General features: G+C 42.1%; 3 protein-coding genes across 15 annotated transcripts in view; all 3 read right to left on the bottom strand.

The window, feature by feature from the left end:
• Nucleotides 1–1,965: 1,965 nt before the first annotated feature.
• FANCC (FA complementation group C) lies at nt 1,966–158,734 on the bottom strand. Of its 10 annotated transcripts, XM_073344974.1 has the most exons (16): nt 158,191–158,206; nt 148,598–148,753; nt 124,760–124,933; nt 123,066–123,150; nt 116,216–116,310; nt 80,554–80,673; nt 79,718–79,782; nt 76,307–76,471; nt 67,769–67,925; nt 42,865–42,917; nt 30,298–30,397; nt 21,251–21,326; nt 20,309–20,390; nt 17,686–17,860; nt 14,407–14,607; nt 1,966–2,550 (listed from the first exon to the last, which is right to left on the bottom strand). In XM_073344974.1, exons 3-16 carry the CDS (start codon nt 124,922–124,924, stop codon nt 2,407–2,409), a joined length of 1,683 nt encoding a protein of 560 aa, XP_073201075.1. In that variant the 5' UTR covers nt 124,925–124,933; nt 148,598–148,753; nt 158,191–158,206; the 3' UTR covers nt 1,966–2,406. The 10 variants fall into 10 exon arrangements, with proteins under 10 accessions (XP_073201075.1, XP_073201076.1, XP_073201074.1 ...); XM_073344975.1 differs by lacking the exons at nt 148,598–148,753; nt 158,191–158,206 and adding an exon at nt 158,664–158,734; XM_073344973.1 differs by lacking the exons at nt 148,598–148,753; nt 158,191–158,206 and adding an exon at nt 158,264–158,497.
• LOC140911609 (uncharacterized) lies at nt 24,374–26,640 on the bottom strand. The gene is made up of 2 exons (XM_073344984.1): nt 26,002–26,640; nt 24,374–25,412 (listed from the first exon to the last, which is right to left on the bottom strand). The coding sequence occupies exons 1-2, from the start codon at nt 26,549–26,551 to the stop codon at nt 25,147–25,149; spliced, it is 816 nt and encodes a 271-aa protein (XP_073201085.1). The 5' UTR covers nt 26,552–26,640; the 3' UTR covers nt 24,374–25,146.
• A 48,039-nt stretch (nt 158,735–206,773) lies between the features above and the next one.
• Nucleotides 206,774–243,793, bottom strand: part of PTCH1 (patched 1) — a 75,800-nt gene continuing 38,780 nt past the window's right edge. For 2 of the 4 annotated variants that reach the window (XM_073344957.1, XM_073344959.1), the window contains 13 exons: nt 243,041–243,166; nt 235,365–235,483; nt 232,493–232,892; nt 231,660–231,969; nt 226,041–226,183; nt 223,332–223,515; nt 221,472–221,752; nt 219,769–219,906; nt 215,854–215,996; nt 212,807–212,906; nt 210,763–211,017; nt 209,079–209,610; nt 206,775–207,112 (listed from right to left, as the gene is read on the bottom strand). In XM_073344957.1, coding sequence (XP_073201058.1) covers nt 209,080–209,610; nt 210,763–211,017; nt 212,807–212,906; nt 215,854–215,996; nt 219,769–219,906; nt 221,472–221,752; nt 223,332–223,515; nt 226,041–226,183; nt 231,660–231,969; nt 232,493–232,892; nt 235,365–235,483; nt 243,041–243,166 — 2,730 coding nt within the window. In that variant the 3' untranslated portion in view covers nt 206,775–207,112; nt 209,079. Of the gene's footprint in view, nt 207,113–209,078; nt 209,611–210,762; nt 211,018–212,806; nt 212,907–213,089; nt 213,107–215,853; nt 215,997–219,768; nt 219,907–221,471; nt 221,753–223,331; nt 223,516–226,040; nt 226,184–231,659; nt 231,970–232,492; nt 232,893–235,364; nt 235,484–243,040; nt 243,167–243,793 lie in introns of those variants that run through there. The other 2 variants (XM_073344958.1, XM_073344960.1) reach the window with 2 other exon arrangements.

Here is a 243,793-nt window from a genome sequence, read left to right as displayed (position 1 = left end):
TGGTGGTGCTACAGCCATGCCGCCCAGAGCACTGGCTCAGGCCACAGCTCTGCAACTTCGCTGCCTAGCTGCCCAGAGCATGGCGCCGGCGGTGCAGTGCACTGAGGCTGCGGGGGAGGGGGAACAGTAGGGGAGGGGCCAGGGACTAGCCTCCCGGGCCAGGAGCTCAGGGGCCGGGCAAGAGGGTCCCGCAGGCCGGTTGTGGCCCGGGGGCCATAGTTTGCCCACCTCTGGTCTACACTATACCGTTAAGTCGACAAGAGAGGCTGGTCTACACGATACAGTTAGGTCGATGAGAGAGGCGTAAGACTTATGTCAGTGTAGTTAGGGTGACACAGTGTCTGTGTAGACACTGCGTTCCTTACATGGATTGTTGGCTGTCTTGTCAATTTCATGGCAGAAGCCCTGAAATTGAAAAGAAAGCCGGGCAGCTAGAGCCCAGCTGTGCCCCCGCTCTCTTGGAGTGCAGAGTGGCTGGACCTTGCTCCCAGCTGGGAGCCGGGGCGAGAAGCCTGGTTGCCTCCTGCTCCGCCACTGGGAGCCAGGCAGCCTGGCACCTTTTAGGGAACAGGGTTGAGAAGCCAGGGCAGCTGGACCCTGCTCTCCAGGGCTTAGAAACCCTGGGCGGCTTCCTGCCGACTCCCGGTGGGGAACAGGGAGGCAAGACGCCCTGGGCGGCTTCCCCCACACTCCAAGTGAGGTGAGAAGCCTCGGGTGGCTTCCCCCCTGCTCCTGGTAGGGAATGGGGAGCAGAGGGGGATGACAGCCCATTGGGGACCTGAGGAGCTGCCAGTGAAGCTGAGAGACTGGGCTTTCAGCTCCCCACACTGTCCCTCTTAGGTCAGTGGAAGTGTTCCTGGTGAGGATGTGCACCACCGACCCAAGGAGGGTAGTGTGGACATGCACCACCACAGTAATTACTGCAGTGGCTGTAGGTCGATCTAATATAGGCAGGCTTATGTTCTAGTCTTACATACCCTTTGTAACCTCTGTAACTCTTTCTTTTATGATTTACCATAGGTATTAATGTAAGAAATTCCTAAACTGTATTTCAGCAAACCTCCCTACTCCATCTAGAGCAACAGGATACTAGGTGAACAGTTTTAGTTCTGCTATGGAAGAAACATGATACTCACAAAACTGTGATAATCAGGTTAACTGCAGCACATGTGCACACACACACAAATATAAACACACACTGCACATAAAGTACAGATTTTGAAACTAGACAACATATGACAACAAAGGACTGAATATAGTAGCACCCTCCTTCACCAGATGCTACCCACATTTTTTTTTCTTCCAGATAATGGTAGGTATAATAGTTTCACAAACTTTTGGATCATTTTCAAAAGATGGCACAGTGGATGGGCTACAATCCCTCCTTATACCCCTGTCATTACAGGCAAATAGCAATTTGTGTACTTTACTTCACTGTGTACCTGTCTGTATACAGAAATGTGGGAATTTACAGGTGCACCCATTATGTGGTCCTCTGAAAATTTTCCCTTTAAATCTGAAACAACTTTCCTTAACCCTATATTGTGCTTGTCCTCCTTTAACTAATATGGGGTAAAAAATTTCTTCCTGATATAGAGAATCTCCAGCATTAAAGCAAGATCAATTTACAGTCTGCACCGAATCCTCTCTGCGGTATTCTTGACATTGCTAAAAGTACTGTGGTACAAACCATAGAGAACATTACCTTGAAGAATACACTTTCTGATGAATGCCATATACTAAACCTGAGATGAGTTTCATTTTGTAAAATCACTTATAAGAATTTAAGGAGTTGATTTGTCTTTCAATTTCATGAAATTGTATTTCATGGAAGCACATATTCAGAAGGAACCATTAATGATCACTTGTTTGTGATCAGGCTTAGATTTTCACCAAAGCAGAATTCCAGGATCAAATTGTTAAATTACTACCAAACAGCTAGAAATAACCGACTAGTAAATAACATAATTTTTCTGAACTTCATCTCTTCCTTGTAACATTCAAACAGTAGTTTTGATTTATCAGTAATTATTTTACAGAAGGAAAGGCCTCTTCCTATTATTATAGCTTTTGTTTCCGCCTCTAACTGCTGCATTTCTTGGACTAAGAATTTACAGAAAATCTAGACCACAACTAGGACATAATGTGGGCAACGAGGCTGTGAATAAACAGTGTTTAGATAACACAGGTCCCTTGTAAAATAAAACACTACGAACAACATTTTTAACCATCTTTAAAGATTACTGCTATATTCTAACAGAATGACATTTCCAAACATTTTCTGTTTTCACACATGGGGAAAGAGGAATATAAATAAAAAAAAATGAGTTCCCTTTCACACTTTACCGTAGAAAAGATCTGATTAGCTGGTCTAGTCACTGGGTTGATTTGGACAACAATACAAAACTAATCCGTAAATCTTAATTCTTGAAGAAGTTCATTCACCAGCTTCACAGCCCTTTGGTTTTTTAATCCAAGTTGGTTAAATCTGTAGGCAGTACGTATAAGAAGGTCAAAAACTTCATTGGTTGTATTGCTTGCCAGAATCACCTGAAGGAAAAACAGAATGGAGGAAAAGAGGAAATCATTTAATTTAGATTTATTACTCCAAGTGCAATCATTTATAGCTGTGTACTATGTGCTACATGTTGTTTTCTTCTAACTCCCCACAACCCTCCCCCATTTAGTCATTGATGTCATCTGAAAAGCAACTAAATTCCATAAAGCATGAAAATAAATTCCCCTCTGAGAAAGGAAGGAAGAAAGGAAGGAAGGAAATAAAGCCCAGGGACTAGATCTCAAAGTGCAACAGACCAGCACGTAGTGCACCAGGGAGGAGTTTTATTCCATCCATCCAGCTGCTGATCCCTGAGGGCTGCTCCACACTCTGCATCCCACTCTGGTTCCAACTCCTGCTTCTCATATGTCCTCAGCCCATCCTGGAAAGTTCCCTATGCCAGGAGGGGAAAATGTAGGAGGGGCTGGCATAGCTTCCCCTATGCTAGCTCAGGACTCCCTTGCACTAGGGGAATTCTAAGCTGTTGCCTTAAGGCAACTTTAAATTCTTTTTGTGCTACTGGTTCAACAGGACCATGGATCTTGTCTTCAGTCTTTCAATAAAGGGTTGTTATAGCACAATAAGGTGCTGCAGCCTAACTGTTAAAGGGTTTCACTGGTCTATAAAGGGAAGAAAGCACATAAGACTTGGAAAATAAACAGACCCAAATGAAAAGTTATGTATGCTTCCAAACAAATTTAAAATACATCATTTTTATGTTAATGAATAATCAACAGTCATTTTCTGTAATACACCCAAGATTTCTAACATATCCTAGCAGTGCTTAAAGAAAGTAATGTTATATTTGTTTATTCCAACTAACAGCAGCTAAAAGGCATAATCAACAACAATAATGTTCTAGTTCCACTCACTGCAAAATGAATTTTCTCATGTGTTACAGGCCTTATAAAAGATAAAAGGAGTACAGTACTTTTCCACTGAGAGGAAGAATTTCCAGACAAAGTGCTAAAGCAAAATAATGATGTGAAGTCCTGGCCTGCTTGTATCGGAGGGTTTGACTTCTTATTGTACAACATGACCTATAAATATATGTAACAAATGTAGTAGCTAAAGAACAATATAATAATAATCTAACATTTATGTAGCACTTTATGTATTAATCTTAAAAGGATCCCAAAGCACTTCATGGTGTCTATTATGTCTGCAAATTGGTTCATCCATCAGTGAAATGCAGTCACTTCTGGGGTGAAACATGACAATTATTTAACAGTTCCCAGCAAACAACTCTACGTAAGAGAAAAAAAAAATTAAAGAATACTGGGTTTTCTTGATAGTCTTTCGACTGTACAATATGAGAATCAAAATTCAGAACTGAAGATAAGTCCCCTGTTGCTGGGTTAAAATGGACTCAAGATGCTGTTAAGGTATATTCAGTCCCCAATACAAGGATAACCTTATATTACTATGTAGCAAAACTTTTACCTACCACTGGGCTCCATAGAGAACTGTGACCAGCACTCCTTGCTGAAATGAATATTATTTAATCACAGGACTTAAGAGTTGGAGTATTTAAATATGGACTATTATATCTGTGTTCCACACTAATTTAGAAAGAGATTAGTTAATAATGGGAAGGACTAATTGAATTAGGTCATCTTGTCCATTCTTCTGCAAGTGTAGGATTATATAAACGCAGATCTCAGAATGGATCCTTGTGCTGGTGCACACATTTTCCACGTGTGCAACAATCAGATTATTTTGACCACCAGTTTCCACTGAGGCCATGCTCATGCCCTGGATGTTCTCATATGCGTCCTCCATCCAAGGGCATAAAGGGCAGAGTGGGTCCAACTGTCCCTCAGTTCCTTTGCCAATAGAGAATTCCAGAGCTATAAGACTCCATACAAATGGGGAAGGAGAGTGCGTCATGGGAGTCATGTGGACAATATATCTCAATGAACCACAGTTAATTTAAGATAAGTAACTTGTTTTGCCAAAGAACATACTGATATTTTTGTCAAAAAAAATTAATGCCCAAAAGTGAAATATTCCAATTCAAAATGATGCTACAGTGTCTGTCTTATCTCTGTAAGATAAGTAACTGTTCTTTCTTCAATTATTTGTCCACATAGATCCCACTACTGGTGACTAGTACCTCCTGGCTTGGAGGTGGATGGTACGAGTCCTATTTAAATGAGGATTGCAGGACAGCTCTACCAAAGCAAGCATCCAATATGCAAGTCTCAACTAAGAAATAGTCTTGGGAGAACATGTGGACAGATCACTATGTAGCGTCCTCCAAATTTCTAAGAACATAAGAAGGGTCATTACTGGATCAGACCAATGGTGCACCTAGCCCAGACTCCAACAGTGGCCAGTGCCAGATATTTCAGAGGGAATGAACAGAACAGGCAATTTTCAAGTAATCCATCTTCTGCCATCCAGTCCCAGCTTCTGGCAGTTAGAGGGTTAGGGAAACCCAGAGCATCTTTTCTAATTGCCATTGATGGACCTATCCTCCTTGAATTTATCTAATTCTTTTTTGAATGCAGTTATACTTTTGGCCTTCACAACATGAGTTCCACAATGAGTTCCATGGGTTGACTGTGTATTGTGTGAAGAAGTACTTATGTTTGTTTTAAACTTGCTGTCTAATAATTTCATTGGGTGACCTTTGGTTCTTCTGTCATGTGAATTTCCTTAACACTTAACACTTCCTTATTTGCTTTCTCCACATCATTCATGATTTTATAGACCTCTATCATATCCCTACTTAGTCGTCTCTTTTCTAAGATGAACAGTCTAGTCTTTATAATCTCTCCTCATATGGAAGCTGTTCAGACCCCTAATAATTTTTGTTGCCTTTCTCTGTACTTTTGCCAATTCTAATATATCTTTTTTGAGATGGGGCAACCAGAACCACATGCAGTATTCAAGGTGTGGATGTACGGTGGATTTATATAGTGGCATTATGATATTTTCTTTCTATTTTCTATCTTTTTCCAAATGGCTCCTAACATCCTGTTAGTTTTTTGACTGCCACTGAAAATTGAGTAGATATTTTTCAGAGAACTATCCACGATGACTCCAAAATCTCTTTCTTGAGTGACAATAGCTTATTTAGACCCCATCATTTTGTATGTATAGTTGAGATTATGTTTTCCAGTGTACATCACTTTGTATTTATCCACATTGAATTTCATCTGCCATTTTGTTGCCCACTTACAAAGGGATCTCATAAAACTGGGTAACTCTTCAGAGTCGGTTTTGGACTTAACTGTCTTGAGTAATTTTGATCATATGGATATTTTGGCACCTCACTGTTCACTCCCTTTTCAAGGTCATTTATGAATATGTTGAACACCACAAGTCCCAGTATAGGCCTTTGGGGGACCCAACTCTCTCTGCTATGAAAACTGACCATTTATTCCTACTTTATTTCCTATCTTTTAACCACTTACTGAACCATGAAGGGACCCTTCCCTCTTATCCCATAACTGTTTACTTTGCTTAAGAGCGTTTGGTGTGGGACCTAGTCAAAGGCTTTCTGAAAGTCAAGTACACTATATCAACTGGCTTCAGAGTAGCAGCTGTGTTAGTCTGTATCCGCAAAAACAAAAGGAGTATTTGTGGCACCTTAGAGACTAACAAATTTATTTGAGCATAAGCTTTCGTGAACTACAGCTCACTTCATCAGATGCATGCAGTAAAAAATACAGTGGCGGGAGATTTTATATACACAGAGAACATGTAACAATGGGTGTTCCCGTACACACTGTAATGAGAGAGATCAGGTAAGGTGAGCTATTACCAGCAGGAGAGCGGGGGGGAAAAACCTTTGTAATGATAATCAAGGTGATAATCAAGGTCTGTAATCGAGTGACCAAAGAGATTGAAGTGTTCTCCAACTGGCCCTTGAGGAATTCCACCATGATGTCAACAATTTCCATCCCACCATCAAACTCTTCAACAAAAAAAACTTCAAAAACAGACTCCAACGAGAGACTGCCGAATTGGAATTAATTTGCAAACTGGATACAATTAACTTAGGCTTGAATAAAGACTGGGAGTGGATGTGTCATTACACAAAGTAAAACTATTTCCCCATGTTTATTTCCCGCCCCCGCCCCTACTGTTCCTCACACGTTCTTGTCAACTGCTGGAAATGGCCCACCTTGATTATCACTACAAAAGGTTTTTTCCGCCCTGCTCTCCTGCTGGTGATAGCTCACCTTACCTGATCACTCTCGTTACAGTGTGTATGGTAACACCCATTATTCCATGTTCTCCGTGTATATAAGTCTCCCCCCACTGTATTTTCCACTGAATGCATCTGATGAAGTAAGCTGTAGCTCATGAAAGCTTATGCTCAAATAAATTTGTTAGTCTCTAAGGTGCCACAAGTACTCCTTTTCTTTTTGCGGATACAGACTAACACGGCTGCTACTCTGAAACCTGTCATTATGCAAGGCACTGAATTTAGCCGCATGGAGTGGAAATTTATCAACTTCATGAAAAACTCATACAGATACAGACAGACATCATCTTCCTTTTCAAATGCAAACAGATGGACATCATACCAAAAGGACTGAAGGTAAAAAATCCATTACAATCTTCATACCACACAGACTATGGTGACAGCTTGTGCCACACACTCTCAAAGAAACTATGGAACCACCTGATCAACATCCTCTACATCAAACAGGGAAAGATTGAGAATGAGCTCTCAAAACTGGATACTCTCATAAAAAAACAACCTTCCACACAAACTTCCTTGTGGCTGGACTTTACAAAAGCTAGACAAGCCATTTACAACACACACTTTGCTTCTCTACAAAAGAAAAAGGACACTAAACTATCTAAACTACTACATGCCACAAGGGGCCACAACAGTGGTTCCCTTAACCCACCCAGCCATTACCCTCTGATCCCACTGAGGGTTAACAAAAGAAACTACACCATTTGCTCAAGAAACTCCCTGAAAAAGCACAAGAACAAATCCACACAGACACACCCCTAGAACCCCGACCAGGGGTATTCTATCTGCTACCCAAGATCCATAAACCTGGAAATCCTGGACGCCCCATCATCTCAGGTATTGGCATCCTGACAGCAGGATTGTCTGGCTATGTAGACTCCCTCCTCAGGCCCTACGCTACCAGCACTCCCAGCTATCTTCGAGTACCACTGACTTCCTGAGGAAACTACAATCCATCGGTGATCTTCCTGAAAACACCATCCTGGCCACTATGGATGTAGGAGCCCTCTACACCAACATTCCACACAAAGATGGACTGCAAGCAATCAGGAACAGTATCCCCAATAATGTCACGGCAAACCTGGTGGCTGAACTTTGTGACTTTGTCCTCACCCATAACTATTTCACATCTGGGGACAATGTATACCTTCAAATCAGCGGCACTGCTATGGGTATCCGCATGGCCCCACAGTATGCCAACATTTTTATGGCTGACTCTGAACAACTCTTCCTCAGCTCTCGTGCCCTAATGCCCCAACTCTACTTGTGCTACATTGATGACATCTTCATCATCTGGACCCATGGAAAAGAAACCCTAGTCAAAGGCTTTCTGAAAGTCAAGTACACTATATCAACTGGTTTCAGAGTAGCAGCTGTGTTAGTCTGTATCCGCAAAAACAAAAGGAGTATTTGTGGCACCTTAGAGACTAACAAATTTATTTGAGCATAAGCTTTCGTGAACTACAGCTCACTTCATCAGATGTATGCAGTAAAAAATACAGTGGCGGGAGATTTTATATACACAGAGAACATGTAACAATGGATGTTCCCGTACACACTGTAACGAGAGAGATCAGGTAAGGTGAGCTATTACCAGCAGGAGAGCGCTACATTGATGACATCTTGATTCCACCATGATTTCAACAATTTCCATCCCACCAGCAACCTCAGCCTGGACCAGTCCACACAAGAGATCCACTTCCTGGACACTACGGTGCTAATAAGCGATGGTCACATAAACACCACCCTTTACCAAAAACCTACTGACTGCTATACTTACCTACATGCATCCAGCTTTCATCCAGACCACACCACATGATCCATTGTCTACAGCCAAGCTCTACGGTACAACCGCATTTGCTCCAACCCCTCAGACAGAGACAAACACCTACAAGATCTCTATCAAGCGTTCTTACAACTACAATACCCACCTGCTGAAGTGAAGAAACAGATTGACAGAGCCAGAAGAGTACCCAGAAGTTACCTACTTACAGGACAGGCCCAACAAAGAAAATAACAGAACGCCACTAGCCATCACCTTCGGCCCCCAACTAAAACCTCTCCAACGCATCATCAAGGATCTACAACCTATCCTGAAGGATGACCCATCATTCTCACAGATCTTGGGAGACAGGCCAGTCCTGGCTTACAGACAGCCCCCAACCTGGAGCAAATACTCACCAGCAACCAGACACCACAAAACAGAACCACTAACCTAGGAACCTATCCTTGCAACAAAGCCCCTTGCCAACTGTGTCCACATATCTATTCAGGAGACACCCTCATAGCGCCTAATCACATCAGCCATGCTATCAGAGGCTCGTTCACCTGCACATCTACCAATGTGATATATGCCATCATGTGCCAGCAATGCCCCTCTGCCGTGTACATTGGCCAAACTGGACAGTCTCTACATAAAAGAATAAATGGACACAAATCAGACGCCAAGAATTATAACATTCAAAAACCAGTCGGAGAACACTTCAATCTCTTTGGTCACTCGATTACAGACCTAAAAGTGGCAATTCTTCAACAAAAAAACTTCAAAAAAGACTCCAATGAGAGACTGCTGAATTGGAATTAATTTGCAAACTGGATACAATTAACTTAGGCTTGAATGAAGACTGGGAGTGGATGTGTCATTACACAAAGTAAAACTATTTCCCCATGTTTATGCCCCCTCTCCCCTCCCAGTTCCTCACACATTTCTTGTCAACTGCTGGAAATGGCCCAACTTGATTATCACTACAAAAGGTTTTTTCCCCCGGCTCTCTTGCTGATAATAGCTCACCTTACCTGATCACTCTCGTTACAGTGTGTATGGTAACACCCATTGTTTCATGTTCTCTGTGTATATAAATCTCCCCACTGTATTATCCACTGAATTCATCCGATGAAGTGAGCTGTAGCTCACAAAAGCTTATGCTCAAATAAATTTGTTAGTCTCTAAGGTGCCACAAGTACTCCTTTTCTTTTTACTATATCAACTGGATCACTTTTGCTGAGTCCCTCAAAGAATTCTAATATACTGGTGAAGCATGATTTCCTTTTGCAAAAGGGGTGTAATAGGGATGCCTCTTCAGGAAGTAAAAGGCTGCCTGAGCCCAGCTGGAATGGCCTGTAATGCACACAGGTGGAGCAAACCTGGCTAACTTGTAGCAGGATCTTATCTAGTTAAATACAATAGTCTTTGAAAAGTGATAGCCTCACCCTTAGGGTGTTCCTGAAAGGTCTTTGTTTCATAAGAGGACTCTTACAAACAAAATTGGGTCTTTATCAACAGAACTATTTACAGAGGTTCTGCAACTCCAGCTAGCATTCCAGCCATAGGCACACAGACTGGCTTTCTGGTATGTCCTCCAAATTCTTCCCGCCTGCAACCTGTGCTCCCTCCCTCTCAGTTCTAGGTAGGTTGTTACATTTTTCCTTTTAAACATTTGTTGTTATATCTTTTGTGCAAGCATTTGCTGACTTGCTAACGCATAGCCCACCCTAGGGAGATGGTCTTTACCAGTCTGTGGCAGCGTTTTAGACATAATATTCCTTCAAGTGTGCTGGTTTTCAAAATACTCTATTTCTTGTTTAAATTATCCCTGTTGATAGGGGACTTGGTTCCACACTCTGTTTCTGCCTCCTTTCTGTTAGGTGGTATCCTATTGGTCCTCTGTATTGCTCTTAAACATTGTTTCTTCTACATTAGGCCATCTGGTAGCTGCAGAGGCTCTTTCTAAGCCCTTGTCTTGGCCTCGACCTCATCTTGCAGACATAACTCATCCCTCACATAGCAGTAGGGGGTCACCTTCTATGGCACTTGCTCTCTTTGATCTAGCTATCCCTGAACTATGAATTGTGTTACTGCCTGTAGCACCCCATCCTGGTCAGTGCTCCGTTGGATTGTCTGGAACCTCTATCAGAGATGGAAAGGTTCTGTAGCATGTTGATACACTCTCTGTGTGTAGTACTCTGAAAGGTATGCCCACTGCTCAGTGTACCTGCCACCACTCGTGACTTTCCTGGGCAGATCATTATCTTCATGTCATAGAGCTGAAGTTCCTGTAACATGCATTGTAGCTGCTTGGGTGCACTCAGCTGTGGGTTCTTCATGATGCTTTCTAATATAATCAGACTGCATGTCCATCTTGTGCCAACAAGTAACCTGAAGGAATCATTCCATTCCACAGAGCACAACGTGTAGTTCCTTTTTTATCTGAACATATCCACTTTCTGTGTCTGGTAGGGCCTCAGTAGCAAAAGCTATGGGCATTGCATTAGTGTTGCTCCTAGGCCTCCTTCTGAGGCATCATACTGTAGCTCTAGATGCTCCACAGATTTGTAGTATTATAGGACTGATGCATCACTTATCATTTCTTTACTTTTAAAAAAAAATGCCTGTTCTTGGGTCTCTAACTATCTGTATGCTGCATCACTGGGTTTAACGGTCTCAAAGGCTCTCACAGGCTTCTGATAGGTGTGTGCAGAATCTGGAAAGATAGCTGGCTATTCCTATAAATTGCTAGATTCCCTTCAAATCCTTTGGTCTTGGCATTTCCTCAATAGCTCATAGTTTTCCAAGGTCTGGCCAGATTCCCTCAAGTCAACAGATGTCTGATTTAGGGGACCTCCGTTCTCCTCAGCTTCATCTTACCTGCATTCAGCCTACTATTCCACTCCTGGCACTTGTTTAGGAGTTGTCTCAGCTTAGTATCATGGCTCTGCATTTCCTCTTCCTTGGTGTCTCCTTCTCCTGTAGTAAGAAGTCATCAGCTACAATATGATGCCTGAGAGTCTAACTAGTGCCCAATTTAGTTTATATTGGAACTACATCATCTAAGTCCAGGAAGTCATATGACCCAGAAGAGTGAAACACATTCTTGCTTGTGTCTTTGGGTAAGCCTGTTGGTGGTTGACAAGGTTCAATAAAGTTTGAAATATTTTTTATAGGTGATAAGCCTTCAATGACCTTGAATCTAACATGGCTCCTATGAACTCTATGCTTTGAATTGGAGCAAAACTAGATTTTTCTCTGCTTATTTTGAGGGCCAGAGTAGCAAATGGCCTTTGGATTACATGGATTGAGCTGGTTGTCTGGTGAGGTGATTTCCCTCGGATAAACCAATCGTCAAGTTAGAGGTATGTAAACCTGGATACCTTGCCATCTCATGTAAGCTGCCACAACAGCCAGCTACACTTGGTGGAAACCCTCAGTGCTACAGAAAGCCCGAAGGGTGGGACACAATACTGGTAGCAAATCTCTCATACTAAGAATCTAAGGTATTTCTTGTGAGCTGGATATATGGACAGGTGAAAATAGGCATCCTGAAGGTTGAGAGTCACAAAACAGTCTTGATTATAGAGGCTGAAGTTATCATCCTGAAAACCTGAAGCAATGAATGAAAGTAATCCAAGCATTGAAGGTCCAAGACAGGGCATCAACTCCCTTTCTTTTTCAGACTAGAAAATAATGGGAGTAGAACCTCTTGCCCGTGAACTCTAAAGGCACCTCCCCCACTGCTCTACATTGCAGAAGGGAGTCCACCTGCTGTTTCAACAATGTCTCATGAGAATGGTCCCTAAAGAGGGATGGGATAGGAAGGCAGGGGTAGGAAGCGCTTGGAACTGTACGCCTTTGTTGACCAACTCTAAGGGCTTGTCTACGCAGGTAATTCACAGGGAAGTTAGGGCAAAAGAACTAGTGTGTGAATTTAAAGTGAAATAACTATTTCACACAAACTCCGTGTGGACACTCTTATTTCGCACTGAGAGTGCCTTTGTGCAGTTTTGGTTAATCCAATTCCAAAGTAGAGCTTAAGACAAGTCTAACACCTGGTCACATGCGTCTCATTTTCATAGGCAGTGAAGTGAGTCACCTACATCTTGGCTCTGGAGGAGGATTTAGCTGCTCTGCCTGTCTCAGAAGTTGTTGCCTCCTATGTCTAGTGAGCCAAAGAGCTCAAAATTGAGCCACAGTTTACAGGAACGCGGGAAATCACCTCACCAGGAATTAAGTCTGTTCAGATTTGGTAGAGAGCCTTTTCCCTCCGGATTGGAGGACACTCATTGAATGATCCGGAAAGAAGAGTTTATGGAAAACTCTCTCACTTTCTGAGTTCTTCTAAAAAAGGAATGACAAATTGAGGCCATGTCAAGTGTCCATTGTTCAGCATAATAAGTGCTTCACAAAAAGGAGCAAGCTTTGAACCCTGGAACATTACTTCAGCCACAGAGGCCTAGTTTCTGGTACCGAAGAAGTCCCTAACACTAATAAATCTTTTTTTAAGCCTGTGGGTATAAAAATAATCAGAAAACTAACTCTCTTACCTAAACTAATATACTGATTATTTATATAAAGAGATTTAAATCACACAGTGGGCAAGATACACTACCAAATGTTCCATCTCGCAGCCACAGGTGGTTAGAAGAAACTGAAGGACAGTTAGGCCCACTCTGCCCTTTATGTCTTTGGAGGGGATGGGGGGCCGAAGGGCATCCAGGACACAGACGCAAGGGACACTGCTGGCCAAAAGAATCTGATCTCATATGCACTGTGGCACATGTAATCAGAAATGGTACCCACATGGACAATCGCTCGAAGAGTAAAGCTCCCATTGACTTCAGTGGAGCCAAGATTTCACCAAAGGAGTTGAGTCTTAGCCATATTATCTTCTCTCCCAAATCTTCTCTACTTCCTCCATTCTCTATGGCTATTGACACCATTATTACCCCACCCCATCACTCATGCCTGCAATTCCTCCCTGTCTTTTGCCCCCAACTAGCAAGTCACAGCCAGATTCTGTCACTTTTCCCTCCTCAACATCTTCACCACACGTTCTTTTCTTTCCATCCCCATAGCTAACTCTTTCATTCAGGGTCTCATTATATCTTATCTCAGCTTCTAAAACATCCTCCTCTCTGGTCTCCCTAAAATGCCAATTCCCTCCACCTATTCAGTGCTAACACTAATTACAGGAAAATGGGCAGTGGATGGTTCCATAACCACTCCAGCTGCTAAACAGAGTGGGAAGTGATTGATGCCTGGGAGGGCAAAGCGTATACACTCTTAGGCTATGCGTATACTAGAGAGCTACAGCAACACAGCTGAACTGATGCAGCTGTGCCGCTGTAAGATCTTTCATGTAGCTGATCCACGCTGAAGGGAGAGAGAGCTCTCCTGTTGACATAATTAAACCGCCCACAATGAGTGGTGGCAGCTATGTCAGTGGGAGAAGCTCTCCTGGCGACATAGTGCTGTACACACTACCACTTTATTCCAGCGAAACTTAGGTCGTTCAGGGGTGTATTTTTTCACACCCCTGAGCAACATAAGTTTTGCCGACATAAGTGGTAGGGTAAACATGGTCTAAATCTATAGAATGTAAGGTGTGAGGGAACTACATACACCCCTGTACTGTTAGCTACTACTCAAAACATTTCTGTGGCTCTATAGGCAATGACTTCTCCAATGGGACCCTGTGGAAGCACTGTCAAGGAAGAGGATATTTTAGCTGTTCTTATTTAGGTTAGCATGATTTTCTTTAATTCTCTGTGATCAGCTTTTTCGTAAGAAGGAGAAATTTTCAACATGTGAATAATACAAAAGAAAAAGCTTGTTGAAAAACATGGAAACACTTACATGCGAAATAAACTCTTGGGCAATCTTGTGTCCACCCGAAGAAAAGAGCAGAAAACTAAGAAGAAGATGCCTGACAAGGTGTTTGGTGCAAGGTTGCCTTTTATCTGTTTTAGTGCTAGCTGCAGCCTGCAGATCTGTGATAGAGAGGGTTGTACAGCTGAAGAGCATCATCAAACGATCATACACTGCTCGAGCTTCTACCTGTAAGGAACAATTTCAAAAGATAAAGGATCGGAGAAGAATAAAAATTGTGTTTATGGAGTTTTTTTGTTGTTGGTTTTTTTGAGATTTGTTCACTAACAGACATCTGAATCCTTGGAAGAAATCGTAAAAATATGTCAAGAGCTTGAGTTTAAGAGGCACTGTAGAGAACAGGGAAGGAAGGGGGAGGCACATTTTGCTTACGCTGGTTCACACAAACATAAATGGACAAAATGGAAAATTCTTTACTTTCTTTGGTCTTGCAAACTAAGCAGCCAAGGCATCGAGCCAAGTTTTGACCTTTTTTGTCATGAAAGGAAATGGAGAAAATCCCTCAGTAGAATGCAGTCAGATTTTTACATTGTGGGAAAAAGAACAGAAGGCTCCTTGAAGGCTCACTTCAATATTGCAGCTACAAATCAATTAAACCCCCATGCAATCTGACCTCAACTGATAAAACGTTCTGATAAGAACAACGGGTTTTGGCTTCTTCCTGTATTACTTGCAACATGTTTATTTTGTTTGCCTCTTGGAGCAGCCAATATAAATGTATTGTCAAAACAGAGAATGACGATTTTGGTGTCTACATAATAGAAGTTGTTAGTTCATCATAAGCAGCTATTAAAAACATATTTCATTGTAATAATACTGTTCATTACATAAAAAACAGGAAACATAAGGACAAAAGCAAAACATACCACCTAGGACTCAGGGAAGTAGGACACCAGCCCCACAAGTGTTCTTGAGTTCCTTTTAGTTTTCGCTATTTGTTTCCTAGCACTTACTGATTTTTTCACATTAACATTTCTATATATGCTAGCTTGAAAGAGTTTGCTTTTCTCGAAAGGTAATTTCTCATTGAAGTCTGTCCCAGGTTACACTAGGGATGCTACATGGCACTAATGAGACCACAATAAAAGTTTATGAGACATAATGAAATGTTATTGTTCCATTGAGATTGGATTGCCTCCAAACAAGGGCACCTGAATCTTACTCCTTCCCATTTCACTACACCTGCACTGATTCCCCCATTCAACCACTCCTAAGCTGAATCAATAAGGAAGAGTGGCTACAATATATCTAAACCTCTTTAATGGTAAAAATATTTTGGATTTTAAATCGTGCCCCACTACTCCATGATATTCAAAGCAGATGTTATGATTTCAGCTTCCACCTAGTGCTGCATCTGTTAATGTGTGTCTGGTTGCAGTGTTTCAGTCTCTCTTTCACATAACCAGGTGCTACAAAATCCTCTTCTTCCTCCTCTCTGCTGAAATGACTACAGGCTCCCGTACCTATCAGTCTTCACATTCTTTTTTCTCTGTGTTCTCATTCCCCTGTGCTAGGACTAGAGAAAAGAGGGTGGCAGGGGGGTGAGGGAGGATGAGATATTTTGACTGAGCAGTGGCAAGTTAGGAACAAGGTGGTGTGAAGAAACTACAACTCTAAAGTGCACTTCTGAGGAGCGATCAGGACTTTAATGAAACTGGAACAACAGCAAGAAGCACTAAGAAAGGGGGAAGGAAACAATAGACAAAGGGATCCCTCTATGCATATGGAGTACTGTCCTTTCCCCACCACTCCCTGCCACAAAAGAAAACTAACAAATGGGTTAAACCAATTTGTCTCAAACAAAGTGATTTTTTCCTATCATCAGACTGGTATTTTCAAGAGAAATTCATAAAAAACTTTGGAAAGAGACAATGTCTTCCATTGAGATCAGGTGCAATATCCATATCCAAAGGACTTGCATCCTAATTCAGTATTGCTTTCATTGTATTTACAGAGACACCATTATCTTTTTCTACAGAAGTATGCCAAGTTTGATTATTTAAAAAGTTAGCACCTTCCTCCCATTCATAAGGGATTTTTTTATGCTGAAGTATAAACCTTTAAAAACAAACATTTATAATGGAAGTATCAATTATCCTAACTGTGACACTTGAGCACACCTTCTTATATTATTCAAAGTAAAATAAACACTATTTTCCCAAGTATATTTAACCAGTTATTAGTTAAATAGTGTCTTCTGATATCCCACAAACAAAATGTCCAAGATCCTTTTCAGAAACACAGAGAATTTTAATTGTGTGAGATAACTTGAGGTTTTAACTAACACCAAGAAAATACTATTTGCTCAAGACCTGATCGTGCATTGTGCTACTTCCTCTTTGGGGCCATATGACGCAAAATTTAAACGCTGGGTAATATCTGTGACAAAGGAGGATTCCCTGGGTTGGGTAGAACTGGGATAACAGCTCTACACCACACATGCCCACACAGTCTGTATGTAAGGATAGGGTGTGTGGTCAGAATGCAGCTGTACTCCAACGATTCCCGCCTACTGCAATAGTCCCTATAGTCATAGGTAGCTACGGCTAAATTAGTGCAGTTCTTAGGCTGCTTTAACTTACTCAGGGCATCCAATAGGTCCCATGCTGGGTCCAGAATAGGGAAATGCAAAGCTAGCATAAGCCCCGCCTTTGTCCTTCTCCCCTCTGTTCCTATGCTGAGTGGAACAGAGAACCAGACCTTTAGTGTTTAAAACAAAACTAAGTAGCCATGACACAAGCTAATATAAGAAAGACTGAATTACATCCTCAGATCACTGCCTAGATTCTATGATGACAGGTGCAACAGAAATCAAATTAGATAGATAATGTTAATTCAGATTCACTGCTGCTGAATGTGAATGAAAAATGCTGCACTGTTTTTATTAGTTCTCTCACTTTTAAAGCACGGCAGTCTTACAAGACTATGTCACAGGAGCTCTGAAATCCTGCCACACACAGATTCAAAAGGAACAGTTACAGGTGTACCAATCAAGCTGATTTGATACAGTCATATTTTTCAGAAAAAAAGTAAATAAAGGCATTCTGGCCTTCAGTACACTTGACAAACCCAGTTTCCAAATGTTCACAGTTGAAAGAGCCACAAAAATTATCTTGGATCCCCTCTACTGCAGAATTTTACAATTCCAGGAGGACCCTGCAAACCCCAGCCACTTTCCCACATAAATGCCTCAATTTTCAGGTATACAATTGGCTAAATACTCTCAGCCATGGCTACACCACCCACCACAATTTGAGTCCTCTTCTCTTTATCATTGTGTGGACTGTAGTAAAATGCAAGCAGCCACAGAAAAGTATCTGAGGATTCATCTTCAGACTTCAGCAACTGCTCTACAGCGATATCAGCCCATTCTCCAAAACGAACAAACAAAAACCAGCTCTCAAAGAGGTCAGCGTAAGATCTGCAAAAGAATCAAAATACATTTCAGTTTTGCTGGCTATTCATGATCTTGTGGGATGCAAAAAGGTTCCCAGCAGGGCTTCCCCATTAGGTGAAGATGCTGTTTAGTAAGGAATTGTGCAGTTCCCACTTGTGGTCAGTGCTAAAGGGCCTGCTGATGTTGTCCACCCATGAACTGTGAAAAGCTGAGGGCTATACTGCTGACACGGTAATGTGGCTTTGACACTTTCTTGAGGTGCCAGGACTGTAAGTCAACTGTGTTACCCCCCTGACTCAGTGAGAGGGAGTCTTTGTTGTGGAAGGTGGGTGACAGCTCCCTGACACTACCAACCCTTCAGCACTCTCTTCTGGGCTCTACCCGCTGCTACTTTGCTTTTCAAGTAAAACATTAGGTGTACCTCAGAACTCCTCAAAAGCATCCACCCTGTAGCCTCCAGCCTCTGTCACTAAACACACATAATAATTACCAGGAATAGTACATATACACCAACTTGTTTGAGTCAACTGTATATCAGCTCCAATATAACAACACAGCACTGTAAACTATTTATAATAAACGTTTATGAACAAATGTAGAGATTTAAGAGATAGTGAGCAAGGACAATAACAGGTTACAAATAAAACAAAAGTATAACAGGCTTCTACTAGAACAAGACTTACTTTTAACAGGCTACAAACATTTGTCTAAAACAGTCTCTCAGCTGATCTTTTCCTGCAAAGTGTGCTGGTTTTCAGTCAAACTAGGATCCACAACACTCATGAATCATTCCCCCCCACACCTCCCGCCCAGGAGGTTTCTCAGTGAAACGGGTAACAAAACGTCCTTTTGCTTTTCCTTATATTTTCCAGAGTTCATTGTCTTTATTCCCAGAGTCAGAATTATTCTCCTCTGTAAAGGCGGTTTCCATTGTATTGACTTACAATGCTTCATTTATAAATGAACCTAGGTAGACAGGTAAACCAACAGTCCTTTTTCTAGGAAAAACTTGATAGTCAACCCTGCCTGGGATGCAGATTCTGAAATATATTTTTCAATACATACATACATACAACTTTCAACGCAAATTCTTAAATATCATCTATACATACATCTCATAATGCTTATATGTCACCAGTTTTTATTTGATACCTTACAAGATACTATTTATGGATAAAACCATGAAAGCAGAATATTAGGTGTAGTAAGTTTTTCAGGCTTAATAGGAGTTGCTGTTACAGAACAGTGAACCCTTTGCCAGTTGGCACTGAGGGGGTCTTAGGATTACAGTGGTGTTGGATACACAAGTTCCATAAATTAACTGTTTCCATGCACAGAAGGATGGATTTAGCTCTGTTAGTTAATATAGAGCGTGGTTGATATGTTGTTGGACATTACTAGGATGTGTCGGAATCATGAGTGGTGTGAACACTTGTAGGCTTCCCAGACAGCTCTCAGCTCCAGGAGATTTATTTGCATTCTGGTCTCTCGAGGGATCCAGGTGCCTTGTCCTGTGAGTCATCCATATGGGCTCCCCAGTCCCGTTGGGAGGCATCCGTAACTAGCTTCTTCTCAGGTATGGGCAGGCAGAGGGGAACTTCCATGAATATACGCTTGGAGTCTTTCAACCACATCAAGGGAGAATAATCACTATTGTGTACATACTGTCTTCCTGGCACATTTACCACACAGCACTTGCCCTGACCTAGTCTATAGTCGCTCCTATGAATTCTATAGTTTGTGTCAGATTTAGGATAGACTATTCCATGTTTATACCAATTCCCAGGGCCATTAGGTGATGGAGCAGCAATGATGTCAATGTCAAAACTTCTAGACAGGACCTTCCTGTCAGGAGCAAGTCATCTAGATATGGATGACAACGGAGCCATTGCAACAGGCCTCTGCTGCTACTATTGCAAACTTCTTTGTAAATAGCCTGGGTGCTGCTGATAAGCCAAATGGAAGAACCCTTATTAGTAGTGGTTGGGACCAGCCACTAACCTAAGGAAACACACACAGGGACCTGGCTGGAGGGCCAAGTCAGGAAGAAGGAGCATCCTGAGTTTCAGAGAGGGAGAGCAGCAACAGAGTGTGCAGCATGCAGCAGAAGGGGGCCTCAGATCTGGAAGGAACTAATCCCCAGAGTGGCTAGAAGGAGGTACACCTTGCGGTGAGTGGAGCCTATCACAGAGTAACTATAAGGCCTGATTTTCTGAAGTGCTCATTGACTTGAACTGTGGGCACTTGAGACCTCTGAAAAATCAGGTTAATAGTTTAGCAGGCCTCCTTATATCCTAGGATATCCTATTTTCCTATCCTTAAAACAGAGGTTGAATTTGGGAACTAATAAGAAAATGGCAACTAAAGAGAACTAAGCATTAATGAACCAAGATTATGAACCACATGACTTTTCACAAAGTAATAGAAGAACAGGTAGAAATGATGAGGGATAGTCTAAGTATTTTTATTTACCTAATGCTTTTATCTTCTATTATTGCTTTAAGCATGTCAGTAATGTATTTCAGGTGCTGAGACCAGAGTGTAGCTGGCAAATCTGGAAAACAATGAGAAGAAATGTTGTACCTAATGAAACAATATTTGGTGTGGTATCAAGCTAGAACTAGAACTTGCTGGACATATGATTCAGTCTTCAGTAATTGCTTCTCATTTTTAAACTTTCCCATAGTTTTCAACCATATCCATAATAAATTATTTTTTTAGGACAAAAGTTCAGTTGCAAAATACAGAACTAAAGTTCAGGCTATTCATCAAATTAGGCATAAGTGTGTGTACACACACACGCATGCATACACACACAAACAAACATATATATATATAGTTTCTCATCAATACTAATCTAGTATTTCTGTTATCCCAGTCAACTGCCCCTGTCCTTAGCAGAAATTGCCAATCATGCAAAACTGCTTCACATGAAACATTAGTTTTCTGATATGCATAAATGAGAGACAATGGAGACCAAACTTATTTTCATTTGTGACTTAACTGAAATCAGATTTCCAGATTTTAGAGAGGAAAAAGGCAACACAATGCATTAACACGTCTTATGGGCGTTTTCACAGTGATCATTATTGGGCTTACAAGACATGAACATTGAATACCTTTCCAGTGCTTGATAACTGTTTTTTAATTCCTAGCATTGGCTTTATTATATTGAAAATAATTTGCCTTTCTTCTATTACTCTTATTTGGTTTTAATTTTGTTTAAATCTACGCCATTGTATATAAAAGTTACACAAAAACCTACGTTAAAAGAGCATTACAAAAGTGGCAAAGTCAAGCTCTCAGAATTAAGGTAACCCTTGTGCATTATTTTTGAGGTTATCTATTGTGCAGAAAAATAAATGAAAATGCAGATTCTGTTAATGCTGCAAAACAATTCAAGGCAGAACTTACCAAAAGGATGTTTGAGTAAGGCTATCACAAGATGCTGCTGATGATGAGGAAAGTAGGCCTTCAGGGGAAATTTATGCTAAAACAAAAAGTCAATATTTTAAAAGAGCTTTGTGGTCAGCTTCTGAGAATATAAAACCTAAAGATATTATAGGTTCACCTAATGTAATAACCACATACAATAATGGTGCTGTCTGGCATAAAGAGTGTTTAATTAGTTTTAGACCTAACATTTAAGATTTTGTATGAAGAAGGAGGGAATAGAAAAGAGGGAAGGAGGCTTACAAAACCTAGTTATTTATGTTACTGGAATTATTTTACCTCAGTGAAAACAGGCTTTTGGGGATGGTGGGAGTTTAAATCTAAATGTTCCCATACAGTGTTTGTGAATACAAAAAGCAATTTTGTTCTAATGTATAAGAACCAGAAAGAGTAACTGACTAATGTAATTTAATTCCAACAGATGCATAATTCAAAAAGTAAACAAATATTTTGTTATTATTTGTGAAAATTAAGGGACTAGCAGCAGTGGAACCCAAACTATTTTATTTTACAAGCACCTGTTCGGTATACTTAGGACAATGCAGTGAGTTATCCCACTAGCTACCTTAACTCTAGCCTGCATTCTCTAGCTGAAGGGACTATTCAGTCTCGACACCAGCTCTTGAACACAGACAGCATATTATGCCAAATTACATGACAGATCTAAGTATCAGAGGGTAGCTGTGTTAGTCTATATTCACAAAAACAAGGAGGTTTTTTTACCCACTGTTTTTTTACCCACAAAAGCTTATGCCCAAATAAATCTGTTAATCTTTAAGGTGCCACCAGACTCCTCATTGTTTATGACAGGTCTGTAATTCCGAACTCTATCCAATGAGGACTGTGCTTAGGGTATGTCTACACTACAGAATAAGGTCGAATTTATAGAAGTCAGTTTTTTAGAAATCGGTTTTATATATTCAAGTGTGTGTGTCCCCACAGAAAGTGCTCTAAGTACATTAAGTGCATTAACTCGGCAGAGTGCTTCCATAGTACCGAGACTAGAGTCGACTTCCAGAGTGTTGCACTGTGGGTAGCTATCCCACAGTTCCCGCAGTCTCCGCTGTCCATTGGAATTCTGGGTTGAGATCCCAATGCCTGATGGGGCTAAAACATTGTCGCAGGTGGTTCTGGGTACATATCGTCAGGCCCCTGTTCCCTCCGTCCCTCCGTGAAAGCAAGGGCAGACAATCGTTTCGCGCCTATTGTCCTGAGTTACCTGTGCAGACGCCATACCACGGCAAGCATGGAGCCTGCTCAGGTAACCGTCACCATATGTCTCCTGGGTGCTCGCAGACACGGTACTGCATTGCTACACAGTAGCAGCAACCCATTGCCCTTGTGGCAGCAGACGGTACAGTACGACGTAGCCGTCATCGTCATGTCCGAGGTGCTCCTGGCCACATCGGCCATGAGCGCCTGGGCAGACATGGACGCAGGGACTAAATTTGGAGTGACTTGACCAGATCATTCTCTTTAGTCCTGCAATCAGTCCTATTGAACCGTCTTATGGTGAGCAGGCAGGCGACACGGATTGCTAGCAGTCCTATTGCATCATCTTCTGCCAGGCAGGCAAGAGATGAGGATGGCTAGCGGTCCTACTGCACCATCTTCTGCCGAGCAGTCATGAGATGTGGATGGCATGTAGTCCTTCTGCACCGTCTGCTGCCAGCCAAAGATGTAAAAGATAGATGGAGTGGATCAAAACAAGAAATAGACCAGATTTGTTTTGTACTCATTTGCCTCCTCCCAGTCTAGGGGACTCATTCCTCTAGGTCACACTGCAGTCACCCACAGAGAAGGTGCAGCGAGGTAAATCTAGCTATGTATCAATCAGAGGCCAGACTAACCTCCTTGTTCCAATAAGAACAATAACTTAGGTGCACCATTTCTTATTGGAACCCTCCGTGAAGTCCTGCCTGAAATACTCCTTGATGTAAAGCCACCCCCTTTGTTGATTTTAGCTCCTGTAAGCCAACCCTGTAAGCCATGTCGTCAGTCGCCCCTCCCTCCGTCAGAGCAACGGCAGACAATCGTTCCGCGCCTTTTTTCTGTGCGGACGCCATACCAAGGCAAGCACGGAGGCCGCTCAGCTCACTTTGGCAATTAGGAGCACATTAAACACCACACACATTATCCAGCAGTATATGCAGCACCAGAAGCTGGCAAAGCGATACTGGGCGAGGAGGTGACGTCAGCGCGGTCACGTGAGTGATCAGGTCATGGACACAGATTTCTCTGAAAGCATGGGCCCTGCCAATGCATGCATCATGGTGCTAATGGGGCAGGTTCATGCTGTGAAACGCCCATTCTGGGCTCGGGAAACAAGCACAGACTGGTGGGACCGCATAGTGTTGCAGGTCTGGGATGATTCCCAGTGGCTGAGAAACTTTCGCATGCATAAGGGCACTTTCATGGAACTTTGTGACTTGCTTTCCCCTGCCCCGAAGCGCATGAATACCAAGATGAGAGCAGCCCTCACAGTTGAGAAGCGAGTGGCGATAGCCCTATGGAAGCTTGCAACGCTAGACAACTACCGGTCAGTTGGGAATCAATTTGGAGTGGGCAAATCTACTGTTGGGGCTGCTGTGATGCAAGTAGCCCACGCAATCAAAGATCTGCTGATATCAAGGGCAGTGACCCTGGGAAATGTGCAGGTCACAGTGGATGGCTTTGCTGCAATGGGATTTCCTAACTGTGGTGGGGCCATAGACGGAACCCATATCCCTATCTTGGCACCGGAGCGCCAAGCCGGCGAGTACATAAACCGCAAGGGGTACTTTTCAATAGTGCTGCAAGCTCTGGTGGATCACAAGGGACATTTCACCAACATCAACGTGGGATGGCTGGGAAAGGTACATGACGCTCGCATCTTCAGGAACTCTGGTCTGTTTCAAAAGCTGCAGGATGGGACTTTATTCCCAAACCAGAAGATGTTGGGGATGTTGAACTGCCTATATGTATCCTTGGGGACCCAGCCTACCCCTTAATGCCATGGCTCATGAAGCCGTACACAGGCAGCCTGGACAGTAGTCAGGAGCTGTTCAACTACAGGCTGAGCAAGTGCGGAATGGTGGTAGAATGTGCATTTGGATGTTTAAAGGCGCGCTGGTGCAGTTTACTGACTCGCTTAGACCTCAGCGAAACCAATATTCCCACTGTTATTACTGCTTGCTGTGTGCTCCACAATACCTGTGAGAGTAAGGGGGAGACGTTTATGGCGGGGTGGGAGGTTGAGGCAAATCGCCTGGCTGCTGGTTACGCGCAGCCAGACACCAGGGCGGTTAGAAGAGCACAGGAGGGCGCGGTACGCATCAGAGAAGCTTTGAAAACCAGTTTCATGACTGGCAGGCTACGGTGTGAAAGTTCTCTTTGTTTCTCCTTGATGAAACCCCCCGCCCCTTGGTTCACTCTACTTCCCTGTAAGCTAACCACCCTCCCCTCCTCCCTTCGATCACCGCTTGCAGAGGCAATAAAGTCATTGTTGCTTCACATTCATGCATTCTTTATTCATTCATCACACAAATAGGGGGATGACTACCAAGGTAGCCCAGGAGGGGTGGTGGAGGAGGGAAGGAAAATGCCACACAGCACTTTAAGCACAGCACTTTAAAAGTTTACAACTTTAAAATTTATTGAATGACAGCCTTCTTTTTTTGGGCAATCCTCTGTGGCGGAGTGGCTGGTTGGCCGGTGGTCCCCCCACCGCGTTCTTGGGCGTCTGGGTGTGGAGGCTATGGAACTTGGGGAGGAGGGCAGTTGGTTACACAGGGGCTGTAGTGGCAGTCTGTGCTCCAGCTGCCTTTGCTGCAGCCCAACCATACACTGGAGCATACTGGGTTGGTCCTCCAGCAGCCTCAGCATTGAATCCTGCCTCCTCTCATCACGCTGCCGCCACATTTGAGCTTCAACCTGTCTTCAGCCCGCCACCTCTCCTCCCGGTCATTTTGTGCTTTCCTGCACTCTGACATTATTTGCCTCCACGCATTCGTCTGTGCTCTGTCAGTGTGGGAGGACAGCATGAGCTCGGAGAACATTTCATCTTGAGTGCGTTTTTTTTTCTTTCTAATCTTCACTAGCCTTTGGGAAGGAGAAGATCCTGTGATCATTGAAACACATGCAGCTGGTGGAGAAAAAAAAAAGGGACAGCGGTATTTAAAGAGACACATTTTATAAAACAGTGGCTACACTCTTTCAGGGTAAACCTTGCTGTTAACATTACGTACGTAACACATGTGCTTTCGTTACAAGGTCGCATTTTGCCTCCCCCCACCGCGTGGCTACCCCCTCAACTCTCCCCCCTCCCCGTGGCTAACAGTGGGGAACATTTCTGTTTAGCCACAGGCAAACAGCCCAGCAGGAATGGGCTCCTCTGAGTGTCCCCTGAAGAAAAGCACTCTATTTCAACCAGGTGACCATGAATTATATCTCACTCTCCTGAGGATAACACAGAGAGATAAAGAACGGATGTTGTTTGAACGCCAGCAAACACACACTGCAATGCTTTGTTGTACAATGATTCCCGAGTACGTATTACTGGCCTGGAGTGGTAAAGTGTCCTACCATGAAGGAGGCAATAAGGCTGCCCTCCCCAGAAACCTTTTGCAAAGGCTTTGGGAGTACATCCAGGAGAACCGCGAATGCCAGGGCAAAGTAATCCTTTCACATGCTTGCTTTTAAACCATGTATAGTATTTTAAAAGGTACACTCACCGGAGGTCCCTTCTCCGCCTGCCGGGTCCAGGAAGCAGCCTTGGGTGGGTTCAGGGGGTACTGGCTCCAGGTCCAGGGTGAGAAACAGTTCCTGGCTGTCGGGAAAACCGGTTTTTCCGCTTGCTTGCTGTGAATTATCTACAACCTCATCATCATCTTCTTCGTCTCCAAAACCTGCTTCCGTGTTGCCTCCATCTCCATTGAAGGAGTCAAACAACGCGGCTGGGGTAGTGGTGGCTGAACCCCCTAAAATGGCATGCAGCTCATCATAGAAGCGGCATGTTTGGGGCTCTGACCCGGAGCGGCCGTTCGCCTCTCTGGTTTTCTGGTAGGCTTGCCTCAGCTCCTTCAGTTTCACGCGGCACTGCTTCGGGTCCCTGTTATGGCCTCTGTCCTTCATGCCCTGGGAGATTTTGACAACGGTTTTGGCATTTTGAAAACTGCAACGGAGTTCTGATAGCACGGATTCCTCTCCGCAAACAGCGATTAGATCCCATACCTCCCGTTCGGTCCATGCTGGAGCTCTTTTGTGATTCTGGGACTCCATCATGGTCACCTCTGCTGATGAGCTCTGCAAGGTCACCTGCAGCTTGCCACGCTGGCCAAACAGGAAATGAGATTCAAAAGTTCACGGTTCTTTTCCTGTCTACCTGGCCAGTGCATCTGAGTTGAGAGTGCTGTCCAGAGCAGTCACAATGGAGCACTCTGGGATAGCTCCTGGAGGCCAATACCATCTAATTGCGTCCACAGTATCCCAAATTCGAGCCGGCAAGGCCGATTTAATCCACTTGTCAGGGGTGGAGTATGGAAATCGATTTTAAGAGCCCTTTAAGTCGAAATAAAGGGCTTCATCGTGTGGACGGGTGCAGGTTTACATCGATTTAACGCTGCTAAATTCGACCTAAAGTCCTAGTGTAGACCAGGGCTTAGACTACCACGCTCATTTTACTTGGATTTTGTCATGTATACTCAGATACCATGGTGATGTGCATTTTATAAATACATGTAATGATATTCTTTCCCGTCACTTTAATGAGTTTTTCTTTTTTGTCTCCACCCATGAATGCAGGAAAACCAATTTGTTGTAAGCAATTTCTACATCACTCTTTATACAAGGCATCAAAATAGCTAAACAAGGCAACATTAGGGAAAAACAAGTTTAGATGTGTCTGGATCTAATAGTTGACATAAAAGTACAATTGAAAGTCAAAGTTTAGTTTTTATACAAAAAGATATTTGTTCAACTAATGATTAAAAAGAAAAATCAGACATACATTTAATGAACATTCCCAGGCGAAAAATGGTTGTTAACTTGATGTTACTGTTGAAACACTCACTTACTGTGTGGGGGGGGGAAGGAGGGGGAACAGACAACAAGAGAGAAGTTTAGCTTTCTCCAAAAACACAGGTTCAAAGTTTAAATGTCCAAAACTAATGTCGCTCAGACAGCCCTAAGTCTGATCTGAACATTGTTAGAAACTTTTAAACAGCTTTATTTGAACATAACACATGGGTTCATCTCTCCAGTGACCTCAGGGCCAAGCCTTTCAACAAGGGTGCCTAACAACAGGTTCCTAAGTCCTCATTTAGGCATCTACATAAGTGGCCTGATTTACAAACATGGGGTAAATCAGTTTGATCTACAAACAAGCTCCCAACAACCCAAGGGGAACATATGCACTGCTACCTCCCCTAAACAGCACTCCTCTACACTCCCCAGCTATGCCATGCCCTTTCTCACCCATTCTAAGTGATCTATAAGGATATTAGAAGGGACTGTGATTGTGGCCAGCCATTATACTGGGGGGAGTACAGGGTTTTCTGTAAACTCTTTCCTACCCTGCACACCTCTGTGGACACAACCTGGTTCTTAGAAAGATTCACAAGATACATCTGTTTACCTAGCCTTTTTTCCAATTAGCTGAACTATAAATTCCTGGGGTCTCAAACAACTGGCCAGATCCTTCTTCATTCTCAGTCTTTAGTGTTCCTCTTATTTGAAATGTTAATGGAGCAATTTATGTCCCATTAAGTACATGCAGACATAGAGATGGGTACCTTATAAATGCATGTAATAACTGTTACAGTTTCAGGGTAACTCAACTATATTTGCACCCTCCCCATTCCCATGGTCCACTTCAGGAGCATCCAGTCAGGTCTCAGTTCTCCAGCTGTCACCTGTCTCTGGATAGGGGCCTTGTACTACTCCCTTCTGACCAGGGGTTTCAAGGCTGCACAGCCACCAGCCATACACTGTGATAACTCCAGCAAGCTAGCCTGCCTAATGGCCAGCATCTGTGACTTGCTTTCTCTCCGAGAGCTATAAACAGTGTATTGCCAGCAGTTACCACACAGATCTTTCTAAACAAGTACATTTATTCTTAGGGCAGAAACATTACAAAGAAAATAAAGACCCCCCCCCTACCCCCCGCCCGCAAGTTCCTACAGATTTACTAAAAGTCTACCAGAGGTCACTCCTAACCCCCCCAGGGAGTGGTACCTCTCTGAGGTTGTTTACAGTTTCAGCAACTTGCCTTAATCATGCCCCCCCTGTTTTTAGTTCCTGGAGGAGCTGTGGTAACCTGTCCCCATGAATTTATAAACCATTCATAAATTTAATACAATAGTTCTCAAAGATACGGTGTGAAGTTGCAATGTCTACAATTATAATATTATTCAGAAAGCAAAAACAATACAATCAAATTAATTTAAACCAAATTTATTATCCTAGTCTGAGACCTTGTATGCTAAATTGTAGCAAATTTTACAGTTGATTTATAAACTCTTGGGGGGAAAAAAAGATTTATAATGCAAATGCTCACAGGCACCACCTTAATTATAGCAGTGTGAATATGCACACATAAATTGCATAAAGAAGATCTATTTCATATTTAAAGCCAGCTTCACATAAAAAAGTGGGCAATAATCCATGACATGATGTCATCAAGTGAAGAACTTTCACCATAAAACACATGCAGAGCCAGCACAACAAATTTAGCCCTCCAGCAAGTTGAAGAGTGCAGAATTTCTGCTTATGATCTCCAACCCACCACCCCTGCCTCCCTGGGGCTGCACAATGTACTGCTAACATGCAACCAGGATGGAATAAAATTAATGTGTGTGGCATTTATTCATATTAAATAAGACAGCTGCAGTTTCATCTCTAATTCATACACCTGAAGCTAGAAGACAGATTTAATCACAATGCTAATTAGAGGCAAGTATATCACGGATTCCAAGACCCACCCCTTCACCAACCACTATCTCCCAAAAAGATGTGGAAATCAAAGAAAGTAGAAATTCTCTGGAGTTTGTTTAGAGGTTAAATATATTCAATAGTAGAATAGCTTCCCAACCCAGTGTTCCTGCCATGTCAAACTGCACTGGACAAATTAATGAAATGATTAGAGTAAGAAATTTTGGTACAGGCTAGGAACCTAATGAAAGCTTGTGACCTATAAATATAATTACAATTTTCAAGTCCCCTGTTCTTGGATTTTAAACTCTGAGGGGCTGATTCTCCTCTTAGTTAAGTTCGTGAAAAACACAAGTAATTTCACTGCAGTCAATTGAGTAAGAGTGCTGTAAAATTACCATGAGAGGAGAATAAGATCCTGAGTGGGGAAATTTTAAGCCTCATCTGAACTCTTGGATGATCAAACCTGACTATTTTGTACCGTTGTATTTATTTTTCTTTGTTTTTTTCTTATTACATTCAGCACAGTGCTCAGTAGGATCCCTGCTGCTGCAAAAGAAATACTTGCCTATGGTCTCCCTCACTCTTTCAGTACAAGATTGAGCATCATGCTGTAATTCAGCATGCAGGCAAATGCTGCAGGGCCGGGATAACAATATAATATATGCCGTGCTTAATTTGCACCAGGGCTTGCCAGGGCTGAGCCCTTGCACCTCTAGGCTTAGCAGTTCATAGCCCTGGAACCTCTGGGCTTGCTGCATCAGTTATGAATGTAAAATAATTCCTTTAGCCCTGGCACCTCTTTCATTACAAATTAAGCACTGAATATAAGGGCAAGATAACTTATGTTGGTGAAATGCTACAGCATAACAAATAAATTACTCCTATTTTGCAAAAGGCATAATAGTTTTGCACCTCTATGTCTGATGCCAGTTAAAGGGCCTCAACTATGTCTTGGCATCCATCTATAGTAGTGATGTGAGACCACTATTTGGCTCATTTTATTCCATCAGCATTCTAAAATTTAAAATTGTTCTTTTCATGCTAAATCTGAAAACCTCTCATTAAAAAGTTATCTAAAGAAATAGAGCTTGACTAACCTGCTTGTTATCCTTCTGGTGAGCTTGAACAAAACACCATGTAAACATCTGTATTATGGTCATTACTTCTGGAGTTCCACCGGTTTCCAGTAGTGCATTCCTGAGCATTGAAAAGTTAAATTACGACAGGTCAGATTATTAGTCTGTTAATCACACAGCTTTTAACTGAAGGATAAAGAGAGCGAGAGAGAGAGAGAGAGCGCTTTCTTTCTATATTGTAGCCTTGAGCTGTGTCTGAACTCATCAGGCTATAATGCCAGCATGAAAACTGAAGAAACTAACTTCACTTTAACATTTTTTAAAGAACACACACACACACAAACACACACACCTTTTGTGATAAACACAGCATTGTCCTTTGACAAATATTTCACACTTTGAGCTTAATTTTTAAAGGAGGACAGATCCAGACTTTTTTTTTTTTTGCAGCTGTGACCCATGCATTTAGAGGTCTAAATGGGGCAGCTATGTACTTAGGTGTCTACATGATAGGGTTTGCATCTGCAACAAATTGTAGCGCAGGGAAAAAAGGGCAACATTAAAAAAGCAGGCTGGCATAAAAAATGGATTTTAAAACTCCAATCCTGCAAAGCACTTAAGCACAAACTTAACTTTAAGCTTCAGTTGAACTACTCACATACTTTACATTTAGCATGTTCTTAAGTGCTTAGCTGGATCAGAGCCCATAAGCAGTTCCAGGGCTTGTTTACAAGGGGAAACTCAGAAAAGTTAAGTCCAATAAACTGAAGGTGTGACGTCAACGTGCCTACATTAAAGCATATTAAACCCCCACCTGGATGCTCTTGTTCAGGAGTAAGCGGCCTCCATTTGCTGTAGCTTAATCTCTCAAATTACAGTTAAATAAATGCACTTTACTCCTAAATTCTATCATCCGCATGGGTGAGGAGGAAGGTACTTTAACATGCTCTAATTTATTAGTATTGACTTCATACATTTGGACAACTTGCCTTAACTTTCCCGAGTGTTCCCATGTAGACATGGCCTAAGATTCAACAAGTAGAATCCACTTGGCCATGTTGCAAGGTGCAAGAATAGCATTCACATTGCCTAAAATTGTTCATTGTTCACAGTTGCTCTCTCACTGTAGGTTACAAGAAGAAAGTTCAACCCAATTCATATTTAGATTAGGCAATGAAAAGATTTAAAAAATTGAAAAGACCACACAAAGAGATGGAACTTTATAATTTAGTAATACAGTTACAGCTTAGTGATTTAGAAAAATAAACAGCAACATAAACAGAGATAAGGAGGACTTGTGGCACCTTAAAGACTAACAAATTTATTGGAGCATAAGCTTTCGTGAGCTACAGCTCACTTCATTGGATGCATTCAGTGGAAAATACAATGGGGAGATTTATATACACAGAGAACATGAAATAATGGGTGTTACCATACACACTGGAATGAGAGTGATCAGGTAAGGTGAGCTATTACCAGCAGGAGAGCAGGGGTGGGGGGGAAATTATCACTTTTGTACTGATAATCAAGGTGGGCCATTTCCAGCAGTTGACAAGAACATCTGAGGAACAGCGGGCAGGGGCGTGGGATAAACATGGGGAAATAGTTTTACTTTCTGTAATGAACCATCCACTCCCAGTCTTTATTCAAGCCTAAGTTAATTGTATCCAGTTTGCAAATTAGATGAATGAATGTTGTACCAAAATCATATTGTACAGCTGCAGTTGGTACAGCAGTAGCATAATCAGAGCCTCGTGCACTCCGTAATGATTTCAGTTGTGAAATAACAAAATCAATCCAGGCAGTTTCATCTGTCGGGCAGGTGAAACGCTTAAATTGTCGCTCCACAGGACATAATGTGTAACCCTGAGCAAGTCTAGCAGGCAGTATAAAGGCAGCTAAAGCTAAGGGCAGGGAAAACTGCTTTCCATTCCCCTCTTTGAAAAGCATGTAATGATAGAAAAAACAGATTCTCCATTTCTCCTGGGAACAGTATAGCAAGTTCAGGGTAAGAGGTCTAGTGGGATACCACGAAAATCAGTGTTAGTGTCTTATTTAACATTTTCATTAATGATCTGGAAGAGGAATACATATTATATTGCCAACATTCAGAGATGATACTAAATTGGAAGTAGATGTGATCACCAGCAAAAACAGAGAAACATTACAAAGGAGCCTCCAGAGGTTAGATACATGAGCCGAAAACAATTAAGTAAGATTCAACTTGGAGAAACAAAAGCTAATATGTCTGGGATAAAATAATCCAAAACACAAACTCATGGAAACCATGTTTGTCTGGGCCATGTTGGTGCAAGGTTGTCAGCGTCTCGTCTGTCTCTGTTTGCAGCATTGGTTGTAGTGTCTTTGAGGTTGGGTGTATGGGGAAGTCCAGAATCACTGATTATAGAATCTGCCTTGTTTCTTTTTTGTTTGCAAGGACTTAGATTCCAAGTGTCTTTAACGTTGCCTGGGAGTCCTTCAAGGTGTGCAAGGAGACGTCTGTGCTCGCTGCAAACAATTTTTGGCCTTCAAAAGGTATGTCCTCTACGGCTGCTTGAACTTCCCTGGGAAATCTGGAAAGATGGAGGCAGGAAGCCCTACACATGGACTATGGACATAGCGATGGATCATGCCACCATGTCAACAGAATCAAGAGAAGCCTGCAGGGCCGTTCTGGCAATGAGGGAACCTTCTAAAATGTTGGCCTTGTAGTGCTCCTTTTTGTCTTCTGGAAGATGTTCAATAAAGGTTGCCATGTGAGAAAACATGTTGTGTGTGTATTTGGCTAGTAAGGCCGAGAAGTTGGCTATGCAGAATTGGAGGGTAGCCGACGAGTAGGCTTTCCTTTCGAAAAGGTCTAGTCTTTTCCAGTCTTTATTGTAAGGGGTAGTTCTTGACTGATGTGGCTTCCCCCTTTGATTAACCACTTCTACCACCAATGAGTTTGAAAAAAAAAAGCTCAGCCCCCTTAGCCAGTACATAGTACTTCTTGTCGGATCTCTTACAAGAAGGCGGAGCTGTGGCTGGTGTCTGCCAGACAATTTTTGCTGGGTCCATAATGGCTGCATTAATGGGTAGTGCAAACTTGGCTAATGGAGAAGCCTGGAGTATATCTATCGGTTTACATTCTCTCTCTGGTAGCCCTGCTATGATATGTCAAGGGAGTCAGCTACCCATTTAAACAGATTTTGAAAGGATTTAAAGTCGTCTCTAGATGTGGCGGGAGGCAGCATTATTGTTTCATCTGTGACGAAGAGGAGATATGGGTAGGTGGGATGGTATCGCCCTCAGGCACATCCTCAAGTTCTTCTACTTCCTCCTCCAACATTTCTGAGGGAGCTTGGGCAGGTGGTGAAGGTGATTGTGTTGTTCTGGACCTGGGTGGGTTGGGGGGCCTGATGTATAATGCCCATGGGTCCCAGTATGTCCAGTGCAATGGGAGAGCAGGGAGGGTGGCACCCATTGTGGAGCCTGCCAGCCTCTTCCATCCAGAGATGTTTGGTGCACAAGGGTCCAGGTTTGGGTGAGGAATGGCGAGGGGTGTACATCCTTGCCTCCACTTCCTCCTCCTTATTGCTGGAAAGAGGAGGGGACTAAGCCTGCAGGGGTAATAGCCAAGCTTGGTCCCAGTCTGGCTGGGGTGCCATTGGTGCCAAAAAAAGCGGAATCCCCACAGTTGAAGTAATCAGGAGGTTTGCCTGTCTGACAAATTGTTGCGGTACCAGGAGGCACAGTATCGAGGACAGAGGTAGACTCTGGCTGGAACTCAGAAGAAGGAAGGGCTGCTGGTGCCCCAGGCTTGCTGCATTGTATCAGTGCAGCAGGTGCCATTGTCTGGGTTTTCTTTGGCTCCACCGGTGCCGAGCTAGGAGCTTTGGTATGTGCAACTCCATGAGAGCTAGATTGCACCGGGTCTTTAGCTCCTTGGGACATCTTGGTGCCATTGGTACCGGGGCAGACTCTGCGGTCGGAGATCGCTTTTTCTGAGCGGAATCTCACTGTGGTAAAGAGTGAGACCTCTTTTTTGTGGCTTTTTTAGGAACAGAGTCCTTAGTTGCCTTTTTAGAGGAAGATCCCATGTCTGAGGCTGCTGTTGGTGACCACTGGCCAGGAAGTATCCTGGACTCTGGGCCAGAGGCTGGTCTAAGGGATTTCTCCATCATCAGGAATTTCAACTGGAGATCCCTAGGCTTCCTTGTCCTGTCAGTTTTTTGCAGTGGAGACACTTTTGAGATATATGTGTCTCCCCCAGGCAACAGACACACTGTGTATGGCCATCAGAGACCAGTATAGAGAGTCTGCAAATAAGACAGCGTTTGAAGCCTGAAGAACCAGGCATTTCTGAGGCTATGTGGAAAGGAAGAATGGGAATAATCTATTCTTATGCCTCTTATGTCATTGGGAGTTACCCGCCTGAGGCAGGGGAAAGGGGAGGAGTAGGAAAAAAAAAAGGGGGGGTTTTAATATGGTAAAAGAAAATTAAAGGAGAGAGATACTAGCTGGGAAAGAACTGAAATAATAGAAACAGCTAAAGCCGTGAGTGCGCTGCTCTTGTTCTGACCAAAGCCAAAGGCAGTAGAGAAGGAACTGGGAGATGGTTGGCTGCGCACATGGGATAACCACTTGGAGCGATGTGAGATAGCTGCCGCACGTGGGCGGCCAGCCGGGGCACTGCTACTACAAATCTCCGATTAGAAGTACAGGGCGCCAAGACACCTAAAGTGGAGCACCCAAAGGGACACTCCTCGAAGAACTCCACATAGTGATGCAGCTGGTAATCCATTTTGACAGTCGCTGTGCTGCATCAGGTTGACCTCTCATTTGTTCCACATAGGAAACAAATAGCTGAGAAGAACCCTGAAAGGCATTTTCTTCACCAGGCAAAAAACCAAAGCCCTATGTTCATCCAGAGTGTGCAGCCTTCATTCATCTTTGTGAGCTTGGGACGTTTGGAAGGAAACGGTTAAGGAAACCATTAAGTGTATTGACTGATTCAGGTGAAAAATCAGTCTCACACAGAAACTTAGAATGAGGCCTAAGTTGGACTTTGTCTTGGTAGAAAACAGTGCACATAACTCTCCCACTCTCCTAAAGGAGGTGACAGGCTCTATGAAAGCCATCTTGATTGAGAGGTGCAGAAGTGAGCAGGAAGCTAAAGGGTGAAATGGAGGTCCCATAAGAATAGACAACACTAAATTTAAATCCCAAGTTGGCAATGGACCCTGAATCCATTTGTTCCACAGGGAACTATCTAGTCATAATAGGATTAGTAAAAACAGTTCTACCCTTGATTCACAAGTGATACACTGAGATAGCAGCCAGATGTACTCTAATGGAGCTGAGGGCTTGATCTGACTCCTTAAGATGTAAGAGCTAGTCCAGAATTGTTTGAATCAAAGTGACACATCATGTGAGGCCCATATGAACAAGCGTTCCCAGTTACTAAGGTAAGCCACCTCTTGTGGAAGGTTTTCTATTATTAAGGAGAACAATGGCAGTCCAGAATGAACAGTGAACCTCCTGTGCATTTAATCACTGATGAACCATGCTCTTGTACGCAGCACCTGAGGATTCGGGTGTAGCACTCACCCATGATTCTGAATTAGGAGATCCTTTATGATGCGCTGGAGAAGTTTTAGTTGGGGGCCGAAGGTGATGGCTAGTGGCGTTCTGTTATTTCTTTGTTGGGCCTGTCCTGTAGTAGGTGACTTCTGGGTACTCTTCTAGTTTGGTCAGTCTGTTTCTTCACTTCAGCAGGTGGGTACTGTAGTTGTAAGAATGCTTGATAGAGATCTTGTAGGTGTTTGTCTCTGTCTGAGGGGTTGGAGCAAATGTGGCTGTATCTTAGAGCTTGGCTGTAGACAATGGATCATGTGGTGTGGTCTGGATGAAAGCTGGAGGCACGTAGGTAAGTCTAGTGGTCAGTAGGTTTCTGGTATAGGGTGATGTTTACGTGACCACTGCCTATTAGCACTGTAGTGTCCAGGAAGTGGATCTCTTGTGTGGACTGGACCAGGCCGAAGTTGATGGTGGGATGGAAATTTTTGAAATCATGGTGGAATTCCTCAAGGGCTTCTTTTTCATGGGTCCAGATGATGAAGATGTCATCAATGTAGCGCAAGTAGAGTAGGGGCGTTAGGGGACGAGAGCTGAGGAAGCATTGTTCTAAGTCAGCCATAAAAATATTGGCATACTGTGGGGCCATGCGGATACCCATAGCAGTGCCGCTGACTTGAAGGTATACATTGTTACCAAATGTGAAATAGTTGTGGGTGAGGACAAAGTCACAAAGTTCAGCCACCAGTTTTGCTGTGACATTATCAGGGATACTGTTCCTGATTGCTTGTAGCCCACCTTTGTGTGGAATGTTGGTGTAGAGAGCAATGCCATGTGCCCCAGCGGGAATGAACAGAACAGGTAATCATCAAGTAATCCATCCCCTGTCGCGCATTCCCAGCTTCTGGCAAACAGAGGCTAGAGACACCATCCCTGCCCATCCTGGCTAATAGCCATTGATGGACTTATCCTCCATGAATTTATCTAGTTCTTTTTTGAACCTGTTATAGTCTTGGCCTGCACAACATCGTCTGGCAACGAGTTCCACAGTTCAAAATAAATTCTAGACAATCCCACTGGTTTTATAGCATATTCACAAACAAAATCACAAGGGAATGTATATTTAAACTTTCTTTAAGGGTTTCCTATTTCCCACCTCCACCCTCACCCCCGTAGTAAGATGAGGCCCTGAAAAATAAACCCTTGTATCAGAGGCCTGGTATGAGGCATAATGCCTGAACTAAAGTAATGGTCAAGACTTCGTTAACATAAAGCAAAGTTAAGCTGTGAGCAAGAGACAGGTCCTGCACATAGTCTGGCAAGGATAGGGCTGATGTTGCAGAAACACACATACCTAAAAGGTACTGGACACTAGAGATATAAACATGTGCAAGGATGGTACCAAGAACGTTCTGATACTAGTACATTCCACACAGACGCATCCCAAAGACAGGGTCAAAAGGATGCGATGGATAAAGTTGTTTTGTTCAAACCAACATGTACCAGGTGAGAGGCGGCACCCTAACATGTAGAGGGGTTGTATCTTAATACATCAGAGTGATGTGTAACTTGTTTGTACTTGTGTATAAGAATGCACCCCAAGGAGGTGTCTTTGTCTGGCCTAGGGGGCAGTGGTAAATCCCATCACTGACTGAGCCGGTCCATTGTCAGGGAGCACATATGTAACTAGCAGAACTGTAGACATCTGATCTGGGGAGCTAGAGACTGCATTTCATTTGGCAATAAACCTGGCTGGGTGCCTTCGTACCTTATCGGAGCCTGTGGTCACTGGGTGGTTCGCTCGAGATCTGCTGTGCAAGCTATCTCCGCAGCGCTGGGACAGCACACAGGCGGGGTGGTGAGTTGTATGGGCCCTTGGTGCCCGGGCTCCACCAATATTCAGGGCTCCACCAATGTGTGGGTCTGGGTCTCTCCCCCATCCCCACCTGCTGCCCCCGCGCACCTCCCCTGAGTGTCCCCCAGTCCCCATTTGCTCCCCCCACGCGCCTCCCCTGGCCCCGGAATGTCCCTACAGCTCCACGCTGCCTCAGCTCTGCTGGCTCCCGGCATCAACTGCTGCCGCAAGGTCCTAATGCCCCCCTCCCACTAGTGCCAGGGCAGGCTGACCTTGCCCCTGCCCTTCCGCCTCAGACCCTTCCCTTTTCCAGCAGGACCCTTCACCAGCACGGGGGCTGCCCTGCCCACAGTCACTGCTCCTTCTCCACGCTGGACAAGGGGCAGCCCCACCCCCAGTGAGGCTACAGTGAGGGGCAGCAGCAGGAGAGGAAGCACACATGTGATGGTAGTCTCCGCCCTTGCACCCATCACAGGGGAGGCGAGGGGGCTTTCTGGACCTCAGAGGGGCTCTAGGAGCATGCACACTGGCAGTGGTATGAGGTGAGTGTGGTGCAAGGGGGAAGAGGGGAGCCCCTCCCCTGGAGCTTGCTGCTGCTGGCGGGGAGAGGGCTGGGGGGAGTCCTCCTCTCTGGCCTGCCTGTACCTCAAACTCCTAATCACCAGCCCAGAGCCCTCACCCCAACCCTCTGCCCTAGCCCTGAGTCTCTTCCCACACCGCTGCACCCCTCATCCCCAGCCCCACCCCACTGCCCTGACCCATGCACCCCAACCCTCTGCCTGAGCCCCTCCCACATCCCAAACCCCTCATCACCAGCCCCACCCCAGAGCCCTCACATTTTTACATTATTTTTAAAAATATACAGTAACTCCTCACTTAACGTTATAGTTATGTTCCTGAAAAATGCTACTTTAAACAAAATGATGTTAAGCAAATCCAATTTCCCCATAAGAATTAATGTAAAGGGGTGGGGGGTTAGGTTCCAGTGAATTTTTTTTTTGCCAGATGAAAGACTATATTTTAATACATATACACAGTATAAGTTTTAAACAAACAATTTAATACTGTACACAGCAAAGATGATTGTGAAACTTGGTTGAGGTGGTGGAGTCAGAGGGTGGGCTATTTCCCAGGGAATGCCTTACTGCTAAATGATGAATTAGCACTCTGCTGAGCCCTCAAGGGTTAACACATTATTGCTAATGTAGCCTTACACTCTACAAGGCAGCACGAATGGAGGGAGGGGAGACAGAATGGCAGAGAGACAGACAGACACAGAGTGTGTGTGTGTGTGAGAGAAGCACTGCCCATTTAAGTTGGCTGACCCCACTCTAAGTATATTGCCTTTTTAATTAGATCAGCAAGTTGAGACAGCAGCTGCTGCCAGCAAGCTCCCTTGGTCCTGAGCCCTGTCATGTCCCCCTACTGTTCTGTGGAGATGGGGGGCAGGAGTGGGGGAAGGGGACACCCTGACATCAGCACCCCTCTGTCCTCCTCTCCCCACCCCGCACAGCAAGCCGGAGGTTCACGGGAGTAGTTCCAAGGCAGAGGGCTGGAGCAGCACACGGCAGTGTGGGGAGGGACCCTGAACTGGCCAGCAATTGACAGCTTGCTGGGCAACTGCCACACAGGGAACTTAGGGGAGCTGATGGGGAGGCTGCCTGCCCACCCTGGTTCCAAGCCCCCACCAGCTAGCTCCAATGGGCTGCTTTCTGTAAGTGGTGGACAAAGCAGGCAACTGCCAAACAACGTTATAAGGGAGAATTGCGCTACTTTAAAAGATCATGTTCTCTAATTCAGAGGTTCTCAAACTGTGGTCCGTGAGCTCCAGACAGGTGGTCCATGAGCTCCATTCAGGCACCTGAGGGGCCGCACATGACAGAATGAAGGGCCACCCTCCTAATTAGTGGAGCTGCGCAGGCGTGGCTCCACTAATTAGGTGCCTGGACCCTGGAGAAGATGCACACGTAAGGTCAGGTGGTGGACTTGGGGGGAATAGGGAGGAAGTGGGAGGGGGCAGTGGTGTGAGAAGAGGGGGTTGGGGTAATTTGGGATGTGCAGAGCTGCAGCGGCCAGAGAAAGAGGCGTCTTTCCCGAGCTCCAGCTGCCAGAGAGACGGCCCTCCTTCCCAGCCTCAGCTCTGTGGCTGCTGTGGCGGGGGAGAGACCCCACCTCATTCCCAGCCCCAGCTTGGGGGCTTCTGCGGTGGAGGAGAGAGGGAGAGACCCCCCCACACTCCTTCCCAGCCCCAGCTTGGGGGCTGCCCCGGTGGAGGAGAGAGGGCACATCCATCACATTAGAAAGGTTAAGACTACCGATATTAAAATATGAGTTGTGTGCTTTTATGTGTAGAAGAAAAAAAACGTTAATTATTATTAATATAGCACTTTTATCCAAAGCACTTTACAATAGTTAGCTAATGGCACAAACAACATTTGGAAAGATCATTAAAGTGGTCCACCAAGACCTGCAGCTATTTTCAAGTGGTCCGCGAAAAAACAAGTTTGATCAGCAACATAACAAAACAATGTTAACCAGGACGACTTTAAGTGAGGCGTTACTGTATATTGGCTTACAAGGTAGGTGTCGGGGGGGGGGGGGGGGGGAGGGCGGGACTTGGACCTGTTCTGGGCACCACCAAAAATTACACAAACCTGCCACTCCTGCATACAGGGAGAACACATATGCATGCAGCCGACTTATCAACATTGGATAGAGCAGAGCACCACACTGGTGACATCTGATTGCAGATATCGTCAGACACATATTGCATGCTGTAAAAAGGAATTTAAATTGGCTGCGAAATTTTATGCCACAGAAATTGGGACCCTTGTTGCAGAATTTAGGTCCAGTATATACCACAGAACCCACAGGTCCCTGATTACAATTTACTATTATTCTGAGACATCAAACCACTGAAAACTAAGCGATTCCCAAATGTATATGAAATAGCAACTCACCTGCATCTTAATCAGGGAACTCATCAATCAGAGATGTTCTATAACTACCACCAAGAAGATCCCTCGACATTTAAATAATTGTGAAAGAAACTTTCGCCCTTCCCAAGGACAGGTCAACTTTAAGATTCTGTGATTGAGAAAAGCAAATCCTACGCCAGTGAACACCTCACATCTGAGCTGTAAATCCAATCTAATGCAATTCCCAGGAAACAGATATATCCCTAAAAGCTGTTTTTCCTTATGAAGGAGAACATTTGATGAGCTGTGGCTCATAAATGTCTGGTTTACACTAAATATACCATCACGTATTTAAAACTGCTACTTCATCAGTGTGAAACGGGCTATTTGCCTTTTTAAAGGAATGATATAAATAAATGAGTGCAAGTGATAGTCAAGTAAAGAAAAAAAGAAAAAACACTGAAAACCCACTACAAAGAATTGGAAGCCCCCATGTGGCGAATTGTGTATAATGCTTCAGGTTATTTTTAATGCACTGAAAAACTCACATTCCTTATCTACTGGTTGTTCAATACCTTACTAATACAAAGATCAGATTCACTGTCATAGTTGAAGATAGCCAGCAGACTTGTGTGATGTCTTATCAACAGGGGCAAATATTTTAGTTAATCCTCAAGTCTTTACACTGCCAACAGTACAATAATTGGAGTATTTACATTTTTAACATTCTGTCTTTCAACCACAAGTTTGTCTTGAAATATAAAACAAATTCAGTTTTGAGGGCCAAAGTATAATCTAGTCAACTGTATCAACAGTAGTTCTTGGGCCCAGATCCCCAAAGGGACTTAGATGCCTAAAGCACAGATTTATGCACCTAAATCCCAGTTTAAGGCATCACTGCAATCCACAGAAGGCCCACGTGGCTCCCGCCCAACACTGTAGGAGCCTAAACTCACTCAGCACCTAAATTTCCATTATAGACATTCCTTAGGCTCCTAAATTTGTGCTTCTGGACAAGTGCACTGCTGCCTCATTCTAGGCACCTGGACACCTATTTCCCATCCATGCCCTAGTGTGAACCACAAATCAGGGGAAGACAGATGGAAAAATGCCTGTCTCACTTCCAGGGCCCTCTCCTGTAGGCGTACTCAGACCACCCCTAACCGGATCATGCCCCATTCAAAATGTGGCAGCAGCAGGTAGTGGTGCTGCCGCTGCCCACCTTATAACTTTTAGTCCAGTTGTTAGAGCACTCACCAAGGATGTGGGAGACCCTGGTTCAATTCCCCCTTCTGCCTGGTTCTGAGAAAGGATCTGAACAGGGGTCTCCCAACTCTCAGGAGACTCTAACCACAGACTATGGGATATTTTTATGTGGGGCTCCCTCAGTCTCTCCTGTTGAAGCTGTTCCACTATGTTTAATAGTTATAGAAGAGTCACTGGAGCAGGGAGACTGGACCCTGGGTCTCCTACCTCTCAGGTGGGTGCCTCCAACCACCAGGCTAGAGAGTCATTCTCTCACTTTCTCTTTCTGACAAAATGGCTCTGTTTATACATAGTGGACCAGCTTCAGCAGGAGACTGAGGGAGACCCATGTCAGAATATCCCATCACCCAGTAGTATGGGCACTCTGAGAGCTGAGAGACTGCTGTTCAAATCCACTCTAAGAATCAGGCCGAGGGGGAAATTGAACCCGAGTCTCCCACATCCTGGATGAGTGCTATAACTGCTGACTGAACTGCACCAGCACCACCTCCTTCTTCTCTGCCCCGCACCATTTTGTGTGGAGTGAGGCAGGCACCCAACTCATTCTTGCAAAAAACAGATTAGCCAGCTAAGCCACCTGATTCTAGGAGAGGGGTTCCTGACTGTGGAGTGCAAGCAGAGATAGAAGCCTGGGTTTAGGTTCCTAACTCTGTGAGAGGTGCAGGGCTTCGGATATACCTCTCTCATCAGCATGCCTGAGTCACCTTTGTGGATCTAGGCCATAATGCCTTTTATATGAGGATCTCAAGGTGCTCTACATTCATTAGGTTTCACAATACTACATGACACAGGTATTATACTCATTTTACAGAACAGTAAACTAAGGTACAGAGTTTATCAGAGATCACATATCTAAACAATGACACAGTTAGGCCCCGCAATTCCGAACTCACAGTCCTCTGTTTATAATCAATCAACATACCCTTATATCAACATTCTGTCTAAAAGTTGAACATTTAAAATCCTCACTGTAAAAGTTACCAAAAAACTTACTTGAAAATTTCATCAACAATTTTGAAGATGGCAGGGTGACATGCTGCTTGTGGCTATCAAAAAAGAAATGGAAGAAAATTAGACCCTAATTAAGATGCAACTCATACACAGTTAGCTTTCATTGTATAATGTACAACATTGCCAGTGGACACTACTATGCTGCAGTTACTAAACTAGAGATCTTGGACCAAACCCTGTAAAGGGCTCAGCATCCCAGGATTAGACTCCTTAAAAACAACAAGGAAGACACGAGACTGACAGTTACACTAGGCAGACTAGACAGGTCAAATGTACAGATCTGGGATCTAGAACTGTGTATGACAAGTATCTAGAAAATATTAATGGTGGCAGACAGGTGAAAAGGGGGTTTTATGCATGTAACTCCTGCAGCCAACAGAAAGGAGCAGATGAGCAAACTTTTTTTTCCCTTTTCTCTGTATACTAGCCCTGTTGGATGCACTCTGACGTTCTGGTTACATCAACAAAACTAAATGACAAGAAATCAATTTGCCTTCTTTTCTCCGTGGTTCAGCAACTACAGTATACACTTTGGTCTGACACATTTTTTCATAATCCCATACCCTTCTATGTATCTTGGCATTTCTAATGTTACCTAAAAACATTTACTGCATCTTAGAGACCAAAAATGTGTTTTTAAATTAGTGACTTTTTCAGCCTCTCTGTGCCATTATATAACAGCACACATAAGACCATCACATTTTATGGCCGTTATTAAACGAGATGGTATATTAGTAAATGTAAGCTCCAAAATAAACCCATATTTTTCACTTATAAGATTTAGGCTCTTTTACAGCACTCATAACAGTGGCAACAAAATAAACACTTGCATAAACCCTTATTTTAATTTTTATAAAACAAAAAAGAGTGACAAACATAATTTTTTGATAAAGAAAACACCTAAAGATTTGGTAAGAAAGCAAGTCCTGAAGAATAATTCCATTTTTTTAAAAAAAGTTTCTAATAAAATGCTTTTTATAGACTTCAGGATCCAGGGATGGAATAGTGTTTCCACGTGGTATTTACTGCCATGGCCCTTACTCAAAGTGCCTGAAACACCAGTTTAAATTAAAATTCTGTGCATCTAGTTCAAGCTGAAAAGCATCTAGCACCTTAAAAAAGTGTTGTTTTTTTTAAAAACAGCTTATAGGTAAATGGAGAGTTTACCAGACACATAAACCTTAAAAAAAAAAAATAATTATAACCATTAGTATAAACTGTCAAGGAAAGCTCTAAAAAGGCCAGCTCCTTGTTTCTCCCAGCTATCTTTACCATATTGGAAATATTAGGTGGCACTTCATTTTCATGTTTTAAACACTCATTTTTTCTGTCAGACGGGGTAGTTTTGTTGTCATATTGAACGTATGCCACCTAGTGTTTAAGAGTATTCATAGCCGGCTCTTTAGGCATGTGTGAAAAACAGCCTGCGGCTTGTTGCAAGGCTGAAGTCTCCAAACATCCAGGGCTTGGAAGAACACTACGTGGACGAGTTAGGTGGATGTGATTTTTACAGGAAAATATTGTTATTTTAAGGTACTTTACAAAATATATTGATACCTTTTAGTTTTTTAGGGTAACCATCTTTGTTTTATTTTATTTTTTTCAGCTACAGCATGTATATCTTTTAAAATAACATCATTTGTACATTTGCTTTTAAAAAGACCAATTTTTACATAAATTTCAGGGCAAGCACCACAAAAGTTTTATGAAATTTTCACTTTATGATACTTTCACGTTCTATCCCATAGATATAATTAGAGTTAAATACAATTTTTTATCATTTTTTAAATTAAGTAACCCAATGAATAGTGTACTGGTTGTATCATTAGTTTTCATATTTAATTCAATACAAACATCCATATTTTAATTTATCTGAAATTGACATAATTTCCAGCCTTCTGTACTTGAGTTCCATAGGCCTTGGGTCCCTTGCTGCAGAATTTAGGACAAATTTGATACAGAGCTCACAGGGCCTTGACTATAGCTGTTGCTAGTGCTTTGCCTATAGTAGTACAGTGGTAGAAAAGTGACTATATAACCAAATAAGCCATTTACTTACTTGCTGGTGGCGTCAACAGTGGTTACACTGCCACTGGATACTGGAGGACCAAATCCTATTCTTGGAGTAAAGCCCAACTACATGCGCTTTGTGCAAGGAACAGAACTTTTCCATCCAACTCAGTGGCAGGGTGCAGTGAAATAGCACAGTCATTACCAGAGCCCATGGCTTATTATTATTTATTACTTGCATTATCATAGTCCCTAGGAATCGTAGTAATGGATCAAGATCTCATTGTGCTAGGCACTGTACAAACAGAGAACAAAAAGATGGTCCTTATCTCAAGGAGCTTTCCCATCTAAGGATAAGACATGAGACAGAAGATGGATACAGACAGATGGGGGAGTATAAGGAAACAAAGAGCCAATATTGGCTATGGCAAAGAAAGTTATTTATCTTACCTGACTGGAGGTTCTTTGAGATGTGTGGTCCCTATCTGTATTCCACTGTGGACACACATGTGCTCCATCTGCCTGGAGCTGGAGAATTTGGAAAGCAGCGTCCATTGGTCCGCACATGCGCCCTGGCTCACCTCGCCCCTCCAACTGAGCGGATAAAGGGTGGGACAAACTGATCGTCTCTCCATCAAGAATCAGAGAAGACCCAAAGAAGAGGGAAAGGAGAGAAGATAGTGTAATACAGATAGGGACCATACATCTCAAAGAATCTCTACTAACTGTAAGATAAGTAGCTCTCTTTTTCTTTGAGTTGTGGTCCTTGTGTACATTCCACTGTGGTTGATTGATAAACAGTATTCATATAGGAGGTACGATGCACGATCACAGATGGCAGAGCCGAACAAAGGACCGCTGTTACAAAAGATGCATCAGTGGAGGACTCCTGTACCAAGATATGTATTTAGCCAATATGTGGATTGAGCTCTATGCAGCTGCCTTACAAATATCAAGCAGAGGCACATCTTGAAGTGATGCCATAGATGTTGCTTGAGCTCTTACCGCATAAGGAGGGGGAAGATTAGACAGCTGCCAGCAGAGCAAGATACAGCCCAAGATCCATTTCAAGATTCTTTGGGAGGATATAGCCTGACCCCAGCCTCTCTGCTATGATGACAAATAGTCTAGGGCAGTGTTTCGCACTTTTTAATACCAGGGACCAGTTTGCTGCCTTCCTAAAGTGTGTCAGGGAAATTTCAGGGTCTGGCACCAGTCCACAGACCAGTCATTGAGAAACACTGGTTTAGGAGATTTCCTGAACATTTTCATTCTCTGCAGGTAAAAGACTATGGCTCGCCGAACATCGATGGAATAGGGCCTCCTTTCTTCTGAAGATGCGTGAGGCTTTGGGAAGAACACAGTACTTCTTAGTGGATAGACTGGTTCAGGTGAAACTCAGAGACTACTCTGGGGGTGAATTTAGGGTGTAAACATAATGAAACCTCGTTCTTAAGAAATATAGTGCTAGGAGGATCTGCCATCAATGCCCAAAGCTCACAACCCTGTTGGCTGAGGCGATGGCTACCAGGAATGCAACCTTCATGGATAGGAGAGACATAGGCCAAGAAGCTAATGGTTCAAAAGGAGTCTTAGTGAGTACTGAGAGAACAAGGTTCAAGTCCCATTGAGGAGTAGGTAGAAAGGTTCTGATCAGGCCTTTCTAGAATCTGCTAGTCAGAGGGTGGGCAAAGATCGAGTAGCCCTGTGAAGACAAATGATATGCACTGATTGCTGTCAAGTGAGCCTGTTAGAAACCATTGGACAAACCTGCTGTCTTCAAGGAAAGAATATAGTCCAGAATGAAAGGAGTATCTGTGTCTTCTGGAGAAATAGGTCTTTGATGTGCCCAGTCAGAGAAATGTTTCCACTTAGTAGTAAGGATTCCAGTAGGAAATATTACCTAGCTATTAGAAAGGATGTTCTGTTCAGCTTTACACAATTGCTGTAAGAATGATGCCCATCCAAAAAACAGACTCCAGGATGAAGCAGCCATTGTCTGGGATGCCTGATATTGCTGTTCCCTTGAGCCAGGAGATTGGGACGTGTGTAGGAGGTTAGGGAACCAAAACCGTCTGAGCCAGCGGGAACAATGAGAATAACTTGTGCTCTATCCTACTGAATCTCGTGCAAAACTCGCAGCAGGAGCGGTAATAGAGGGAACAGATTTTTTCAGCATTTACGCAGATGCCCAGAAAGGAGAGCTCATGGACTGCCAGTTTGGCAAGTACACAGTTTGAAGCCATGCTTGTAGGCAACTAAGATGGAGTCTTGCAAAAGGCGTGAAAGTTTAAGCTTTGGACATTGGGGGTTCCAATCCAGACCAAGCAGCAGTGAGAAGGAACTAGAGAGGAAGTCAGTACACCCCGTCCTTTATTTCCTTGGTAGGAAACACAAGGTGAGCCAGGACACATGTGCAGAGCAGCCACCACTGCTTTCAAAATTCTCCAGCTCCGGGCACATGGAGAACATGTGTACCCACAGTGAAATACACATAGGGACCAGAACTCGAAGAAGTTACTCATCTTGTGCAGTAACGATGGTTCTTCAAGATGTGTCCCCCTGTGCGTGCTCCACTCTAGGTGTCGGTGCGTCCCTGCGCTGGAGATCGGAGATTTCTCGCAGCAGTACTCAGTCAGGGAAAGGGCGCGCACAGGAGTAGTCTCATGCAGCCGTTGGCACCTCCTGTAGCATGCATTCCCCCCACTGTCCCCTCCGTTCCTTCTCTACTGCAGAGCTCGGCTGTGTGAACTCCGAAGTAGAGGGAAGGAGGGTGGGTAGTGGAGCACCCACAGGGGGATGCATCTCGAAGAACCATCGTTACTGCACAAGGTGAGTAACTTCTTCCTCAAGTGGTGTCCCTGTGGGTAGTCCACTCTAGGTGTTTGTAGAGTAGTACCCCACCAGGGGTAATAGGGGTTCGGAGTTATGTATAAGTATGTGATGAGAGCACTGTAAGGCCAACGATAGAGTCTGAGACAAGGCCTTGGGTGATAGCATAATGCTGTGCAAAGTGTGCTCTGATGTCCTGGTTGCAGCTCTACAAATATATATTAAGGGGACATTGTTCAAGAATGCAGTCAATGTTGCCATGGCTCGCGTTGAGTGAGATCTGATGCCCACGGGGGGGTTCTTTGTGATGCAGGTGGTAGCAAGTTTGAATACAGGTAGAGAGTCTCTGGGTCAATACTGTAGAGCCCTTGGAGTGCTCTGCTGTAGAGACAAATAGTCTTGCTGACTTATGAAATGGTTTAGTTGTGCCCAAGTAAAAGGATACAGCCCATCTGACATCTAGCATGTGCAACGTTGCTTCTTGGGAGTCATTATGTGGCTTGGGATAGAAGGCAGGTGAGTGTATGGTTTGGTTAATATGAAAATTTGTAGTCACTATGGACAAGAATTTTGGGCGAGGACGTAACATGATTTTGTCTTTGGTAAATACAGTGTACGGTGGTTCAGCCATCAATGGTCCTATTTCACTGACACGTCTGGCAGGTGTGATTGCCACTAGGAAGGCGACCTTCATTGACATATGAAGAAGCGAGCAGATTGCTAGAGGCTCAAAGGGTAGCCTTGTGAGACATTTGAGCACAAGATTGAGATCTCATGGTGGTGGAGGTTGGCATACTTCTGGGTGCATGCTTTGTATACCTGCTAGAAAGCACTGTGTAGTTGGGTGAGCGAATATTGAAGCCCCTTCTATCTGTTCGTGGAGGGCCATAATGGCAGTGAGGTGTACTTTAATAGAGCTTATGGCTAACCCCATTTCCTTCAGTTCTAGTAGGTAGTCTAGGATCATAGATAGAGGCACCTTGGTCGTGTCCAGCTGTTTTTGCTGACACCAAAGGGAGAATCTGCTCCACTTGTGGCGGTAAGTATATTTAGTGGTGAGGCGATGGCTATTTAGTAATATCTGTTTTACCTTCTCTGAACAGTTCTATTCCCCATGTTGGAAACAGAGAAGAACCATGCTTTGAGATGGAGTTTCACTGCGTCTGGATGGAGCGTCAGGCCCTTGTTCTGGGACAGGAGGTTCGTCCAGAAAGGCAGCGGTTGTGGGGCACAGACTGCTAGATGTGAGAGGTATGGAAATCAAGTCTGTCTGGGCCATGTGGGGACAATGAGAATGATGTATGCACTGTCAAGACATTTCTTGCAGATGACCAGTGGGATCAGTGGTATCGGTGGGAAGGTGTACATGAGTGACGCATTTCACGGGATTACGAAGGCATCCCCTAATGATCCCGGTGCCAGGCCTGCCTTGGAGCAAAATAGGGGACATTTGTGATTTGTGGCTGAGGTGAAAAGGTCGATTACTGGGTGACCCCATTTTTGGAATATTGTGTGGAGAACACGGTCATGGATTTCCCACACATGTTCCAGTGAGAAGTGCCTGCTGAGGTTGTCGGCTGTAGTGTTTTGGCACCCTGATAGGTCTGATGCTGTGATGTTTATATTGTTGCAGAAGTTCCATAAATTCATGGCTTCTACGCATAGCAAGTGAGACCTGGCTCCTCCTTGGTGATTGATGTAAAACATGCACGCCACATTGTCAGTGAGAATAGAGATTGAGGTTTCTCGTATGAGTGGGAGGAAGTGTTGGTATGCATTGTGTACCATGCGGAGTTGCAGGAGATTGATGCATAGTCGGGTTTCCATCGCAGACCACTCGCCTTGTACATTGTGGTACAAGTGGGCGCCCCAACCTATCAGGGAAGAATCTGCTGTAATAGTCACTGATGAGGGGGTCTTGTTGAAAGGGAATCCCGGAGAATACATTCCCTGGCTGTATCCACCATTGTAGAAAGAGGATAACCCTTGGTGGCACTGTCACATGTCTGTTCAGAGAGTGTTTGCGGGATGTACAGACCGTGCTCAACCGGTGCTGCAGACAGTGCATACGGAGTCTGGCATACTTTACTACGAAAGTCGTAGCTGCCATATGTCCCAGAATCTAAAGACATGTCCTCACTGAAATTTGTGGGCTGATGGTCACCGTGAAAATAAGATTGGTCAATGTAGTGAATCTGTGGTTTGGCAATATTGCCTTGGCTTGTATGGAGTCTAGGTCAGCTCCAATAAACTCCAGTCGCTGGGTTGGTCCCAGAGTGGATTTCTTTTCATTTATCTGTAGACCTAGCTGGTGAAACAGGTCTATTGTGGTCTTCAGCATGCCTGCTGTCTTGTTGGTTGGCACCCTTGAGTAGGCAATCATCTAAATAGGGGAAGATTATGACTCCTTTGTGTCGAAAATGTGCTGCTACTACCACAAGCATTTCTGAGAATACGCGGGGAGCAGTGGACAGTCTGAAGGGAAGGAACCTGTATTGGCTGTGGTTGTGTCCAACTGTGAACCTCAGGAACTGTCTGTGGGCAGGATGTATTGTAATATGGAAGTACGCATCTTGGAGGTAGAGGGCTGCAAACCAGTCCCCCACATTTAGTGCTAGGATTATTGTGGCCAGAGTGGCCATTTTGAACCTGTGGTTGTGTATGAACCTTTTGAGTTTTTGGAGATCAAGATTGGTCTCAATCCCTCTTCTTTCTTCTCTCTCAGGAAATATTTGGAATAAAAACCCCTCCCTCGGTATTGATGTGGTACTGGTTGTACAGCACCTAGCAGTAGGAGGCGGTTTACTTCCTGTGGCAGGAGGTGCTCATGAGAGGGGTCTCTGAAGAGGGACAGGGAAGGGGAGAATCTAGGGGCGGGTGGCTGTGAAAGGAATGGTGTGACCAGATTGTACGATCTCCAAAATCAATTGATCTGTGGTTATCGCAGCCCAGGCATGGTAAAATGGCCTTAGGCGGTGACCACAATTTTGGGATAGGGTATCTGTTGGCGCTAGAGGTGTGAGGAGGTCATGCATACTCTCAACCAAGACTTCAAAAATTGTGGCTTAGATGTAGATGGACATGTGGACGAGGCCTGGTTCTGTGCAGCTTGTCGTCTCTGAGCCTGTTGTTTGGGTTTGTTCTGAGTGAAGTATCGTGGTTGTTGATGGTTAAACAAGGTGTCTAGTGACATCTAGTGGGTGTACGCCTAGTGTACGCAGCATCGTTCGGGAGGCCTTCGTGGTATAGAGGACGTCATCTGTTTGAGACGAGAATAGTTGATCCCTATCAAAGGGGAGGTCCTCCACTTTTAGTGGTAGTTCTTTTGGGATTCCCGAAGCCTGCAACCATGCTGTTCTTCTCATAACCACAGCTGTTGTGGTTGTCCGCTACATCCATTGAGGCTTGCAGCGTTGCACAGGCTATTACCTGACCCTCGTTGATAATGGCGTTGAGTTGAGGACGTTTATGTTCAGGGAGGTCTTCCATGAGCTCTTGTATTTTACTATAGTTAGAGTAGTCATAATTTGCTAGTAGAGCAGAATAGCTGGCAACTTTAAGCAGAAGGGTGGCTGATGAGTAAACTTTCCGACCCAAGAGGTCCAGTCTCTTGTGTTCATTATCTTGCAGTGAAGAGAGGAAATGAGGCTGTTTACTGTGCTGATTAACAGCCTCTACTACCAGAGAACAGGCTTGAGGGTGTGAAAAGAAAAATTCCATGCCTTTGGCTGGAACGAAGTCTTTTCTGTCAACCTTTTTGTTAGTGGGTGGTGCCAATGCTGGTGTTTGCCATATTACCTCTGCAGGCTCTATTATAGCCTCATCCATGGGGAGGGAAATCTTGGTCGATGATGCTGATTGTAAGATTTTTAACAACTTATGTTGTTTCTCCTGAACCTCATGTAAGGCAATTTCTTGGCTGTTTGCTACTCTTTTGAAGAGTTCTTGGAACTGTTTCAGGTTATCTGGTGTCTTAGGGGTAGATGGCGTCACCACTTCATCTGGTGCAGAAGATGAGTGCGGGGCACGTGGTGAATCATCCAGATCTGCCTGAGATAGTATCTCTTCTTCTTCTATCTCTGTCTCAGGGGGGGTCAGAGGTTTCTCTATGTGGTAATGATGGGTGTACTCTGGAACCTCTTGTTGCTGGGGAAGGGGGACCAGAATAGGGGTTCTGGTATGTGGGCCAAGGACCTCATTGTGGCCATTGCATGGGGTAAGGCAGTAATGGGTAAGACCAGTGCTGTGCATAGGGCTGTGACTGCTCGGAGGGGTGAGGCTTAGGCTTCACAGCATTCCATGTAGGTCTCATCTGTGATGGGGATGAATGTTGAGAGGAGAAGCGGTTGTCCTGCACGTCTCCTTCCTCACCACTATGCATGGAGAGTAGTGCAGGAGATGAAGGATGGTACTGTGCTATGTAGCTCAGGGACTGTTTGGTGCCGAGCAGTGGTGACTGCGGTGCAGAAGAAACTGCTATGTCAGCAGGACGCAGGAGTTGCGATGGTCCCGCCTTGGGGTTACGGTCGACCATTGGAGTGCTGACCGGTGCTGGATTCGACTTGTTAGGTGGCAGCAAGTCTTGGCTCAGTGCCAGTGGCGGCAGCATTGATCGTGGTGCCGCTGCCTGTGCGGCGTTCTATACCTGGGGTAGTCGGTGCGGTGGAGGAGACTTGACATCTCAACTCCAGGGCCGCGCATTGGGGCTCAGAAGGGGTCCACTGAGGGACGGTGCCGGAGGAGTCTGGTGCCTCATAAGTCCTCACTCTGGATGAGTGGAGCACCGAGGGTAAAGACCTCGCTGGGGAAGCTCTCTTTTTCTGAGAGACCCTTGCTGGAGAGGTCGAGGCTCACTTCCTGACAGTTTTGGAAGTCGGAGCCTTATCAGAGCTCAGGGATCTCGGTTTATGAGACTTCCCGGAGGACATCTCTTGCCGAGGTTGGAGGGATTTCTCCAGCAGAAGCATTTTCAAGCTGAGATCCCTGTCACGTCTTGCCCTTGTTGTTAAGTTGGTGCAATGTATGCATTTCTGGGAGATATGAGTTTCTTTCAGACAGTGAATGCAGAATGTGTGGCCGTCAGAGACCGGCATCGGTTCACAGCAGGAGTCACACTTTTAAAATCCTGTTGAGCCCGCATAACTGCAGTTAAGCCTCTCCCACCTCTCAAGAGATACCGGTGGGAGTTAATTGTAATGGTAAACTGTAGAAACTGTTCCCAAACGGGGAATTAAGGAGAGAAAAGTCTTCTTTCTTCTCTTTTCCTTTTTTTTTCTTTTTTATGAAAAACCTCTAAGAGGAACTAAGGAAACTATGTAACTATGTACAGACTAAGACTAACTAAACAATGTAACTAAGGGTACACTAAAAAGAAGTTCCTATGTAACTTGTAACTTTTTTTTCTCCCCATAAAGTATCAAAGAGCACTGCTGTGGAGCTTGTCTGCAGCCGGTTGAGAGGACGGTTGAGAAGGAACTGAGGGGATGGTTGGGGGAGCGCACACTACAGGAGGTGCCAACAGCTGCATGAGACTACTCCTGTGTGCGCCATCCCCCCCAACCAAGTACTGCTGCGAGAAATCTCTGATCTCCGGCGCAGGGATGCACAGACACCTAGAGTGGAGCACCCACAGGGACACCACTTGAAGCAGATGATGGGATTTTCAGGATGCCATGGTTATCACCTAATCTTTTCAAAAGGTGCCATGGATCTCATATCCCAGGTAGCCCTTGAATTTACCTTGGCAAACGCTCTCTCACACATGGGAAAAAGCATCAGAAAAAGCTTTGCAGGACTGGCATCATCCTCTCTGGACCCTCTCCTGATCAATTTCAAAATCTGCATGATCTGTAGAGCACAATTCAACCTAGAATGCACAGCCAGACTAAGGATATTGAAATTGTAGGTCTGATCTAATGATTTCAGATGTATATTTCTCATACAATCAAAGACATTGACACCTTTATTTTTTTCCTTTTTAAAAGAAAATTAAACAAAAAAATTGCATAGCAACATTACAGTGGAGATGCTACATGCATACACACACAAACCATGTAAAATTCAGCTACTTTTTCTATTATGCATTTTTCTAATTCACAATTAATAGGAATAAGAAAAAACACTGATTTATTTTAACAATGAACACAAAAACAAATATACAGAGAAATAAAGGAGAAAACGTGTATGTGCTTATACATATACAAGTGTTAATGTATGTATAAGTAATAGACACATCTGTTATGTGTTTTATCAATACATCTAATGTGCTTTACATAAACAAGTATTATCCTCAAAAAGTATATACAGACGAAGAAACTGAAGTACAGAAGTTAAGTGACTTGCCCTAGATCACAGAGCACGTGAATGGAAGAGATGGGAACAGAACTAAAGTCCTCTGGACTCCCAGTCTCATGTCCTATTCATTGGATCCAGCTGTTCTATGGCTAAATAATTCTAACTTTAAGAAACTATTACACTTCTGTACTTTACCTGATTGTTTGTATTTCCAAGTTTTATTTTTTATTAGCACTATACAAAAATATTGCTTAAATTAGTGATAAACATGTCACTCCTGAATTTTTGTTTTAACTTTAACAAATGCCAAATGCATCTTTATTCTATGTATACAAATCTATTTTAAGAGCTTTAAGTTTAGCTGACTTTTAGTAACAAGTACTAAGCAACTGAAAGTCTTCAATTTTAAATTACATAACTTGGTGAGTTCAAAAAGGTAGGATCTATTCACATGCTTAAAGGACTCCTATGTAGAAGACAGAAAAGCTCTTCAGTAATACAGAACATTAGCAGAAACTAGCTCACGAGCAGCCCACTGACGAGTCAGTCCAAATTTGCTGCAAAGCAAACTGTGATTTTATTTTCAATAGCTATTAAAAAGGGAATATCATTTAATATCTTTTATAGAATTCTTGTAGTGAAGAGCATGAGGAATTCACCAAGAGCACAAGCAAAATTAATCCACACTATACCCAGTAAAAAGAAAAGGAGTACTTGTGGCACCTTAGAGACTAACAAATTTATTTGAGCATAAGCTTTTGTGCGCTACAGCTCACTTCATTGGATGCATTCAGTGGAAAATACAGTGAGGAGATTTATATACACAGAGAACATGAAACAATGAGTGTTACCATACACACTGTAACGAGAGTGATCAGGAAAGGTGACCTATTACAAGCGGGAGAGCGGGGGGGGGGGGGGACGACCTTTTTGTAGTGATAATCAAGGTGGGCCATTTCCAGCAGTTGACAAGAACGTGTGAGGAACTGTGGGCGGGGGAGATAAACATGGGGAAATAGTTTTGTGTAATGACACATCCACTCCCAGTCTTCATTCAAGCCTAAGTTAATTGTATCCAGTTTGCAAATTAATTCCAATTCAGCAATCTCTCGTTGGAGTCTGTTTTTGAAGTTTTTTTGTTGAAGAATTGCCACTTTTAGGTCTGTAATCGAGTGACCAAAGAGACTGAAGTGTTCTCCGACTGGTTTTTGAATGTTATAATTCTTGATGTCTGATTTGTGTCCATTTATTCTCTTACGTAGAGACTGTCCAGTTTGGCCAATGTACATGGCAGAGGGGCATTGCTGGCACATATCACATTGGTAGATGTGCAGGTGAACGAGCCTCTGATAGTGTGGCTGATGTGATTAGGCCCTATGATGGTGTCCCCTGAATAGATGGACTACAAGCCATAAGGAACAGTATCCCCAATAATGTCACGGCAAACCTTGTGGTTAAACTTTGTGACTTTGTCCTCACCCATAACTATTTCACATTTGGGGACAATGTATACCTTCAAATCAGTGGCATTGCTATGGGTGCCCGCATGGCCCCACAGTATGACAACATTTTTATGGATGACTTAGAACAACGCTACCTCAGCTCTTGTCCCCTAACGCCCCTACTCTACTTGCGCTACATTGATGACATCTTCATGATCTGGACCCATGGAAAAGAAACCTTGAGGAATTCCATCATGATTTCAACAATTTCCATCCCACCATCAACTTCAGCCTGGACCAGTCTACACAAGAGATCCACTTCCTGGACACTACGGTGCTAATAAGCGATGGTCACATAAACACCACCCTTTACCAAAAACCTACTGACTGCTATACTTACCTACATGCATCCAGCTTTCATCCAGACCACACCACATGATCCATTGTCTACAGCCAAGCTCTACGATACAACCGCATTTGCTCCAACCCCTCAGACAGAGACAAACACCTACAAGATCTCTATCAAGCGTTCTTACAACTACAATACCCACCTGCTGAAGTGAAGAAACAGATTGACAGAGCCAGAAGAGTACCCAGAAGTTACCTACTTACAGGACAGGCCCAACAAAGAAAATAACAGAATGCCACTAGCCATCACTTTCAGCCCCCAACTAAAACCTCTCCAACGCATCATCAAGGACCTATCCTGAAGAACGACCCATCATTCTAACAGATCTTGGGAGACAGGCCCAGTCCTTGCTTACAGACAGCCCCTCAACCTGAAGCAAATACTCACCAGCAACCACACACCACACAACAGAACCACTAACCCAGGAACCTATCCTTGCAACAAAGCCCGTTGACAACTGTGTCCACATATCTATTCAGGGGACACCATCATAGGGCCTAATCACTTCAGCCACACTATCAGAGGCTCGCTCACCTGCACATCTACCAATGTGATATATGCCATCATGCGCCGGAAATGCCCCTCTGCCATGTACATTGGCCAAACTGGACAGTCTCTACGTAAGAGAATAAATGGACACAAATCAAACATCAAGAATTATAACATTCAAAAACCAGTCGGAGAACACTTCAACCACCCTGGTCACTCAATTACTGACCTAAAAGTGGCAACTGCCCACCTTGATTATCACTACAAAAGGCTTTTTTCCCCTCCGCTCTCCTGCTGGTAATAGCTCACCTTACCTGATCACTCTCGTTACAGTGTGTATGGTAACACCCACTATTTCATGTTCTCTGTGTATATAAATCTCCCCACTGTATTTTCCACTGAATGCATCCGATGAAGTGAGTTGTAGCTCATGAAAGCTTATGCTCAAATAAATTTGTTAGTCTCTAAGGTGCAACGAAGTACTCCTTTTCTTTTTGCGGATACAGACTAACATGGCTGCTACTCTGAAAACTATTCCCAGTGTTTCAACTCAAGGATATATCCTTTTGAGGATGGATTCTTTTATAAAATACACTGTTAAGGAAATGTATTGTATCTGTTGAACTTTACTTAGCTAGGATACTCTACAAGGAAATTCAATTTAAAACAAAAATCGTCTTGCCTCTCCCAATTTCTCTCTTACATCTCCCCCATCTTTCTCCCTTTTCTCTGCCTCTTTCACTGGAAGGTCTAGATATGAAAGATGACTCTGGATCCAGCCAGAATATAACTGGGTGGATCAGTCAAAGCAGGAGGGCAATGTAGGAGCATAGGAACTAGGGTACAACCCCAAATTTTAGTATGGCAGCACAACAGAGTATCACTACCCCACCTAATAAGTGAAACACTTCACTCTGCAGTGCTGAATCAAAAACAATAGCATTTGAGGGTCCACAACCTGAATTTCAGCTGGAAAGCATAACATAGTTTTGATTCTGGGCCAGACTTTGGAAAGATGATGATGCCAGGAGAACGGCATACTTACAGAATGGCTTACAATCTCAAGAACAACATAAGTTTTAAGGGTCAGAACCTAAAGCCAACGATTAAGGTTTTCTTATGCCCTGCCTTTCAAAGGAGCACAACTACGTCCGCTTCCAAAAGTACTAACTAAAATCTGCACAGACATTACTATTGGCCCTGTATGTGCATGTAGTGAGGACTGTACAAAAACCCTGAAAGCTTAACACACCACCACATAGATATTACGAACACATATATACATACACACACATATATTATACACTTATGTACACTTCAACCCTCAAAAATGCAAGAGCTCCCAATTTCTGAGATGCCAAAGAATATTCATGTAGATTATTTCACTATATGCAATGTGTGTAACACTGATCTTTTGTTTTTATTGCTTCCTAGTAACTACAAAATTTCCAATACTAATTCCAGTTTCTTCCAAGAGATGTAAACTTAATTAACTGCACACCATATAAAATACAAGTTACTAGACCATCACACTCTAATTACAGCTGGAATCCAAATATAACAGTATTGGATATCAAGTTTCGTTCATATAAAGCACAGCAGTCTTCTATCTAGGTCCTGCAGATCTCTAAGGGCAGGTCTACACTACTGCTTAAGTTGATCTAACTTTCATCGCTCAGGGGTTGAAAAAGGCCCCCGCCATGAGCAACAGAAGTTTCACACTGTCTACACTGGTGCTAGGTCAGCGGCCAACATAGCTTCCGCTTCTCGCTGAGGTGGAATAATTATGTCAATGGGAGAGGGTTCTTCCATCAGCATAGTGCATCTTCACCAGATGCGCTACAGCTGTGCAGATGTAGCACTGTAGTGTAGACTGGCCCTAAGATATTTACCTACAGTTATGACACTGTGCTGAGATAATTCATTGTGATAAATGACTCAGATGATGCAGTTCTGAAGCAGTTTATTCACCTTACCTAATTTAGCCACATAACCAATTTTTTTCTGGTTGCTCTTTTGTTCTATATTGTTTTTATTGCAAATAGGAAAAAGAGACTAAATCAATCAGTAATTTTTGGCTCATCATTTTGTATTGTAATTGCTATAAACCATAAGGCACATAGAGGTCACATCCTGGAAATGTCATAATCAATCAAAAACACATACGCACGTACCTCTAAATAAATGTTCTAAATATATTTTAGATGGGATATATTCATCACATTGGCAGATCCAATGTTTCTACTTACTGTAATCTAAATAGCCTTTAAAATAGCATGTAATAAGGGAATTATTAGACCGACTGACCACTGCTCTGACCACATCATCCACCCCCCCTACCAGCTCCGGCTATCATGCTTCACTGCAAGAAGATCAAGCTTCCTGTCATCACCCTCTCAACTGTACCCTCATATCCCTCTTGCATACTCTGGTCTCTTAATGCATTTCCTCCTACCAACAAAGCAAGGCTTATCTGCCTATTTCTCAAATTCTCATCTTTGTGCCTTCATCCACACTACTCCTTTACACAGAATGCCCTCATCTTCTTCATCTCTGTGTGTCATTTGTCTTCTCAGAGTGCAAATTTTTGGGGGCAGGGGCTGAATTTTCAAGTATGTACAATAGGAATGTGCCCAGCACAATATGGTCCCAATCCTGCTGTGGGGCTCTGTGTGTGAATGGAATATAAATATTAAATAAATAAATACAGAATATACCCAAGATTAAAACAGAGATTTTACTTTTTCTATACTGAACCAATGTTTTCTGTAAGCTATGTATAGCACCTATATATTATGGTGAATGATGGCTTTAGAAATATAGAGGGATGGATAGATGGATAAGACAGTTGTATTTTATAGATTATGGGGGAGAGATACTCCTGTGACCACTTTACAGGTGGAAAAGAGAGAGCTGAGAATGTATACAGGCACAGAACCTTCTGTAATTTTGAGTTCTGAAATGTTCAGATCCCTGATTGATGCATAAGCAGGGTCAATGCTAGCAATTATGTAGCTTGTCCGCATGGTACACAACACCTACAATGGGGATCTGCAGAGGCAATGAATAAGAAACAAACAGTTACCTACCTTTCTGTAATTGTTCTTCGAGATGGGTTGCACATGTCCATTCCCCTGTAGGTATGTGTGGGAGCCCCATGCACAGCTGTCAAAGATCTTTTTCCCCTCAGCAGTACCCATCAGGGCAGCTTGAGTGCCCTCTGCCATTGCATGACACTATGGGCAGGCATAAGAGGGCAGAGCCACCCCAATCCACCTCAGTTCCTCTTACTGGGACAGATTTTGATAGAGAGGGGAAAGAGAGTGGGTCCTGGAATGACATGTCCACACATCTCAAAGAACAGCTGTTAGAGACAGGTGGGCAGTTTCTTCTTCTTTGATTGCACGTCCATTCTGCTGGATGTGGGCTCAGAGTCTACAGGAACAGATTGGAAAACAACACATCCAACAGTGACATGGCTTCTGGACTGCTTGACTACAGCATAATGAGAAGCTAACACGTGCACTGATGACCAAGTTATCCAGAATAGGTAGTTGCGCTTGGAAAGCTACTGATGCTGCATATGCTCTAGTGAAATGGGCCAACACTCTAGCTGGTGGCATCACATTAGCCAACTGCCAACACAAACAAATGCACAAAGAAACCCAGGGTGAAAACCTCTGAATGGAAACTGGGTGTCCTTTCATTCTATCCACAACCGTGACAAACAACTGCGTTGAGGAATCATAGAATCATAGAATATCAGGGTTGGAAGGGACCCCAGAAGGTCATCTAGTCCAACCCCCTGCTTGAAGCAGGACCAATTCCCAGTTAAATCATCCCAGCTAGGGCTTTGTCAAGCCTGACCTTAAAAACCTCTAAGGAAGGAGATTCTACCACCTCCCTAGATAACGCATTCCAGTGTTTCACCACCCTCATAGTGAAAAAGTTTTTCCTAATATCCAATCTAAACCTTCCCCCCCGCCCTGCAACTTGAGACCATTACTCCTCGTTCTGTCATCTGCTACCACTGAGAACAGTCTAGAGCCATCCTCTTTGGAACCCCCTATCAAATCCCCCCTCATTCTTCTCTTCTGCAGACTAAACAATCCCAGCTCCACAGGAACCAAAGGACTTCATGGAAAAAAAGCTAAAGCTCTTCTAACACCTAATGAATGAAGTTTCTCCTTATCTCTATGAGTGTGAAGTTTCAGAAAGAAAGTCAGCAAATAAATTGCCTAGTTAATGTTAAAATTGGAGACCACCTTTATTAAGAACTTTGGGTGAGGGTGGAGGTAAACATTATCCTTACGGAAAACTGTATAGGGAGGCTCTGGTACCAGAGTTCTCAACTCACCCACTTTCTTCATAAAGGTAATCACAGTCAAAAAGTCCACATTTACAGAGAGGTAGAGAAAGGGAGCAAGTTGCAAGAGGTTCAGAAGTGGCCCCATTAATTTTGGGAACACCAAAATCAGATCCCATAGGGGAATAGGATCTTTCACCTAAGAGTATAATCTGTCCAAACCCTTTAGAAATCTGATGGTGATAGGGTTGGAAAAAAAGATCTATTATCTACCAAGGGGTGGAAAGCTGAGATAGCTCTATCAGAGTACCTCTGGAAGCTAACTGATAGACTTTGATGTTTTAGGTGTAAAAGACCACCCAATACATGACTGATAAGAGCTTATTTGGAGGGAACATTTTTGTCGGGACCGGATGAAAAAACATTTCTATTAGCCAGATAAGTACCTCTTCTTGAAGCTTTATACTATTCAGAAGTACTTTCTGTATGTTCTTAGAGCAAGCCCTTTCCAATGGTGTTAACCATGAAGCATCCACTCTGTCAAACGGAGTGCTTGTAGGCTGGGGTGAAGCAGATGCCAATGGCCCTGGGTAATCATGCATAGATCCAACGGGAGAGATAATGGAGGTCTGACTGACAAGATTGGCAGGGTTGAGTACCAGTGTTGCTGAGGCCATGCTGGTGCTATAAGTATGAGGTGAGCCCGGTCATTGACAAGACTCTGCGCAGTAATGGAATCAGAGGTAAGGCATATAAAAGTAATTCTTCCAGGATAGCAGGAATGTGTCTGTCAATGAACCTGGATTGTAAACATTACTGATGGCATTTTCCGTTGGCCTGTGTTGCAAATAGGTCCACCTGGGGTGTCCCTCACAGCTGGTACATGAATCTGGCCATGTCTGGAGACAGTGAACTCTGATGGTGATTAGGGAAGAACCTGCTCAGCTGATCTGTCAACAAATTCTGCACTCCTGGAAGGTAAGTAGCTCTGAAGTGAACCAAATTGGCTATGCAAAAGTCCCACAGGTGAATCACTTTCTGGCACAGCTGTGTCAAATGCATCCCTCCCTACATGGTTTCATAAAATATAGTTTCTGTGCTGTCTTATTACTAGCAGATTTTTTCCCCCTTGATATGCAAAAGGAAGGCTGAACAGACTAGATGAGCAGCTCACAACTCTGACATTTATGAGAGTCTCTTCAGTTCTTGGGAAGACCACAGACCTTGAGTCTACAGTGACCCATGTGTACCCCACAACCAAGGGTGATGCATCTGTGATTAAAGTGAGCACTGGTTGTAAGGGAACGACGAAAACCCTGTAACAGAGTCTTTGGTGGTTCCTCTCTCCCTCAGGGTGTGGGGAAACCTGACCACACCCAGCTATCAACTCTGGGTGATAGCAACACCAGACCACTTTCCTACTATTCCCAAGGGGGGTTCTGCCCTTTGTAGGGCTCCTTAAGTCTCTCTGGCTGGGGGATCAAAATGGAAGTCACAAACTCTCCACGCTTTCAGGGAGACTCCCTGAGGTTCCAGAAAGCAGGGGTGGGGAAGGGGGGAGGGTATCTACAGTGCTGCCAACAATCCAGTCCCAAGATAATAGGTTTGAGGAAATCACTTTGTCTGGGTTTCTGTGGCAGGCTCAGCCTGTGTGTCTTACCATAGGTGGTCTGCTGTACTTTCCCCAGGGTCGGGATGAAAGTCTCCTGCCTCGGAGTTCCCTTTGCAACGTCAGGCATTACTCCTGCAGTCTGGTGCTTAGGGTAGTCTTGCTCCTTTCCCCCTGCTTACTGAAGTTTCTTCCTGTTTAAAGCCCTCCTCCCAATCATGCATGATTGACAGGACTGGATAGGTGGGGCTAGCCCAACCAGCAAAGCCTCTCTGCTCTCTTCCTCATACCTGGGGGCCTATACTCTGTCACAGACCTTCACCCAAACTTTCAGAGAGTGTATTCACCGGTTCAGAGATGACAAAACTAACACCAGTACTTGAGCTACTTAGGACATACATTGAAGCCAGCCAGCCTTGCAACTTCCTGAGGTGTAGTGTGGTGTGCTGCACTACACAGGTACATACTGCCGTGTGCCCCAGGAATCTGAGGCATCTGTGAACTGTGGTGAGAGGATTTGCTTTTAGCTCCAGAACTAACCCCCAGTGTTTCAAAGCTTGATTTTGGCAGAAAAGCCTTGGCCTTCGTAGAGTCTAAGACTGCTCCAATAAATTCAATTATCTGTAGTGGTTTCAGGATTGATTTGTCCCAATGAACTGGAAGCCCGGTGTATTGAATGCAGATAGGCTGATGGACAGAACAGTACTTGACCTTTCGACTTGCCTCTCACCAGCCAGTTTTCCAAATCTGGAAACAGATGGACACCTGATTTTCAAAGATACCCTACCACCATGGCCATGCACTTTGCGAAAACATGAGGAGCAGCTGACAGACTGAATGGAACCACTGTGAATTGGTAATGGGTTCCATTCGCCACGAATCTGAGAAATGTCCAGTGGTTGTGGCATATTGCCACATGGAAGTAAGCACCTGTTAAGTCGAGGGCACCATACCAGTCCTCTTATTTCAGGGAGGGAATCATGGAAGCGAAGGTGACCATATGAAATTTTATCTTCTTCAGGAATCTGTTTAATTCTCCTGTATACAAAATAGGCCTGAGACAATCTTTCGCTTTGGGAATAAGAAAGTAGAGGGAATAGAAGCTCTTCCCCTGAAGCACAAAAGGACTTCCTCTGTGGCTTCTGCTTCAAGGAGGGATTAGACTTCCTGCTGAAGGACAGTTTCATGAGAGTGGTTCCTGAAGAGACATGGAAGGAAGACAGAAATAAAACTGGAAGGAACATCCCAGATCAACCATGCTTAAGAACCACTTATCTGATGTTATGTGAGACCAAGTACTTAGGAAGCGAAATAAGCAACTGGAAAACAAAAAGGGTAGAAACAGACAGAACTGTGGGAACTGGTAAACTATCCTTATCAACCCATCAAAATGCCTGTTTGGACGAAGCGGCTGGATGAGATGAACCTGCTGATGCAGAAGAGGGTGGTGGTGGTGCTGACCTCCTTTTAACCTCTGCCTTTCTTTTTTGGTGGGTTCAGGGATCCCCATGCTTTCAGGGAGACTCTGAGGATCGCAGAACAAAGCCCTAATGTCTATAGGACTGCTGAGGACAATACTTCTTTCTTTTCATTGCCAGTGCATAGATTCCAGGCAATTTTAGCATTGTCCTGCGCTCTTTTAGGCTATGAAGTCTATTGTCTGTCTTGTCTGAAAATAAGGAAGGACTTTAGAATGGTAGATCTTGGATGGTCTGCTGAACCTCTGCAGGAAGACTGGAAGACTGCAGCCATCACTACTTTCTCATAGTTATACTAGATGCCATGGTGCGAGTTGCTGAACCTGCCACATCCAAGCTGTCCTGTAGAGCTGTTCTGGTCACCAGCTTGCCCTCCTCTACCATCATATTGAATTCCTGCTTGCAGTCATCCAGTAACCTGTCCTTAAATTTTATCATGTTCTCCCAGAGAGTATCATAGTGACTTCAGAGCACCTGTTGGTTTTCAATTCTGAGTTTCAGACTTAGAATAAAGTTTACAGGCAAACAAGTCCAGCCTTTGACTTTTTTCCTTTAGGAGTCAACACCTGGTACCATGCATCTTCCGCTCATTAGCTGCTGCCACTACTAAGGAGCCCAGGAGAGGACAAGAATACGGATGTTCAAACCCAGTAGAAGTGATGTAGAACTTCCCTTCTTCCCTTCCTCCCACAGCAAAATGGGCAGAGAGGGACTGCCAGAGTGCATTAACCAGCTCCAGAATGGCTTAATTAGTCACTAGAGCCACTCTGAAAGGTGCTGCCAAAGCCAGAATGTCCATCAACTTGTGAGATTTCTCGCAGACCTCTTCTGCCTGAATGTCCATAACAGAGACCACCATTCTCAGTAGACTTTGGTGAACCATGTAAACCTCTGATGCTGCTGAGTCGCTTACCACCTCCATAGCCTCATCTGATGGGGAGGAAGAGGTAGCGCCTGCACTGTGTCTTGCAGTGGGAGAACTTCCCAAGCGACTTCTAGCTACTCAGTACCAGACCCGGTCCCAGTCCTCGAAGAATGTTGCCTGTGGGGCCAATACTCTTGGTGCGCCCTCGAGGAAACCGACTGAGGCAGGTAAGAGGAAGCCCTAGCAGGAGGAGGGACACCCCATGGTGTCCAGAAAAGGACCTATCCTTGTCCAGGCCATTGCCCCTTCAGAGAATGACACTGCTGCGACTGCTGCAAGACATATGGCTCCCACGTCTCTGGCAGAGGATATGTGCCCTGCCTACATTGAGACACAAAAGACTGCACCTCTGAGTCTGAGGAAGATAACTCTCAGTCCTCTGATAACAGTGGAGCAGAGCCCCATTGGAACCAGAGATAGGTAGCCAGAGCTCAGGGATGGCAGTACAAGGATACCATAGTTGGCTTGCCTCTTGATTGCACCAGCTTCTGATGTAGTAATGGTACTGTATGCTCCTGAAGAGACAGAGTAGGAACCACTGGTACTGGTTGGAAACCTTCCTGCACAACCAGAGACACCAAGAGGTTAAGCAGTTCTCTCATGGCTGCATAAACCTCTGGTGTCATTGATGCTTGTCTTGATTCCTGACCCTGATGTCTTTCTATGGGTACGTCAGAGGTTGGACTCGAGAGACATGACACAGGTTCTAGGGTTGACTATCTTAGATGAGGAGTCCTCTAGGAAGCACTCTTCAGAGTCTTTCCCAGAGTCCTTGCCTCTAGCTGACTTCAGTACAGACGATCTTGCCAAACAGGGTACTAAGTCTCTCAAGGGCCAGTCTCTCTTTTTTTGGCACCAGAGATAGAGAGTGAGGTGCTGTAGACATCTCCAATGGAGCACTCCATATCAAAATGCAGTACTCAGAGTCCATTTAAAAAGCAAGGTCTCCAATGGTGGGCCATTAGGAGACACTTGAACCTGGCTGCTCTATCCTTCTTAGAACCAAGCGTGGATCTCTTACAGATGGACACTTGTCAGTAATGTTGGACTCCTCCAAGCATTTTAGACAGCTGGGGTGTGGGTCAATGACAGGCAGGACTTAAACCCCAGAAAGCAAGGCATTGTTCTGATACCAGACCCAGTACCAAAATTTGAATTTGATTTAAAAAAAAATAAATAAATAAAAACTGAAGCTTAATATTAACACTTATCTATACTAGATTTTACCTAACTACTAACTTCTAAGAAAAAATTGGCTATATACAAGGAGCAAGGGAAGAACTTGCTATAGCAAGACTGAAAGCACTCCAACAACAATCACTGGGAGTAAGAAGCAACTGAGGGTGATCACTGCACCTTTTGTACCTGCAAGCAGCGGCAGGCAAGGGTTGCTCAAGCTGCCCCAACGAGTACCACTGAGGGAAAAAGATCAACAACTGTGCGTGAGGGGGCACACACAACTACAGTGGAATGGACATGTAAAAATACTCGAAGAGAGAAGAATTTTAAAATGTTAAAAGACACGATACCTCCAGGTGTGTGATTATAGTATCATATATGCCACATTTCAGAGTGTCCATGCCTCAGGTTCACTTTCATAATACAAGATATGTGCATATGACATACCTACACATCCTCAAATGTATTGCTTTCATAAAGGGGTTCTACTACTATTTCTTTGTTAATGGACGCCTTTAATCATGTCAAGTAACCAGGTGCCAAATCATTATAAATTTCTAAATACATTGGGTAGAATTGGTGCACTATATAATAGAATATTTCTAAAAAAAATCTAAACTGATTATAGGGTAACTGTAGGGAACCAGAGGGTAAAGAGCCACCCTTGCAGCCTCAGTGGGCGGGGCCAGGCCAAGGTTCCGCCAATCCCTGGAAGGGGAAGGGTGGGACAGGAAGTACAAAGGGCAGGGCCCTCTGCCCTGTGAGGAGAGCACCAGGGAAGGAGACAGACACAGGCTGCTTCCTCGCGATCCTGCTGCTGACCCAGGCGAAGCCCTGGTCAAGGAGGAGCCTGACGGGGAGGAAGGCCTGTGGCAACCAGGGCTGCCAGCCGCTGAATACCCAGAGGACCTGGAGGGGCCTGACGGCAGCCCAGGCCACCGTGAGTCCGATACCAAGGGGGAGCGGGAGTGGCCCACAGCGGAATACCTGGAGGAGATGGAGGAACCGGAGCGACCCGCCTGAGAGACTGGGTAGGAAGTAGCCCAGGGGCCAAACTATACTGTGGGGTGGGTGTGTTTGGCCAGCGGGCATGGACAGCCCCGCTGACCCAGCGGCAGGACTTCCGCCTCCCGCCACTGCCAGGGCCCTGGGCTGGAACGCAGTGGAGTTGGGTGGGCCTGCGTTCCCCTACCCTGGTGCCCCCCTGCCTGAGGGGCACGCTACTGACTCCAACCAGCGCCTCCCTGCCTGAGGGGCGCACTACTGACTTCGGCCGGCACACCTTCCCCGCTAATTCCCCGACGCCCGGAAGGTGTGGCTGAGGCCTGCCACGGAGACCATAGCTCTCCATCGCCCCTAGGGGCTCGGAGGACCGACCGACACCTGTCACAGTAACAAATGTTTTAAATTAATAATTTTGCTCATGATTTTTCATGAAAACACAAGTAAATGAGTATTCCCACAATGCATTAATCCATAAGGACATAGTTTAGCAATTTAAACATTGCCTTTTAAATACTTTAACTACATGGAGCCCTAGATACAAATCCAGATAGACTTGAATCTGTCCCCAGAAGGGAAATTTTTCTATAATTCCAAAGGGAGAAGTGGGTACTCGGCACCTCTGACAATCAGGGCCTGTTTCTGTTCATCTTCTTATGATCTATGGATGAAGCTTTTGATGCCAAGGCATCATGTTCTGTGAAGTTTTTAATTTTAACATATTTTATTAGAGTAGGAATTTGTCATGGTGTTCTGCACAAAAATTTCTCCTCTTTCCACTACTGTTATGTAGCTACATGACAGCTACTCTCCCCCATGGAAGTTGCTGGATTTCGATGATGCTGTATATGAGAGAAGTATTTGGTGATCCCTCAGCAGAAAAGATGTAATGCATTAATTGTGGTACATACCAGAAATGAATCTTTTATGATACTCACTACATGTTCCAGTGAGCTTGTTTGAGTGGAAATCAACCTTTCAAAAAGATGCAGTGTTGCTTTTTCAAGGCTAGGCAGATGACGAAGCCACAAGCTTAGGATAGCTGATTCAGAGAGGGCAATCTTCTTCCTGAGTTAATGGGAAAATATTGTTTTCTACAAACTGAGCCATGAAGTGAATAAATATTTAAAAGATTGCATATCAATGCAAAATTATCAATCCACATATACATACTTATGCACTGTCTCCTAAAATTGTATATCTAATTATTACCTACCTTTTACAGATGGGAAAACTGAGATACTAGCCCCTGGTCTACACTACGGGGTTAGATCGAATTTAGCTGCGTTAGGTCGATTTAAAAATGACTGCGTCCACACAACCAACCCCATTCCGTCGACCTAAAAGGCTCTTAAAATTGAATTCTGTACTCCTCCCTGACGAGGGGCGTAGCACTAAAATCGACCTTGCTGGGTCGAATTTGGGGTAGTGCGGATGCAAATCGACAGCATTGGCCTCTGGGATGCTATCCCAGAGTGCTCCATTATGACTGCTCTGGACAACACTTTCAACTCCGATGCACTAGCCAGGTACACAGGAAAAGCCCCGGGAACTTTTTGAATTTCATTTCCTGTTTGGTCAGTGTGGCGAACTCAGCAGCACAGGTGACCACGCAGTCCCCCCAGAATCGCAAACAAGCTCCAGCATGGACCAAAAGGGAGACATTGGATCTAATTGCTGTAGGGGGAGAAGCATCTGTGCAGGCCGAACTCCAATCAAAAAGAAGAAATGCAAATATATATGCCAAAATCTCACAGGGCATGTTGGAGAGAGGCTACAACAGGGACACACAGCAGTGCCGCATGGAAGTTAAGGACTCAGGCAAGCCTACCAAAAGACAAAGTAGGCAAACAGTCGCTCCGGGTCAGAGCCCCATACATGCCGCTTCTGTGATCAGGTGCATGGCATTCTAGGGGGGACCCTACCACTATCCGACTACTGTCTGTGGACACCTGCAAGGGGGGAGTCTCACGCCACAGGGAAGAGGATTTTGTGGACGAGGAGGAGGAGAATGCACAGCAGGCAAGCGGTGAATCCTTTCTCCCTGGCAGCCAGGACCTTTTCATCACCCTGGAGCCAATACCCTCCCAAGTCGGGATCCCCAACCCTGAAGCCGGAGAAGGCACCTCTGGTGAGTGCACATTTGTAACTACAGCACAGGGTTTAAAAGCAATAGTGTTCAATGTTTGATTAGCCCTGAAGAATTGGGATGCATTCACGGCCAGTACAGCTACTGGAAAAGTCTGTTCACATGTCAGGGGATGGAGCGGAAATCCTCCAGGGACATCTCCTTGAAGCTCTCCTGGAGCTGAAAGCCATGAAAGCCTTTTGCAGACGGTTTCTGGGGAGGGCTGCCTTATTTCATCCTCCACGGTAGGACATTTTATCACGCCAAGCCAGTAGCAAGTATTCTGGAATCATTGCAGCACAAAAGCATGGCAGCGAATGGTCCTGGCTTTTGGTCGCATTCAAGCAACATTCGGTCAATATCTTTCTGTGTTAGCCTCAGAGTGACACCATTCATAGTCACCTGGTTGAAATAGGGGAATTTTTGTAAGGGAACAGTAAACGGACCCCATTCATGCTGGGCTGTTTGCGCTTGGCTAAAAGGGATCAACCCAGAAAACAGCCATGCGGCGGGTGGGGGGGGGGGGAGGAGTGAAGGAATCATCCCAGAGAATAGCCACACGGCGGGGAGAGGGGAGAAGGTATCATCCCAGAGACTAGCCACGTGGAGGGGTGGGAGGAGGTGTGTGTGCTGCACATCTACCCGAAAACCACAGCCCCTCCTTTTAAATGTGAAACCCAACCAGCATTGCTTGCTATGGGAAAGGATGGTGTTGCAGTTTGAAACCATTCCCACATGTTATGAAGGCATAAGAAGCCAACCCTGTGTAACAAAAGGCTTACCATGGCTGCCTGGAAACCGAATTCTGTTGCCCAGCCGTTTGTGATGTGTCACCCTACCGGCAGGCGTTCAATATAAAAGGCAAAACACGATCTTGTACCTAAAGCACATGTGCTGTCTGCTGTGAATTGCTTGATTCACTGTGAGTCTCCCTTTTGTTCTCAGAAATGTATCATCTTAAAATTTTATTCTCCCTTTTTATCTCCCCCCAGGTGCAAACGTTTCTACGCTCCCCCTATTATCTCTGTCCCTGCGGTTATTGCAGATTAGAAGGCGAAAAAAATGCACTCGCGAGGACATGTTTGCCGAGCTCATGCAGTCCTCCTGCACGGATAGGGCACAGCTTATTGCATGGAGGCGTGCAGTGGCAGAGGCCAGGAAAGAATCAAGTGAGCGCGAAGAGTGGAGGCAGGACGCAATGCTGAGGCTAATGGGGGAGCAAACGGACATGATGAAGCATCCGTTGGAGCTGCAGGAAAGCCAACAAGAGCACAGACCCTCCCTGCATCCACTCTATAACCGCATGCCTTTCTCCCCAAGTTCCATATCTGCCTCACCCAGATGCCCAAGAACGCGGGGGGGAGACTCCAGGCAGGCAGCCAGCCACTCCACTCCACTCCAGAGGATGGCCCAAGCAACAGAAGGCTGTCATTCAAACAGTTTGATTGTTCGTGTGACTACAATAAACAATGTGGCCTTGTCCTTCCCTCCTCTCCCACCCCACCCGGGCTACTTTGTCTGATCTAATTTTTAGTGTAGACATACCCTAAGAGATTAAGTGATTTCTCCCAAAGCCAAAGAGCAGGTAAGTAGGAGTGCAGGAATTAGAACTAAGCCGCCACTGGCTCTTTAGTCCTCTATTCATGCTGCTTCTTAAAATGTGACTACAGGCTTAACAGAAAAGTTGAGAATTTATACTGTCTAATAGGAATTGCCTATCAACTGATTTATAGAAGTTCAGTTAAGTGAACCTCACAGCATATCTTGCAAGTCAACAAATCCATGCTCTGTCAGCTCATGAAAAGACTAGCTTTCTACTATAAGTCAGCTAAAATACGTTATTATATAATTAGAAAATAAGATACCAAGAAAGCATAGGTTTGCAGTGGGACAACACCATAACGTGGGAATACTATGCATGAGGCAAAAAGCAGAGCACAGCAACCACCCAAGAAGAGGAAACATCCCACCACAACACACACTGGAATATGTTTACAGCTATTATAAAACTGGCATTAGGTTAGTTTCAGATTAAAATTTTTAATACAACAAAAATTGCATATCTTAATGTAACACCCAATTATGCAGAATTAAACAGAACTAAGGTTAGGATCTGTCCTCTGGTGTCCATGCCTTATCATGGGACAGTTTGTGTGCTCTAACGATCCCCAGAGTCTGTGTTGGTGGGGGCTTTTTGCTCCTGGTAGGTTCTACCAGGCTTGGCTGGTCTGTGAGGGAGGGGCCAGACAAAACATATACCCTGGTCCTCCAGGTTGGGGGTTAGGCACAGGGCTAACAACCTTGTCCCGTAAAAAACAAAATGTTACGGAAACAGCAACAGAGAAATCTACCATCACTGTGTGTGATGGCCTTCAGGAGTCAATGACCCATATGACTGCCAGTGGTGAAAGCCAAAAGGAAGCCACTGGCATGAAGACTGAAGTGCTCAACACCAAGACAAAAACCAAGGGTTTTTGGAACATACGGACAATGTATGAAACAGGGAAGCTAGCTCAGATCACAGCAGAGATGAGACGCTACAGCTCACACATGCTGGGTGTCAAAGAGAGCAGATGGATGGGATCAGGAAGACTAACAACAGCCTTGGGAGAAACTTTGCTGTTTTCTGGAAGGGATGATGGACAACACCATGAGGGTGTTGCCATCCTTTTGAAGAAGGGAGTGGAGCATTCCCTGCTTTAATGGAAATCCATCAGCAGCAGACTTATGAGATCCAGACTGAAAGGGAAATATAATAATATCATCCTGATTCAGTGCTCTGCCCTGACAAATGACAGTGATGAAGAAGTAAAGGACAAATTCTACTTTTAACTCCGCCTGTAGTGTGAGAGAGTACCACACCACAACCTAACTATTGTCATGGGAGACCTGAATGCCAAGGTCAGTAAGGACAACACAAACAACAACAGAGCAATGGGAAGACATGGGTGTGGCACCATGAATGAAAATGGAGAAAGGCTTGTTGATTTTTGTAATATGAATGACCTAGTCATTGGTGGAACCCTATTTGAACATCGGGAAATTCACAAGCTGACATGGTGTTCTCCAAATGACAGAGATAAGAACCAGACTGACTATGATCAATGGCAAATGGCGACGCTCACTGATAGATGTGAAAGTGAGAAGGGGTGTAGATGTTGGTAGCAACCACCACCTTGTGACAGCCTCCATCAAGCTAAAACTGAGAAGTGTGGGTCCACCAAACAAGGGACAGACATTATGATATTGACAAGCTGAAGTCCCTTGAAATACAGAAAGCCTTTGTTCTGCAGTTAAAGAACAGGTTTCAAGCACTTGCAGACCTTGATGAAGAGGAGGGGAATGCAGGATTCTGATAGTGGTTGAAAACTTGTATAATTTCTGTTCACAACTGTTGTCTACATAGCTGCTTCACATAAGATTTTACATCTCCAGATAGAGGAAAACAGCAAAAATAATTAACACATGTGCAGTACTTTACATTTTCAAAATACTGTTTAACCATTAAATTAGTGTGTATATATTATATGCACTGTACTACAACGTCTTGGCTCAGCAGGGTGAATTAAGAAGAGTGTCAGATTAGATTAACATTAATTTTATATTTTTGTGGTTTGATATGTATTATTATTTCAAGCTTTCTTTCTGATTTTAAATCAGAAAGTGACAAGTGAAAAATGGACACTTCTTTGTATTTTTGAAAAAGGATAAATGCAAAGTCCACACAGAGAAACTTTAACTCATAGGCAGGAAAATTTCTTATACTGGGAGCAAACTGTCCTCTCTGTCCTTGTGCCAGAGGAACTTGGGCATGCTTCACAGGGGCCACCACTGTGTTCTCTGGTAGGTTACTAGTCATACTACTTTTCTAGCATTTACTAATAACTAATTAAAGGGGCAGTCTTCTTGGATATCCAGAAAGAAGCCAAGTAAGGCTCATAACTTGAGGTCAGAGGCTGTAAAGGGCAGACAGACAGAGGTGAAGAATAGGGAGATAAATAATGAAAGGTGACTGAAGTAGAAAAATGTAATTAAGTCCCTCTGAAGGTTACAAGAACCTCAATAGAAGACCAAGAGCCCACCATACAAAGAATAATGAGCTCAACACATCTATGCATAGGAATACCCTCACAAGTACTTTCAGAGGCCCTCAATGAATAAAGTGGCCAACAACAATACAAACTGAATTCCTTTAGCTTGTTGTGATAAACAATCACTGGAAAAGGTAAAACACAGGTCAGAGTATTAGATTCAGAAAAATCCTCTGTGATCACAGAAAAAGCCTCTATCACCACAGAAAATGTTCAGACTCACATTAAGGAGCGACAAAAATATTTGTAATTATTTATTGCCTGTTGACTCAAGTGATATTGACTCAGTTTGGACAGTCTATCCTAGGGCAGTTGTCCTAGGAAAGCTTCCAGAATTTTTACCACTACTTGTGGAAAGTGCTGATCTGAAGCCACAGGAAACAGACAAGTCAAAGTCAACCCATTCCTTTTGGATTTTCAGATAAAGTTTCACTAAAACGAAGAGACTTCATTAGTTTCTGATGGAGTATTTATCTAGTAGCACATGTACAACGATAAATTAAAAATTGCTGCCCTGATATCATCTACCAATGCAATGTTTTATTTTGCTGTTACTAGAGCCGTTGGGGGGGAAACACTGATTTCTGGTCTTCTTCAGCAATCTCATCTGAACTTCGCAGACATAATGATGATGGGCTCCAGAAGAACTAGTGTCCAGCCCTCCTTAGCTAAAATTATTTTTGGGGCCAGCTTAGGGACTTTGAAGAGATGGGAGAAAGGTGGATGAATGGGGGAGAAAAGGTTCCCAGAGGATCATTTAAATATGAGGAATTCACTGTTTCCAAAAATGTCTTTTTAAAGCTATATAGCTGCCGAAAGCAGGAATTTCAGAGGAAGGGGGATTTTTTTTTTTTTTTTTGTTGGCTTTAAAAAAAAAAACCACAAACACAAAAACCTCAGTCTGAGGATTAGTTCAGAAAACATGATATCTAGAGTAACAGCCACATTTTCTTCTACTGACTATTATGGTAGATCGTGCCAAACTATCTCAACCTTAGAATATGGACACAGTTTAATACAGACACACAGTATGAGGACAGGTGAGCAAAAAGTTTCAAATTTATGAGATGGACTCCAGCAAAGACTTCTGTGCATTGTGAAGGAAACACCCTTTTCACTCCAGAAAACCTAGGTGAAGGATATTGTAATCATTCTTATGTCTAGAACTTCATATTTTAGTTGATAGAATCTCTGTTTCACTGAATGACCCTCTTGCTTAAGCTACTGCCCAGTCCACACTCTTAGAGGATCCACCTACCATATGAACATACATCACATATATGTTGTTTTAACATATAAATTATAAGGACTCTTATTTGGGGTCACAAAGACAGCCCTCTCTCCACTCAAAAATTTTATCAGAGGAATGATCCAAGATATCTGGTCTCTTGAGATGCTGAAAGGAGAAAGAGCTATAAGGCAGGGTTGTGATGAGCAGCAGTTGCCCCTGCAAGACATTGTGATGATTAGAGGAATGTTCGGGATGTGAAGATTCAAGTGTTCTAGGTAGGAGTATACTCTTCTTCAGTGGTGTATGCAAAAGGTGATCAAATACAAGTTATGTTTAAATCTTTAGAAATAAGGCCCAGGGATTTCATCCCAACTATGTGGTTTAATGAAGTGGGTGAAGTATTCAAGGCCTTATGTGGTCATTGTGAAAGCCCAAACTCAAAAGTTAAATCACTAGGTCTCAGAGATTCTATTCCATTCTATACAGGTTCTATCATCCTCATCACCAAAGTATCTTAGTGCCTTCAAGGACTGCACTGAATGACATGACTAATATCAGTCACACAGGAGTGCCGAACAGGGTCCAAGGCCCTCCCACTTTTGAAAGTGGATGGGGAGCCTGGAGGGAGGAGCTACAGGCCAAGGGCTGCTCTTGGGTCCCCCCCACCCTGGGAAGGTGGAGGCCTGGCTCCAGCTTCTGCCTTGGCCAGAATGCAGGGCCCTGGGCGGGGGCGGAAAGGGAAGAGGAGGACAGGGGCTGGGCCTTGTGCCCCCCACACACACACTTTTAAGAAGAATCTGTCACCCCTGGTCCAAGGAGAGAAGTGTGAAACTTTTGTTAGGGTGTTTTTGTTTATTTCTTTGCTTGCTTGCTTACTTAGGTAGATTTTAAATACCTACTCATTACAATATATTTGTATTAGAGAAGGTGAGATTGAAGGAGGATGCCAATGGAAGTTGGTGAGGTTTGTGCTGGTCTTTATCATAGAATATTAGGGTTGAAAGAGATGTCAGGAGGTCATCTAGTCCAATCCCCTGCTCAAAGCAGGACCAACACCAACTAAATCATCCCAGCCAAGGCTTTGTCAAACCTCTAAGGATGGAGATTCCATCACCTCCCTAGGTAACCCATTCCAGTGCTTCACCACCCTCCTAGTGAAACAGTGTTTCCTAATATCCAACCTAGACCTCCCCGACTGCAACTTGAGACCATTTCTTCTTGTTCTGTCATCTGCCACCACTGAAAACAGCCTAGCTCCATCCTCTTTGGAACCCCCCTTCAGGTAGTTGAAGGCTTCTATCAAATCCCCCCTCATTCTTCTCTTCTGCAGACTAAATAACCCGTTTCCTCAGCCTCTCCTTGTAAGTCATGTGCCCCAGCCCCCTAATCATTTTCATTGCCCTCCACTGGACTCTCTCCAGTTTTAATCTATGAGCTAATCTCATCCAAGCACTGGACCACCTTGGAGGCAGAGTTATAAGCAAATCTACATATCGTTAACTGTATTCAAGTGCCTAGTTAAAAATAATCTGCTGGGAGACAGAAGACTTGAACACAAGGAGAACCAAGTTCTCAATAGAAATACGAGAACGAACTGTCAGGCAACACAAAGACAAGAATATAACCAATATTTTTTGGTATGCAAGGACACAAAATTAAATCTGGATCTCTAATAGCAGAAGTTAGGAAGGATCCAGTATATTTATGGCAAAGAGGTACAAAATCTCAGTGAAAGGCAAAATCCAAAAACACAATTACAGTGACACTGTCTAACATATCATAGGGAAAGTAAAATTGAAACAGCACATCAGCAGTCTAGAACCCTTGTTTTCGTTCCAACTTTAGGTCTGCTATTCAGGTAAAAAGAAAATATTCTGTTACAATACAGTAGACATTCAATGCATCCAACATGCAAATTCACCTAATAGTAATTCCAACTGAACAGAGTTAATATTCTTTTTGATGAGGAGGCATAATCTGTATATTCTATGTTACTTACTTTAAAAATGTCTCATTCACAGCTTCTAAAAACTCTGAGCTGAGAACCTCTTGTGATCCACCTCCATGATAGGTAAGGAGCGCTTCCAGTAGAGGAGTTACATCAGGCAAAGTGATAAGAGGGACGCAGAAAAGGGACACTACAGTTACATGATCATCTGAAACTCTGGAGAAATAAAAAAGGTTTCTTATTTTAGGGAAAGAAAACACTCAAAAGTCTTAACTTCTAAAGTTAAGAAAACAATTATTTATTGTAGCAAATGCTGAAGTATTCTCAAATGGAATACTTCAAAACAATCAGAATTTCTGTATGTTGGCACTGAAAACTATGGTAAACATATTGCAGTAGGGACCTCAAACAATTCTAAAGTGCTGGTGGGTGTTCAATAACTACATATGCCTTGCTAGCAATGAATATTTTGCCTTTCCCAGTTTGATAAAGAGCAAAGCAGTCCCTCAGAGGAAGATTACAGTTTCACAGCTCCCACATGGGTATCTTAAGTTCTCACAGGAGACAACCAAGCTGGCTTTGAGATCTCTATGGTTTCCTTGGCTTTTCTCATTCCAGCAGGAATTACTCCAGTGCATACCACAGTATAAATCCTGCTACCTTCAAGTGCTCAGGCATAAAATACGAGGATTTGTCTTAAAGATCTACAACTGAAGGGATGTATAGCATAGTATTTGTATAGCATTAGTACAGCATAGCATAGTAATTGACCCTGCCTAACAAGATTGCACTTTTGGAAAAGATTAATGATGGTGCAATCTAAATAGTACTAAGGTGGAGGATAATTTAATATTTAAAGCCAAATTTTAAAAAGATTGACTTTTTCACATATGGATGAGGGTGTTAACTGGGCAGCCAAAATAAGCAATTACATATGCAAAAGTAGGTATTTCCCAGTTTATGTACAAAATTACTTGTTATTACCTGTAGCGGGGTGGCTGCTTCACCCCCATGAAAGAGTGGGCCAGGGCAGGCCAGTGCAGCTGCGCAGTCTGGCAGCCAATAGGGAAGGGCCTGTCCGGAGTCAGTCAGAACTGAGCTTTAGGTGGCCAATCAGGGCCAGGCTCAGCCCTATATAAAGGCTGCCCAGGAAGAGAGCAGTCAGTCTGTCCCAGACCTTCATGGGAGAAGGTCTGTCTCCTGAGCAGGAAACCAGCACCTAGGACAGCGTGGTGCTGGACAGGCTTGGGGAAGCAGAGGAGAGCTCTAGCCTGATACCTGCCAGACTGCTTGGTCTGAGTAGAAGGGCTTAGAGGGTTCAATGGTGTCAGAGGGGAAGTGACCCAGGGAAGACTGAAAGGAAGGGGAGAGAAGGAGGGCAGGGAGGCTGACGTTAGAGGGTCCTTGGGTTGGGACCCAGAGTAGTGGGTGGGCCTGGGTCCCCACCCTCTTTTCCCCCTTGTGCCACACCAGGCCGTGGAGAGGTAGCTGAATCAGGCTGCAATCTGCCCCCAGACATAAGAGGGGCTAGACTTGGGGGTTGTGGCAGGTCACTGAGGCTGGTGCAAAGACTCTTGATTAAAGCCCTGCACCCAGAAAGGGTGAGTGTGGACTTGGGGGCACTGCTGGAGGGCAGTGTCCTGAAGAGGATGCTGCAAGTTGGGAGCAACACGGGTTGAGAAGCCAACTGAGGGAGAGAGATGGATGGGACACCACCGGCAGAGGGCGCTCTGCATAAATTGAGCTAATTCCCTGACCGAACAGCAGGAGGTGCTGCAGTGGTGAGTCCCAACCCCGTCACGTTACCCATGCATCTGAACTTCAGAAGTAAAATTTAACAAGCTATATTTTGAAAATGTGGCTGTTCTTTTGACCAGAAACATCCCTCAAGTCTCCTGGAAAAAGGGTACTGATGGATTAAAACTACAGTTATTTACAGTGTCCTATTCAGCAATAAGAACTGAACATATTGCGATTTGTTGACAGACCTTCTGATGTCTACAGTGGGGAAATGCTACATGATATATTTTCAAAGTTTCCTAAATTTTTGACTTAATATTTCCAGTTTAAAAATGAATATGGAAATAGGTATAGACATTCAGGCTCTGGCTGCAGCCTGGGCTCTAGGACCCTGTAAGATGGAAGGGTCCCAGAGCTGCACCTGATCCTGTACGTCTACACCTCAATTAAACAGCTCCTAAACCAAAGCCCCATGATCCTGAATCAGCTGGCACAGGCCAGCCACATGAGTCTAACTACAGTTTAGACATACCCTTGGACATCTCTCCCTGAACCTTAGAGTGTGTGTGAGAGAGATACATGGGGCAGAATCAGACAAGGGAGTCCACGGTAGTCTAGCTCTTTGCAGGAAAGCCAAGGGTGTGGGTAGGCTGCCCCAGAGCTAATGCAAAGACGCCAGGTTTCTGTGCAGACTCCCCTCCTGTTTCCTGGCCTCCTATTGCAGGTTTATCTAGGACTGGACAATCAGATCCTTAACTACTCTGCTGACAATGCACAAGAAGGAATATAATCCTGCTCGCTCTCCCACCGCAATATAAACCCTGTAGTATTAGCACAAGTAGTAAAAATCTGTTTTGTTACTGAAGTGAGCACCTATGACAGACTATACACAGTGTGTACCTCTGAGTAAAATGGAGCCATTTTCACAAAGGCTTTTCAAGTAACAACCACACTTTAATTGAATACATATGGTATGTATCCCTCTGTTTTATTTTTGCTTTAATTTTTACTGACAAACTTTGATTCAGATGTAATCAAAGGTTCTGTTGGTGTATTCTGAAAATATTTTTAAATGTTTATTAAAAGGTTAGTCTTCATTTCAAAAAGCCCACAGTACCAGGTATACTAAGGAGGGATGGACACATTCAAAGTGGTGAGGAAATCAAGAACTAAGCAAATACAATTGTTTTTACCAAAGAGACTGCTGCTCAGTCACCTCAAACAGCACTTCTATCACCCAATTCCATGTATTTAAACAGTGAATCTACTTGCGTTGAGCAGTAGTTACTCACATGGGTAATCTCAATGGTACTACTGAGAGAGTCAGGACTCCTCAGCATGAGTAAGGACTACAAATTTGAACTCTTGCTAACTGTGCACTAATGGTGACATCTGCCCTTCTGACATCACATAAGCATACAATAATACCTGCACTGTTCACTGATATGAACAAGGAATGGAAATACATAATTGGCTAAGAGGGGCATGTAAGAGCACTGCAGACATGCTACCCTATACCCCAAGGCTGTGATTATCTGGTAAAATGTTTTCTGTGATGTTCCACTTAACTAGCTTGTCCATTACCAAAGCTATATGGTAATTCTAAATATTACCATGATTCTAAATATATTTAAGTCGAATGTTTCAAATTCTGAAAGGTCCTCACTGAACTTCAATGATCCATACTAAGACTTATTGAAATGAAGTTTAGATAACACCTACCTCCCTTGAATGTTAAGTCCATTAAACTGATTTCCTTTGAGTTCTGTCACTAATGATGAGACTATCTGTTAAACAAAATCAATGACATTAAAAACATTTTATTTATAGAGAGAAAAATACACAACACACTGCAAATAGGAAGACATCAGTTGTATTTGTCTGTGCAAGAGACATTTCAATAGTGGTAAGTAGCCTTTTCTGTAGAGTCCCCTCCCCCCCCCCCCCCCCAGTTCCAGATCAGTGTTCAAGACAATTACAAGTACTAAAGTTGTTAAACCCCCATCATATCATTCCCATTACACAATTAGCAAGCAAATAAGTGAAATTACAGATTTGCATCCCAAGAGTTGAACTAACTTTTAAAGCCTTACAATAGGTAAAAATTCTAAAATAAGTAGTAAATCTTTTTATGAAATAATATTCCTATGATTTTACAGGGAAATGAAAAATCACTAATTTCCCCAAAATTTAGGGTTCAACTAGCATTGTAAATAGTGTGCACAGTCAAAAAGAAAATGTAACTGCATTTCTGGCAAACAAATGCCACAAAATATTTTCCCTAAATTTCATAATGTTACAAAACATATCTTATCTAATAGTCATTTTAGTGACACATGAACAAGGATTTTTTTTTTAAAAACCATACAACTTTAGTATAAGCCTCCCTTTTTGTCATCTCCCATTTTATCTTTCTTCCTTAAAAGGCTATAAGAGGAACCAAGCTACAAAAAGATAAGTCATTCAGTTCATGTTTCTTATAGCAGACACTTTCATACACACTCTTACAAACTGGTGATTTTATTACTAATAAAACCTCCATTACACAAAATACTCACATTTTTAACCAGTTTAGAATAGTAATCTGCAGACGTGTAGCCAAGAGCAGAAATAAAGGTACCAGTACCAACTTCGTTAGCTCCCCATGAAGAAGAAGAAAGGAGATGGTACAGCAAGCTCTTGATGAAATCATAGTGAATGAAGGAGAAACAATAAAACACATTTTAGTGTCTGATATTGTTGATGTTATACCTAGATTTTGGGCCAGATCCTCAGATGGACTGTGGCTACTTTGAACCACACCACCAATATACTTTGTTCACAAAAGTCAGTGAAAGTTGCTTGGCTGAAGAGCATTCTAGAGTTGGGGTGATGCTGCTGTGGCTGACAGCGAAAACAAGGATTCAGATGTCACATGCTCTTGATAGTGCTAGTGTAGCAAGAAAAGGGCCTGGCCAGGATGGCCCCATACTACATGGATCCTGAGCTAGCTTTTAGGCCCCCGGATGCCATTCCAGGCTGGTGTAACTTCAAGTACCCCTCAGACCATTAACACTGTGCACAAGGAAAGAAGTGCACAGAGCAACATCAGTCAGTATGGTGGCAAAGGGAATTTTACACCAGAGTTTCACACTACTCCCTCAATTATGCTTAGAATATTTTGGACATACTTGAGGATCTGGCCTTTTTTTTAGCTGTCTCATTAGGGAGTTAATGGCAGCATTTATGGTTTAATGTTGACATTTACTTAATATTTTCACTACTAAATTCTTTACACCAAATTTCAAAACCATTAGAAAACATATTAAAAAAAATACAAATAGTTGGTATTCCATTTGCTGTAAGCTGAAATCAAATGAATTTTTATAAAAGCCCGGAACAATGATTGCAGGAAGTGCCATTGATGATTCTGTAGGTGGCACTCTTCCTTCTGAGTTAGTACCAAACCAATACCCCAGCATGTTAGTAAGGCACTGCACTGCAAGATATGCTGGCTTTTGGACAAACCAAGGTATCACCCACTTGAATATCCCTCAGTATGAACAGCTCTGCTGTTATGAAAAGTGCTATCACAACTACATTAGTATTTTGCTTATAAAAAAAATTACATTTCAGTTGAATATAGTTCTTAATTTCCAATTGTCAACTGTTATATTCTAATGGAATGTAGTACTAGACAGTTGCCATATTCCACCTCAGTGGTTCATTTCAGGTGCATGTTGAATCAGGACCTTACATGTTATAGCTACCTAAACAACATACAAATTCAACATGATTAATCATATGGAAATGTGTATGAAAGCTAGGTTATTGTGACTGAGTGAATTAGGATGAGCAGACACTGAATAAGAAGGCACTTGAAGACGCTTCGGTCTCAATTTGCCTTCCAAACGCATTTTGAAGAAGTCCTGTGACCTCAGTGGTACTGAGTCCTTTATCTCTCTCTCTCTCTATATATATATATTTTTTTTTAAACAGAGAACCTCATCTAAAATTCTCAACTAAAAAGAAAGAAGCAGTTTAATTCCTGCTTTCAGAACTCCAATCCAAATATTTATATATGCTTTGCTGGTTCACTGGTCCTGGAATTAAAAATATGCCCAGTTTGAAGTACAGTATATAAGATAATAAACAAGCAATAGAAATGCAATAAAGTCTAAAGACAATTATGGAATATCAAGAGATGTGCATCCCAAACTCTTGTATAATTTTGTATTCTTTTCTACAGGATTATTTTACACTGAAGATTTATGGTAATGCCTGAATTTTTTTTTCATATTTATTTTAGAGCTTTCAGCAAAAGAATAGCTGTTCTACTACCATCTAGTGGCAACTGTTCTAAACTGAAAATGAAAGGAAAATATTGTAGCAATTGTTTTATACAGCAGTTTGACAAAAGCAATTAATATACTTTTTAAAAAAATTTCAAAGCAGGAAAAATCAGCAAAAAGGGAACTTTCCTGGTGCGCAAACTTCCAAATACAATCAAAATAGAAACTTTATTCATCTTCACATTTTCCCTCTAATTTTCCCCATAATTAAATTACTAATTACTCTGGTAATTGCTATGTGTTTAACTCTTAGAATGCTATCAGATAGACAGCACCTGGAAACTAGGAGGGTTCAGCAGCTGCAAGGAGGCAAGGGGATGGATTGCTGGTCTGAATGCAAGTTGAAAGATTCAGGGAGATGGCAGAACTGAAAACTCCTTGTCCAAGCATGGAGCCAGAGGAACTACTGTGTCACTACACACAATGGATGCTGTGCACCATTACCTTCACAGGATTTCTGCCATCATTACATACAAACTAGGAGGCCTTGTAGATGAGCCAAAGCCTTCTTAACTTTTCTGGGATTGTTTAGTTGAGTCAAGCACTACCCTAAGATGTTAAATCTACAAAAATCTCTTCTCAGACAAATTTTTCTAAATCTCTTCTAACTTTTATTTCCCTCTCTGGACCTATTTCTATTATACTGTTTTCAATATGGGGTGAACAAAAAAGTGAAGAGTAGTCAAAGTGAGAGCATGACATTGGTTTATATAGCAGTATAGTATTTCCAGTATTGTTCTTTACCCCTTCCTTAATATCCTAACATTTGCTTTGTGATTGTCATGTACTATGAACCGCCCACAATGACAATCAGGTCCTTTTCCTCAGAGTTCATAGTTAAGTTCAATCAATATGTATTACTAGTTCAAACTGTTCCATCTAACATGCATTACATTGCATTTACCATCTCTGTTCTCTAATTGGCTGGATTTGGTAGGTCCCTGTGAAGTTCCTCGAACAGTGAATGATGGCCTTAGTAACAGATTAAAGAGTACAATGAAGAGAAAAAGCAGGTAGTCTGGGGAACACTGCAATTGGTTCTGGAAGAAGACTATCCTAAGCCAGTATGCTTTCTCCTACTGGGCTCAGAACAGAAATGCTCTTGCCACAGGAGGGACTTCTGGAGTAAAGGCATACTGTGTCTGCACAGAGAGGTGACCCTGCACTTGGTCTCATAAAATAGCATCAAAAGTAGCTCTGAGGGGAAAAATTAAGAAACCAGAATAAACACTGATGTCTTTTTGTAAAATCTGCAGTACAATGACTTGAAAGGTTGCTTTAAGACTTTAGAGACCATATGCATTTTTAAACTTAGATAGCACATTTTGGAAAGCAGGTGGGAGAGAGCCTTGGGGATTAGTTTAACAAATGTGTAGACAATTAGGACTTTAGGGTTGTCACTACTCTGATTATTGGAGCAACTCCATGGATGTCACAGTGACAGCAGGTTTAGAGGTGGTCAGAAGAAACATTCATATGAAACAATTTAGTCTGAAAACAATGTTTCAAAAAAACTAAAATTTCTTACAAAAGGCTTTTAGAGTCTGAGTCAGATTGCTGTGGGTCTGGGGTCTCCAGGTTTCTGGGGTCCATGCCTCTGAGACTGTCCTGCCACATGGATTCAGTTCCACATTAGAATACCAAATTTTTCAAAAATTCTCAAACTGGAAAACCCAACTTCTGGCCAGCTCTAAGTAGATGCCTTTATTTTTGGAGATGAAGTTTTTAAATATCATTCATGGAGGTTAGCTGACAATCATGGAGCACATAACATCACTTTGTTACAAGTGGCATATCATTGAGTGGCTCCTTTCCTGGCAGCCCCTACTGGCCTCAGGTTGCTCTGCAGGTGGCCTTTCTTGCCTCAGTTTCCCCTTTCAAGGGGCAGCTTAAATAAATTGAACTCACCCTTTCATAACTCCAATGTTAACAGCCCTCCTTCAGATTTGATTTTATTCATATGAAGTTCACAAATAAAACACAAGTCTTCCACCTCAGCCTTATGCTGGAAATAGCCGCTTCTCCCTGAGAGCTGTCTCTTTTTTTCTTGCTTAGCATGTACAGAAGACCCAAGGCCTGATCTTCTCCCCAGCCACAGCTCCCAGGCTTTTCAGCTGGAGTCTCCCTTTCTCAGGGCCACTGCAGGAGACTCTCCCTTCCTGCAGCTTCTTCTCTTTCTTTCCCTGAGGATTCCCCCAACCAACCCCCCACACAACTCCCTTCTACCCTTTATTAGAGGATTGAGGTGATTCCCCGATGAGGTGTCTCCCTTAAGTAATTAGGGTTGGCTGGCCCCAGGCAGCAAGCCCTTAAGAGGCATGCAACCATGTTACATTCAGCAAGGCAGTGTCAGAAGTAGAACTGGATCCCAGGCCATTTCCTAACTAATTGTACCAATGTACTTAGAAGGGAAATCAAATGTACAATTTTCTGATGTATTTAAATTAATTTACTCCATTTCTTTTTCCCCTTCAACATGTTAATCCAAAAGAAATTACGACAGATACTTTTCTGCTGTTTTTCCTTTTAAAAAAAATCTTGCTTGCAGGTTTAAAAAAGTTATGTCCCATGCTATCTAAATGAAATGAACAACCACCAAATGCAAACTAGTCTGGTATTTTGAGAATTTGTATTTTTTAAACTATGAAATAAACATTCAGAAATCTCAAGAACTGCAGTGGTTAAGTCTGTAAATGAGACGGAAGCCTGCTCATTCATGGAATGTCTCAACACACACAGTTTATGTAGCCTATTCCATTTGTAGGATGCTGACATAACACAATTCACAGAATTTCCACACTCTGATCCAATTATAACAATCTCCAATTTTTAATTTTGTTTGAGACCTCTTGCTTGCTCACTCATTAGTTCCAGGAAAAGATATAAAATTGGTTTTCCACAAACCAAAACTGAAAGGCAGAAGAAAAGAACGTTGAATTGAACAACAATGTACACATTTAAACATAATGGAGTTTTTCAGAATACAGTTTTGGTCTGTACAATTTTGTTTTTCTAGCATTTGATCAGATTCCCAGTGTTTAAATTAGCTATGTAGAAATTGTATCAGTATATACCCACATTGAGAGCTGAGTTATCAATACATACATTTGTAGATTCCACACCCTGAAGGGACCACGGTGATCATCTAGTCTCAAACTGGGGGTCAGGATCCCTCAGGGGGTCGTGAGGTTATGACTTCGGGGGTCACGAGCTGTCGGCCTCCACCCCAAACCCCGCTTCACCTCCAGCATTTATAATAGTGTTAAATATAAAAAGTGGTTTTGTTTATAAGGCGGGGTCGCAGTCAGAGGCTTGCTGTGTGAAAGGGGTCACCAGTACAAAAGTTTGAGAACCACTGATCTAGTCTGACGACCTGTATAACACAGGCCACAGAGCTTCCCAAAAATACATGGGTTTACTTTGAATGGATGTTTTAAACTGTCTGTAAGGAATTTCTTTAACTACTTGCTATCACAGAAACACAAAACTGAGCTACAATTTCTGCTTTAAAACTTTGAGCAAATTATGTTTTAAACAATGTGGAATTTACAGATTTAATATTTTAGACAAAAAAATTTGTACTATGTGCACTTGTACTTCACTGATTGACCAGCGAACATGAAATGTAAATTTAACGTTTCAAACTCAACTCTAGTTTCACCTTGACTCAAGTCCTTTGCAGAAACAACCCATAGATCCTGGTCCAACAAATCATTGATGCATGTGCTTAAATTTAAGCATGCGAGTAGTCCTAATAAAGCAAACTCAGCAGCACATGGTTCAGTGATTTGCTTGATCAGTGTAATAGGGCCCTGGCATTAGTGGGTGTTCTTCCTAGAAATGTTTTCACAAGAAATGTTTTTGTTTCCTCCTTTTTTCTGTATGCACATTCTTCACATTAACAGGATGGTTTGTATTATCTAAAATTCTATATCCAGTGCATTAAATAAAATTGCTGGCCCCAAATATGCACTGAGGATTTATTAAAGTTTCCTGCTTTTCTTCTCATTTACTTGGAATGGCAACCTGAAACCTGCCCATTTCCAAATTTCCACTGATATGCATGTAAGGCAAGTTGATTGTAAATAAATTATTCTGCTAAACAGCACTACACAAATCAGACAGTTGGCTTTTGAGAATGTGAGCAACTCAGAGTTCCATTGACTAAAATACAGAATATAGATAGATACAGATTTGCTAAAATGGATTAGGATAATTTTGTGATCAGAGTAATCCCAGGAACTATATTATTCTTACACAAAATTCATTTAGATATATAAATCTGTGGCATTTGTTTTCCTAATAATACATGGAAAGTTCTGTACAAACCTTACCTGCTCACTAACAGAAAAACTGACTTAACTGGTTGTTTTCATGTATTTCCACCAAGCAAAAAGGGCTTGGTCCTGCAAAGTGCTGAGGACTCTGACGCTTCATCACATGCTTAAAAAGCATTAACTCTGCTTATCCTTAGCCAGTGTCTATTGTGGAAGTACTCACATGCTTAAAGTTAAGTATGTGCTTAAGTGCTTTGCTAGACTGGACCCAAAGTGTATATTAAACCCCACAGTCCTCTTAGTTTTGATTCAGGCAATCATAATCCATTGTTTTAAAACAGTGATACTGGTAAAGTATATGAAAGAACATATAACAAACACTAATTAGAAAAACATAACCAAACAAGAGCAGACATGCAGAATTATGTTTTTACTTTAGAAATTAATGCACAATTATGGACTAAATTCATACTCCTGATATGTACAATTTATTAAAAAAGATTAGATTTGCATTTTGCCTCTCTTTCTTAAATGGAAGCAAAATATTTACTATAATTTTTTAAATACAAAATTAACCTGATCTCAACTTTCAAATGATATACAGTAAAAAGGAAAAAAATGAGGGGAAAAGCTGCATTGTTATTCTTTGACCAATTCCAGCTCAGTTAACTTCTGTGAAACTAGCATAGGAAAAACATGCTGTATTACTACTGTGGCTAAGACCACACAACTTTTCAATGGATGAGTTCCAAAGCCTGAAGTTCCATCTGCAAGTCACTAACAAAACCCTTGGAAATGGTAAGAAATAAGCTATTGAACTGTGGGGCTGGCAAGCCTTGAAGTCTACGGTTGGCCTCAAACAGGAAAGGCAATTTCAAGTCTTTTCTTCCACTCCATCTTTAAAAAACACCCACCAAGAACATCTTGTGTTAAACTCTTTGTGTTAAAAAGGTGAGACTTCTGTTAGTGAAATAAAACACACATTTGCACTAACTTACAAAAGGAAATGTAATAGCTTTAGCTGAACCAACAATAAAACTTTTTAGTTTTTCACTTAAATAACCTAGAGATTTAGAATGACCTTTTTTCCCCAACTTTTAAAAACCAAGATACAAGCTGACTACTACCTATAGCAGAAATCTTTTAATCCATTAAAAATGATAGGAAAAACCAGGATGGAAACTTCCAAGTTTAGACAGACCAAACAAATCAGGGATCACTAGATTTCTAATTTCAGAGCTCAATAATTTCTTGAAAATGACAAATAATGCTTCTTTCAAATGACATTTAGCACAGGTACATCCTTTTGTGCTGCTGATAGGCAGACTGTTCCTAAACAGTTAAAATCCTTACAGAACATCAAATGATCAGTTTGGTATTCAGCTGAAGTATTTTTAATCATACTTTCTCTGCCGTTTCCAATTTAAACAGGAACATTCTAATTACATTAATACTAAATGCACACAGTGCAAGAGAGTGCTGTGTCCAAAGCTAAGACGTAACACTGCACAAGGCATATAGTCAAAACATTTTTTTTTCGGAACTATGTTTCATTAGCCTTATTCAGATTTACAGTTCAGTGTTTTAAAAGTGACGGTTATAAGATACAACACAGCACTGATTCATTTATCTTTCACCTTCATGAGTATCAAATTGCTAGGAAAGTTGAAAAGGGGGGAAAAAATATTCATGGAACTATTTAGTAAAAAGCACAAAACTCATATGAAGCAATGGCTCAATGACTCCTGGCTCACAAAATGTATTCATTTAAACAAAAATACCTAAAACCAACAGTATTTCTTTACATGAAGACCGCTTTTTCCCTGTTTGTCAGTAACAAATCATTATTCTTTACTAGAGCCACCTGGCACAACTAAACTGCTTTGAGAAATATCAGCTGCTAGCAAATTGTGATACTTGCTGTCCAAGTTCAAGTAATCTCCCAGGAAAGTAGAATCCTTAGTTTTAGATTAGGCCCTGAGGATACATACCCACTGTTTATTTTGATCCATAAAACACAAAGAAGCATTTATACTGAGTATTTTAGCGTGGTTACCTGTCTGAAAAGGAACACGTCTTTTTCAAATAAGTTCATAGTATCTAATAAAACCCATTTACAATACATATTTTTAAAAAGTTACAGAATACAAAGTAGAACACATTCCTATTGTAAATAATAAGATCTCCTAGTAACATGCTAATTCTCAGCTGTATAGAGAGGGCTAGGGAGCAGCCAGAGAACCTGATTCACAACAGCAATAGAGAAGACAAGGCAACAACTGGATGGAACTGAGACTTCCTCCTTTAGAATTGGAGAACCCATCTCAAAATAAGGACACTTTACCCAGAGTAATCCTTTTTAAAAAAAAAAACTACTAAATTTATGGTCTGAGTGATATTTTGTGGCAATGAGCTCCACAAGTTAATTACATGTTATGTAAAAAAAAAAAAAACTCATATCCTGTTAAGTTCAGTTTCCTTGCTAACCTAAACCGGACACAATCTTTTCAATCTTGCCTCATATGCCTTTTAATGCCTTCAATGGTTTTCTTAGCCATTTTTAAAGATTACATATTTTGGTTAGCAGCTCTGCCACTTCACTCTTAAATTTCATCAAAACTCTTGACAACATCTCCGTTCAGGTGTGTTGTTGCTCTTTAATTTATCAGTCTGTTCCAGAATCTCTTCTTTCATCATTTCAATCTGTCCCCAGTCAACAGTAGAGAGACTATACCTATGAAAACATATGGATCCCATTTTTTAATCTACAAGATGCTGAAGCCTACAGAACTTTATAGCATAGGTAAAGTAGACCATACAAAATATGAGCTGGGTATGTGCTAATTCAAACGCCTTCACTTTGATTCTAATATATAGATCTTATTTACAAATCTACAAACTAAAAACGATATCCAAACACAGAGAAAGGGTGACCAAAAAAAAAAAAAAGTGTCTTCGATTACCTAACTCGGCCTAACCATGCCTGCCTGTGCACCACCGCACAGAAACTCCTCTAACACAGCATTCCACATTAAACATCCTGCACAGTTCTTTACAAGTATACTGTAATAAATTATGCATTTCTATAACTAAAAAGTAAATTAAGAGATATTTTACTACTTAAACTACCACCACCCATGCACACAAATAGGCAGCCCACATTTCAGCCACTTGCAATTTTAAAGGGTTGAATTACTAAGCTCCAAAAATTTAAGGTTTATATATATTCAACCTTTCCTTCAACAGTATTAGTGTTCTTGCTATAACTAGTAATTATATATATGCTTTCACACAGTGGTTCTCAAACTGGGGACCCCATTAAAATGCGGTCACAACCCACAGAGCTGGTGTGAGATTGGCTGGGACCCAGGGCCAAAGCCAAAGCCCGAGCCCCACCACCCTAGATGGTGGGGCTCGGGCTTCGGCTTCAGCCCTGCCACCCAGGGCTGTGGTTACAAGCCCCCAGCCCGGGGCTGAAGCCCTTAGGCTTCGGCTTTAGCCTCCCCGCCTGGGGCAGTGGGGCTCAGGCTTTAGCTTTGCCCCCCACCCCACCCAGGGCGGTGGGACTTGGGCAGACTCAGGCTTCGGTCCCCACTCCTGGGTTCGTGAAGGAGACCACAGTGTAATGCAGTTTGAAAACCCCTGGTTTCACATGCTCTTACTTGTTCTTATCTGTTCTATTTTACCAATACATTTTGGTGACATACTCTAACTCTGATGGATTTTTCTGCTGATGTGTGGTAGATATCTGCTAAATATAGTCTTGTGATCACAATTACATATACAAATATTTACATTTTAAAAGAAAATAGAGGAAAATAATCCCCCTGTGAATTCCAGTATTAATACTAATCATATACAAACCTAAAACTTAAACCATATACTTTATAATAACAGTTTTCCCAAAGATTTAAGTATAGCACTATGAGACAGGTAGAAAATTAAGCTGTAGTGGAAAAACCCTTCATAGTATAATATACAGTGTCTCTGTTGAAATACATACCTCAGTCAGGCTAAAATGTCTATAGTAATAAACTTCATGTTTGTAAAGTTCAAATATGATCAGAAAAATGTCAGATATTTCTTAGTTTTCCTTTTAAATGGATTTAGCGTTCCTAAAATGAACAATATTGACAGCCCTGGATAACAAAGTCCTTTATGCATGGAACAGGCACAGCACAGGTAGCAGCATACTCCTTATACTGCCTTGTATAAATGCTTCCACCCTGCAGGACCATCTCTAGGGATTAGAGTATAGGTCAATCTCAATGCCTATTTAATTTTTTTTTGGCCTCTTTACTGAGACTCCCAACCATGTTTCCAATTAGTATCAATTGTGACAAATGTTTAATGACGTGGACACCCAGCCACCAGGAATTGGTTACTGAGACCACCAACTTGTTTCGCATATACCACTAAAGAGTCTCCATGTGTTAATGACTGTACCATACTATCAATTTAGAACTAAATCATGCTATATCTACACTAGAGACCATACAGTGGCACAGCAGTACCGCTGCAGCTGCGCCACTGTAAGGTCTCCTGTGTAGTCGCTCTATGTCTCCAATCGGCACAATTGAACCACTCCCAATGAGCTGTGGTAGCTATGTCGGCAGGAGACGCTCTCCTGCCAGCACAGTGCTGTACACACCAGCGCTTCTGTTGGTGAAACTTACGTCGGTCAGGGGTATGTTTTTTCACATCCCTAACCAAAAAAAGTTATATCAACAAAAAAGCTAGTGTAGACATAGCCTCAGTCTCCAAAGAATAAGGAACATGTCACTGCCTCTGATGCAGCAGGGGATGGTTCCTTCTCTGTCTCCCCATTGTCTGGAGAGAGAGTAAACTGCACCAGGTCTATACTTACTGCAGTATACAACCCTGAACGTACTGGTTCAGCTACCGCACTGGGCAAGTTGGAGGGTATAGAGTCAAAGCTCAACACCCTCTCACGTACCTATCTAAGAGGGACACAGAAACTCTATAGGGCCAGTCTCCCCCTACTATGTTGCTACCTATGATATGAGCCAATGGCACAAGGGAGTAAGACAGAGCTTTATAGCCATTACTCTCTCAGGACACTTTACAATCTTCAGAAATCCCTTAGGCTGAATTTTAACAAGCAATTTGAAAGTTGAAGGGTTGCCATTAGTGATATCTGATCTTAAATATGTGTGCATCTCTCAAGTCTTTTTTCTGTTTTCATCAAGATTTGAAGATAGTGTCTCACTTTTAACCATCAATTATCCAATCAAATAGGAAAGAATTTTTTTTTCCAAGAAAACTTGTATATTATTGTATTCCCTTTTCTCCTGTCATAGAATCATAAGACTGGAAGGGACCTTGAGAGGTCATCTAGTCCACTCATGGCAGGACTAAGTATTATCTGGTTTTGTATGTGTGCAATTGTTCCTTCCTAAATGGTGTACTTTGCATTTGTCCTTATTGAATTTCATCCTATTTACTTCAGACCATTTCTCCAGTTTGTCCAGATCATTTTTAAATTTCAATCCTATCCTCCAAAGCACTTGAAACCCCTCCCAGCTTGGTATCGTCCGCAAACTTTATAAGTGTACTCTCTATGCCATTATCTAAAGCATTGATGAAGATACTGAACAGAACCGGACCTACTAGTTATGTCCTTCCAGCATGACTGTGAACCACTGATAACCACTCTCCGAGAGTGGTTTTCCAACCAGTTTTGCACCCACCGTATAGTAGCTCCATCTAGATTGCATCTCTCTAGTTTGTTTACAAGGTCATGCGAGACAGTATCAAAAGCTCTACTGAAGGCAAGATATACCATGTCTATGGCTTCCCCCCCCCCCCCATCCACAAGGCTTGTTACTCAAAGAAAGCCAGCAGGTTGGTTTGTCAAGAACAAATCGTGTCAAATACACTTTGCTAATGATTAAGAGTGGTAGTAAAAAAATTTTTTTTAGAGAAACAGTAGAACTATGCAAATCAAAGAAAACAAATTGGGAGGGGACAAAACAAGGAAAAAAGAGATAAGAAATTAAAAAAAAAAGATTAGAGATTAAATTACACTTACTACAATTTACTACCAGATGCTGGTTCCTACTGATAAAAAAAACAACCCAACAACATATTTTTAAACCATATGCATCTTTTTAAAGGAAAGAGCACACACATTTTGAAAAATCTGTAAAGTATACTATATGCTTTGTTTACTACAGAGAACCAGTTTTGTCAAAGAGAGCACAAAAGCTTGTCTTGTGGGGTTATGATTGACAAAAGCAAGCAGCCCAAATAAAGAGGGGGGAAAAAAGCAACCAGCAGAAAAGCTTTACTTTCTCAAAATAAAACCCTGAAAAGCCTGTGGAATGCTGTTTACTTCAGTTCTGTTTTACAATCACTGTTGCATGGGGAATGCATTGACTGAAATGTCTGCAGACTGTGACCACCCACATTATGGGAAGCACTATGATTAAAGAATTTTCTATATTCTAGTATCTGCCAACGCAGTCTGGTCATGCTGTAATTATTATATTTGCAGTCTTCTTGTAATCTGTTACATGTGTTGTGGCAAGTTCTCCTACATAGTTCAACAAGAAAAACCACTGAACATGAATAGCAAGTTATTTTTAATGTGCACGAATGGCTAGAAAAGTGGATACTTTAAATAGTGCTCATTTAAACTCAAGAAAATGTTTTCGAAATACAGAATAGCCAACAAAAAAACCGAAAATAGATCTACCATCCAAACATTTGCTTTAACCCTCTTATCATAAGTAACAGCCTAGTTTAACACTCTTCACTCCCCTCCCTTTTATATAATGAGTTCAGTCATTACCTTCAGTCTTTAAATTGCCGAAACTACATGAATTGTGAATTAAAAACATTTACCTAGAGAACACTAAAAGACTACATCTATTGCTTTAAGTGATGACACACATTGAACGTTAGATGATCCCAAAGATCTGAATATTGTAACAGTAGTAATAGCTTCTAAAAAATAAAAATATTTACTCTGAGCACAAAAATAAAAAGATTTTCTACTAAAAACTTAACTTCAGACCTAGATCTTTGCCTGAAGCAATAAAAGCCAGGCAATGCAATGATGTAGTTTGGTGCTTTAACACAACCCAGTAGGCAGTACAATGCCAGTTAGTAGCACAACACACAACTACATACATATATCAGATGTGGGAGTGATTAAAGAGATGGCACTCTTCATCTGTGCAATAATTAGGCAATGAGTGCTTCTTCTGCAATTCTGCCAAAAGCTGGCTGCAGAAATGATGCTGATTTTAAAAAAGGCATATTATCTCTGCCGGCTGCAGAGATGATGTGGTATACCCCACGGAGCATGTGAAACTGCCTGAAGAGAGAGAAGGAAATGGGACATACCAGAGATGAGGTACAGGCTAAAAATTAAGAAATGGGTGAAAGCCCACTCACCTCCACCCACATCCTAAGGAAATATCTTTGGCTTTCTTTATTATACACCTGGGTTGGAGTGCAGGGAAACCCCATACATGGTTGCTCCAACCTCCTGTCACCAAAAATAAACTGAAGTGGAAGAAAAAACACGCAAAAATATAAACAAACCAACAAAGATAGACACACATACTTCAATTGCCACCAGTCTTTAATCTAGCAGAGAAATACCACCATATACTGCACCATTTTACAGTGATCATAGTTCCTGAAGATTATTTGCATAGGTTAGACGAGAAATGATGACTCTTCTTTTCCATCCATACCAAAAAAGCCATAAAATCCCTAAAACCACAAAAGTGAGTCTCAGAAAGTGATTAACAAAATTTGAAATACATTGGCCTCCAGGAGACTTAACATTTTCCATTTCTCTCCTGAAAACATGCCCCCTAGAACACAAGCCTCCCTCTTCAACTGTTGCTGGGGGGGGGGGGGGGGGGGAGGAGAGGAAGGAGAAGGAGGAAGGGGGGAGAAATCATTCCCCCCCGTATCTCCCCCCCCACACACCCCGATGCACATCCCCTTCTAATTATGTTGTATTTTACCTGCGGCAAAATGCTACAAAGATAAGAAGTGACACAGAGCATATTCTAGGTATAAATTAAATCCACAATTATTATGAATCAGTTTACTTTGTAGTCAAAATTTTGCATAATGAATTTTACTCCCTTAAAAAGGAGGAAGCAAAAGTAGTAATTGTTTCAAATTATTTATGTGCATTAAAATACAAATCTGATATTCTGTGACAGTTTTTTCTTTTTTAACTATTCAAATAACATAAAAGGTAAAGTGTGTTTATGATGTAGACTTAAATATATCAGTTTAGCTCGTAATCTCACTCTTTTTAAAAACTGTCCAGATAAGAGGCAGAAAAGAACTAATTTCTTAGTATGACCTCTAGCTATTCACAAGCCTTTTAACAAACACATGTTATCCATATATATATATATATATATATATATATATATATATAAATAAATGTTCTTTTATCTATAAATAATTTACTGTAAATTCAACACAGTTTTAATCTTTTTTTCTGGACCCAATGTCCATGGGGTTCATGTGTCCCCATATGGTGGTTTTATGTTTACTAGCTTAATAAAACAGATTGATGAATAACCCTTATAACTTGGTGTAGTTTATGCACTAATATCTTCTTTCGCATTACTCTAAAATTCATGCCAAAGATATGAATACTTAATCCAACATAACACATTTTGGATGATCCCAACAGTAACACCTACATACTCTAGTTATTACATAAAAATAAAATTCTGAGAGCCTACTCCTGCAATAACTATTCAGATAACACTCTTGCTGATATCCATAGTAGTTATATCTACATAAGGAATGCAAAATTTGGCCCTGAATTAACATGCTAAATCATAGGATTTTTAAATGTCAGACGAGATTCTAATACTGTCTATTAAACTTCCCATTGACCCACATTATCTAGGCAGATCTCCTCTCAACTATCAACATCAACCACCCACTATCATCATCATCACCAGTTACAGACACAGATAAACACACATACACAAAGGTTTTATATATGATCAACAGAAAAAAAACCTCTCTTCTAAGAACATGTCCTCCAAAACCTATAAAACAGAACTTTTGCAGTGTACTTGTAGCCGTGTTGGTCCCAGGATATTAGAGAGACAAGCTGAGTGAGGTAATATCTTTTACTGCACCAACAGTGTCTCTTTCACCAACAGAAGTTGGTCCAATAAAATATATTACCTCACTCAACTTGTCTCTCTAATGTAAATATGCTTTGTCTTCTTCCTGGTTTCTCTTCCCCACGACTGATAAGGCTGTGGGGCCAAAACAGCCAGCTCATGGGTGGAATCAAACAACAGTCATCAGCAGATGACTAAGGAATTGAATTAAAACTTGCAAAGAGGATCAGTGACCTCATACTGGCTTTCGGTCATCCAGACCACAGTTTACCCTCTGACTCTCCAATGAATGCACACACTCCTTCTGCTTCAAATAACATTCCCCTTCTCATGGTCTGTTTATAAAAACATAACAGATAACCATCATGCCTCCTGTAACTGAGAGGATTAGTTCCAAAAATGAGAGTCAGGTTAAAAAATCTTGGCATCACTTTTGACTATGCCCTATTCAAGGAGAACTATATCTGGAGATGGTCTGGAAATGGGTTTTTAGCTAGGCAATTTTGATAGACTGCACCCTTATTTATCTTCTGACCACAGGAACGCATGCCCTCATGACCTCCAGGCTCGATATTGTAATTCTGTCTACTGATGGTGATCAGCCTCCCTGATAACCTATTTACAGAATGCAGCAGCATGATTGCTAATGGGTTTGAGTGATCATGACCATAATCTGTCTGCTGTGTATTCTTTGCATTAGCTGCCTATAAAGTGGCAGATTTAGTTTAAATTAGCCCTACTGGTTTATGAAGCTCTGATTGGGACTGGCCCTGGTTTTATTTCAGACTTTATCCTTGAGCCTCCACTTGACAGGTTTATGCACTCGCAAACTGACCCGTATTTAATAGCTTTATAAATTACTATTAATAGTATTATCATCAACAAACTGACCCTTTAGCCCTCCGAAGCACACAGTTTCTTCCCTGGGCTGCAGAGTTTCACAATAATTCTATCAATTTTACCCTTCCAGGCTTAGTTTTATCGGTTTCACAGTGCCAGACTCTGTAGACAACCCTCCTCTTCTCAGTGCAGTGCTGTACATTTGCCCCCTCTGGAAGGCACAGCCAAAGCAGATGGGGAACACTCAACACCTTCTTAGGCCTTCTCTAGTCCTCTTCAGGCTGAGCCTTTTGAAGTTTCTGCTCTAGGCCTCCTACAGATTCTTCAGAATTTATGTTTTCAATTAAAATAAATTTAGCTTCCAACTCTTAAAAAAAAAAAAAAACAAAAAAACACCACAACACTAAAACACCTTTCAAATGTAATCCAGATCAGTGATATTTGGCCAATCCTGTAGACTGAAACAACGTCTCAGAGGAGTAGGCTGCTCCCATTTTTTTCAATGGGGTGTTAACTCTGAAATCTAAGTCAGTCAATTTAAATGTCAACACCACGGACGCTTTCACTGTGCTACAGACACCTACTCCAGCCACTCTTGGTCAATTTCCTTATCAAGTAGGAAGAGAAGATTAGGTTAAAACAAAATGTCTGCATAACATACGTAATCTTAAACTTTGTAAAATGCTTTGAGATCTACTTATGGAAAGCGCGGTAAGAGCGGAGTATTATTATCTATATATAACAAAACAGTAAAACTCTTATCTATGCCAAGAGTACTAGACCAATTTGATAACAGAAGTAACTCAAATTTACAGCTAATTTGCAATCAACTATTTATTGGTCAGTATTATGTGACCAATAAATTAATAATAGTCAGTGGCTATTTATGGTCAGTAATATGAGGGAGACTGCACAGATGGTGGATTATTTGGCCCAACTGCCACAGAACTTCAAAGGTTGATTTGCCACCCGTACAATTCAAACAAATCAACACAGCCACCCACACAACTCCACAACCAGCATGCACACAACCCCGAAACACACACAGCTCCTCACAGCAGCATGCACCCCTCATTCACCACCTGCACAAATCAATACAGACCTCCAGCTCAACCCTCCCAGATACAACTCAACACAAATCTCCTGGCACAACACAACCAACCACCCATCCAATAACCTCAAACCAACACAGCCCCTCACCACACCACTCACTCCTTATTCAACTCCCACAACTCAGTCACATCATAACACACACATTCACCCACCCACCCTCACTCAGACCACAAAGCCATAAACTGCAATGGCAAACCACAAATCACCACTAATTATTTATTATGATTTGAAAAGTTAACCTAGGTGGATACAATGTGTCACTACAGTAAGGAAGCAATATTTTACATTTATGAAAAACACATCCTCACTGACTTGTCCTTTTTTCCCCGGGTAACCCATCAGTCAGCCTCTCCCCTTCAACACTGATTACATCCTTTCTTATTTCTTAAGACACAGCAGCGTTACACTTTTCAACTTTTTTTAAGGTAACTAGCTTATCATATTAGACATCGCCCAAGAACAGATTTCCCCCACCCCGAAATGTCTCTGCAAATTTCATTGGAGTCTAGAGCTGAGGCAGAATTGGTAATTGGATTACATATGTATATGGATGTTGAGAACATTCAGCTATATTACATAGCTAAAAACATTTTAAGCAGTGATAAATCCTCATGCTTCAAGGCTTTAGCAAACCACAAAATGACAGGAATAAGGAAGAAACTACCCCCAAAGACCAGCTATTCTGTAATTGTCCACTCTATGGTTTCTTGCACCTTTCTCTGAAGCATCTGGTACGAGCCACTGTCAGAAACAGGATATTGAATTAGACAAGGAGTGGGCAAACTTTTTGGCCTGAGGGCCACATCAGGTTTCCAAAATTGTATGTAAGGCTGGTTAGGGGAGGCTATGCCCCCCAAACAGCCCGGCCCCATGTGACCCCCCCTCCCAGGACTTTGTTTTTCAGCAAAGTTGCTCTCGGTTGTAATAGCTGTACTGTACAAAACATGTAGGTTTCAGTTTTTCTGCACATCTTTCGTAACTTAAACGTGTCTTTTGAAGGTCTAGCCACAATAGCTGTTTTTCAGTCCACTTTCACTTCTTGTTGTCCAGTTAGGCACCTGAGGAGTCAGACTGATCCAGCTTGGTCTTTCTTTAAAAGAGACAATACTTATTTTTTTTCCTTATTATTCTCTCTGAATTCTATATCAAACAAGACGTTTTGACAGATTAAAGGCAACCTGACACACCCTGCTAATCATCTTAACAAAAACACCCAGCTACTCTGGGACTATGGGTGGAACTTGGGTGACAGCTTGCTACTTTACTACCACCGATCTGATCCCTGGCAATAACCTAATTATTCTTGCTACAAGAATGCTATATAAAAGTTACGTGTGAGTGTGTGTGCGCGCGCGCATGTACATGTAATGAGTTAAAAAAGAGAGCCACCTACTGGCACTTAATATATAGCATCATTCAAAAGTTAGGTCAATAAAGTTGCTGTGCTAATGCACTGCATATGGCTTCCTCACCTAACAAGGTTTCAGAACTAAAAGAATGATGGCTTAGTTGTGTCTGATACTGCACATGGATTTAACTGGCTAGAGCAAATAAACTTTTTAACCCAGCAATAGCAGAAAAGGTGACAGAACAAATTAAGCAGTCCTATGATGCTGCTTAAATCAAATAGTCCTATGATGTATGCACCAAAAATTCTCTTCACTACAGATAGAACCACCAATAAAAGTACAAGCAGGAGTATTGATAGAGACAAGGGATGTAGGGTAGAGATATACTGTGTTATGAGAAAAACAGAATATTAATCCCTCTCCTCTCAAAATAAACTTTTTCCACATAGAAACTGAAAAACAAATGGGGAAATATAATAAATACTGAGCAGTTTATTCTTTCTATTTTCATTTCCCAGTGGCACTATTTTGGACAACACATACACATGGGAAATGCCCTATATTTGTCCCAAGTGGCACTCTGCTCTTTTATTATTTATTTGTATTACAGTAGGGGCCTAACAGTTCCAGCCCCTTTGTGCTGTCACTGTACAAAAACAATAAAAAAAATTATCCTTGCACCAAAGAGTGCATAATCCAAGGATAATTTTAAACAGGTGGACACGACATTTTGTTTCACCCATTACATCATTTTCTTTATACCTCTTCATTCCTATTTAGCTGCTATTTTCTACTAATCTCCCTGCTAGGGTTCCTATCATTTTCATTGTCTGTCCCCTCCTCTAATTTTCTCTTCTACTACTTTCACAGTATATTAATGTGTGTGGTACATGGTACACACTCATTTGTAAAGTCTCATCTGAACAAATTGGAAAATTTTAGGAACCACAACCTCTTGGATTGCAGAATTTCCTCACAAATCAAGGGAAGCGGACTAGTCTAGTGGCCTAAGCCTAAAATTCTAGAAATTTTAATTTTGCTGCACTCTCAGTTTGCTAAAAATGTGTGTATCTTCGTATCTCTGCATACAGCTGTCTATGTCTAATCAAAACAGATTTGACTGGAACAAACACCTCTTGAGAACGACAAATATACAGAAGACTGGTAAAGCAGAGCTGGACAGTTCAAAATGTCAATTCACAAACAATGTAGGAATCAAAGAAAAAAAAAGGACCCCCACAAAAATCAATGTATCCATTATTGGAAGCAACTGAACTTCCCAGTGAAGGTGCAGTTGCTATGCAGAAACACATAGCTGAGGCTCTTTTTTTTGGTCCATCATTCAGAAATTATCTTTTCCAATGTGTGAATTAATGCATCTTTAGAGTGGTTTAGCCAAAGACATCCTTGTTGAGATAACAGAATTCATATTGAATTACAGTAAGCAAGTTCTCTAGCATTATATAGAATGCTATTTGTCCACTGCACAAAAGCAAAGGCCTTAAAACTCATTTCACTTAAGACTTTGGCTTGAGTGTGCTTTCCAGGGTGAAAGGTCAGTGTTTCATTAACTGAGTCAACTCAATTACAATTGCAGTTTAATGAAAAAGTCAAGATGATCATAAAAAAAACCCAGGTCATCCGGAGAACATCACTAAAAATCTCAAACATCCTGTGCTTAATTGGCAGTAAATTTCTTGATTTGGCCTATTTGAGTAGTGGGAACCTGCTCCAAAACACTCTAATGCAATTCATAGATACAATAGACAGAACTCCATCATAAACAAACAAACATACATAACTTTGGGGTTACTACAAAACAGGCTGGTGTACAGAATCCAGGTATCTTTCTTTCTTTCTCTCCTGGAAGGAAAATAGATTTTTCATTCTGGTGGTTTAAAATGTTCTTTATACTCACACTAGTGAGTCAAAGTGGGCTATTACTGGGGTCAGGAGAGAGATACAGGTTAGGAGAAAATCTTCAAGATTCGGTTTTAAAGTTTAGGATTAAAAAGGCTTAGACCTGTGGTTCTCAAACATTTTCTAATGAAAAGTAGGGCTGTGCAAAAAAATTCTCACTGTCAACAAAATTAGTGGTAAAACATGCTTATTTTGTTTACTGAACTCTCAAAACATTTTGCAAAATCACCTCAATGTTTTTTGCTAGTTTCTTAAAAAAATTAAGGAAGTCCCCATAAGCAAAAACTGCTATTTTGCTGCAAACATGGTACTATCTGACAAAATAGTGGTGCTGTTCCCATTGTGTGAAGTTATCAGGTTTACAGTCCAAATTGGCACTCAAACATATTTTGAGTGCCGATAAGTGTTCTCTGCTGTACAAGGGAAAGAGAGAGAGTCCCTTTCCAACAGAGACTACATTCTAAACCCTTAATCTTGCAATCAGCAGATGATTGCACTCAAAAAGGAGCCCTAATAACTTCAACACATAGAAGCCAAAAACTTATTCACAGGTAAAGGGTTCATCCATACACTACCCATTGCAGTATCAACCCCACAAACTGACAGAATTTTACATGTTTGAGTTAGACAGCAGATATTAGCGCCCAAATTCATATTTTTTTCATAGGATTTTAGATATTCCATAGATTTGTTTGGGAACTCTAAAATTCCTTGGACAAAAACAAAAATTACCTAAATCACAATTTTAACATTGAAATAGGAGTCTCAAAATTGGCAACTCACATAATCCTCATTTAAAAACTAATGTGGGATAACAAAGGTAACAAGAAAATGTTTCTGGGCTCTTTAGGACTACAAATATATTGTAGCCACACACAGGTCAGAATGTATTAATCCACTGGTTTTCAACCTGTGGTCTGTGGACCCCTGAGGGTCCACAGACTATGTCTAAGATTTCCAAATGGGTCTGCACCTCCATCTGAAATTTTTTAGGGATCCGCAAGTGAAAAAATGTTGAAAATCACTATTAGTAAATTGCTACAGGAATATTACTTAAATCTTTTTATCAGTGTAACACCTTTAAAGAAATATCGTTATGCAAGATACTACACTTACAATGCAGTTAACAGAATGTGGCCTATGTGTGCAGGTGTCCAAAAGAACTGCACGTGTCCATAATAGGAAGCCCAGCCATATACAAGGTCATTAAAATTAAATCTTATTGTTCATAGATACTAAGGTCAGAAGGGACCATTATGATCATCTAGTCCGACCTTCTGCACAACGCAGGGCACAGAATCTCACCCACCCACTCCTGCGAAAAACCTCTCACCTATGTCTGAGCTATTGAAGTTCTCAAATTGTGGTTTAAAGACTTCAAGGAGCAGAGAATATACTTATGTTTACTGTATCACACTGTATCCATGATAATCATTATAAGGAAGCAAAGCATCAAAAGAAGGTAACTTGCACAAAGAAAAAACTGGAAAGATTGATATGATTTGTGAGCTACATTACCTATTTGTCTCCCACTGCTTTTTCCAACACAATGAATTCTTAATACGTGCACACAGCTTTACTAAATAATACAACAAACATTGATAATATGCTACTAATCCTTATGAATATAATAAAAAGTCTGGTTTTACATTTATAAATCTAATTTATAAACCTCAATGGGAAATAAAAGACTGCCTGGAGAAGCAAAGAGATTAACAATATATAAGAGTATTACAGAACTGGTCTTTTGTTTCTGGAACAGAAGTTCAAAACTAACCTGCAGCATGACTGAAAGGAGCCTGGTGATTCTGCTTCAGCCATACTGGGCAGCAGCCCATATTACAACATAACCACACATACTGCATGGCTCAGAAAAACTCAGAGCAGGCCAGATGTCAGCTAATGTGAAAACTAAATCATTTTCATTCTTAGAGAAGGATTTCACCAAGTCATGGTTGATTTCATGAGTGTGAAGTCTCTGGAAGCACATACCCTGGCTTCTTACACTACATCTGGCTAGTGAAAAAATAAAGGATCCTGGATTCCCATGCTACATCTCTGTTAAGGCCATTAAAAACCTCACACAATTTTTAAACTGTACATGATTCTAAAATACTGCAACATAAACTATGTCTTTAGTGAAGTACAAAACTGCCATTTTGTAAGATGACTTACAAACAAACACAGATACAATTAAGCAAAAGTCTGTAAGATCAGGGGTTCTCAAATTTATTTATAGTACGGACTGCATCTTACTTTAGAGACTGTCTTATAAATACCTCCCCTCTTAGTAGTGATGTACAGATCTCCTCACCTCCCTGTCAGAATAACACAGCATCCCTATAACAATGATAGCAAATGTGTATCTAGAAAGGTAACATTGAGAAAGTATTTGATGTATTTTTAGGATTTAATGCAATCTAGCAGTGGGAAATAAAGAAGATAACCAGCATCATGTGACCACCAATAATAATTTGCAGATCACTGGAGGCACTCAACTATTATTTTAGATGACTAAGCAGATATTAGTCATATTTAAAGGTAACCTACAATTCAGTTTAAAAAAAATTCAGCAATATAATATTCTATACCTATGGCTTGGTCTACACTACAGAATTAGGTCAACATAAGGCAGCTTATGTCAGCCTAATTACATCAGTGTACACACTACAGCCTTGCTCCCATACAACACTAACATAATAACTCCACCTCCACAAGCGGCATAGGGCTTACATCAGTGTAATTAGGATGACGCAATGTCCATTTGGACATTAGGGGTTACTTACATGGCTGTTGGTTGTCATTCTTCTCAATTTCATAGCTCCATGCTACAGCCATGAAATTGACAAGAAAGCTGGGTGAGTGGGGAGCTCCAGCTAGAAGCCAGCTGCCCCAAAGCACCCAGCTGGGTTGCACCCACCAGACTCCCCACTCTGAGCTAGGCCTCACCCGGGTCCTGGCTCCCCTCTCCCAGCTGGGCAGTCACCAGGACTCTCAACTCCCCCACTCATAACGGGTCACACAGCAAACAGTAAACAAACTATATATATAGTGTGACAAAATTCCTCCTCTACCTTGGCGGGTCTTGCGCTTATTGGTGGATTTGCTCGCCTTGGAGCTTCACAGCAGCCCTCAGCTTGGCCATTTTTCTGAATTCACAGTCCAGGTCAACTCCTCCTATGTCTGACCAGGAGCTGGGAGGTCTGGAGGGAACCCAGGCCCACCCTCTACTCCGGGTTCCAGCCCAGGGCCCTGTGGAATGCAGCTGTCTAGAGTGCCTCCTGGAACAGCTGTGTGACAGCTACAACTTCCTGGGCTACTTCCCCATGGCCTCCTCCCAACACCTTCTTTATCCTCACCACAGGACCTTCCTCCTGGTGTCTGATAATGCTTGTACACCTCAGTCCTCCAACAGTCCGCATTCTCACTCTTAGCTCCTAGTGCCTCTTTCTGCCAGCTCCTCACACACACACCACAAACTGAAGTGAGCTCCTTTTTAAAACCCAAGTGCCCTGACTAGCCTGCCTTAATTGATTCTAGCAGCTTCTTGATTGGCTGCAGGTGTTCTAATCAGCCTGTCTCTCTTAATTGTCTCCAGAATGTTCCTGATTGTTCTCGAACCTTCCCTGTTACCATACCCAGGGAAAAGGAACCTATTTAGTCTGCTCCTGCCCTCTGGCCTGGGCTTTCCTTGTTTTTTGCCCCTGCTTTCAGCTTCCCCCCCGACCGGGCCAGACGCTCTCCCCGCTTTCTTTTCTTTTTGTTGTTTCTTTTTCCTTTCTCTGCTGTTGCTAGAGTGCTAGCCGGCTGCCGGCTGGCTGTTAGCGCCCCCCTGCCCGCGGACGCTGCTGCCGCTCCATTTGAAACCGCCTCCCCTGGGTGGGGGGGGACCTGCCAGCCCAGTTCCCCAGAGGGGGGGAGTGGAAGGACCCAGCCCCCAGACCCAGCCGCTTGCTGTTTGTCTGCGGACCCATCTCCTGTTGAGAGGACTCTTATCACTTGCTCCGGCATTTCTGGAATGCAAAAAAGAAAACCCGGGAACAGACAGAGAAAAAGCAGTCCACCGGAGGAACACCGTCCAGGGAATCTACAAATCGCCGTGGAAGGGGCCTAAGACTGAGTAACTTTTGAACTGTGCTCTCGTGTGGGGGGAGGCCTTGACTGTGTCTTAACTGTGTTTGTAGGGACACAGGGGGTGTGGCATGGAGCTGCCCCCCCGATCCATCTGTGTCCTCCCAACCCCCACACTACGATCTTCACACCCTCCTCCCCCCACTCTACCATCTTTGCTGGCTGTCTAACATCTGCCTCTGGCCTCAGCTACTCGACCTGATTCCACCGCGTGGGGCAGAAACACGAGCCAACCAAACAGGACTGTCTGGACAAGCGTACAGTGGTTCATGTGCCCCCCCCTCACCCAAATTGTCCACCCCACAGCTTGTCCCTTTCTACCTGACCCCAACTCCTGTTAATCACCTGCCACCACCCCCGCTGGGGCATCGGCAATGAAGGGCACCGGGGTGACCTCCATCCGTGCCATGCCCATCGCCTCCCCAGACTCAATGGAAGCACCCCCAGCCAGCGGGAAAGGCCAGGGCAAGAAGAAGGGGAAGGGCCCCGCTAAAACCACCGGGCCCTCCATGGCAGGTGCCACCCCCCACTGCTGCAACCCCGCCACCGACCACGGCATCCTCCCCCGCTGTCCCCTCCACGAGCTCTGCAGATGTCCCTCCCTCAGCCCCCAGGACGTATGCCCGGACGGAGGCAGCCCCCCCCCCCCCCCGCCTGCCGCCTCATCATCTCTCCCGCCCACCGCCTCCATCAATAGCAGCCGGGGCCCCTTTCCCACCAGGACAAGGAAGCACGATATCCGATGCCTCCTGGTGCCCACCTCGCCCCACGTGGAGACCTACGTGTGGACATTGGCGAGGGTGGTGGGGCCCTCAGCCATTGTGGCGGCCTCCAAAATGTACAGGAAGGTCGTTTTCTTCTTAGCATCAGAGGCTGCCGCCCAGGAAGCAGTGGAGAGGGGCCTGGCGGTGGGGGGGCGGGGGGGGAGGTGGTGTTTCTCTCCCTAGAGCTGCTAGAGGACCTGGGCGTCCACCTGGTCCTGACCTCTGTCCCTCCTTTTCTCCCCAATGCTGCCTTGTTACCCGCCCTTTCCACCCTGGGGAAACCTGTTTCTGTTATCAGCCCTCTCCCGTTGGGCTGCAAGGACCCCACCCTCCGTCACATCTTTTCCTTCCGCAGGCAAGTGTAACTTTTACTGCCATCGGCGGCACGTGACAGAGTGGTGCTCGAAGGGTCCCTCCTAGTCCCCCACCAGGGGGCCCGTTACCAGGTGTACTTTTCCATGGGGGAAGCCGGGCATCAGGGCATGTCTGGAGGGACTGCCCCTTAGCTCAGCAAGGAGGGGCACCTGGGATCCCTGAGACCTGGCAGGACATCGGCCCCGTCATTGCCAACGCCCCTGGCCGCCCGGTATCTGAACCCGCCCCCCATCCTCTTCGGACCACCACTTCTCCCGCTCAGGCCCAAGGGGCACCTCCCCTACAACGCCCAAACGAGTGGGAAAGCCCCACCCTCGCTGCTGACAATCTAGCGGGCCCTATGGAGGAGGGTGTGGCAGAGATACCACCAGGCATGGGAGAGAGCCTGCCCCAGGGAGAATCCTCCCTCCCTTATGCTGCCCCACCATTCCCCCCCCGCAAGTCCCTGAGCCATCGCCTTTACCCCCTGACATGACCCCTGCTAACCAGCCCCCAGATGATGCCATGGAGGGCTGGGCCCTAGTCCAGGGGAAGCGAGGCAAGCGGAAGGCTCGAGCTCTGCTTCATCTACACGAGGCGGAGGCCCCCCGGAAGACCAGGAAGGGGGGCACCGATGCCGAACCTTCCTCTTTGCCCACGAGTGCATCCCATCCACCGGTGTCAGCCGGGAAAGACGTGGCAGCACCGGAGGGTAGTGTCTCCCCTCCATAGGAGACCTTCCCCTCAGAGACCCTCGAGGAATCATAGAATATCAGGGTTGGAAGGGACCCCAGAAAGTCATCTAGTCCAACCCCCTGCTCGAAGCAAGACCAATTCCCAGTTAAATCATCCCAGCCAGGGCTTTGTCAAGCCTGACCTTAAAAACCTCTAAGGAAGGAGATTCTACCACCTCCCTAGGTAACGCATTCCAGTATTTCACCACCCTCTTAGTGAAAAAGTTTTTCCTAATATCCAATCTAAACCTCCTCCACTGCAACTTGAAGCCCCTTCTGTCCTGATGCTACCCAAAGCCCCCGTGTTATTGCCGCCCCCGGGGCTGTCTCCTTCCCTTTCCCAACTGATGACCCCCAGGGAGCAGACTTTGTGTTCTCCTGCCCCGAGCCAGCAGGAGCTGCTATTTTCCCTCCACCGCCCCCTCTCGTCCCAGAGCTTGAGGCAGGCCTAGAAGCTCCAGACCATCAGGCACCCCGTCGGGGGTCCGCATCCTGCTTGTCAGTTTTAGTGGACCATGGGGCTGCACCAAAGGCCCTGCCAGGGAACAACTGGGAAACCGTAACCCCACCCCCACTATGAGCTGCAGAAGTTTTTAGAGGATGTCCGTGGCTCCCGCAACAAGGTACAGCTTGCTCTCCAGCGATGGGGGGACTTTTTTCAAATCCTCCGGGCCACAAGGGCCCTCATGGGGGAAGGTAAAGGGACAGGGAAGCAGGATGCCGCGGCCTACTAGCGGGTCCGCGTCCTCCGTGACCAATTACTCACCTACGGGATGGGTCACGGACTGCTGCGCGGCCCACTGGGAGATGCGAGCATCCCTGCCAGTGAGAACCCGCCTGACTCTACCCATGACACCTCTCACCATTGCAATGTTGAACACCCGGGGTTGTAGGATGGCTCTCCGCAGGTCCCAGGTGCTCTCCTTCCTTCGGGAGGGAGGATACTCTGTGGTTTTCCTGCAGGAGACCCATACGGACTCGACCGCCGAAGACGGTTGATGGCTGGAGTGGGGGGACAGGGTCTACTTTAGCCATGCCACGATTCGACAGAGTGTTCTCCCCCCAACCTACGGCCCGAGGTGCTAGGGGTCACCGAGGCCGTGCCGGGTCGCCTACTGCATCTCCGGGTCCATATGGAGGGGCTCATGGTTAACGTAGTTAACGTCTATGCCCCGACATCGGGCCCGGAGCGGCTGCAATTCTACCAGCGGGCGTCCGCCTTCCTCAGCGCCTTAGATTCTCACGAGTGCCTGGTCCTGGGAGGGGACTTTAATATCACCCTCGAGGAACAAGACCGCTCGGAGACCGAGCAGAGCCCGGCCACCACGGACACCCTCCGGGAGATAGTCAAACATCACTCCCTAGGGGACATCTGGCGTGACCACCACCCAGATGACACTTCCACGTTCACCTTTTTCCGGGTGGAAGCCCCAGCGGTCGAGCCACTCCCGGTTGGACCGCATTTATTTATCACGCTTCCACCTCTCACGAGCCCACTCCTCCAGCATTCGGCTGGCCCCATTTTCTGACCATCATCTAGCCACCGTGACAGCCTCCCTCTGTGCGGAGAGGCCGGGGCCGGCCTACTGGCATTTTAACAAGAGCCTGTTGGAGGATGAGGGCTTCATGACGTCCTTCCGGGAATTCTGGCTGGCCTGGCGAGGGCAGCGGTGTGCCTTTCCCTCGGCGCAGCGATGGTGGGACCTGGGGAAGGTGCGCACCTGGCTTTTCTGCCACGACTAAACCCAGGGCACCAGCCGACGGAGAAATGCGGTGATAGAGCAGTTGGAACGGGAGGTCTTAAAGCTGGAGAGGCATCTGGCCGCCAACCCCGAAGACCCGCTCCTCTGCGGAGCGTGCCGGGAGAAGCGGGAGGAGCTCCGGGCCCTCGAGGACCATCGGGCCCGGGGCGCCTTTGTTCAATCCCGCATCCGCCTCCTTCGGGAGATGGATCGCGGCTCCCGCTTCTTCTATGCCCTGGAGAAAACGAGGGGGGCCAAGAAACACGTCACCTGCCTCCTAGCAGAAGATGGCACCCCCCTCACGGAACCAGTGGAGATGTGCGGGAGGGCCCGAGCCTTCTTCGCAAGTCTTTTCTCCCCGGATCCGACTGACCCTGGCGCTTGCAGAGTGCTCTGGGAGGAGCTCCCTACGGTCAGCGCGAGCGACCAAGACCAGCTAGAGTTGCCTCTCACTCTGGCAGAGTTCTCAGAAGCCCTCCGTTGTATGCCCACTAATAAGTCTCCAGGCATGAATGGGCTGACCGTTTCTACCGCGTGTTTTGGGACGTCCTTGGCCCAGACCTAGGCCCAGACAGTGACGAGTCTTTGCAGAGCGGGGTCCTCCCTCTTTCGTGCAGACGAGTTGTGCTCGCCTTACTACTGAAGAAGAGGGACCTCCGCGATTTACGAAAACGGCGTCCCATCTCGCTCCTCAGCACAAACTACAAAATCGTAGCGAAAGCAATCTCGCTGCGGCTAGCGGACGTGATCCACCCAGACAAGACCTACACCGTCCCGGACCACAGTATCTTTGATAACCTATTTCTGGTTCGGGACCTTTTGGAACTCGGGCGTAGAGACGGTCTGTCGTTCACTCTCCTGTCCCTAGATCAGGAGAAGGCGTTCGATAGGGTGGACCACGGGTACCTCCTGAACACTCTAGGAGCATTTGGTTTTGGACCCCAGTTTGTGGGTTTTCTCTGGGTGCTGTACGACTCCGCAGAGTGTCTGGTTAAGCTCAACTGGACCCTGACTGAACCGGCCAGCTTCGGGCGAGGAGTACGGCGGGGTGCCCCCTCTCGGGCCAGCTGTACGCTCTGGCGATCGAGCCCTTCCTCTGTCTCCTCCGCAGGAGGTTGACGGGGTTGGTGCTGCGGGAGCCGGAGCTGCGGCTGGTCCTGTCGGCGTACGCTGATGACGTTCTCCTCGTGGTCCAGGACTCGGGCGACTTGACGCAGGTGGAGGCTTGCCATGCCATCTATTCGGCAGCCTCCTCTGCCCGGGTCAACTGGGTCAAGAGCTCTGGCTTGGCGGTAGGAGACTGGCGGCAGGCGAGCTCCCTCCCAGCCGCGCTTCAGATCATCCGGTGGAGCGTGGGTCCGCTGCTCTACCTCAGCATTTACCTTTCTGCCACGCTTCCCTCTTCGCCGGAGAACTGGGAAAATTTAGAGGGCAGGGTGATAGAGCGGCTCTGGAAATGGACGGCACTACTCCGATGTCTCTCCCTTTGTGGGAGTGCGCTGATGCTTAATCAACTAGTCCTGTCCATGCTCTGGTAGTGGCTCAACACCCTGGACCCGGACCCGGGTTTCCTGACCGACCTCCGGACATCATTTCTGGGGTTCTTTTGGTCAGGAATGCACTGGGCCCCTGTAGGGGTTCTTCATATACCCCTGAAGGAAGGAGGACAGGGACTGAAGTGTCTGCACACTCAGGTCTGCGTCTTCCGCCTCCAGGCCCTACAGAGGCTCCTTTGTAGTGCAGGCAGTTTGGCGTGGAGCATACTGGCGCACGCCATCCTGCGCCGCATCCGAGGGCTCCGATATGACCGGCAGCTCTTTTATCTCTGTCCGGGAGGTCTTCCGCGAGACCTCTCTGGGCTGCCGGTCTTCTACCAGGACCTCCTCTAGACTTGGAAATGGTTTTTAACAACCAGGTCTGTGGCGGCCACCGAGAAGGCAGATCTCCTAGCGGAGCCCCTGCTACACAACCCCCAGCTCCGTGTGCAGGTGGCAGAGTCCCGCTCGGTGTGCCAGAGCTTGATCCTGGCAGAAGTCACGAGAATTGGAGACCTCTGGGACTACGACCGGGGAGACTGGCTGGATCCCCTGACGCTCGCTCGGCGCATGGGGCTCTCCAGACCTCGTACCCCCTGGCGCATGCTTCAGGAGGTGAAGGCCGCTTTGCCACCCGCTGTTAGAGCTTACCTCGATCGGGTCCTGCTCGAGGGCACGCCCCCCCCACCCTCTCTACCCCAGGCCCACCAGACCTTTTAATTGGACCCCTGCCCCGAAGACCCAATCGACCCCCTCACCCCTTTATGGCGAGCCGGCTGCATGAACTGCAGCTGGTATGCTTCCAAACTGCGCCAAGAAAACATCTATACACGCTTGTGCTCCACATCCTTCATGCCCTCACCCTAGTGTCCCGCCCCGACATAAAGTGGCGAGACCTTCTGCCACCTTTGGAGGGTGAGCAGCCCCGGTGGGCCAGCCTATATTCCACCTTGGTCCCGAGGCCCGGCAGGGACATCAGTTGGCAGCTCCTTCACGGAGCTGTGAGCACGGGCATGTACTTGGCACAGTTCAACCCCATCCCAGATACTTGTCCCTTTTGCGGTGTAAGGGAAACCCTGGCGCACGTATATCTGGAGTGCACGAGGCTGCAGCCCCTGTTCCGGCTCCTCACAAATCTTTTATTACGTTTTTGGTTGCATTTTTCCCCTCACCTTTTATTTATGCACTCCCCATCTGTGGCCTCACAAAGTCGTGGGATCTCCTAGTGAACCTCCTCCTGGCCCTAGCTAAAACGGCCATCTATAAAACCAGAGAGAGGAGGTTGGCTGTTTGGAGTTTCCTATGACTGTGGGGCCGTTTTCCGATCCTCGGTCCGTTCATGTATCCGGGCGGAGTTTCTCTGGGCGGCATCCATCGACTCCCTGGATGCTTTTGAGGAGCGGTGGGCGCTGTCCGAGGCTCTCTGCTCGGTGTCCCCGTCTGGCTCCCTTTGTTTTGACCTTTTGGTTGGGGGAGAGAGTAAGGGACCCCAGCCCCAGCCATTGCTGCTGCGGACACCACCACCTTAGAGGGGTCCTTTCACACGTGGGTGCACGTGCTCCTCCCTTCCCCCCCCCCCCCGGATTGTCCACCCCACAGCCTGCCCCCCTTGTTGGGTGCTTTCAGAGGAGGGAATTGTTGATGACACTCGGGCGTGACACCAAGTAACTCAAGGAGGTGGCAGACCTTGAGAGTCGATGAAGCCCCCTCACTCTGGACCACCAGGTAACTCGGAAGGGTGGAAGACCATGAGAGTTGAGAAAGCCCCCCGCTCTGGGCCCAGGCAAGCTTGAACACTTCCCTCCCCTGAAGGTAATGAGGAAACAGTTGTGATTGGTTGCTGTGTTACACATTGCATATGCTGTTTTGTTTTGTAAGTGTGTTATACAAATAAAAAACACCTTTTTTTCTTCAAAAAAAAAATTACTCTCCTGTAGCCATCTGGCCCGACCCTGTCACAATAAGTAAAATTATTCATTTCCTTATCTTTATCAGCATGCTTTGATACACTTCCAAAAAAGTCAGTCTGTGCTGGTGAGTGCCTAAAATTAAAAGGGTAGTGGTTTCAAACTTCTTGAGTCATTAAAAATTTCAGTATAGATACTATTTGGTTTTGACATTTTACTGATATTATACATTTTCCAAGAAGCAATTTTCACTTTTTGCTACTCAGCGCAAAAAAAAAACAAGCAGAAAAAACAACCAACATTCAGGCAATATTATTTTATAGAATTCAAAAACACAAGAAACAAAGTTCAAAATTACAGTTCCCATAGCAAATATATTTCAGTCCTATTTTAAGTACTGTATGTATGTTCATATAGTTCTGTATCCTATTAGTATATAGTCTCAATGTGGCCAAATTACCACTGCTCTAGGAAACAACTTCTAGTGCACTATGAGGATTCACATGTCCAAAAAACCCAACTGCTTCAGAATTCTTTATTTAAAAAAATGTTTTAATAAAAAAAAATTTAAAAAATAAAAATATGCCAGCTGTCACAAGCAAACCTACAGTGACAAATTGGTTTTCACATGCAATAGTGTGTGAAAATGGCAAAAAACTAACTATCTTCTGGTTCAAGTTTCCAAATGGGGAGTTATATAGTCCTAATTACATTACATTGATTGAAATTATGATACCATCTACAAAGGACGCTGGTGGAATAAAACAATTTACCTTAACTAGGAAAAACCTTTAGGAAAAACAGTTTTGAACATTTTAAGATGAAAGCAAGGTCCACAGTAAAGAAACAGTGAGAGAAAGAGAATTTAATTATTGGGGAAAATACTTGGACCGTATCCTTTCAAGCATCCGTAGTAAGACTTGTAAAGTATCTTTTAATCTCAAATTTTTATCTGAGCCTGTGCACTATGCAAGCTTACTCACTAATCCCATCCCCCCCAAAGTCATTTATTTCCATTTATCTTCCTCTCACCATTCCCAAATTCTAAGACACTAAATTTTAAATCTTTTTATATATATATTAACTTACAAGATGAATATGTAACAATTAGAATATCTCACCATCAGTCAAATTCATGCCTTCCATCGTCCCACACCCACTTCATTACCCTTTTGTGATCAACCCTTCCTATGTTATGTCTAATTTAGGATCTGATCGAAGCCTGTTAAAGTCAATGGAAAAGTCCCATGTGGTACAGTGGGCCTTGGATCAGGAGCATAGACTGCAAACCTCCCAGACCAGAGAAAGTTCATTTTTAATTGTCTGTAAAAAACTATGAACACAAATGTCACTGTGCAAATAAATAAGACCAAATAATAGATCACAACTAATCTAGCTACAAAGTCGCCTTTGGCTGTTGTTACGTGATTCCTGACAACTTGCTAGGGTTGAAAATAAAATTAATATGACTTGAAGCTACACATAAAGCAAATTCTCCTCTGTGCTGCAGTAGGTTAACGGCAGGTGGAAGTAACAGCACAGGATTTTACAATAGCACTATGGACCTGATCCAAACTTCAATGGGCTTTGAATCAGGCCTCAAGAAAGCACTCAAAGAATAGGCAGGATGCTGTCAGGTGTGTACACTCATCTAAAAACAACACATGCAAGTGGATATGGTAGATAAGAGTCTGTCTCTAACCTTCCCTTAGCTGGCTAATATGTATGTTACAATCTGCAACAAGTGCTATGAAGCAGCATAAATTTTGCTCCTGGTCAGATCAGCAGTTAATACATGCCACAGCATGCCTCCCTAGCTCATTATGGAGAATCTTGCCCAAACCAAAAGGAGGACTTCTACAAAGACAGAATTTCTGCATCATTTTGTTGTGGTGTCTAGGTAAAGACTTAGCCCTTAGAAACTGTGAGAGTAAAGAGGATACAGAATGAATACACATTGATTTTTTTCCCCATCACAATCCATTTACACACAGAGAACAGATTTGTTTCTTTTTGTCACAAAAAAATAAAATATATTTTGCACAGGTAACCGAAACAACAGAAAAATACACACTAGCATTGATACATTGTCATTTCTATGCACATTAGTTTGTGTAGTTAAAATACAGTTTCTTTCTTTATTTAGCCACTATTTTTTTCTCTTTTCATTGTTTTAAAAGAGAAACTGTTCTGTACTAATACAATTTCTTAGTAAGGTAACTGCATCTGATTTCCATTTGAGGAATCAGTCTACCTATCCTCAGGTAGCGAATCAAGGTGTTTCTATTTCGTAGATTGTCTATTAACTTCAGGCAAGAGTGAATATTTATTAAAGATGGCCTGCAGAATAGACTTGTGACCTTTTTGGGTTTTAAGGTATACAAAGAAGGCTTGAAAAAAATTAATTACTGCTTGTTTTTTACATTAGAAACTCAGGTCTCATGTAACCAGGAAGACTCTGTAATGACTGATGAACTTGTGAAATGACAACATCCCAAGAGTCAAGAGAGTGAAAGGTAAAATAAGAAGAGAATGGATTTTTAGTCAGATTGTTTTCAAATACTTTCGGCAGATTTTTGTTTCTTTTGTCAACAGCTCTTTAACTGGAATATCTATTTAGCACTTGGGAAAAGGGATCTCTTTGTTAAAGACACAACACACTCACCAAGAGTTCCTCCAGCAAAATCAGGAAAGACGAGACTTAATATGATATATTTAAGGTAAATTTTACAAATAAAGCCAGCTTTCCAACCCAGTCCACATCTTAAAAAAATATTTACATTCTTTACACATCATAAAGATGCAAAGAACACAAGCACATTTAAAAAAATAAGTCCTTTGCAGCACATCTTTAACTAAAACCACAGTAACTCTACAGCACAGTGAATCCCAAGCATATTGACCTTCAGGACAAGTTCTGAGGCCTATCAGTTTTTTTCAGACTCTCAAGAAAGGAGTGGGATAAGAAGGGATTAGAGAACCAAGGAGGGTGATTTTGGTTAACCCTGAATTACTAAGGAGTTAATGAGTTCAGCTCCATTCCAGCAAATATTTGTGCATATGAGTGACCTTACTGATGTAGGAAGTTATTCGCCTGCATACATGTTTGCAGTATCAGGCCCTTATTTTTTTAAGATTAGTAATGTTTTACTATAGTATCTAGAGATGGATACATATGAATTGAAACATATAGCCAACAAATGAACTGCTTTGATAAACCTCAAAAATTCTGCAACATTAGCAAAGATTTCAGCTAATAGATATCAGCTCAATTACTTATTATCCTGAAGGCCTGCATATTTGAGACTCTTAGCCATTCCATCAGTATTTTTATCATCTCTTGTTTTGGGTGCAAGTCAGTCCAATGAAATTACACTCATCTAACTGGATGTGCTTTAAGTCCCCAATTTAGCAAATCACTTAAGAACTCACCTAATTTTAAGCACTCGTGCTTAAGATTGTGCTTTTTTGGCTCAAGGAGTAGGTGCATAAAATGTGAACAACAGATGTGCCTACATTAACCCTGAATGAGGCATTAAAGTGGTTTAAGGATTCATTATTTCTTACAGCTCATTAAATATAAATCTGCACACAAGTATTTTCTTTCACTAACTGTCTCTAAAGAAAATTTGGATACAATTAGCTTCTCCATAGGCAAGAGAGATTAAACAAAACAAAAAAAGACCTAAACTACAGAGCAAATATAAATTGTTTTCAAAACAATGGCATGTCTCCAGATTATTTTATTCTACCCTAATTGAAAGGTTCTCTTTTATAGCACTTTCTTCCTTTCTGATTTCTGGTCTTTGTTCCTGATTTGCAGTCACTAGATTTAAGGCTCCACTGTATAAAGGCCATTAAAACTACCCTCATTTGAGCACCGCATCTTTTTAACATTCAAAATGATAGGCTAGCACAGATTATGTTATAATTAGAGTGGAACATATTTCAACACAACATGTATGTAGGTTGTCTTTGGAGCGGTTTCTGAAATTACACACAGCCTCTATGCTATAGATGTAGCACCTTTAAATAATCAATTTAATTCAAAGCAGTCGAGGGGAGGATTCATTCGCTTACCAGTATCCAGCTGTTAGCCTTCAATTCCACAGGGTTCTGTGGTTCATTGCTGTACAGACAACATAAGCACCACATTAGAGTTTTCTGGCTCTCATCTGAAGAAACAAAAGCAAATAAGGATACATTAAAAAAATAAAGTAAAAATATAGACAAAATGTATACACAGCAATCTTCTATCCTTGTTAAAATATCAAACAGAAGGCCCAAATGTCAATCTTAACTTTAAAGGCATCTATTCTATCAGATTCACATCACAACCTTGATATTATTCACATGTAGTTCTTGTGTGTTCGTTTCCTTCAATAGTAATTTAAAAAAACATGTAAAAGCATAGAACACAATGAACTACACAGATATTAAAAATATTCAAGCCTATACAGTATTCAGATCTTTAAAATCATGCATAGCATAGTGACTCTTTTAAAATAGTATTACAGTTAATGTGCAGTAAGTGTTTAAATATATTTGTATTTTTCTTTAATATCATTAGCCATAACAACAAGCCATTGTTAGTCAAGATTTATTACTATTTTATCATAAGCTTACCTATATATACACACCAGTAAATTAACTTTATCCCTGCAAATTTCAATTATGGATTTGTAAAGTCATTCATAACATGGGTGAAAATCTTGGGGCCCCGTAGATGGATGTATTAGACACCACATGCTGTGGCAATGTAACAGTTCTGCTGCACAGTGGAGCCAGGCCATATGGCGCATAGGAAGACTCCGCAAACACCTAAACACTGCACAACCAAGCTCGATTGTGGCTCTCTCTTCAGGACCGCAGAAGGGTAGACTGGTGAATGGATCAAAGGAAATGAATGGATGTAGCCAGTAGATCCATGCACTACACAGTTCTAACCAATACATATCTCATGTATGTGAGCAACAACAGGGCATGTCCAGTACTCCACCATACACTATACCCTGCCCATGTAAACACAGACGATTAGAAAGTTGGAGGTGAGGATTCTGATTCTAATGTCTTTTGAGCAAGTCTGTGTGCCTGCATAGCCAGTTTACTCAGACTCTTTCTCAAAATTTAGTTCTGAGCAGGAGTATAATTATTTATTTAAAAAAATGTTTTAAATATTGCTCTTTAGCAGAGGCTAAGCTTATATCTCAAATTCCAGCCCAGAGTAAAATTTTACGGTTATACTGTAAACCTACAAAAACTGGGTTTAACAGTAGAGAAGTTCTGATACAACATTAGCTTACTAAGCGCTATTATTCTTAATAATAATAATATAAAACAGTATTACTCAAAGGGTTTTAGGAATCGTGGGAGAAGAAATTATAACATTAAAATGATTCTCTATAATGACTTTTGCTGTTCTCAGTATACTTGTCATCCAGGATGTAATAAACAGTATAATTTAGAAGTACTTTGTTGGCAAAGCCTGCAGACAAGAAATACAAGCTCCATTAAGGAACTTCTGTATTTTCACCAGGTGATCAAAGATGTTACTAGTGATTTAAACCAGTATTCTTCAATAAATGTCCAACAAGCCTGTAGGCCATCACTGGCCTCCCACTGACTAACATCTCTGCACAGAAATGGTTATCAAACACACACATTTAACTAACTACAGTTTTGTTGTTATATGCATTGGGATCTTTTTAATCTACATTTTTATGAGCCTACATAATTTCCTAGTTTGTTTAAGATCAATGTAAAAGAGGCATCTTGTGTACCATTCACTAGAAGTTCTAAATGTCCTGGTTCTGGTTTGTGCTTTCAATGTTTACTCAATAGAGACAATTAGCTTTCAGCTGTTTGCACACTTTGCATTTTAACAATTTTATCATCTTCAAAAGCACTATTTCAATTTAAAAAATTCCCAGTATGAAATTATTTAGGAGAGAAATTAAACAAATAATTACTTCTTTTTGCAACTAACCCTATTACAGTCCTATACTTTTGGGAGTCAAAAAATTTAAATATTATTAAAAACACCATTGTTATAATACATGTGATTAAAATTATCTCAAAATTGCTACATTGCTAATGCAAAACCAAAAATATTTAAGTAATAAGCAGTAAAGATGCTTTATACACACAAAAGAACACAAATCCATACATCCTACAAAAAAAGAATTTAGTTCAACAATTTTCAACCCTGTCCCTGTCTTATCCCTGCTTATCCACACACATTTACAGTATGCCATACAGAAGTTCTTAATAAAAAATATGGAATTACATAATTCACACAATCAAAACTTTATTTAGTGAGAGGGAGAAGAAAAAGCAGAAGTGATGGGCGCAAAAGATTACATTGTATTATAACTGTTTAATCAGGGACTCACAGACTATACAGAACAGTTACTTACCCTACAGTAACTGTGGTTCTTCAAGATGTTCTAGTCAGCGTGGATCAGTTGATGAAAGTGGCGTCTCATGCATATGAGACTGGCCTTTTTTGACTAATAGTGTCCATTGGGGCCAGATATGTGCTCTGTGCCTCCTTGTGCTCCCATCTCAGGACATGAAGCGGGGGATGGCTGCAACCCTCTCTCAGTTCCATTGCAATTCAAAACCTTGTTGCTGAAGACTCAAAGGAGGAACAGAGAACAGGTTGTGGAATTCACACTGACTACATCATCTCAAAGAACCACAGTTACTATAGGGTAGGTAACTATTCTTTCTTTGAGAATATGTCAGTGTGGATCCCGCTCTAGATAATTGGCAAGTAATGTCCTCTGTGATCAGCAAGAATGAGGATTTTCAGCAGTGTCAGTCAAACAGTGATTGTGGCACTGTTCTTCTGAATCTGGCATCCAACCTGGCTACCATATCAAAGGCATAATGCTTAACAAAAGTGAGTGGATTGCTTCTCATGTCTTTCTTGCAGATCTCAGAGACTGGCACATTCTGAAGGAGGCAGAAGATGCTGTCTGTACCCTCTCAGTGGGAGAGACTCACCAGACAGCTGACAGCCAATGCAAATACACTGTGTGACCCACTCGCAATTACACTGTGTGACCCACTGTGTGAAAGTCTCTCAAACAAGATGGCTTGACCTTCTTACAAGCTGATATGACTACAGAGAGGCAGGGGAAGAGAGCTTGAATGGTTTAGTCCTGTTGAGGTAGTAAAGCAAGGTCCTGGAAACATCCAAATACAAGGCGTCTTTTCTCTCAGAAGAAGAGTGATGCTTCAGGAACAAGAGCGGTAAGGGGACAAATTATTCAGGTGCAGTTCTTATCCACTTTCGGGATGAACTTAGGAAAAGGTCTCATTCACCAACCTGTTCCTCTGAAAGGATGTGTACAGTGGTCTTGTCATAATCGTCAAGGCTGAATCCCCACTCTAGTACTTCAAGTGCAGAAGGTGGGGGCCCGCAAGGATTCTAAAAATTAATACTGGCCACTTCAGGCTGGTATAAAACTTCCAAGGTTACAGCTTTTCTCTGACCTTGAATGGGTAAATGCTGCCACCACCTAAGTGCAAAAACCCCTCTGAGAACCCAGGAAGGCGCACTTGGGAATTCCTTCCTATGGGGTTCCCTCAAGCCCTCCGGGGAAGAGCTGAGAAAGAAAACAAAGGAAATCAGCTGTTGCCACCAGCTAACTAAACAACATGTGCACAAACCTCTTAAGACACAAACGCCAATCCTGTTCTTAAAAAGGTAAATTTTATTTTAAAAAAAAGAAAAATAAATCTAAATACTCAGGCTATTGCTAGATTTAAAGAGAGCAAATACAAAAATTAAGAAGCAAGAATCGCTTTCTTGAGGTTCAGCTTAAAGGATACAAGCAAAACAAAAGCACCTGGGATTAGCATAGAGGATTTCACAAGCCATAAAGAAATAAAAGAGATAAACCTAATTGCCTCTTCCTAGACATTTCCTGATCTACTTACATATCTGGGGTTTCAAATGATTAATTTCTAGATATGATCTGATGATTTTTCATACCTGGCCCAAGCTTTTACAGCATAGTTCCAGCCCTGTCTTTGCTCTCCGGGAGAACAGACAGACAGACAAAGGGGACATTTTTTCCCCAATTTTAAAAAGTTCTAGCCTTCCCATTGGCTCTTTTGGTCAGGTGTTCACTCCCTTCCTTTTACCTATGGACTTTTTAACCCTTTACAGGTAAAGCAAGTAAAAAGCAGCTACTAAGAGGAATTTTATAGCTAACCGGCTGGCTCGGTGTCCATAAAAGGGAGTTACCCTCCCCTTCATTCATTACATGAGTGGTAACAGCTAATAGAGACTCTATAATTGCATATGTATAGTTGGGATTATGTTTTCTCATGTGCAATACTTTGCATTTATCAACACTAAATTTCATCTGCTATTTTGTTGCCCAGTCACCCAGTTTTGCGAGATCCCTTTGTAACTCTTCACAGTCTGCTTTGGACTTAGCTACGTTTAGTTGTTTTGTATTATCTGCAAATTTTGCCACTGTTTACCCCTTTTTCAGATCATTTATGAATACGTTGAACAGTACTGGTCCCAGTACAGACCGCTGGGGGACACCACTATTAACCTCTCTCCATTCTTAAAACAGACCATTTATTCCTACCCTTTGGTTCCCATCTTTGATCCAGTTACCGATCCATGACAGAACCTTCCCTCTTATCCCGTGACAGCTTACTTTGCTTAACAGCTTTCGGTGAGGGACCTTATCAAAGGCTTTCTGAAAATCTAAATACACTATATCCACTGGATCCCCCTTGTCCACATGCTTGTTGACCCTCTCAGAGAATTCTAGTAGATTGGGGAGGCATGATTTCCTTTTACAAAAACCATGTTGACTCTTCCCCAACATATCGTGTTCATCTATGTGTCTGATAATTCTGTTCTTTATTATAGTTTCAACCAATTTGCCTGGTACTGAAGTTAGGCTTACCAGCCTGTAATTGCTGGGATCGCCTCTGGAGCCTTTTTAAAAAATTGGTGTCATATTAGCTATCCTCCAGTCATCTGGTACAAAAGTGGATTTAAATGATAGGTTACATACCAGTTAGTAGTTCTGCAATTTCATATTTGAGTTCCTTCAGAACTCTTGGGTGAATACCGCTTGGTACTGGTGACTTGGTACTGGTTTAATTTATCAATTTGTTCCAAAGCCTCCTGTAATGACACCTCAATCTGGGACAGTTCCTGAGATTTGTCACCTAAAAAGAAAGGCTCAGGTTTGGGAATCTCCCTCACATCCTCAGCCATGGAGACCGATGCAAAGAATTCATTTAGTTTCTATGCAATGGCCTTATCATTCTTTTGTGCTCTCTTAGCATCTCAATTGTCCAGTGGCCCCACTAGTTGTTTAGCAGGCTTCCTGCTTCTAATATGCTTAAAAATTGTTTGCTATTACTTTTTGAGTCTTTGGATAACTGTTCCTCAAATTCTTTGTTGGTCTTCCGAATTATATTTGTACATTTCTCTTGCCAGAGTTTATGCTCCTCTCTATTTTTCTCAATAGGATTTAACTTCCACTTTTTAAAGGAGGCTTTTTGCCTCTAACTGCTTCTTTTACTTTGTTGTTTTGCCATGGTGGCACTTTTTTGGTCTTCTTACTATGTTTTTTAATTTGGTGTATCCATTTAAATTGAGCAACTTGTTACGGTGTCTTTAAAAAGTTTCCATGCAGCTTGAAGGGATTTCTCTTTTGGCAACTGTACCTTTTAATTTCTGTTTAACTGACTTCTTCATGTTTGTGTAGTTCCCTTCTCTGAAATTAAATGCTACCATGGTGGGCTGCTTTGGTGTTTTCCCCCCTACAGGAATGTTAAATGTTATTATGTTATGGTCACTATTACCAAGTGGTTCAGCTACATTCACCTCTTGGACCAGATCTTGTGCCCCATTTAGGACTAAATCAAGAATTACCTCTCCTCTTGTGGGTTTCGGGACTAGTTGCTCCAACAACCAGTCATTTAAGGTGTCAAGAAACTTTATCTCTGCATCCTGTCCTGAGGTGACATGTACCCAATCAATATGGGGATAGTTGAAATCCCCCATTATTAAGGTTATGATTTAGTCATGGGTATTTTTAGTAAAAGTCACAGGCAGGTCATGGGCAATAAACAAAACTTCACGGCCCATGACCCGTCTATGACTTATACTATAAATACCCCTGACTAAATCATGGGGCAGAGGGGAGAGAAGGCGGGTGGAGGGCGCTGCTGGAGGGAGGCCCAGTGACACAAGCTGCCGGGGACCACTGAGCAGCATCTGCTCCAGCCGCCCGGAGACCACTACCCGTATTTTATTATCTTCCATCCTCTTCTCCTTACTAGGATATAGAGAAACTCCATTAATAGAGCATCCCCTAACGGATGTCTCTGTCCAAACTACGTGTTCCTCTACACCTGTCAGCTTTCAATTCATCCTTCTGAAGAGGGGAAGGACAGTGCCAACAACATAGAGATTCTTTTACTAAGAAGAGATTTTGCAATTTCCCCAAACAAGTCTCTGGGAATAGTGGAAGAAGTCTGAGAGTTAGGCTTCCAGAAACCCTACAAAGGATTTTTAAATAACTGCTGCGAGGAGAGGTGAGAGCCTCCTGATAAAATTTTACAGACAGGAAGGATTAATTCAAGCACTTTGGGAAAGGTTCTGAGAAAAAAAGAGGCAGGTGATCACTGAGACCCCTTACCTTGCAGATGTCTCAAAGAACCTCTTACTTATTCAAGGGAAGAGGGAGTGGATGGATTTTAGAACAGAGGCGAGATTATGGAACAATTACTATAGTTTCTGATCAATAACATAATTCAAAACAAATTATCTGCATCATCATGTTTTTATGAACTACCAAAGAATGTGCCCAGAAATTTAAAAAATACAATTTGAAAGGAAAATGCTAGAAACTCTTGCAGAACGCTAGTTTCAAGTTCTTACCATATCCTACAACAAAGGGATTCCAACAAAGTCTTCCTAGTAATTGACCAATTAAAGGGAACCTCTGAATTGCAGTAGTGGAATTCTGTAAACAAAAACAATGTACTGAACACCAGAAATACTTGATCATCATTAATACCTAGAAAACTGTAAATTACATTATTATTTGTTTTGCTAAAGGTACACATTGGGGAGCAGAAGTCCTTCAGATATTTAATAAAAGCAAAGCTTTCAGACCACATCATACTTCAACCAGGTCAGCTAAACCTCAACTATATTTCCCTTAGGGTAATGTTTAATTATGTTGGAAAATTAACTTCATTTTCCTTATGTGGAGTAGTCATGAAAGGCTATAATATGTGTAAATAACACAAATTTCCTGGTAGCAAAATACAATTAAAGTAGTCTGTTGATCCCTACAGTTTTCTTACATTATGCCATGGAGTTTGTGAAGAAACTAATAGAAGTTATGGCATAAAGATAAGTATCTACATATTACTACCCCTGCTTACTACATGGCAAATTACATCATAACGAGGCAGTCACAACATAAGATTTGACAGACACTGAACCTACCAAAAAAACAAGGAACATTTAACCAAATAGAAAGCAGCTTCACTATAAAAAGTAGTAGATAGTGGGGTTTATATAGACCCGTATGCAATCAGCCTTATTTTTCAGTATTTGTAGCTTTACTGTCTAATAAATGAAGGCTTTAAAAATGGTAGTGTGCTGAGATAATGTGCAAGTAGCAGAAACAATAACCCATCTCCTGCTGCTGCAATAAATTCCTCAGATTTGTCTCAGATTGGGGCTGGTCCTAGACTTTCTGGGGCCATATATAGAAGGTCCATTTGAGGCCAAACCTCAGAAAGTATTCACCGAAGTAGCAACATTAAAAAAAAATAGATTTTATTTTTATTCTCATATAAAAATATATCTATTCTTAAAATATACATACAGACACAAAAAATTCTCAACACTCAAAAATCATTTTGAAAACTGCACTTTAACTTCAGAAAAAAATTAATACTTTTCTTTTTTGTTAATCTTTACATGAGGTGAAGAGCATTTTAACCTCACAACTTGATACTGTATTATTGAAAACTGCTATGATGAATCAATGCACACAAAAGTTACAAAAAAAACACCTAAAGTTTATCTGACCCCCCCCCCCCAAAAAAAAAGATTAAATACAATACTGAAATCACTAACCAGAATAGTTAGTAACATTTGCCAGTGATCTGACCGTAGTGCTGGAAATCACTATATATGCCACAGCACTAGGTTTAGCATGTCAACAGACTCTTTAGGATTTAAGGGATCAGTTACAATTTTGCATGTAAAGGCCTTTAAATAATCCAATTTATGACCTGACAACAAGAATCAAATTTGTGTTTATTTTAAAGAGTTTTTAAAAGAGTCTACTCAATTGGCTAGGAAATCTCATGTGACAACATAACCAATCAAGAAGAAAAAGCTCCTTTCACAATAAATCAGGGACACAGGAAACACATTCCTGTTTGCATTACCTGTGGCTGTTTCCCCAATTTGCCTCTCTGATCCAGCAATACATTAGGTCAATACCACAAGCCTCTCTGCTACCATTCACTTTCTGGTTTTGTCAAAACGTGGGGTTCAGATTGTTTGAGGCAGTCTTCAAAACAGTTCATTCTTCCTGTTAAATTACTTACCATATGTTTCAAGGATTCATAAATCTGCTGTAGAAACTCCTGTAATTTAGGCAAGTGAAGGCAGACATCTTGCTGGGATTCCAAAGTGGTGGTGTGACCCCACTCAACAGCCTTATCCAGCCAATACTGAAAGCTCAATTTAGGGACAGCAGTATCTTGGGCCATCCCCTCCCCCTAAAAAAGATTAGAACTATAATCAGACATATCTAAACATACAATGGGGAAAAAGTTTGCTAACATCTCATCTGTGAAGTGGGAGGAAATTAAGACAATCTTTTTTTCAGTCTGTAGATGCTCCAAAAAGCAGTAAAGTGCTTCTATAGTTATAAGAGGGTAAAATAATGACCCCTTTATGTCAAAGTAGCAGTGATGGAATAGTAATCAGTACTTTAAAATATATCACCCAGCTGGGGCTCAGATTTTTACTATCTGAATTTGTCATCACCAATATTTCATTAGAAGAGTAGTAAAATAACATGTGGGGGGTATGTGTACACAAATGCATCTGTGCTGTGTGCAATGTATTGTTTGTGAAACTCCACTACCCATCACATCTAATATCTTATTTTTACAAGAAGATATAACATATATTCTCACAACAAAGCTTATTTAGGATTTATTTCATACAATGAGAAATCTAAAGTATATCCAGTTTTCAAATTAGTATGAAAGTTTGAAAATAGCTTGTTATCAAAAGTGAAGAAATGTTTGAAAATTTTATATCTATTAGTATCCTTTAACTTTTAGGACAAGAAAAGTTATTTCCTTAAAAGTTGTCTAATGAATTTAATACTCTATTTTCTGTCTTTTTCCCCTTTATTTCTTATTAAACACAGAAATTATTCTTACTTACAACCTTATTTATAAATCTGTTTTAATTAAAACTGCACGACACACTATATACTTGGAATGCAATATTTCACCCAGAAATATCTGGCCTAGGGCCAGAGCAGTATGACTAACTCCAAGCATTCAAAAATCATGAACTAAAACCAAAATAAAATACTTCAAAAATTAAATTGGCTTAAAATCATGATTTTTAATCACATTTTTTACCTGCTTTCATTTTTCTTCACTTTTTGCAGAAGCCATCTGTGATCATCTCAGGGTCAGAATTCAACACCCCCCCATACACACCCCCTCTTTATTCACTGCTCAGATGACACTTATCTCACCCTCTCCTAACCCTTGAGTTGCGGGAAGTTGCTGTCCTAAACCATCTCTAGACAGGATAGGCAGATGTCTTACTCATGTACTCCCTACCTGCTCCTCTAGCCGTCTGTCTCCCATCTACCCTCCTAATTTACTTCCCCCTCATATTCTCATCAGTCTGCTACCTATCTCATTCTCCCCCTCTACTGCTTCCCCCTCAGTCTGTCCCTGGGCCTTCCAACATTCCTTCAGTTCTTTAGTTACCTAGCTCACTCCTTTTTCGTGTTCTCTTTCCTGACCATCACCAGTGTCATTCACTGCACCCCCACATTCTCCTGCCTCCATCTGGCGCTCACACAGCAGTCTGGCTGCAGCCCCATTGGAAACAATAGGAGAGATCGTCCATTTTGTTGGTGGAAGCCTCACTTTTATCTATAAAGGTTAAGAAGACATGGTGGTGATCTTTCTGAGAGCAGTCTGTGGTTTAGTTCCATTGACAGTGAGTAGTGGGAGGTGGTGAGCATACTAGATAAGGGCAAAACTTCAAAAGTTGGTAGGCAGAAATGAGAAATTCAAGAGACCCTTTAAAAAAATATTGTGAGAGTTTGAAACACTGCAAGAATCTAAAATTCTACCAAATTCCCTAATCCCCCACCCCAATAAAAAAAGGGCTTAGAAAACCAGAAGGAAAAGATTTCAATAAATTCTTGTTCATTATGTTTTTCATTTGAAAATAATATTCTCTAGTTAAAATGAAAACTTTAAACAAAGATCTCAGTGAATCTAGTGCTCATGAAAAAGCATAGAGAGTGACCAGTGGAGAATGAGTTCCTCCATAAGATACATACAACAGTATGGACAGTGGTACAGCAGACTTTCCACAATGTGGAAAGTTACCCTGAAGGGAAGACCTCTAGGGCTGAGAGTATTCAGTGCCCGTGTCCATCCCCAATCATTGTTCTTTCTGTAAAGACTGCTAAGGCGGCTGTCAATTAGTGCCAAAAATGTGGTGGCAATTTCATGATATGGACTCTTGTTCACTGGGAGCTGAACTCAGACAATAATAGAAGCAACTGGAGTCAGTGGATACTGACCCCTAGTTTGCGACAGGGTACAACCTTTTGTAACTCTGCCCTTGTCATGCGGGCCAAGACAAAGTTCAGTCTGTTGCAGTACACCTACAAGTCACAACTGCCTCACACAGACCACCATGATCTCTTTTCACACAGGCTAAATAACAGCTATGAGATGCTTACTAATTCGGCACAAAATTAACCTAGGCCAGATTAAAACTGGTGGTGAATATTTTTTTAAACAGTAATAAATAAACAGATAAATAAACAATGGACCTCAGTATTGTTTAGACTATTACAGGACTTTGGATCCTACCCAATAAGAAAACAAACAAACATTCTATTAAGTAAGATAGACCAGTTGGATGGCTAGTGTTGAAAGCATGTTTGTTTTAAAAAGTGATCAAAGGAAATGTAAACAAAGCCCACAATTTTTTTCGTTAGTTACTAAACCCCTCACTTACATTTTTTGTTGCTGCTGTCAGTTGAACACTTATGGAACAGTGCAGTATCAAACTCCTATTAATCCACCACTGTCCTGTCTTATTAGCCAATAAGTATTAAAAAATAGATAATGAGATTTCATAATGCCTCTGTGGTAATAAGCACTATAACAATTAGTTACATCTGGATGTATGATTTTTGGGGGGGTAAATTAAGCCTATTTATAGTATTTTAGTGGGTGAAATTCATCCCAGTGAAGGAGGCCTACATAAGGCCCTCCACACTGCTTAAAATGAGACTTGCTACCAGAGTGGCAGTTCAGGAGAATCCTCTGCACTGCCTGAATATTGCAAAGAGGGTCTTTGTGTCAATAGCATATAGGCTTACAAAGAGAGGTGATGAAGGAAGAAATGCAGGACTTGAATACAGTATATAGATTGGACTGGGAGCCACAGGAGAGGGGCTGGGGCTGCGTAGCAAACTTCTACCCTACTCCCAGAACAGAGAGTGAATTTTCTCTTCCCTTCTCATATACTCTTCACCAAATCTGAATAAATTGTATTGCTCGCCTAGGAAAAGTCTGCAGTAAATTGCTATACAGATCATAGTGAGATGACCTATTTCAGAGGGGTGTACTTACTGTAGTCATTGTAGGCATGAGCACCTGGACATCATTTTTAGCAAAGCACCTAAACAAGTGCTTAAATCCACTCCTGGTCAAAAAGATGCTTAACCTTCAAGCATGTGTGTATATGTTTTGCTGAATCACGGTCTTGACTCTTCCAGATTGTTACCAAAGAATACGTGTGAGCTGCAAATTCTCATTTGTACCTATTCTGTCCTGGGCATCCTGCCTTCTAAGATATACCTCAATGTTTGCTTTCTTCAGAGGCCTAAAACTTTCCCAGTCAAACAGCAACATTTTTGTGTACCTTTTAAACTATGGAATCTAAACCTGCAAAGGGCACTTTTCCTGAATTATCCTGAGCGTCTCCTTGATTTAGTCTATAGAACTGAAAAAATAACAAATGCAAAAATACAAAGTACACACATAGAATACTGACCTGATATATCACTTTAAATTCAAAGTCTTCCATGTGGTGCCCAAACTGATTAACAAAAATACCCCTGAGTAACCACTGGTCTTGTAATTAAAAATAAAAATAAAATAAAAAATAACCAAATATAAAGACTGTCAAAATGAAAAAGATTGCTAACAAAATTACAGAATGGAAACTCCTCTCTGGTAATTTGGTCTATCCCCTCAGAACAGGTTTGTTCCCTAGTTTATTTTCAGAGCCAATGGAATTTCTTCAGTTAGGGATTTGCTGTTATACGCCAGCACTCCACGTCTGCTCTGCCACACTCGAAACCCGATCCTGTCTTTCTACTACATTTGATGCAGATCCAGAATTTAGAAAACGGAGAAGTTCTCATTTAGTATGATTCACCTCAAGTTACTCCCTCTGCCTTCTGGAAAGGAAAATAAATCCTTGCTCCTCCTGCCTCAGAACCTCCCTATCAAACTCCCGTTGTTCTTCACTTTCAGGCAGTGAGGAACCCTGCAGAGCTTAGGCATGGGGTATTTGTTACATCCTTCAGAGACTGCGGGCAGCATTTCTAACAAGGAATGGATTAGCTTTATTCTATTGAGTGAGTTATCTGGATTAGTGTCTGAAATGTAACATATTTAGTCAGTAACTTTTGTTACCAGATTCTCGGGCACAACTCCACACATATACCAGAATGTTCCACTTTAAGTGCTAACAAACTTACTGCTAGAATATAGTTGTCACATACCATAACCAAAACATACAGGTACAGACTACAATATGAAAGTCTGAATCCATGACTGGAAAAGTACATGAACACAAAATTAACTTGTTCTGGGAACTGAAGAATATCAAGATCTCAAAGAAGATATCAAACTAGTTTTCTTAGAACTGGAATGAATTCTATTTGCTGTAACCATCTCTTTTCCCCAAGCCTAAACAAAAACACCTTAACACATACTGTATAAATATTATTCCCCTGCAGTGGGTATAGATCCATGTTTTCCTTGGGAAACATACACATTGGCATGGAACCATCTGAGTAACAGGGACTGTTAAGCCTACAAATGCCTCCCAGCAGTTCCAAATGACTGAAATGCAGACTGTACTACTGAAGGATGACATAACCTATTTAAGCGGCAGAGTTCTGTGGCACCTTGTAGACTAACAGACGTATTGGAGCATAAGCTTTCGTGGGTGAATACCCACTTCGTCGGATGCTGGGTAGTCACCCACAAAAGCTTATACTCCAATACGTCTGTTAGTCTATAAGGTGCCATAGGACTCTGCCGCTTTTACAGATCCAGACTAACACGATTACCCGTCTGATACTTGATAACCTGTTTACTAGATCTATCAGCTAAAACAGGTGTGCAGTATCTAACCACGTTTCAGAGTAGCAACCGTGTTAGTCTGTATCCGCAAAAAGAAAAGGAGTACTTGTGGCACCTTAGAGACTAACAAATTTATTTGAGCATAAGCTTTCGTGAGCTACAGCTCACTTCATCAGATGCAGTGAGCTGTAGCTCACAAAAACTTATGCTCAGATAAATTTGTTAGTCTCTAAGGTGCCACAAGTACTCCTTTTTTTTTTTAAAGTATCTAACCAGGATTTCTATCATACTTATTTCTATTAAAGTACCTGTATGGTTCCCACTGTCTTTCACCAGCTGCTGATAAAGTGGTCACTACTCACCAAAACATTACTGAAAATGAGCCACGGTACCATACAGCAACAAATTCAAATTGTTATTTTTTGAAGAGCAGTTTCCTTTAAAAAGTTGATGCTTTTTTATATATATAAATAGGAGACGCTCAGATACTATTTAAGTAAAACATTATTTCATACTGTACCATCAGGGGTTTACAAATAAATTAGGTGAAACCACATCGTCTAAAATCCAACAAAAACTTTAATATAACCTCTCTCAGTGCCTGCGTCTCCTACAGTGGTGATGGGTAGCTCTAAACTCCAAAAGAACACTTTATTCACTTTCCATTACCCCAGCCTTTCTCAAACAACACCCACTTATTGGGGGAAGGAAAGCCAATTATATTATTTATATTAAAGTAGTGTCCAGAGACCTCAAATAGGATCAAGCCCCCATTGTGTTAGCTGAACATATAAAGACAGGCCCTGTTCCAAAGAACAGCATATCTTCAAAATCTGGAAAACGGTAATTTGTATCTATGTTTTGTTACCACTCTGATGGGTATTAAAGGATTGCTAAGCAGCACAGTATGAGGTTTCATATTATAAAGTCATTTTATAATTGCACAATGTCACATTATTGTCCCCTTGTACCACAGTCCATCTGAGGATGATTTAACAGCCATAATAAATCACAGTAATTTAAAACAGCGAGAAACTATATGACCCCGAAAATCACAAAGAGACAGTGAATTTTAATAAGAAGATCAGGCCACAAACTTAATGTCTTACAGATGACAAATGATTTTTAGCTAATGCCAGAATTAAAAAAATGATTAGCACAAAATACACATTGTCTACTCATTATATTGTTTCTCAAATATCCCATATCTCCTTGATTGCTTTATATTTTTCCTGCAAATAGATTTTTCCTCTCATTATGAAAATTTTTCTCTCAGGTTTTTAGGATAGGGTAATATATCATTAGTTAAGATTATTATTTCAGGCATTCTTAATTCTACTGATTAAACTATTTATTATTTGTATTATGGTAGAACCTAGAATTACAGATTTGAAGGCCAGAAAGGATCATTATGATCATCTAGAGTAGACTTCTGTAAACACAGGTCATAAAACTTCTGGAAAATAATTCCTAGAGCAATCTTGATTTAAAAATTGGCAGTGATGGAGAATTCACCATGACCCGTTGTAAATTGTTCCAGTGGTTAATTACCCTCACTGTTAAAAATGTATGCCTTTATCCAATCTGAATTTGTCAAGCTCCAACTTCCAGCCATTGGATCATGTAATACTTTTCTTTTCCAGACTGAAGAGCACATTATCAAATATTGCTCCCCATGTAGGTAGTTATAGACTGTAATAAAGTTACGCCTTAGCTTTCTCTTTGTTAGCTGAACAGATTGAGCTCTTTGACTGTATCCTTTACACATTTTCATGGCTCTCCTCTGAACACTCTCCAATTTAGCTACATTCTTCTTGAATTGTGGACACCAGAACTGGACACTGTCAGTATTCCATCAGCAGTTGCATCAGTGCCAAATACAAAGGTAAAATAAACTCTCTATTCTTACTTGAGATTCCCCTGTTTATGTATGCGAGGATTGCATTAGCCCTTTTACCACGTATTGCTCTAGGAGCACATGTTCAGCTAATTATCTATCATGACTCCCAAATCTTCTTCAGAGTCACTACTTACCAGGATAGGGTCCCCCAACCTGTAAGTATGGCCTGCATTCTTTGTTCCTACATTTACCTGTATTAAAATACATATTGTTTGCTTGCACCCAACTTACCAAGCAATGCAGAGTGCTTTGTATTAGTGACTAGTCCTCTTCATTAATTACCACTACCCCACTTTTTGTGTCATCTGCAAACTTTATCAGTGATGATTTTATGTTTCCTTCCAGGTCATTGACAAAAAATGTTAAATACCACAGGGCCAAGAACCAACCACTGCAGAACTCCACTAGAAACACACACACTCATTCAATGATGATTCCCCATTTACAACTATATTTTGACATCCATTAGCCAGTTATAATCCATTTAATGTGTGCCACCTTAATTTTATATCATTCTAGTTTTTTTAATCAAAACTGTATGTGGTACCAAGTCAAATGCCTTCTAGAAGTCTAAGTATATTATATCAACACTATTACCTTTATCAACCAAACTTGTAATCTCATCAAAAATAATATATAAAGTTAGTTTGCCAGACTCTATATTCCTATAAAGCCATACTGATTGGCATTAATTTTATTATCTTCCTTTAATTCTCTATTAATTGAGTCCTGTATCAGTCACTCCATTATTTTGCTTAGGATTGATGTCAGACTGACATGCCTCACATACCCAGGTCATCCTGTTTACCCTTTCCAAATATAGCACAAGAAGAAGTTACTCACCTTGTGCAGTAATAATGGTTCTTCAAGATGTGTGTTTCTGTGGGTGCTCCACTCTAGATGTCAGTTCGTCCCTGCGCCGGAGATTTTTTACAGCAGTACTCGGTCGGGGAAGGGTGCGTGCAGGAGCAAACTTGTACAGCCGTTGGCGCCTCTTGTAACGCACACCGCCAACCATCCCTTCCATTCCTTCTCTACCACATAGCTCGGCTGTGTTAAATCTGAAGTAGAGGAGAGGAGGGTGGGGTGGGTAGTGGAGCACAAACAGGGAAACACATCTCGGAGAACCATCGTTACTGCACAAGGTGAGTAACTTTTTCTTCTTGAAGTGGTGTCCCTGTGGGTAGTCCACTCTAGGTGCTTGTAGAGCAGTGCCCCACCAGGGGTGGTAGCGCTTCAGAGTTATATAAAAGTGTTTGATGAGAGCACTGTGAGGCCAACGATAGAATTGGAGATAAGACCTTGGGTGATAGCATAATGCTTTGCGAAAGTGTGCTCTGATGTCCAGGTTGCAGCTCTACAAATGTCTATTAAGGGGACATCGTTCAAGAATGCAATCAATGTCGCCATGGCTCGTGTTGAGTGGGATCTGATGCCCGTGGGGGTTCTTTGTTATGTAGGTGGTAGCAAGTTTGGATACAGGCGGAGACCCATCTGGAGAGTCTCTGGGTCAATATTGTAGAGCCTTTAGAGCGCTCTGTTGTAGAGATGAATAGTCTTGGTGACTTGCGAAAGGGTTTAGCATGTCCAAGTAAAAGGCTACAGCCTGTCTGACATCTAGCATGTGTAACGTTGCTTCTCAAGAATCCTTATGTGGCTTGAGATAGAAGGCAGGTGAGTGTATAGTTTGGTTAATATGAAAATGTGTAGCCAGTTTGGGCAAGAATTTTCGGTGACGATGTAACATGATGTTGTCTTTGGTAAATACTGTGTATGGTGGTTCAGCCATTAACGCCCCTATTTCGCTGACATGTCTTGCAGATGTGATTGCCACCAGGAACACGACCTTCACTGACATATGTAGGAGAGAGCAGGTTGCTAGAGGTTCAAAGGGTGGTCTTGTGACACATTTGAGCACATGATTGAGATCCCATGGTGGCGTAGGTTGACATACTTCTGGGTACATGCTCTGTATACCTGTAAGAAAGAGCCATGTAATCAGATAAGCAAATATTGAAGCCCATTCTATCTGCCTGTGGAGGGCAACCAGGTGTACTTTGATAGAATTTATGGCTAACCCCGTTTCTTTCAGTTCTAGTAGGTAGTCTAGGATCATAGATAGAGGCGCCTTTGTCACGTCCAGCTGTTTTTGCTGACACCAAAGGGAGAATCTTCTCCGCTTCTGGCGGTAAGTATTCCTAGTGGTGAGGCGATGGCTATTTAGTAATATCGGTTTTACTTTCTCCTAGCAGTTCAGTTCTCCATGTTGGAACCACACAGAAGCCACGCTTTCAGATGGAGCTTCGCTGGGTTTGGATGGAGTGTTAGACCCTTGTTCTGGGACAGGAGGTCCGTTCATAAGGGCAGCGGTTGTGGGGCACCAACTGCTAGGTGTGACAGGTATGGAAACTAAGTCTGTCTGGGCCACGTGGGGGCAATGAGAATGATGTATGCTCTGTCGAGACATTTCTTGCAGATGACCAGTGGGATCAGCGGGAAGGCGTACATGAGTGACACGTTCCACGGGATGAGGAGGGCATCCCCTAATGATCCCGGCGCCAGGCCTGCTCTCGAGTAAAAGACTGGACATTTGTGATTTGTAACAGGTCGATTACTGGGTGACCCCATTTTTGGGATATTGTGCTGAGAACACTGTCGTAGATTTCCCACTCATATTTCTCTGAGAAGTGCCTGCTGAGCGTGTCAGATGTAGTGTTTTGGCATCCCGGTAGGTATGATGCTGTGATGTTTATATTGTTGTGGATGCACAAGTTCATGGCTTCTACCCATAGCGAGTGAGACCAGGCACCCCCTTGGTGACTGATGTAAAACATGCATGCTGTATTGTTGGTGAGAATACAGACTGAGTTCTTCCGTATAAGTGGGAGGAAGTGGTGGCATGCATTGTGTACCACGCAGAGCTCCAGGAGATTGATGTGTAGTTGGGTTTCCGTCGTGGACCATTTGCCTTGTATAGCGTGGTGACCTAAGTGGGCACCCCAGCCTATTAGGAAGGCGTCTGTTGTGATAGTCACTGATGGGGGTTTTTGTTGAAAGGGAATCCCTGAGCATACAGTCCCTGGTTGTGTCCACCACTGTAGTGAGAGGATGACCCTTGGTGGTAGTGTCACTCTTCTGTTGAGAGTGTGTTTGCTGGGTGCATAGACCATGCTCAACCAGTACTGCAGACAGCGCATATGGAGTCTGGCATACTTTACTATGAAAATCACAGCTGCCATATGCCCCAGAATCTGAAGGCATGTCCTCGCTGAAGTTTGTGGGCTGATGGTCACTGTGGAAACAAGATTGACCAACGTAGTGAATCTGTGGTTTGGTAATATTGCCTTGGCTTGTATGGAGTCTAGGTCAGCTCTGATAAACTCTAAGCACTGAGTTGGTCGTAGGGTGGACTTCTTTCCGTTTCTCTGTAGACCTAGCTGGTGAAACAAGTCTATTGTGGTCATGCCATTTCTGGTCGGTTGGCACCCTTGAGTAGGCAATCGTCTAAATAGGGGAAGATTATGACTCCTTTGTGTCGTAAACATGCTGCTACTACCGCAAGTGTTTTTGAGAATACTCGGGAAGCAATGGATAGGCCGAAAGGAAGAACCCTGTACTGGTAATGGTTGGGTCCTACTGTGAACCGCAGGAATAATCTGTGGGCAGGATGTATTGTAATATGGAAGTATGCATCTTGGAGGTTGAGGGCTGCAAACCAGCCCCCCCCCGTCTAGCGCTGGGATTATTGTGGCCAGAGTGACTATTTTGAACCTGTGGTTGCGTATGAACCTGTTGAGTTTTTGGAGATCTAAGATTGGTCTCCATCCCCGTCCTTTCTTCTCTCTCAGGAAATATTTGGAATAAAAACCCCTCCCTCGGTATTGGTGTGGTACTGGCTCTACAGCACCCAGCACTAGGAGGTGGTCTACTTCCTGTTGCAGGAGGTGCTCGTGAGAGGGGTCCCTGAGGAGAGACAGGGGAGGGGAGAGGGGATGTTTGTGAAAGGGATGGTGTAGCCAGATTTTATGATCTCCAATACCCATTGGTCTGTTGTTATAGCAGCCCAGGCATGGTAAAATGGGCGTAGACAAATGACCAAAAGCGTGGGATGGGGTATCCATTGGCGCTAGAGGTGTGGGAGGTCATGCATACCCTCGACCAATATTTCAGAATTGTGGCTTTGATGTAGATGGGAGGTTAGACGAGGCCTGGTTCTGCAGAGCACATCACCTCTGAGCCTGTTTGGTTCTGTTCTGAATGAAGTACCATGGTTGACAACGGTTAAATGAGGTGTCTCATGACCTCTGGTATCGTATAAACCGTGGGCATTTATTAGGAGGTGAGCGTATGTCTAGCGTGTGCAGCGTCGCTCAGGACTCCTTCGTGGTATGGAGCACGAGAATAATTTATCCCTATCAAAGGGAAGGTCCTCCACTTTTAGCTGCAGATCTTTCGGAATCCCCGAAGCTTGCAGCCATGATGCTCTTCTCATAACCACAGCTGTTGCGGTTGTTCAGGCAGATGTGTCCGCTACATCCATTGAGGCTTGCAGCGCTGTGCAGGCTATTACCTGACCCTCATTAATAAGGGTGGTAAGTTGAGGATGTTTGTGCTCGGGGAGGTCCTCCATGAGTTCTTGTATTTTACTAAAATTAGTCGTAATTTGCTAGTAGAGAAAAGTTGGCAACTCTGAACAGAAGGGTGGCTGAGGAATAAACTTTACACCCAAAGAGGTCCAATCTCTTGTGGTCTTTATCTTGTGGTGTGGAGCGGCTTGGTTGTTTGCTACTCTTTTGAAGATTTCTTGGAACTGTTTGAGGTCATCTGGTGCCATTGGGGTAGACAATATCACCGCTTCCTCTGGTGCGGAAGATGAGTGTGGGGGAGGTGGTGTATCATCCATGTCTGCCTGTGATAGTATCTCTTCCTCGTCTATCTCTGTCTCAGGGAGGTCAGAGGTTTCTCTGTGTGGCAAGGATGGAGGTACTCTGAATCCCCTTCTGGTTGGAGAAGGGGGGCCAGAATATGGGTTCTGGTATGTGGCCCAAGGACCCATTGTGGCCATTGCATGGGGTAAGGTGGTAATGGGTAAGGCCAGTGTTGTGCATACCAGGGCTGAGAATGCTCGAAGGAAAGAGGCTTAGGCTTTGTAACCTTCCCTGTAGGTCTCATCTGTGATGGTGATGAATGTTGGGAGGAGAAGCAGTTGTCCTTCACGTCTTCTTCCTCGTCGCTATGCATGGAGATCGGTGCAGGAGACAAAGGACAGTACCGTGGTATGTAGCTCAGGGAGTGTTCAGTGCTGAGCAGTAGTGACTGCAGTGCAGAGGAAACCTCTATGTCACTGTGGCCTAAGAGCTGCGCTGGTACCGCCTTGAGTGCTGCCCTTGGAGCACTGACCGGTGCTGGGTTCGGCTTGTTAGCCAGCATTGAGTTGTAAGTCGGTGCCGGTAGCATTGATTGCGGTGCCAATGCCTGTGCCGCACTCCGCAGTGGAGTTGTCCGTGCCATGGAGGAGGCTTGACATCTCGACTCCAGTGCCATGCGTTGAGGCTCAGCAGAGGTCCGCTGAGGAATGGTGTCGGAGGAGCCCAGTGCCTCATAAGTGCTCTCTCTCTAGATGAGTTGAGCACGGAGGGTGAAGACCTCACTGGGGGAAGCTCTCTTTTTGTGAGAGTCCCTTGTTCAAGAGGTCAAGGCTCACTTCCTGACAATTCTGGAAGTCAGAGCCTTATCGCTGCTTAGGGATCTTGCTTTAGGAGACTCCCTGGAGGACATCTCTTGCGGAGGTTGGAGGGATTTCTCCATCATAAGCATTTTCAAACCGAAATCCCTATCACATCTTGCTCTTGACTTCAAGTTGCTGCAGTATATGCATTTCTGGGAGATATGAGTTTCTCAGGATGCGTGGCCATCAGAGACCGGCATAAGTCACACTTTTTAAATCCTGTTGAGCCCAGAATGACTACAATTAAGTCCCTCCCAGAACCTGCTGGATAGATGAGGGCGGGAAGTTAAATGGAGTGGTAAACCGTAGAGCTATTCCTAAACTGAGAACTAAATAAAGAATTTATTTTCTATTTTTTATTTTAAGAAAAAAAGCTTTTAAGAGGAACTAACTAAACTATGTAACTATGTATAGACTAATACTAAGATACTATGTAATGTTTTTCTTTCTTTCTTTCAGAAAGTATCAAGGCTAGCACTGCCACAGAGGTCCCTCTCAATCATCCTCGGTTGCAGATGGAACTGAAGGGACAAGAGGCTAGAAGAGGCTCCAACGGCTGCAGGAGACAGCTCCTGCACACGCCCTTCCCCCAACCAAGTACTGCTGCAAAAAATCTCCGATCTCCGGCACAGGCACGCACAGACACCTAGAGTGGAGCACCCACAGGGACACCATTCGAAGAAGAACATTAGCTTTCTTCCAGTTTTCTGGTCATCCCCAGTGTTCCAGGACTTACTGAAAATCAACATTAACAGTCCAGTGAGATCCTCAGCCAGCTCTTTTAAAACCCCTGGATGCAAGTTATCTGACTTGCTAACTTAAATGTGTCTAACATTAGTGTCTGCTGTTTAACATCCTTCTGAAATAATAGTGAATGGAAAGAATGTTACCGTATGATATGATTACATCATCCGTTTTTTCCCAAATACATAAAAGAAATATTTATTGAACGTTTATTGTTTTTTCTGCATTATTATTGATAATTCTACCATTTCCATCTACTAATGGACCAACTAATGTTAAGACTTTTTTTTCCTAATATACTTTAATAATTCCTTATTGTCCTTAACTCTGCTGGCCATAAATTTCTCCTTATGTTCCTTTGCTTTTCTTATCAAATTTTTACAGTTCCTAGCTTTTGATTTATATTCATTACTGTCAATTTCCCTTTTCTTCCATTTTCTTCTTCAAATGTGCCTTTTGGGCAGCTCATAAAGTGTTCTTAAACAATTCCTCATTATCAGTCACATTTTTCTGATTAATTTCTTCCTTCCAGCTTATTTGATTTATAACTGTTTTCAGCCTTGTGAAATTGGCCCTTTTAAAGCACCAAGTATACATATCACTGATCTGGAGTTTATTCTGATTGCACATTATAAATATAACCCAGTCTTGATCACTTGTACCTGTGCTACGATTAATTTTTAGCTATGTGATCAGTTTCTCTTTATCTGTCAAGATGAGGCAGAAGACAGAATTCCCCCATGGTGGATGCAACACTTTCTGAGTTAGGAAATTGTCATCTATAGCCTTTTCAAATTCCAAGGATGTATTAAAACCAGCAGCACATCACCTCCAGCATATGTCACTCCAACTGAAGTCCCCCATCATCATACAGCATTTTTTATCCCTACACATTAAAAGATAGGTGCGTAAAGAGTTGGTTATCCTTTCTCCTAGTGTGTTTTGGTAGTCTGTAGCAGACATCAACTAATATCCCACCTTGTGCTTAGCATACCAAGTAGCTTAGAGAAGAGTTTTAACTGTGCGGGTGGATAAGAAAGACCATTTTTAGAGACTGAGACGTAGCCTGGATGTGAGGACGTGGACAACGGACGAGTCAAAGGTGATGCCCGGGTTACAGGCCTAAGTGACAGGCAAGTTGATGGTGTTGTCCACAATAATGGAGAAAGAATTAGCGGGAAGGGTTTGGGGGAAAAGATGAATACCTCTGTTTTAGCCATGTTTAGCTTGAGCCACAAGCTAGACATCCATAAGGAGATGTCAGAGAAATAGGCCCACATTTTAGTTTGAACAAAAGGGGATAGGTGCTAGAAAGAAAAGCATATCTGAGAGTCATCACATGTAGAGGGTAGTTGAATTTGTGTTTGCTGATGAGGTTTGCAAGATACAAGGTGCAGAGGGGAAAAAAAACAGGGAACCAAGGACAGAACCCTGTGGGACCCCAACAGAAAGCTGGAGGAATAACAACATCCTCCAAAGGACACTGAATGTGTGATTAGAGAGGTAAGAGGAGAACCAAGAGAGAACAGTCACAGAAGACAAGATTTCAAGAAGAACATGGTTAAATGTGTTGAAGGCGGCTGACAGGTCAAGAAGGATGAGAATGAAGTACTGGTCCTGAGCTTTAGCTAGGAAGAGGTAATTAGACATTTTGGCAAGAGCGGAATGCAAGGGAAGGAAGCTGGATTAGAGAGAGGGTTTAGGATGGCATTGGAGGAGGGACTCTAGACAGCACTTGTAGACAGTGCATTCAAATGAGTTTAGAGATGAAAGGGAGAAGAAAGATAGGGTGGTAATTGGCTGGGTTTTTTCCCCCAAGATTGGAAAGACTAGAGAATGCTTGTATTGTGAAGGGGAAAGAGCCAGAAGAAATAGAGCAGTTAACGAGACGAATTGGGGGAGGGGGGGGAAGAGAATTGCGAGTGGGCAAAAGGGAGATCAGGAGATGGGATGAGGAAAGCAAATAAACTTCTGCATCTGTGACGGGTGCAAGATTTGTAGGAGTAAAGGAGAAGGCACGCTGAGGGGAGGGTGAAGGTTATATCATATTTTGTAAATTTTCCCTTGGAAGAAATCTGAGAGAGAGAGAGAGAGAGAAGTGGAGGCAGGAGGAGCAGAGAGTTTGAGGATAGGGCCAAAGGTAGCAAAAAAGCAGAGGGGATTGTGGGTGTGAGATACAATCAGCTAGGAAGATGGCAGAACTGAAATAGAGAACAAATATGTAGTGGAGAAGTCAGACTGATCACAGGATTTCCACCGAAATCACTCCACAGTGTGAGAGCTGGAGCAAAAGGAAGCAGATGTTGAGGATGAGCCAGGACTGAAGATCAGCAGGGTGGATTTTGAAATGGGAGACAGAGGCAAAAGATTGAAGGGTGGAAGAGAGTGATGGATGGAGAGAGTCAACAATCACGTCAATGGTAGAAAGAAAAGAGTAACAAAGCAATAGCACAGCATATAAAGTTCTTCGGAGAAATAGTTTCAGAACAAAATCGAGTTTAGGGGAAGAGAGTGAGTAATTTTAGTAAACCTCAAAAAATGAGAATTAAGTTTAAGTGGTATGATGGGGCTTACCAAAGCAATTAATTAGAGACAAAAAGCAGGAGTCCCTGAAAGAAAATCTGTATATGGAAACAGACCACAAGTATATACAAGGGAAATGAAGTCTGGAGTTAAGTAAAAGAATAGGAAAATTTATCCATGTTTATCTGAAAATTTCCTTAAGTAATAAGTTCACAGATCTATTACAATGTCAGCCTGTTTGCAGCATAGAGACAGACTTAGACCTGTAAGTCACTGGCAGAAGGGGAATGCCCCAGCTCCTGAATTTCCTCCAGCTGAGATAACTTCCACAGCCAGGAAAATTCAAATCTACTTTCTTAAAAGTACAGATTGTTTTAAATATACTTTGAGGAAAAACACAAATTTCTTCTGATACAGAGAATGGTAAATTCCACTTAATGATAACAAAACCCATATCCTTGGATGTTAGTTTCCATCACTATTCTGGATGATCCATTTGTCTCCAGGGTGGGCCACATCTGTGGATATTATTACTTAAGGAAAGGAAATTTTCAGATAAGCATGAGTAAATTTTCATATTCTTCTTCATGCTAAGATCTACAGATCCATTACAATGGAATGTTCATAGCAATGTGCCTCCAGGGTGGGAAGCAGGATCATTCTTTAATTATGGACATCCAACCTGAGGTAGATCTTATGTAAATATCTCCTCCATCTTCCCCTGGGCACTAAGGCTCTTAGAAGACTTCTGCCAAATAAAGGAAATGGCATTGGCTGAGACTGGATGACCAATATATGGAACTTGGTGAACTAATGGCTATCTAACAGATCTGAATATGGGAGACATGACTACTCTTCCCTGAGACTGACAGTGCTCCTAAAGACTGGACTTTGGTCTTGTCTACATTTGCGGTGATATTTAGGGTCCATGTAGCTACATGCTGCAGAAAAAGGTAGGCTGTGTCCACATTGCAGTGTGTAGCGACACATGGCAGTGAAAGGCTCTGGCAAAAGGCTCCAGCTGCTGGAGACTTTCACCACTGCCTCCCTCCTGCCAGAGCCTTTTCCTGCTGCTGGACTCTTCCACTGCAGAAAGGAAAAGCTCTGACAGTGGGACACTACACTGCTAAAAATAGTCGTGTCAGCATGGAAGGCACTGCTTGGGGGTGTAGAGAGACATGTAAGGTGTGTGTATATATATATATATATATACACACACACACACACACACACACCCCCTAGGGGTCTGGTGTGTCTATACACTTCTCACCTAAGCAGTGCCTCACTGTCTTTACACTTATTTATATCACTTATTTATCTCTGTACTTTACACACCACCATAAGTGAAGACCTACCCTTTGATGCTTAACCAAAGAAAGAGTATTTCTTGAGTTTATTTAGGGAACCATAGAATATCAGAGTTGGAAGAAACCTCAGGAGGTCATCTAGTCCAACCCCCCACTCAAAGCAGGACCAATCCCCAACTAAATCATCCCAGCCAGGGCTTTGTCAAGCCTGACCTTAAAAACCTCAAAGGAAGGAGATTCCACCACCATCCTAGGTAACGCATTCCAGTGCTTCACCACCCTCCCAGTGAAAAAGTTTTTCCTAATATCCAACCTAAACCTCCCCCATTGCAACTTGAGACTATTACTGAGTGAATGCTATGAAAGTTGTGAGAACTACCTGTCTGAATTAGAAGCACAGTACTGCGTGTTACAGAAAGCCCTCAGCTTAAAAAAAAAAAAAAAAAGCTCATCTGATCAGGGTTAGTAACCACTAGGAGGCCTACTTTAATGGACAGGAAGTATAGGGACATCTCCTTGACCTTTTTTCATCTGATCAGGGTTAGTAACCACTGGGAGGCCTACTTTAATGGACAGGAAGTATAGGGACATCTCCTTGACCTTTTTTGCTTGGACACAATAAAGCTCTCCTGGGCTATGACCATTCAAGGCTATGTTTCACTGATTAAACTAGTTAAACTATGGGCTTTTTATCACCCAGCAGAATAAGTTTTATTTGATTTCTTTTGGGGGGTACACGAGAATAATCGCTTCTTCCAAATATTCATTTTAACTTGTCTAGTCCCAATGGAGGGCTTGTCTTGCAATAGCAGACCTCCTCTGTGAGACAGAGACCTCAAAATTTCCAATGATAAGTTAATCAAGTTTGAGAGCCATAGCAGCATAAACAGTATTACTGCAACTCTCTCATTCCTATCCTTTGTATTTCCCTGGGGAGCAGTGGAAAAGATAGGAAGACTTATAGTAGGGACCCTACCCAGCTTTGCACAATGTCATTCACCACCTCACATCCCAGGTCCGGATACAGAGGCACTTTATTTACTGTTTCCAAATGCAAAGAAGTTGATTACCAGCCCAACAAATTGCCTTATGTTTAGTGAGATATTACTGGGTATAGGAGCTACTCATCTAATATGTCTTCTGCCATGTAAGGCTTAACATTCATCTCTCCCTTGGCAGACAGTGCATGTAGAGATCAGAAACTTTGTTAGACCCAGGACAAGAGAATTTCTCTCTGGGATAGTGCCAATAGGGTTTTCATAATAACTACAAAAAACACAAACAGACACAGATTGTCAAAAACAGAATAGGTCTGCTACTATGGAAGGAGCAGTACTCCGAGACCTCACTCAATCAGTGTGTTCCATCTGTGTTCTCTTTCTGGTACCCATCCCCTTAATTGAATCAGGCAAATCCCTTAAAAATCTGTTTCTCTTCATTCATCAATATGGGAATGGTTATTATACAACTGGGTCCAGATATCTGCCAATGGATGAGATAGGACAAGATGGAAAGGGGATACCCAGAATTAGGGCTTCGTATCATAAGAATTCTGAATCACTGAAACATGCTTGTGTATGAGATCAGAATTCCCAATAGGCTACAATAAGTACTGGATTTTTGTTTTTGTGACACCACTTGTTTTCTATTATGGCAACCTTCACCTTCGCTCAACATTCTTCTAATATGAGACCTTGTACTCATTCTCAGCCCAGGCTTATGATTGACTTCCCTGGTATTGTGTGCCTGTTTGTTCTTGAATACAAGATATTCCAGGAACCATTATTTTTACTGTATATTAGCTTCAGTTTTATATCTGTAAAGAACCCTGATGAGAAAAATTGTCCAGGAAAAGATAAATGAATTGCCTTCTTCCCTAAAACCAGTATTATTCCTAGCATGATCCTAGAGAGAGCCTGGGAAAACATGTAAGATCAAATGGTAATGATTAAAGTTGGAGGGGGAAAAAAGTCTGCCACTCATCTGCAAAACATAAGAACTGTCCGAGGATGGTAAAATGGGAATGTTTTAAAGACAAGCCTCCACTAGGAACTTATTTAGATGTTTTAGGCTGGGCCCTGCTCCATTTGTTCCCGATTCTCTGAGGCTAGAAATTGCTGCACTCCAACTCAGTCCCTGTTCCGCCTGATGTAGATGACAGATGATTTCATTTATGTTGTGACATTTACATGGGTTGCTATCTAGGGAAGGGACAAAGCTGTTCCTGAAATTCTTGCTTATCACCACAGGATACCCCCCTCTGGTCAATGTCCAGTAACCCAGCTGAACAAAGTTATTGGTAGCCTTTTTGCTCCCAATTTGAGAGAGCTTGGCTCAAGTTCAAAGTCTCACTCTAGACACAGCTGGTTTAGAGGCCTGCAGTTAGTTCTGAGTCAACAAAACTCACTGACCCAGAACTCGCTCTAACTACCACTAGCAAAGAGGCATTTTCTCCTGCTGTACTTCACGGACTTCTTCAATTTGCCATATAATCTATACCCATTTCTATAGCGTCTGGCAGCAGTCAGGATTATAAATAAACTTTTCTAATCATTCTGAATAATCTCAGATTTCCATAAATATTCCCATTGTATCACTAAGATAAATGGGATGTGAACTGTCAGAGTGTCTGATCCCAAGGACCATGTCCAATATACCTGATGAAAGATATCAAGCCCACTTTGTTTTCTTTCCAGGGAGAATCACTTAGACCGTGTGGCAACCTGAATGGAACTTGGATGAATGAGCATAATTTGCAGGAGGGAAGAGTTTAGACGAGGCATCAGGAAAGTCAGTCAATCTGCACATGACTGAAATGCAGTTGCAGAAACTCTGTAAATAATTCACTGAATAAGGAGCCAGTTTAGTTTTACTAGCATGGAGTACTTTTATATTATTATCCTGCACCTAGTATACATTCACAGCAGTTAGTCTAGTGCAGTGGTTGTCAACCTGTGACCGGTGGACTGCTTGCAGCCCAATCAGCACACAGCTGTGACATCCTCAGAGCCATACAGGTAGTATTGAATGCAGCCCAAAACAGTAAATAGGTTGAATGCATTGAATGCAGTCCACAATGGTAAACAGGTTGAGAACTACTGGTCTGGTGAGACCTACAGCAAGGAAAAGAGTGTGATTAACAGGCAAACAAAACAACACCTAGAACCAGAGCAAATAGGCAGCATGGTCTCAAGCTTCCTCCACGAGATTGGAAAAAGAGAGAAAGAAAGAGATCCTGCCTGAGTTTCAACCCTTTAAACCACAAGTAGGGATGTTTTGTACACCAATTAACCACTGGTGTATCAGTGCCTTCCAGAAGGTTCCCTTAAAGGTCTCTGATTAACAGAAAGCAAGAAACTCCTTAATTTATAAGTATAAATTATACTGAAATATAAATGACAAATAAAGCTTAGCCTTATTCTGAAAAGATGGGCAAGTATGAAACTAGATTCTTCAGAGAACCAGAGTAACAGGTAAATAATCTTCCTCTCTCTAAAAGATATGATATTGACTGAATTTCTACCTTTGGGTATTAAATCTGGATGGACTGATTTAAATAGGGTTATTTAAATCAGCATGTGGAAAGTCTTGATTTAAATTGATTTTAATCAACTTTTCCATTTGTACTCAGGAATTTTGTTAAAAAAAGTGCATTTTCATTGGTTGATATAAACATTAAAACATGTTGATTTACAAGTAAATAGAGCTTTTACATTAGATTTGGTATATCCTAGGGTACGCTATAACTATATATATTTATTAAGCAATTATATAGCTTAATATTTTAGATTTGTATTAATTGTACATTTTTAGTACGTTAGAAAATGGTGAATGATACATTACTTATTTACTAGATAATTAACTTTTTGTGCATGATTTGTATCAAGCTGCATTGGATGGTAACTGGAATTTAATTAAACACACAAAACAGTATATACAATTTATTTTTATTAAACAAAACAAGCCCTTAATACAGTATAGGACCTATTTTGCCATATTTATAAAGCTTGACCTCAGAAGATAGAACTGGGGGAAAAAAAATCTCTATATATAGACAAGCAGCCTTTAACTCAAGATTTTTGATAGAGGTTCATGGATTCAGCTTTTTTTTATTTAAATGTTTTAAGAGATTATAATAAATTTAGGCCTTAACATATTTTGTATTCAATTCAGATGTCATTTTAAACCTGTTTATTTCTAAACCTGTTTATTTCTAAAAACATTTATAACAAATAAAATCAAAAAACCCTATTTAAGTTAAAAGAATCTGATTTTTTTTTTTAATTCATCTATTTCTATCCACCCTGGAAGGTAAACTCCACAAAAACATATATTCTTCAACTCATCAAGGGGCCAAAGCCATCTGAGGTTGTTTCTTCTGTCCTGGAGAATTAAAAACTTCCCACAACTCCTTCCACCAAAAAGGTGGTGGAAAAGTTGGTGAAAAATATGCACAACCAGTAGTATGACCATCTTGTCCCTGAGATCAGAACAATAATACATAATCTACACTGCAGGCAAGAAAAAGTAAAAGGACATGCCTTTCTTTGCATTTGTACCAAGTCAACAAGTCCCATTTATACTTGAATACATTAAAATTGGTGGCAAAGGATCACTTTAAATGAGTACAAGAACATCCTCTCCCATAACTTGGATAAGAAGAAGGTTCTCCGGCTATGAATTTGACCTCCACCCAGCAAGTTCAACAGCAATGCATCAACCTGAGCATTGGTTTCATAGTCAAAACAATGCTCTGTTACACACTGTGAATTTAATCTAAAAGTGAAAGGATATAGTCCCAATCCTCTAAAAAGTTAGAAATACTTGGCCTTTTCCTCTCATTTGTGATATTTTTATACCCATGTAATGCCACTGACCTCAGCTGGATTAATCCTGATTTAAACTAATGTAAGAAAGAGGAAAACCATGGCCTAAACTTTTCAGCACAAGTATGTGAACATGAGATAAGAAGCTGTCTACTGATAATTAAATGTATACTCATCCCAGTACAGCACCTATGGCCTTCTGTCTTATATTAAGTCATTTCCCTCTTTCTGGAGATAAGCGCCACCCTGAAAAGGCTGTGGAATCAAAATTTTAGGGTTTTTTGTGTGAATTCAGATATTTTTAACAATACCTGGCTCTTATATCATGTTTTTCATTAGTAGATCTCAAAGTGCTTTACAAAGGAGGTAGGTATCCACCATGCATGTGAGGAGGCTGAGGCATAGAGACTTGCCCAAGGTCATCCAGGAGACCAGTGGCAGAGCTAGGAATAGAACCCTGGTCTCCTGAGTCCCAGTCTATCCACTAAGCCGCAAAGCCTCCCAAGGACTTGCTCAGGGAAGAATGTGTCACTCAACTTAGGTAACTCAGGCTTGATACAGGAGACTACTTACAATGGTGAAGGAAAACATGCTGAATTCTAGACTTTCAGCAATATAGAAAATGATAATACAGTAGACTGGGGAAGAGATAAAACTTTTTACAGAAATTCCAGTAAGAGCCCAGAAAGTCAGTCACAATGAATCTAGATGAAAAAGGGGTATGCTTGTACCAATGTCTCTACTGGCTACTTCAGACTATCGTGAAAAACTGGGATGAATTAATTTAATTAAGATACAACATGAAGCATATTGTCAAATGAAATCATGCTCCACTAGCAGCACACTGCTGTAAGAGCATCTTGCAAAGGAGTCTCAGGTATTTTTCCCTCCATCTACACATACACAGAATAAGGTCTTCTTAGTAAAGGTTCATTTAGGACACTAAATCCACAAGCAACAAAGGTTATTTCTGCTGCAGAATAAAAAGATTATATGGCATCGAGAGCAACTTTTTCTTTTAAGTTTAGAACACCATGTGTTTATTTACAAAATTTAATACCATTCCCTAGGAATTTGTAACTGTCCATTAATTCTTTTGAATTAGACAAGATGTGTTTTCTTTGGGTTTCTTAAAAGAATACCTTTACAGAGAAAGATTCCAGCTAGTTACACAGACTATACAATTAAATTTACTATACTATTACAATTTACACAGATTATTGCAATTAAATTTAGATAAGATTTAAATTAATTCCATTAATAATAAATTATATTAAATAAATTATTTAACTTATTATAATAAATTATTATATTTGTTTATTATACTGTATTATATGTAATTACTTTAATATAAATTATATTATATAATTTAATTTAATATAATATAATTTATTTAATAAATTAAATTAATTAAATTTAGATAAGATTTACATTAATTCGTATGGGGAAATTGGATTCACTTAAAATCATTTCACTTACAGTAGAATTTTCAGGAACATAACTACAACGTTAAGCAAGGAGCTACTGTAGCTCTCATATTCTAATGGAAGGGAATTCCTCATGAATTTACGTCAGTTTATGACAGATGAGAACTTTTGATATACAGTATGTGAAGTATTTGCTAGTGGTATGTCTCTTGCTCTAAGAAAACTGGGGTCTCTCATATGTCAATTTAGCTGTATAACATGATAAATTTATCACAGTGCTTTGAATATTTCAATACAGTCACAGTTAATCTAGATTTGGAAAATAAACCTGTCTAGTAGCTCTTGAAGTAGGGAAGAATGATAGTTTTGCAGTTAAAATACAGATCTGGGAGCCAGAAGACTTGAGTCTGATTCCCAGCACTGACACAGACCTCCTGTGTGATGCTGGACCAATCACGTAATCTTCTTGTACCTGATTTTCATCCTATAAAATTGGGACAATACATATTAATCTCACAAGGATCTTATGAAGCTCAATTTATTAATGTCTGTAAAATGCTTCGAAATCTACAGATAGAAACCACCATAGAAATGCAAAGGATGATTATTGTTACTTTACATTCCCCAATCATTTGTGTTCATGAAACAAACCATAATACTTAGGAAGGTCTTTGGGGCAGGGACCATCCTTTTCTTTTGTAGGTGTACCACACCTAGCACAATGGGATCCCGGTCCTTGACCATCCCTAGATGCTACATAACACATAATGTGAACTTGTACTGTTAGTAACTAAAAATGGCATTGCAGAGCTCCATGTTCATTGTGTCTCAATGATGTCATATCAAATTTGTTATATTTGCAAGTCAAAAGATTTTCTCCCCCTAACTGAGAGCCCATAAACTCTGAGCTCTGACAGTCAGTCTGGGCTTCTTAGGATATAGATATTCAGGCCTGTCTGTAAAGGCCTATATTCTAAGAATTTAGGTGTATTCTTATCACTTAGCTAGTTATAGAGGTATAAAAGAAAATCAAAATCACTGTCTGCCAGTGTAAGGGCCTTCTCTTACCGTGACAGTCTGAGGCCCTGTTCTTAGGCTAAGGCCTTTGGCTAAGCAGCAGAGGCAGCCATAAGCTGGGAAGCGAACAGTCACATCCTCACATTCCAAACTAGTCACATTGAAATAAGGTGCTACTGGGCTGTTAGGAATACAATCCTGTCCCGATAATGCCTATCGCCTCCAGAGAAAGGGAAGTGCCTAGAAGATGTAAAAGGAAACTTAGTTTGATAGCATCCTGTTGGCCAAGAACTCACTTATCAATAGCTGGGATGTGAAATCCTCATTTCTTTATTGTTCTATCACTGTAGTCCCATTTCCCTATTGTTTGTCTGTATAATCTCTGTCTGGTTCTGTGATTGTTTCTGTCTGCTGTATAATTAATTTTGCTGGGTGTAAACCAATTAAGGTGGTGGGATATAATTGGTTAAATAATCATGTTACAATAGATTAGAATTGCTTAGTTACATTTTAATAAAATGATTGGTTAAGGTATGACTAAGCAGAACACAAGTTTTACTATATAGTCTGCAGTCAATCAGGAACTAAGGGGGGGAATGGGGGTGGGGAAATTGGAATCATGTTTTGCTAAGGGGGGGGGGAATGGGAACAGGGACACAGGTAAGCCTCTGTGGTGTCAGAGCTGGGAAGGGGGACACTAAGGAAGGAAACTGGAATCTTGCTTACTGGAAGTTCACCCCAATAAACATTGAATTGTTTGCAAGTTTGGACTTCGGGTACTGTTGCTCTCTGTTCATGAGAGAAGGACCAGGGAAGTAAGTGGGTGATGGAATAAGCCCCATAACATCGTTCTTTCCGTATTATGGATCCATCGTTAATAATGACTCAAAGCCAAATTCAGATATACCCATGCAACTGTGCACCTGTGCAATCTACTTATGACTAAAGTGGTTGTACAGGTGTAGCTGAGGGCATAATTTTACCTACACAAAACATATTACTGGTGCTGATGCACAAGACGGAAAGAACACAGTTTAACTGCAAAAGCCAAGGAAGAGTTTGTGAGGCTGGCAGTTGGAAAAAAATCTTGTTTCTTGAAAATGGAACAAATTTGATATCATAGAATATCAGGGTTGGAAGGGATCTCAGGAGGTCATCTAGTCCAACCACCTGCTCAAAGCAGGGCCAATACCCAACTAAATCATCCCAGCCAGGGCTTTGTCAAGACTGACCTTAAAAATATCTAAGGAAGGAGATTCCACCACCTCCCTAGGTAACGCATTCCAGTGTTTCACCACCCTCCTAGTGAAAAAGTTTTTCCTAATATCCAACCTAAACCTCCCCCACTGCAACTTGAGACCATTGCTTCTTGTTCTGTCATCTGCCACCACTGAGAACAGTCTAGATCCATCCTCTTTGGAACCCCCTTTCAGGTAGTTGAAAGCAGCTATCAAATCCCCCCTCATTCTTCTCTTCCGCAGACTAAACAATCCCAGTTCCCTCAGCCTCTCCTCATAAGTCATGTGTTCCAGTCCCCTAATCATTTTTGTTGCCCTCCGCTGGACTCTTTCCAATTTTTCAACATCCTTCTTGTAGTGTGGGGCCCAAAACTGGACACAGTACTCCTGATGAGGCCTCACCAATGTCAAATAGAGGGGAATGATCACGTCCCTCAATCTGCTGGCAATGCCCCTGTGTATACATCCCAAAATGCCATTGGCCTTCTTGGCAACAAGGGCACACTGTTGACTCATATCCAGCTTCTCGTCCACTGTAACCCCTAGGTCCTTTTCTGCAGAACTGCTGCCGAGCCATTCGGTCCCTAGTCTGTAGCGGTGCATGGGGTTCTTCCGTCCTAAGTGCAGGACTCTGCACTTGTCCTTGAAACTCATCAGATTTCTTTTGGCCCAATCCTCTAATTAGTCTAGGTCCCTCTGTATCCTATCCCTACCCTCCAGCGTATCTACCACTCCTCCCAGTTTAGTGTCATCTGCAAACTTGCTGAGAGTGCAATCCACACCATCCTCCAGATCATTTATGAAGATATTGAACAAAACCGGCCTGAGGACCAACCCTTGGGGCACTCCACTTGATACCGACTGCCAACTAGACATGGAGCCATTGATCACTACCCGTTGAGCCCGACAATCTAGCCAACTTCCTATCCACCTTATAGTCCATTCATCCAGCCCACACTTCTTTAACTTGCTGGCAAGAATACTGTGGGAGACCGTATCAAAAGCTTTGCTAAAGTCAAGGAACAACACGTCCACCGCTTTCCCTTCATCCACAGAGCCAGTTATCTCGTCATAGAAGTCAATTAGATTAGTCTGGCATGACTTGCCCTTGGTGAATTCATGCTGACTGTTCCTGATCACTTTCCTCTCCTCTAAGTACCTCAGAATTGATTCCTTGAGAACCTGCTCCATGATTTATCCAGGGACTGAGGTGAGGCTGACTAGCCTGTTGTTCCCAGGATCCTCCTTCTTCCCTTTTTTAAAGATGGGCACTACATTAGCCTTTTTCTAGTCGTCCAGGACTTCCCTGGGTCGCCATGAGTTTTCAAAGATAATGGCCAATGGCTCTGCAATCACATCCGCCAACTCCTTTAGCACTCTCGGATGCAGCGCATCCGGCCCCATGGACTTGTGCTCGTCCAGCTTTTCTAAATAGTCCCGAACCACTTCTTTCTCCACAGAGGACTGGTCACCTCCTCCCCATGCTGTGCTGCCCAGTGCAGTAGTCTGGGAGCTGACCTTGTTCGTGAAGACAGAGACAAAAAAAGCATTGAGTACATTAGCTTTTTCCACATCCTCTGTCACTAGGTTGCCTCCCTCATTCAGTAAGGGGCCCACACTTCCCTTGACTTTCTTCTTGTTGCTAGCATACCGGAAGAAACCCTTCTTGTTACTCTTAACATCTCTTGCTAGCTGCAACTCCAAGTGTGATTTAGCCTTCCCGATTTCACTCCTGTATCCCTGAGCAACATTTTTATACTCTTCCCTGGTCATTTGTACAATCTTCCACTTCTTGTAAGCTTCTTTTTTGTGTTCAAGATCAGCAAGGATTTCACTGTTAAGCCAAGCTGGTCACCTGCCATATTTACTATTCTTTCTACACATCGGGATGGTTTGTCCCTGTAACCTCAATAAAGATTCTTTAAAATACAGCCAGCTCTCCTGGACTCCTTTCCCCCTCATGTTATTCTCCCAGGGGATCCTGCCCATCAGTTCCCTGAGGGAGTCAAAGTCTGCTTTTCTGAAGTCCAGGGTCTGTATTCTGTTGCTCTCCTTTCTTCCCTGTGTCAGGATCCTGAACTCAACCATATCATGGTCACTGCCTCCCAGGTTCCCATCCACTTTAGCTTCCCCTACTAATTCTTCCCGGTTTGTGAGCAGCAGGTCAAGAAGAGCTCTGCCCCTAGGGTTCCTCCAGCACTTGCACCAGGAAATTGTCCCCTACCCTTTCCAAAAACTTCTTGGATTCTCTGTGCACCGCTGTATTGCTCTCCCAGCAGATATCAGGGTGATTGAAGTATCCCATGAGAACCAGGGCCTGTGATCTAGTAACTTCCGTGAGTTGCTGGAAGAAAGCCTCGTCCACTTCATCCACCTGGTCCGGTGGTCTATAGCAGACTCCCACCACGACATCACCCTTGTTGCTCACACTTCTAAACTTAATCCAGAGACACTCAGGTTTTTCTGCAGTTTCATACTTGAGCTCTGAGCAGTCATACTGCTCCCTTACATACAGTACAACTCCCCCACCTTTTCTGTCCTGCCTGTCCTTCCTGAACAGTTTATATCCATCCATGACAGTACTCCAGTCACATGAGTTATCCCACCAAGTCTCTGTTATTCCAACCACATCATAATTGAAAACCAATGAGACATGCTGAAAATGGAAGTCCATTATCAGAGATATCGACCTGGCTCAGACTTTTAGGGATATTTATGAAAAAAAATTAGGGGGGAATTAGGGAGGTTACTTGGATTAGTGGCAACTCTCAAAGGTGCGATGCCAAACAAAAATACAGGGGGCCTGGGGTAGTGTTTTAAATGCTTGCAGTGCATTTTAGATGCACTTCTGTGAACATTATAGTAACAACAGTGGTACAAACTGAGGTAACATTTTATTTAGTAACATCAGTAACCAGATCAGGTCTGATCACGATATTGGCCACATCCTCACTGCTTTGCAAGCAGGTTTCTTTGCTTGGTCTTTCGCAAGAATACTTTGCCGGATTTTTCAAGTGGCAGGGTTGACTAAGTAAGTCCACTTTAGTGATCATCAGTGATTCCAAACCTTTATCACCAAGATTTGTTCTGAACTCAGTTGGTTTCCCACGCAGAATACAAAATTCTGTATCAGAGTTTCTTTGAAGATCACTTGCATTATCTGAGCTAGAGCATTGTATGCTGTTTTGCCATAGGCTTCCGTTATCTGTGACATGGTATGCCATTGTTCATCACAACTGGTGCACACTGGAACAGATGACATGTCATTGACCTGACACCAAGGAAACCGCTCCTGTAGTGTGTCTTGCTGTGAATAATCCTTCAGCAGATACAGAAATCACTGCAGAAGACTGAATAAGTGACATCTGAGTGTGAGAATCAGCAACTCCTCTTTTTGCAGCATTCAGTTCGTCAAAGATCATGATTGCATAGTCTAAGAACAGGCAATAAGGTTTCACTTGTGAAGAAATCATCAAGTGTCTTATACGATCACAACTTTCAACGCCTAGTTCTGCAGCTTGTTTTTGGCATAGGAATGGCATCCGATGTCAGTTCAGTTGCTTTGTCATGCTTGGCATCAGCAACCTAACCTGTATGCTTGCAGTCACAATGCTTTTGAGATAATCTTTGTTTTGCTGCAATGCCCAGTTTCGACTTTGATAACTGGCTGTGGGTCGCTACTACTCCAGGTTCAATTTTTGATTGTTGCTAATATAGCTGATTTCAGCTCTGCGTGGACCATCTTGACTTTCACTAGGTTGTCGCTTATGGTCTGGTTTTGTGGCTTGTCACCTCAGCACAAGACTTATCAGCATCTGTGTTGGTTTTTTATTTTGCTGCAAAGGAAGACAATGTAGACTGACAGTCGTAACTTTGCACCTGATGCCCCAAGAATGAACTTCCAATTTTGCTGCTTCAGTCCAGAAGAACATGGTGAGTAGTTCCCACTGCTGGATGAGCTGAGTCAGACACAGACCAAGCAACAGCCAGCATGTACTTACATGTTACATTATCTTATAGATCTATACATCACACAGCTTCTGACAGATGATGAGCTCCATGCTCTGGTCAAAAAATATTAGATGTCAGTAAGAAGTTCATCTACAGTGATGGGCAGGAACTTCGTACTTTTCTCAGCCACAATGTGCACAAAATGACATAGGATTATGGAAAATTAGGGAGGGTTGGAATCTCGGCATTACACATTTTTACAATGCCACTTTTCAACATAGAACCATGTTTTAAGTTTATCAGAGGAGCCTTAACTCAGAAATCCCTGACATCAGAAGGTTTAAATCTTAAGCAATGTTGAATTAATAGAGAGTTCTCTCTTTCCAAAGCTATTCCTTAGTATATTTATATACTCTCTATACTGCTACTCTATTTGTATTCCTGGGGATCACTGAAGCCCAATAATGAAAAACCTCTCTTTCTTTTCCATTCACCTTCAGTACTACTTCAGCACAAATATAAAATGCAAATGATATTCCCACCTTCTATATTAAACATTCCTCTGAAGATTGCTTATAAAACACTCTGAAGATAATATGTGCTATATAATTATTTTAGTATAAGAAAAACTATTGCTAGAGCTACAAATCAGACATGCCATCTTCTAAAATGAATACTCAGCCATAAACATAACAGCTCTACAATTGTACGGAAATACTAAAAACACACTTAGGGAAAAGGAAAGATATTATAGAATAAGAGAAAATCAGAGACAACATAGAATAATGAAAAAAAAACAGAAGGAACAGAGATGAAACACAAAGAAAAATAGTATGTAACAGTCAGTGGCCATGTACATACAGACATAAAACATATGTGCAACATGGGAAATAGAAATCTTGATTTTCTTTTCCCAAATCACAAGACTGTCACTAGGAAAATCTCCACTGGGGGTAGACAGTATTAGGGTTTATAGCCACTTTACCAAAGAACTAGAGGGCAAGAATTTAAGAGATCTATTTCTATCCAAAAGATGGCAATGGTGAAGAAATATCAGCCCATACATTACCTAAAGATGGATGGGGAGAGATGAGACAGCAGGAAGGAAGAAAAAAAATAACCAAAAAGATAAGATGAAAGACAGGAGCAGAGAAGAGAGCTTGTTGTCTATCCCAAAATTTACAAGACAATGATTTTCATGGGCCTGTCACTATTTTTAAAGTGTCCCAAATTTATCTGAAATAGGACCTATCACCATAATGTTGTGGCACAAACCGTCATCCCACAAAGATAGGAAGGTGGCAACCCTAACATAAGAAAAGCAAAATGTGGGTTAAAAAGTACACAGAAAATTGATCCGCTATAAAACAAGGTCTTAACAGTCACAGATAGGAAAGCTTCAAAAAAAAGAATTCAGGCATTTTTGAAGTGGATGGAACAATAGAGAAGGTCTGAATCATCATCAGTAAAGAAGAGAGGGAATGGTATTATGTTTACTTGCTACCTATTTTTCAAGTTTTCTGGAAGGAGGATTTTTGAAATCCCATCTACAATTGTGAGTAAAAACCTCAGACAAACTTGGCTGCTTCTCCTGAAATTTCTTTTCCCTCCATTTGTATCCCTCCATTAGCTCCCACTTCTCTATGTTTGATGCAATAAACTGCTTGTATTCACTTTCAATGCCCTTCGCAGTTAATCCCCACACTACCAATCATCTCTCATTTGCTATCAAGCTGCCAGCACTCACCTCCCCTCGGCTCATGATGTTAGTAAGTCCACTTGTTTAGTTTTATTTCTGCTTTCTCCCATTCTGTCCCTCATGCTTGAGAGGCCTTCCCCATAAACATCTGCAAAACTACCTCATTATCCACTTTCAAATCCCTCTTCAAAACTCTCCTTTGTCATGATGACTACAATATATTTGATAACAGTTAGGCTGCTGGTTTGTTATGACCACTGCCTATTATGTTGACAAATTCTATATCAGGGGTTCTCAAACTGTGGTCGGGACCCCTTGGGGGTCACAAGGCTATTACGTGTGGGGGTCGCGAGCTGTCAGCCTCCACCCCAAACCCCGCTTTGCCTCCAGCATTTATAATGGCATTAAATATATAAAAATGTGTTTTTAATTTACAAGGGAGGGTCGCACTCAGAGGCTTGCTCTGTGAAAGAGGTCACCAGTAAAAAAGTTTGAGAACCACTGTACTATATCATTTCCTTATACTCCTCTGCCTGTCTTTTGTCTTATGCTTCAGATTGTAAACTCCTTGGAGCAGGCACCATTTGTGGTTGTTCTGTGTTCAGCACCTAATTCAGTGGGGTCCTGGTCCATGACTAGAGTTCCTAGGCACAACAGTAATATAAATAATTTCAGTTTGAAAAAAAGACTAGATACACTGTGGCAAAAGATGCACATTGACAGTTTCTGCCCTAGAGCACAGAAGTCTCAAAATGTTGGCTTACACCGTGCAAAAGTTGGGTTCAGATTGTTTGAGACCAGGTATAACGAAGTTGCAAGTTATTTGTTCTCCTCTCAGTAGATCTTTTGGATGTGTATTTGTATGCTAAAATTGTATGCTGTTGGCATGAGGCCTAAAGCCATTTGCTATAAACTGTACAGTGACTTTATGATTCCCACTTGCCATCCTAACCTGAGACTGGATGGTTAGGGCCATTGGTAACAGATACAGAGACTTTCATCACTGTATTGTGAATTCAAATCCAGATTTTGTTAGTAACTGACAGAAACAGACCAGTTGTTTTCTGATGGTTGTGACCTATGTGAAATGAATATTTACATATGTTATCTCCTTGCAGTTCCTAGTATATACATGTCAGAATCACAAAAGTCACCCCCATGTTTGACAGTAATTGACAATCTTGTTGGCTTTCTCAAAAAAGTTCAAAAATAACCAAGGCAAGCTGACTTAACTATCTTCTCTCAGCTGCAGAACAAGGACGAAACACAACAGCAACGTAGCAAGGAGAAGCTAGCAATGCTGTATGGCAAGCAATGTACATTAATGAATATGAATTTATGGCAAAGTACCATGAGAAGAGTCACAGTGTAAACCCTTTCCATACACCTTACGCAAAACGTTACAAATACAGAACCAAATACAGCCCTGATATTGCTATACTGTCTTTAGTAGTAACAGGAATGAATTTGTTCTGTAATGGCTTCCCTACCATACAGGCAAAGTGTGAGGTTTAATTCACTGACGTTTATAAAGAGCTTTGTTATGGTCAAGTGGAAGATGCCCAAGAAATGCAAAATATTATTAGGAACTGAGTAAATCCTGGCAAAGTTAAACCCACCCCCCGTTTTCCAAGAGCTGCAAGGGATTTAGAGATGTGATTCCCATTGAGTGTTAGGGCGTCAGCTGTGTACAGTTTAAACAGGCATCATCCGATGAAGTGAGCTGTAGCTCACTAAAGCTTATGCTCAAATAAATTGGTTAGTCTCTAAGGTGCCACAAAGTCCTCCTTTTCTTTTTGTTAACCTAGTTAGTTTCAAGCTAGGGAGAAGCAGCCCCAGGTGCCCCGCTTGGCGCTGCAGAGACCCTGCCCCTGCTCGGGGCTGCCACACACCCTGGGGAATAGGGTGACCAGAGAGCAAATGTGAAAAGATCGGGGTGGAGGGTAAATAGGAGCTTATATAAGAAAAAGACCCCAAAATCGGGACTGCCCCTAAAAAATCGGGACATCTGCTCACCCTACAGGAGAAACGCTTCTCACCAGCGCAAAGGGACCAAGCCGGGATCAGCTGAAGAACACCCTGTTCTCACCTCCGCCAGTGCCGGCGCGCTCAGGCCTGGGCGCTGCCCGGAGCGAGGGGCGGGCGCCAGCGCAGGGTCCCGACCCCCGCGGGGGGGGGGGGAGAGGGGGGAAGCCCGCGAGCGAGGCGGCGGCGGCAGCAGCAGCAGGGCCTCGCAGCGCCCCGGACCGGAGCCACTGCGGAAGGGACCCGCACCCGTCCCCCGCGACCGGGCCCGCCCGGAGCGGAAGGCACGGGCACGGCACCGCCCCCCCGCCGGCGGCCGCAGAGCAGCCTCTAACCTCACCGCCCGGCGCTGGGGGGCAATTTCGGCCTCCCCCTTGGCGCCTGAGGGACACGGCCCCCCCCCCTCTGCCCCGATAATGGAAAATGACCCCGGACCCTCCCCAAGCCCCGCCCCCTCCTCTTACCCCGTGGCCCCGGGCCTCGCGCCGCGCCGCCGGTTTGGAAATTTCGCGCCTCCTGGGACGCCTGCGCTGGAGTGACGTTTCTCCACGCCTCCTCCCCGCCCTAACCAGCTGCTCCTAACGCGCGTGCGCGCATGGGGTGGGGCTATAGGGAAGGGCGGTGTTGGGGTCGGACCCGTGGGGGCGGTGGGGAAGAAAAACGGAGAGAAGCTGGCACGTGGGGCCTGGAGGGGAGTAGCGAGCACGGCAGCGTAGGTGGGAAGGAGCTGAGCAGGACTAGCTGGATGGGAAGAAACGTGCTATATTTAGGCAAAACATCACTGTTATTTTAGAAAGAAAAGGAGGACTTGTGGCACCTTAGAGACTAACAAATTTATTTGAGCATGAGCTTTCATGGGCTCCAGCTCACTTCATAGGATGCTCACGAAAGCTTATGCTCAAATAAATTAGTTAGTCTCTAAGGTGCCACAAGTCCTCCTGTTCTTTTTGCAGATACAGACTAACACGGCTCCTACTCTGAAACCTATTATTTTAGAGTTACCCCCCCCCCCCGCCTGACTGTCTCTCTCTCACACACACACACACACACACAGACCCTACTCCCCCACCTATGAGCTCGGCACAATACTTGATCTGAGTTTGTCAGCTCCTGATCTGTTTGCATCCCCCCAGCATGCTTCAGGTCGCTACGTTTCGTGTCATAGCTGCGACACTAGTTTACCATCTCTTTTTGACAGTTGTGCTTAACTTGGATGCTCTTAGGAATAGGGTATTCCAGAAACAAGTACAGCAACTTCAGCCCGAACCGGTTGGATTTACAACAGGTCACACTCAGTTGCTTCTACCCCATAGAAATTAAGCAGTCAAAACTGTGGTTATGTTATTTATACATTTAAAAAACATTGCACTGCTGTGTGCATGGCCACACTTACGAAAGCATTGCCATAAAGAGCCAGATCATACTCAGTGAAATAGTTCCCCTCATTTTAATGGAATTACACAGATGAGTAAAGCAAGATTTGACTCTAAATATAAAAATGAGGAAACAGAGTAGTTCAGTGGTTCTCAAGCTTTTGTACTGGTGACCCCTTTCACATAGCTAGCCTCTGAGTGCAACCCTCCTTATAAATTAAAAACACTTTTTAATATATTTAACAGCATTATAAATGCTGCATGCAAAGCAGGGTTTGGGGTGGAGGCTGACACCTCACAACCCCCCATGTAATAACCTTGTGAACCCCTGAGGGGGTCCCGACCTCCAGTTTGAGAACCCCTGGTCTAGTTCATATGACTGTCAGTGGGATAAGGAAACTCATCTTTAATTGGCCTAGAATGTTAGTAAAGGTTGTGATTGATGTGCTGATGGTTATTCAGTAGCCTGTGTAAAATAATATCTAGCTCTTCTTTAGCACTTTTCATCAGTAGATCCCAAAGAGATTCACAATCTTTAATACATTTTTCCTCACAATACTGCTGTGAGGTAGAGAAATGTTATCCCCATTTTACAGATCAGGAACTGAGGCACAGAGCAGCATAGTAACTTACTTAAGGTCACACAGGAAATCTGTAGCAGACTTCTAGGCTAGGCTAGTGCCTTAACCACTGGACAATTCTTGGTAGTTTTAGTCCACTTCCTAGGAAACAGGTGACCCTATCATACCACCAGCAGTTTTTCTAGTTTCTGATTACTACATGGAGAAAATCCTCAGCTTAATTTCTCCTCCTCCTTTCTTGTCTTTTCAATGTGGGGTTGGGTCAACCTAACTTTAAATGCCAATTGACCTTTTTCCTTCCCACCTAAGCCACCTAGAAATGCAAAAATTATGGGTTCTTATTTTAATTTTGTGAGTTTCTATTTGTGTAAAATAAGAAGTACCTTTTTCCTCTGAAGACTGAAATGTTGTATTGGTACTCCAATAAGAGAATATGCGCTAGGACTGTCTGCTCCCCCTGCTAATTTTGTACATGTATCAGGTCAAACTTGCTGTTGAGTACATTAATTATGAAAGGGCCAGGTTCTGCCACTCTTGTTGCTCTGAGTGTTATTTTGATCCTCAAGTAATCTCACTGAAATCTCTGACTCCCTACACAAGTTTAGTACTTAGGAGTTCAGCCCATTCATCCTTTCCTATGCTATTCATATATTCACTTTTTTCACTGTTTCATTTACTCTCCTAATTTCAGTCTAGTTATCCTCATTCACTATTTCCTCTTAATTCTTCCTCTTTTTCTTCCATTCAGTCTCCCTCACAATCATTCAATTCATGCTCAAGCTCTTCCTCATCCCATCCTTCTCCCCACTGCCTTCCTCTTAACTCATCTCCTGTTATCTCTCATTCACATCCTATTCTGTCTCACCCATCTGCTCTAAACCGCTTCACACATTCATCTACTTACACACACCTGCTCAGACTCATCTAGCTCTCCACTCACATCCTTGTTCCTAGCCCAACCCCAGTCAAGAATTTTTGGACAACTTTGCACCTGTATTTCCCTCTCTCTCTAAAATGTTCCTTCCCCCATCTCCCATTGTGAAAAAATCAGTACTGACTATATCACTGTGCCCCTCCTTTCTCCTTAACAGAGAAGTGGCATTAAATATGTCTGATCCAAAAGTCCCTTGAAGTCAGTGGAAAAACTCCAAATTACTTCAACAGGCATTGTCATAGGCCCTGAATTTTTTAACACTTATTTGTGTCAGGGGTTTAAGATGGCTTTACTTAACAGTCTGTAACTGTAAGAATATCACTTGCAATTAATAGTAAAAATATTACTTACCTCTTTCTCCCCTCAGAGTTTAACTACTGCTTATATTAATATCTCCACCTGTTAATATTTCTTACACTGTTTTTATATTTTTTATCAAATCACTATTGCCAGATGAATTTAAAAGTGTTGGATTTTGAAATTTTCAGGGGCTTTTTTGGGTAGTGGCAATTTTTTTTTTCAAACAGGATTACTTTCTTAACTCACAAATACAAACTGGCTGGAATGTTTCCCACACATCCAGCACATCTGGAAAATACAACACTGAGCTTTGGGTGTAATGCCCACATTCACACTGCGACTCCAATTCATAACTTATGTCTTTAACTATTTCACTCCTTCCCTTTCTTGTCAAATAAAAACACAGGAGAATTTGTATTTATTTTCTATTACCAATTGTGTTAATTCTTACTTAGATGTCAACATTTATTAACTCTTTCAATGATGATCAATTTAGCAGATGCATCCAGCTATTCTGGTACAATGGAGGGAGTTTGAGTAGGATACCATAACATTTTTCCATTTTGACATTGATACATCATTGGTCTGGTCTGAATTTATATCCTATGTTTCTGTAGTATGTAGCAAAAAGCTGCCTTTATTAATCAACCTATCAATTACATTATCAATATAATAATTCTTCTTCTTCATGTACAGTATGCCAGTATTTTTATTTTGGCTCTCATCCACACACAGACACGTAACTAAAGATCATTACAACATGGCAGTAGTTGTTAAAAATACACAAGAGAGTGCGGGGAGAAGAAAATCCCATATGAGAACAGTCATGGGAATGATTACATTTGAAATAGGTAAAAAATAAGACAGTATTGAAGGGAAACTGATCAGAAAAAAATAATAATGGCAAATGTGAAATAGACTCACTAGAGTGTGTATATAAAACGTGCCATTCTAGTGGATGGAGAAATATATAGAGAGGTTATCTGATAGTATGATTTAGGTTTATTAACACTCATTTGGGGTGGCCACATTACAAATGATCAAGTTTATGAATGAATTATGTATGCCATCTTAAGTGAATGCCAACAAAACTTTTATACCATATTATCATGTACTCTCTATGAGGTTTGCCACTATTTTACAGAAAAAAATGAGTTTTAAAAATATTATTGGTATTGTTTTTCATATCCCTGTGCCTGTAACATCAGGCACCTTATTTACACATAGTCCAGCTGTCCAGGTCTCAAAGAGAAAATATGACCAATAAATCTTAGAATCTTCTAAAAATTATCTAAAATAACATTCCTATACATAAGAATGCCATGATTGTAAGCTCTGCTATCTCAGGATAGGATTTTCCAGATCTAGGGGCAAGTACTGGAAACCTGGGAATCTTCCCTTTCCAGTGGTTTAAAAGCTCCCATGTCTAGCCCTGCAAGTTTATGAGCTATACCAGACATTACAATTTTCTTTGGTGCAGGACTAAATGCTCCCATCTTAGTTCTTGGGCCCGCGTAATTTGGTGGGGAAAACTCCCTAGTGGGGGGGAAGAAGGAAACATCTCTTTGGCAGGTTTTGAAAAAAAATCACAGCTGTTTGAAGCTACTCAGAGGTTTGGAATGCTAGAATAAATACAGCGGGAGTTAGATTAATGGGCCAAAGTGCAGGTGAGGCACTCACAGGTGCATGGCAAATACAATTTATCAATGCATATATGGTATAATTCATACACGTTAAAATCACCAGCTAAATAAAACATGCAGCGTTAAAGAGCCAAGACCTTGGGCTTAAAAAACAAAACAAAAACACACAACAGACCTCCGTCACATTAACTAAAGGAGACTCTCCAAGAGAGATCATGTGATATAGATCTGTGGTTTGTTAGGACAGTTGCTACAAGGCAATATAATCACAAACACTTGAGAAGGTCTGATTCCATCCACAGAGGACAATGATGCATATATATTGACCAGTACGTCAATTGACTGATGTTTATACATTATTTGGTGAAGATTTACAAAGGCATAAATATGGCATTTCTAACTCCCATTTATACCTTTGAAAATCTTCCACTTTGTGTAATGTATTTCTTCTATCTTGCATTAATACCTTCAAATGGAATCTGTTCTACTACTCCTTTCCTTCAAGCATCACAGCTGCTTAATATCCAAACCCCTGACTCTTGTGAAGCATTCACTATTTTTCTGTGGTTTGTGTGTTATTTCATTTTTCTAAATCACTTATACTTTATTTCTGTATTTCCTAACAAAATAAAACAAAAATCCCTCTCAGCAGAGGGGGTGAATTTTTCTCTCTGCACAAGTTCTCTTAATTTGTCTGAGTGTCTCAAAATGGGAAAGTTCACAAACAATCTGTTTTCCAAAATCTTGCTGCTGCTGCTGGGAATCATATTTCTGCACTTTTAGTTTATTTTCAAGTTTCAGGCTGTGATAGTCCTTCCTAACCAATCAGGGAAACTAGGGACACTACAGTGTACTCTATAGCCAAGAGGAAAAAGCTAAACTTTTTGTCTAAACAACAGAACTGCTGGACTATGAAGGGTGTGTGTGTGTGTGTGTGTGCAGATAGGAGAAAGCACTTTGTCCAACAAAGTTATAACAGTGACTCAAGCCAAACATAGAAAAATAAACCAGCTATTACTGTCTGTTCAAGACTGAACTTGTTGAGGTATGTGGGGTATTTTTCTGAATATACCATGGACTGGAATGTCATTTTTATACAGCTAGACATTGGACGCTAGATCCTCAGCTCATGTCAATCAGTGTAGCTCCATTGACTTCAATGAAACCACACCAATTGTTGTTTTTCAACAAATAAACATTGCTCTGCAGTATTTAAAACCCAAACATTTCAGCCCTAAGGGACAGAAAATGAAAAATACTATGAGCACAAGTGAAATTAAATGTATAGCTTTTCATTACCTATGCTGAGAGATATGCAAAAATAAAGAGCATGGAGACAAGTAAATTAGATTTTTAACATTCTTTCACTTTTAATAATCCAAGGTGGTGGTAGTAAGGTAGGTAAATGAATTTGTTTACATCATATGGGAAGACATTCTGTGTTTCATGTCTAATAGGTGCAGCAGAAAACTCACAAACAAAGGTGTGGGGGGGAGCGGGTTAGTTATGGCAGCTTCTCCATCCTGCCCTCTGGGCTGCAGCACTGCCTGGAATCTCTAGTGCTCTTCCCCCCCCCCCCAAGCTCTAATGTGTGCCTTCCACCCCTGGCATGCCTCCTATGCCAGGCCTTGCGAGGGGCTCTGTGTGGGAAGACTTACAACTGTCTTCCACAATGCCTGCACGAGAGGAATCCTCTCCTGGCTGGATAAGAGGCCTTTAGGGCTCCTTTATGCCACTGGCACAAAGGGGCCGGAGCAGGCCGCTTATTTTTAAATTGACAATGTCCCTTTCCACAATTATTTATTAAGTTGTAAAAATAATGTGTTATGGTAATTTAAACAAAGTATCTTGAGGAATTAGTTTAGGACTATATTCTTCCAATATCTTCTCTAGTGATTTCTATTTCCTGCTTCCCTTTTTCCCTATTTCTTATTGTCTACCTGCTTGAAATTTTTCTTGTAACACAGAAGTAAGTATTTTGATAGTCATTTTATACTATGTGACTGTTACCGCAAACAACTTGTAGACATTCCAGTATTTGAACTATAGGCCATCTCCTATGTTATTCAGGCATTTGGACATCAGTTTTTAAGATTCTAAATCTCCTTTATACACCCGAACACTTTTACTAGCTTTATAAATATTTGAGTATTTTATTTTTCGAGTAAAAGTATATATAGCAAAGTCATCCTCTGTGTGGGAAAACCTCAGGGGACTGGAAACTCATGGCCAGATTTTCAACTGATGTAAATTGGTTTAGCTACACTGAAATCAGTGGAACTATACTGATTTACACCAAAAAGGGATCTGACTTTCAGTGAGTTTTAACTCTCAGTTTCCTTGAGGCCCTCACTGAGAGGCATGATTTGGTACCCTTCCATCCCTACCACGGAACTAAAAGAAGGCCTAAAGGAAAAATGAAGCCAATGCCTCCCCTCTCTGCTACTGAACACCCCCTCTCGGGGGTATGGCTGATTGTATAATGGGGCAGGGGGACTCACTCTGTAAGGTAAGTTTTGTGCAGTTATTTTTTATGGTTCAAGGGACAGTGGTCATTCCTCCTCCCACTGAGCTCAGGTTTCAGAGTACCAGCCGTGTTAGTCTGTATCCGCAAAAAGAAAAGGAGTACTTGTGGCACCTTAGAGACTAACCAATTTATTTGAGCATAAGCTTTTGTGAGCTACAGCTCACTACTTCGGATGAAGTAACTGCAAGAGGAGCTTCTGTGGGGTTCTGAAGAATTGGGCCTGCAGTATTCCAGGGGTATTTGGTGTTCATTACAATAGATTTCAGTAGTCCTCTTAGCCTTTATTCAAACTGTGTCCCAAATGTTTTGCAATCCTTTATAACACATATGTTTACCTTTATTAAACAAGTGATTTACTTTTATATCACATCCTTACCAACTAGCCAAATGCATGTTCAGTCTTCATTATTTGGCTGCTTGCCTATCTTTTCAATTTACTGTATATTGATTGTGAGAGGAGCTGAAATATTCAGTTTAAATACTGATTATATTTCTACTATCACAAACTCCCTTGTGTAATCATACTGTGAAAATACTTCCTGTTCCTGTACCTCTCACCATTCTCAGCAGGTGCCACAGAGAAAACACGAGTGAAGTCAATCACACCTAGGATACTGAGGAAAGCAAAAAGACATAAAAATGTTCCTTAACTCCCTGTTGCTGTTGTGGGATGGTCGAATACTTGATCAATGTCAGCATTTTTGTAGCCTGATGCACAGGAATTGAGTGCAGCACACAGATGCAGAAAACTGACTCTGTATGACATTCCCTTTTGCTCCTCTGTGAAAAGATTCTATAAATTGTATAAAAGGACATAAAGTACAGAAAGCTAATCTCTTTGCCTTAACATGCTCTCTCACTGACAGCTTCTAGCAATGTGAGATATTTGAATCGGAATATCAGTTTCATATATATGAATATATTCTTCATTGTTGCACACATAAAACTACAATGTATATTTATACATTTAAGAACCTGAAAGTCTTTAACATCATTCAAAACAATAAAAAAGGAAATGGATTTAAATTGTTGGAAGCAGGAATCAAAGTAATAAATCTGCATATAAAAGGGAGTAAAATCATGTCTGAATCAATTTTCAGTGGTTTTGTGATGTGGACAACTGTCTGCTAATATTCACTCGTAACCTAAATCATGATTTGATCTTTGGTCTCCAGATATGAAGTGAATAAAAGCATTCTAAGTTATTATTTTTGATTACAAAAATGAAATGATTAGCATAATTAAAATACAATAATACTGTGCTTAAAGACAAATGACATAATTCTACTATCGGGGGTAGCCGTGTTACTCTGTATCCACAAAAACAACAAGGAGTCTGGTGGCACCTTAAAGACTAACAGATTTATTAGGGCATGCCCTAATAAATCTGTTAGTCTTTAAGGTGCCACCAGACTCCTTGTTATAATTCTCCTATGTTAGCTACCACACTTGGCACTGAAAGTCCTAATGCAAATACCCATTTTCGCTTTGAAATCTTGATTTCTAAGTGCAAATATTGTTAGTCTGAATTGAAATTTCAATACACGCCTCAGGATCCTTCAATATATCTTAGGATAACTATGTAAGTTTCTTTTTTTATTGGGGCATCACTGGTTGTTTGGAACCAAAATGTGACCGATAGTGCATACAAATTTTTACTGTTTGCAACATCCTTTTCTTGTAATCCCTTACTCCATCACTCCAAGATATTTTGAAAAAGTTACCAAAGCTTTCCTTTTGATGTTATGAAATAATTTTAAAAAATCAAATTTTATTGTCTCTTCCTACTGCTTTAAATCAGCTAACTGACAAACTTCCCAGAGTGATGCTGCTGAACAGACAGATGAGAAAGCAAAATCCTTCCATATTGCTTCCCAGAGCACTAGACACGCAGCAAAGTACAATGGCTATCCAATGGAGGACAACATGGAGAACTTGGGAGGGGGGGAGGGAGAAATGGTAAGAGATATAAAGTAGATGAGTTTCTCTTATATGTATAATCTGCCATATTGAAATAATTGTATTGAAAGTGTACATAATTGCCAAAGTGTAATAATTTTGGCTGAAAAAAAGTAAATCGTTGCAGGCTTATAACCAATGAAATTGTTGCATGCAAATTAGCTATAGAATAAGAGTGAGGAATGAAGGGCAGATTGAGTTACCTCTGATATCACAGTGGTCTAGGACTCTTGACATGGCATGGATACATACCTTGCCGTTGCATGAGTGTAAATCAGTATGGCTGAGAACTTAAAAATTGGACAGTAAGAAGCTGTGAATCCCAGTGATGATTGAACCTCATGATATCTGGAATAAAGAGAGCTCTCAGCCATGCTTGTAGCTGTTTCCATTGCTTCACACTGACTCAACAGACATTTAGGCTTCCGAGTGTCACACAGAAGGACAATCCTGGGATCTTATTATATTGTACCAATGTCCCCTTCTACCAGCACCTGAGTCCAGTACGGTGAGGGGATGTCCTAAAGTAGCATGCCTCCATGTATTCCTCTCCGGGTTGGGTGTTTTCCCCCTTTGCTTATGTGGGTCCAGAAACTCCTGACAAAAACCCAGAGGTGTGTTCCAATCATTTATATAAAAGAATATTAGGTAAGGAAATGGGTGCAGATCAATGGGCCTAAAAGGGGCTGGGAAATTTAAGGAAATTCAATTCCAGCAGTGAAACAATAGCACAATCCTTTCCCCAACTTCTGGTGATGCCCAAAATCTTTACCCCTCCCTAGCCTGGGGCCTCTTATTCTAACAGAAGATAAAGCTGAGATGCACCAGCCTGGTGAGGTGGCTGTTCAACCTGGTGAGGTTACTGGTCCTTGGCTCCTTGGCTTTCAGCTGCCCTCAGAACACCCGTGAGTTTAAATCCAAAGTGCTCACAAGACCTTTTTCCTAGGCTCATACACTGTCACACCTGTAACCAGAACAGCACAGTCCTTCCTTTCACAGAGGCCACACACACACACACACGGCAGCCAAGTGGTGACTGTCCTTCAGCTCCTTTCACCTGTTGGGGAATCCTCCAGCTTCTTGTCCCTCCAGGCCATTGATTCTCAAGGACTAGTCTGCTTGCACTTAGACTTATTACAATATAATTTAAACATTTTCAATCTTTTTTTTGTATCAAACCAAACAAATTCTAGATGCCAACATAAAGAATTCTAAGTGCCAAAAGTACTATACATTAGAAAAAAGAACAGACCAAGATATTTACACAATGCTTGGATTCCCATATGTTAAGCGCCATATTCTCAGCACACTGATTTTTATGGCACTTGTGACTTAGCAAGACCTACTAATGTGTATTAAGTTAATTGGAATTTGTCAGACTTCTTCCATTTAATCTTATATCCAGACAAGTGTTCAAACCTTTTGATGAGTTCTAATAATTTCGGTATCGACCTCTGGGGGTTAGAGAGTAGAACTAACCATCACATCATCTACATACAGCAGTTTTTTGTTCTATGTGATCAATCTAACTTAATCTTTAAATATTTAAACGCTCAATACTATTGAGGGTAAACATTTCATTCTAATACTTTCTAGATTTCAAGCTAAAGAGTTCTAACATATATGATATGCATAATTGTTATTACAGTACACATGTGAACACAAAGTACATTATTGTGCAGCCACAAGAAGGAATTGGGTTTTTTAGGGCATCCTTCATGTAATTGAGTCTTAATCTACAATGGGTGGAATTTACGCCTTCTTGCACAAAGCCTGAGTAAATGGGCTTTACAGTAAATCCTTCATGGAAGAAAGGACATAAAATTCACCCCACAATCTGTCGGCAGGCTGTAAGCTGCACCCCAGTCCCCGTCCAGCTACTTTTCCAATCTCGAATAGGGGTACTCCTCTAACATACTCCATACATGAGAGGAGGGAGGGCTTTGGTCCATAAGATCTGCATAAGCACAGATCTATTAGACCCTCCCTCTTAGCCCCAGGTATACTGCTCTGTTCAGAGATAGTGAGGAGAAAAACTGTTACCAAAAATATCTAAACTAGTATTCAGTATGGAGTGCCTAGGCAAGAAACTCAGTTATTATGATGCAGGGCATGATATAAGAACCTAAACAAAAGCATTTCCCAGTTTTATCACTCCTTGCATGTGCCACCTAACTGCCAACTGCCAGCTATTACTCAAAAAGGTTTTGCGATTACATGGCCTGCAGCCCCTGGAATGTGGTGTTTTGAGGCAATACTTGTAGAGAACAAGAGGTGCTGTTAATGAGTAACCACTTCCCCCCTACACACACTTTTCTACATTACCCATAAACCTATCTCCATTTGTTTTGTCTCCTTTTTATTTTCCATTCCTTCACTTAGTTTATTGAACAGTACAATATAGTGTTTCTTTGACCTCCAAAAGGAAATACTACCCCAATATTCCAGTGCCTTCACTGTGTAAAGAAATAGTTCGTCATCCACACTCTTTTGCCTGCAAGATCCATAGTTGCAAATCTCTGGAATGTACTCTTTCATAAATCTCTTCTCAGTTGTTTTAGCAATCCTTCTTCCTTTATTGGTATTAACCTTTTTTTAACCTTGTCTATCTTCAGATTTAGTCCCTTCCTTATGACATCCCAGACAAAATTTCACTTTGTTTTCCTATCTTTCTCTTGTTAAAATAGTGTTCTCTAGTTTCCTAAAATTCTTGCTACCTCTACTGAATATTTACTTTGGATCACCTTAAAATCCATATTTACAGTGTATTTGATTCACAACTAATAACCATTTACATCTATATAGTACCTTTTATTCCAAAGGGCTTTATAAACTAGACTTTACATAGTTTATAAAGCCCCTTGGGATAAAAGGCAAGATTTAAGTGCAAGCTATTATTAGACAGATGCACTATATATTGATGGTATTATTACATTTACATATAAATGTAATATTATATGCAAATATATTCCAAAACCAAAAATTATATTAAGATAGAGTTAAGACTGGGAGTATGTATTAGTAACATAAAAGGATAAAAAAAATCACAGGGATGTTGTAATTATCCCAAATTCACAAATTATAAACAGTTCAGATTATACATAAAATTTATTATTATGTATATATATATATATACCAAATATATATACTTGCAAATGTACAATTAAATCACCAAAAGACCCTTAACTCTTCCCTGTAACAATGCCATGCAATAATCATAGGATGATGATGAAGTCATTTTACAGTTTGTGATTCCAGGTTAGTCTAAACTGATTTTAAAAACATTAGGTTCCCCCTTCCTTCAGTCCCCTCCATCCCTTCTCAACCCCAGAGTATCACCACAGGGCAGACTTAAGGTTGGTCAGGTGCCTTAACTGTGTTTTTCTATTGTTTATCATGTTTTTTTCCATTTCTTTTCATTTCAAAGGTTTTCTTTTAAGTATAGCCTTAACTCTGAAGATTATGGGTTTGTAATGCTTGGTTTGGAGATAATTACATCATTGTAATTTTTTTACCCTTAAGTTGCTGAAAGGTATCTTCAGTGTTAACTTCACCTTGATGTAGGTTTTGTTTGTTTTTTAGCCTTGGAATTTTTTTTTAATTTAAAATGTCATACATGAATACTAAACAAGAACCCAAACAGAATGCTACCTTGGGATACTTACTTTGATTTGGAGATGTGAGCTATCAGCTTTAAAAAACTACAGCTTTCAAGTGCAGATTCATCAGTATACCACAGCAATGCAAAGCAGCCAAAGCACACTGGTCAGTTAAACTGTGGCTACAGCTGCTTTTTTTTATCACCAGAACAGCACAAAACAGCTGAAATGTTCTGGTGAATCTGGCCCTTAATTTGTTGCTGATTTATTGACTTGAAGGGTTGTTTTAGGAAGACTGGTGCTCTATAAAAGGAAGTGTTTGGGAAGCCCTGTTCATGCATCCTTATGCCTCTACACTTTATGGGCTTTCCCTATGCTCCTGTTTCAGTTCTTCTGATAGTGTCGCCTCAGTGCATCGTGTAGCTAAGGCAGGAGTGCAAAAAGGAGGTTTTCTAGCACTGATGCCCAAGCTAGTGCGTAGACCCAGGACCTGCAAGAAGTAGTGTCAGTGGGCTCAGTGCTTCCCCAGCCATGAACAGAATGCACAATAAGATTGGTATATTATACTCCTTAACTTCCTCTGAAGTGTCAGTTATTAATGGCTGCTGCACACAGATAAACTGACTTGATCATGGACTAATGGTCATGTTTTTGTTGCTAAAATGTAGCTTATGCAAGTTAGAGTAAACAAACTTTACTACTATTTTTAAACCTGAATTTGATCATTTAGAAACATTGTTTATTCTCTGGTTTACTGTATATCAAAACTCGGCTGTGAACAGGTTCTCACCTCAAACGATCAAATGTTACAAATTTGTTAAATGGGTGAGCAAAATTGTGGGTAACTCTGAATATGAGAAGCACCCAATCTGATCCAATCAGCAAGTAAAGTTAGTATGCTGCTAGGGCTTAGCAGCAGTTTTAGTCCTCCATAGATTTTATTGTTCTTCAATGAATGAATGAAATCAATCACAGTGCATTATATGCAGCCACACCTACAGAGCTAAACAATCTTTGAGATGGTAGGGTCTTCTATTAGAGGCAAGGTGATCAAGGCCCAGATTCTCAAAGGAACATAGGCACTGCAACACTGAGCAGTAGTGCTTAACTTGTAAGGGCCTAGAAAAATAAGGAAGAGCACTTCATTCCACATAGCCTGAATTGGCTCTTTATACAATAAATGTGGAGAGAGAGGTGTCTTAGAATGTGATCCACAAAAGCCAGCACAGTAGGTGGGAAGCCACCTAAACTAGCCAATGGGAGATGCTGATGAGAGGGGTATGGACTGAGCCTCGCCCTTCTCAGAAAGATAGGTGTCTGTCTCTGTTTAGCAAACCACAAACAGTAACCTGGCTCCTAGAATCAGGCACCTTAGGTGCCTAAGTAGTCTCTTGGGGGAAATGAGTTAGGCACCTGCCTTCCTCCACACAATGTGGCCTGCAAGGTAGGTGCTCACTTTATAACTTTTAGCCCAGTCATTAGAGCACATACCTGGGATGTAGGAGACCCAGGTGCAGTTCCCCCCTCTGCCAGATGGGAGAAAGGATTTGAATAGGGCTCTCCTGCTCTCAGGAGGTTGCTCTGATCATTGGGCTCTAGGATATTCCGATGTTGGATTCCTTCAGTCTCTGCTGTTGAAGCTGCTCCACACTGGATTAAATAATTAAAGAGTGAGTGGAGCAAAAGAACTGGACCCTGGGTCTCTCACCTCACAGGTGAGTGCCCTAACCACCAGGCTATAATCATTCTTGCTCATGTGCTCTCTGGTCCAATGACTGTTCCACTGTGGATAAATACTTAAATAGTCATTAGGCCAGAGAGAGTGAGAACAACTCTGTAGCCTGGTGATTAAAGCACCCATTTGGGAGACCCCAAGTTCAGTCCCCCTACCCCAATCACGCTTTAATTATTTATCCACAGTGGAACAGCTTCAAGAGGAGGAACTGAGGGAACCCCAACATCAGAATATCTCTTAACTCAGTGGTTAGAGCAGCCCCCTAAGAGGCAGGGAGCCCTGCTTAAATCCTTTTCTCCCCTTCAGGCAGAGCAGGGGGAAATGAATCTTGTCTCCTACATCCCAGGCAAGTGCTCTAACCACAGGACTAAAAGTTAAATGGTGGGCACTTTCCTCTCTGACAGCTGGGTGTTGAATGGGACCTGATCTGATAGGCACCGTAAGTGACCCTACTGGATTAGGCTCCTCACAAAAAATAGGTGTTCATTTACCTGTCTCCCCCAGTTTGTGGATCACCTTGGGGCTTAGGCAGGAGAGAGGCATCTGGATGCCTAGATAAAGGCAGCCAATGACATGCTCAGAGGCAGGAACATAGGCATCTAGGAAACTTTTACCCTGAAAACTTAGGGCTTGTCTATACTTGCAAGTTTTTTCGATAAAACTAATGTCGCCAAGGAAAAATTGACAAAAGCAAAGTCACCAAAGCGTGTCTACATTTGCTCCCTCTGTCGACAGATCATATCCACATTTGGGGCACCTTTGTTGACAGTGAGAACAATGGACTGTGGGTATGTATTCCACAGTGCCTGGTAATACCATCCATTGCTAGGTGTTATGGGAATGCGGAAATGGAGTGCAGCGCATCCTGGGATGTGCAAAATGTACTTTCATGCACCTCTTTGTGTCCCACCGCTCCAAAGGTTTCTGGCTTCCTTTTGCGCCATTTTTCCAACTGGCATTATTTTGTAGTGTGCGCCAGCATCTGCAGTGAGAGAGGATGGATCCTGCACTTCTCTCGTATGCACTGTTAGTTGTCGTAAGGACATCGCGCATGGCAGCACAGTTACTCACAAAGTTACTTGCAAAGTTAGCAAAGGATGAATCGTAGGTACCCGAGTGTGATATGGATGGCAGCAACTTTTCAATGCTTTGTGCATTCACAGAACAGCTGCATACAGTAGACCATCACTTTTGAGCTAGGGAAACAAGCACTGATTGGTGGGATCGCATTGTCATGCAGGTGTGGGATGACGACCAGCGGGTACAGAACTTTATGATGCGTAAAGCAACCTTAATGGAGCTATGTGCTGAGCTGTCCCCAACCTGGAGTGCAGGAACACCAGATTGAGAGCTGCCCTTCCAGCAGAGAAGCATGTGTCAGTCGCTGTGTGGAATCTGACAAATCCAGACTGCTACTGGTCAGTTGCAAATCAATTTGCAGTAGGAAAGTCCACTGTTGGGGCTGTATTACTCTAAGTGTGCAGGGCAATAAATCGCATCCTGCTGCATAGGACCTTGACTCTGGGAAATGTGCATGAAACAGTGGATGGCTGTGCAGAGATGGGTTTCCCTAACTGTGGCAGGGCAATTGCTGGCACACACATTCCAATTTTGGTGCCAGACCACCTTGCCTCTGAATACATCAATAGGAAGGGATACTTCTCCATGGTGTTGCAGGTGCTTGTGGATCACCGGACATCAGTGCAGGCTGATCTGGAAAGGTGCATGACACACACATCTTCAGGAACAGTGGCCTGTACAGAAAGCTGCAGGAGGGGACCTCCTTTCCAGACCACAAGTTCACAGTGGGGAATGTGGAAATGCCCATAGTAACCCTGGGAGACCCGGCTTACTCCTTACAGACCTGGCTCATGAAACCTTATGCAGGGCACCTGGACAGCAGCAAGGAGCATTTTAACAACAGGCTGAGCAGGTGTCGCATGGTAGTTGAATGTGCCTTTGGCCGTTTGAAAGCTCGCTGGAGGTGTTTAAATGTCAGACTAGGCCTTACCGAGGATAATATTCCCATGGTCATAGCTGTGTGCTGCACTTTGCATAACATGTGTGAATCTCAGGGTGAAATGTTTGCTCAGGTGTGGTGTACTGGGATAGAGCGCTTTGCTGCACAGTTTGAACAGCCCGATGCTAGGGGTGTCAGAGGAGCCCAGAGGGCTGCTATTAACATTAGAGAGGCTTTCTGGAACCACTTTGAAAATGAGGGGCAGTAACACGTCTGCTTTAAAGTTGCTTCCCTGTTGCATCCATGTACAATTTTTGGGGACAAGATCTGTGCAATACAATGCTTTAGACCCCTGTTCCCAAGAGTGAATTGATTGCTATAGGCTTTTGTAGAACACAGAATAAAAATGCTGTACGATTAAATACCTTCGTTTTTATTCATTGTTAAAAAGGATAAAACCTCACAACTGTGTGTAGCTCCAGCTATCATTGTTTCAGCTGTGGGGGGTGGGGGGGGTGGAGTGATGGGGAAACTCAGGAGTGCTGTGGAGTGAAAAGGAATGTGTGGGCATAGGCGGGGGTGGGGTTGGCAAAGAATTGTGCATCTCCTGCAGTGGCGCCCGACCATGGATCTGCTCAGTCTGCAGCTGTATCAATGACTTGAGCATCTCTGTCTGATCCTCCATAACTTTTAGCATCCGCTCTGTTGCTTGCCTAGCAAAAGCAGCACTCTCTTTTCTGTCCTGCCTTTCGGCTTCCCAGCACTCTTTCCGTTCCCTGTTCTGTCTCTCATTATGCTGTAGAACTCACGGAACATGTCTTCTTTGCCGCACCTAGGTTTTTTTCTTATCTGCCACAGCCAGTCCATAGGGATGCGTGATGTGTTCTTCAAAATCTGTGATGAACAGAAGAGGGATTGCTACATTCCAGCAAACGATTGAAACATTTTAGTAAAAAATGCATTTTGCTAGTAGAAATCACTTTCTCTGTGAGACTCTAGGCAGGCACACAGCTCTGCGAGCACCCCGATCATGGTGAGTTTCGGGAGTGGGGGAAGGCGGTTATGCTTTTGGACAAAAAGATCACGGCTTGCAGGGCAGCTTTGCAAGGAACTCATTCTAAAATTATCCCACACTTTTTCACAGGTGGTCAACCTGCTGGCTGACCTCTCCCTGCTGAGGGTGACCAGAGAAACCAGGACTCAGCTGCTGAGTGCTTGCGGCTGTCACCCCAGTCTATATGCAGCTCAGCTATGTGCTGCTTTGGTCCCAGCTCTAGTGATTGCTAAATGGCATGGTATAATTTCCTACAATGGGGGAACTAACAAGGCTGCAATCCCTTGGAATCTGTGGCAGAGGATTAACAAGTACTTCTTGGAAACTTTCCAGAGCCTGGATTCCCTGCAGGTCTCGATGTCCATTGACACCCTACTTGGCCATGCAGATTAGCTACCCAAGGCTATGTCCAGCTCACAGAAAACACTACCTGCCTCCCATTTTTCAATTCCCTACACAAGCCACAGCAACTTACCCAAAGTCTCATCTGCTTCCTGCTCCCTGCTGAGCACTTCTGGAGTGGAGAAAAGTTCCTGGCTGCCTGCCCCACCGGGCAACCCTGCTGGAAGCACCACATCTTCTTCTAGCTCGACTTCTTCATTCACAATCTCAGCCTCCTGGTTACCCCCTCTTTCAGCTGCATGCGAAGTATCCACGGGGCAATTGGGCGACAGAGGTGGGGAAACCACCGAGGATAGCATTCAGCTCCTTATAGAAGTGGCAAGTCTTAGGTGCACCACCGGACCAATGGTTCGCCTCCCACGCCTTATGGTACCCCTGCCTAAGCTCCTTTATCTTCCCTCTGCACTGCTGTGTGTCCCGATCATAGCCCTTTTCGCACAAGCCTAGAGGAATTTGCCCATATGTGTCCCAATTCCTATGGTCACTCGCAGCTGCGACTGAACAGACTCCTCTCCCCATATACCGATCAGATCCAACAACTCAGCAGTGGCCCAGGCGAGAGTGAATTTGTGTGATAGCCAGCCATGCTGACCTGGGAAGCCACCTGGGAAGCTCCTCTGGGAAGCCAGCAAGCATATAATGAGATTTAAAAGTCCCGGGGCTTGCAAGTGGGACTGGTGGGTTGGCTGCAGGGCAGCGGAGTTCAAACCACTGACCAGAGTGGCAGCAGGGGAATTGTGGGATACTTTCTGGAGGCCAATAAAATTGAAAAAAAAAACCCTGTGGTGTCTACACTGGCTGTTTGTCAACAATAAAGTGAGGGGAAAAGACAAAAGTCTCTTGCAGGGGTGGAAGTTTTTTGTTACCAAAACTAGGGGTTTTTTTCCAGAAGAAGTGACGTTGCAGAGTGTACGTTATCACTATTTTGTCACCAAAAGCCAGTTTTTGGTGACAAAACTTGCAAGTGTAGACAAGCCCTCAGGTGCTGACTAAGTTCAGGCGCTTATACCATTTAGGGGGAATTTTGTGGATCATACTGGAGCCTAAAATAGGCACCTAAGTACCTTTGCGGATTGGGGCCCTAGTGAATAAAGCAGGAGACTTGAAGTTGAGACGTAATTTCTATTCCTGATTCTATCATTAACTCACTGTGTAACCTTGAGCAAGTTACTTAGCTTTCCTGTTCCTTGGTTCCCTCATGTGTAAAACTAAAATAATCATAATACTTACCTACTTTTGTATTTTAACTTTGAGAGCCTTATATTAAAGCCACTATAGATAGGTGCAAAATATTATGATGAGAAACACACTTGCCTAGTGTTATCTTGGGAAGAAGTGCTTTTGAATGATTTTTCCAGACATTAAGTACATTTACTGAAAACACATAAGATATAGTGGTGAAATGCTTTAAATGTGATTTCTGGTGTTACATACAGTAGTGTGCAAAATGTTGCCCATGACTATATAATACATGTAATTAATTAAGTTCTTTAATGTTTACTCATAACTCAGTATTCAACACAAATGTAGGCCAAGTATAGGATGCAACATTACTTTTAATCAGAAAATCCATTGCATGGCACATGAGCAATAGCCAAGCTGTGGCTAAGAACAGATGGCGGGAAGAACTAAGAACTTGACCCCATCTGGAATTTTTCTCATGCTATTATAAGGGTAAAGTAAATATTCTGAAAGGTTTGGGGGTCTTCACTTGCAGAGCTGGCATTGCAATAACATTGACATCTCCAGGATTCATGGTTTGCAAGGCATGCTGTTTGATAATGGATGTTCTGTGCCATAGAAAGAAATTATAAATGGAACTCTAATAAATGGTGCTCTTAGCTCTGCCAGTACATTAATGTAGATGTGAAAGACATGTTAAGTCTGATCTGTAACTGGGTAATGTTATGATTAGTGTTTGTGATGTAATAAAGAAAACCTAATTAAGAAACTGCCAGGGGAAAATACAAGAGGCCTGTTCTTTTAACAAAATCTGCCACCACTGAAAAGAGATTTTAAAATGTCATTTAGCTAACTTTAGCAACACACCATTTAAAATCATAGTAAAACCTATTATTTCTTGTTCAGAGACCTTGTAATTCAATTGGTCTAGTAAGCTTTGCTATCTCTAGTTAGAGAAAATTCTTAAAAAGAAACTGCTACAAAAATTTTGTGTGATGTCTGCAAAGACCAATGGGTTGTTGTTGTTTTTTTGGTGATACAGCCTCAGCTATGTAAGATTTTAAAATGTTTGTAATCTCTGTTTTGTAGAAAATGTTTGTAGGCCATCTGGTGTATTTTACGTATTATCTAAAATTTAATTGTTAGTATCACTAATTATTAAATATATTTGAAGCTAGAAAATGGTCATATTGCAGGAATTACATATATTATACACTGAAATTTCATAAATCTTTACTGTGCTCTTTCCACATAGCTTCTCATTCATTCATTGTAATAATAAAAACTTCTTAAGCAAAATATGCTGAAGATCATGGTATAGCTTCAGAATTTAGTGGTCTGAGCATAAAGTGCATGATCCTGCACAATTTAAATCATTGAGAGTTTTAAAACTGGCATCAACTGGTGCAGAATCAGACCGAAGGAGTTCAATCCTGCAAGGTGCTGAACAGTGAAGCCCTGATCCAGCAACAAACATAACATGCGGTTCACTTTAAGCATTTGAGTAATCCAATTGACTTCAATGGGATTATTCACATCATGAAGATAAGCACATGTTTAGGTGCTTTGCTAGACTATTCAGCACCTTGTAGGACTGAGCTGCAAATTATGGCAGGTTTGGACTTCCTTTGTGCCACATGAGCAAGACAAAAGGAGTGGAGAAGGCCAGAGGCTCCCTGAAAACACTGGTTTAACACTGGCAGGGTCAGTTCAGATCTTCATCCTTCTGGTGTTAGTAAACTGAGTTTAATGTTTTTGGGGGGTGTTTCAGATGAGACCTTAAATGTAAGACCTTGTCATGTTATAAGAGAACAAAGCAAACACTTGCTCCTAGGTATTATGAATCCCTTCCCTCAGTATTCTGCAGTGTGCTGTGCATAAGTCTCGTTCCAAGGGTAGTTATCTTGCAGTGGTGTTGTATCTATGTAGGACTATATTCTGAGGCCGTATGGACATATACTTCTGTTTATATGGATCTACTTCAGCTACACAGTGGATACAAAGTTGCACAAAACCTCTGCTGTTGCACTCAGCTGCCTGTCTCTGCAGAGACTTGACAGGTCTCCCACAGTCAGTAGGTCTCCACAAATTTGGATCCTCGTGGGTAAAACCCAGTGTCAGAAGAGGATGGTGGGCTATGTGCTCTAATCCTTATAACCAGCAACAACCAGTAGCTGGTAGTGGGACAGCTAATGCATGTCCCAGTCTTGCTGGGCATGAGGGCTCCTTCTTTGAGCCCAGCCTGCTGTGTTATAGCCCATATTCACCTGAGAAAAACACAGCTTTTCTTGCTCTTTCAGAATAGGACCAGTAGTGTGTAAATCTCTTTGGGATCCTTTGGGAGGAAAGGCACTTTACAAAATTAACAATAATCATATTTACTATGCAAAGGGCTATTTACATTCTACTTTATCTTTAAGTTAAGTTAAGCAATAAGAATCAAGGGGCAGAGCATTTCCTGGGGATTAATGACTGTCTGGGAGGAGTTTAAGGGCCAAGCTCCAGCTAAAGGCCATTAACTCCATTGTCACTAAAAATGCTTAGGAAATGCCTTGTGCCAAGGTCATTATTACCCTTATAACAAATGTAGGCACATGTTTTTTTTTTTTCTTGAGGGTGTATTTTCATTTGGTATGCACAGGAGAATTTACACTCTTTTAGTATTAGCCAGTTCAATTGCTGGAGTCACCTCTCAACATTCCATTCCTCATATAGTTTTAGTTAAATGTATTGTGAAAAATGGAAGCAAATCACTCTTATGTTTTCCTAACCAACATACCTGATCATAATTTCAGACTTTTTGGCAGATATGGGATGTCTTCTGCTGTCTACCAAACAAAACAATGCTGCAGAGACATTTCCCTGAAAGAAGAAAAAACTTTATGGACCAGGTTCTCACATGAAGATCCAGCTCCCTTCATGACAAAGGTTAAAACTGGCCCCAGAATCAAGGAGTTTCAACCAGCTGTGCTCCCCTTTGAGCTTCGTTCAGCAGATTGAGAGTGCAACTGCGAATTTAGCCCTGTATGATGTGCATCAGAAAGTACTTCAAATCCTCCTCATTATTTATTATGTATACACAAAGGCATGATCTTTCACAGTACACCAGCTAGTCAGTTGGCCAAATGGAAATTTAACTTAGGCAAGATTTATATAGGTTATAATAAGTTAGAAAAGCCTATAAAAACAGTTAATAATTAAATGTAAAATGTCTTTTGGGGGCTACAGCTGGGCAGTGGAAGCAGAACTCACAAAAATCCATTTGGAATGGATTCTGGTGGAACTGAATAGGTTACACTATTTTCGGTCAGCACAAGTGTTTCTCCTCATGATAATCTCAGTCAGTATCATAAGTAGGGATGGGAACTGGTTCAGATAAACTAAAAACTGATTCAAATGTTCATCCCAAACAAATATAAAGCTGAGGTTTACAAAAGGTTGGTTAACTTTCAAAACATCAATGCATACCTTTGCATTTTTGCAATATTTTGGTTCCAGCCAAAATTAGGATGGACCAACATATTGCAAAAAAGATTGTCCTTGTCATATTTCTGTTACTGCTGAAATCCAGGAAGTTCTGCAAAACGCTCAAGAAAGTTTTATCTTTGTCATATACTATATTATTGTATAATGCCTAGCAGAATGGAGCCCTGACTTCGGTAAGGCCTCCAAACACTGCTGCAACATAGTATTAAATAATAATAATTATTATTATGTTGCAAAACTCCAAGCTGATTTCCAGACCAAAATGTAGACTGCTCATCTGAAACTTTTGATGTTGGTCAGCTAGTAATGGTAAGAACACAGCCCCCAAAGAAACATCACTTTTAAAAAATTCAGATTTTATTTAATTAAACTTTTTTCCACTATGGAATTTCACAGCTCAGGTGATCACCTGATGATAGAACTGACTGGCCTTCAGAACTCATCCTGACTAGTCTTCGCTATGATGAAGAGAACTATCAACATAGTTCTTTTTACCATAACTACCTGTAAACTGAGGTGTTTCTAAAATTGGCTGTCTTGCTTGATCAGAACCATGCTCTAGCTATGACATCTGTTTTCTTTTTAGGATATGCAGAGGCCCTGCCCAAGGTCCTACATATCACTTCAAGTTCTTAATACAGAATTTATGTGGGACCTTAAGTGGTACATAGGATCTTGCATAAGCCCTCCTCTCTGGGGTGAATTTCATCCTTAAAAAGCAGGGGATAATCCAAGTATTTTGGTCAACACGTCTTCTTATGTGAAAAATCCTTATACTTTTCTCCTTATCCTTCTCCAAAACATGTTCACATAACTATTCTGCTTACCTTACCTTTGTATATACTGACAGTTTTCATCTTGTTTTAAAGTTATATCCCATTGGCATCTGTATAACTTTTGTTTCTCCATCCCAGAGGACTGGAGAACGCAAATATAGTATCTATCTTTAAAAGGGGGAACAAAGAGGACCCAGGGAATTATAGTCAGCCTAACTTCAATATGTAGAAGGATACTGGATCTAATTATTAAACAATCAACTTGTAAGCACCTGCAGGATAATAGGGTTATAAGTAATAGCCAGAATGGATTTGTCAAGAACAAATCATGCCAAATCAACCTAATTTCTTTTTTTTGACATGGTTACTGACTAATGCAGCCCAATATGCCGTTAGTCTTCTTGGCAACAAGGGCACACTGTTGACTCATATCCAGCTTCTCGTCCTCTGTAAGAATCCCATGCACTGCTACAGGCTGGGGGCCGACTGGCTAAGCAGCAGTTCTACAGAAAAGGACCTGGGGATTACAGTGGATGAGAAGCTGGATATGAGTTAACAGTGTGCTCTTGTTGCCAAGAAGACTAAAGGCATATTGGGCTGCATTAGTAGGAGCATTGCCAGCAGATCAAGGAAAGTGATTATTTCCCTCTATTCGGCACTGGTGAGGCATCTGGAGTATTGAATCCAGCTTTGGTCCCCCAGTACAGAAAGGATGTGGACTAATTGGAGAGAGTCCAGCAGAGGGCAACGAAAATGATTAGGGGGCTGGGGCACATGACTTATGAGGAGAGGCTGAGGGAACTGGGCTTATTTAGTCTTCAGAAGAGAAGAATGAGGGGCGATTTGATAGCAGCCTTCAACTACCTGAAGGGGGGTTTCAAAGAGGATGGAGCTAGGCTGTTCTCAGTGGTGGTAGATGACAAAACAAGGAGCAATGGTCTCAAGTTGCAGTGGAGGTGGTCTAGGTTGGATATTAAGAAAAACTATTTCACTAGGAGGGTGGTGAAGCACTGGAATGGGTTGGAATCTCCATCCTTATAGGTTTTTAAGGCCCGGCTTGACAAAGCCCTGGCTGGGCTGATTTAGTTGGGGATGGTCCTGCTTAGAGCAGGGGGTTGGACTAGATGACCTCCTGAGGTCTCTTCTAACCCCAATTTTCTATGATTCTATGATTGGTGCGGGGAAGCAGTAGACATGATTTACTGATTTTATCTTGATTTTAGTAAGGCTTTTGATACAGTTCCAAATGACATTCTCATAAGCAAATTAGGGAAATGTGGTCCACATTTCCATGATTAAATCTATAACACTATTTTTAAAATACTTCAACAATCCTATATGTTTACCATATGGGCTTCCTTAGACGCCAAATCAACTACCATTGATCTCAATGGGAATTGATTCAGGTCCTAAGGCACTGATCCTGAAACCATTTATATATGTGCTTAACTTTGCACACTTCAGAGAACTTAGCACTTGCATAATGTTTTCAGGATCAGGGCTTAAATCTTGAAAATGGAATAGATTATAATTGATTATTGTGCATGTATTTTTTTCCATTAAGTTCTTTCAAGCTTGTTACTGTAAATTATCTGTTGAGAATCTATGTGCTACATTTTGTCTCATTACTCCTAGTTGCATTGTTTGGTTTTGTGTCTTTTTTTCCAAGGCTAAATCCATAAATAAAATAAAATTAACAACAAACAGTAGGTTCCAACACCCAAAGTTGCGTGTGTTTGTCAAACTTAAATTTTTTGGGGGTTCTCAATGAGGTTAGTGGTTGTAGGTCCCCATCGTTTTAGTGCTTCCTTTCCCCTCAGTCTCTCCTTTTGTCCATCCCCTACTCCAACTCACTCTGCCAGGCTCTAATCAAAGCAGAGCCAGAGAATGCTGAGCAATTAATCCAGACTCCCAAGTTAAATTGAGGACTGTAACAAATTTAAGTCCCTGTAGTCTTATTGGAAAACCTGGAAAGTAGGCAGGGCGCCCGCACACTTCTAAAGGCCCCTTCCCCAGCCTAGGGGGAGGGACCACTGGACCCAGGGACCAAATGAATGCGGGGAATAACTAATGAGAAAAACAGGGACTGAGGTGAAGGTCATAGGTCCAAAATGAGGATATGAGATGGGGACACCAAGCGGAGAACCCCAGACATCACCTACTGCTCCTCAAAGCTGTCAAGGGAGCCAGCGGACGCTGCCCAGTGGAACTCTGCCCGGATGTGTGAAACTACGGAGGAATGGAAATAGGCCCCACAGTCGCAGAGCACTGCCTCATCCAGCATCCGCCTCCTGGTATTAAAGATGGAAACTTTGGCCAGGGCTAGGAGGAGGTTGACTAGGAGGTCTCGCAATGTAGGGCCACGGATGGGGTGTGCAAAAAGGAACAAGTGCAGCCAGAACCTCAAAAAGAGGTTCTGGAGGAGCCAGAATAGGGGCTGCAACCTGGAGCATTCAAGATAGGCGTGCACCAGGTTATCCCTCATGCCGCAAAAGGAGCAGGCCTCGGGTGCAGGGGTGAACTGCGCCAGGTGTACGCCCGTGCTCACAGCTCCATGAAGGAGCTGCCAACTGATGTCCCTGGAGGGCCAGGGGACCAAGGTGGAATAAAGGCTGGCCCACTGGGGCTCCTCACCCTGTTTAGGTGGAAGATAGTCCCACCATTTGGTGTTGGCGCAGGACACAAGGGTGAGGAAATGAAGTGTGTGGAGCACAAGCATGTACAGTTGGTCTTTAGGCGCAGTTCGGAACCAGACCGGCCACTTCTCCCAGTACGCTGTGCAGAGGGGTGAATCCTTGGGGCCAGAGGCCAGATGCCTCTCTAACTCTAAGACCTCCCGCTCCAACTGCCCTATCACCGCATCTCTCCGCTGGCTGTCGCCTCAGGAGTAGTCGCAGCAGAAGAGCCATGAGTGCACCCTCCCCACATCCCACCACTGCCTTGCCAAGGGAAAGGCATGCCGCTGCCCCCGCCAGGTCAGCCAAAACTCCCAGAAGGATGCCATGAAGCCCACGTCCTCCAGTAAGCTGTTGTTAAAATGCCAATAGGCCAGCCCCAGCCTCTCCGAACTCAGAGAGGCCGTCACGATCACCAAGTGGTGATCAGAGAATTGGGCCAGCCGGATGCTGGAGGCGTGGGCCCATGCCAGATGGAAATGTGAGAAATAAATGCGGTCCAACCGGGAGTGGCGCAACCGATCGTCGTCCTCCTGGACATAGGTGAAGGTGGTATTGTCATCCGGGTGGTGGTAGCACCAGATGGGAGTGATGGTCCACAATCTCCCTGAGGACGCCCACGGCTGTCTGGGATTTCTCGACTCCTAAGTGGTCCCGGTCCTCGAGGGTGGTGTTGAAGTCCCCGCCCAGGACCAAGCACTCGTGAGGATCCAGGGTGCCGAGGAAAGCCGACACCTGCTGGTAGAAATGCACTCGTTCCGGGCCTGTGTTCGGGGTGTAAACGTTGACCAGGTTTAATGTCAGCCCCTCCACACAGGCCTGGACGTGCAGCAGGCAGCCCAGCACGACCTCGGCGACCCCCCAGCACCTTGGGCCGTAGCTCGGGGGAGAACAGGATGGCCACTGAGATGGCTAAAATAAACCCCATCCTCCCACTCTAGCCACCAGCTAGCCTTGAAGGCTGGAGCCATGTGGGTCTGCTGCAGGAAGACCACAGAGTACGCCCCCTCCCAAAGGAAGGAGAGCACCTGGCTTCTGTGGAGACCCACTCTACAGCCCCGTGTGTTTAACATGGCAAAGATGGTATCTTTCATAGGGAGGTCTGGGGCAAATCCTCACAGGCAGGCTGATCGACAGCCTCCAGTGGGCCCTGCAACAATCCATGTTTGACCCAAAAGGTCAAAAGGGAATTGTGGAACTTGCGGGCCCACCGGTAGGCCACGATGTCCTGCCTCCCGGTCCCTCTCCCCTCCTGCAAAAGGCCCCTCATGGCCCAGAGGACGTGATGGAAGTCCTCCCAGCACTGGAGAGTGAACTGCACCTTGCCCTGTGAGCCACGGGTGTCCTTCAGGAAGCAGCGCAGCTCATCCCTCAGCGCAGAGGGGGACACGGAAGCCAATCCACTGCCATCCTCTGGTGGAGCCCCTGAGAAGTCCTCACGGCCCGCAGAGACAGGAAAACAAGGGAACGAGCCCCAGCGTGGCTGCGCCGGGCAGCCCATCCCCATCCCTGGCATGGAAGGAGTGGGTGGAGGGAAAAGAGCAGCCCCCATAGCATCGGGAAGAGGGGCATGAAAACCACCCCCTGAGGGTTGTCCGTGGGCAACGGAAACGAGACAACCTCGGGGGTGGCAATAGCATGGGAGGTGGAGGGGAGAGGGGCAGGCGATGCTGTGGGGACAGGAGCAGGGCCGGGATCAAGATCGGGGTGGGGGCACGAGCATTAACTAGGGTAGGAGAAGGGGCGGGAGCAGGAGCAGGGGCTGAGCCTGGGACAAGAGAGAGGGAAAAAATAGGATCGGGGCAGCAGTAGAGACTGGGTCAGGATAAGGAGCGGTAGCAGGGGCAGGGGCAGGGACTGATATGGGAGCTGGGATGGGAGAGGGGGCAGGAGCTTGACCCAGGGCAGGAACAGGGACAGGAATGGGGACAGGGATAGCATCATGATCCCCGGCTGCCGAGCTGCCGGGGTGCGGCTTCTTTCAGCAGGGGTTGTGGACCAAAGGGTCAGGGGCAGAAGTGGGGCCTTCCCCGACGCCGGGCACGGGCGTCACGACAAGCGCGTTACCCGCAACCATGGCGCCAGGCATGATGGAATCTACAGTGGGGCTCCCCTCCGAAGGGGAGGCCAACCGTTCTGTCTGGGTGGTGGAGGGTGTGCCCACAGGCCCGAGGTCTGGCTGCTTAGCCTCAGCTGTCACCCCGAGGGGCTCAGCGGCCTTGGACAAGGTGTCATCTGCGGCTGGGCAGAAAGGAAGGGCCAGGGGCGCCCCAAGGACCAGAGAGGGGGCAAAAGTTGGGGGTGAAGGGCAGGGGGGAGGAGGGGGTGGCAGGAGTAAGCTGCTGCCCAGATTGAGGCCTGCTGGTGGAGGGTCATCCTCCCCCTGGGTGACCGCGGTCAGAGCCAGGGCCTCAATCTCATCAAATATTGAGGTGAGTTCAGTGCCTGCGGCCCCGGCAACCCCCCCGCTAGTCACAGGGGCAACAGTTGTCCTGGTATCGACAGCGGCAGGGGGCACAGGTGGTATAGGGGCACAGGTGGTATATGGGAACTTCCACAGAGGCCTTCTTGCGGGGGACTCAACAAGGGGGGCAGTGATGGTTCCGTCCACTGCCATGGCTCCCGTGGCTAGTGCCTCCTGCTGGGCTCTTTCTGGGGGTGCAGCGGAAGATGTAGTGACATCAGCCCTCTGCAGCATCTTTCGGGGGGCCTCCTCTCCCTCTCGTCAGAGGGGAGGGATCGAGCCCGCGATTTATGGACGCTGCATTTCCCGCGGACGAGCACCCAGCCCTCCGAGGTGGTGGTGGAGGGCTGGTCAGCAGGGGCAGGGCCAGGGGGCAAGGGTGCTGGGGCACGGGGTAGCAAAGGCGGGATCGCGGAGGGAAGGGAAACCTCCCCCTAGGGTGGGCCCTCTTGCTCAGCTAGCAAGGGTCTTGCCGCCCTCTCCTCCATGGGTCTCGGGAGTCCTGGGCATCTCTCCGGGCCGGGCCATGGGGCAGTCCCTCTGGACATTCCCTGTCGCCCGGCAGAGGAAGAACCGGGTCTCTCCCATTGAATAATGAGCCCAGTAATGGGCCCCCTGATAGAGCACCAGGAAGGACCCCTCGAGTGCCACCCCTCCACGCGTTGCTGGTGGCACTTGGATCTGCACCTGCCGGCGGAAGGACAGAATGTGGCGGAGAGTGGGGTCCTTGCAGGCCAGCGGGAGAGAGCTGATGATGGAAATGGGCTTCCCCAGCGTGGAGAGGGCAGGCAACAGGGCAGCGTTGGGCAGGAAGGGCGGGACGGAGGTACCACCCGTACACCCAAGTCCTCCAGGATTCTAGGGGGACGAACACTCCCCCCCCCCTGGCCCTTCTCTACCGCCTCCTGAGGGCGGCCTCTGATGCCAGGAAGAACACAACTTTACCATACATCTTGGAGGCCGCCACGATGGCTGTGGGCCCCACCACCCTCGTCAGCATCTGCACGTACGTTTCAACGTTGGTCAAGGCGGGCACCAGGAGGCAGTGGATGCTGTGCCTCCTGGTCAGCGAGGGGAAGGGACCTTGGCCTTCAGGGATGGTACCGAAGGTGGCAGTCGGGGCAGATGGCACGGTGGTGCATGGCAGGGTGGCAGCCACCTGGGGGTATGCTCTGGGGGCTAGGGATGGAGCATCCCCAGATCTGGTGTAGGGAACGGCCGGGGAAGGAGGGGCCGTGGCAGGTGTTGGGGCCGCGGCAGTGGGAGCAGCACCATCGGCAGGACATTTTGTTTTCCAGACAGGGCCTTTGCCTTTTTTGTTCCCCTGGCTTTTTTTACTGGTGGAAGGGCATGGCAGCAGCAGAGTCTGGACCAATGGTGGCCAAGAGTTCAGCCGCAGGGGTCGGCACGGATGGTGGCGAAGGGGGAACCACAGGGTCAGCAGGGGTTGGGGCAGGAACAGGGTCCTACTCCATGATGGTAAGAGGCAGGAGGAGGCCCTAATATGGGGGTAGGGGCACGATGGTCAGCCGCTCCTCCCTGCTAAGCAATGCGCAGGGGAGGAGGGGCCAGCGGGAGGGAGAGGGGGATTGTGGGGGGAAGGGGCTAACCACTCCTCCCTGATAAGCTGTATGCAGGGAAGGAGGGCGCCCCGGGTGGGTGTGGGGGGGAAGCGACAACTCCTCCCCACTAGGCTGCAGGCAGTGGAGGAGGGCATTAGCAGTGGGGGATGTAGGGGCAAAAAGGGGGCACAGGTACTGGGTAGGGATACGGCTCCTCCAGCTGCAGGGAAGGGAAGGAACTACAAAGTCATTGGGGAATCTGTGAACAGTGGTGAGGGGGGCAACTGAAAGGGGGCACAAGTGCTTACAGAGGGGGCATGGGCACTCAGGTAAGAGGGACTGAGCTTGTGGGGGGCAAAGGAGGACAAGGGGGAAAGGGGGCCAGGCAAAGCACAGGAGGAAGCTTCCGGTCTAAGGGCAGGACAGGCAATCAAACCAAATCACAAAGTTTGGGGTGGGACAGATAAACACTGAAGGACTAGGGCGGGGCAAGCAAACTAACAGAAAGGGAAACTCCAGAGGGTCAAAGCAAGTGGCAGTCAGGGCAGGCTTCGGGGGAGGGGCTGGGGAGCACAACAGGGAGGGGCCTCACCAGCCAAATGCAGCTGGGGGGAGGGAAAGTCCAAGGTAAGGAGACATGTGCGCCCACGTGTGCTTGTGTAACTCAGTGTATTGCTGCTCACTGCTGCAAACAGTCCCAGGTGATGAAGGGGGGAAACAATCAGCCTTGTCAAGGGGCAAAGAGCAGGTCCAGTTGGTATGTGGGGTGCTGGAGGGGGCAGCGGTGGTGGTGCAGATAGTAGGGGGGAGCAGATGGACAAGGGCTCCACACCTCTCCCCCTTGCTCCCCACAGCAGCAATAAAAGTCACCACCACCCCAGGAGCAGAGACGTCAAAAGTCACTCAGTTTGTGAATAAAACCCCTCCACAATGTCCCTCTGCAGGAGTCCTCCTCTTCCTCCTCCTCCATGGCAGCAGCAGTTCCAACACAGCAGCAGCAGCCGTGTGCAGTAATCAGCAGGCCAGGCAGGAGGGACTCATAGATGGTGGTGGTGGTGGGGTCCTGGCTTCTCCCTCCGGAGGGAGGGGTGGGGGGCAGGTCAGTGGTAGGAGGGACATTGGCCTGCAGAGGGAGCTCCGGGCTGGAGGAGCTAATTCTCAGGACAACCAGCAGGAGGCGCCACGCCAGAGAGTCATTGCCCCGCTATAGTCCCCTTAACAAATAAGGATACCCTGTCAGTTTTTAGGCTCCATTGGTTCCAAGTGCTGCCTGTGGCTGTGTGAGTTATTGGCTTTAATACAATGTTTGGAAATTCAGTGCTTTTAGTATAAAAGACCAAGTATATGGGACCCAATTATATTCTTCTCTAAGATCTTACAAGGTGAAACATCCACCCGTAGAACATTAACAGGACAAGTTGCAGCAGTTAGAATGAAAGGATGCCAAGACAAAACTATTTACTTTAAATGATTCCAATTTTTCCGAGCAACAAATGGTTCAAGTCTCTCAACAAGACAATTAATAAAACCACTGTCCAAAATTGCAGTGATAAAGCTAGGTTAGCAGTACCTGTTTGTCTAGCATGCAGCATAGTGCTTTGTAACCAAATGGATAATTTCAGGGGGATGCCATTACAACACCTTAGGCTACACTGAAAAATACAGTATCATGTATTGGCAAAATCTTAAAGTATCTCCAGGTTTCAAACAGCCTATCTGACTGTGGCCAATCTTGAAGAAAATGTACAAAATTATTTTGTTTCCCTTGGGGGTCTGCCAAGTACTGAAACATTTTCTCCATATTAATCATGTTGTGCGCTGACTGTTCTTTCCTGCTGAGGATAGCTGGATGTCATTCCCTCCAGATCTTGTCAGCACTGCTCTCAAGTTGGCTATAGGAGTCACTAGAGAACAAACCTAGGCACTTCTTCCATGACCTGAGTGTGCTACCAAATTCCAAGAACTGTATTAAGGTAAAAAAGTGCCTTGCTAGGTGGAGACTCTACCAACACATGGGTATGTCTCAGACGGATTATGACATTCTGAGGCCCTAAACTATGTCAAGTGTAAGAGGCCCCATACCATAAAAAAAAAAAATATTTTCACAGAAAGGACATTGAATATATGAACATGAAAGCTTTATATTTGCATATATACAAAGGCAAAGTTGTAAAAGTAGAATAATAATCTAACTAAAATATGTCTTGCAATATGCCTATTTGCATTATAAAATAGCTTCAAATTAACATGTTTTCATCTATGATTTCTTAATTAATAGATATGAAAACTTTATATCTACAGAAACACAAAAACAGTTACAGTTACACAGACCAGCTTACTTAATGGAAGCAGTACAGCCTGCAGTATGTCTGTTTGCACATCACATTAATTTTAACACTGACATTTAAAACATTTTCTTTGTAATTTTTGGAGAGCAAAGTCATTGATGATGTCCTCAAATGATAAGCTACAGAGTTTGTCATTTTAGATGCACAGAATGCTTAGGGCAGATAGCTTTTCTTGCAGCATTTTCTAGGCAGACATCTCTCTTTGCATTCACTTCTCTATCCTCTGTCTCCTCCAGGACCACTAATTAACCTTGAGTAAACATGTCGGACACACAGAGTGACAACAAGCTATTTGCATGAAAGAGAGAGAATTTACCAGAAAAAAGACTGGTAATCTCTAGACTGGCATTGAGAAAGTGAGAAAAACTAGCCTATATTAAAGCAACTATAATGAATATTATAGGCTTTAATATCCTATAAATCATATATGTACATAGTTTGAAATAACTTGCTCACCAAGTACTCAGAATATTTTGATATATATGTATATCTTTCTTCACTTCTTTCAAAACCCTCTATTTATCCTTTTGTCAGCACTCTCTGATATTTACTGTGAAGGTTCCCAAAACTGACAGAGGGAAGGCAGCACAAATTTATGGTCCTCAAGATCCACTTGACCCAAGTCCATCAGATGATCACTTGCAAACTCCATCATATGAAGCATGGATAGCGCATGAAGCAGAAAGTGGCGTAAGCACTAAAATACACAATTGTACATATATACAGATCAAAAGAAGAAAAAAACATTAACACTTAAGAAAACTAAGAAAAACAGGAGTGAAGGCACTATACAACTGAGCATGCTGGACCGTAAACAAAAGATGGCGGCCTTCCAGCTATTACCAGCCAAGGTAATGTACGTGACATCACTCTTAGGATGAGTTCCATACAAATATGAGCATGGCAGGATTGCTTCATGACACTGTCATCTCTGACCTCACATTTTTCCGAATTTTATCAGCAGTGAGATTTATTTATTTAAATAAATTATGAAAGCACGGTCAGAATTTTACCAGTAGCAGCTGGCCAACAAAACACTGCCTTAGGCGACTGATAGCAGACTGCACTTGTAAAATTATTTTTCTATGAGTAAATTATCTTTTTTCTCAGCCTGGCCTCCCACCTGTCAATAATCGACAAATTAGTGAGGGGTTAGGGCATGGTAAGGGTATTTGTGTAGCCAGATGTGTGTATTTGTCATATTTGAATGAAAATGTGTATATTTAAAAATCTTCTTTTTCCCATATCTCCTTTATTTATCAACCTATTTTGATAAAATTTGAAATGGAGTCAGTTTTTTCTTCTTTAGAGGCCCCCCCATAGTCCGAGGCCCTAAACTGTATTTTATAGTTATCTTATGCCTTAATCTGGCCCTGGTATGTCTTCACTGCAGAGTTAGCCTGGGTGATCAACACCAGGGTTAGCTGAGCCTGGGTGTGAGCAGCCACACTTCAAAGCCATACGTGACTTAGTGTCCTGACAGGTGCTCACTCACTCACCTGTGTGTTGCTGGGGCATCTGCTATGGTTCTCTGTGCTTCAATAAGTTGAGCCACTCTGATTCTTTCCCAGGGAATTGTGGGAGCATAGGAGGACTGGGTGCACAGGGGAATTGTGGGAAGGCATATGAGGACTGTCAGCGCTCAAGTGGTTTAGTTTGCATCCTCACTGAAAAGTGGGTGGGTTACCAGTCCAAGTGAAAGTGATACCCGAGTCTATTGCTCAGTTAGCCCAGACTTAAAGTAGTGCCAGACGAGGGTGAAAGGATTTGAGTATGGATGAGAGGGGAGAGCTAGGGTCAACATCTGAATAAGAGCCTGAGATTACTCTGCACAAAAGACATCCCCTTACAAAGAGTTTGAGAGTCCCACAGTTAAATGCTGAAGTGGTTCCAGGATTCCATATGTCAAAAGAGGTGCAACCACGATGGAAACTCAGAGATCATGAATCCTAGCAAGCCAACAGAGTCACTTTTGAAATCAAATGAATTGGAATTGGTAGGTTTCACTCAACCGTGATAATTTACTTTATAGATTAAGGTGTGCATCTATCCTGGTGCGTGAATGGGGCTCCTAGGTGCTACCACAATATTACTGTGAATAACAACAACCAATTCGGTAGATATATTAGCCCAATTTGGTGAAGGTGCTGTGTACCCTCAGCTTCTCCTGAAGTCAATGGGAGTAGGGAGCATGCAGCACATCATAGGAAACATGCATCATCTCACAGGATGAGGCTCCAAGTCGGCTGATTTCAGCCTCAGGATCTTTCCCAGACCTAGCCTTTAATTCATTTTCCTTCATGTCTGATTTCTCCTGTGATCGTTCTTGGAGTACCCAGGACTGAGAGTCACCTTATTACCCCTTGCCTTTGGTGTGAAGGAATCTTGCTTGTGGTAAGAGGGTGTTAGCTCCCTAGCACCACCAGCTTTTCAGCCACTCAGTCACTCTGCTTTGGGCCATGCCAGCCTGTCTCTGCCTTGCAGGTTAACAATAGGTGCACCAGAGTCTCCTTGAATCGTTCCCCTATGATATCCACCCCCTGACACTGGCTACTTACAGAAATCCTAGATCCTCTACCCCCAAAGAAATTTAAAAACTAATCTCCTTGTAGTGACTACTGTACAGTCCCTTTAATACTTGCTCTTTTCTCTCAGCAACTCCTGGAGAATTTTGAAAGAAAACTCTCTAGGATGGTGACTCCTCTTAATAGAATGTTGTTGCTTGAGGTTTTGATGAGTTCAAGACAATAGGCAGTCAAATGGTCAGCCCTGAAGACAGGGGTGAAGATCTTAGTCCTCACTATCAAAAATGAAAGGGTGATTCCAGGAAAAGATGAGTGAAATATTCTGACACCTCACATGTGTCCCCCCAAACCAAAGACCTTCTCCCCCATTACATTTGCATTAAATAGATCTCAGAAAATGAAAACTATGCCATATTCTTTCAAATAAGTCAAACCTCTTCAAATTTGCCTGGTACTCTCCCCAAGAGTGCAATAATATCAAAATACTTGAGGCATAGGAGAAGTGATCCATAGGCTGTGGAAGCCCCTAGGAGCGTTGAGGGGAACAGATTCTCCTCAACAGGGGCTGAAAGGACAGCCCCAAAGCCAGCAACAATGCCACCTTTTTGTAGGTGCTTCTCCTTAGTTTTCTTTCACCAGGTCTACAGCTCGCCAAACAAAAGTGGGGAGGAAACAAAATGTTAAATGAGGGGCATAAGAAAATTCTGAAACACCAGGTGCACCTTCCTACATTTTAGAACAAAAAGTGTATGCAAAAAAATAAGCCTACCTGGTATTTATCTTGGATTCTCTGCTAGAATAACTTGCCAGTAGCAAATTCCACACACTGCAACCATAGTTCCTTCTACACACTCACGTTTCCCATCATCCGCACATACACACTGCATAGAAAAACATTCAAAAAGCCAGTATCAACATTATAAAAAAAAAACCCCTAAAGCAGGTTATCGCCTCCCCTATATATTGGAACACAGGGCTCTTATGCCCACCACCCATTCACAGCCAAGTCTTCCAAGCCTCCTTGTCCTACATGATCATGTCCCCAATGATATTTTTTTATAGAAACTCAAATGAGTATTTTCAGTAATGTTTTGGCATTAAACACACTTTCTTTTTAATTTGTCTCCCTCATTTTCTGTTATTTCTCTCTTTCTGCTCTTCCCTCCTCCTCTTTCTATCTTGCTTACCTGTCTGTCACTTTTTACCTCAGAGAGCCAAGGTGAGTGAGGTAATATTTTTTATTGGACCAACTTCTGTCCAAGGGACAAGCTCCACAGAGCACTTCTTCAGGTGGAGCTCAAAAGCTTGTCTCTCTTATCAACACAAGTTGGTCCAATAGAAGATATTACCTCACCCATGTTGGGGGGGTCTCACATCCTCGTACCAACAGAGTTACAACAACTCTTTTACATCTCTTTTTCAGTGTCTGTTTTACCTGAACTTAAGGTCTGATCCAGTTCCCATGGACTTGAATGGGAGCTGGATCAGGTTCTTCACTTTCCTTTTTCAATATTCCCTCCTAGATCTCCCACTCTTTGTCATGCTCTTGATTCCCTTGCTTTGCAACACTTTCCCCTGACTCTCTCCCTGCTCCTTCTCTTATACTTTGCCTCTTTCTACCTAATCACCTGCTTGTGGCTTTCCCCACTCTTTCACTTTTTTGGGGGGGTCTTTTCTAGTCTCCTTCTGTGACATTACAATCTGGACCAATGAACAGCTATGTCCTGTCAGTTTTCCAACATGTGATGCTTCTTACACTGCTTTGCTGTGAGAGCTACCACTCTTGGCCTGCTCTCACACAACATGTAAGTTACTCCCAGTTATATTGTATGAGTGCTATAGCCAGCCACTCATGAATTATACTGCAGAGCAACAACAGCAAACTCCCAGTCTCAGACTTCCCCCAGAAATGTATGTCTTGTACTGCCCAGCTCTCTCCTGGACAATACAAGCTCATATAAAGTCTGTCATTTTATTAACAGAAAATGGTATGCACAAATTCAGTTATCCCAAATGGAATTTCCCCAAACACTTCAATCCAAATACACTGATTTAGATAAAACAGTAAAACAAGTTTATTAACTACAGAAAGATAGGTTTTAAGTGACTGCAAGTAATGAGGCATAAAAGTCAGAATTGGTCACAAGAAAATAAAAATAAAACACAACTAATGCCTAACTTAACTAAGTGCATTCAAAGCAAAGGTCTCTCTCACCATGTTTCAGCATTCTTACTGGCTGAATTTCTTTCAGCCAGGATCCCTCCCCCATTCTAATGCTGCTTCCTAATTGTTCAGGTGTTGTTGATGCAGTGGGTAGAGAGAAAGGAAGAGATAATTTGGGGAATCTGCTCTTCCTTCTTTCTCTTCTTCGAGCATCATCTCCAGCTGAAGTTCAGGAGATAGAAAGTCTGTATGGATGGGAATCCCAAGCTGTTTCTTTATCAAGATGTAGATTTTTCTCCCACACCATCTTTCCTGCCAAAGAATGGCCACTTAATTAGGTGATGGTCCATTTGATTTTGTTGACTCTGGCTGAGGCATCAGCTAGTCTTTGTCTCTGGGCAACTGGTTTGTGACTGCTCTCCAGACTTGGAACATGTATTAGTAATATCATACAGTAGAATTTTATAATTTTAATATACAATGTTGCCACACATATTTTACCAGGATAATAATGATCAGCAAATTATGAGTTTTCAAATGATACCTCACAAGGCATACTTTGTACAAAATGTATCAATCTTGTAAAAGGGGTGAACATAGGGGTGCAGACTGGCACTCTATCACCCCTTTTTTGATCTTTCCAAGTCTCTCTCCACTCATTCTGGATCTATTAATTCCATTCTCTCTATATCCCAGATGCTTCTAGTGTGTATCCTTCCTTTACTTAGGTCTGGCTTCAGGACTTTGGGGAAGGACAATAAGATGATGCTGTTAAAACTCCACAGTGAATCTGACTCCTTTTTAAAAATAAGTGTGTGTGTGTGTGTGTGTGTGTGTGTGTGTGTGTGTGTGTGTGTGAGTGGGTAGGAGGAGGGGGAGGCGTGGGTGGAAATCTTCAGCCCACCACCAACTTTCTGGAGTAGGTGAAGTGAAGTCCAGATGCCAATGTTGGGTTCAGTCCATAGTTTTCAGTACAGCTGGTTGAAAAATGGTAGGTTTTTTTTTTCCAAATAATTTTATTCTGAAAGTTATGTAAATTATTTTGAGATTTTTAAGTGTTTTATTTATACTTTCCCCCTTCTGTCATCCTTTAATCATTTTTCCTTTTTTTCTATTTTTCCACTGAAAAAGGGAATAGAGAAGTTAAAAGTGTAAAAAATAAAAAAAACTGAACAAAAACTGACAATTTTTAAATTTGTGTTTTGCTGAAAAAAATAGAATATTTTTTAAAAATAAAACATTTTTCACAAAAAGTTCAGTTCTGAAACAAGTCAATCTGCTGTTTTAAAAAAAATCCATTCAGAAAACTTCAGTAACCTCTAGTGAACAACATATAACAATGGTTCAATAGAGAAGTCTCTAAGTAAGCTGGGAATGACATGGCCCATGCGGCCCCAGTCCACCTCTGGGTTGTTTGTACAACCTGTGCTGATTTCTAGTGGTGTCTAGATTTCAAAGATACCAGAGTATCCTGCACCTACTGAGACACTTTCTAACAACTTGTAAAACATTAAAAACGCTCTGGGCCTGTCAAAATGGTTTCCTAAAACCTCCTGCACTACAATCCTGTAATACCATTTTGTAATGGCAATTCAGAATCCAAGAAATGTAAGGCAAGCAGTGTTAACTTGATAGGTAAGCTTTGATCTTTTTGAATCAAAGTATTTAAAATCTTTTTAGCAGCTTAAGACTCACACCCCGATTCTCAGTTATGCCATAGCCCCTTTATGTCAGCTCTGTTGACAAAAATGGCCTATGAAGTTGGCAGAACCAGCCTCCAGGGGAATTCCCATAATGCATGAGGCTTCCAATGAATGTCCCTACCTGCCCTCAACCCCAAGTATATGCACGATGGTGGAAGGAATGAGTGATCAGAGTACACTGCCCTCTGGCTGTTCTAGGCTATTGCATTGGGAAGTTGCAGGCAAACATAAATTATATCAACCTCTGTGGTTGGTATGGTGCATGGCTGCCTCCACAAACAAGGAGCTCACACACATGCTATATAGTATGTATATATAGTACTGCATATTCTGTTATCTCCTCTCCCAAAATGCACTGAATTTAGCTCAATGCAGTTCAGACAGAGGCCTTGGATTTCCTTTCTTATTCATTTTTTAATTAATACTTACAACACTAAGTTTGCCCATTATGCAAACACTTACACATATGGTTAACTGTGCTAATGAGAGTAGTCCCACTCGCAGCAGTAAAGTTAAGCATATGTGTAAGTGTTTGTAGGATTGGGGGTCTAAATCATTTCCTGTCCTGGACATCTAAATTCACCACTGTTACTTAATGGGAGAGAATATTCTATGTTAAATGTATGTGATTAACTAACATGGTTGTTTATGCTTGAGATATAATTATTAATATAACTCATGCAAAACTGGATCCACAAAATTGTATGGGGAATATATTCAGGGACTCCAATCATATTGGGAGAATCTGTGAGCATTAACACAAAACGTAATAAAGTATACAGGCTCAGATCATCCTCTCCCATGGAACCCTCCCAGGAGGGTCCTTGCTGCACACCAGGGCCGGCTCCAGGGTTTTTGCCGCCCCAAGCAGCAAAATAAACAAAACAAACTTGCCGCTCAGTGGCGGAATCCTGCCCGCCGAACACGGAGGCGGAGTTATGGTGCGGCTGCCGAATTGCTGCTGGCAACCGAAGATGAGTCCCGTCCCGGCGTGGAGTGGCCGCTGAATTCCCGCTGCTGGCAAGGGCGGACTGTCGCCCCAGAACCCGACGTCCTGCCGCCCCTTTACATTTGCCGCCCCAGGCACCTGCTTGGTTCGCTGGTTGGCATTTCCAGGGGTGTGCAAGAGGCCTTGTGTTTCTAAGGTAGTTCTGACTATTGGGTCCTTGACAGTACAGCACCCTTGGAGATAGGTGCCATGGATGTCTCCTGGCAGCAGCTGCCTTCAGGACCAGAGTCACCATAGAAGAATAAGGCTTAGATAATCCTACAGATGAATTATCTCTTTTTGACTAATCTCTGTAGGGCCAATGGTGGGGACAATGTACATCCACCCTGATCCCCTCCCAGCTACACTTTCTCTCAGTCCTCCGAATCTTGACAGAGCCCAGACCATATGGAGAAGTCTCCACAGTGGCTGGGGAAAAGATGTGAGGAGAACAACATTGAAGAGGTAGCGGAGTCTCACTTCTGTGCAGAAAAGGGGAGATCACTATGCAGAGGGTCCCTTCCCAGTATAGGCCTAAGTGGCAGTATCTGGGTCATAAAAGTTAAAGTACAATATTTTTCTTGAATTGTGGGCTTTATAAGACTTCAAAGAAATGGAAACAGAGAGAGACCAATGTTGGAAATGTAATACAGAAAATTCTGATTTAATACACATATGGTGAAATTATGTGATACTATACAATATTGAGAAAATATTAAACAAATTATGAATGAATTGTTGGCATAGAATGAAAATTCCCTATTGGGTACAAGAATGGGTCTCTTGGACACCCCACCTGAAGGTGATGTGGCTTCTTCTCAGAAGCAGACATTTCTGCATATTGGTTTTCTTTTTGCAGATTTGTGTCTTACATGACAATGGAAATCAGAAAGGCCCCCAGCAGTACATGAGTTTGAGAAGTTTCACAGAGTATCACCAATGAAAAACTAGTTTACATGAAATGAAATAAGACTACTGAGAAAAAAATGAAATCTTTAGCTGGACACAATGGTGTAAAAAAGACTGTTTCATTATACTCAATGGACTGAATCATGCACATGAATAACTTTACTCATATGAGCAGTCCTACTGAAGTCAATAGAAGTACTCACTTACTTAAAGTTAGGCATGTGCTTAAACACTTCAAGAAATCACAGCCTTACAATCTAGGTCCCATTACATAAAGCAAGAATCTCGATGATACTCCTGGTACGCTCATTTCAATAAAGAATTTTTTTTAAAGATTTCTTAATAATTCCTAAGGAACCATAAGTGACTATCGTGTAAATCCTTCTTAGTTTGTGGACTACTGCTTCAATGGACTGTAATGAATACTTTGGAGCATTAAAACCTTAATGCTAGAGAACATTCTCAGAAGCTGGCTTAAATCCGTACGCTAAAATTCATTTGGAATTTGTTTTCTAAAATAGATTAACATTTTCACAGACAAATGTGGGGTTTTTTTTTGTGTATGTAAAAAATACCCTCACACTTCTACACACATATTTTCCCCCAAGTTACTCTGAAGTGCTTGGCTATAGTATGGAGACACAGTTTGAAAAAATTAAATTGACAAAATAGAACAATGTTAAAGTTGCTTATTTTTAAAGTCAGAAACCATTACTCTTAATTGGTTTCCCATCCCTGAAATTTCTAAAGGTCTGAATAATTTTTAGTAGGTCTCTACTACAATCTCTTCATTCAATAAAATGGCCAGATTCATCCCAGCTATAACTGCACTGACTTTACTAGGGTTATATAAAGGATAAATTAGACTCATTCACTCAGTTTCTGTACCACCAGAATTTTTCAGTTTTCACTATGTGACTTTCACAGGTTAACAGAGCCTAACCAGAACAAAAATAATTTTGCTATATGCCTGATCAGAAAGCTTTATAATACTTATTCAAAATAAAAATTGTTACTACCATTTAGTTCCCACCCTTATAACTAAACATAAAGACACTTCAACATGTGTGACCAGGTAAGTATGTTATGCTTATCTGGTTATTTAAATATAAAATATTGGTTGTTTATTCTGTTAAATTAGAATCTTCTATTATTTTACAGGCAGGTCTCAAAAACTATCACAGAAGCAAATATTCTACACTAAAATGTAGCTGTCTATTAATACGATGTCTTTTACTAGGAAACAGACATAATTCATTGTCACTTTCCCCCATGAAATGGAGGCCTGACTGGATTTTTTTATCCCATTTATTTGTTATTTAGGGCCAGATTGTGAGGCCCTTATTCACGTTGGTAAACTGTTATTCACACCAGTAGTTCTACTGAAATAAGGAGCTCAACTCCAGGCCTTAACAACTAATAAACAATTTATGTCTCACATTATCTGATAGAACAAACTGTTTGGCTCACAGAGGTAAATTTTCTATTTAAAATTATGAATGTCCTAGGAACTTTGTAACTGGATAAGGATAATTGGATAATTTCACCTCTAGATTATTGGATTGAAGCCAGCTCAGCTTGGTGGTAACTAAAGGTCATTTGTCATCTGACATATATTTGGTGACCCGTGGAAAATTAACTGATGTACTCAATAAACAATAATTGCTGTACAAGTGTCTGTGAGGTAATGGAGCCTCCTAAGTGGGAAACTAGAGACCTGATCCAAAGCTCATTCAGGCAACGGGACCCTAGCTTCCAACCCAACCCAGAATTTTTCAATTCCTCTGTACAACGAACTAAGAACATACACTCATGACACAAGGAGAAGAGGTTTCCAGTGGTAACATATGCCTGGGTTGAAAAAGGGTACTGTAACAACCTCCATTTTTCTATTCCTTCATGCATATTGAGTAATAAATGCTTGGTTTCCTGTTTTTGTCTCCTCTTTTCTTAGAGGACTACCCAGATACCTTTTCTTTACAAGTCTGGTGCTTCCAAAACCCAAAGTTTGAGAGGAAAATGCCAGGATTGGTCATTTGAACAATTCCTTGAGTTAAAAACCTTTTCTTTACACCCACGTTTTAAAACACAATTTAAATATGTTGTTTTACCTGATGGGTGAATCTACTCCCCTGTTGCTTGTGGAGATTCCTTCTTTTGGCCTGGTTTAAAAGCTGCTTTATACAGGGTTGTGGAGGCTCAGTTGAAGGGTATCCTGGGAAATGAGTTCCTAAGCTGAGTGCTAAAGCATGTGAAATAGGAAGTATGGAATTCTGGGAAATGGTCTCCTCACAAGAGGCCGGGTGCTGAAGTGAGCAGTGATTGTCTGGGTGCTACATTTTGTCATCTTATTTTGCTTTTACCCTATGCCTTGAGCTCTGTCTCTTAATGCTATTTGTTGCAGTAATAAAAAGTGACTATATTTGCACACTGGTGTCTGGCAGCACTTTCTTCATGAACCTGTTAAGGTGTCTGTTATCTATTGTAATTGCCCTTCAGATAGCCTCTCTTGTTGACACTGGGCCAGATCCTCAAAGGAATGTAAGCACATAATACTGGGAATTAGATGCCTAAATACCTTGGAGGACTGGGGCCAGTGTTACTACAGACTGAATGAGCCAGTGAGTCAGTAGCATCTTTGGAGCAAAACCCTTCTTTAAAAAATAGCTGTGAATTAGCATGTGCTGTGTCTACATTAGCCTTTCTGGGGAATCTACTACTGTCTCACTATGACCAGCGGAGCTGCACCAGTGGAGACAGTGGTGGAAGTGCTAGTGTGCCCACGGCCCAAGGATTTTTAGCATGTATCAACTAAATCTGAGCAGAGCAGGTTTAGCTGGTACGATAAAAATGCCAGTGCTCTGTCTATACTTATGTTCCCACTGATGAAACTGCGGTGGTAGTAGTGAAATGATGTGAGATTTCCCCAAAGACGTTATTGTAGATTGCGCCTTGATTTGAATTCAACCGTTAATAGAGCCAAAGTGTGAGGGGCAAGCTTCCTTAACTTGTGCTATGGCCCCACAGGTTGACTGCATTTTCACTTTGATCTGTCCAAACATGATAGTATCCCTTCAGCTTTCTAGCTTAAGAAACTGAGAGTGCACACTCCGTCTTATTTAATTTTTATTAGCTAAATTGACGATGTAAAGTTAGAATGGGAAAGTATTTTTAAGCCACTTACTTGTTTCCTGGCATGCATCCTGGGCCAGTAATGGGGTCCACCATGACTGCAACAAATAGGATAGGAATAATTAAATGGCTTAGGGAACTAGTAATTGTTCTCATTACTTGTGTCAGTGTTTAAAAGTAATTAAAATTTGGCAAAGGTGATTTTCAGATATAAGCAGCTGGTGTCTCAGATTCTCATTAGGGAGGTAAGTTACCAAAAATGAAACACCTGTTTCTATATCAATGCTGCTGCAGTTTAGCAGTACGCAACATTCCTGGAGCTGTTAAATATATGCGTTATGCCAACAAAAATTCAGCCACATATTTACTTAAGCCTTGAATAAATACGGCTGATTTCTAACAAAAATCTAAGTAAAGTTTTACCTGAGGTTAATAAAACGCAAAGTAAGAAAATGTGTCATTTATAATATAACCATGAAGAGTAATACAAGGTAAAGAGCTATTTTTTAATGCAAAATGGGATTTTAAAAGAAAAATCCTCCATTCTGACTGGCTGTCAGCATATTAATATTTTTCCAGTTCGATGGACTGAATGATTCTCATGAATTACTGGGACTGGAAAAGCCTTGTTAGCATTACCAACTGGTCAGGATTTTACTTACCATTGACTATATTATGGGTTATAATTAGGGCTGGATGAATAACTGATTTTTTTCGTTTCAGTGGTTAAATTGAAAATTTTTTAAAAAATTCACTTTGGATCAAACGCAAATGAACATTTTTTTGTTTTTCTTAATGAAATAATAATTTCTATTTTTGTTGAAGCAAAATATTTTGTTTAACCCACAATGATTTTTTCAGATTTATATCTTTTTTAGAACAACTTTTAAAAATGTGTTTTAAATTAAATTTGGGAAAATTCTGAAACAAAATGTATTTTTTTAAATGAAAAGTTAAAACATTGGCCAAAAATATTCACCAAATTTGACCTGAATTCACAAATAGTTTTGGTTAACCTAAATCTGCATTTTTCAGTGAACAAAACTATTTGCACACAAAATTTCTCCTAGCTCTGGTTATAATACATATAAGTCCTAGCAATGCAAACCTTTTCTGACTCTTTGCTCTTGCAATTAGTCTTATGGACTGCAACGGAACTATTTATGTGAGCAATGACAGTACATGTGAGTAGGGTTTGCCATCCAGGTCCTTAAATTATAACCAAATTAATAATTTACAATTCATCTTCCAGACAGTTTATAAATATCACCTTGGATAAAAAAAGGAAAATAGGTATTTGGCACTGAAAGACTGAATGTGAATAAACCAAGAGCCTGATCATGTCTTCCACTAAAGTGAGTGGAGAATCAAACGGTGGATGTATTGTAAGTATTGTATGTTTATGCAAAATCATGTTCTGGTTGAAAAATATGCAATTAATAATCCACAGTGTCACAGGTGATAGACTAGTTTTGCCTAATATTACATATACAAAGGGAGGTAGGAGCAAACAGAGAGGAAGCCAAACCAAAACCTGGCATCTGTAGTTTGGATTGGAGTTTACAGCTTGGATCTACCTCCAGAAGGGGCCAAATCTGAACACAGATTCCAAATATTTTGAACACTGGAGGATCCCAGTTTCAAACCCCAAGTTTGGGAGATTCGAGATCTTGGGTTTGGTTTGGCCAGTTACAGAGATCTGAAATTCAGAAGCAGGATTCAGTTTTTCATGTTTGGCTCAGGCCCAACTCTGGTAATAAAAAGTAAGAACTGGTGCATTAATTCTGAAGCCTTTGACTGTAGAATCTAGTAAATTGGATCAATCATACGACTTACACTTCCAAGAACGATTGCTACTTTTCTGTTACATAGCTTATGGCTACTGTAAAAAAAGCATTCTACAAACACCAAATACGTAATCAATAAGTTATAATATTTTTTATTCATGTTAGAATTTCTATCAGTGTTTGAACATTAATATTTAGAGAGTTTGTACAATTGCCACTCCAGGTTTAAAATGAGAACCACACTAGATCACAAATGGTAACTAAAACACAATTCAGAATCGTATGAATATTCACACTCTCTTTCTTTCTCAACACTGTTAAACATTTTCTTTTTCCGCAATGGGGTTTAAAATGAAAAGTGTGCACTGTAATCATGTCTCAGCAATGTTCCAAAACATAATGGTATCATCATTACATATAAACTCTTTAAAAATATACTTCTGTCAAAAGACTTGATGACTATTATGTACACTACAAAAATAAATTTTCATATAAATAAATTATATGGCATACTTTTATCTTTGTAACTGAAATGACACAAACCCACTCCTGCCAAAATAGGCAGGCAATGAGACCCAGTTTGAATATTTTTGTCCTTTTTACTCCTTACACTAAAACCTACAATGAGTCCTTAATGTAAATGTTATATACTCTTTCCTATTTAACATTAGTAAGCACTCTATACAAATAAAAATTCCATTAAAAGTAAAAACATAGCTGTAATAGTGTTTCCAATAGAAATAAAATCCCTGCATTTTGTTTGTTATAAACTGGCATGACAAATACTGTAAGAAAACATTCTTATGATACAAAAATATAAATATCACCCACGATTAAAAAAAGTTAAAAAACAAACCATAAAACACAAAGTTGCCAGCCACCGAGTTCTCCCTTTGCCAATGTGACTATAGGAGAAAAGGTCTACATTGTGCAGAAAGCAGACAGCTCACCCACGCACAAACACACAGAATAAGGAATTGGGGGGAAGAAGGGGAGAAGAGATGAGACATCAAAACTCTTCCTTGCTCCCTCCCTCCCTCCCACCATCTACAAGAAAAAAAAAGAAAAAAAAAGTAAAGGGGTGGGGGAGTGACTGACTGATACCAGAGCAATATCAGTGGGAAGCCATAGTGACCTCTGACACAGTAACACGTACACTTGGCAGTTGAAGGTAGCTTCCAATTAGTATCATACAGTTTTGTTGCAGAGTTTTTATGATCTGAGGTCACTACACTGCTAGTGCTAAATTGGGGCCTGTTGTCTTTTTGTCATTAAGAGTTTTCATGTTAGACAGTGAGCTGGACCAGTAGGCAGTTACGGGATTAACCCTTAGTGTGCATCTAAACAGTAGCTTATGTACCAATGGGACAATGCCAGGCTCATCAGCTGTTCTTTTAGTGTTCACATTGGATACCTGTAAACAAGTGCCTCATGTCAAAGTGTTTTCAAGGGAGCAAAAAAGGCATGACAATTTGTGCATGATAGTCATAGTCCTCCACTTTGCTGGGAAGGCCTGCAGGAAAAGAGCCTTTCAGCTACTGGAGAAGTATAAATTCCAATCAAACAATGCCTGGCCTGGAGTGGCCAATTTTGTATTTAGAAACACAGATCTTGTGTTTTTTCTAAACTGAATATTTGTTTTATATATATAAATAAATAAAAATTCAATTTTAACTTTAAAAAAAAGAAAAGAAGCTAAATTAGATTCATGAAGGGCTCCCAGTTCAGTTTAGCTATTTTAATTACAAGTACTAATGCAGTAAGAGTTACCTTAGCGGGGTGGGTGGAAAATCACCCCAGGCCTTAGGTGTCAATTATTATGGTCCTGGATCAAGCAGATCAGTAAAATAAGAAGTGAAAATAGATGAAGAAAATAATAATAAAAAAAGTTCTAATTTTTGTCACTTTATATTAACTTGCTTTCTGCCATGTAAATAAAGTGATGAGGGATGCCAGATTGCTTTGAACTGTGCCGTTACTGTAATAAACAACCATATTATTCCAGTACCACTCTATTTTACAATATCGATATCAAAATATGGCATCAGTACATACAAAGGCATATGCTAACTGGATTTTAGCAACTTTCAATACCCAACACCCTTTGCAGTTAAGGGAAATGATTATGTTTTGCACTTACATGGCACCTTTCACAAAGGATATCAAAGCACTTTCCAAACAGTAATTAAGCCTCACAACACCCCTAGGAGGTAGGTAAGTATTATTATACCCATTTTACAGATGCAGAAACTGAGGCATGGGGAGGTTAAGTGACTTACCCAAAGTCACACACAGCAAGTCACTGGAAGATTTAGTAATAGAATCCATATGCCCTTACCTCCTGTCCTCTCTTCTATTTTAATCATCCATTTGACAATAGCAGTCTGGAGATTCTGTTACGTGCCAAGGCATTTTTCACTGGCATTTAGCAATAGGGAAATCCTGACTCTGACAGCATCAGTGAGTTAATAAGCCCACTAAGGGTTACCATACAGTAAAAAAAACCTACACTACCGTACACTGGGAACATACATACACACACATGCACACAGCAAAACAAAACCTGCACATAGCTAAACCTACTTAAACCACCAAGATTAACGTGCTTTTCTTCATATCTGCTCATTTAAAAAAAAATTATCACGCATAGCGTGTTTGAAAGTTAACAGTAACATTTCATACTACCACAGGGTTGTGAAATGCAAATTTTAAAATATTTTAAACACATACCTTTACAAAAAATCCTATTACATAAGCAATATTTGCATAGAATTATACAAGTAAATTATACAATATTTAAGCAGCAGCAACATATGCTGAAATTTAAGACTAGATTAATCTTAGTTGTGGCACAGAGATCAATGTACAATAAGTACAGAACACAAACAATATTGTCCCACTCTATTAACAAGAGTTAACTCCAGATTATACTACTTTACATTGTTCCTTTGTATATTACATATGTGTACACCTTTTAAATATTTATAGAAATATTTAACAACATAATACAATAGGTTACAGTAACAGTGAACTGTTATCCTGATGCAGCATGTCCTTTTCCATAACTTCAAGCAGTTCTCTTCAAGCAGTTCTGGAAAGAGGAGGTTTCCCCATCTTTGGCCTCTTCTTTGCTTCAGTTGTTACCCTTTACAAAAGAGAGAAAACACAACTGTTCACTTAAAGCTTAAGAAACATAAACCAAACCAACCCAAAATGCATGTAATGATTCTTGTGGTTAAGGTACAGGACCAAGAGTTAGGAAATCAGGAATCTATTCCCATCTCTGTCACAGATGTCATGTTTTAAATGTCCACTAATTTTGAGTGCCTCCATTTCTGCGTACCTGACTTCAATTAAAGTCAATGGAAGCTGCAGGAGAATGAGGTCTTAGGCATCTCAAATTGGACACCAACTGAGGTACCCAAATTAGTGTCCACTTTTGGAAAATTTGAACCTGGCCTTCTCTTTGCCTCAGAATCCACTTCCTTGGGATTCCACTACTTGCCATCTTCCCAGGAGAGCTGTGAGGATATATTCGTACAGAACTATAAAAATACTTTGAAATCTTTGGATAGAAGCTTTAGAAGTGCAAAGTATTTTAATTAGAACTGGTCAAATATTCCCTTTGGAAATTTTTGATGGAAAATACCTTTTCATCCAAAATGAAAATTTTCATTTTGCTCAACGTTTTTTGTGTGGTGATGAAACACTTTGAAACTTTTCAAAAAATTTCATTTTGTTTCTGTGGACAAAACACACATATTTTTTCACACCTTTTTTCAGATGGGAAAAAAGTAACAGTGAGAAAGTGACCTCCTCCAAAACTATTTTGGGTGTGTGTGTGTGTGGACCCTCCCCCCCAAAATTATAGAAAATTTTGAATGACATGAAACATTTTCATTTCTTTCAAAAATGTTTTCTGAAACACACACCTCTCATTTTTACATCTTTATTTTATCACCTCAAAGCCATTGGGGATGGAGGAGGGGGAAGAGTTTACCTTCATTTTCATTTTATGGGTCAAATCCTCAAGGGTCAGGAATTATCTCTGACAAACCTAAGGAGCATTCACAGAGCAACTCAGTGATGGTTACCAAAGCCCAAAGCCTGTAATAGTGGCAGCTCCACTCCACCCATACAGGGCGACTTGTTCAGTTCCTGTTCAGCAACCCACTGGACATGCCCACATACACAGAACTCCACTTCATGAGAGCTTGGACCGAGCCCACTTAAAGCAACACTGTGCAGGAATGTGGGTAATCTCCGTACAAATACTTCCTTCAGCCTGCCTTGCACTGTGCAGCAGAACTATAGAAGTTCTGATGCACCAGAGGATTTGGCTAAGTAGTTTATATTCTTTTTACTACATTATATTCAAGGGTCACTTTCTTTTGAAAGTAAGTAACTGGTGGTTTTACTCCTTCCCAACAAATGTTGTTATGTGTGAGATTTTAGGAGGCAGCCTGTTTGAATGATCTGAGCATACCTGGGTACCAGGAAATCCAGGTCTGACTCCTGTTCCATGGCCTTGGACAAGTTGAACAATGGGTATTCTATGCTGCAACTGGGAGGTGAACTGCAGTGCGTGTTGGCATAAGCAAGCTAGTTCTGAGCTAACCAGCTCATAAGAAATAGCAGGGTAGCTGCAGTGGCATAGGCTAGCCCCCATGAGTACCTGAGCAACATCCTGGGCGGGACTGTACTTGGATGGCTAGCTCATGGTGCTGCCAGTGCCACTGTGGCTACAATGCTATTTTTAGCAAGCTAATTGGATCAAAGCTGCTCAGGTATGCCTGCAGGTACTGCAATTACACTTCCTGAGTGCACCATGGATACATCCAATTTTTCTGCTTCAATTTCCCCACCTGAAAAATTGGGATAGTACTATTTACTTTAATACTTGCACAGAACTCTGAAGAGGTCAAGGGCTAAGTATTGTTGGTTCACCCAAGCTTATTTTCTAATGCAAAATGCACCGATATTTATGGGTGGGAAATGCCAGTCATTGCTGCCCAGAGGGTAAAGCAGCTGGGAGGAAAGATACCTTAGAAATTCTTGTCTTTTTCCTTTCCCCCGCCCCACACCATTGTCTGGGAAGGACAAAAATGTACCTTAATCTGAGCTGTTGCCATTTGTCCTTTCTTCACATTCAACATCTTGCAGTTCTATTACTTCTACTTTAGAGTTTCTCCTCTCACAACGTACATTAAAAGGCACATGGGGGTCCTCAAATGTTCCATGGTCAGTTTCATGGTATCCTTCGTAAGATGGAAAGCCTCCTCCATGAGAGTTATGGCTGTGCACAGCAGGGTGTACAGCAACAGTAACTGAAGCGGAGGCAGTCACAGTAGTGATAGGCTGGCAGTATGCTGGCACTGAAGTACCCATGGCAGTGAATACTGGGCTTCTAATGTTATGAGAGCGAGCCCTATGGCCCGAGCGGTCCCTATTGCTAGGTCCAGAATGCCCTTCAGTAGAAATTTCAAAAGCGTCCCTGCGCGGCCTGTAAGGGGGCGGTCGTACTCCTTCCCTCAGTTCTCGTCTAGGTTGTCTGTTATGATGCCATGTCTGCTGGGAGCCGGCTTCTGGCTTAGACTGTAATTTTGGACTTGGCTGATGACATCTTGTCTCTGGCTGAACCACCTGGAAATGAAATGAGATACGCGGTTAAATCTCTGCCCTAAAGCATGTAAACAGAAGTTGCACATGCTATGGAAATATTTTCCCTGGTACAACTCTGAAGTGCACGGTCCTGGACTATCTCTAGAAGTGAAGCATTCTGGAGTCTTATTTGTGCCTTTTTCAAAGACAGTTCTCTCCCAAAATTGTTACAAGCCGTTGGGAAGTACAACTTTGCAGATAAACACAGGACTGTCATTGAAAGCATTATGTATACCTCCCACATACTGCTCAGTCTTTTGAAAGGGATAGATCGCAAGCACTACAACTTAAGTGGTTCAATAACCAAAATTGCTGGGCTTTGGCAAAGACTCTCTTCCAGCTGGGGTACATACACAGGATGTTAGTGGGACAGTTTGTATAGATTGCAGAAATCTGGTTTCTGGATCTCTGTAAAAAGCGTGAAGCACAGCGGCCACATCAGTCAATAAACCGTGACCAACTTCAAATGTGGCTCTGCTTGTACCTATTTTTAGGCCTCTGCTGAACAAAAACAGATCCGCATTGCAGCTCAGCGTGCAGCATCCTGGGGGGTAGGAGACGGAGCTTTTTAGTTTATCTTTGAAAGGAAAGTTATGCTGGCCCAGTGGCTTAGGGCTTGGGCACTGTGCTGACACACAGCAGACCCAAGGTTTGGAGAAACCGTGAGACACTCTTTCCCTGGTCTGCACCAGCCCTTATCCTCTAAAATGTATTACTGGAAGAGAAATATAGTATGAAGATAGCCCATGTGGCTCTGGGTGGAGACCCATTAATTCCAGAGTCCCTTCCCTTCTCTTTCACAGAGGTCATCTGGAGCAAAGGACCTGCCAGTCCTGCACTTCCAGCTCAAGCCAGTATACTGCAAAGCCATTTACTGATGAAAATGCGCTGTGCTTTGATACCACCATTTTATCTAAATTTCCTTCCTAAATGAAGGGGTGAAAAAGCCTGAGCACCCATCATCTGGAAGTGCTCTTAAGTTTGGGCCAGTTGCAGCCAGAAGTACAATGGAAAAAAAAAGAAGTCAGAATATAAACGTTGCTATACAAACTGAAAGAGACAAATTCTTCTAAAAAGCCAAAACGAAGTAACTTCCTCCCTTTTGTCCCCCAAACCAACATGTGGGCTACTTACAGTAGATCTGGCAAAGACAGGATTCTCAGTTGCTTCCACTATTACTTGGTGGACTGGTGCACCAGAGCTCTGAGTGGCCTCGTACTGATGGAGTTCCTCACTGATTCCTGACACTGTAGTCTGAGAACTGTACTCGGAATCAGATGAATCTGATCCATTATTTGTGTGTCCAGGTGGCAGTGCAAACCTCACAATGCTAGGGGCAGGCTCAGGAGATGGAGTAGGCAATCTGTTCCGTCCGTTAGCTGGAGAAACCTAATAATGATAATTAAGCCCCCGTATAATTACTAACATTCAACAAAAATGTTCCTCACCAAACTACATTTACTCTTGTCACCAAAACCATTTTGTTATTTATTATTTGCTGCATTCTCTGTTACGGTGCACAGAGCTGTACCAAAAAGAAAGAATCACAATCGCTGTCTGTGGATGTGAACATAATTATATATATTCCTGTCAATGTCTGGATGTGTAAGGGTGTATATTACATATATTTCTTGGTATGTCATTAAAAGGGTAATTCCATGACTGTGTATAGTGTGTATCCATTAGAAAATATGGTTCTGTGTCTGTACATAGACAGATGGATAAACACATAATAGCAAGTACTCTGTGTGTGTGCAGGGCCGGTGAAAGGATGTTTCGCACCCTAGGCGAAATTTCCACCTTGTGCCTGCCCACCCTGCCCCAGGAGCCCTGCGGCAGCTCCCTGCCCCCCCCCCACCCTGAGGTGCCCCCCCTGCAGTAGCTCCCAGCCGCCCCCTCCCTCCACCTCGGCAGGGGTGCTGTGCGACAGCTCCCCGCCCCAGCTCACCTCTGCTCCGCCTCCTCCCTAAGCATGCCACCGCTGTTCCACTTCTCCCGCCTCCCAGGCTTGTGGCGCCAATCAGCTGTTTGGCGCTGCAAGCCTGGGAGGGAGAGAAGCAGAGCGGGGCGGTGCTCAGGGGAGGAGGCAGAGCAGAGGTGAGCTGGGGCGGGGAGTGGTTCCCCTGTGCGCTGCCCCCCCACCCCGTTATTTGCTGCAGGCGGCCCTCCCTGCGCCCCATCTCACCTCCATTCCATCGCCTCCCCGGAGCGCGCTTTTCCCGCCCCCAACCACTTGGTGCCCTAGGCTATCGCCTAGTTCGCCTACTGGTTGCACTGGCCCTGTGTGTGTGTGTGTGAGAGAGAGCGTGTTTTATATATATATATATATATATATATATATATATATATATATATATATATATATATATACACACACACACTCCCCCATATCTATATCTCCACACACACTATGCACACAGCCATAAAGTTATTCTCTTTTAATAACACTAGAGAAAACTCAATGATCATGCCTTAGAGGGGTAACTGTGATATACCCAATGAGCTATCAAGTGGAAGTTTGAAGGCTATGAATGCTCTCTTGCTGGATTTGCACTGGATGGTTTAAGGCCCTGATCCTGCAAAGGGATCAACCGCATGGACCAGGATCTCACTAAAGCCAACAGGATACCACAAGAGTGTACTTGCAGATAAGGGAGGATCCTTTTGCAGACTTGTGGCCTAAGGCAGTGGTTCTCCAGCTGTGGTCTGTGGACCACCACTGGTGTGTGGAGCCCTTCCTGGTGGTCTGCTGAGTTAAATATTTTGAGAATGAAGCAACGGAGGGGCCGGAGTGTTAGGAGGAAACATAGATCTACAAAAGGAGCTCTTTCACAAAATGGCCTGTAGAATGAAGAAGTTGAGGAAATCCCTGCTCCTAGGGCATAGTTAATACATGAAATTCTGCTTAAAAATAAAGCTAATTAAATCATGCATTTGTATCTAAATCAAAGAGACAACTTCCAACCCACTGGTTATTATACAAGACACCTTCTGATTACTAATCAAGAATATCAAATTAAGAAAAGAAACCATATTTAATATATTTTTTTAAATAAAACAAAAAAAAGAGCAAGAAACTTAAATAAAAATCAGAATTACAAAGAGAATAATAGGTTTCTAGGGAAGAAAGAAAAAAAGGACACATTCATTTCTTCTGCTCATAAATGTAACTACTGACCTCAGGATATGGTCCAAAGAATGAAAGAAGAACTGGAAGCAGCACCAATCCATTTAGAACTCCCAGAATAGTTAAAATTGCCAAAACAGCAAAGAAATACCTGAAATATTGTTTAAAACAGGGAGAAAAGGGCCATGAATACCATTAGACATACAGAAGATTGCATACTACTCCCCAAAATAATGTAACTTTTAAAAAAAAATATGCTAATACAAGTCTCAGAAACGTTAAAAATATTGTACAAAATCATGACTTTTAATTAATAAATGTATTTATTTAGTACCTTTTGAATTAGAGAAGCTACATTCCACAACCCAAGTGTTAGTTGATAAAGGAAAGAAAAAAAATCAGTTTGTTAATTTACCAAAATCTTGTGGCATGTAATGTTATTTATAAATGTGTTACACAAACACAAAAATATGGAATGTGAACTGAATGGCTGAATGGACTGAAAGCACAAATACAATGAAAAGGGGCCCCCATTAGCGAAAACCCAGCAGAAGCAAACAAATGAAGTGAAGGGTGTAGAATTTAAACAATTTAGCCAAGAAGGAAAAGAAGCCCACTTCTCCCAGCAGCTAATCCACTGTGAAATGCTTCTGCATCTAACAGTGGAATCTCTAATTAAATCTCTAGTGTATCAGGTAAGGCTTTCCCTCGCCGTTCATTAATCACAACTTTCCGCCTAGAATTCTGTGAGTTCCAGTTTTACCAAATAGCTCAAATTGCAACCTTTTTAGAACACAGGAACCAGCTTTCTGCCAAGAAAATGCTGCCCATTCTGTAGTAAGCTTCAGCATTGTACTGAGTAAGAGCACTCCACAATGGCAGAGCTGCATTGCAGGCTAATCTTTTGTTGAACAATTTAGCATCTCTGAATACTCTTGTTTTGCGTCAGCCAATTCAAACATAAAGGCTGAAGTACTATGGAGGACGAGGAAAGTGCACAAGTGGTTGTCCTTTCCCACCATTGAGGGCTAAGGTCTGGGATCCTTCATGAATACCAAGGTAAACCTGTCAGTAAAAGGGAAGCCTTACTAGTTGGTATTCGGCACAGCTGGAGTTCAGACTAAACTCAAGGCTGCGTTGCAACTAATGATTTCAAGGGCTCAGTCTTGGACAAATTTTTGGATGGTCAGGGTGCAGGAGGAAAAGTAGGGGCAAGTTTCCTAATAATAGCGCCACTGCTGATAACATTGTTTAGCAGGCGACAAACTTTATTGCCTATGTTTCCACATCTGATCAAATATATTAGATTCCTGTAAAACTACAACTATCCTGCTGTTGTAAACATTTTGGAATTTTTGATCTGCATTACCAAAATCAAGGAACCAATCTCCTTCACTAATATAAACTACCAGAACTTCATGCTGGGACATGTATCAACAACAGGCATTAAAACACATTTGCATCTCATCCATCTAACACTAGAATAAACAGGCTGATTACAAGTCTGGCCACTTAGCATATACAATGTCTGTTAATTTACTTAATCTTCCTAAACACATTGATGGGCTAAACTATCCCTTTCCGGAAGTTTGGAGTCTTCTTCACTCACTGTAATAGTACTTCAGATTTGCTCATTTATTTTACATCTGTCTTAGAGAAAAACAAGGGGAACTGAAGCCAGATTGTGCTAGAAAAAAAGAAACTGATAGGCAAAGACAAAGTTAAACAACAAAAGTTTAAAATGTGAAAGGCTCCTTTTATTTGTTAAGCAAATATCAAATCCCAATTTGGAATCAAACAAGACTACATGCTGCCATTTACTATGTCATGAAAATGTGCACACTATCTGCTTATGTGTTCAATATGTAGAGTATTACAACAAAGATGCTACTGTAAATTTCATTCAATCTGCAGGAAAAACCCAATCCTGTGAAGTGCTCAGCATGTTATAGGAGCAGGCCCTAACTGAATAGTTCTGCCTCATTCCCTCACCACCAACAAAAACTGAGACACACAGAAGACTTGGTGGAAGTTGCACTTAAGGGTACATAGTGTGTAGTTATGAAGGCCATGAAGCTATGATCCATGCAATTCTTGTTAGGCAAGGAAATAACCTTCCTTTCCTTGCCGTCTCCAAATCTCTCTCTCTCTCTCTCTTACATACACGCACACACAGCTAAAACTTAATAGTTAGTCTCTCAGTCATAGCCTTGACATTTTTTTTGTTACATGACCTGATTTAGTTTACATCTATTTATCTAGCTCACTTCAGTCTGAACAGTCCAGTCATCTATCAGACCATGAATGTTTGGTCCAGCACTACCCCAGTCCTGCTTTTTTTTTTTTTGGGGCAATAGTCTGCCACAAAGAACCAGTGTTACTTCTAAGATTAGCCAGTTTGCAGAGCTCCACAGGTTGTTTGGAGTAGAATAGGATCCATTTCATTGCACTTCTCAAATTCCCTTCAACAGAAAAAATTGCTCTCCTCTCATACTTGACAAATTCACATTCTTAATTAAATCCACAAGAAACAGCCTCCCTTTAGCTGTAAACAGGTCTTCAGGCTTTGCTTTACAAATTTTAATACAAACTTCTGTGTTCACGCTTATGGTTTCCTACATCCCAAACAGGGCTTCAATTTTTTTGTCAGTTAAAACGTGCTGCAAACTTCATACAGGGATAACAGGGGAGAGGGAGGGAAAGAGAGTGTCAGTTTCAGGATGTTTATAGTTCTTCCTATTCCTTCCACACAAAATGCTGTACATATGAAAAGTCTGGGTTAAAGGTCAAATCCCGCTAACCATTGGACAATATTAGGTATTTGGAGCTAACTTATTTCAGAACTGAGCAAAGAGGCAAGAGAGGACCCCTTTTGTTTCATTTTAGGCCTGGAGTCTAATTTTTCCTGGAACTTAATCCAATGTCAGCAAAGGAAGTATTACTGCAACTAGCATGTAACAAGTTAATAAAGCAAAAGTAAAGCAGGACCATCATGTAAGCATGCACAGTAGTAAAACAGCAGATACACTGAAATGACCAAACATCGAATATCAACACGTTAAAAAAAATAAAATAAAAAAAGTCAAGAGATGCTTTACCTGACAATAAAATCAAACTCGGACCCTGCAAGCATTAACACTCCAAGCAGCGTAGATACGGCTCCATCCAATACTGGTGCAAACATGTGCTCCAATGCAAGGACAGCCCTGCGGTTCTTGTCTCCTATGGCGGTTAAAAATGCCTATAAAAAAATAAATTCCATGTCATCGTTTCTTTGTACACAGTCTTTCAAAACTCTCAGCCTGTCCCAAAGCATGCAGGTTTCCTCCCCTTGCCCCAACTAATTACTCCAATTTACAGTTTATTAAAATATCTTTGTGGCTGCCTAGAGTTCAAGACAAGGTCTGATTCTGCAGTCATTGTATACAGCTGCTACTGAAGTCATGGGAGTGGAGTGAGGATTGATTGCAGGGTCAGGGCCACAGCAATAATTTTCTGAAACAACCCCCGCCCCACCTCATAAGGATTGGTTGCTCTGTTTGCTTGTTTCCACCCACAAAGGATTTGTTTAATTTTGAAAGAACTTCTCCTGTAAAAATTATAAGACTACTCTTGCAGTTCTTACCTGGGCAAAACTCCCATTGATATCATGGGAATTCTGTGGTAGCAGGGACCACATGACTTGAACTATTATTTGTTGTGGACTTGGACGTGATCCTGCAACCTTTACTCACATGCATAGTAACACTGAGTTCAGCATCCTGTATCTTTCTGACACTTTTAAAGCAGAATTCTCCACTGATGTCAGTGGATCTCTCCATGTGGGCACAGGACCCCATGCTAGCAGATCTGTATGCACAATCAGCCCCTAACTGAATGAGATGAGCAGGATTTGACCCAAAGTATTCAGTGGATCTTCTCATATAAACAAGCACTACAGGACTATGCTCCTCTTATTCTTTTTAGTTATATTCCACCCTATGCAAATATATTTACAATTTTTACTACTTCAAAACCAAACAACTATACATCTGTTTCAGGGTTTTATCCTGCCACTCATCACTATAGTGATGTGAGCACCGATGTAATTTATAGAGAATCTATCCTCCTCCGCATGACTTCTGAGTAAGCAACTCACAGCATATAACATACTTCAGTACTCAAGATTTATAAGAATAACAGTGAACCATGGAAAACTAAGGTATCCAGGATTAGTACATTTTATATATACATGCTCAGCTATGGATAACAAATGGATTTCCATATACAGCACAGGATATGAGCTGATGTGTACTGGATAACTCACATGAGTCAGGGCTGTGGGATCAGACCCATAACATAGTAACAAAATATATGCACTGCACATGGATAGGTGTGTATTTAAAGGATACATAATACAATGAGTGCAGTGTTGATGCAGAATTTATTTGGAGGAATTTAAAAAAAAATGAGGTCACAGCTCACAATTGGCAGAGAAAAATTGAGCCACAAGTGGATTGTGAATTTGTCTTAAACAAGTACAATTAAATCCTGTATCAACACTATAAGCATTGCATATTTTGTTTATACAACACTGATGGGGTTATTTATATTCGGTTAGTTCTATGAATGCATTGGCCAGCAGTGCTGCTATAGTTTAACATCTATTAGGTGCTTTCATTGTAAAACACATTTTTGAAGGGTTTTATTTCCAATGTCAGTGTGGGGAAAAAAGAGGTTTTAAGTTTGCTGGGGACTGAAACTTTACCCACATGTGATTTTATTTAGATAAAAATGTGACATAAATTAGTTTGGTTTCTCTCTCCACTTAGAACTGACAGCCAAGCATTTTATATTTTTGTGTTCCATTTTTGTTTATTTATTTATTTATTTAAAATTTGTCATTTGTTTCCCTATAACATGCACCATCACTGAAACACTCACTATCCTACCACAAGCCTTAGCAGGCTGCTTTATATCAACAAGCCTAAATATGCTTCCAGCTGCCTGTCACTTTCTCCTTATATTACCCCTCATCCATAAGGCCCTCTTAAATCTACTCACTCCACCCCCCGCCACTTAAAACTGAGGGTACCTCACAGTTCACTGCCATTGTGCACCTCAGCCTGCTGCACCCCTACCATGCTTCTGAGTTTCTAATCCTCAAAATTCCCCTCTAGTCCCTGCTGCCTTCTCACTCCCCCAGCAATCATCTCAGCAGTTTGCATCTCCTCAACTCAAGGTTCTCTTCTGTAGTTGTGGACCACATCTAATCCCCACCTCCATTCTCTCCAGTCTACTTCTCTTCCCCCCTCATTCTTTGAGCCTACTGGATTCTGATGGTACTTTTGAAAAAACAAAAATATTAATGTATAGTTATAACCCTTCCTACAATAATTAAACTGGCCTGTCCAGGCTGATCCCTTTCTATTCTCTATAGTATTGTTTCACTCCATATGGATAGTGATTCTTAAATAATCTTCTCCTGAAAAATGTACGGGAATGACCCCATGCTGAGTGTATGAAGAGCCTTCTCTGTATGTAACATTGGGAGTTGTGAAAACCAACCACTGTTGAGAACGTGTTGAAGCGGGGGGAGATCATCAGACACTGGGAATTCATTTAAATCACATGTAATTTTGGATTAAGTAGCATGTAAACTTTTGAAATCCCGTATTTTCCAAATTCTAAGAAAAAAAATCTCATATGCTATTTTCAGCATTTCAATTTGCAAACAAGTTGTTTAATCAAAAGTTAGGGGTGTGTGTGTAGAAAATAAGGCTTACGATGGAAGTCTACATGCAACTCTAACAATAGAAATATCAACATTTCCATAACAAACCAAAATTTTCAAACTTCAACACCCAAAATTAGGCACTTTATTCCATATTTTGACACCTAAATAAATGGCCTGAATTTCCGTGATGCCAGCTCTCACTGGCTTAAACAGGAGGTGCAGTTGCTTAGCACTTCAGAACATCAGGCCACTAATTTATGTGCCTAAATTTAGGAACCCAATTTGAAAATGTTTCCAACTGTGTTTATACATTCTCTCTCTCGCTCTCTCTCTCTCTGTGTTTCTTCTGCACTACTCTTCAGTCAATCAATGGGAGTTCTGCTTACCTATGGACTGCAGGACTGGGACCATTACTAACAACTAATATGTTCTGAAAGAAAGGCACCTAATGGGAGATTTTCAAAGGCAAGCACCCAACTACCATTGAATATTTATGGGAATGGTGCCTAATTGCCATTTGTGCCTACGAAAATCTCCCCCAAAGTATTAAATTTGCCATAATAGGCAGCATCTAGACACAACAGGGAGTGCATAGTTATGTACTGTTATAAGGTCCTCTGCAGCACTTAGAGACAAAAGAAAGGACCAAGACAGTGGTAGTATCGGAATGCTTGTCTACATTACCAGCTGGATCGATGGGCAGCGATCGAACCAATGGGGGTTGATTTATTGCGTCCACTGGAGCGAGAGGTGCAGGCGGAGTCAACGGGGGAATGTCAGCTGTCAACTCACCACAGTGAAGACACCGCGGTGAGTAGATCTAAGTACGTCGACTTCAGCTACGTTATTCACATAGCTGAAGTTGCGTATCTTAGATCGATCCCCGCCCCTAGTGTAGACCAGACCTTAGAGTGTGAAGGTCTTAATAGACCTTAACAGTTCTGCTTAGTACACGTATTGATACGGATCATAGAAATACCTACTGCATATTAACTGGAGACCCGTAAAATCATATTTAAAAGCACTTAAAAGTGCATTGTTGAATCCAATCTTGTTTCATGCATCACTGACTTAACAGATGGTAACTATTCTTTCAAATCAATTATGGTCTATCAGGCAACAATCTAACTGGCACACTAACTCTTGTGCGGTGTTTGAGCTTGGTTGTCTTTTGAAAATCAGATCACACATTTGGATACCTAACTATGGATTTAGGAGCCTAACTTCAGGCTCCCTTTTTAAAAAATCTTGGAGAGATTTTCAAAATACTTTCAAAATGCTGCCTAATTTTACATACCAAAGCAACATGAACAGTGAATTCCACTCCTATGCCAACAGAAGCAATCAGGATGACCACAGGCACTGCACTCAGCTTTATTCCAATTAGACCCATCATGCCAAACAGCTCCACGGTCATCAGAGCCAGCACCACCACCTAAATGATTTCAAACAGCTGTTAGTAACTTCTTATGCTCTATATAAACAAAGGAAAGGACTTTCAAAACAATGTGGGACTAGCAAATGCAACCCTCACAGCACTCTTTCTCTCACCTTCCAAAGGCAAGCTATTTTTCCTTATTTCATTGAATTCAATTGCAATTACCTGAAATGAGTCAGTTTAAAATTATTCCCCCAGGATCCAGTGGGCACAGCAACCATCAATTTTCTATTGGTTACCTCTTGTCAATACTATCTAAAACATAATTTATTATTCCTCCCTATCCCCATCCATCAGAATATAACTTTTCTGCTTTTTAACCCATTTCCCCAACAATATTCTCAAAAATTAAAGGAAGAGCCCTAAAAGTAGAAAAGCATCTTTTAAACAGCTGGTTTGGGTTCTTTCTGCAGAATTCATGGAGTAAGTGAAGATGACTCAAGGGCAGGTTTAAAGTCCGGAAGAAAGTGAATGCCATAATCAGCTGATGAGTGTCAGGTTACAGAGTGTCTCTTAGCTTTGAAGAAACTTGGGGGGAATTGGCCTGGACAAAGCAAACAGTTAAATCTAAGGGAAAGCTTTTATTTTCTTTCATCTATCTTGTAAAAAAAATGGAGAGAGGTGGGGGGAAATCTGTGGAGTAGACGTAAAAGTTTCTGGAGCCAAAAATACACATTTTTAAAAGAGATGGCGGACTCTTTAAAATAAACCCCCTTTTCGAAGAAAAAATGTAAGTGCTACAATAAATGATTTTATAAGCTAATGAATCACGAATGATAACATAAATTGTTTGATTGAGTGCTATGAAAAATATTCTAGACTAAACATTTACCTTTTAACATACCTGTTGCACAAATGTACAGTACAAAAACTAGTGACTGCTCTGTGCTTTTCTACTTCTGGCATTTTATAAGCTATACAATAGTTTATGGAATTTAAACACAGGAACATCATCATTCAATTTAACATGAATGTTTATTGCAAGGAATTCATGAAGGAGTATTCTGTATCATTTATAATTTTACTGCTCTTTCTCCTTAAAGACATACACTCCTTTCTCAGTGTGTATTGCACAACTGTTCACCTAGCCATACACCCTTCTTATCCTTCTAAGATTCACATCCAGAAGTTAGTACAGCAATTTAGTGTTTATGGGCAAGATGTAGAAATAAGAAACCGCCATGAAAAATAATTTTGTTTGATTTAAAAACAAACAAACTTGGGGGTGTGAGGAACGTAGAATTTTTTAATAGCTACTTAAAAATTCCAATTTTCCTCCGTGCTTCATTTCTCATGTTCATGAGTATCTGAGCAGGGACAAACGTTTAGTTATGTTTATAAAAAGAACTTTAAAGCTACTAGAGTGTGGTCAAAAGATTAAGGTTATTAAGGGTTATACCTTTACCATGAACCCTACCCCCTCAAGTTGAATAAATATATCATGAATGATGCAATATACATACTCCACCAGAGGCCCAGACATAAACAAAACCTTTCTGACTGCAGCAAGAGCTAGGCTGAAAGGAATTTGCCTTTAACAAAGACCCTTATAATAAACTTACAATGATCCCAGCCGTCCAGGGGTTCAGGAGAAAGAGGGCACACACCAGAAATGTGCAAGCCAGAACCACGCTAATAGACAAGAGAAGCCAGTGACGAAGCCCAATGTACTGTTCCCAAAAAAGAAATGGGTATCCATTTGGGTAGCTGGGGACCCCAAGACTGGTGTAGTTGTTACAGATAGCTCTCACTTTTTCAATAGCTTCCACAAAGTCAGCAGTTTCACGCAATCCATTGAGGTAGAAAGGAAACTGAGCATATTCAATGGGCTCAGCTGCTGGAACTAGGAGAAAGATGATAATTTTTAAATACGGATTGTAAAGGAAGAAAAAACAATATGCAGAGAAATAAATATGATTAAAGCACTTTGTTTTCTATGGAAAAGTGTTAAATATGAGTCACAAATTAATTACTTTGTTGAAACTCCAGAACTTCTGTGGCAACTTTAAAACAGGTGACTATATTTCACACCTTGCAGTGTAATTCAATGATTACACTGTACATCATACTCAAGACCAGCTTGATGATATTATTTAATGTAAATGGGTATCTAATATTATATTAGAATTACTGTGGCACATATCACTTTATTGTCTGTCCACAGTACACTGTATGTAATATAAAATAAATAAAAGAGCAACCTTCTCAAATACTTCTCCCTATATTTTGTTTGAAAGAAGATGAGTTTCAAATAAAACTGTGTTACTCCAGTTTTATGCTGGTGTAACTCCTGTGAAGTCAACATATATTTATCTAAAATCAGTGGAATTAAACTGCTTCTAAACTAGATTTATGCAGTGGTGAATCAGGCCCTTTTATTTTGTAATACTTCAGCTGTTTATTTTAAAAGCCACTATCCATTAAAAAAAAAAAAAAAGTAAAAAACCCCTAACAGTAGGGGCTTATTGAGGAAATACATAACATTTTATCCTTTAATGATCTGACAAACTTAAATTTTCCATGCTTCTTTTTGAATGTAATGCTAAGTCTACTGTAATACCAAAAGAAAAAAAGAGCCTTCCACAACAAGCATTTAGTTACTGCCGCTGTGTGTTCCAGACCCTGCAGGGTCATTCAGTTGACTTGCTAAACATGATTTGCCCTATTATAATCTCAACTATAAATTTTCATTAAGACAAGACTTGGCTGACTGCCACAAAGCTCTAGGGTTTGGATACAGTGAAGCACAACTTGCTTGTTATCCAATCACATTTCCAAGAGAATCAATCCTCTCCTTCCCCTTCCACCCCTCAGTTACCAACTAGCAATCCACCCAATAAATCCAGTGTAAAAGCTAAGAAAATCAATTTGGGATTACCATTCATAATGTAAAAAGGTGAATGGGGGCAGGTGGAAAGGAAGGATGACACTCTCTTACACTGACTTCTCCCCTACCCAAACAGCTCTAGCGCAATACAGGTATGGGTGGTTTAGATGAATGACCTAACTTGCAAAAAATTTCTTCCACACTAGGGTGACAAATTTAGGATAAACATGATATCATTTTCAATGATGAAACTCTGGAATGGCAAAGGCAGAATGTTATGCACTCTGAAGGTTTCCCTTGCATACAAAATTAACAAGCAGTGTTAAGAAGAAATGTCTAATGCAAGTTTTAGAGCTTAGATATAAACTATTATACAACTAATTATTCAACATGACAAAGTCCTGCAGTGGTACCACATTATACTATATTACACAACTGCATCTGTCTCCCGAGATTTTAAAGTAACACAATATATTGTTCCGTTTATGCTTCTGAGACCTGTACAGTGTCAAGTAACTAGAGAGTTACTGGGCCTTTAAGGAAGGGGTGAGGCACTTATATAAACTATAAGACATTAAGATTAAATGTTACTTACTTCTCAGCCTTGTTTCTGGCATATAGTCTGCTTTGTCATGGACCCATTCTGGACGGTGAGGCCGGATGTTGGCTTGAGAGGCAGCGTAGGCCACGGGGTCATTGCTAACCCAGGCTGTCAGGTAGATGTAGAAAGCATTTGGGTTAATGATTCCATCTGCATCCACCAGACGCTGTTTAGTCAACTGCAAAATGGAAAGATTAGAAGCCTTTCAGAAAGGAGTTTTGCTTTCAGAGCTTTTGCTGCAAAGCTTTAAACAAAACAACTGGAATATGCAACACACATACAGAATCATTTTTTGTGTGTGTGACTTCACATTAAGTGACTAAACAGACTATTGTTTGAGAGTGAGCAAATATCTAAATATCTGTATTGAACTTTAGAAAAGTGTTTTGTTTTATTTTGTGAAAAGCATAAAATATTTATTATAAACATTAAACCAGCAGATGGTTCCAGAATAGACTGAACCAATTAAATCTGAATTCTAAGAGACTGTCTACAGCCAAGGGGGAAAAATGACCAAGTTGGAGAAACATATTTAAAGGAGGGGGAAAAAAAATCTGGCAAGAGTCCCTATAAACGTCTGTGTGCAGTTAACCTCTGTTGTTAACACTGAAGGAAATGCCACCCAGTAAATGGAGGAGAGCTATAAAAATAAAACAACATCTGTATAAATTTTGCTAACACTTGCCTCCTATGACCTATGTATTCAGAAAATGCCAAGCGCCAAGAAAGTAGACGAGTGCACTGTGTAGCTTGGGTCATTGTTGGCAAATGTTTTTGTGGGGTAAACAGCAGTGGTGTACTTCCAGGGTTTTGTAGCCAAACGCTATCCAGCCAGAGGATGTCTTGGATGAAAAACATTATGATTTTTTTGTTTTGTTTAGTTTATTTTAAATTCTGGACTGACTCCAATTTCAGGTCTTTTTAATGAAATGAAAAACAACAGTGACAGCAGTTTAAAAAAAAAAAAAGCTGGATTCCAAAGATCTGGATTCAATTAATCCACAGGATATGCAACAACGATATGTCTTCAAGCTGTCTTTGGAATTGCACAGTACAGCTCACAGCCCCTGTGGGTGCACGACACTTTTCTCCCTCCCAGGCACAGGAAATTATATCAGAAGCTATGGTCCAATCACATTTGTTCCGTGATGTACCTGGTACATACTACCGAACAAAACTACTTGGGCATCTCACTTAAGTTTCCTCTTCAACTCCCTTCTTTTGCTTAATTCCTAACTCAAACTCCTGTTCAACTTGACAGCATGCTGCTGTAAAGCACTGTGTTTTATACACCATAGTAACTTTGAACAATGTACTCCGTAAATCTGTCACCTTTAATGCCAACAAAAAAAGGAAGACAATAAACAGAGCTGCCGGGAAGATCATTAGAGTGACTATTTTCTGCCTGAAAACACAGAAAGTCAGCTATAGTTCTGAGAGAAGAGAACCTAGGCTACTACTGTATTTTTTTCTGAACTGCCCTTTAAAAGTATAATTTTAATATAAACAATCAAAAACACCAGGCTTTGTCTTCCAAATGGGATCATAATAAAAATCTTCAAATACAACTGTATGCTATTATGTACTATATAAAAAGGAGCTCTCTGTTCAGGTTGCTTAATGAGCTGTAATTCCCAGCTCACATAGACGTACTCATGCTATCTCTGCTCAAGCTAGTGCACTAAAAATAGTAGTGTATCCGAGGTAGTACAGACAGCAGCTTGGGCTAGCCGCCCAAGTATGTACCCAGGGAGTCAGAGTGGTACATACTTGGGTGACTAGCCCAGGCTCCTGTCCATGCTACCTTCTATTTTTAGCATGCTGGCTTGAGTACAGCTAGCGTGGGTATGTCTATGAGAGCAGGGAATCACACTTCCCAGCTCAAATGTCGATGTGCCCTTAACTCATGATAGTGCAGGAGTAGTATAGTTGGGGTTGCCAATTTTGGTTGGATGTATTCTTGGAGGTTTTATCACATGACATAATCTTTAATTAAAGATTACTCTTTAATTCCTGGAGACTCAAGGACAATCCTGGAGGGCTGGCAGCCCTCACTATAGTATATGATGGCTCCAATACCCTTTCACCCACCCCTCCTAAAAAATATCTCTTAAAAATGTGCCTTTCCATTCAAATTGTTGGGAGCAAATTGAGTAGTTGGGTATCTATATTTTAAGATTTCTATTCACCAGTGAAAAAACAAAATAGACAGAGGATGACCTTATATTACTGGTTCTTCACATACTTGAGTGGAGTTGCACCTGATTTACACCAAAGTCAATGGCGTTCAAACTGATGTAAAATTGGAGAAGAATCAGGCCATGTAAAGCTCAAGTCTGCCTTCATATACAAGGATGCAACTCCTATTGTGTTCAATGGGAACTGAGCTCATGCATTTAAGAGCAGAACTGGACTCAAAAAATATTAAGTATGCACCACCTAGTATTTCATAAAGATAGACATTTGTGATGATTGCTTTTGAATATTACAGAATGCAGCCTCAATCCTGCAGCATTACTCCCATGAGTAATCCAACTGAAGCAAGCAATGCTAATCATGTGTGTGAGAACTGCAGGATCGGCTTTTTAAACTCAACAGATACTGGAAAAAACAACTAAGTAATCCCCATTTCTTCTACACCTCCCACTAGTTTGTGCATTTCCACATAAACAGGTATGGTCACAGTGACATATGGGACAGTACCTGGCTGATGTCGATGGGTTTATCGCGGTTGCCTGTTTGCACCAGAAGTTTGTAGGCCAGGACAGCATCATCAGATCCATTTTTGTAACTGTTGTATGTGATTTTCCCAGTTTCCCAGTCGCTGTCAAATGCATCTTGAAGACCTACAGTGAGTTGGAAAAGGGGTGGAAAGATTAAACATGCAGAGTAAGAAACCACTCTTTAAACAAATTACAGTTGGGAGAAACAAAAGTAATTACTCTTTTTACATATATACCTATTTTGGGTCAGCCTGTAGCCTCCCTAATGAAGCTGCAGGAGACGTAAACCCACCCCCAGCCTCATGCTCACTGCGTGGCTGTGTTAGGACTCTCCCCATATTGTGGCTGGAGTGCAGATGCACAGAGTACAAGCTAGACAGAGTCTGCTACGATCCCTCCGTGAAGGGGGTGGCAAGAAGGAGGAGCCTTGGCTTTTGGAGCTGGCCAGCAGAGCTGAGCTCATGAGAGTGGGTAAGTAACCTGCACTCAGAAAAGAGCTGTAGTAACCCACTACCCCCAGGAGTGAGTGGGGAGCTGGGAAGGCATTATGACTTCCAGTCACAATTCCTTCTCCTGGTGGCATAGCTAAACATTGTCCCATTCACAGGGCTAGGAGTTAGGTCCGAGAACTCAGTTTGTAAACCAAAAGAAGAGGATTCACAGAGGTCTTTATTAATAAACTACAGTTGTGCAATGCTAATATTTTTTAAAAATGTGTATCTCCACGCTTTGCAACCCCCTGCCCCCACACATTACTGAAATCTCACCCTACGCTGAATGGGGCCAAAACAGAAACTCCATTGACTACCATGGAGTTAAATCAGGGAGGAATTTAATCCGTTATCTAAAAAGAAACATTCCCCATACTGCTCCTGCCCTCCCCCCCCCCCCTTCATGAGATGCTGGCCAAGCACATAAGCTCTTTCATTAACTGTCTTGTGCTACTGCAGAGCGCTAAAGCAATAGGTTCTATGATAGAACCAGAAATTCCACTGCAAGGGGGAAAATAAAACCACACTCAAACTTTCAACTTCAAACAACAACTCAGCTGCTTCTTGAGCACAGCATGAGTGAACATGGTTTTGTCAATTTGTTCCATCTGTTCAACTTGTGTAGCTAATACAAGTCGTGGGATCTGCTGCCAGCATGTGTAAAGATCACAGCCAACACCTATTCACTCTCAACTGTTATTTTCCTCTTTGCCACCCTTTCAGGGTAGGGTGGGGGAATAGCTCACAGCACAAATTTGGATCAGATTTAGAACAGGAAGCCACAGGCCAGTGCAAGGAGGCTCTTTGAGAACAGATGACAAACCGCATGTCCTGGGAAGGGAAGGAAAAGCACCGACCCACCTCACAGCTGCCTTGAGAGGCTGTAATCAAAACCATCATTACAGAACTGATAGGTTAGCTACAGCTGTAAAGAGATAAGAGTGTTGGAAGAGAAAACATGACCTAAATGACACACAGCCTTAGGGCCTGAGTGCTCATTCACCTTTACAAATGCTTACCCCTCCCTGGAAAGTTGCCTCCCTTGCAGACCTCCATAATCATACTCCCCCCTTCCCTCACTAAAGCCAACAGGTTCAGAACAAAATAATAAAGCAAACCTTCTAAACCCAGCTCAGACAGTACTCCAGCCCCTTGCCCAGAATATTTAACACCAGAGACTCTAACATCATCTAAGTGACTCCAAAGCATGCAATATGAAAGCTCTGCTTGTTGGGCACTCGGAGTGGGCAAGACATAACTTAGGAAGTGGAAAAATACAAATCTCTCCTTCCTGAACACAGGTTTTTCCATTAAAACCTTCTGTGAAATGGTTATAAGCACCAGTTGTGTTATCAGAATAATAATGTAAAAGAGCACATTGGGAGTTAAAGGAGAGCTATTCAAGAAGAACATGGGAGAGGAGGAGAGACCACCAAAGAAAAGACGACTCGTAAGTTACGATAAACATGACTTTCCTTGGTAAAGTGAGCATAAGATGCTATACTAAACAGACAATATTTGGGGCCAGAGTTTTCAGACTAATATACACTTCATACAAAGGGGACAACTAGATACACAAATAATCAGAATTAGCCAAATGCATTCAAAATTACTTAACTTGTGCTTGCAAATTCAGTATACAACTGTGCATAAATTTTACATAACTAACTTGCGTGAAAATCTAGTCTTTTTTGCCTCCTTTTATACTTAGGAAAAAAAAAAGGATCTTTGCCACAAACTCCAAATCCATTTTGAATATTTTATGACTTAGATGGCTTATTCCCTTTATGCTGTTACTGGAATAGGCATGAGTACCAGCACCAGTTTCTTATTATTGAACTGGTACATTGCTGAGATCTAGAGATGTCAGAAAGAGTATCTAAGAAATCCCCTTTAGGTGTGTATAACTTCTTAATGATTTCAAAATCGCTTCAACTTACAGACCACCAAAAATACCACGACACTTTTAAATAAATAAAAGTTTTGAATTCAAAGGAAAATGTCTTCAGTATGGGCAGGTCACACCAACATTTAAGCTACACATTACAAGTACAACCAAAAAACAAGTATGTTTTAAAAATAATTGTGATCAGCAAAATCTTTTGGAATGGAAAGATAAAGCAACATAGTGGTGCCTTTCTTTGGCAAAGCTATACAAATGAAGGAATTTTTTAAAATGGCATATGCAGGAACATAAAATTTGTCACATGAAGCAGTGACCTATGCTTGATGTTTCACACGAGGAAGGTGAACCCCCTCCCTCCAAAGTGCATCTGGCCAATTTTGCCATACTGTACATGAGATGTTGGGGATGAGGGAATGAATTCCTTCCTGACCCATGCAAATAGCAGGCACTGTGAAGCACAGGGTATGATTACCCTTTGGAAAACAAGTGTAATTATAAGTCAATCAGGGAATATAAATTACCTCATTTACATCCAGTTACTTATATACACAAAGTTCACATTTCCAGTTCTAAATGAAATTATTAAAACGTTAATTCTTTCCTTGATATTTTCAGGTAAAAGAGAAAATGCTTGCATTATTGAAAATCAAGGAGCAAGACAACATTTTAAAAGATTTTGTGGAAGACGGAAGCCATATAACTCCACTGAAAATAAATCAGTGGGAGTCTTGTATGGCTAGCGCCAAGAATAATACTTTGATAAAAAATGCTGCTGTTCACATACTATTGTTACCTACCACATCCACCATGCAAAAATTTAAGTGCCTGAGGGCCATATTCAGCCTGCAATCTGTGCATTGACTTCCTAGTCAAGTCTATGGGAATTATCGCTGTAGTTCAAGCACCTGAAATGACCTTAGTTTGCCATTAGAAAGATCATCCTATCATGTTCTCTAACATCCAATCACTTCATTCTCATACAGTTCCACCAGCTCTCCATTCATTCCAGGATCCAGTTTAAAACTGTCCCTCCTCCTTGTTTTTAAAAAGCTGAACAGACCTGTTCCAGCCAGCTTCACTGGCCTTTGCTCTCTTTTTACTTCCTTTCCATTCCACTCACTTAGTCTTGGATTTAGCTAGCACAATATAAGAATTAGGTATTATTATTATTACTATCTGCTCCTTCACATAATTGCATTACTACAAGTGTGAGAACTTTCTCTAGTATAGGTCTTTGATCCCTCTCCTTCATCAACACTCCATAATCTTAAAACATCTCCTCTCCTTTGCCTACACTCCTTAATGTTTTTCTCCTTCTATTTTAATCTACACAATATAGTTGTTTTATATTAGTTGTACAGTTCTTCCTTCTAAATGTCAAATGATAGTCACATTTATGACCCAAAAAGAACAAAAGTTCATCAGGGTTGAGGTTTTTGCCAAATCACAGGTTTGGGGAACCTGCTTATTCTACCCTAGTGTTTTTTTGTTTTGTTTTTTGGTTAAATGTGTCATGCAAGTTACATTTATTATCTCAAAAGTGTGTGAGTTACACATACATCCACCGCCTATATAGAGCTTCCATATGATTTCAAGGGCGCAAGGGAAGGATGGATAATGTGGTATGCAGGGCTTGCTCAGTTTTGGGGTGAGCTGTAGAGGTAGTGGCTTTGCAGAAAGGAGGTGTGGCTTGGGCCAAATCCCTTGCTCAGTATTATCCTCCCAGCAGCAGAGTGAAAAAATGGAGCAAAACGAAACCACTCCTGAACATGGAACCAGAGCAGTTATTGGTGCTGGTGTGCAGTCTTCGATAAACTCTGAGTCCCTGTGGGATGCAGCTGTGATTACCGTAAGATTCATTTGTCATATAGATGTCAGATTCACAATAAGCATATAGTGGAATCTTTAAGCACTGGGATATGGAGTGTGTGGTGTTCTGGTGTAAATAAATGTGGAGAGACAGATTTGTCTCTGAAAGAATCAGGTACCTGTAATGGGTATGATGACTGATTACCTTACTGTGTCACTGAAAAACAAGCTGGGTTAGGTAATATCTTTTATTGGACCAACTCCTCTTGGTGAAAGAGACAAACTTTCGAATTACACACAGCTGTTCTTCAGACCTAGCGTTTACCACACAACACTGCCAGCAGCAATCTTGCCCTCATTCCAAACTTACCACTAGCACTGCACGCTGAGCATCAGCACAAACTTGAAGACACAGAAATAATTTCTACAATAAACACCCTCCCCTCAAGCTAACTACTCATGCCACATCTCTTTATTCTGTGTACAGGAAATTATCTGCATGTCTGTATCATTGCGAAACATGCAAAAAAGGGGACACCCCATAACTGCCTGTATTTCTTTCTGTTGTTTCCTACAAATTGCTTTATGTAAAAAAACCGTAGCAGAAACAAATCTCAGTTGAATACCAGCATATAATAAGTGTATTTGGAAAAGCAGGTTAAAAACTATTGCCGTTTCTTCTCCTGCAACTAAATGCGCTTCTGAGCAAAGTATTCCAAGCAAAACTTTCAATAAATGAATGTCACAGAAGACTGATGAAGGAATCCCAAACTTAAAAAACAATACAAAACTAAAGCTCCTCTCAGCCTCCCTATATATTAAATACAACAGGGAGCTTGATCATTTTTGGACTGCAGGCCACCCAACATATTCATCATGCTGCCCAACATATCCACAGAAGTAAAAAAAAAAAAACCCCAACAAAAATATTGGCACTTTTACGCACGTGTTTCCTAGGAATTACTGGCTACCTTAGGAGCCTGTAAACAGTTATGGAAAAATTTAGACTGTCTCCATAGGTTAGCACAATTTAGTTTTTCAATTGACTAATACTTCCTAAAAGTCTTTCCAACATAAAGATGGGAGAGGGAGAGATGCATTTCTAGGCAGAATTTGATGACCCAAAACTAAGAAATGTTCAATTTTCTGAAATGTTACTGTTTGTTTTCAGTACTAAAGAATAAACGGTTTCAGAATGAATTACTATAATAATACTACGCGCTTGGCCCCTGATCCAACAAAGCACTTAAGTAACATGCTTAACTTTAAGCATGTGAATAGTCCCAACTGAAGCCAACAGGATGGCTCATGTACTTGAAATTAGGTCTGTGTTAAAGACACAGGCACAAAAAGATATCAAACCCCTCTATTAGCCATTCAGCAATTTTCTTACCTTGCAACCAGTCTCGAAAGTAGTGCAACCACATTTTGGGAAGCTGCTTATTTTCCTCCATCAAAACGTATGTCACATTGCTGAAACTTTTGTGAAGGTCATAAAGTAAGTGCTGGATGTTGGGGTAGTCTGCTTTCTGTGTCACTATATACATGTTGTAGAAGGAGAAGTACTTGAATTGTGCAGCAATAAAGTCATATTCTCGGGTTTCCCGTGGTACAATGTCTGTGAGATCCAGTCCATCTCTCACCCGGGTAGTACCATAAAGACTGACACCAAGTAAACCCAGGAAAAGGAAAATAACCACAACCTGCAATAGAAAATGGAAATGCAGTAAGTCCTACGTTTCTAAAGAAAACATGCTGCTTAGGGCACATTAGAGGAATTATTTTGAAATTTACTTTTTTAGTATCATGCTTTTAACCCCTACACATGATGCACCCCTTCTAATTCCTACTATAGTCAATGGGAGTTGGACCATGCTCTATACATTTTAAAGGGAACAAAAGTTAGAAATCTACTTTTAACTTATTTTCACTGTTTACAAACTTATATTACAGATGTCAGCGTCTCCCTTTACTCAAAATCTCTGTAATAAAAATACTGTCACTCGACACATTAGTAAACTGAAAGTCTTCAAGTCTGAAATTAGTGCTAAGATTTTAGAGTTCATTTAAGAATAAATATTCTAAAAGGAATCTCTGCCTGTTGGCAGTGTAATTTACCAAGCTCTAATGAGGTAACTCATATTGCTCCAAAGTACAAAAGTCCTTTCCTCTTGGCAAGGGAGGAATATGTATTTTTGTGACATGGATGTGCATTTTGCAGGTTACCTTGGCTTTTGGTTTTAGCAGGAATGGAGCGTAATGCTTTTCGGCAAAAGATGAGAGTGTCCATTTAGTACAGGGTGGCTCAAGACAATGCATGTTCGAGTCTGAAAACTGAGAAAGCAAATCCCTTGTTGAGCTTGTGCTTTCTGGGCTCTGGCAGCTGAGGTTATCCTGTGTCACTGTGACTGGCTGCACAGATACTTCTGAGCGAGGCTCTGCTGTGGTGTAGTACACCTGGGTATGAGGGTCATATTCTGTGCGCAGCTGCACTGTAGACTGCATTGTAATCTGAGTTTCATGTGCAAAACTGTGACTGCTGTAGGGTGGTGGAGGGCTGTAGCGAGTGTTATCATTATCTGCATATGCTTGAGGCTCAATCTGAATCACTCTGCTAGTACATGGACTGAAAGAGAAGAGACAAACATCCATTTACACTCATATACATTTTCATTTTAATCAGACTAGACAGGGTAGTCTTTATCCATGTACAACTAATAGTTTTTTACACTTTAGTTATATATAATTTTTATGAAGGTTTTGTTTTGCACTTTTAAGGAAACATTTTGCTAAACATGGGTGAAAAGAAGGTGCCTACATAAATACATGTGTATCTCTTGTGCCTGCATAAAACAAAAACAAGATACCAACGTTTGTGTGAAGAAACTAGCATTTGTTCACACAAGCCAGTTAATTACACATGCAAATCAGGTAGCTAGGCATGTAGTTCCACAATTTGCATATACCGACATGGATTTGGGTTTGCATCTGCTGTAACCATAGTAAAGATTAAACTATTCAGAAGAGTAGAATGTAAATACACAATGAACTGAGTTCTCTTTTTAGAACTATTCAAGGTTATAATTTCAAATCAATCAGCTGTTAAACATTTGGGCCTTGTCATTGGGGACAGTTTGAAAATACTTGCCATATGCTGACTGCATGTTGTAAAAAAATGAAGTAAGCGTAAGTGAAGATTAACTTCTAGGACGGAAGGGCAACATAAGACAGAATTACAGAAGTATTCTCTTCAAGCACTCAGTTTTAGAGTATCCTATACAACACTTGGCAGCTATCTAGTTTACAAGGACAAAGATGGACCTCACATAATCAAAAACAAACTTTTTTTTCTTTAAGTGTGGAGAGAAAATAAACATAGTATGAAGCATTGATAATAGAACAACAGTATCAGAAACTTTTAATTGAAGTTACATAAATGCTACAAAAAAGATTTTCAGAATGCTGCCTGCCAAAACAAAGCAAAATTGCATAGGCCCAGATTCTGATCTATGCTTTGTGCCACTCAGATGGGGTAGTAAATAGCAACTGTGGATGCTTGCAATCTCTGAAAATCAAACTCAAAAATGGAGGACCCAAAGTTAGTGAAAACTTCCCCAACATTACATACTGAATCTATGGCAAAGCCAGGAATAGAACCTAAGCTCTGGGTTCACAGTCCCTTGCTTCAACCACTCCCTGTACCTTGAAAACAAAGCTAGAGATGACATGGCATGTTCTCCCTTTTATAAAAAGGTTAAATTGTGTCTGGTCCTTAGGGTGTGCAAAGGGGAGAGGATGCAAGGTGCCTTCTCCTCGGTGCACAAACCAACTGCAACGGGTGGGGAACTGTAGTCAGTGCTTCAGATTAGCTCCCCCAGTGACCAGGGGCACTGAAAGCCATTGAACAAAACTGTATACCTTGAAAATGATGGAGGTCATGCATTCAGTTGCTATTATTACTTCAAGCCAGGGGTGCTGATGTACTGCAAGAACCCCCCAAGTTCCAGCGCCCCTGACAGTGACTCTAGCCTTGCCATGGGTTCTGCTTCATAAGCATTTGCCACAAAGCTGGCTCAGTGCATGCGGGAGGTAGGAAGGGGGACGGAGTTCATGCTGAACCATTTCCTGGATGGTGGAGCTGGTGCTGCAGCCCCATCACTGAGGCCTTGTTTACACTATGAGAGTTACAGCAGCATAACTATGGTGCTGCTGCTGTGCCTCTGTCATCTCATAGTGTTAACCCTCACTGCAGCAATAGAAGGGATTCACTCCACCTCCCTGAGTGACAGAAGCTAGGCTGATGCTAGGAAGAATGCTTCCGTTGACCCTGCCAAGCCTACCGCAGGGTTTTAGGTCAGCTCAGCTGTGGTGCTCAGGGATATGGATTTGGCACACCCATGAGCGCCATAGCTATGTCACCCTAAGTTTTATGTGTAGACCAGGCCTAATTCTGTCCAAATCTGTGCTGCTCTGGCATGGTCCTCTTAGCACCTCTCCCAGCCCTACAAAGAGCGGGACCCTTAAGTCATTTCCCAATTCTAAACTTTTGGAAGATTTTTTTTCTGTAATGTTGAAAGGTTTCCATGTATAACAGTAATAATTATATAGAGCTGACGATAACTTTAAGTACAAGTGATGGGGGCCCTCACATTTTGGCCTGTCCCCGAAACACCCGAAGTGGAATTAACTCTTCTTCCTCCCGCCCCCTTCTTTGGGACCCTGCAAAAATCATAAAAACAGTGAACTAAACACTTGTGGATATTCTCAAAGCATGGGTCCGCTACAAACTTCTGGAAAGTTATGCTCCAAAGAGTAAAATGAGTGTGTGTGGTACAGTTTATATGGTACAGAGAGAGCACTGTTTATTGTTTTACATCTACTCAGGCAGACAACCAAGATAGCAAACATGCTTCACCTGTTAGCAATAAAACCATGCTGACAACATGCTACTATGGGCTTGATCCTGCAGTCCTGAAGCATGCAGAACTCCTGCTCACTGCAATGGGAACTATTCACACAGAAGGGCTGCTGTCAGAGCCCTAAGTGTTCATCACAAGGAGATTGTTTGATACAAAGTAACCCTCCCAGACAGCCTCACCTTGTAAAGCAGCAGAATATATCCAATCTCCTGTCCTCCCGACGGTAAAGGTCCATGCTTAGAATAGCAGGAAAAATTAGCAGAACCATGGCAAAGTTGAATACCACAACAACAGCAGCCTAGAAACCAAGCGGAGGTAAAGAGATGTCATCACTAAGCTTCATGCTTTTAGGACACAGGCTTTAAAAAGCTTACAAACACCTTTCAATTCCAGCATGTCTATCCATTTGTCAAGTCAGCTCATGAGTACATTCAGACTTTAGCCTGGGGGACTGAAAGAGGTATTTTTACATTCCTATTTCATTGTGGTGAGTCAACTGTATTTAATTAAAGTTTGTAATATTAAATTTTATATTGTTCTTATGTATGTCCAAGACATGGTGATGGACATATTTTTAAAACTGAAAAAAATAAATACAATAAATTATATTTTTGTGAGAGAATTTGTATTATTGCAGTTTTAATAATGCAGAAAGAAAAAAAAAACACCCTTGGGTTAAAACTGTAGCTATCAATGTGAAGATTATGAAGTCATTTAGCTACCACTATAACATTACAGAATAGTGTTAAATCAATAATGGAAAAAGCTCTAATGAGCTTTAATGAAACTTTAAACTTTAATTAAAATGCTATATGTAGTAATGTACTACACATTTGATGTAATTAGCTAAATTCTAGCTATAAAAACCAGAGTAATATTTCAGGATTATTTATAGAACTCCCCCACTCAAGTTTAATAGAGTTTGATTAATGAGCCAACTTTATTAAAATAACTATTTAAAATGGAACAAGGATATTAAATATTAACTTTAAAGTGAAAATTAAATTCAAATCTCAACTGTTCCCCTATGCATGGTATATAAACACAGAGGGTGCAGCACATATTATTGTTATTTATTTGTTCTGTAGTACTGTTCAGGAGATCTGCCATGGACCAGAATCCAATTGTATTAGGTGCTGTCCAACACAGAACAAAAAGTTGGACCCTGCCCCACAGAGCTGACAATCTACAATCATGAAATGATAAGTGATACGAACAATGGGATTCCTTCACCCGATTAGAGGGTAAAGAGTAAATTAAAATACATATCCAAAATCATTCTCTAAAACACATATTAAATACCATGAATGACCACAAAAGATACCATGAATAATGGAAGGTCTGGGGGCGGGGATGGAAGAATAGCATTTCAAATTCAAATGAGCAAAATGTTCAAAATTATTTTGGGAAAAAAAAACAAAAATCAACAAAAAACTACGTTTAACTCTTTGGGTATGATCTAAGTTACCAATGACATATACAAAGCATGTTACTCTACCGTGGCTCAGTGTGTATGGCTCAATCTAAGGAAATGGCATAAAGAGATGACATGTTCTTGTCTGCCTTCCCCCCATGTAACTTCTGAGTTATATGCAATTCTGGCCCAAATTTTCAAAAACGGTCACTAACTGAATTTCTCGGGTTTTGAGTGCCCAAATTGCTACACCTTTGGCCTGATGATTTTCAGAAGGGTGAGGATTTACTACTCCAAAAGAAGTCAAAGGGTGTTTCAGGTGCTCAGCACGTCTGAAAATCACACTCCATGTGTCTCAAAACTGGTAACCCAGAATCTGTGGCATCCAAAATTAATATCCAGTTTTGAAAATGTAGCCCGTAGCATCTGGCCTTGGACACTGTAATTTTGACTTTTTCTGTGCCTCCTCTGCAAAACCAGAGTAATAAACCTCCCAATGGTGTTAGGAGGAGTAGTTAGTGCTTGCACAGTACTCTGAAGTTGTGAAACACAAATTATTATTACAACTTTCTGAGAATGACAGAACCACTAGTGTAAACATTTTCTGGTTATATTAATCCTAAAATTGTAAATATACTGTACTTTAAAGCAGTTTATGCTTCTGCTCCTTTTTATATTAAGATGCTTAAAGGAAGATTTTCATACCACTGATCTGACTGGAGATGTTACTATTGATAGAGTTTCTTTAGCATTAAAAAGGCTAGTTAGCATTTAACCAACACTTGAATCTTTCAGGGAAAAGATCCGAGGACCATTCCATGATTTATAAATACCCACACACAAAGGTATGTAAGGTCATAGCCAGGACTGCAAAATTAAGTGATTTCCTTTTGATCCTTTCTAGAATGGATAGAATCTGTCAGGAAAACAAGCTGCTGCTTTAGCAGGGGAGGTATTTACTGAGCCTACTTTGCAGAAGTTTTTTTTAAAATTATTATTATTCTGCTAAGTCAATCATAGTTGAAGTATCTATAAAGCATGAGTAATTAGTTCAGTTAAAGTAAGAGCCTCTGTCAACCTTCCTCCAAACTTTTTGAGATTTTGGTAGATCAGTCAAGCCTTGCTCCCAATTTCCCAATACAGTCCCTAATTTTTCCAGCACCAAAAAAACCTTCTATCTGGACCCCCAGCTTCATAGACACCACCCTCCCCAACACTTCCAGACACAGCCCTTACCTTACTGGATTCCATTGTGGGTACCAACAACCCTTGGGTCCCAGCTGCTTTTGGGCTCTATAGTTAAAATTGCACTGGGATTTGTACTTCATATTCTAGTGGGTAAATTTAGTTTCCACATTAAACATAACTACTCTTCCTAGGACTACTGAATTCTCCATAATGCAATTTTGGTCACAGACATACTGACTTTGCCAAAAAAAAAAAAAAAAAAAAAAAACATTTTTAAAACAATCCTTTTGTGAAATTTCCTTCAGTCTCATAGTTTTATGGACTCCTCTAGCTGAAGGATCTCAGTCCTTACAAACTCCAGACTTACTCACCCACTCACACAGACAGAATGACATCTTAGGTATAGGATAGTTTTTAATTTTTAAAATGAAATACATCAAGAGTTGTTCTCCTTATCAATCTTAACTCATCATCTCATCAAAGAGAAGCCAACGGAACTGATACAGCCTATCTCCCTGAATCCCCAGATCAGCTCCTAACATATATCCCTGCCTCTGGGGACCCAGGGAAGCAAAAACAGCAGGAGACTTGTGGGAAGGGAGCTTGAGTAGGATGAGAATCAGGGTTAGAAGGTGAGTTCTGCAGTGAGAGGAGGGGAGACCGAGGAAGAGCAGAGTTTCTATGTGCCGATGTATCAGGACCTCAAAGGCTCCTCTCAGTGCTACTGTTTGTTATGGAGGTTTGGTGTCTGGGTTGAGTGATGTTTGGGTATTGAGGCATGTGAACAACTTGGGCCTTCACTGACAATTTCCCTGATTTGTTGTGATTATATCAATAGGAACTGCACCTTAACTCTAAGTCTGTAGTGTGGGAATATAGCCCCAGTCTACAGGGAATCTGAAATCAGCAGCCACAAGACCCAGCAGAAGGAGCTGGGAGTGGGAAGAGCCTCATGCTTCCCTCTTGAAAAGTCAACAAAAGTTCTGGGATTAGTCCTAGAGAGAGAAGTAGGTGAGGCCTTGTTGGGGGGTGTGGGATGAAGGGGCTCTCTAAAGGGTGAGCATCAAACACACTCCAAGAATTTAGCTGCTTTCGCTGAACCAAACTTAAACATTTTAGTAATCTGCTGCTTTAAAATCTGGTGGCTGCTGCTGCTGCATCTGTTAACTGAAATAAGAGAATGGAAGTCTGTGCTGGAGTCACTGAGGGAGAAGCTAGCAAGGCTGATAGGTTGGGGCCCTGCCCAAGGTATGTGCTAGTCTTTGCCATTCCTGGCAGACCACCCAAGGAGAGTGGGTGTGCTGCACAGCCAGAGGTGATGAGCAGATGAGGAGGCCTCTCACAAAGACTTCCACCTTATTGCTGCCTATCTGCAACTCCCTTCTGATAGCATACATGACTTGGATTCTCTCCCTCCCCTCCCACCCCAACTTTACTTTTGCTCCTTAAATCCTCATGACAGGAGCAGAGAAAGTTTAAGGAGCTGGAAAAGAAGAGGGGGAAAGCCTTTTCAGTGTTACTCCACAGAGTAAGATAATGAATGTATTTAACAACTTACATTCTCTCTCTCAATAAAGCGTGGGTATCTCTTTCAGCTACATAGTATGTTGTGTATTATGAAAAAAATCCCACACATGGCAACCTACTTTAATATTTAGGAAAAATTTCATCATTCTTGCATTGAGGAAAATTTTTGTTGCAACAATTTATTGGGCTAAATTCTATGCTTGATTATTAGAACATCCAAGTAACCCCACTACATATACAAGACCAAATTCAGCCCTGGTGTAAGGGGGCTAAGTTCTATTGATTTTCATGGAGTTTTGCCCTCTTCTGCCAGGGCTGTATTTGTCCCATGAATTCAATAGGGTTGCATAGTTACGGCAGAATTTGATTCATTTGTTATATTCTTCCACCTCCTCCCCCACTTAGCAATAAAACAAAGAGCTGTTTTTGAAGATGTTCTTACAGCAGATTTGGTCAAAACAATTCACAGATTTCTTTGATCACCTACACTAATTTTAAGAATATTATACAGATCTTCAAATTTAGGACCCAATCTTGACAGCCCTGTAGGAGGTGAATCAATGTGAGTTGGGGGTTGCTCATAAAGCATTCAGCATCTCAAATTCTATGCCCCTGAGTTAAGCAATTTATGAAAGCAACAAAAAACAAACAAACAAAAATCACATAGTAAAAGCAGTAAAGCAAAACAAACCCCCTCAGATAATATGTTGTAGAAGCTCACTTTAAGATTGGTGATTTTCATTTCTTTATATTCTATAAAGGCTAATACATTATGTAAGATCTGTAAAAGTTATAGAATAAATTTGAATTTAAAAGGAAAACATTAGCCAACTCTTGAGACAACAGCCCCCTATTTTGTGGCCTTTGAATTTCTTAAAGTAACTGAACAATTCAGAAGTATGGATGAGCTACATTAACTTCCATAGCAGAAGTTCAGAAAGAAGAAAGTGTTGATATGCTAGGCTGAAAGTTGTGTTCCCATTTATAGGCGCTAGTCAGGAAACCATTTATTCTCCCTCAGCAGCTGGATTATTTTACAGATCCTGGGCCTCAAAAGCCATGGAAGCTTTGACAACTATCTTGCAATGTCTTGAGGAAGGTGAATGAAGAAAGAAATAAGGTCAAAAGCAACCCTCTTTTTAAGCCCATCTGCTAAAAGTTTGCTATCTAGATTAACAGAAATCAGCATCTATGAAAAGAAAACTGCTGTATTTCAATGCTTTCTAAGCTCCGCTAGGAAAATGTCAAAGTCAGCAAGGAGTTCTTATTTAAACAAACATGAATGAGAAGGAGAAGGAGGAAGAAAAATGCAAATAAAGAAATCCACATGTAAAAACAGACCACCCACTAGAATCTTACATGGCTGACTGATTCTGAATGCTGTGATTAAATGCATCACCTGATTTTGATTACACCTGGTGAAGCAATAAAGAACAAGTAATAGGTGCCCCCATTTCTAACAAGAAAAGGCTTCATTTTTATATTTTTCATTTGTGTCCACAAATTGTTCAGTTACCAGCAGATCCTCAGTGCAGGTCATAGGGTGCATACTTTGCACATTATTCCATCTGTCACATGTATAAAATCTGCTACTACATATGAGCAGAGAGAGGTTATAGCAACATACATGAAAAGACAGGGCAAGTTAAGTACTGTTTTAGATACTGGAAGGATTAAGTAGAAGTTCCTACAGAAAGATTCTAAGATAACTGCTACTTTATAAGAGACCTTAATTCTGATGTTTATCAGTCTAATCTGAACATGAAAACCACACTGGACACACTTGGATGTGCTAAAACCTCAACTGGAGCATCAGACATCTGTTTTTTGAAAGCATGGTACATCTGACAACATGTGCCTGCTACTGTGAACTACTGATTGAACTGACAGCAAAACTGTAGGTCACATAATGTATCTGTCAAACAGAAGAGAGAAAAAGTTTAATATATATATATATGCACACATGGAGTAATTCAGCTGCTCTCTCTGTGGCTGTCCCACTGGCAGTGGAATTGGTGTATATTTGAGGCAGACTCCCCAGGGCTTGAGCGCCCCTTAACAGCATGGAGTCCACATCTGTGAAGGCCCCCAAAACACAAGAGTTGAGTGAGTGGGGCCATGGAATCTCTCTCTGTGTGGATCCTCCAATTCTTCTTCCTGAGATCAATATATTGGGCTGAGATAGCCTCCACGGAGCCATTCAGCAGCCACTGTGTAGTATATGAAAGGAACGGGGAACACAAGTTCCCAAGGACTCCCAGTGGAGATATCCAAAGCCCTTTCTACTAGTTGGCCTAGGTGCTGGATCCTTGGAGTTGGGCCATGGAGTAGAAGAGATCATAATAAATTATTTCATTCCCAGAGAGTGTTTAAAAAGAAAAAGGTTACTTTTAACACATTGTATAGGCTCTAACAGTGAGTGCTGAAATCTATGTTAATCATTGTGTATATGAATAGGCGTGAATCCTGAACAAAGTCTACAACAGTTGATCTTTGCCATAAGATATTAAGTAATTCCTTTATCAATATCCCCCATAAGAGATGAAAGTGTCTTTCAGGATTACCTGTATTACCACCCTGCTCCCTTCCCCCATCCCACAACAAATGAGTCACTGCTGAAGACTTGCATCCCTAATTTTAGATATCATTTGAAGACACACAATGCAAAACAATGATGCCTGTGTTTTCCTGTACATTCTCTATTATTCATTATCAAAATGCCTACTGAGAAGAAAAATAGTAAACAAATTATTAATGTTCAGTGGTCTTCATGCAGCTGTAATCAGGAACTGCTTATTGTTTCACAGCTTAATGCAGACATGCCTGAGCCTCTGAAAACTGCAATAATTGCCACAGGTATTAAGAAAAATTGCAGCCCTCACTTCCGCTGGGTAGGTCAAGGGTCAAGCAGAATGAAAAACGATTAGAGAGCCAGACTACGATAGAAGAAAAATGACTATTGAAAAAGTACAGTTTCTCTGCTCTGTATTAAGATCAGACAGTGCTATAAATTGCCTATGTGTTAGAGCAGTGTCAGAGGAGAACCTCCCAGAGCTCTCTTCAAAGAGCCCTTTAGCTTTTAAGAGGCGCTTCCTTTAGTATCTCTCAATATTTCATCTCTCTGAAAACATTTTATCACAAACATAAACAGAAGAGACAGAGAGAGCGCCTTCCATTCATAACGTTCACACATTCTCTCAGAGTAGTTGGGCACATGAAATTATCAATATGCCTTGTTCCAATACTCTATTAAAAAGACATTGGGAATAAGGGAAGTACCTATTGCTGTGGTAATAGTTAATGTGGTAGCAACGCTCCTTGTTGCTGTCCTTGCACAAGGAATTATACTCCCACTCAGCAATCTGGTTTTGTAGGCTAGTGTATAGCCTGCTGCTTTTAGCCGTGGAGGCGTATGTGTGTGTGTGTGTTAAATCCCGCTTAGTTTTCTACTTTTCTCTTTTTGTGCTGGAACACCGTATGGATGGGTGAGGGTGCTCTTTCACTCTCCTGCAGGACACCAGAGGGTCAGGACGCATGTGCAATAACTGGGAGGAGCAGAGTTAGGGTGGAAAGAATGTGAGTGGTAGACTAGGGACCAGAAGTCAATGCAGTGGAATGGAGAAGTACCAGGTATTGACCATGATACTATCACTGAGAGTTATTATCCTGGCCCTACCATGATACAAGCACAATCATAAAAGCCAGCAAAACATGATATCAACTTACTTGGAGTGAAAATGCCCGTAAAGCAGGAATAGGAATTAAGGCAGCCATAAAGAAGGCAGTAACATTGCTGATAGATGTAAGGGCGACGCTTGCTCCTGTTCGCTTCAAACATTCACCTGTTCTATCCTGAAAAACATATGACATATCTTAAGAGTCCAATGAATTAAAGAGTATACAGCATTGGGTGTTTAAGGGTTAGAGCCTGCAAATGGAGCTGTGAGGTAGCAGGGAGAGATCACGCTGTGGATGTAACATGATGACAATGTCAATTTATAACAAGCCCATACTGAAATAAAAGCACCCACTTAACATAATCTGACAATATAGCAGGCACCACATAAAGCACTAACAATTCTTTAGGGGGAAAAGAAGGCTTAGCATGGCTTCAAAATTCAAAGAAAAAGTGATGCTGAGATCAGATATCAAATATTTCTTTTATTAACGAGGTTATGTTTGTACCAATTCAGCCACTTTTGTTTTAAATATTTTTCAGACAAAATAAGCATGCATTAAACTCCTGGCCAAACTATGTACCTACATGTCTCGGAAGCATGTAGCAATAAACCCGGGACCACACAAAGCTTTGTATTTTGTTAAAAAAAAATTGAGAAAGGATTGTTTGCCAACCTACAGGGCTGTTTGCTGTTGGTTTAAAAGCACAGGGTGGCTACAGGTAAAGGAGTCTGTGGTGCTTGTGTGCTAAGACAGATGACAAAAGAACGTGTGGAAGACACAGTTTGTATAAAATAAAAA

The sequence above is a fragment of the Lepidochelys kempii genome, chromosome 5 (assembly GCF_965140265.1).
Source record: "Lepidochelys kempii isolate rLepKem1 chromosome 5, rLepKem1.hap2, whole genome shotgun sequence".
NCBI classification, from domain to species: Eukaryota; Metazoa; Chordata; order Testudines; family Cheloniidae; genus Lepidochelys; species Lepidochelys kempii.
Note: the sequence above shows the minus strand (reverse complement) of the source record. Positions and strands in the feature narration are given on the sequence as shown.

What these genes read in the sequence shown, in the direction of transcription:
- FANCC (XM_073344975.1), bottom strand. Translation starts at nt 124,924, where the DNA reads ATGGCCCAAGATACTGCTGTCCCTAAATTGAGCTTTCAGTATTGGCTG. An exon ending in GGACTTAACATTCAAGGGAG is followed by an intron (nt 76,472 to 79,717) that starts GTAGGTGTTATC and finishes TTATTTCTCCAG; the next exon opens with AGTTTCAGATGATCATGTAA. An exon ending in CTTACTCAAACATCCTTTTG is followed by an intron (nt 20,391 to 21,250) that starts GTAAGTTCTGCC and finishes ATTGTTTTCCAG; the next exon opens with ATTTGCCAGCTACACTCTGG.
- LOC140911609 (XM_073344984.1), bottom strand. Translation starts at nt 26,551, where the DNA reads ATGATGGAGTCCCAGAATCACAAAAGAGCTCCAGCATGGACCGAACGG. An exon ending in AGGCGGAGAAGGGACCTCCG is followed by an intron (nt 25,413 to 26,001) that starts GTGAGTGTACCT and finishes TTTCTCCACCAG; the next exon opens with CTGCATGTGTTTCAATGATC.